Below are 228692 nucleotides of genomic sequence, written 5' to 3' on the forward strand. Positions count from 1 at the left end.
TTCACGGGACCAAAATCATTCGAAGGCTACATGTAAATGGGTCAGTTGGTTCTGAAGATATAGCTGGTTGTTTAAAGGGGGGCGGGGTGGTTTTCTCTCCCCCTCACACCAGAAAATGCAGGGACTAGGCTGGTGTAAAAGGGGCCAGTCTGAGAATGTCCCTGCATGATCCTGGGACCATATTCCCTGCATTTTCTTGTATCAAAGGGGTATTATTTCAAATAGTCGGGCATGCAACCGGGCAGCCCCCTGCTCTCTGCCCAGCTGTTAATGGCTGTCATTTCTGCCCGGCGGCGACTGTCCCCCAGTTACCGCGAGCAGGTATTCCCCCTTGGCAATGAGCATGTAATCCCACATGGCAACGAGCATGGAACCCCTGGCAATGAGCATGGAACCCCTGGCAATGAACATGGAACCCCTGGAAATGAACATGGAACCCCTGGCAATGAACATGTAGGTAAGCAACACTTATGTAGCATAATTTTTAATAGGCATTATGGTGTTTGTTTTTTTAAATTGAGTTTTTATTTATGAAAAAAGACACACAATTTTGAAACACACATTTACATACGTAACAAATACATACAAATATATAACAAAAAAGTTTCCCCATATATCATAAGCACACTACATCCAAGGAGATAGTGGATTGCTATCTAGTGGAGAGATACACAAGCTACTATTGAACTTATTTCTGGTGGGGTGAGATAGGACATTTGTTCTAAACTGCCTTGGTGGTTTCTTGTTTCTTGGGTATCTGGTTATACCGTCTCGGGCATTTGATCACTATATGATTGTTGGCCCATATTGATTTGTGCGTAGTGGCCTAATAGCCCAGTTGGAATATTCCAGCTTATTGACCTTGCCCAGATAATACCTTTTATTACTGTTATTTACCGCTCACATCTATGGGATATATAATAAATAAGGGAGGAAAGAGAAAAAAAAAAAACACAGCCCCCTTTAGTAGTAGCCTTAGTAATGCCCCCTTAGTAGCTGTTACCTGAATATGTTTCCCCCTCAGTAGTTCCCCATTAGTAGATGTACAACAGTTCCTGCACATGTAGTTCCCCCTTAGTAAATGTATCTTTTGTTGCTTCCCGATATATATTTGCCCCCCTTAAGCAGCCCCCATAAATTTATAGCTTCTATTAGTTCCCCCCTTAGAATGTCCTCCACAGTGGTATTATGTTATTATTGTCCCCCATAGCTTTTTTTCCCTGTGCGCACAGACAGCACGGACACATCCGTGCTGTCTGACTTCTACATGCCGAATGAAGATGGCGCCGGAGCCGGACCTTTTATAGAGATCCGAATCCGATGCAGGATGATGATGTCTTGGCCTCATTTTGGACTCGGGAAGATGGCGGGAACCGGCGAACTCCTCGGATCCAGCCTCGAATAAGGTAAGTTCGGGTGGGTTCGGATCTCTAGGATCCGAACCCGCTCATCCCTACTTAGCATGGGTGTAAATCTTTAGGTAGACAAAAAGGTCAACCACTATTGTCGACATTTTGGTTATGTCGACCTTTTTTATGTGGCAACCTTCTGCCTGTCGACCAATAGTGGTTCGACCAATTGACTGTCAACATAGACACTGTCGACCTAATGACCGGACAAACTTTGCACAATAGAGGCAGCCATTTATGAAACTACTGTGTACGAACTGTACAATACATATTCATTTCATGGCCCGTGTTATATAATGGAAGCAGCCATTTTGTGAGGCAAATCGACCATCATGTAACTACTGTATACTAACTGTCAAATACCCATTGAATTCATGGCCTGTGTTATATAATGGAGGCAGACAATATGTGAGGTAAACCGACCTTCATGGAAATATTGTGTACATAGGCGTGCGCAGACCATTTTATTAGGGGGTGCACCATTGGAGGGGTGTGTCCATCACTACCTACTGGGTGTGACCATTACCACCTACTGGGTGTGTCCATCACCTCCTATTGGGCATCAATGCAAATTAAATAGAAGGTAACTTATTTATTTATTTGCACTTCAGAATTAATCATTTCCCCCACACATACACCAGGAACAATGTGTGATGAAGGCGCGCTTCAAAAATGTACACTGTAATGCCCATTACACATAGCATTACACATAATGCCACCCAACGTAATGCCCATTACACATAATGACACACACCATAATGCCCATCACACATAATGCAACACACCGTAGTGCCAATTCCACATAATGCCACACACCGTAAAGCCCATTATACATCATAACACCCATTGTAATACCCATTACACATCATGCCACCCAACATAATGCCTACTACTAATTATACAACACACTGTAATGCCTATTACATATTATGCCACACACAGTAAGTGAAGCTTACCTACATCTTGCCAGGGGTTTCATTCTTATTACTGTTAGGGATTACATGCTTGTTGCTAGAGGGAGTTACATGCTTATTGCTAGGAGACATTACATGCTCATATCTAGGGAGTTACATGCTCATTGCCAAGGGGGGTGGTCACATGCTAGTTGCCTGGGGGGAGTTATATGCTTGTTGTCAGGGGGAGGGGGGGTTGCATGCTCATTGCCAAGGGGGTTTCATGTTCATTGCTTCTTGTGGCATCAATGCGTGGTGTCCATTTCCCTACACACAGCCCTGCTCTGGGATCGGGGTATATTTAGGGGGCTGCAGCCAGGGCCCCAGTGCAACTTCCCAGGACCCCCCTAGAAGCATCGAAACCTTCTATTTATCTACCCCAGAAGGGCACCGGGGGCAGCTGTCCATAAGTAGGAGTGCCGGACTGACCAATATATATATATATATATATGAAATCATCATCTCGCGAGAGTGTCTGCAGAGCTCCGCAGCAGCGGGGGACGGACTACTGCTGCCGCTGTCATTGCAGACACTGACCCTCTCTCCTGACCTCTACTCCCCTCTTCATACTCACCGCCCGGCCGCCCACGCTCCCGATATATATACACAGCTGACCCCTCTGGCACTGTGCAAATAAAATAAAAAACGGTGTTTGTCTTGACCCAGACCCCCCTGACAGGCTGCGGCTGCTGGGCATTAGGGGGTGCCTGTGCATCCCCGGCACCCCCTGTGCGCACGCCTATGATTGTGTACTAACTGTCTAATAGACATTGTACTTCATGGCCCGCGTTACATAATGGAGGCAGACATTTTGGAGGTTGTAGTCTGAAACCCACTTTAGTTATCAGAATCCATCTTTTTAGCGTGTCCCACAGAATGGAATACGTTTATACCCAGTTTGTTTTATCACTGTCTACTATTGTAAAGCACAACGGAATCTGTTGCGCTATATAAGAAATTGGAAATAAATAACTAAATAAATAGATTTAAAAAAAAATGGTGGCACCCGCTATTGGTATTGTATTGGGTTATGAATAACTGAATCTGAATTAGTGCGATAGTGGAAGCCTGGGCATCAACCTGAGCCACTCCAACCGCATTGAAAGAAGGACATCCACCAGGGCACTTATATGAGCGGGAATGAGGGGTGGCAGACGAAGTACTGGTGGGTATAGGTGCAACTAGAGGGGGTAGGTCTGAGCAGGGGGCACAGGGTGAGGTAACCTGGATCCCAGGGCGTGAAAAAGAACCCCCGTTTTGATGGACAGAAGCGGGGGAACCAATGGGGAGAAGGCGGAAAGGCGGGGCAAGAGGTCAGAGGTGTGGGAGAAGAGGCACCTGACCATGACTGGGAGCACAGTGACAGTGTGGCGCCCGACTTGGAGGGGAGAAGAGTGCGGCCAGAAGAAAAGAGCAGCGTGAGTACGGGATGCAGCCTGAGGACCGGCCGGAAGACAGCTGACGCCGAGGCAGCAGTTAGAAGACGCCGCAGCAGCAAGGAGAAGACGCTGTGAAGTGGGAGAGCAGCCAGAGAGAGCCTCAGTGAAGAGCCCAGCAGAGTGGGAGCGTGTAGCTGAGTGCGGCAACGCTGCAATAGCAGCGCCCACACTAGCAGCCCTCCTGCAAGAAGAGGACCGGCGCCAGTCGACCCGGATGCCAGGGGACCCAATCGTGACGGGCAGGAGCCTGCACCTTGCTCCTGACGCCAGGTACCCCCGTGCTGGCCACCTCCTGGCCTGCCCCCCTGTGCTCACTCCCTGCCACCAACGGGCAAGACCTCATTGGGGACCCCCTGGCCTGACTTTATGTGTTCACTCCCTGCCACCAACGGGCAAGACCTCATTGAGGACCCCCTGGCCTGACTTTATGTGTTCACTCCCTGCCACCAACGGAGAAGACCCTCATTGGGTACCCCCTACCCTGCTGCCCAGAGCACCCCTACTCTCCCCACTCTACTAATATTGCCTCCCTCCGGAATGCCCCGGCCCTCTATTAGAAAGCACAAGGGATATATGGACAGTGTGAGGCTAAACCTCAACCCCCGTGAAGCAGTGGAACTACCCCTCCAAGTCAGGGATCTTAGTTAGGAAGTTCTGAAGTTGCAGGGACACCGTGGTTGCCTGCTGCTACATTGGTCTCACTAAAGGAACGCTGCCATCTTGTGGCCAAAGTTCAGATTGCAAGGAGTGCTTGTGTAACTTACCAAAAGGATCCGGTATTTGCTTCTTTCCCCAGGGACCAGTGGCGTGCGGTGGGGTGAGGCAGGTGAGGCACAACCAGGGCTGTAAGTATGGCGGTACGGGGTGGTACGGCGTACCGGTAAAACATATTGTGCCGGTACCCCGTACCGCCATAACAAATGCCCTGCAAAGTGCTTAATGCGCATGCGCGCATATCTAAGTGGCGGGGGGCGTGGCCTCCACCGCCCCACCACAGCTGATTCCTCGCCAGGTGAAGGGAGCCGAGGGGAGGGTAGCACATCGTGCATCTCTCTTTCCCCTCCCTGTGTCACTTTAACTGTGCTCTCAGCCAATCATAGCTCGCGGGCCGGCAGCCAATCAGGAGCCAGCCCGCGAGGTATGATTGGCTGGCAGCCCAGACACAGTGAAGGGTCGGACGTGTCTGTGCCCTAGAAGAAGAGGAGAGTGAGACGCCGGCAGCAGGGGGTGAGCGGCAGCGCGGGGGAACGATCGGCGGGCAGGTGAGCAGTGCACTGAGGGAGAGGGGGGGGGGGGAATATGACCACATCGTAATGTGCAGGGCAGACACACGCCGTTCGAGTCCCGCAGTCCTGCTGCACACCCTCCCAGACAGCCGCCCCCCACCCCCCACTATGAGTTCGGGCACACTGAAAAATGGAGGCGGCTGAGGCTGGCAGCTAGCAGGGAAAAGCACAGAAAGTCCTGCGCACTGTGAGAATTTCAGAAGGAGGATTGCCAGAGAGCAGCTTTGATCTGCTGGGGAAATTGACAGCCCGGGTGCCTAAGAGTTCAGAGGATGGAGCTGCAGGAGGATTGGTTGTTCCCTAGGTTAGTGAATGTGTTTCTAACCTTGGCAGCTCCACGGGCTGTCACTGGTATTAAACAGCTACTGTGTCCTGTGTGCTGTGTTTGTCGGGAGGCTGATATTGACCCATAGGTGTGTGTAGGCTGGCACTCCTCCATGTTTGTGTGTGAAGGCTGGCACAGATTGTGTGTGTGGGGTGGCATTTACCCCTTTGTGCTCAAGCAGTGAGAGAGCTCATGCTGAAGAGAGTGAGTGTCACTGGGGGCATATCATCTGGCACTGGGGGCATATAGTTTTGTCATGTAGCCACTCCCCCTTGTGTCATATGATCACACCCCTGACCACGCCCATTTTGCAACACAGTACTACTATGACATTTTTTCTACTTGCACCACTGGGCACAGCATTTTCTGTCATACTAACGTATATGCTGGAGTTTTGAGTTTATAAAGTAAGTCAAAAATACAAAGAATTTATATAAAAAATCATATTTTTATTATTCTAATAATTTTTATAGTCAAAACTCTGGAGTAAAAAGTCTATGGCAGGTGAGGCAGTGCCTCACCTGGCTACCTTTTCTGCACATCTCTTATTAAAACTCAGCGAATCTCCAGCAGTATATACTTCTGTACTTGTGTATAATGCTGGCATGTACCCCACGGCTCATAAATTGGGTGCAAATCTGGCTCTTGTACTTGCCAGGTACTCCTCAGCCATTTACCCCACCACACGTCCCTGCCAGGGACAGTATTCCGGACTTCTCCCTAGGGAGGTATTGATAAGATATATTGACTGTCATATTGTATGTTTTGTAATAGTATTTCTTGTAAGTATTAGATCTGTGCCGGATTGTTAGCATAGGTGAATATCGGTAGTAGAGGATTGCTGCTTATTTTGATAATAACACCGTTAGGTGGTGTACGGTCAGTATTTTATAGACCAACCGTGTAATATACAAAGAGTGGTGGTAACCTGCGCTCAGGACTATTAGTGGCTGGTGTATAGTAATTCTGATGTGCACGTTGCTATAAATAGTGGTATTGGTACAAATATAATGCTGAACTGCACGGAAGTAACAGTGGTGACAGAAATGCAGTGTGGTGATGTGCACAAGGGAAATATGAATAACCAGAAAACATGAGATGTACAAACCATGAGATGCACAATATATGCTACACGGGTCGTAATGAAGGAAATAGGCTGTATAGGCAAGCAGTAGATGGATTTATTGTGATAATGCACAACAATACTGCCAAAGGTATGCAAGTGGGGATGGGGTATGGTGGGCTGCTCGGCAGCGGGATGGGGGTGAGTTCACAGTCCAGACGTGAGGGGAGAGAGAAATGTCACACTCACAATGGGGGTGGGTGAGTGCACAGGGGTGGTGGTGCAGAAGGGGCTGGCATCCTGTCCCCTCCGCAGTGCACCTCTCACCTGTGTTCACCGCTGCAAAGTTCCTTTGGGTCCCGGTTCTTCTGTCCGCTTGTGAAGTCCTTCTTGCCGGAGCTCGTTCAGCGCTGCGGCTGTGTGGCGAACCCGGCTTCACAGTGCCTGAGCGGGATCACTTTCGGGTTGCGGCGCGGGGTTTCACCATCACCCAGTGTCACTGTCCTGCCGGCAAGAAGGACTTCACAAGCGGACAGAAGAACCGGGACCCAGAGGAACTTTGCAGTGGTGAACACAGGTGAGAGGTGCACTGCGGAGGGGACGGGACGCCAGCCCCTCTGCATCACCACCCCTGTGCACTCACCCACCCCCATTGTGACTGTGACATTTCTCTCTCCCCTCACGTCTGGACTGTGAACTCACCCCCATCCCGCTGCAGAGCAGCCCACCATAACCACCCCGCTGCTCAGCAGCCCACCATACCCCATCCCCACTTGCATACCTTTGGCAGTATTGTTGTGCATTATCACAGTAAATCCATCTACTGCTTGCCTATACAGCCTATTTCCTTCATTACCACCCGTGTAGCATATATTGTGCATCTCATGGTTTGTACATCTCATGTTTTCTGGTTATTCATATTTCCCTCGTGCACATCACCACACTGCATTTCTGTCACCACTGTTATTCCGTGCAGTTCAGCATTATATTTGTACCAATACCACTATTTATAGCAACGTGCACATCAGAATTACTATACACCAGCCACTAATAGTCCTGAGCGCAGGTTACCACCACTCTTTGTATATTGTATTATTTAGCTGAGATCTAGGTCTTATCAGCAGTAACCTTGCAGCCGTAACATTGAGTAGACAACATTACAGTGAGCGCAGCCCTCCTTCCTCTCTACTGTATCTCTCCAACCGTTTATGTAGTTTACAGTCGTGTAATATTAGGACAATTGTTTGTTCACCTGTTTTCTTCGCTAAATAAAACTTAAGCGTTTGTACCTGCTGAACGCTTTGCTTGAGTTCCTGGGGTGACGTGTTCCCTGCAGTCGACGCGGTGAAGAACCAGTGAGGAGCCAAGAGTATCCAGCAACTCAAGGTAAAACATACACCCATAGGTGTGCGCACATTGAGTGTTAGGGGTGCACAGGCACCCCCTAATGCTGTGCCCACCATTATGAACAACTCCATCCCGCTAGCAATACCAGCAATACCTTTTACCAAAGACTTTTGGTTTTTAGAACTGTATTCCATTAAAAGAAGCACCTATCAATCAATTATGTGTTTTGCATTGTTAATTGTACTAGACCATTGTCATATCACTACAAACTTTCGTCATCCATATATGTGTATAACTTTATTGCATGTACTGTTACACAGAATAATAAAAAGATATTAGATATAAAAAGACTGAAATAGGCAGGAGATTATGGTGTGGCTGAGAGACGTTTTATATTGTAGCGGGTGCCAATAGATGAAGGTAGACACGCCTGATTGGTGGTGTTAGACACACCCCTTTGACGGTGCACCCTCTAATAAAATGGTCTGTGCACGCCTATGCATACACCCCCCCACCGTTGGCGTGTCACATATGCATGCACATTCTGTTACATCATTCACATCTTTTGCACACTGTGGGGGCTAATTACGATTGCGTTGCAATTTTGCAATTAATCATGAAACTACAACTCCCATATGCGGCAGGTGGGGGCGGGGGTCAAGGTCACGCCACATACCGGGTCCCTACCCCTAAACATTGACAAAATTGTGACTTGCATTAAGTCGACACTGACAAGAGGTTGACACAGGATAAGGTCGGCATGGCAATGGTTAACTCATTTTTTGTGTAGAATTTTTCATACTTTTACATCCATGTGGATGATGGAGAGTGGTAAAGTGTGTCTACATCAGTAGCGGACCGAGGCACTTATCTCGAACCATAATGAGTGCAGCGCGTCAAGTGACAATGCGCCCTGCACTGACTGGGGGTCCACATGCACATTGACACCAAAATTGTGAAAAACTTTTCATGTGTTGATGTTGACCTTATTCATGTCGACCTATTGTCAATTTTCTTCTAGTGCATGTCGACAGTTTATCACTTTTGACCTTGTTCATGTCCACCTTTTGGTGTCAACCTATTCACTGTCGATGTAGACACTGGCTATCTTATGATCCACATCCGAATCAGCCACATAAATGAAAGTCCCTGGGGCTAATAGGGTGTGCTGGGACTTATGGTCCCACAACAGCTCACTAGTTCCAGATAGATCATTATCGATATCTGCAAATGATATAATGCAATTTTTGCAAGTTGAGCAAAATTTTAATACAGAGTGTAATGCTGATGTCATTGTCTGTGAGCTCTGATGTCATCACTTCTGTAATCATTTGTAAAAGCTGTCAGGGGTAAGCATTATAAATGCCTTGTTCCGTACACATACTCACAACATAATTATCTTTATAAGTAAACTACAATGAGATAGGAGGTGACCGCATCAGGAACCGAAAACTTTGTCCTGGGAACACGTCCATTTGTTTTTCACGGGCACATAATAAGTTTGACCGAAAGCAGTAAAAGATGTCCCTGTGTTCTGACAAATGACTATCACCACCCTACGCCTTTATCTGTCCTTTCACTGTACAATGTTACCATTGCACTCACCGCCCCTTATTGCAGTTTGTTTTCTATTTATTAAAAAAAGCGAAATTGGAATTTATTTCCAGGCATTTGGGGGACGCTACGAGATACCAAATGTAAGCTGACAAGTTCTGATTTCCGTGAGATGGGGCTCAGTTATTGTTTTTTTTCGGGAAAATTGGAGAATTACGTTTTTTTTTTGTAATTTAGACTTAATTCCGAAAGGCTTAGGAAATCCAGCGAGTCATCTCTCAAGACCAAATGTTTCTGTCTGACAGAGAAATGTTTATGGCAGGAGGGGAAATGTTGGGTATTGGGATACAAAAAGGTTGATCAGAGGAGAAATGTATTTGATTAGAGGCTGAACTACACATAAACATCAAATCTATTGGCAGTGGCGTAGCTACATTTTGGATGCCCCCCCCCCCCCCGCCGTGGGGTGCCCCCCCCCCGCCGCCCCGCCAAGCACCCCTACCCCCCGCCCCGCCGCCCATGCAAAGCTACCCTCAATCCCCCACAGCCTTACCTATCGCGCTGGTCCTGGCAGCTCCGTTCTTCTGCTGAGGACCACCACAAAATGGCCACCCCCATACAGCAGACAGTTTCAGAGAACTGTGTGCTATATGGGGGCGGCCATTTTGTGGTGGTCCTCAGCAGAAGAACGGAGCCGCCGGGACCAGCGAGATAGGTAAGTCTGCGGGGGATTGGGGGGGGGGGTTAACTATAGCACTGCAGCCCCCGGTGCCCCCACATGCACAGCGCCCCCCCCCCCCCCCGCGGTGGCTGCGGTGCTATAGTTACGCCGCTGTCTATTGGGTTTAAAAGGCTTCATCTGACCTCAATGCCGTAGCTTAACCGCATATCTGCCGAGAAGGCCCTCACTAAGCACTGTGTATTTTGGGGCCGATTCTTTATCACACGCTGCCTCGATGGTCATATTTTTGTGCATGCGCATATGTAAACCCCATTCGCATCGTAGAGGAAGGGAGGGGTGTGGACAGGGGCGGTGCTAGGCCAGTTTTATGGACGTTCCCATAGAAACGCACTGACGGGCCCATGCCTGCTAGGGATTCATGTGACGTCAGCTGCCTGCCCTGGTCCCGGTTGGTGACCATGGAACGATTTCTCCTGCAGCGGTGCCATTCGTAGTGATGTGTCTCTGTTACACATCCTCTGGCATGGTTGTGAGGAGAAACGGCAGTGGGGGTGGGTATTCGGTGTGGTAGGGGGGGTATTCCGCGTGGCTGCCTCTCTGGCGCTTGGTAATGCTGCAATCTTTGCAGCTGACCGAGCCAACCAGAATCAGATCCTTTGCCCTGTACACTGGGCTTGGTTCTGATCTGTAAGGTGTTAGGGGAAGGGCCAACACGTATATATAAGGATGAGATAGACGCCGTCTGTATTAATCTGCGAGATCCATGCGCGCAGTATGGGATCAGCAGCATAACCATTGGGCACTACTAATGAAGATAGTAGCCCGCGTAAACCAATATTTACTGAGACTGGACCCCGGATCCGGTCAGCGCGGTCCAGGGAGTGTTCCTCTGGCAAAGGCAGACCATTGGTCCGGAATGCCTACAAAACGTCAATGAAATGTGTAACACGGACCTGGTCGTCACCCCAGGTGACTTAGCCCCAGGTGACTTAATTAGTAGCAGTCAGTTTGATTTAACCATATGTGTTGAGTCACAGAGTATCTGTGTATACTTATACGCAAATATAAAGCATATAAAAAGCATGCTAATGCAATAACATCCCAGTGAGCATGCCCTATAGATGCTTATGGGCTTCTATCCGTGATTACCCCTGAGAGGGATACAATCAGATCCCTTCCAGTACAAACTTCTAATGACTGGCAAAATGCATAACACATCAAATGCAATTATTTATTTTCTTATATAGCGCATACATATTCCGCAGCGCTGTACAGATAATATTTGAACATTCACATCAGTCCCTGCCCCAGTGGAGCTTACAATCTAAATTCCCTACCACATATACATGCACACACAGACATTCTAGGGTTAATTTGTTGGGAGCCAATTAGCCCACCAGTATATTTTTGGATTGTGGGAGGAAACCGGAGCACCCGGAGGAAACCCACGCAAGCACGGGCAGAATATACAAACTCCACACAGTTAGGGCCATGGTGGGAATGGAACCCATGACCTCAGTGCTGTGAGGCAGTAATGCTAACCATTACACCGTCCGTACTGCCCCGGTTGTGCATCCCGCCCATGCTCTTACTTCCCCTTTAAGTGTGTCACACACGTACATATATAGGGAATAAAGACTACGGCCCGCTGAGCACAATGATCCAGCTCTGTGCTTTCCAGGTCATTTTTTTTATTTTCCAGTTATTAACCCTCCGTCCCGCCAGTGATGTAAATCAGTTGGATGCCGACAAAAACAAACACAAAAAACATTTCCTATGACAGGATCCCTTGCAAACATTGTTTTGTGTACAAATCCTCACTCCACAATCAACTAAAGAAAATTGTAGCTCTCTGCGTACACACTTCAGAGAGATAAATCACTTTATTTAGATTATGGTCGTTAAACCCATGGTGGAAAAATGTGAACTATACCATAGGCCTGTGTTGTTTTTTTATACTGATGTCCATGGACACATGAGGATGGTACTTCTGCCCAGAAATACTGCTCTACTCTCTGTGCATATCTGCGTGTTCTTGGATGGTGTTGTACAGTGTTATCCTTTTCCTTTAGTGAGACACTGCCCCTAGTGGCCAGATAAAGAATTGCTTTCTGAGTACATTGAACAAATTAGCAACCAACTAGATTCTATTACATACCCTCCAATATTTGAAAGGAAGAATTCGGTACACAATTGGAAAGGGGGCGTGAAGCACTGGGGAAGGGGGCGTGGTCAAGCCTCCTTTCCTATACTTTCAATGGTAAAAATGAAGGGTGTGTACTGTAAGCAGAGGCGTAGCTAGGGTGGAGCCGGTGGAGCACTAGCTCCAGGTGCCGGATTATCACCTGGCGCCGGAGTCGTGCACCCTGCCACCGGCTCCCCCGCTTCCTACTGTGCCCGGCGTCAGAGTGCATAGTGGCGTCACTAGACACCCCCTCCGGCATTTACCGCCGCTGTATGCGTCCCAGCAATTACCTTCACCCGCCCCCCATACACCCCTTGGCGGACCAACCCGAGGACAATCCCTCACTCGGCCGGCTGACAGGCAGGCTTACTGATGCTGTAAACCGGAAGCTGTTTTCAGCTAGCCGGGAGCAGCACTACAGCAGCCAGACAGAAAACAAAATACTCCCAAGCCAGCGGGTAGTGGTGGCTGAGGGGTTGAGCGGATCGGCGCTGCGGCGCCGTGGCCAAACAACAAGCAGGGGCTGAGGCTGCCGAGATGAAAGGATTGGCGCCGCAGCCAAGCAAGGAGGGCTGAGAAGAGAGGATCGGCGGCCACAGTAACCTGAGGGGTGAGCAGAACGACAGCCACAGACTGGCAAATTGCGCATATTGCGCTGTACGAGGGCAGAATTATAAATGTGTATGTGTGTTTGAGGAATGCATATACAGTAAGTATGTGTGTAGGGGGGGGGTGCATATACAGTATGTGTGGGGTGTGTGCATATACAGTATGTGTGTGTGGATATATGGTGTGTGTTTGGGGGGGTGCATATACAGTATCTATAAATTATAAATAAATATCTATAAATGAAGGAATAGGAAACGGTTACGGTGTGTGGTATAAATTTAGGCCCTGCCCCTTTTTTGCTGCGCAAGAGCCCCAACTACTACAAACCAGGAGGGGGCGCGTAACATGCCCTTGCTCCGGGTAGCGTGGCACCTGGCTACACCACTGACTGTAAGTTATCAGGTATATCTATTTGCTGGAGAGGTATCTCACCGAATGTTGATAAGATGCAGAGCAGGATCCAGGCAACTCCCTAAAGTTGCGCTGCCATCTTCTGCTGCTGCCTCCACAACATCCAGAAAGGACTCTGCTGCAGCTAGGAGCTTAGAGGGAGTCTCCCTCACTGTGGCTCATACACTCCGGTGGTCTGGAGACTGCATGGAGAGATGTGTGAGAGGGGCAGCCGCAGCCAGCTCTCTCCCCTCCTCTGGCATCTCTTCTCCTCCCGGCGGTGACAGTAATCTCCTCTGCATTTGCCCGGGCGCTGACTGTCCTGCGCTTGTAACGGCCAGATGGGTCAGTGTGATCATGATGTGCTGCTTACCTGTAGCTGCAGCTAAAAAACGGTACAATCGGTATAGGGGGTTTTAGCCGGTACAGGCCGTAAAAAAATGGTACTGTACTGGCTAAATCGGTACTGTTGGAGGGTATGCTATTATCTTCTAGAAGATGCTAAATAAATAAGTAGAATCTGATTGGTTGCTATGGGCAACATCGCATCTTCAATAGAACGCCCATCTTGGTAAATTTATCCCTAATGCTACATACTAACACTACATGGGAATGCCTCATTGCCTCCTAACTACACACATGTTGCTTACTCTATGTGATGGATTTATTATGTCTGGAGAATTGATAATGTGATGATAATGAAGCAGCCAATCAGCTTCATTTTTACAAACTCAGCCTGCAACTTGGTAGGAGCTGATTGGCTGCTGCGTTATCACCTGCAACTTTATCACTTCACCAGGCTTAATAAATCTGTTTTTATATTCCCTACCACATGTATACATATACACTAGGGCAGAGGTTCCCAAACGCGGTCCTCAGGGCAACCGCAAGGTTTTAGATGTATCCATGCTTAGCCACAGGTGACTTAATTATAACCTCCGTCAGTTTGAATTAACCATCAGTGCTGAGTCACAGATATACTTAAAGCCTGGTCAGTTGAGGTGCCTTGTGGACCGCATTTGGGAACCTCTGCAATAGGGTAAATATATGGGTCATTAGGTCAACAGTCATTGGGTTGACCAGTGAAGGTCGACATCACTTTGGGTGACATGAAATAGGTTGACAGGGTTGGGAGGTCGACAGAAGCATTAAGTCGACAATGGCGAGGTCAACTGTTAAAAGGTCAACGTGAGTTTTTCTAATTTTTGACCAGAATGTCGAAATAGTCGACATGGACACTCGCTGCGTTCGCCATGCTTTCGGCGCAGTGCCTCGCTGCACTTGACACACTGGGGCAGATGTATGATGTGTCGATATGGGGGAGAAGGGGTATCAGCGCATGTTATGTGCACTGATACTGCTTCTCCCCCATGTATGAAGCGGCCGGGATGTGGTAATGGACAGGGGCGCTATGCGCCCCTGTCCATATCGGCGCTGCTATCAAAATGATAGCAGGCCGAATGTATGAACGGTCAGCATCGCTGACCGTTCCGCACGAAGCCGGGTTTGGCTTCGCCAGCATCAGGCTGGCGAAGCCCTATCTAAACAGCAGGGACAGCGCTGTCCCTGCTGTTAGGTCTGGGCTGCGCTGGGGATCTCGCGCGAACAGCCAGATCCCGCGCATGCCCAGTGCGGCCGGCCGTGGGACAGGAGATAGCGCATCAGTATTAACTGATGCGCTATCTCCAGAAAGGGACATCGCCGAAGGGGGGAGTTAACGCTCCCCCGCTTCGGCAGACAAGATGTTAATACATCCACTAAACTGATAGGGTTCAGTTATACTTATCAACCTTCAATGTCAGCCAGAGGATTCATCTTCTAAGTGACGGCCGGAGATCAGTTGAAATGACACACACACACCAATGGAGTATGCTAGTCAGACAGTGATCTGACGTTTAATCTTAAGGCCCCCATACATTAGGCCGACTTGTCCTAAGGACAAGTCGGACCCAATTTACCTGCGAGCCGCCCGGCAGCTCCCCGGGAGGCTCACATACAATTTGGCACTTGATGTGCCATTTTTTACATGGGATAAATCGCATGCGATTTATCCCATGTTAAAAAAAACCCGGGGAGCTGCAGGGCGGTGAGGAGTAGTGGGGGCGGGCAGCGGCAGTAGTGGGGGCGGGCAGCGGCGGCGGGGGCAGGCAGCAGCGGCTGCGGTGGTGGGGGCGGCCAGCGGTGGTGGTGGGGGCGGCCAGCGGTGGTGGTGGGGGCGGCCAGCGGTGGTGGGGGCGGGCGGCCAGCGGTGGTGGGGGCGGGCGGCCAGCAGTGGTGGGGGCGGGCGGCGGGTGCGGTAAGCGCTGCTGACCTGGCCGGGCAGTGTACTTACACATAGCAGCAGCGGGGACGGGCAGCGTAGTGGCAGCTATTCGATTTTTAAAATACTTGTCAAATGACCGGCCGCTCTCTGATTGGCCGGAGAGCTCTCAGCCAATCAGAGAGCGGCCGGTCATTTAAAAAGTATTTTAAAAATATAATAGCCGCCACTGCGCTGCCCGTCCCCGCTGCTGCTATGTGTAAGTAAGTACACTGCACCCGCCGCCCGCCCCCACCACCGCTGGCCGCCGCCGCTGCCCGCATGCACCACCGCCCGGCCAGGTCAGTCAGCAGCACTCGCCAGTGCTCAGGGACCCGCTGCCCGCCCGGTGTCTGCATGCATATGCCTGTCAGGTGGCAGGCATATGCATACAGGGAGGTCGGACGTGATCGTATGTACAGACCGTCCGACCTCCCAGATCCGGTCCGATGCGCACGGGACCGCGCATCGGATCGGATCAGATATCACACACATACGATTTTGGGCCGATTTCACCCGATTATCGGCACAAAGTGCCAAAATCGGATGAAATCGGACCAAAATCGCATAGTGTATGGGGGCCTTTAGGAAGCTCATAGTTATACCAAAAATGTGGAATGCAATCCACGTCATTGCTCATTAAATATTTATTTTTGAAGTTTTAAGCTAAAGCAATAAATTCACACTTTTTAATAAGATGTCAAAACAAAAGTTTGTTTATAATATAAATAATTGTATCAATGTCGATAAGAAGCAGTAACTTTGCCTCCTCCTTCTGATTCTCAAAACATTCGAAAACGCTATCTTCATGTCGCAACCTTTTCACTGTTGACCTCATGACCAGACCAATCTCCACTAGAAATTGTACCTAAAGAACATGTCTATTTTTTTAAGGACTTTCCCAGAAGAACTTGGGGCTTTATCTTATCATGACCTTTAAGAGAAAAAAAATCAGCATTTTTATCACCTGGATAAAACCCTGTTCACTGGGGGTGGGGCAGATGTAATTTGTGCAGAGATAGTTAGATTTGGGGTAGTATATTGTTTCTGCGCAGGGTAAATATTCATTACTTTAGGTCAGTGGTTCCCAAACTTTTTGAATCACGGCACCCTAAAGTATCAGAATATTTTTCACGGCACCCATAGGCCAAAAGTTACTAATTTCAGGAAAAATATTAAATTAGTCTGAGAAACAGGATTCACTTCTGTTTACCCCACATATTCTTAATTGGAAGCCACAAACACTGATTTTGCCTATTTCATTGGCCATAAATAACTTGAATTGTTCTGGACCACCAACCTGAGGCACCCCTGCAAGTGCTCCAAGGCATCCCAGGGAGCCTAGGTGCACAGTTTGGGAACCACTGCTTTAGGTACTTGTGTATTATCACGGCGCCGCTGCGCGCTACGTATTCAGACCTATGTAGTCAGCGTCAGCCAGCGTAGTTGTAGTAAGGCAGTGTAGTCAGCATAGAGTAAAGTAACAAGTAAAGCTACCGGCGTCTACAGGGTCGGGTGCGCTGGCAGGCGCCGGAACTGCATCGGAGGACGCCCAACCCTGGCGGACGCCGGCAGAGAGGCGCTCCATGTTAGTTGAACGCGCAAGCATCTCATCCCAGACACTCTGCGGCTGTGGACGTAAACCCTGCCCGTCTGCGCTTCAGTGCGTCTTTCACTTGTGTGCTGCCCTGGGGTGACTGGCCTATGCCAGCCTTTTCGGGGTTCCGCGCCCCAGATTCAAACTTAGTATTAGGGACCCACCAGAAATTAGGCCACCGTGAAGCTGGTTGGTGGGCAAATATTTCTTGGCCAATTAATATACCAAGAGCCTCTATTATTGATTAATAATATGGAGTGTGCATCTGAACCATGTATTTTTCTTTGCAGAACTACAAGTCCCAGCATGATAGCACCTCATGTATCTTGGGTGTGCATTCTAAGATCCCCCCCCCCCCCATAAACTTCCTATAACCGGTCCAGGGTCTGATTAAATATCCCAGGTCATCTTGTTTGAAGTTTGGCATTTTAAGGCCCCCATACATTAGTCCATCTTGTCTTAAGGACAAATCGGACCTGATTGTCCCTGCAGCTCCCTGGGAGGGGTCTCACGTGATTAGGCACTTCATCACATCCAATTTATCACATGCAACTCCCGGGAGCTGCAGGCGGAAGAAGCAGGGGGGTGGCGGACGCCAGCGAGGGGACCAGGGTGTGGGGGACAGCAGCGGGCGAGGGATGCCGGCTACCAGAGAGCCAGGTGGAGGGAGCAGGGGGAGCAGCGCAGAGAACCAGGGAGCCGGGCAGGGGAAGCCGCTATAGTCAGCGTGCCAGCGCCAGTGACGGGAGCACTTGAAAATAAAAAAAACATACAAATAAATAGGCAGCCACTAATGTCTCAGCCAATCAGTGGCTTGCAATTTATTTGGGTGGGGTTTTTTTTTAAGTGCTCCCACCACTGGCGCTGCCCCGGGAGCGGCTACCCCTGCCCAGCTCCCTGGACCTCCACCTCCTTGCTGTTGGTAACATACTTGTCCTTTGTTCCCTGTAATAGAGGGACACACATTTAAAGACATTCTGGAAATATACCTTTGGGAGGACTGCTCTGATTAACAAAGGCAGGTTATTATTCATTATACCATATACAGTTTACTCACAGTACACGGAATGCACACAGTCTTGACACGTGACTTGGAGACTGCGCTGTAAACCCTGGAAATGGCGCATCTCCCTCCTAAGACTTCATCTCATATTTCCCTGTTCCACGACAACTACCTTGTTAACTTCATATGAGCATGTGACACAGTTCGCGATACACTTTATCTTTAGGTGGTAGAGTATATGAGGTTTAGAAAAATATTACCATACAGAGAACAACCATTTATATGCATGAGGGATTAATTCTCCCAGTGGGCACACCTAGTCAACCTAGTGAAATAACCTGTTTAGATTATTCCATAGTACATACTAATATTGTCCAACCTACAGTCAGTCCGCTGTTATGTTATGTCCGCTGCATACAGTAGTATGGGGTATACAGCTCAGATGTAAATACAGGCAGTGTGTTGTAAAGGATAACACCCCATTATCTCTGGCATTCTGCACTTCTCTGCTTAAGCATAGGAACAGGCTGGCAAAAAGAACGCCAAAAGATGCTGGCATGGCTGTGTGCCATCAGCTTGACCAGCACAGAATAAGGCCATAATTAACCTGTTGTGTTACCCTCTGTTGGTGTAGCGGAACATGATAAACATATTGATGATGGGTATGCAGTAGCTAGCCATGTATTAAGGTAAATGGTGCTTGATGCTGATGTTGTCATGCAGTTATATAACCTGATACATTTTTTCTTTGTATTGCCTTAGGTGAAGCCATTTAAGAAATTTTATTTGGTCTTCGAAAATACAAGATTACTCCGAGACATTAAGAAAGCATGCAGAACATTAATAAGATGGAATACAGTATTTCAACATTGCATACAAAGCCAAATCAAACGTGAATTACCAAAATATATGTTTTCTAATGAGTGTTAAGCTTTTATTTACTTTCTTAGAATTGTTTTGAAAAATATTGATAAATGTTTTTGGATCTATAGATGGTGTGTATGATTTTTTTAAAATTAAATTAGCCAGATCGAAAGACACACACACACACACACACACACACACACACACACACACACACGAGTCCATTTATCACAAAAATGTTGCAGTGCAGTATACAATTACATCAGGTGCCACTGAGTCTTATTATCACAAATTTAAGGCTGAATCTAAAGGCTATAGATGATGTGTGTGATTTTTTTACACTATGCCGGGACATTAGGACAAGTCGGCCTAATGTCGGCCCCGACTTCCACTGAGCTCCCCCCGGCAGCTCCTGATATGATTTGGCACTTGATGTGCCATTTTTTGCATATGATAAATCGGATTGATTCAAATCCGGGGGAGCTGCAGGAGAGCAGGGTCTAGGGGGAGCTTGCAGGCGGGGGGGGGGGGGGAGGTCAGGGTCCGTCTGGGGGAGCGGGGACCAGAGAGACTGGCGGACGCTGATTGCCCGAGAGCTCAGCCAATCAGCGACCGCCCTGCCCACCCAGTCTTTTGAATAGGATGTTTCCTATTCTCCCGCTCGCCGATACCTGGACTCTGCTTTGTGCCGTGCGCTCCCCGCCTGTCGCTACCTCTCCAGTCCACCCGCTAGCCCACTACCCCTCCTGCAGCTGGACCGGACCCCGCTCCCCGCCACCTCTCCTGCCACTAGCTGACTACCCCCTCTGCATCACCCACGGACCGGACCCTGCTCTCCGGTCTCTGGTCCCCACTCCCCCAGACCAGCTCAATGCCGGCTGCACATAAGATTTATCTTATGTGCAGACCGTCCGACATCCAGATCTGATCCGATGCACACGGGACCACGCATCGGATGAGATTGGATGTCATACCCTACACGATTTGGGCAATTTCACCCGATTTCTTGGCCCGATCCTCCAGTATCGGGTGAAATCGGGCCCAAATCGTGTAGTGTATGGGGGCCTTAAGAGATGAAATACACATGAATGAGTGGCAGTGAGGATGCTGACAGTCAGAAAACCAACACCGGCATCCTGTAAGACGGAATCCTGAAAGGGGTCTTGTAAGTATACTTTACAGCCCCTTCCTATCCCTAACCTTCCCCCAACCACACAGACTAACCCTGGTACTCTGCTCACTAAACCGAATCCTCCCACCCCAAAGCCTAGCCTTAAACACATTTCTAAGTGCATAACCCTAACTCCCACCTACCCAGAATTGACCTATGTCATCCCTAGTGCCTAAACCTTAACCCCCCCCAGCCATTCCTAACGCACATACTTGCATTCAACATTCCAGCGTAGGCATTTCCAATGATCTTGGTATTCTGGGGCAGGACTCCTGGTGGTAGTCGGTATGCAGGGGTGAGTATTGTGAATGCCAGCATACCCACCGCCCCAGTGCCAACTAAAAAGTTACAGCCAGGACCATGCTCAACCTACAGTACATACAAGCTTGGCCAATGCTGATGGACACCTGTCCACAGAGGGACACCTTTACACATAATGATGCTACTTTTCCAGAGCTGGGATGCCATACTCAATCCCAAAGCAGCTATTTTTCTTTCTCCCGCAAGATCAAAATGGTGGCCAGATCTGGCGGTATGTCATAAAGTTGTTTACTGCCACACTTCAAGCACTTCTGTGAAAAAAAAAACCCGGTAATTGTGTATTATCACAGCGCCTGGCTATGCTACCTTTTCAGCGCAGGCTAAGCTACGTTAGCGTAGCCCAACAGCTGCCTAGCGTAGTGAGCGTAGTGACTCCGCGGCAGCCCTGTGTAGTCAGCGCAGTGTCCCCATCAGGCAGCTAGTCAGCGTACTGTCCCCAGGAGAGCTGCGGCTCTGTCCTCAGCATCCCTGGCCAGCATAGTGGGTGCCTCTCACACAGCGCCGGTAACCGCCAGATCCCCTGCGCTGGCAGACACCAGCGGAGAGGGGATCATGCGGGCGCCGGCGGAGAGGCGCTCCATCTGTCTGAGACGTCTCAGTAATTATTGCGGCAGGGTACGGCAGGGTTAGGGGTTCGGTAGCACGTGCGTCTCCTGCGCAAAGGGGGGGGGGTGTTTGGCAGCAAGTGCGTCTCATGCACAATAAAGGAGTCATTTGCCAGTGCTCCATGTTACATACCTCCATTTAAAACCCCCACTATCCACGTCAGCCTGAAGCGTGGCGAGCATAGCAAGCCCCGCAAAGGGGACGCGTTCATGCGTTACGTGTCCTCCCGACCTTTTCATACCCCCACTATCCACGTCAGCGGGGAGTTGATTTTAGAAAAGTGTGGCAAGCGCAGCGAGCCACCGAGTCCGAATCGCGGCAAGCGTGCAAGGTGACGCATATTACTTTACATGTATTCCGCGTCCCCTCGCGGGGCTCACTGCGCTCGCCAAGCTTTGCGCTTGCCACACTTTATAAAATCAACTCCAACATGGATAGTGGGGGTATGAAAAGGAGGATGCTTGGCGCTGCACTCACCGCACTTTGGGCTGGCGTGGATAGTGGGGGTGTTTCAGGAACACATTCACACCTGTCATGTCAGGCAGGTTAAAATGGTCAATGGTTCCCACACAATATAATATGCGATCACTGACTACGCTAACTGCATAACACTGACTGACTACGCTAACTACGTAAGCTCGACGGGCGGGAACACTAAACTACGCTGGCCGCGGGAACACTACGCCTATTTAGACCGGGACGCTACGTAACGGGCGCCGCAATAACACACAAGTACCAAAAAAAAAACACTGTAATTTGACATATTAATAAGAGTAGGGGTGTAGGCAGGCGTATACCAAAAGAGGTTAGTGTGTGCGCTTATTGGATCATAGTAAAATCGGGGTCTTAATATCGCATCATGGAGCTGTTTTAATGCTATTTTGGCTTCAGGATGGCGAATTAAAAGGCCATCATTCCGCGTCACGTGACATGTTTACGAGAGTAGGGGTGTAGGCGGGCATATTTGGAAAAGGATGAGCGCGTGCGCTATGGGGATCTCCGTAACATCGGGGTCTTAATATCGCATAATGGAGCTGCTTTAATGCTATTTTGGCTACAGGATGGCGAATTAAAAGGCCGTCATTCCATAGGAGGCAGCCGTCATTCCGCGTCATTCTGCATGTAAAATATGTGTAATGGTCTTAGCAAGAAGTATACCAAAAATATAGTTGATATGTGCAATAATTAGTACATCCCCTCACAGGGCGGCTTTTTCAATTCCATGTTATATAGATAGATAGCTGGTGACACACACACACACACACACACACATGGGAAAATACTGCTAATTAGAGATGGGCAGTACGATTCATTGGAATGAGTTGAGCCGCACGGCTCAGCTCAGTAAAGTGTGTTGAGACAGTGACTCGGCTCTCGAGTCACGACTCATATAGAATTACAGGCACAGGGAGACAGTGCAGGGCTCACAGCACACTCAGGGAGTTGCAGAGGCTCAGTCACTCAGTGTGCAGGGAAGACAGGAAGTAAGACAGTGGCTTGGCTCACAACTCTTAGTGGCCCTTATTCTGATCGGTGCGGATATTCCCGAATTCTTACGGTGCGGTCCGCACGCCACGGTGTGCTGCCGCGTGCGGCCATCGTCCGTAGAAACGCCCACGTGTCCTCCGCACTCGGACGGACTCACTCTTTAAGAACAGGGCGTGTTTACGGACGAAATACAAACCATACGTGTGCGGGTGAAACACTCCGATTCTGCACGGTATTACAGAGTATGCACGGGAATCCCGCATCCAAACGGATGGCAAGCGGTGCTTCCGCACGGAAGCGGTGTATTTACGCCAAACTACAAACTATTATGTCTATTCTGCAATACATCACATGACCCACTTATTCAATTACCTATCCTCATACAAAAATGCCTGTTTGGAATTGGAATCAATTAGATGCCAATATATCCTTACAAGCATGCCTAACACATGCATTGCACACATTAACCCTTACAGCAATTGAAGTGCAATGGTTTCAATTAAAGCACTGACAAGCGTCCTATTAGTGAGTAATGAGTAAAGGAGTCGATTGTATTGGGTTCAGGTGTTAATGCTTGTAGTCATTAGGCGTTCCGTTCGGCTACCGCAAGACCGAGTGGTTTCCGCAAAGCAATACTTGACTTATGGACACCGCACATTTCTATCGGTTTTGGTCGCGTGCATTCGGAGTGCTATCCGAATGTACGCCCCCCAACATAAGTGTACTCCCCCGTGTCCGCCCATGTTTCCTCCCAGTTTTTCCCACTTTGAAACTACGCCCATGTCTCATTCCGCATGACGCCCATAATACGCCCATATTTCAAGACTGATTGCGGGGCACAGTTTTGTACGGGATTTGCACGAACAGGTACGGAGTCAATGCGTGGCACATGCGCGTGGCGTTCTCCACGCATGCGCAGACGCCGTAAAGACGCTATCCGAAAGTATGCGGAAAAGTACGCATCAATCAGAATAAGGGCCAGTGAGTTGCAGAGGCTCAGTGTGCTGGCAGACAGGAAATAAGACAGTGGCTTGGCTCACAACTCTTAGTGAGTTGCAGTCGGCTCAGTGTGCTGGCAGACAGGAAATAAGACAGTGGCTTGGCTCACAACTCTTAGTGAGTTGCAGTCGGCTCAGTGTGCTGGCAGACAGGAAATAAGACAGTGGCTTGGATCACAACTCATTTGGAATTGCAGCAGGCACAGAGAGACAGTGCAAGGCTCACAACACATTAGGGAGCTGCAGAGGCTCAGTCCCTTGCTGCTGGTTAGTATCCAGCTTTAATAGTGATTGTGCAGTTCATCTGGCAGAGGCAGGCAGCTGCTTATGCAATGAATGTTAATAATATACCAACATAGATTCAGTGTTATGTAATTACTATGTAATTTACAATTTTTATTTAAATATTCTGGTGGTCTTGGATTTACAAATATATATCTATAGATATATATCTATATATCTATAGATATATAATATATATATATATATAGATAGATAGATAGATATATATATAGATATATAGATATATATATATATAGATATAGATATATATATATATATATATATATATATAGATATATATATATATTTATATCTATATATATATATAGATATATATATATATATATATATCTATATATATATATATATATATATATATATATATATATATATATATATCATCCCCTATTAGCCTGCAGGGGGTGTTCCACAGTCACACTGGCTGAGCTGAGCTCAGTGCACTGCTGAGGCTGCTGAATGATTCTGATCCATCAGCGAGTCATCATGATCACTACTGAATAACTGAGCCTGCACACAGTGAGAACTGTCTCAACTCTCACTGCTCAGGGATTCGTCCAGGGCACAGCAGCCCTGCATGACTCACTGGGGCAGATGTATGAAGCGTCGTTATGTGCTTTATGCACATAACGCACGATAATTACCTGTGTTACCGCATCTTTCTAATGTATGAAGGCAGTGTTAACGTGCGAAGTGTCAGTGCGTTCCTCATAACGAATATCTGGGTAATGAGTGGGTTTTTTCCCCTTACCCGAATGTATGATCAGTTCCTGGGTGGTTTTCGCACGTTATCTATTCCTGCTTTCTTCGCCTGCTCAGAGCTGCCGATAACTGAGTATTTTCTGCTCTGTTGTATTTTTTAATAAAGTTTTTTTTTTTTGTATCCTGAGAGGATTGGCTGGGGCGGCTGACAGGGGCTGGGGCGGCTGACAGGACCTGCGTCTGAGAGGAGAGGATCGGCGGCTGGTGACTGGTGAGCAGATTGGCGGCCACAAAAGGGGATTTGGTGAAATCCGGACCACCGGACTGCCTGAACTCCGAACCGGACCAGCTGTGTCCGTCTCCCTGCTTTGCGCGCTCCGGTCTGTCCGGGGGGAGTGATTACTGACACACTCCTTCCCCGTAGCTGCCGGACCGGACTGAGACGTACTCTCTGCCCCGGAGCTTACTAGCGCTGTCTTCTGCCGCTGCTGCTCCCGCAGTGACGGCGAGTGCAGCCAGCGGCAAACTTACATGAAGCAGGCGGGACTGGGGACATGAATTGCAGTTCATCTGTCATTCATTTGAGTAAAAGGAGCGAAGGAGGCGCTGTCCCCGGCCGCTCTGCATCCCTGCTGCTGCCACCTCTTTGCCTGTCAAGCTGTGTTTTACAGCTTGACAGGCAAAGAGGCGGCGGCAGCAGCAGCAGGGCACCAGGAGCACACACAGATTTAGGGGGGGGCACCCGGGCACTCCCCCCCCCCCCCCCTGTCACTTCTACCTTTTTTTTTAACTGACGCGCGTAGGAGCTTCTAGGGCTCAGGCTGCACCGTCGGCTGCACTGAGCCGCGCGCACACAGCGAGTGGTGCGATCCACTATTAAATTGTAGTTTTACCCACCCCCCTGTGTTGCGCCCCACAGACTAGACTGGCAGGTGGAGATAGAGTAACCTCCCCGCCTTCTGACCCGGCTCTTGTAGTGTACGAGGTGCTGAGTGATGTCACTCCTGCACGCTCCCTGTGTTAGGGGGACAGGTGGATCTTTCTGCAGACACGCACCAGAGGAATGCTAAAAAGGAGGGACTGCTGACAGCTGCCTGTCCAAGAAAAGAGACAGCAGGTTTTTAATCTGGCATTTGTCATGTATTTTTCCCCCCTTCCTCTACCCGCCCATGTCCTCTAACCATGGCTTATGGCCACAGCCTGTCACCCCACACACATTGTCCCCACTCATCCTGTCACCCCAAACTCGCTATCCCCACCTTCCCACTCCCAGGCTGTCACCTCACACCCATAGTCCCTGTGCATCCTGTCACCCCACACTGGCCACACTCACCTTCCTGCTCACACCCTGTCACCCCACACCCATTGTCCCCACTCATCCTGTCACCCCCGACATTCCTGCTCACAGCCCGTCACCCTGAGCCATTGTCCCAGCTTATCCTGTCATCCCAAACTTGCTACCCCCACCTTCCTGCTCAGATTCCACCCCCCCACATCCATTGTCCGCACTCATCCTGTCACCCCACAGACACTATCACCACATTCCTGCTCAAAGCTCATCAACCCACACCCCTTGTCCTCACTCATCCTGTCACCCCAAACCTGCTTCCCCTGCATTCCCGCTCACAGCCGATCACCCAACACCCTTTGTCCCCACTTATCCTGTCACCCCACACACACTACCCCACCTCCCTGTGGCTCCCCTGCACCCTGTCACACTAGAGCAGGCAGCACGGCAGCTGTGACACACAGTAGTGTGCTGTGGAGGGGGCCTGATTAGCACATGGAGGCAAGACACTCTCCTGTCCCTCCTTTCTCTCCCCATCGCTGTCCCTCTCTTTTGGTCTCGCTCTCTCTCTGTCCCTCCTCTCTCTCCCTGGCGCTGTCCCTACTTTTCTCTCTTTCTCCTTGTCGCTGTCCCTCTTCTCCTCTCGCTCTCCATCGCTGTCATTTTCTCTCCCCATCACTGTCCCTCTTTCAATCTCTCCCCATCGCTGTCACCCTCTCTCCCCATCATTGTCCGTCATTCTCTCTCCCCACTGCTGTCACCTCACCCCATCGCTGTCCCTTCTCTCTTCCCACCGCTCTCACCCTCCCCATTGCTGGACCTCCCTCTCTCCCCATCCCTATCCCTCCTTCTTCTTTCTCTACCTGATGCTGTCTCTCCTTCTTTAGCTCCCTTCTTTAGCTCCCCAACATTGTCCCTGGGTAGGGCCCTTTAAGTATTTTGCTACGGAGCCCATGTTCTAGTTACGCCCCTGGTGGTAGCTTGAGCTGTGCTTTAGCAGCCGTAAGCACCATAGAAGTGTCAGCTCAGCACAGCATGTGATGTCCACATTCTCATGCCTTACACACTACACTTAAGGACATGCCCATTTTAAGTGACCATGCCCCTTTATAGGTGACCACGCCCCCTTTTAAAGTAGCCACGCCGGCTTGCCCTTGCCTTTACTTTTGCATACCCCCACTTCTAAATTTCCACTTCGAGCACTGTATATATATATATATTTTTTTTTTTTTTTTAAATATTTTTCTTTTTTATTTACTGTTACTATGGTGATGGTTTGCTATGTCACTACTGGCGCGTCTCTTCTGGATGACGTCAGGTAGGTGTGAAGGGAGACTGTGATACTATTGGTTCTCACCTCTCCCGCCTCCACGTGGTTTTGCTATTTAAACTGGACTGTTTGTTACTTCTCTAACCTGATGACAAATTAAAGAGATTTGAAACGTTGACAACCGAACCGGCTGCTGTTTGAATTCATTATTAGAGGTACGAGTGCCGCGCCATCGACTACTACTATATATATATATATATATATATATATATATATATATGTATATAGTAGCAGAGATAAACTGCACACACAAACAGGTTCAGCCACTGAGTGCCCGGCTCAGATAAAGTGTTGTATAGAGAGACAAAACTGATAGCCAGCAACATCAGGTTTTTTAACCCCTTCCCGACATTTGACGTACATTTACGTCATGGTCGGGAAGTACTTCCCGACACATGGCGTAAATGTACGTCATGGCTTTAAACTGTCACCGCATCTATAGACGCGGTGACAGTTTAAACATGTCTGCTGTCCCTGACAGCAGACATGTCCCTGCATGCCCAGGGGGGGCTGCGATGCCGCCCCCCCGTCGGCGATCGCTGTGATTGGCTGTTCAGTGTGAACAGCCAATTACAGCGTTTTCTGTGTTACCGGCGAATAACGTTTGCCGGTGACACAGGGATCGGAGGTGATTGGTGCTGTAAAGTACAGCACCAATCACCACGGGGTGTAAGGGTGACACTGGTGTCACCCCACCTCACCCCGCCCGCCCCCAAAGGCCGTGATTGGTTCGTCGGACCGACAAACCAATCACAGCCATGGAGAGGGATTTAAACTAACGGTGACTGCACTGCAGACGCCATTCGGGTCTGGAATTGCGTGCAGTGCGGTCACCGTGGCTATCTGCCGTAGTATACTGACCTGATCCTTGCAAATACTTACCTGATCACTGCTTGTAGCGTGCTGGATGCTTCCTGGATCCTGTTACTACTTTTGACTTCCTGTGTTGTGCTGCTGCAGTGTGATAGCGTTATAGATAGAGAGAGATAGAGAGAGATAGTGACAGAGAGTGCTATATTTTGTGCTGCTGCAGTGTGATAGAGTTATAGATAGAGAGATAGAGAGAGATAGAGAGATGTACAGAATGTGTATATATGTAAAAAATATATAGCACAATCTGTCACAATCTGTCACTATCTCTCTATCTCTCGCTTCCCTCCAAGCTACTTGAGACACTCACCTTACACATGTTCTTAACCCACATCATTTATTGGACCCGATAAACAAAAAAGAAAAAAGTCTAGCGCTCTATATCAGATAGAATTAAACTTTGCCCTCAATTTTTTTTTAAATGTATTATTGGACCCACCTCAGTCAGGCTTTTGTTCCCAACACCCCCTAAGGGGGGATTCAATTGTGGGCCAAGGAACCGCATCGCACCATTATCTCACAACCCACTCTCCTCCTGAATTGGCACAGTTCTATACACAGTACTATGAGGCTGCAAGAAAAATTGTCTGAGGTGCCAAAAGTGCAACTTTTGCAACAGTAACTAGTGTTCTTGAGAACTTCGTCCCCAGTTATTTGCACTAATACCGCTTCTCCCCCATGTATGAAGTGGCCGGGATGCAGTAAAGGACAGGGGCTCTATGCGCCCCTGTTCATATCGGCGCTGCTATAAAAATGATAGCAGGCCGAAGGTATGAACGGTCAGCATCGCTGACCGTTCCGCACGAAGCCTGCTTTGGCTTCGCCAGCTTCAGGCTGGCGAAGCCCTATCTAAACAGCAGGGACAGCGCTGTCCCTGCTGTTAGGTCTAGGCTGCGCTGGGGATCTCGCATGAACAGCGAGATCCCGCGCATGCCCAGTGCGGCCGGCCAGGGGACAGGAGATAGCGCATCAGTATTAACTAATGCGCTATCTCCAGAAAGGGACATCGCCAGAGGGGGGAGTTAAGGCTCCCCCGCTTCGGCAGACAAGATGTTAATACATCTTGTCGATGTCCCTTCCTGCTTCGCCTCGCTATTGAGGCGAAGCAGGAAGTATCATAGCGGCGCAATAAGCGCTGCTATGATACATCTGCCCCTGTATATCTATATCTATCTATATATCTATATCTATATCTATAGATATATATAAATAAAACAGGTTACCAGGCACGCCATTTTTTTTTTGCATTATTTTTTTATTACAGAAGTAGATCACCCCTTACAATGCTCTATTCCAACCCATAAATATACATTTTCAGGCCATAACAGAAGTAAAGCTCTCATATTTAACTGTGTCAAATAAAGTGATACAAATTATTAAGAAAACTTTGAACTTCTGAAGTTACAAATCTGTCTTTTTTCTGCAAAAGTTAAAAAACAACTGTAATAGTTTATTTGCAACATTGTGACAGAGCAAAGAGCATTCCATGCCACAATTGTATAGACAAATAAAGAGTCTCTGCTGAATTCTAGACAAATAAATATTGATTTTGAAATTACACAATAACTCTTTATCCTACTCAAGTTTTCTTTTCAGTAGAGAGGTGTATGTTAGGTTTAAATAAGGAAACTGTCCTAAACAAAATGTCATCATAAAAGACACACATAGGCTAATATAATAAAATATCGTACTTATTATTGGTACTTATGTATTAGCCGTGCGCCTGGCTACGCTACGCTGACAACTTAGCGTAGCCATTGCCGGGTGTTTTGCAAATATATGGAGAGTAAGGGGCCCATTTATCAAATAATCTTTGTGGCTAAATCACCGAAAACACCTATTTTCGGCGATTAGCCGCAAATATTAAGTATCACCTAAATGCATCCAAGGGGGACCACAGCAGGAATCTCCGATCCCCCCTGGATCGCCGCCAGCCGCATCCCCCATAGGTTACTATGGGGGATGTGAAGCAGGCCGATGTAACAACATCGGGCAGCCCAGCTTCGCTTCCCTGGGCTATCGCCATTCTGATAAGGTGATACCCCATTGCAGCCTATAGCTGCGGGATCGTACTGCCGAGTGGGGCATTGTGGTCACAGGGGTCAGCACATAACCCACCATGCATCTACCCCCCGGCTTCCGTGTCAGGGCTTCACAAGGACGGGTTCCTTTCGGAGCCCTGTCCCTGCGCCCTGGTAATAGCACATCTAGGCGGGAGAACAAAATACCGCAATGTGATGTATGGCGAGGTCATCACACCAGCATCACAGTATATTGTTAAATGCGCCCTTATGTGCGGGTCAGCACTTACTTAAATCTGTGGACATGCAGAGGTGGGAAACATTTACCAAAGTGTTTGTGGATGGGCGGTGGTGGTATACAGGGGGCGGTGAGGCATCAAACGGGCATAGAGGGGATTGAGCCAGCGGTGACACAATGCGGCTGCTGGGAGAGCATCACATGTTTTACTTGCTCCCCTAGCAGCACTACGCTAATAAAGTAGATTGCTCCCGCTGGGGTGGACTGTCATGGTGGCCAGGAGAGTAGGGTGCCGAGTGCACCGGGTTAAGTATGATGCAATACATACACACAAACACACACTCAACACCCAATAACAGAATCATATACCCACTATCCACGTCATACCCCCATTATCCACGTAGGCATAGAATTAATTTTTACAAAGTGTGGCGAGAGCATAGTTCTCTCACAGGCTCATCCTCTGGGGGGCATGTGTGGCATTTTTAGCCTGGCCTTGACATAGAAGAGCCCTGTAAACACAACTAAAAACATTTACATTGATCAACCAACTACTGAACATCGAATGTTTGGACTGAGCGGGCGCAGCATCTTGTGTGAAAAGCCCAGATCCCAAACGCAGCCCAAAGCCATCATCAGTGACATTGGCGATGTCAAATGAAGGATGAAACGGATTGGTTCTACAATGTTGTTTGTTTTTTCTTTACTCCACCTACAACAGTTAGGATCACCAATATGGTTTTATAAGCAAGGCATCCCTGTCATTTACAATAAGTTAGCTCAATCATACAATAGGGAAATTTTCAATCATTGGGGCAGATGTATGATCCGTCGTTATGGGGGAGAAGGGGTATTAGCACACGTTATGTGCACTGATACCGCTTCTCCCCCATGTATGAAGTGGCCGGGATGCGGTAAAGGACAGGGGCTCTATACGCCCCTGTCCATATCGGCGCTGCTATCAAAATGATAGCAGTCCGAATGTATGAAGCCGGGTTTGTCTTTGTCAGCATCAGGCTGGCGAAGCCCTATCTAAAGAGTAGGCACAGCGCTGTCCCTGCTGTTAGGTCTGGCCTGCGCAGTGGATCTCGCGTGAACAGCGAGATCCCGCGCGTGCCCAGTGCAGCCGGCTGGGGGACAGGAGTTAGCGCATCAGTATTAGCTGATGCGCTATCTCCAGAAAGGGACATCGCCGGAGGTGGGAGTTAAGGCTCCCCCGCTTCGGCAGACATTGTCGATGTCCCATCCTGCTTCGCCTCCCTATTGAGGCGAAGCAGATAGTATCATAGCGGCGCAATAAGTGCCCCACAACCAAAGATATCAGCATTCCAGCATCCGGTCCCTGCACCAGCTCCAAACGTCAGGTGTACATTTTTATGTTTTTGTTAATGGATTGCTGTGGCTCCTTTTCTTTGATCACCAAATCCCCACCACCTCCTGAAAGGTGGGACTCTGGGTTTTTATACTATTGTAGGCTAAGAAATCTATTTCCAGATAATGGAAATATCTGTTGTCAAACAAGCTGCCCTTCCACCTTGAAAATGATGAGCATGAAGCCCACTATATTATCCAAACCTCCCCTACAATACACCCCCAACCTTCCTTGAAGTCTTTTTGAAGGGACCCTTCATTCAGCTTGGAGTCCCCCTCCACATGTAAGTGCTCTCCCTTCCACCACCTGTGCAGTAAATGAGTAATTTGCACAAGTAACTGCTCAAGGTCCTACATGTTGAATGGAAGATAGAGCACCCCCTTGCCACCGGTTGGACATCAAAGCTGCTGCTGATAGCACAACACCCCTGGGAGGGGACAATGGGTAAGGGCCCCAGTGCATTGCTTTGCCCTGTCATTGATGTGGCTAAATCACTCATAGCTGTTCTGCCTCTGTCCTAACCAGGCCGCACTACACCTGCAACAGTCACACCAAATATTTTCGCCACTTTTAAGAACTCCTACAGGTGCAGTAGAAGCTGTTCCCCCCCTTCTCCCCCCATTTTAATTATGGTCTGCCTGTACCTGGTGTGCCCCCTCGAAAATAGTGCATCGCATTGCGCACAATTGTTAATGTCCACTCCGCTGGAGGTGACACCAGAAGGGCAGGTTGTGAGTGGGAGCGTGCTATGCTCCATTCCCCATAGAAGGAGCTGTTCGCTTGCGCCACCTCTCCATCCTGCTCGACAGGCATCATGTATAAAGGGTACTATGGTGCACGGCATGTGTAATGGGTACTATGGTGTGCAACATCATGTGTAGTTTGTACTATGGTTCCATCAAGCATAAAACCCCCTACCAATGAGCTCGAACATAAGCAGCACTTTTGTGACAAATTTGTAATGCCCATAATGGTTTGTATTATAGTATGTTATGGGCATCATTATGTGTAGCACACTGTATAATCGTTTTTTTGGGGTCTGGACTTATGTGTAATTTGCATTATGGTGTGTGGCTTTATGTGTAATAGGTATTATGGAGTTTGCAACAATGGGGCAGATGTATCATAGCAGCGCGATAAGCGCCGCTATGATACTTCCTGCTTCGCCTCAATAGCGAGGCGAAGCAGGAAGGGACATCGACAAGATGTATTAACATCTTGTCTGCCGAAGCGGGGCAGCGTTAACTCCCCCCTCCGGCGATGTCCCTTTCTGGAGATAGCGCATTAGTTAATACTGATGCGCTATCTCCTGTCCCCTGGCCGGCCGCACTGGGCATGCGCGGGATCTCGCTGTTCATGCGAGATCCCCAGCGCAGCCTAGACCTAACAGCAGGGACAGCGCTGTCCCTGCTGTTTAGATAGGGCTTCGCCAGCCTGAAGCTGGCGAAGCCAAAGCAGGCTTCGTGCGGAACGGTCAGCGATGCTGACCGTTCATACATTCGGCCTGCTATCATTTTGATAGCAGCGCCGATATGGACAGGGGAGCATAGCGCCCCTGTCCATTTTCGTATCCCGGCCGCATCATACATGTGGTAGAAGCGATATCAGCGCACATAACGTGCGCTAATACCCCTTCTCCCCCATAACGACGGATCACACATCCGCCCCACTGTGTCAAGATCATTACTGTGAATGGTCTAAAGCAGGCATGTTCAAACTACGGCCCTCCAGCTGTGGTGAAACTACACGTCCCATCATGCCTTGCCACAGTTTTGCTAGGAAGGAATGCTAAAACTATGGCAAGGCATGCTGGGATGTGTAGTTTCACAACAGCTGGAGGGCCACAGTTTGGACATGCCTGGTCTAAAGTTTTAAAGCACACCACTTATTGTGATGTCACGCTTCCTACCCATGGGGCCACGGCCACTTTTTGCCACACTTCGCTGAACAAAGATCCCCTTGCTACTATATCTGTATCTGGGACCATCCATTGCCTTATTTCTAGATTCAATATAGTTTGTAAAATGGATGCTGAATTTACATTTTCTATATTGTGTTTTCATTTTTGAAAAACGCTATTTTAAATTTGTTTACATTTTTTTTCCTTCTAGATATCCAAATTGAATAATTTTCAGACTTAATTGCTTAGTCAGCACAAAGATTAAAAAATGATATTATTATTGGATTACATCCGCCGTTCCAAAAATAGGGCGATAGCAACCAGATCCACATCAAGGTCATCTATATCAAAGAGTAGAAAGAGAAAAGTGGTTCGATTCAGAAAACATAGAGTCTACCAGGCACGAATAAGTAATATAAATTTTCCTGAAGAAAAAATCATTAAAAAGTATAGATTGAGTACAGATGCTATTCAAATGATCTATCGTCTTATCAAAGACAAAATAGAACCAGCAACTAAGCGGTCACAAAGTGTGCCTGGTATGGCTAAACTTTTGGCCACTTTGCATTTTTTGGCAACGGGTTCTTTTCAGACAACCACCTCCGAAATTGTCGGTGTAAATCAGGCTACTTTTTCGAGGTTTCTACCAAAAGTTCTAGACGCCATACTGGAACATTTGCAACAGTTCATCAACTGGCCAAGCCAACCCAGAGACTGGCAGCTTTTGAAGCAAGGCTTTTATAACATTGCAGGATTACCTAATGTCTTAGGTGCCATAGATTGCACACATGTTGCATATTGTCCGAAAAACGAAATGGAGGAGGTTTCTCGTAACCGCAAATTCTACCACTCCATGAATATGATGGTAGTGTGCAATAGCAAATCAAGGATAATGTACATTTATGCAGCATACCCTGGGTCAACCCATGACTCATTTGTATTAAGTAATTCATCACTTTATAATGATTTTGAAAGTCAGAAATTTCCTCAAGGATGGCTAGTTGGTACGTACTACCTATTTAGACTATCTATTTAGACTATCTATAGTAATATATGTAATTATTTTTGGGTATTTTAAATTATAGAGTCACTTTGTCAGGGGCATGCTGGCAACTTATCGCCAAGGATGCAGACATTAGGAAGTTAGCCGTGTATTTCCAAAGAATGTTATTCCATCATATACATTTCCTATCATACATTTCGAAAATTATGGCTGTATTGTGGAATAATTGTGAAATTTTTTTGGAGCAATACATTTTGTGCCATTATAATACTTCAAACTTCACCTCTTCTGAGTGGCAAAGCATGGAAGTGACATCATCAAGTTGTATTAACATCTTGTCTGTCATATCTGGTTAGCATAAACTCCTCCGTCCAGCAATGTGCCCTCCTGGAGATCTTGCATGAGTTTACACTCCTCTCCACCACCAGGGCTGGCTCAAATATCCATGCGTGGGATCCAAATGCTCACACTGGGTCAGATGTATCATAGCGGTGCATATTGTGCCGCAATGATACTTCCAACTTCAGCTCAACAATGAGGAGAAACAGAAAGGGACATCAGCAAAATGTATTACCATCTTGACTACTGAAGCAGGGGAGCACTAACTCCCAACTCTGGTAATGTCTCAATGTGGAGAAAGTGTATCAGTGTATGCAGTAATGTGCATCGCTTTACACTAAAGTGCTATCTCTCCTGTCCCCTGGCCGGCTGCATTAGGTATGCGTGGGATCTTGCTACTCACGGGATATCCCCATCAAAAAACCCAAAATATCAGCAGGGACAAGACTGTGTTGTTACGGTTTCGTCAGCCTGATGCTGGAGAAGCCAAAACCTGCAGCGGGTGAAATGGTCAGCGATGCTGACTGTTTCACACATTCAGCCATGCTTTCATTCAGATAGCTGGACCGATATGGACAGGGGCGCATAGCACCTCTGACCTTTTCCATGCGCTCGCTCATTCATACATGGTGGAGAAGCGGTATCAATGCACATAACGTGTGCTGAAACCCCTTCTCCACCTTTTAAAGATCCTTCAAACATCTATCCCATTCTTACAATAAACTGGTAAAGTTTATTACTTCTGTGGAAATCCACGCAGTCATTTCACTGTCAACATTAAATTACACAAAAGCAAAACAAAACATCACCAATACATGTGTAAAAAGGTAGTGTTTAAGCGCTATATTTATATTTAAATCATATCAACCCAAAATCAAAACAATGATTAAGTAAGATCTGCACTTGAGGTAGTACTATTACAGCTGTATTACCGGTGAAGCTGTCGAAAACATGGAATATGATTGGTCATTGATGAGGTGTATTCTTATATTTTAAACTCAAAAAGTTACTTACCAAATGCAGAATTGACAGGTGAATAAATTGCTCTTTAGTCTGTCCATGTAATTATTTATTACATGGGTCAGAAATGATATAAATTCAGTTAACATGTTTAGTTACGCAGTTCTCGCACATCACACACATTCCAAATGATTCTTCAAGTTTTAAGAATTGAAGATACACGAACATAAAATAGTGTATAGATGTTTTATATTAACCACTGGGTGCTTGTGTACTAACACGGCGCCCATCACATGGAATGCGATGGTATGTGATGCAACGCAAATTCGTGCTAGTGTGTGAAGGCATACAAAATCAAAATTGTATGCCATTGTATATGGCATGCGATGGCATGCGTTTATAAATTGTATAAGCACCCTAAAGGGTGCTTATGTTTAAATGCAGCCCCATGCCCGCCCCCCCCCCCCCAAGTATAAGCGTGAACCTGAAGCGTGGCGAACGCAACCAGCCCGCATGGGGTAGCCTAATGTGTCCTACGACCTTTACATACCCCCACTATCCACATCGGCTTAGAGTTGTGAATAAAAAGTGTGGCGTGTGCAGCGAGCCACCGAGCCCAAAGTGTTGCGAGCCTCGCGAGGGTACGCGGATACCTTCACAGTTATATGCGTCCTCTCGCTGGCTTCACAGGTGTCCGTAGGGAAGCGGACACCTGTTAAGCCAGCGAAGGGACGTGTTTAGCTGTGAAGGTATCCGCGTGAGCTTGCCACGCTTCCTCCTCGGAGCACACGCCACACTTTCTATTCTCAACTCCACACCGACGTGGATAGTGGGGGTATGAAAAGGTCTTAGGACGCGTAACGCAGCACTCTCCACGCATCCGGTTCACGTTTTTACTGGGGGGGTCGCATAGGTGTCATCGTGTGACCCATTATTGGGGCGCCATGATAGCACACAAGTACTAACCAATGTAATACATAAGCCCATTAAATTTCTAAGAAAAATATTTAAGGTAACAAAGGTAAATGCTATTAAACAAATTTAAACATTGAAATATTAAAAATAATACACAATATTATCACTCTTTGTAGGTGATGCAGGATTCCCAGCAAAATCGTGGTTAGTGACTCCAATATCAAAAGCACTTACGGAACCTGAAAAAAAATACAATAAAAGCCATGTTGCAACAAGAGGTTGCATTGAACGTACATTTGGACTACTTAAAAGTCGCTTTCGCTGCCTGGACAAATCTGGTGGTACTTTAATGTACAGCCCTGTGAAAGTTTGTAAAATGTTTGCTGTGTGTTGTATGTTACACAACATTTGTCAGGATAACCACATTCACATTGCAACGTCTACATTAAATAATCCGGAGCCGGATGTCATTCCTTCAGGGTCAGACAATGTAACTAGTAGTGGGTCACAAATCCGCCAAAAATTAATACGCGATTATTTCAGTTAGAGAATTTTAGGTAGAATAATTTATTTGGAAAAAAAAACACTTTATTGATTTACCTACGTAATTTATGATTTAGTTGAAATTTAATTTTTTTGACAATAAAAATATTCTTGATTATAGTATGGTCAGAATGATTTTTAATACTTTGGAAAAATCCATTTTCGAGGCTTTGGACAAATCTGGTGGCACAATGATCTACATCACTACAAAATTGTTTTAGTGGTTTGTAGTGTGTTGTATATTACATAATTTTGTTGACATACATAACCCAATTGTAATTTAATTAATAAGCATGTACCCGATTTGTTAACTAGTGTATAGCACAGTTCTGTAAATAGTTACTCCCTTATTCAAGCTACATCATTTTACTTATACTACTAATTACTGTATTTTAGAACAAGCCAGATGAAAATTATGGACAGGTTATTGCACACAACTTAGATGAGTCAATATTTTTATTTTAGAAATACGCCATTCAAATAGTTTTGAACAAGTTTAACAAATATTACAATTGATCCAACATAAGTTAGCACAGAGCATTGAATGTTTAATAAACATTGCTGTTAAAATAGTCATTTTAAAACAAAATAAAACCGATAACATTTTACAATACAGGTTGATTATCCCGTATCAAAAAAGGTTCGGGACAAGAAGAATTTTGGATAACGGATTAATCCATATTTTGAAATATTGTAATATTTCAATGATGAATTTTGAAATATCTTGCATTTATGCTGTAAAAACACATAAAATAGACACATATATATTTTATTACCACATAAAATACACATATATATATATTGTATTTGATCAAAAAACAATGTTGCAAAACATGAAACACAATTTGAGCCCTAACTCAGATATTGAATTTGAATGCAAAGCAATCATTTTCTTGTCCATAAACAGTATAGTGCCAATTACATATCATGCCCTTCAGTACTGCTTTTACAGTTGACCCCATTGAGTTTTTAGCCAAAATTAAAAAATTGTCTCTTTCAAGAATGTATTGTTTTAGGAATATTTTGGATAATGGCTAATCTGATACGGGATACTCAACCTGTAGTACAATGAAAACGTAGTGCAAAAAAATTGCGCTCTACACAGAAATATGTACACTATTTTTTGCTATTAATACTCTAAGCTGTATTGAAATACTTATTTCTAAAATCAATACCGAAGGAACAGTACTGGAATTTTTGTGTGTGCTCAAAAAGGGTGTATGAAAAGTGGTTTTTATGAAAACCATTATTTTATATATTAGTTTTTTGTAGAATTTATTTCAATGTGTAAGTAAGTAAGTAATGAAAGCAAAATATTCTATTTTTTTTTTAAATTTTTTTTAAGTTTGGATTCCACACTCTTTTTTGTAATCGATTTTGATTGTAAACATTTTTGCCTAAAAAATATTCTACGTTTCTTCAGTTTTGATAACAGTAATTTTTTTCTTGTTTTTTTTTTGGTTATATTTGTACTTTCATTTAGATTTTGAACAGAGATTTTAATGGATTCTGCAATTGAATTAAGGGCACAAGTAATTTGTCCTCCAAATTGGTCATGTTTCTCAGTCATTTTACAAACGTTAGTATTTAACTCATTGAGAACTGAGTGTAGGTTAACAAATTCAGTATGCAGAAATTTTTGATATTCTAAAAATTTCTTGTCAAAATACACATCACTTTGCGATAATGCTGGATTAACCTCAGTGTTACTATCATCTGGATCATTCTGTATCGATTCTATATTTGTATTTGGATTTTCAAATTGAGAAACATTAACCTCTTTTGTCAGATTAGTCTCTTGAGAATAATAAGACGATGAAATGCTATTATCCAAATCATGGCTGTCTGCATTTTCCAGTTCATCAACATTGGTGTAGTAATTTCGTAGATTAATATACTCTTTGTTTGTCGTACTGATGCTGATGTCATCTTGAAATTCACTGGGCAAATCTTCTGAAAATATAAGTGAACTTGAGTTATTTGCATAATTTAAAAAGAATAAAATTACCTAAATTATTACAACCACCTAGAGCAGTGTTTCCCAAAATGTGAGCCAGAGATTTTATAGATCTTTCGCTGCTCTATCTCTAGTCTCACCCTCACTCTCCCTGCTCCCCCACTCTATACTTGCTCTCTTTCTGCTCTCTCTCTCTCTCTCTCTCTACACCTTTCCCCTCTCTCTGCTCTTGTTTTCTCCCAGATATCTTCCTCCACTTTCACTCACTTTCCTTCTCAGCTCGTTTTTTCTCCGCTTACTCTGGCCTTGCATTTCTGTCTCTCTCCCTCCATTCCTCATTTCTGTCTCTGCCTTAATTTCTTCATCTTTGGGGCAGATGTATTGTAGCTGCTCTAATCGAACCGCTTTAATACTTCCTGCTGTGCCTCATTAGCGAGGCGAAGCAGGAGGGGAGACCGACAAGATGTATTAACGTCTTGTCCGGTGAAGCAGGGTAGCCTTAACTCCCACCTCCGGCAATCTCCCCTCCTGGAGATAGCGCATCAGTTAACATTGATGCGATGTCTCCTGTCCCCCGGCCGGCTGCACTGGGCATGCGCGGGATCTTGCGGTTCATGCGAGATCCCCAGCGCAGGCCAGACCAAACTGCAGAGACAGCGCTGTCCCTGCTGTTTAGATAGGGTTTTGGCAGCCTGAAGCTGGTGAAGCCAATAGCTGCAGCGGGCGGAACGGTCAGCGATGCTGATCGTTCATACATTCGGCTTGCTATCATTTAGATACTAGCGCCAATATGGAAAGGGGCACACAGCGCCCCAGTCCATTACAGCACGCTGGCGTGGTCATACATGGGGGAGAAGCGGTATCAGTGCACAACGTGCGCTGATACCCCTTCACACCCATAACGTCTGATAATACATCTGCCCCAATGTTCTGCATCTCTCATTTTCAGACTCTCCATTTAATTATCACTGTTCTAAATCTATTTTTCTGCTCTTCAACTCTCTCTTCCACTATGTTTCAATTAACAGTCATACATCAAGAATTTTTTAAAGTAACAATATATTTTTTTTTATTTTTTAATAACCTGCTAGGGAAAAAAAAACAGGATCCATTTTTGAAAAATATGTTATGTGGGTATAATTTTCAAAATTAAAGTCAAACAAAGGTTATGTTACTCTTAAAATTTGTTGAAAACCTCAAATCTAGCCGCTAATCAATATCATTTTCCCGTCAAGGCCAAGCAAGTACAGCACCAACAGCCGTACAAACAATTGATAAAACAGTTCAGCCACCCAGCATGCCACACCAACAATGCCTTACTTTTCAATGATGTAACATGCACCTCACCATAACCACAACCATGTTACTACAGACTACCCACCACAAACACAAACCCCATCCTATCCAACAAAAACGATAATCATCTCCCTTAACAGCGACAACAACCAACACCAACACTCTTATACACAACATAACCCGTACTGCAGTCAAAATGTCCATCACCCATAGAAATACACCCAATCATTTTCAATCTTCATCACCCACCTAGCTAACCAATTATCACTTACTCATACATGACAACTCACGCCACTTGGATGCATCAGTCAGCATGCAATTCCACGGACTGGGAAACCACCAGATACATGCATTCCACTACTGTTACCCCTACACCCCCATGCCCCCCCCCCCCACAAGCACCATCCGACTGCTACTTACACATCTGCCAACTGTTTTCCACAACCATTACACACCACAAAACCCTACGCCACTACACCAGCAAAAGCACACACAAGGACATCAGTACACTATCACCTACAGATGCATGTGATGGCGACCTGGGTGGTTGATTTACCTGTTAATCAACCACCAAGCACACCATAACATCAATCCCGATAACCTCAAAATCATGCAGTAAACACAAACACACACACCTCTCCATACCCCACACGTACTACAATAAACAAAAAGACCCTTCCTAACACTCCGTAACCCATTCATCGTCTCATCCTACATCACAACCCCCCCAACATTATAAAACTATTTCAAAATGCCATACTCAAATATATTTAAGAAATATATTTATAACTAATTTAATGGGTCAAATCCCCTTTCGACGGTGTGGAGTTCACCCGTAGGGTGTAATGTTACACCTAGTATATAATTTTACTTCATTCTTAAACAAATTAGAACAGATTAGTTTATTTATATATTCAGTTTGATTCTATGCTCTTTTTCTCAATTTGAAAATTTAAGTTAAAATATTAAAATATTTTTGAGGATCATACATTTGTGCAACAATTAAAACGTAATATATGAGTACCGTGAAAAATTAGTAATCTTGTTTGATCCGAATCCGGTAATTCCACAAATTGATGATATTCAAAGTCGTTTTCTATAAAGGAAGATTAAATAATTAGCAGAACAAAAAACTATTTATTTACACAAAACTTAAAGTCTAAAATATTATAAGGTTTTACAAAAATTTAAACAAAATGAAGCAAAATAAAATAACTTACACGTTCTTAATTTGCTTAAACAAGTTAACAGGTTGTTTTTAAATAATAAATGGATCGATTTTTGAAATCCGCGGAAATTGTCCAGCAGAAACACTTTCAGCCTCACCTTTTAATCGATGTAATGCAGAAAGGGGCATCGAGAAGATCTATTAACATCTTCTCTGTCAAAGTGTTGGAGCACTAACTTCACCCTCCAGCAATGTCCCCTCCTGGCGAAAGCATCTCAGTTTTCACACACGCGATATCAGCAGGCCCTTGGCGGACTAAACTGGCCATGCGTGGGATCTCGCTACTCACATGAGATCCCGCGCATGCCCAGTGCAGCCGGCCGGGGGACAGGAGACATCGCATCAATGTTAACTGATGCGCTATCTCCAGGAGGGGAGATTGCCGGAGGTGGGAGATAAGGCTCCCCCGCTTCACCGGACAAGACGTTTATACATCTTGTCGTTCTCCCCTCCTGCTTCGCCTCGCTATTGAGGCGAAGCAGGAAGTATTATAGCGGCGTAATAAGAACCGCTATAATATATCTGAACCAAGGTGCGCTGATACCCAATCTCACCTATAATACTCCTTCACACAATTTCTCTATTATCCAAAATCCGCCTCACCATTATTACATTGTTTGTCTTCCTCGATGAGAAATGAAATATCTGTTGTTTTGCCATGTGTACGCTCTTCAAGAAGATTTTTCATTTGGGATATTTTCAGAGTTGAAACTGTAATATTAAAAATGAAAAGGTATTAATATTATAACCCAAATTTCAAATTAAAAAAACCACGGCCAGGGTATATAGTGATCGTTATTGCATCCGATATATTTGAAAATCCATGCTCCATGCCTGGGGTGTTGCTGTCTGCTGTGGTGTTTCTGACACAGGTCTGGTTTGCATATCATTTCCGATATACAGACCACACTGTGCTAGAAACACCACAGCAGACAGCGACACCCCATGCGGGAAAGATGAACAGCATGGCTTCTCAAAGATATTTGGAGCAACAATCCACACTATATACACTACACAGTATATCCTTGATTAGAAATCATCCTCACCATTATCACAATGTTTGTCCGTCTCGTTGAGAATAGAAATATCTTTTGATTTGCTACAGGTAGGCTCTTCAAGTTGACTTCTCTTTCGGGATTTTTTTGTAGCATGACCTGTTAAGAATAAAAATTTATAAAATATTAATATGCTTATACCAATTAAACCACGTCCAGGGTATATAGTGATCGTTATTGCATCCGCTATATTTGAAAATCCTTGCATTTCCTCCTCCATGTCTGGGGTGTTGCTGTCTGCTTTGTTGTTTTTGACACAGGTCTGGTTTGCATATCAATTCTGAAATACAGACCACACTGTGCTAGAAACACCACAGCAGACAGCGACACCCAATGCAGGAAAGATGAACTGCATGGCTTCTCAAAGATATTTGGAGCGACAATCCACACTATATACACTACACAGTATATCCTTGATTAGAAATCATCCTCACCATTATCACAATGTTTGTCCGTCTCGTTGAGAATAGAAATATCTTTTGATATGCTACAGGTAGGCTCTTCAAGTTGACTTCTCTTTCGGGATTTTTTTGTAGCGTGACCTGTTAAGAATAGAAATTAAAAAAATATTAATATGCTTATACCAAATAAACCACGTCCAGGGTATATAGTGATCGTTATTGCATCCGCTATATTTGAAAATCCTTGCATTTCCTCCTCCATGTCTGGGGTGTTGCTGTCTGCTGTGTTGTTTCTGATACAGGTCTGGTTTGCATATTAATTCTGAAATACAGACTACACTGTGCTAGAAACACCACAGCAGACAGCGACACCCAATGCAGGAAAGATGAACTGCATGGCTTCTCAAAGATATTTGGAGCGACAATCCACACTATATACACTATATACACTATACAGTATATCCTTGATTAGAAATCATCCTCACCATTATCACAATGTTTGTCCTTCTCATTGAGAAATGAAATATCTTTTGTCTTGCTACGTGTAGGCTCTTCAAGTTGACTTCGCATTATGGATTTTTTTGTAGTGTGAACTGTTGGATTCAAAATTATAAAAAAATTAATATGCTTACATTAAATAAACCACGTTCAGGGTTTATATTGATCCTTCTATTATCCACTATTTTTGATAAACCTTGCAGTTCCACCTCCATGCCTGGGGTGTCGCTGTCTGCTGTGCTGTTTCTTGCACAGGTCTGGTTTGCATATCAGTACCGATATGCAAACCAGACCTGTGCCAGAAGCACTATAGCAGACTGCGACACCACAGGCATGGAAGATCATGAATTTTTTTAAAATATTGTGTACTAGATTGAACCCTAAAACAAAAAATACTAAATGAATGCAATCAAATGTATTGCAACTATTTAGATAAGACCAATTAACGAACAAACTAGAAATGTAAAAAACCTGCATTGAAAAAAATTACATATTTGCAAATATAAACACATATTTAACATGAGAGAGAGAGAGACAGACAGACACGCAGATGTATCATAGCAGCGCTTATAGCTCCGCTATGATACTTCCTGCTTCGCCTCAATAGTGAGGCGAAGCAGGAAGGGACATCGACAAGATGTATTAACATCTTGTCTGCCGAAGCAGGGGAGCGTTAACTCCCCCCTCCGGCGATGTCCCTTTCTGGAGATAGCGCATTAGATAATACTGATGCGCTATCTCCTGTCCCCTGGCCGGCCGCACTGGCCATGCGCGGAATCTCGCTGTTCACGCAAGATCCCCAGCGCAGCCTAGATCTAACAGCAGGGACAGCGCTGTCCCTGATGTTTAGATAGGGATTCGCCAGCCTGAAGCTGGCGAAGCCAAAGCAGGCTTCGTGCGGAACGGTCAGCGATGCTGACCGTTCATACATTCGGCCTGCTATCATTTTGATAGCAGCGCCGATATGGACAGGGGCGGATAGCGCCCCTTTCCATTACCGCATCCCGGCCGCATCATACGTTGGGGAGAAGCGGTATCAGTGCACATAACGTGCGCTGATACCCTTCTCCCCCATTACGACACATCATACATCTGCCCCAGAGAGAGACAGAGACAGAGAGAGAGAAGGAAGGAAGGAAGCATAGAGATAGAGAGCGAGCGTGGAAAAAGAGAAATAGATGTAGATGCATCATTCTAAAATCAATGGATGCACACACGCTATGAATTTTTTGAACATTCATAATATTGCGAAAATTACATGATATAATACCTTCACTAAAAATAAAGTTGCCAGAGTCCAGACCTCCATCAATTCCAAATATTCCAGAAGGACAGAAAATTTGCTGTAAGTTTTTCTCCCATTGCAAATAGTCAATATATACTGGGGGGCCACCACCAGTTCCTGTTGCCATTTTTTTCTCCATGCTCATTTTCTTTTTAACATTTGACTTACAATCTTGAAATCGTTTCTTACACACATCTGCAGATCTTACAGTTACACCTTCTGCGCTTACATTCCTAGCTATATTTTTCCAAATGCTTTCTTTACTTTCAAATGGAACAACAAGTCCACTTTGTTTCCCAAAGAGTTTGCTGTAGTTTTGTAAAATTCCATCTATTAGAATGGAATTTTCTCTTTCTGTAAATTTGTGACCTCTGACTCTTTCCAAAGGTTTTTCTTTTTTTTTCTTTTTTGAATTGGGATTTAAGTTTTCGGAATTTTCTGAATCTACGTAATTTTCATTTTCTCCAGCATATTCAGTGTTTCTAGAAATAGACTCCAAATGAACACTGGAATAAATAAAAGAAGAATATAAAGAAGGTGATTTTTTAAATCTACAGTTTTATTTATTAAATAACGCAACCATAAAAAAAATTACCTTTCTTGGTCATTTTGAATTAGGACAGTAGTAGATAAATTCCCCAATACAGGGTGGTTTTGGTGAATCTGTGTAAGTTGTGATGTTGTTTGAGATCTCTTCATCCTTAAGTCTGATTAGAATGGCTCTGAAGGAATATAAAAATATGTTAAAAATCTCATAATAAGATCCAAATAATGACTAAATCTAAATCTAAAAAAAAAATTTAACCGGAACTGGAGACATGAAGGTGCTGGCGTACATTTATAAATAATGGATAGCATAAACTAAGGGACATGGGATGAGGTGCAAGATCAGGAAGGTTGGTGCCACCATGCTTGGAGGAGCAGGCGTGGTCAGTTGGTGTCATGGATAATCAATGGGGGTGGGGAAGACTGTAGATGGTGGCATACATTTTACAAATACAAAATAAAAGGTGCAAAGGCAGTGGTCTAACAGCGGGGAAGAAGGATGCGGCAAGCAGGATGGAGCAAATGAGGACGTATTGTTGTTACTGAGTCACTGGCAAGGGGGAGAGAAGAGAGTGGAGGAGTTTGAATACTTTGGCATATATTCAATGCCGTGGGTGAGCGGTGACTGCGAGCAGGACATTATACTCACAGTCACCGCTCACCCTTTTAGTTTCCAAATAACCCCCCTTGCTCCGTTTTTTTGAGCGAGGGGGAATTTGCGTATGTTGCTGTAAAATCTGCAAGTAACGAGGTTAATTACAGCGAATTTGAGGCATTAGTCTCGGCTCTCGCTGTTTAGGGCAATACTCGCAGTTTTGGGACTGCAAGGATCCCCCCGGAACGTTGCATAGTCCGAGCGGCTAGCGCAGGGGTTAAACTGCGAAGATCACAGGTTTTCTGTGATCCACGCAATTTAACCCCATAGCCGGCCACTCTCAATGGCATTGAATATCTGAATTAATTTTTTTTTAGAAAGACATGGGATGAGGGGCTAGAGAAACATAGATTTTGACGGCAGAAACAAACCACTTGGCCCATCTAGACTGCAACTGTTTTAATCATGGTACCGCAAAACATATTTAAACATTATCTTTAAGTTATGCTACAAATATGCCTATCCCAAGCATTTTGAAATTGTTCTACTGTTTTTGCATCTATCACCTCTGATGGGAGGCTATTCAACTTATCATCAACTACTATTTCTGTGAAGTAATTCTGCCTTAAATTTATGCTGAATAACAGCATACAATAACGGACTAACATAACATACAACTATCGATCATCACACATGAATTTACCTCATGACATTTTAGCGAGTATGAGAAAGCATTACAGTCGCCAACAAAATATTGACAGCGTTATCTTTTACCAAAAACAATAAAGAGAGTATTAAGGTGCATACGCATGTACAGATGTTTCTGTCTGATGCTTTCTATGGTGGGAACAAATACCAGGAAATGTATCGGAGCATATGAAAATCATAACATTCGTCTTAAAAAGACAGTGATCTGTAAAAAAAAAAAAAAAAATTCATTCTTTTAGAACACATTTATCATAGCATTTTTTTCCAAGGTTTACCTGCATTTGAAAAAAAAATTATGTATGCCCATATCCTCCCATACATTTCAAGGTTATTGTTCCAACTAAATAGATCAGACAGAGACATCTGTACACGTGTTTACGCACCTTTACTATGACCACCAAACAAGAATAACAGCATTATAGCACGTGCCACACAATACCAAAAGCATTTGTGTGACCACGAGACATTACAAAACTTTTGTGACCACCTTGTAATTTGAAAGCATTTAAATTAATGACAGACTGCCATAAAAACATTGTAAAATGCCAATAGATTATTATAGATCAAGCATATGTAAAGCATTTTAGTGGCAAACAGAAAATACACATAACATTAAAGTGTAAACAATATAATAGAGACATTTCAGTGGCTGCAGACATTTAAAAAAACATTTTATTGGTTGCCACACAATACTGGGCATTTTTTGAACAACCGGGTTAATTTAATACACATTTTTCCGGTTAGTGCATACCAGCTTCCCACCCTTTAACTCTACACTGTGTGTAACTAACCACTTCTTTATGTGCCTCTCAGCATGACCCAAACACTGTGTGTCTAAAGGTGCCCATACACTGATGCGATGCCTCGCAGCAGTATACGGACACCCGACAGCATGAGGCAGGGAAGCATGCAATCTGTTGTGATGGATCGCATGCGTCACTGCTTGCCGGCCACCTCGCCACCAAGAGGAATGGTTGGTCGGACGGCCTGCCGGTCCGAGCACCTTGTCAGGTCCGATGCGCACGGACCCGACCCCTCAGTGTATGGGTGTCTTTACAGCCTGCCCCCTCCCCATCATTGTGCACCTCAAAGACTGTCCCTCCCTCCCCATCAAAGCCTGCCACCCTTCCCATTTGTGCCTCACAGGCTGCCCCTCCCTCCCCATCACCATGTGCCTCAATGGCTGCCCAGTTTCAGCCTGGCCCCCTACCCATGACGGTGTCCCTCATAGCCTGCTCATCAAAGTGTGCCTCACAGCCCAACACACCCTCCACATCACTTCATGCCTCACAAACAAACTGCACCCCATCACATTGTGCCTCACAGCCTGAACCCTACACACATAAGTGCATGCCTCATGATAGTTCCTCAACTCCCAATCACTGTGTGCCTCAGTCTACCCTTAGCAGAGGGATGAGTGCATGACACACGGACAATATAAAAACTTCAAACCCTAATTTATAATTAAATCAAACTAAGTGGGGAAAATCAATTGTACAAACAATATATTAAAAAATAAAACTTTAAAGACAAATGTCATTTAACAACCATGTAACAAGACAAAGGAGCAAAGGCAAAAGAGAGGGGAGAGATAGAGAGAGATAAAAAGAGAGATAAAGAGAGAGATAAGAAGAGAGATAAAGAGAGAGAGCTAAAGAGCAAGAGAGCAAAAGAGCGAGCGAGAGAGAGAGCGCAACAGAGCGAGAGAGAGAGCGCAACAGAGCGAGGGCAACAGAGAGAGAGAGCGCAACAGAGAGAGAGAGCGCAACAGAGCGAGAGAGCGAGAGAGAGAGCAAGAGAGCGAGAGAGAGAGCAACAGATCGAGAGAGCGAGAGAGAGGTAAAGAGTGAAATAAGAAGGATAAAGGAGCAGATAAAAAGAGAGATAGAGGAAAAGAGAGACCATTCAGGCTGCAGGGAAGGGCTAAAGTGGAGAGAGATGGATTAAAGGAACAGGGGGAAGATAATATGAAGTGAGAGAGGGAGGCCAGAGTACACAGATCACAAACACACCACAATGGCGGGTCTCCACCCAGTGCAGCCATTCAGCTCCACTGCTGCCTCGCAGATGAATGCCGTACCAGCACTGGCTTCCGGACGGCAGAAGCTTCCATCACCTGCTCGGCCCCAAACAGTGCAGCGGCAGAACTCCTCCCCATGCTGCCCTCAGACAGCACTGGCTCCCAGGGGCTGATTGCGATTGAAAAGCAGCCCGGTAAAAGTATGAAAGCAGCCCTGACGGGGTGGAATCTTTTGAGGGCCTGTTTCTCACTTGAACACAATTTTGGCTGTCCTTGAATCTTTGCTGCAGTTGCGTCTGGACTTCTTTGTTCCTAGACACATCCCTCTATACCGCCACTACATTACTGATCCCAAAAAACCTGCCAGTATATTATAGTCCTATCTATACATGCTCCCACTTTACTGACCCCTCTATACCCTACGCTACATTACTGACCTCTCTATACCCAACACTACATTACTATCCCCATTATACCCTACACTATATTAATGACCCGTCTCGAAGTTGAACTGCTCTGTAAAACATCACTACTACCTCTGTGTACAGGATGTGGTCATGGTGCCAAAGCCGTAACGTCTACAGCCACCATTCCAGGTTAGGGTATGGCTATGGAAGGGGGTGAATTAAGTTCAGGCACTAGTAGGATTTAGAGTAAGGCTGTAGGTAATGGCGATTAAGGATAATGCGGCAGAGGAGGGGGGGGGGGGAGGCAAGTTTAGGCAGTAGGGTGCAGGGATTAGGTTTAGACATTAGTATGGAGGGACATAGTCAGACTAGAGGGGGGCGGTTAGGGTCTGGCTTTTTGGGGGGAGGCGGCATAGGCTGCTGTAAGGGATGGTTAGGGCTGGTGGGTAGGTAGGGTGGGTTAGGACATATACAGAGCCCCTGTAAAGATTATCTGCATAGAAATGCTGGGGTCAGTCTTTGGACTGCAGCATCCCCACCACTGGAATATTTTATGTATCCCCTGTGCACTACATAAATACACTATTTTACAAGGTAAAGTACAGACAAAATGGGAAAACCCCCATCCTCAACTGAAAACTCAGACAAATGTATTATACTCATACTATCGACAACCTTTTACCAGCCTGACAGATCCTACACATGCACACACACTCCATAGTACATGGATTTACCATGGGGACTGTATGTATTTACCATGGGGACATGTGTCTGTATAATTTTTTGCAGGCGCAGGCCAGTATGTATAGGTTATCACTGTCACTTTCCACCAACGTTTATTAGAATATGCGGTATCATACACATTGCTGTTGCAGGCTATCAATGTATATGTGATCGCTACCACTGCCCACCAATATTTATATTTCCACTGCCCATCCAATATTTATATGCCCACTGCCACCAATTATTATATTTTTATATGACCACTGCAACCAATGAAAATTTAATTAAATGATCACTGCCCACCAATGTATTTATTTAAATGGCAAATATATATATGTGTATGTATTGCGTGTGCAGGCCAGCAATGTATACATTAATGCTGTGTACACACGGGGGAGATATATTGCTAGCAATATATTGCTGAGTAATATATTGCTCAGTGTACTTGCAATATATCTCCGCAATATATTTCTCAGCAATATATTGCTCAGTTTCCAGTTTTTCAGAGGGACCTACAATTTTCCCTGAAAATTGCTAGCAATTTTGACTAGATTTTTTTTTACCCTCTATTTAAAATCATTTATGAGTGACTTGGGTTGTGGGAAGTCCTTCTGGAAGGGAATAAAAGTGTATATGGTGTATATACAGATGTAGCAGGGGTCATCTTTGTAGGGGCAGGATAATCTAGCGGCAGCAGCCGCTAGTGCCCCGCTCCTGCCAGGGGTGTGGGGGGCACAAGACGGCCGTGCGGCCCCTGCCACCCCGACACCAATGCCCCCTTCATTTATATTGAGCCCACATACTATTGGTGTGGGGCAGCATGGTAATGATCATGCCGCCCACCGATGGTGCAAATCACCATCGATGGGCAGCATGAACATAATCATGCTGCCCAACGCCAATGCCCCCTTCATTTTTTCAATGCCACATACTATTGGTGTGGGGCAGCATGGCAATGCTCATGCCGCCCACCGATGGTGCAAATCACCATCGATGGGCAGCATGAACATAATCATGCTGCCCGACGCCAATGCCCCCTTCATTTTTTCAAAGCCACATACTATTGGTGTGGGGCAGCATGGTAATGCTCATGCCGCCCACCGATGGTGCAAATCACCATCGATGGGCAGCATGAACATAATCATGCTGCCCGACGCCAATGCCCCCTTCATTTTTTCAAAGCCACATACTATTGGTGTGGGGCAGCATGGTAATGCTCATGCCGCCCACCGATGGTGCAAATCACCATCGATGGGCAGCATGAACATAATCATGCTGCCCGACGCCAATGCCCCCTTCATTTTTTCAAAGCCACATACTATTGGTGTGGGGCAGCATGGTAATGCTCATGCTGCCCACCGATGGTGCAAATCACCATCGATGGGCAGCATGAACATAATCATGCTGCCCAACACCAATGCCCTCTACAACAGCCTATGCACTTACTGGATAGTGCGGCTGTACAGGACTAGCGTGCTGATGGGGGAGATGCTGCTGTGAGCGCGGGCAGAGAAACGGCGGTACTGTTGAAGCAGGAGATGGCTCCGTGACACGGCGGGTGGGCGGTGACACGGCAGGCGCTGGACTAGTATGTGTCGCTTGTCGCTGGTGCACAGTGCTTTGTGCACCGGCGACCAGCAATTTTGGGGGAGAATCGGAGGAGCAAGCTCCTGCGACCAGCGACCATGAAGGGCTGGCCGTGGGAGCGCGCTCCCAGCCATTTATCGCTGGCTGCACATGAAATAACTGGCAATATGGTCACTGAGCGACCATTTTGCCAGCGATTTCGTGACTAATTGCAGCAGTGTGTACACACCTTAACACTGACACTGTCCACCAACGTTGATTAAAATTGGTGGTAATGTATACATTGCTGGACTGTGCCAGCAATGTATAAATACAGTGGACATATACATATATATACATTGGTGGGCTGTGGGCTTATACATAAATAAAAATTGGTCCCAGTGGGCATCAGCATATAAACAAACATTGGTGGCAGTGGGCATTGGCATATAAATAAACTAAAATTGGTGGCAGTGGGGATTGGCATATAAATAAACAAACATTGGTGGCAGTGGGCATTGGCATATAAATAAACATTGGTGGCAGTGTAGTCACTTTTGTGCTGCTGGCGTGGGGACAGTTGGACGTGCAGGCACTTGATTCTCCCCCCCTCCTCCCTGCTCTGTGCACTGCAGAGAAAAGACGAGCAGGGGGGGAGGGAGCGGGGAAAGGTCAGCAGCCAGACTCTGCTGCTGCACAACGGAATGGAGCAGGGAGAGGAGAAAAGTTAACCCCTCAATTAGACAGCGGCTCCCTTCTCCCTGCAGTGGATATGGCCGGTCACCAACAAGTTACTGTTGCTGCATTAAAATACTTTGCTTGCCCAGCTACACGGCTCTGTTTACCTCAGAGACTACACAGGACACAGGAGGATGAAGGAGCGCAGCACAGCCAATCATAACCGCAGAACAGAACACATGACACAAACCATGAGGCATTGCGCATGTGCAGTAGATACAAGCCAGACGAAAAATCACCCGGATAGCGAAGGTCAGGCATCGCAACTGACATAAAATAATGGGGAGGATGCTGCGTGACTTATTAATGGTCCTGCGCCAGGATCACCGACTTGTTGAGCCCTCTGCCCGATGGAGGTGGCACTCAGTCAGCCCTTGGATTCCTATACCCAGCATAGGAACTAGTGGTGCTGTACCCGGGCTCCCTGCTGCACCACTGTCCCCGCAGCCAGAGCCCCGACCAGGACCCGGCTCCCGAGACTCCCTGCAGCCCAGCGATGTCCGACGTTTCCGACTCAGATTCTCCGCTGTCCCCGGCCGGCCCAGAGGGGCGACGATCCCACAGAGGCTCCGGCATCTCCCCGCTGTGCAACAGTGACCCTGAGGGACACCTGGACGAGCGCTTCCCAGCCTGTATCCCGGAGGCGGTGTCCCAGTTGCTGAAAAGCTTCGACTTTAGCCTGCTGCCCATGCCCGTCGGGGGATCTGGCTCCCTGGCAGCCACGCCGCGTGTCAAGCGTCCGATGAACGCATTTATCGTATGGGCACAATCGAGCCGGAGGAAACTGGCAGAACAGTACCCCCACTTACATAACGTGGAGATCTCTAAGACCCTGGGCAAACTCTGGCGGTGAGTATAATACCCCTGCTCCACAAATAGCCTATGTCTGTTGCATTTGCCCCACATTTGACGAGGCTGAAGTTGGCTCATGGGGCAGATGTATGAAGGGTCGTTATGTGCTTTATGTACATAGCGCACCCTAATTACCTGTGTTACCTACGAGGCTGAAGTTGGCTTCTTATTCGAGCTCCAGCTTCTTATTAATGAATCATGGACCACAAATTTGATTGCAGAAATCAACACAGGGGGGTCACGTACATATGACCCACTAGCAATTTCTTTTGACCAACAAGGTTTTGGGCAGAAATTGGGCACTAAAGTGGGCATGGGTCCCAGAATTCATCATTTTGAATAAGTAGCTGGTGTTCTGCAAGGGTTAAACAGCGTTGGTCAACAAATATTACACTGGAAACCCACACAGGGGGGTCACCTACATATGACCCACTTGCAAATTCTTTTGACCAACATGGATTTGGGCAGAAGTAGGGCAATACAATGGGCATTGGTGCAAGAAGTCATCATTTTGAATAAGAAGCTGGTGTCCTGCAAGGGTTAAACAGCGTTGGTCAACAAATATTACACTGGAAACCCACACAGGGGGGTCACTTACATATGACCCACTTGCCATTTCTTTTGATCAACAAGGATTTGGGCAGTAATAGGGCAGTAAAGTGGGCATGGGTCCCAGATTTAATCATTTTGAATAAGTAGCTGGTGTCCTGCAAGGGTTAAACAGCGTTGGTCAAAAAATATTACACTGAAAACCCGCACAGGGGGGTCACTTACATATGACCCACTTGCCATTTATTTTGACCAACAAGGATTTTGGGCAGAAATAGGGCACTAAAATGGGCATGGGTCCCAGATGTCATCATTTTGAATCAGTAGCTGGGGTCCTGCAAGGGTTAAACAGCGTTGGTCAAACAGTATGACACTTGAAACCCACACAGGGGGTCACTGACATATCACATACCAAAAATTTTCTATGACCTACAGGCATTGTGGCATCAAAATAGGCAGTAAAGTTGGCATGGGCAACAGATTTGTTTGAATGGACAAAGTAGCTGTAGTTTGCAAGGGTTAAACGGGTCTGGTAATATGTATACCATACATTAGTGTATAATCAGTTTAAATTTGATATACTTTAATATAAATCAGTGGTGCAAGTAATGGGGTGCGGCGTGGTACAGCGTACCTGTAAGAAATATATTGCAGGTCGACGTACCACTTCCCCCCGACCCGTAGCCGATGCGTTTGCATGCCGGCTCACCTGACAGAACGGAAGCAATATGACAGCCGGGCAGAGAGTGGTGGGCTGCCCGGCTGTCTTCTGAGCAGGTCCACGGCTATTTGAAATATTGCCAGCCAATAGGAGATTGCGGCCCGGCAGCCAATCAGGAGCAGCTCCTATTGGCTGGTGACCCAGCGCTATATTTCAAATAACCATGGACCTGATCAGAAGACATCCTGGCTCGTAACATGCCCGGCTCATGAATCACGAGCCAAATCGGACTTGCCGGCATGTCATTTTAAATAGCTGCACCGTGGAGTTGCAGACGGATGGACCTGCTCTAAGAGAGACAGCCGGGTTTCCACTGCTCTTCCAAGGGGAGACCTGTGGAAGCAAATTATACTCACGGGGCTCACGGGACTGATCCATGCAGGCTTCTGCCAAATACGGCAGGAAAATGAAGTGTATTTTCCTGGCGTATTTGGTCGGAAATTAGCGGCCATTTACCGCTAATTAGCGGCCATATTTTACGTAAATAGTAAATTAGGAATCACCATTCATTTGAATGGTGATTCCTATTCTTATTTTCCGATGGCGTATACATTCGTATTTGTAAATACAAATACGAATGTGCCATAAATACGAATACAAATTTACGTATTTTCAGGATAGCAAATCCTATACAAATTTTTTAGGTGTATTAGCCTTAGTAAATTTCCCCCATTATGTCCCTCACAGTATTGCACACTTTACATTATGCCCCACACCAGTGCTTAAAGTGGTCCTGGTGATGTGGTGGAACACACTTCCCCACCGCCTCTCCCCCCCCCCCAATATGTCACAGCCGGGGTGGGTGGTAGGGTGTTTGTCACCCCCTGCAATCTCTAAATTTATGCCCTATCTCACATACCTGTGAAAAGAATAATGCGGGCCACATAATGCCACCCTTATTGCAAATTATGCCCCACAGTGCAAAACAACCCAATACCCCAAAAAACAGGATAGTGTTCACCAAAGACGCGCCGCAAAAATTTAGGGCATGGCTTTACATGGTAGTGCCTCTTGCATATTATGCCACATAAGTGCCACTTAACTACATGCTCATTGCTAGGGTTTTCTGGCACAATGCCAGGAGTTAGATGCTTATTGCTAGAGTTTTCTTGCACGATGCCAGGGGTTACATGCTCAGTGCTAGGGGTTTCTTGCTCATTGCCAGGGTTTACATGCTCAGTGCCAGGGGTTTCTTGCTTGTTGCCAGGGTTTTCTTCCTCGATGCCGGGGTTTCATGCATTGTACCATGCACGGTGCCAGGGGTAACATGTACAGTGCCAGTTGTAACATGCACAGTGCCAGGGGTAAAATACATTGCGCCACTCTGTGGTTAAGGCGACAGCCGGGCAGAGAAGTGGAAACCCGGATGCCTCTCTTAGAGCAGGTCCATCTGTCTGCGACTCCACGGCGCAGCTATTTAAAATGACGTGCCGGCAGCTCCGATTGGCTCATGAATCACGAGCCGGACATGTCACGAGCTGGGATGTCTTCTGATCAGGTCCATGGTTATTTGAAATATAGCGCCGGGTCACCAGCCAATAGGAGCTGCTCCTGATTGGGTCAGGGGGAAGTGGTATGGCGATCTGCAATATATTTCTTACAGGTACGCCGTACCACGCGGTACCCCATTACTTGCACCACTGATTTATATTAAAGTATATAAAGTTTGAACTGATCATACATTAATGTATGGTATACATTATTTGACCAGATCGGTTTAACCCTTGCAAACTACAGCTACTTTGTCCATTCAAACAAATCTGTTGCCCATGCCAACTTTACTGCCTATTTTGATGCCAAAATGCCTGTAGGTCAAAAAACATTTTTGGTGTGTGATATGTTAGTGACCCCCTGTATGGGTTTCAAGTGACATACTGTTTGACCAATGCTGTTAAACCCTTGGTAGACACCAGCTACTTATTCAAAATGATGAAATCTGGGACCAATGCCCACTTTAGTGCCCGATTTCTGCCCAAATCCTTGCTGGTCAAAAGAAATGGCAAGTGGGTCATATGTACGTGATCCCTCTGTGTGGATTTCAAGTGTAATATTTTTTGACCAACGTTGTTTAACCCTTGCAGGACACCAGCTACTTATTCAAAATTATGAAATCTGGGACCCATGCCCACTTTAGTGCCCTATTTCTGCCCAAATCCTTGTTGGTAAAAAGAATTTGCAAGTGGGTCATATGTAAGTGACCCCCCTGTGTGGATTCCAAGTGTAAAATTTTTTGACCAACGCTGTTTAACCCTTGCAGGACACCAGCTACTTATTCAAAATGATGAAATCTGGGACCTATGCCCACTTTAGTGCCCATTTTCTGCCCAAATCCTTGTTGGTCAAAAGAAATTGCAAGTGGGTCATATGTAAGTGACCCCCCTGTGTGGATTTCAAGTGTAACATTTTTTGACCAATGCCGTTTAACCCTTGCAGGACACCAGCTACTTATTCAAAATGATATCTGGGACACATGCCCATTTTTGGGCCCATTTTCTGCCCAAATCCTTGTTGGTCAAAAGAAATGGCAAGCGGGTCATATGTAAGTGACCCCCCTGTGTGGGTTTCCAGTGTAATATTTGTTGACCAACGCTGTTTAACCCTTGCAGGACACCAGCTACTTATTCAAAATGATGAAATCTGGGACCCATGCCCAATTTAGTGCCCTATTACTGCCCAAATCCTTGTTGATCAAAAGAAATTGCAAGTGGGTCATATGTAGGTGACCCCCCCTGTGTGGGTTTCAAGTGTAATATGTTTTGACCAACACTGTTTAACCCTTGCAGGACACCAGCTACTTATTCAAAACAATGACATCTGGGACCTATGCCCAGTTTCGTGCCCAATTTCTATCCAAATCCTTGTTGGTCAAAAGAAATTGCAAGTGGATCATATGTACCTGACCCCCCTGTGCAGGTTTCAAGTGTCATACTGTTTGACCAACGCTGTTTAACCCTTGCAGGACACCAGCTACTTATTCAAAATTATGACATCTGGGACCCATGCCCACTTTAGTGCCCTATTACTGCCCAAATCCTTGTTGGTCAAAAGAAATGGCAAGTGGGTCATATGTAAGTGACCCCCCTGTGTGGATTCCAAGTGTAATATTTTTTGACCAATGCTGTTTAACCCTTGCAGGACACCAGCTACTTATTCAAAATAATGACATCTGGGACCTATGCCCAGTTTCGTGCCCAATTTCTACCCAAATCCTTGTTGGTCAAAAGAAATTGCAAGTGGGTCAGTCGAGTATCTGCCCCCTCTGTGCAGGTTTCAAGTGTCATACTGTTTGACCAACGCTGTTTAACCCTTGCAGAACACCAGCTACTTATTCAAAATCATAAAATCTTTGACCCATGCCCATTTTTGTGCCCATTTTCTGCCCAAATCCTTGTTGTTCAAAAGAAATGGCTAGTGGGTCATATGTAAGTGACCCCCCTGTGTGGATTCCAAGTGTAATATTTGTTGACCAACGCTGTTTAACCCTTGCAGGACACCAGCTACTTATTCAAAATCATAAAATCTTTGACCCATGCCCATTTTTGTGCCCATTTTCTGCCCAAATCCTTGTTAGTCAAAAGAAATTGCTAGTGGGTCATATGTACGTGACCCCCCTGTGTTGGTTTATGCAGTGAAATCTGTGGTCCAAGATTCATTAACCCTTGTAAAAGTGATTGTCCTGAATAAGAAGCTGGAGCTTGAATAAGAAGCTGGCCGAATAAGAAGCCAACTTCAGCCTCGTCCACATTTGTTTATTTTTTTTTTTTTATTGTGTACCCCTTGGGGGTGGGGGGATATACTAAAAGGGTGATCACTAGAGACCGGATTATATGCATTTGCATATTTGCATATGCAACAGGGCCGGCGCTACCCGCTCAGCAGAGCCTGCAAAGCGGTGAGGCGCCGCTGTCCCTGCTTTGCGACTCTGTTGCTGTACATAACTGTTGCTACCACTGCACCTGTCAAACGGAATCGGTACATCTGTCAGAATGAACTTAGGTCTACAGTCATTAGGTCGACCCCAATAGGTCAACTGGCTGGAAGGTCGACCTGATTTAATGTTGACATGGGCCAAGGTCGACATGACTTAAGGTCGAATTTGCATAAAGGTTGACATGAGGAAGGTCGACTGGTCATACGGTCGATATGGATTTTTCACTGTTTTTTTATCCGAATGTCGACACAGTCAACATGGACACAGTTGGCAATGAGAATCGGACCCTCGCATCGCTCGCTTCGCTCGCAATGCATCAGGCACGGTGGCTCGCTTCGCTCGCCACAGCTTTAATAACCTCCTCCACGCCCTATGTGGATGGTAGAGCATGAAATACCGCCTGTCGGCACATGTCGGCTCTAAAAACAGTGAAAAATCTCATGTCGCCCTTATGACCAGTCGACCTTCCTCATGTTGACCTTTATGCAAATTTGACCTTAAGTCATGTCGACCTTGGCCCATGTCGACCTTAAGTCAGGTCGACCTTCCTGCCAGTCGACCTAGTGGGGTTGACCCAGGGCTGGCAACAGAAATCTTGGGGCCATGTACAATTATATTTCTGGGGCCCCCACCTAATCCCAAATCCACACAACCATCTTCTGTACAAGCCTCATTTAACCTTTCGCTGCTCCAGATCCTGCTTTCAGATGCGGACTTCTCTTGTTCTCAGTCCTGTTGGCCTGGCTCCTGGCTGCTGCCTACTGCTGGCCTGTTACTTTCACAAAAGAACGCTGAGTACTACAAGCAGGCAAGGAACAGACGACTCGCGCATGTGCTATAAATTACAGGAGCCAGAGGCTACAGTGCCAGCGGCAGGTTTGGCTGGGCACCTGCAGCCAGAGGCCATTTGCACACACAGAGTAGATGACTCTGAGCACCGAACAGCAGGGAGCACACACAGTAGACAGCAGTGGCACACAGTGAGTCAGTCAGACTCAGCCACACACAGATGGTGCACAGTAGACGGCCTGGCCGCGAGGGTCACTGAAAGGCCAGCGGCTGTGATGGGGCATGGAAGCTCTGGAGCCCTTGAGATTGCTGGGGCCCCTCACACTTGTCCCCCTTGACCCCCCCTGTCGCCTGCCCTGGGTTGACCTAATGACTGTAGACCTAAGTTCATTCTAATAGATGACCGCTTCCCTGTCAAACGAGGCGCTGGCAGCTGTGGACAATACGGTGTGTTCTAAAAAAAAAAGGCAGTGGCACCGCTGCAGTTATATTGCAGAACGGCCAGGCAGGCTTCAGTCAGTCAGCTGAGAGCTCAGCGAACACAGCGCGCCCCTTTCCCCTTACCACGGCACGTGGGATTACGGCAAGTTCTCCCCACCCAGCAGAGCCTCATGTTGCTGCTGCAGTCGGCCACGCTGTGCGTTTCAGCGGCTGGCATAAAGCCCCCAGAGTCCCACAGCTGTAGTCATCGGCAAATGAGGAAATGATCTCCTGTCTCCCGACTACACAAGGCAGCATTGTGGCTGCTGTGAACGCCGGTGCCAGAAACAAGGTGCAAGTAGCGGAGAGTGCTCTGAGTCTGAATGCTGCAACGGAATTCAGGTCAGCAAGAAGGCCGCCCCCCTTGTTCTGTCACTGTCACTCCCCCATGTTCTGTCACTTTATTACACCTGCCCCCCCCATGGTTTGTCACTGTCAGCCCCCCTGTGTTCTGTCACTGTCAGCCCCTCCTGTGTTCTGTCACTGTCAGCCCCCCTGTGTTCTGTCACTGTCAGCCCCCCTGTGTTCTGTTAGAGGTGTTCCCCATCCTGAACCTTCTGTGAGGGGATTCTAACAACTGCCTGTCCTTAGTCTCTGGGATTTGATCAATAACCTGTGTTCCTTTACTGCTAGCAGGAGAATAATCAAATCGACACACACACACACACTGGAGTGTCAAAGAGATGTTCTGAAGTTTATTAGTCTAGCTTACATTTATTCGTTTTCTTATCTATTACAGAATGGGTTTCACACATATAGGGGGACATTTACCAAAATGGATTCGTAGAAAAAAGGTGTATTCGTAGGGAGAAATACACCTTTTTTTTACAAATTTGTATTTTCGGGATTTACAATCCCAAAAATACAACAATTCGTAGTCTTAAAGATGGGACATTCGTATTTGTATTTACAAATACGAATGTCCTACACCATCGATAGGATACGACAGAAATCACCATTCAAAAGAATGGTGGTTCCTGATGTACTAAGCAGCCGTACTGATAATACGGCTGCTAAGTGGTGTGAAACACCCACGCAAATACGACAGAAAAATAGAACACCATTTTCCTGTTCTATTTGCGTTTTAGCCTGCACGGATCAGTCAGATCCGTGCAGGCTTCAGTGTAAAAAAATAGAAAAATTAAATAAATAAATTAAAAAAACGACGTGGGGTCCCCCCCACAGCCGAAACCAGCACCAGGCTGAAGGAGCCGGGGCCGGTAATTAAAAATCAGGGAACCCGACAAATAGGGGTTCCCCGATTTTTAACAACCAGCCCCAGGCTCCAGGTCCGGGGCTGGTTCCCAAAATACGGGGGACAAAATGACTAGGGGTCCCCCGTATTTCAAGAACCAGTCCCAGGCACAACCAGCCAGCAGGGTAATGTCACAGCCGGGGGACACTTATGATATAAGGTCCCGCGGCCAAAACATTAACCCTACCGACCAGTCAGCCTGGCCAGGGCCCTGGGGGAGTGGGGACCCCCCCAATTAAGGGGTCCCCCCCCTCTAGGACTTACCTGACCAGGCTGAAGCCTGGTACTGTCCCCGATGCCCCTGGGCGGTGGGCATCGGGCTGATTATGGTATAAAAAAAAAGATGAAACTATTGTTTTTTAATGTGGCACTACAAGTGCCAGCAAGCCTCCCCAGCAAGCTGGGACTTGGAGAACCACAAGTCCCAGCCTGCTGGGCATTAAAGGGCCCGCTGGCACTTGTAGTTCCACAGTTAAAAAAATAGTACACAAAACACACTGACACACTTTTAAAATAAAACTTTAATACATACAAAGCCCACACATACTAATACTTACCTATCTTCTTTCCGTAGGTAGCCCTGGTCCTGATGTCCTGTGTTGTCTTCTGGATCCATGTCGACGTCCTTCTTCAAGTCGACGTCGCTGTCGGCGATGGCGTCCGGGTCCGACGAAATCCATGTGGAAGCTGTGGAAGGAAACCATACTCACCTGTCCCAGCGCGACGTAGTCCAGGTAAGTGTCTTGGCAAAAAAACAAACCGAACACCCCGAAACCAGCCGGACAGAGAGCCGCACGGTACTCTGTGTACATCGTGCGGCTCCGCCTCCCGAATGCCGCTATTGGCCGCCTTGCGGCCTAGCGGCCAATCAGGAGCCGCTAGGCCGCAAGGCGGCCAATAGCGGCATTCGGGAGGCGGAGCCGCACGATGTAAACAAACACCGTGCGGCTCTCTGTCCGGCTGGTTTCGGGGTGTTCGGTTTGTTTTTTTGCCAAGACACTTACCTGGACTAACTCGCGCTGGGACAGGTGAGTATGGTTTCCTTCCACAGCTTCCTCCATGGATTTCGTCGGATCCGGACGCCATCGCCGACAGCGACGTCGACTTGAAGAAGGACGTCGACATGGATCCAGAAGACGACACAGGACATCAGGACCAGGGCTACCTACGGAAAGAAGATAGGTAAGTATTAGTATGTGTGGGCTTTGTATGTATTAAAATTTTATTTTAAAAGTGTGTCAGTGTGTTTTGTCTACTATTTTTTTAACTGTGGAACTACAAGTGCCAGCGTGCCCTTTAATGCCCAGCAGGCTGGGCTTGTGGTTCTCCAAGTCCCAGCTTGCTGGCACTTGTAGTGCCACAGTAAAAAACAATAGTTTCATCTTTTTTTTTTACACCATAATCAGCCCAATGCCCACCGCCCAGGGGCATCGGGGACAGTACCAGGCTTCAGCCTGGTCAGGTAAGTCCTGGAGGGGGGGGACCCCTTCATTGGGGGGGTCCCCACTCCCCCAGGGCCCCTGGCTAGGCTGACCGGTCGGTAGGGTTAATGTTTTGGCCGCGGGACCTTATATAATAAGTGTCCCCCGGCTGTGACATTACCCTGCTGGCTGGTTGTGCCTGGGACTGGTTCTTGAAATACGGGGGACCCCTAGTCATTTTGTCCCCTGTATTTTGGGAACCAGCCCCGGACCTGGAGCCTGGGGCTGGTTGTTAAAAATTGGGGAACCCCTATTTGTCGGGTTCCCTGATTTTTAATTACCGGCCCCGGCTCCTTCAGCCTGGTGTTGGTTACAGCTGTGGGGGGGACCCCACGCCGATTTTTTTTTAAAAATGTATTTATTTTTCTATTTTTTTTTTACACATTGCAGCCTGCACGGATCTGACTGATCCGTGCAGACTGCTAGAAACATTCGTATTAGCGGCCGTATATATGTGCCGCTAATATGAATCATTACACCATCGGAGGGTTACAAAGCAGTCGTATCTGACTGCTTTGTAATTTCCCCTCCGGAACACGACTTTGCATACGACTCAAACAGTCGTATGCAGCCGTAGGGGAAATACCAATACGAAAAACTAGGTTTTTCATATTGGTAAATTTCCCCCATAATTGCATTTCATAACTATACACAAATCACTACTAATTGGCACACCCCAGCTTGTTCACATCACTATTGAGATTTGGTTCCCCCACATCTCCTGGGCATACAGCCAGAAACACAGATAAACGTTGTGCCCCTTATAAAAGATTTACGAGTCTCCTTCAAGGTAACAAACTTTTACCCTAAACTAATTAATTATAATGAGAAAACACCTTCCATTACATATATGATGCATACAAAATGGCGTATATGGAGCTACATAAAATAACCAGCAATCTGCCTCTCTCAGTTCTGTCACTGTCAGCCCCCCCTGTGTTCTGTCACTGTCAGCCCCCCCTGTGTTCTGTCATTGTCAGCCCCCCCCCCCTGTGTTCTGTCACTGTCAGCACCCCCCCTTGTGTTCTGTCACTGTCAGCCCCCCCCCTGTGTTCTGTCACTGTCAGCCCCCCTGTGTTCTGTCACTGTCAGCCCCCCCTGTGTTCTGTCACTGTCAGCCCCCCCTGTGTTCTGTCACTGTCATCCCCCCCTGTGTTCTGTCACTGTCAGCCCCCCCTGTGTTCTGTCACTGTCAGCCCCCCCTGTGTTCTGTCACTGTCAGCACCCCTGTGTTCTGTCACTGTCAGCCCCCCCTGTGTTCTGTCACTGTCAGCCCCCCCTGTGTTCTGTCACTGTCAGCCCCCCCTGTGTTCTGTCACTGTCAGCCCCCCCTGTGTTCTGTCACTGTCAGCCCCCCCTGTGTTCTGTCACTGTCAGCACCCCTGTGTTCTGTCACTGTCAGCACCCCTGTGTTCTGTCACTGTCAGCCCCCCCTGTGTTCTGTCACTGTCAGCCCCCCCTGTGTTCTGTCACTGTCAGTCCCCCCTGTGTTCTGTCACTGTCAGCCCCCCCTGTGTTCTGTCACTGTCAGCCCCCCCTGTGTTCTGTCATTGTCAGCCCCCCCCCCTGTGTTCTGTCACTGTCAGCCCCCCCTGTGTTCTGTCACTGTCAGCACCCCTGTGTTCTGTCACTGTCAGCCCCCCCCCGTGTTCTGTCACTGTCAGCCCCCCCCCCCCCCGTGTTCTGTCACTGTCAGTCCCCCTGTGTTCTGTCACTGTCAGCCCTCCTCCATGTTCTGTCACTCTGTCACCCACCCTGTGTCCTAGCACTCTCACCCGCCATCCATGTTCTGTCCTCTGTCACTGTCTCTTTGTTGTCTCCTTGACGTTGACACCCATGTGTTGTGTCACTGTAAGACATCCCGTGTGTTTTTTTATCATTGTGTGACACACACCTCTGTTCTGTCACAGCCATAGTGTCACCCCTCTGTGTTCTGATACTGTGCCACACTCTGCCTATTAGACACTGGCACAGCGTGTAAGCAAACCCCTGGCAAACAGCACTGTGCTAACCCAGTGACTCTATTGGTTCCGAAAGCTCCGTACACAGTGTGTATTTATTTAACTATTTTTTTTACTGTGGAACTACAAGACCCAGCGGGCCCTTTAATGCCCCGCAGGCTGGGACTTGTGGTTCTCCAAGTCCCCGCTTGCAGGGGAGGCTTGCTGGGACTCATAGTTCCACAGTTTAAAACAATAGTTTATTCATCTTTTTTTTTACAACAAGATCAGCCCGGTGACCACAGCCCAGGGTCACCGGGGACAGCACTAGGCTTCAGCCTGGTCAGGTAAGTCCTGGAGGGGGGGGGGACCCCTTTATTGGGGGGGTCCCTACTCCCCCAGGGCCCCTGGCCAGGCTGACTGGTCAGAGGGTTAATGCTTTGGCCGGAGGGACTTGTATAAAAAGTCTCCCCCCGGCTGTGGCATTACCCTGCCGGCTGGTTTGGCTGAATATTACACTGAAAACCCGCACAGGGGGGTCACTTACATATGACCCACTTGCCATTTATTTTGACCAACAAGGATTTTGGGCAGAAATAGGGCACTAAAATGGGCATGGGTCCCAGATGTCATCATTTTGAATCAGTAGCTGGGGTCCTGCAAGGGTTAAACAGCGTTGGTCAAACAGTATGACACTTGAAACCCACACAGGGGGTCACTGACATATCACATACCAAAAATTTTCTATGACCTACAGGCATTGTGGCATCAAAATAGGCAGTAAAGTTGGCATGGGCAACAGATTTGTTTGAATGGACAAAGTAGCTGTAGTTTGCAAGGGTTAAACGGGTCTGGTAATATGTATACCATACATTAGTGTATAATCAGTTTAAATTTGATATACTTTAATATAAATCAGTGGTGCAAGTAATGGGGTGCGGCGTGGTACAGCGTACCTGTAAGAAATATATTGCAGGTCGACGTACCACTTCCCCCCGACCCGTAGCCGATGCGTTTGCATGCCGGCTCACCTGACAGAACGGAAGCAATATGACAGCCGGGCAGAGAGTGGTGGGCTGCCCGGCTGTCTTCTGAGCAGGTCCACGGCTATTTGAAATATTGCCAGCCAATAGGAGATTGCGGCCCGGCAGCCAATCAGGAGCAGCTCCTATTGGCTGGTGACCCAGCGCTATATTTCAAATAACCATGGACCTGATCAGAAGACATCCTGGCTCGTAACATGCCCGGCTCATGAATCACGAGCCAAATCGGACTTGCCGGCATGTCATTTTAAATAGCTGCACCGTGGAGTTGCAGACGGATGGACCTGCTCTAAGAGAGACAGCCGGGTTTCCACTGCTCTTCCAAGGGGAGACCTGTGGAAGCAAATTATACTCACGGGGCTCACGGGACTGATCCATGCAGGCTTCTGCCAAATACGGCAGGAAAATGAAGTGTATTTTCCTGGCGTATTTGGTCGGAAATTAGCGGCCATTTACCGCTAATTAGCGGCCATATTTTACGTAAATAGTAAATTAGGAATCACCATTCATTTGAATGGTGATTCCTATTCTTATTTTCCGATGGCGTATACATTCGTATTTGTAAATACAAATACGAATGTGCCATAAATACGAATACAAATTTACGTATTTTCAGGATAGCAAATCCTATACAAATTTTTTAGGTGTATTAGCCTTAGTAAATTTCCCCCATTATGTCCCTCACAGTATTGCACACTTTACATTATGCCCCACACCAGTGCTTAAAGTGGTCCTGGTGATGTGGTGGAACACACTTCCCCACCGCCTCTCCCCCCCCCCCAATATGTCACAGCCGGGGTGGGTGGTAGGGTGTTTGTCACCCCCTGCAATCTCTAAATTTATGCCCTATCTCACATACCTGTGAAAAGAATAATGCGGGCCACATAATGCCACCCTTATTGCAAATTATGCCCCACAGTGCAAAACAACCCAATACCCCAAAAAACAGGATAGTGTTCACCAAAGACGCGCCGCAAAAATTTAGGGCATGGCTTTACATGGTAGTGCCTCTTGCATATTATGCCACATAAGTGCCACTTAACTACATGCTCATTGCTAGGGTTTTCTGGCACAATGCCAGGAGTTAGATGCTTATTGCTAGAGTTTTCTTGCACGATGCCAGGGGTTACATGCTCAGTGCTAGGGGTTTCTTGCTCATTGCCAGGGTTTACATGCTCAGTGCCAGGGGTTTCTTGCTTGTTGCCAGGGTTTTCTTCCTCGATGCCGGGGTTTCATGCATTGTACCATGCACGGTGCCAGGGGTAACATGTACAGTGCCAGTTGTAACATGCACAGTGCCAGGGGTAAAATACATTGCGCCACTCTGTGGTTAAGGCGACAGCCGGGCAGAGAAGTGGAAACCCGGATGCCTCTCTTAGAGCAGGTCCATCTGTCTGCGACTCCACGGCGCAGCTATTTAAAATGACGTGCCGGCAGCTCCGATTGGCTCATGAATCACGAGCCGGACATGTCACGAGCTGGGATGTCTTCTGATCAGGTCCATGGTTATTTGAAATATAGCGCCGGGTCACCAGCCAATAGGAGCTGCTCCTGATTGGGTCAGGGGGAAGTGGTATGGCGATCTGCAATATATTTCTTACAGGTACGCCGTACCACGCGGTACCCCATTACTTGCACCACTGATTTATATTAAAGTATATAAAGTTTGAACTGATCATACATTAATGTATGGTATACATTATTTGACCAGATCGGTTTAACCCTTGCAAACTACAGCTACTTTGTCCATTCAAACAAATCTGTTGCCCATGCCAACTTTACTGCCTATTTTGATGCCAAAATGCCTGTAGGTCAAAAAACATTTTTGGTGTGTGATATGTTAGTGACCCCCTGTATGGGTTTCAAGTGACATACTGTTTGACCAATGCTGTTAAACCCTTGGTAGACACCAGCTACTTATTCAAAATGATGAAATCTGGGACCAATGCCCACTTTAGTGCCCGATTTCTGCCCAAATCCTTGCTGGTCAAAAGAAATGGCAAGTGGGTCATATGTACGTGATCCCTCTGTGTGGATTTCAAGTGTAATATTTTTTGACCAACGTTGTTTAACCCTTGCAGGACACCAGCTACTTATTCAAAATTATGAAATCTGGGACCCATGCCCACTTTAGTGCCCTATTTCTGCCCAAATCCTTGTTGGTAAAAAGAATTTGCAAGTGGGTCATATGTAAGTGACCCCCCTGTGTGGATTCCAAGTGTAAAATTTTTTGACCAACGCTGTTTAACCCTTGCAGGACACCAGCTACTTATTCAAAATGATGAAATCTGGGACCTATGCCCACTTTAGTGCCCATTTTCTGCCCAAATCCTTGTTGGTCAAAAGAAATTGCAAGTGGGTCATATGTAAGTGACCCCCCTGTGTGGATTTCAAGTGTAACATTTTTTGACCAATGCCGTTTAACCCTTGCAGGACACCAGCTACTTATTCAAAATGATATCTGGGACACATGCCCATTTTTGGGCCCATTTTCTGCCCAAATCCTTGTTGGTCAAAAGAAATGGCAAGCGGGTCATATGTAAGTGACCCCCCTGTGTGGGTTTCCAGTGTAATATTTGTTGACCAACGCTGTTTAACCCTTGCAGGACACCAGCTACTTATTCAAAATGATGAAATCTGGGACCCATGCCCAATTTAGTGCCCTATTACTGCCCAAATCCTTGTTGATCAAAAGAAATTGCAAGTGGGTCATATGTAGGTGACCCCCCCTGTGTGGGTTTCAAGTGTAATATGTTTTGACCAACACTGTTTAACCCTTGCAGGACACCAGCTACTTATTCAAAACAATGACATCTGGGACCTATGCCCAGTTTCGTGCCCAATTTCTATCCAAATCCTTGTTGGTCAAAAGAAATTGCAAGTGGATCATATGTACCTGACCCCCCTGTGCAGGTTTCAAGTGTCATACTGTTTGACCAACGCTGTTTAACCCTTGCAGGACACCAGCTACTTATTCAAAATTATGACATCTGGGACCCATGCCCACTTTAGTGCCCTATTACTGCCCAAATCCTTGTTGGTCAAAAGAAATGGCAAGTGGGTCATATGTAAGTGACCCCCCTGTGTGGATTCCAAGTGTAATATTTTTTGACCAATGCTGTTTAACCCTTGCAGGACACCAGCTACTTATTCAAAATAATGACATCTGGGACCTATGCCCAGTTTCGTGCCCAATTTCTACCCAAATCCTTGTTGGTCAAAAGAAATTGCAAGTGGGTCAGTCGAGTATCTGCCCCCTCTGTGCAGGTTTCAAGTGTCATACTGTTTGACCAACGCTGTTTAACCCTTGCAGAACACAGCTACTTATTCAAAATCATAAAATCTTTGACCCATGCCCATTTTTGTGCCCATTTTCTGCCCAAATCCTTGTTGTTCAAAAGAAATGGCTAGTGGGTCATATGTAAGTGACCCCCCTGTGTGGATTCCAAGTGTAATATTTGTTGACCAACGCTGTTTAACCCTTGCAGGACACCAGCTACTTATTCAAAATCATAAAATCTTTGACCCATGCCCATTTTTGTGCCCATTTTCTGCCCAAATCCTTGTTAGTCAAAAGAAATTGCTAGTGGGTCATATGTACGTGACCCCCCTGTGTTGGTTTATGCAGTGAAATCTGTGGTCCAAGATTCATTAACCCTTGTAAAAGTGATTGTCCTGAATAAGAAGCTGGAGCTTGAATAAGAAGCTGGCCGAATAAGAAGCCAACTTCAGCCTCGTCCACATTTGTTTATTTTTTTTTTTTTATTGTGTACCCCTTGGGGGTGGGGGGATATACTAAAAGGGTGATCACTAGAGACCGGATTATATGCATTTGCATATTTGCATATGCAACAGGGCCGGCGCTACCCGCTCAGCAGAGCCTGCAAAGCGGTGAGGCGCCGCTGTCCCTGCTTTGCGACTCTGTTGCTGTACATAACTGTTGCTACCACTGCACCTGTCAAACGGAATCGGTACATCTGTCAGAATGAACTTAGGTCTACAGTCATTAGGTCGACCCCAATAGGTCAACTGGCTGGAAGGTCGACCTGATTTAATGTTGACATGGGCCAAGGTCGACATGACTTAAGGTCGAATTTGCATAAAGGTTGACATGAGGAAGGTCGACTGGTCATACGGTCGACATGGATTTTTCACTGTTTTTTTATCCGAATGTCGACACAGTCAACATGGACACAGTTGGCAATGAGAATCGGACCCTCGCATCGCTCGCTTCGCTCGCAATGCATCAGGCACGGTGGCTCGCTTCGCTCGCCACAGCTTTAATAACCTCCTCCACGCCCTATGTGGATGGTAGAGCATGAAATACCGCCTGTCGGCACATGTCGGCTCTAAAAACAGTGAAAAATCTCATGTCGCCCTTATGACCAGTCGACCTTCCTCATGTTGACCTTTATGCAAATTTGACCTTAAGTCATGTCGACCTTGGCCCATGTCGACCTTAAGTCAGGTCGACCTTCCTGCCAGTCGACCTAGTGGGGTTGACCCAGGGCTGGCAACAGAAATCTTGGGGCCATGTACAATTATATTTCTGGGGCCCCCACCTAATCCCAAATCCACACAACCATCTTCTGTACAAGCCTCATTTAACCTTTCGCTGCTCCAGATCCTGCTTTCAGATGCGGACTTCTCTTGTTCTCAGTCCTGTTGGCCTGGCTCCTGGCTGCTGCCTACTGCTGGCCTGTTACTTTCACAAAAGAACGCTGAGTACTACAAGCAGGCAAGGAACAGATGACTCGCGCATGTGCTATAAATTACAGGAGCCAGAGGCTACAGTGCCAGCGGCAGGTTTGGCTGGGCACCTGCAGCCAGAGGCCATTTGCACACACAGAGTAGATGACTCTGAGCACCGAACAGCAGGGAGCACACACAGTAGACAGCAGTGGCACACAGTGAGTCAGTCAGACTCAGCCACACACAGATGGTGCACAGTAGACGGCCTGGCCGCGAGGGTCACTGAAAGGCCAGCGGCTGTGATGGGGCATGGAAGCTCTGGAGCCCTTGAGATTGCTGGGGCCCCTCACACTTGTCCCCCTTGACCCCCCCTGTCGCCTGCCCTGGGTTGACCTAATGACTGTAGACCTAAGTTCATTCTAATAGATGACCGCTTCCCTGTCAAACGAGGCGCTGGCAGCTGTGGACAATACGGTGTGTTCTAAAAAAAAAAGGCAGTGGCACCGCTGCAGTTATATTGCAGAACGGCCAGGCAGGCTTCAGTCAGTCAGCTGAGAGCTCAGCGAACACAGCGCGCCCCTTTCCCCTTACCACGGCACGTGGGATTACGGCAAGTTCTCCCCACCCAGCAGAGCCTCATGTTGCTGCTGCAGTCGGCCACGCTGTGCGTTTCAGCGGCTGGCATAAAGCCCCCAGAGTCCCACAGCTGTAGTCATCGGCAAATGAGGAAATGATCTCCTGTCTCCCGACTACACAAGGCAGCATTGTGGCTGCTGTGAACGCCGGTGCCAGAAACAAGGTGCAAGTAGCGGAGAGTGCTCTGAGTCTGAATGCTGCAACGGAATTCAGGTCAGCAAGAAGGCCGCCCCCCTTGTTCTGTCACTGTCACTCCCCCATGTTCTGTCACTTTATTACACCTGCCCCCCCCATGGTTTGTCACTGTCAGCCCCCCTGTGTTCTGTCACTGTCAGCCCCTCCTGTGTTCTGTCACTGTCAGCCCCCCTGTGTTCTGTCACTGTCAGCCCCCCTGTGTTCTGTTAGAGGTGTTCCCCATCCTGAACCTTCTGTGAGGGGATTCTAACAACTGCCTGTCCTTAGTCTCTGGGATTTGATCAATAACCTGTGTTCCTTTACTGCTAGCAGGAGAATAATCAAATCGACACACACACACACACTGGAGTGTCAAAGAGATGTTCTGAAGTTTATTAGTCTAGCTTACATTTATTCGTTTTCTTATCTATTACAGAATGGGTTTCACACATATAGGGGGACATTTACCAAAATGGATTCGTAGAAAAAAGGTGTATTCGTAGGGAGAAATACACCTTTTTCTCTACCGTCCAATGGGATACTGGGTTGTATACTATGGGGTAGAGATCCTCCGCAGGAGAGACAGGCACATTAAAGCTTTTAGTGTGGGTGCACTGGCTCCTCCTCTCTACCCTCCCTCCACTAGTCAGTTTAGAAAAATGTGCCTCAGGAGAGGCAGTGCTTCTGGATGCTCCAGAGTTTTCTTCAAAGTTTTATTTAGTTTATTATTTTGGGGCGCTGCTTTGACCAGGCAGCTGTCCTACTTCGAGGGTGTCAGGGGAAGGGTCAGGCCACGACCTCTTAAGGTCAGAGACGACCCTGCTGCAGGACAATCTGTCCTGAGTTGGGGCCTGTCACCGCACAGCATTGCGCTGTAGCGAGCAGGCCCCCCAGCTGCCGCACACCCCCTGACTGGTCCGAAGACGTCTGTGGTGAGTACAGGTTGGGGGTCCCACAAGGGGACACCCCAACTGCTCCGTGCGGCAAGATGGCGGCGGGAGTAGCGGCGGCCCTCTCGCAGGGACCGCGCGAAACCCCCTCATCAGACTGGCATAGGGTAATGCCGCTGGACCACCAGGGATGCCCAGCAGGTTTTTATAACATTTTATGTGGAAAACGATGCATTTTATGTGAAAAACGATGCATATGCCAGTATAAATATACTGGAAGCGCCAGCTCCGTGCAAAGGGGGCGGGGCTTCACTCAGAGCGGGACCAGGCTCTGCTGGGCGCGCTCTGTCTCTGCTGCCTGCTCCTTCACGCTTCCAGAGGTCGCCATTACAGCACCTCAGCGGCGTGGTTGGATGTGATCCTTGCAGCAGCGGCAGAGACAGCAAGTTTAACAGCGCAGCAGCGTTGCTTAGCTCTGTTATTACACTGTGTTGATATATATCACTGTGTGTTTTGTGCTACCAGCTCACTACAATCCGTGAGTTAAGGTTTTGAGTGTACTGGTCCCCTCAATATTGCTCTGAGTCTCCCCACTGGCTAGTTAACCACTTGTCCACATACATAGTCTTTAAACAAGGCTGCATTACACTTATACTGTGATAGATTACAGTACATCAGTTTGAGTGTTGATGTGTGTGCGTGAGTACGCTGCTGGGGGTGTCCTGTTGCATGGTGTGCAGCACAAAGTTTATACCAGCTTCACAGTCACAGGTCACCTGTGAGCCGTGTATGCTTCCACAACCCAGTGGAGTGACCTCTCAGGTCAGTGGGGTGCCCCCACAACTTGTGGATGGGTCTCAGGCTGATAGTCAAGAGCCTGCCTGGGCCAGCAGCATAAAAACGCTGATGGACTGTGCTGCTTCCCAGCTCTCTGCCAATACAGCAGACGCAGAGGGTACAAGGGGAGTTAGCCATGTTGTCTGCCAGGGTTGATACCCTCACCCCTCCCCCTGCTCAGCCTCCTAAGCGGCCTGCTACTGCAATGGCCCCTGATTCTGACGATGATGATGATGACATCCTTGATGAGGGAGAGGAGCAAAATGAACAGGAGATTGTTCAGGAGCAGTCTTTGGCTCATGGCTCTGAGCCTCTGATTAAGGCCATTAGGGAGGTGTTAGAGCTTCCTATGGAGGAATCCTCTGAGGGAGACTCCTTCTTCATGACCCAGAGAAAACAGCCGGTGTACTTCCCAGAACAGGCTGAGTTAGAAAGTGCTTTTAAGAGTGCTTGGCAGAACCCTGAAAAGAGATTCCAGCTTTCAAAGCGCTTCACCAATGCATATCCTTTTGATCCTGCTGGTAGGAAGAAATGGGAGGAACCGCCAGTGGTGGATTCCTCTGTTTCCCGCCTTTCCAAGAAGGTGCTGTTACCAGTCCCTGGGGTGTCCACACTCAAGGATGGTGCAGAGAGGAGACTTGAGGCAACGCTAAAGTATGTTTTCGGCCAGCGGGGCTTCACAACGCCCGGTACTGGCAAGTTGCTGGATGGCTAAGGCCATTTATACTTGGTCCACGCAGATCCAAGAGGGTTTGTTGGGGGACATGTCCGTGGCTCAGATTGGGGAAAACCTGCGCCACATTCAGGATACCGCACGGATATTGTGCGAAGCGCAAAAGGAATTGGGCGCTATAAATGCACTGAATTCTGCTATGGCTGTGTCGACTAGGCGGGCTCGGTAGTTGCGCCAGTGGGTGGCTGATGTGGGTTCCAAGAAGAGTGTGGAAAGCATACCCTTCACCGGGGAAAGGCTCTTTGGTAGTGAGCTGGATGATTGGATTTCTAAGGCTACAGCAGGGAAATCCACCTTCCTCCCATCAGCCCCCACGGCAGCAAAACGCCCTTTTCACTGGACCCTCCCAGCAGTCCTTTCGCGGGTCCAAGTTCCGCCCCAAGGCCAGAGGCACCTCTAACGCTAGCAGAGGCACAAGAGGGAAGTTCAGAAAGCACAACCCCTCAGGCCATCAGGACCGTTCCACCGCCCCTGCTGCCTCCAGGCCAGCAGCATGACTGGGTACACCCACCACGAGACTATCTCGAGGTGGGGGCCCGTCTGTCGCACTTCAGCAAGGAGTGGGACGTCTCCTGCCTAGACTCCTGGGCCAGGAATCTAATTTCAGCAGGCTACAGGCTGGAGTTTGCCGGGCCTCCTCCTCGAAGATACTTCAAGTCGGCCCTTCCAGCCTCATTGGAGGATCAGGCGCTCCTTCAGGGGGCCATTCAAAAGCTCCTCTTGTCCAAGGTAATAATACCCGTACCAAGACAGGAACAAGGTCAGGGTTATTACTCAAATCTGTTCCTTGTCCCCAAACCAGATGGTTCAGTAAGGCCCATTTTGAATTTAAAGTCTCTGAACCCCTCTCTGCAGGTGTTCAAATTCAAAATGTAGTCCCTCAGGTCGGTGATTGCCTCCCTGGAAAGAGGGGAGTTTCTGGCTGCTGTGGACGTCAAGGACGCCTATCTACACGTCCCAATTTGGCCTCCCCATCAAGTCTTCCTAAGATTTTCTGTGGGAAACAGCCATTACCAGTTCCAGGCGCTACCTTTCGGGCTGTCAACTGCCCCGCGCGTCTTTACCAAGCTCATGGCAGAGATGATGTTCCTTCTCAGGCTCTGGAGGGTAAATGTCATACCCTACCTGGACGACCTGTTGATCAAGGCAGGTTCGGAGGAGGCCCTGAGAAGTGCGTTAGCTCTGACGATGCAGGTGCTGAGGGAACACGGCTGGATTTTAAATATACCAAAATCCTCGTTGATCCCGAGCCGGAAGATGGTATTCCTGGGAATGACTCTGGACACGGAGGAGCAGAAGGTGTTCCTGCCGCCTGAGAAGGCTTCAGCCTTGCAGGACTTGGTAAGAGAGGTTCTATCAAGTCCTTGGGTTTCAGTGCACCTGTGCCTGAGGCTCTTGGGCAAGATGGTTGCTTCCTTCGAAGCCATCCAGTATGCCAGGTTCCACTCCAGGATTTTTCAGCTGGACATCCTCACGAAGTGGTCGGGATCCCCTCAGCAGATGCACAGAAGGACTGGGTCCTGATCACCACGGACGCCAGCCTCAGGGGTTGGGGAGCCGTGATACAGGGAGTTCGCCTGCAAGGCCGTTGGTCTCCGATGGAAGCCAGGTTGCACATAAACAACCTGGAACTGAGGGCTGTTCAATATGCCCTCCTACAGGCGGAGCCTATGCTGCAGGGCAGGGCGGTACAGGTCCAGTCGGACAATGCAACTACGGTTGCTTACATCAACCGCCAAGGAGGGACAAGGAGCATGCCCTGTATGAGAGAAACCAACAGGATATTCTCCTGGGCAGAACGCCATGTAAAGGCCCTGTCGGCAATATTTATTCCAGGAGTCGACAACTGGGAGGCGGACTTCCTCAGTCGTCACGATCTCCACCCCGGAGAGTGGGGACTCCACCCTCAGGTGTTCCAGGACCTCGTAGATCTTTGGGGGCTCCCTCAGATCGACCTGATGGCCTCTCGGTTGAACCACAAGCTGGACTGGTACGGTGCCCGGACCAGGGACCCAGGAGCAGCAGCAGTGCATGCCCTGACTTGGACTTGGGACTTCCAGTTGGTGTACCTGTTCCCACCGCTACCCTTGCTGGCAAGGGTGCTAAAAAGGGTTCAGCACCAGAAAGTAGAAGCCATTCTAGTGGCTCCAGACTGGCCTCGAAGGGCCTGGTACGGGGACATTCAGGCCATGCTGGTAGAGGACCCGTGGCGTCTTCCTCAAAGAGAAGATCTTCTCCTTCAGGGACCGTTTGTCTTCCAGGACTTACCGCGGCTGCGTTTGACGGCCTGGAGGTTGAGCGGCAGATATTAGGCCTTAAGGGCCTGCATCCCTCTGTTATCACAACCATGACGCGTGCCAGGAAACCAGTCACGGCTTCTCACTACCATGGAATCTGTAAGAAGTATATAACCTGGTGTGAAAGAATTGCCTTGCCGCCAGCGGTATTTCGTCTTAACAATTTGTTAAGATTTTTTTCAAGCAGGTTTGGATTTGGGCCTTCGATTGGGATCTTGAAAGTACAGATCTCGGCTATGTCAGTATTCTTTCAGAAGAAACTGGCGCTGTTGCCGGAGGTCCACACCTTCCTGCAGGGGGTGCTGAGGATTCAGCCTCCCTTTGTGCCACCTACCGCGCCTTGGTACTTGGATGTGGTCCTCACCTTTCTCAAGTCTGCCTGGTTTGTTCCCTTGGAACAGGTGGAATTAAAACACCTTACTTGGAAGACTGTTGTCCTTTTGGCCCTTGCCTCAGCCAGGCGTGTGTCTGAGCTTGGGGCATTGTCCTGTCAGAGTCCTTACCTAGTGTTCCACGAGGATAGGGCTGAACTCAGGACCAGGCCGCAGTTCCTGATGAAGGTTGTGTCCGCCTTCCACTTGAACCAACCCATTGTGGTTCCTTCTAGCGCGGTACATCCTGATATTCCACTTTCCTTGGATGTGGTGCATACTCTTAAGGCGTATGTAAAACGCACGGCTAGACTTCGCAAGTCGGATAGCCTGTTTGTTTGTAGGATGCGCAAAAGAAGGGTTCTCCTGCGTCTACCAGGACCATAGCCCGTTGGATTCGTTGCATACAACAGTCCTATGCATCGGCTGGTTTGGCCCTTCCCCAAGCATTAAATGCCCATTCCACCAGATCTCTTGGGACCTCTTGGGCGGCTGCCCGAGGTGTCTCGGCCATGCAACTGTGCAGGGCCGCAACTTGGTCGGGGAGTGACACTTTTGTCAAGTTTTACAGATTTGACACCCTGGCCAGGGAGGATTCCCAGTTCGGACAAGCGGTTTTACAGCAGACTCCGCACGTTCCCGCCCGTTCTGGTAGCTTTGGGACCTCCCCATAGTATACAACCCAGTATCCCATTGGACGGTAGAGAAAATAGGATTTTGGGTACCTACCGGTAAATCCTTTTCTCGTAGTCCATATGGGATACTGGGAGCCCGCCTCTGTGCGGCTTTCTGCTGTAATGGTTCTGTTCCTTACACTGTTCAGGCTTGTTGCCTTGTTATTATATATATATATATATATCTATATGGACCTTCTCCAAGGTTTATTGGTGATCCCAGAAGTGTTGTTATGGTTCACCTACTTTTGTTATTTTATTTTATTATTTTGGTTTGGGTGTGCTGTGAGAATCTCACCACAATTATTGTTCACATACCTCCTCACATAGCTCTCCTTCGGCACAGTTTTTCATTAACTGACTAGTGGAGGGAGGGTAGAGAGGAGGAGCCAGTGCACCCACACTAAAAGCTTTAATGTGCCTGTCTCTCCTGCGGAGGATCTCTACCCCATAGTATACAACCCAGTATCCCATATGGACTACGAGAAAAGGATTTACCGGTAGGTACCCAAAATCCTATTTTTTTACAAATTTGTATTTTCGGGATTTACAATCCCAAAAATACAACAATTCGTAGTCTTAAAGATGGGACATTCGTATTTGTATTTACAAATACGAATGTCCTACACCATCGATAGGATACGACAGAAATCACCATTCAAAAGAATGGTGGTTCCTGATGTACTAAGCAGCCGTACTGATAATACGGCTGCTAAGTGGTGTGAAACACCCACGCAAATACGACAGAAAAATAGAACACCATTTTCCTGTTCTATTTGCGTTTTAGCCTGCACGGATCAGTCAGATCCGTGCAGGCTTCAGTGTAAAAAAATAGAAAAATTAAATAAATAAATTAAAAAAACGACGTGGGGTCCCCCCCACAGCCGAAACCAGCACCAGGCTGAAGGAGCCGGGGCCGGTAATTAAAAATCAGGGAACCCGACAAATAGGGGTTCCCCGATTTTTAACAACCAGCCCCAGGCTCCAGGTCCGGGGCTGGTTCCCAAAATACGGGGGACAAAATGACTAGGGGTCCCCCGTATTTCAAGAACCAGTCCCAGGCACAACCAGCCAGCAGGGTAATGTCACAGCCGGGGGACACTTATGATATAAGGTCCCGCGGCCAAAACATTAACCCTACCGACCAGTCAGCCTGGCCAGGGCCCTGGGGGAGTGGGGACCCCCCCAATTAAGGGGTCCCCCCCCTCCAGGACTTACCTGACCAGGCTGAAGCCTGGTACTGTCCCCGATGCCCCTGGGCGGTGGGCATCGGGCTGATTATGGTATAAAAAAAAAGATGAAACTATTGTTTTTTAATGTGGCACTACAAGTGCCAGCAAGCCTCCCCAGCAAGCTGGGACTTGGAGAACCACAAGTCCCAGCCTGCTGGGCATTAAAGGGCCCGCTGGCACTTGTAGTTCCACAGTTAAAAAAATAGTACACAAAACACACTGACACACTTTTAAAATAAAACTTTAATACATACAAAGCCCACACATACTAATACTTACCTATCTTCTTTCCGTAGGTAGCCCTGGTCCTGATGTCCTGTGTTGTCTTCTGGATCCATGTCGACGTCCTTCTTCAAGTCGACGTCGCTGTCGGCGATGGCGTCCGGGTCCGACGAAATCCATGTGGAAGCTGTGGAAGGAAACCATACTCACCTGTCCCAGCGCGACGTAGTCCAGGTAAGTGTCTTGGCAAAAAAACAAACCGAACACCCCGAAACCAGCCGGACAGAGAGCCGCACGGTACTCTGTGTACATCGTGCGGCTCCGCCTCCCGAATGCCGCTATTGGCCGCCTTGCGGCCTAGCGGCCAATCAGGAGCCGCTAGGCCGCAAGGCGGCCAATAGCGGCATTCGGGAGGCGGAGCCGCACGATGTAAACAAACACCGTGCGGCTCTCTGTCCGGCTGGTTTCGGGGTGTTCGGTTTGTTTTTTTGCCAAGACACTTACCTGGACTAACTCGCGCTGGGACAGGTGAGTATGGTTTCCTTCCACAGCTTCCTCCATGGATTTCGTCGGATCCGGACGCCATCGCCGACAGCGACGTCGACTTGAAGAAGGACGTCGACATGGATCCAGAAGACGACACAGGACATCAGGACCAGGGCTACCTACGGAAAGAAGATAGGTAAGTATTAGTATGTGTGGGCTTTGTATGTATTAAAATTTTATTTTAAAAGTGTGTCAGTGTGTTTTGTCTACTATTTTTTTAACTGTGGAACTACAAGTGCCAGCGTGCCCTTTAATGCCCAGCAGGCTGGGCTTGTGGTTCTCCAAGTCCCAGCTTGCTGGCACTTGTAGTGCCACAGTAAAAAACAATAGTTTCATCTTTTTTTTTTACACCATAATCAGCCCAATGCCCACCGCCCAGGGGCATCGGGGACAGTACCAGGCTTCAGCCTGGTCAGGTAAGTCCTGGAGGGGGGGGACCCCTTCATTGGGGGGGTCCCCACTCCCCCAGGGCCCCTGGCTAGGCTGACCGGTCGGTAGGGTTAATGTTTTGGCCGCGGGACCTTATATAATAAGTGTCCCCCGGCTGTGACATTACCCTGCTGGCTGGTTGTGCCTGGGACTGGTTCTTGAAATACGGGGGACCCCTAGTCATTTTGTCCCCTGTATTTTGGGAACCAGCCCCGGACCTGGAGCCTGGGGCTGGTTGTTAAAAATCGGGGAACCCCTATTTGTCGGGTTCCCTGATTTTTAATTACCGGCCCCGGCTCCTTCAGCCTGGTGTTGGTTACAGCTGTGGGGGGGACCCCACGCCGATTTTTTTTTTAAAATGTATTTATTTTTCTATTTTTTTTTTACACATTGCAGCCTGCACGGATCTGACTGATCCGTGCAGACTGCTAGAAACATTCGTATTAGCGGCCGTATATATGTGCCGCTAATATGAATCATTACACCATCGGAGGGTTACAAAGCAGTCGTATCTGACTGCTTTGTAATTTCCCCTCCGGAACACGACTTTGCATACGACTCAAACAGTCGTATGCAGCCGTAGGGGAAATACCAATACGAAAAACTAGGTTTTTCATATTGGTAAATTTCCCCCATAATTGCATTTCATAACTATACACAAATCACTACTAATTGGCACACCCCAGCTTGTTCACATCACTATTGAGATTTGGTTCCCCCACATCTCCTGGGCATACAGCCAGAAACACAGATAAACGTTGTGCCCCTTATAAAAGATTTACGAGTCTCCTTCAAGGTAACAAACTTTTACCCTAAACTAATTAATTATAATGAGAAAACACCTTCCATTACATATATGATGCATACAAAATGGCGTATATGGAGCTACATAAAATAACCAGCAATCTGCCTCTCTCAGTTCTGTCACTGTCAGCCCCCCCTGTGTTCTGTCACTGTCAGCCCCCCCTGTGTTCTGTCATTGTCAGCCCCCCCCCCTGTGTTCTGTCACTGTCAGCACCCCCCCTTGTGTTCTGTCACTGTCAGCCCCCCCCCTGTGTTCTGTCACTGTCAGCCCCCCTGTGTTCTGTCACTGTCAGCCCCCCCTGTGTTCTGTCACTGTCAGCCCCCCCTGTGTTCTGTCACTGTCATCCCCCCCTGTGTTCTGTCACTGTCAGCCCCCCCTGTGTTCTGTCACTGTCAGCCCCCCCTGTGTTCTGTCACTGTCAGCACCCCTGTGTTCTGTCACTGTCAGCACCCCTGTGTTCTGTCACTGTCAGCCCCCCCTGTGTTCTGTCACTGTCAGCCCCCCCTGTGTTCTGTCACTGTCAGCCCCCCCTGTGTTCTGTCACTGTCAGCCCCCCCTGTGTTCTGTCACTGTCAGCCCCCCCTGTGTTCTGTCACTGTCAGCACCCCTGTGTTCTGTCACTGTCAGCACCCCTGTGTTCTGTCACTGTCAGCCCCCCCTGTGTTCTGTCACTGTCAGCCCCCCCTGTGTTCTGTCACTGTCAGCCCCCCCTGTGTTCTGTCACTGTCAGCCCCCCCTGTGTTCTGTCACTGTCAGCCCCCCCTGTGTTCTGTCATTGTCAGCCCCCCCCCCCTGTGTTCTGTCACTGTCAGCCCCCCCTGTGTTCTGTCACTGTCAGCACCCCTGTGTTCTGTCACTGTCAGCCCCCCCCCGTGTTCTGTCACTGTCAGCCCCCCCCCCCCCGTGTTCTGTCACTGTCAGTCCCCCTGTGTTCTGTCACTGTCAGCCCTCCTCCATGTTCTGTCACTCTGTCAACCACCCTGTGTCCTAGCACTCTCACCCGCCATCCATGTTCTGTCCTCTGTCACTGTCTCTTTGTTGTCTCCTTGACGTTGACACCCATGTGTTGTGTCACTGTAAGACATCCCGTGTGTTTTTTTATCATTGTGTGACACACACCTCTGTTCTGTCACAGCCATAGTGTCACCCCTCTGTGTTCTGATACTGTGCCACACTCTGCCTATTAGACACTGGCACAGCGTGTAAGCAAACCCCTGGCAAACAGCACTGTGCTAACCCAGTGACTCTATTGGTTCCGAAAGCTCCGTACACAGTGTGTATTTATTTAACTATTTTTTTTACTGTGGAACTACAAGACCCAGCGGGCCCTTTAATGCCCCGCAGGCTGGGACTTGTGGTTCTCCAAGTCCCCGCTTGCAGGGGAGGCTTGCTGGGACTCATAGTTCCACAGTTTAAAACAATAGTTTATTCATCTTTTTTTTTACAACAAGATCAGCCCGGTGACCACAGCCCAGGGTCACCGGGGACAGCACTAGGCTTCAGCCTGGTCAGGTAAGTCCTGGAGGGGGGGGGGACCCCTTTATTGGGGGGGTCCCTACTCCCCCAGGGCCCCTGGCCAGGCTGACTGGTCAGAGGGTTAATGCTTTGGCCGGAGGGACTTGTATAAAAAGTCTCCCCCCGGCTGTGGCATTACCCTGCCGGCTGGTTTGGCCTGGGGCTGGTTCTTAAAATACGGGGGACCCCTAGTCATTTTGTCCCCCATATTTTGGGAACCAGCCCCGGACCTGGAGCCTGGGGCTGGTTGTTAAAAATCAGGGAACCCCTATTTGTCGGGTTCCCTGATTTTTAATTACCGGTCCCGGCTCCTTCAGCCTGGTGCTGGTTACAGCTGTGGGGGGGGGGGGGGGGGACCACACGCCGTTTTTTTTATTTATTTATTTAATTTTTCTATTTTTTTACACTAAAGCCTGCACGGATCTGACTGATCCGTGCAGTCTAAACTAAAGCCAAATACTACAGGAACATCAAGGTGTATTTTCCTGTCGTATTTGCGTGCCTGATTTACACCAATTAGCAGCCGTATTATCAATACGGCTGCTCAGTAAATCAGGAACCACCATTCTTTTGAATGGTGATTCCTGTCGTATCCTATCGATGGTGTAGACATTCGTATTTGTAAATACAAATACTAATGTCCCATCATTAGGAATACAAATTGTTGTATTTTCGGGATAGTAAATCCCGTAAATACAAATGTGTAAAAAATAGGTGTATTTCTGCCTACAAATACACTTATTTTTTACGAATCCATATTGGTAAATTTCCCCCATAGTGTATTGGAGGTGAACTGCAGGCAATCATCCTGATCATCCCTTATTGTGATCATCCTTTTAGTACATCCCGCAAAGGAATACATTTGTATTGAGTATATATGCTCTTATAGTGGGTACACACGGTGCGATTTTGCTTGCAAATCAATCCCGTATTCTATTTGACTATATAGTACAGGTCGGTGCTATATTGTCTTGCCTGCTAAGACTCTTTCTATTTGAATTACACTACACAGGAGTGCGCATTGGGATTGAACCTGCATCAAATGTAGAAAAACCATTCAATGCCCATTCCATTTTCTATTCGATTTTGCTTCTATAAGCAAAATCTAATAGAAAAATAGTGCATATCTCACCGTGTGTACCCTCATTATAAAACATGTTTAGATGCCTTTCAATACATGAAAGCAGAATTATAAGGTTCTAGAATCCATGGGGCTAGAAGTCCCAATGATACTGCTGTCCCTAAGGGGGAGTTCATTGGGGGGTGAAGGGAGTGACCCACTTTAAATGCCATCAGTGCCACCCTTCACCCAGCATTAGGAGTTGGAGTTGCACTAAGTGGGCTGGGTGAATCCATTCACCCATACTTGAATTCCCCCTAAATGTGTGTGTATATGTATTTGAAAAAAAGAGATAGTCCAGGCAGTGGCGGATTCAGGGGGGGGGGGGCACCCGGGCACGTGCTTTCCAACGAGCCCAGCCCCATGTCTCTAGCCCCCCAGGAACCAGAGATATCGCCTGGCAAAGCTGTAACATTTTTTCCCCCATAGGATAATATGGGACCCATCAATTCTGACCCCCACCCGGTTCCGACGGCTGCCAGTTCCCCCCCTGGCATCACAGGAGCTTGTGGTTGAAGTCATTCTATTCCAAATCGCTGGGCCTTCAATATGATACCAGGATGGTCCATATCGGTCAATCGGTTCCAGAGGTATAGCGTGTAAATCAATTTTTTTATTTTTCAAATGTAATTTCATGGCTGTTCATGTTCTTTGAAGGCAGATTACTCTGGAACCAAACGTTCCAGTTTCACTGGACCAAAATCATTAGCCCACTCAAAAGTTCTTCAATATGATACTTGTCTCATGTAAATGGATCAGTTAGTTCCGAAGATATAGCCAGTTAAATGAGATATATGGTTAAAGGGGGGGAGGGGTGGTTTTCTCACCCCCTCACACCAGAAAATGCAGGGACTAGGCTGGTGTAAAAGGGGCCAACCTGTGAATGCATTTTCTGGTGTGAAATGGGTATTATTTCAAATAGCTGGGACCTGCAGTGCTCGGAATACAGCCAGGCTCTGCCACTGTCAGTGGCTATCACTTCTGCCTGGCGGCGGCTGTCCCCCATTTACCGCGAGCATGTATTCCCCCTTGGCAATGAGCATGTAATCCCACATGGCAACGAGCATGGAACCTCTGGCAATGAGCATGGAACCCTTGTCGATGAGCATGTAGATAAGCAGCACTTACTGTATGTAGCATAATTTTTAATATGCCAAACACCATAATGCCTAATACATAATGGACATCATGCCGTGCAATGGACATTATGGTGTAAATGTTTAATGTTTGGTGGACAATGTCCCTGTTTATGAATCGTATTGTGAATTTTGTCTTAATCTGTGTGGCATTATGTGAATTTTGTCTCAATCCGTGTGGCATTATGTGAATTTTGGCTCAATCCGTGTGGCATTATGTGAATTTTGACTCAATCCATGTGGCATTAAGTGAATTTTGGCTCAATCCATATGGCATTTTATGAATTTGGCTCAATCCGTGTGGCATTATGTGAATTTTGACACAATCCATGTGGCATTATGTGAATTTTGACACAATCCATGTGGCATTATGTGAATTTTGGCTCAATCCGTGTGGCATTATGTGAATTTTGACACAATCCATGTGGCATTGTTTGAATTTTGGCTCATTCCATTTGGCATCATGTGTAAAGGGCCCTACATACGCAGAGATGTGTGCCAGAGATACATAACAGGAGATTCAGCACAAGAGATTTCACTCGTGTGGCTCATTTCAGACAATGGGGCAGATGTATCATAGCAGCGCTTATCGCGCCGCTATGATACTTCCTGCTTCGCCTCAATAGCGAGGCGAAGCAGGAAGGGACATCGACAAGATGTATTAACATCTTGTCTGCCGAAGCGGGGGAGCGTTAACTCCCCCCTTCGGCGATGTCCCTTTCTGAAGATAGCGCATCAGTTAATACCGATGCGCTATCTCCTGTACCCCTGCTGGCAGCACTGGGAATGCCCGGGATCTCGCTGTTCACGCGAGATCCCCAGCGCAGCCCAGACCTAACAGCAGGGACAGCGCTGTCCCTGCTGTTTAGATAGGGCTTCGCCAGCCTGATGCTGGCGAAGCCAAACCCGGCTTCGTGCGGAACGGTCAGCGATGCTGACCGTTCATACATTCGGCCTGCTATCATTTTGATAGCAGCGCCGATATGGACAGGGGCGCATAGCGCCCCTGTCCATTACCGCATCCCGGCCGCTTCATACATGGGGGAGAAGCGGTATCAGTGCACATAACGTGCGCTAATACCCCTTCTCCCCCATAACGACCGTTCATACATCTGCCCCAATGAGCCACATACAGAGAGATTTGTGTCAGAGATTCAAATTGGGAGATTCAGCATGGGAGATTTCAAATCTGTCATGACTGTCACAGCCGCACATGCCATCAAACTGCACTGTGTATATATATATATATATATATATATATATATATATATATATAGTGGTGATGGGGGGATGGCGGCACTCGGCGATAAAGAAATAAATTCACCCGCACACAGGCAGTATGAGCCAACGTTTCAAAGCCTCCTCGGCTTTTTTATCAAGGCATAAATGGAGAACGCTGTGGACCACACCAGTGGATCCCCACTCTGGAGGGCACCGGATCATTGTGCTAACAGCTGGCTACTCTGGATGTGCCTGCCCAGACTGCTATAAAAAAAAAAATATATACAGGTTGAGTATCCCGTATCCAAAATGCTCGGGACCAGGAGAATTTTGGATAACGGATTATTCCGTATTTCGGAATACTTTAATATTTCAATGATGTATTTTGAAGTATCTTGCATTTATGCTGTATAAAAACATAATATACACACAAATATATTTTATTACCACATAAAATACACACAAACATATTTTAATTGTTCAAAAAACAAGGTTTCAAAACGTGAAACAAAATGTGTGTACTATCTCAGCACTGAATTTGAATGCCAAGCAATCATTGTCTTGCACATATATAGTGCCAGTTACATATCATGTCCCCAGTGATGCTGTTACATATGTCCCCAGTGAGTTTTTAGTAAAAAAAAAAAAAATTTTCACTTTCTGGAATGTCCGTATTTCGGAATAATTCGGATAACGGATATTCGGATACGGGATACTCGACCTGTATATATGCAGAAAGAGAGAGAATGGCGCAACCAAGTCAGTGATCATAGAAAATTTTTACTAAACGAATAAATAACTGACATACATGGTAAAAAGCAGCAAACAGCTTGCCCAACGATTAAGATCCTTCAGAAGCCACCGGGAATCGGTGGAAGCAGGGACTCAGTTTCCCACTGACGGTGCCTCTTTCACTCGGACCAGGAGAGACCAGTTCAGGTCTGTGCACGATGCCGTGAAGGTAGCCACGCCTCTACGCGTTTCGTCACGTGTGGGACTTCGTCAGAAGGTGTGGTTATCCTGGATCCTAGTGTGTCTTATATCCACCTCTCAATCAGCTGGGTGTGAATGAATCCAGGCAGAATACACTGAAATACCTTGTAGAAACTGAAGAATGGAAAAACAAACACCCAGCTGATTGAGAGGTGGATATAAGACACACTAGGATCCAGGGTAACCACACGTTCTGACGAAGTCCCACACGTGACGAAACGCGTAGAGGCGTGGCTACCTTCACGGCATCGTGCACAGACCTGAACTGGTCTCTCCTGGTCCGAGTGAAAGAGGCACCTTCAGTGGGAAACTGAGTCCCGGCTTCCACCAATTCCCGGTGGCTTCTGAAGGATCTTAATCGTTGGGCAAGCTGTTTGCTGCTTTTTACCATGTATGTCAGTTATTTATTAGTTTAGTAAAAATGTTCTATGATCACTGACTTGGTTGCGCCATTCTCTCTCTTTCTGCATATGTAATTGGGACACCTGTGAGCCGTGGTCTGGCTCATTGGGAGAAAAGGCTGCAGACATACCTTTAAAAAGGAGAAGCACATTTCCACTCTCCCTGTGACTGTGCGCAGTTGGAGCTCCAAATACTCCATATATATATATATATATATATATATATATATATATATATATAAAGTCCAAAACCTGCCGGCACTCTGGTATAATGTACACCTTGCCCCTGGTGCCACAAATGTAGTGTATACTGATCCAAATCCCAAAGGACAAAGCAGGCACTCAGGAGACGTAGTTCAAATGCAAATAAAACGTGTATTGAGATGGGGACGTTTCGGGGTATAAGCCCCTTCTTCAGCCCACTCCTACAGTACAGAACACATACACAAAACAAACTTTTATACTCACAGACCTCCGATACCGTCCACGCCGCTGGATTCACGGAGTCGCCGCCCGGAAGACGTCACGCAGCACTTCCGTCCCAGTGCGCCTGGCTGACGTTGCTAGGCAACGCACAGCTTGCGTGCCAGGAACCAGGAAGTATACTGCCGCTCAGAATGCGTGCCTGGCCATTCAATGACATCATCGCGACGGGTGCTCGGAGCTGTGAAAACAACACACAATACATGAATAAACAATGTACATAATTACAATATATACAAACAGAAAAACAAGAGATAACGCTGCCAGTGTAATGATCCGATACCTGGTGAGAGCTTGCAGAGAGAGCTCACGGCCACATGTATCATGTGACCCCGGAGCGCATCCCGCAATTACTCCCAAACAGGATAAAAATCAACCCTGACAGAGAATAAATCTCCCTACAAAAATGAAACATGTGATACATCACAATATAATGGTACTAAAAATATATTAAAGCATTTTAAAGCATTGTGGAACAATTCTACATCAGGGAATTCCAGTTAATTTTCTCATTTAATCCCTTGGGGGAAATGGTGTTAAGGCGGAAAATCCACTCTGATTCTTTAATCAATAATTTTTTTGCTCTATTGCCACCTCTCAGTGACTCTGGAACCCCATCGATGATGAAATATTTCAAATCACCAATCGAATGCCCCATGGTTCTGAAATGGCGCGCCACCGGCTGGTCAATCTCCCTCTCCTTGAGAGAGAGGTTGATTGCCGACCGGTGGAGCGCCATCCTATCACGAAAACAGCGAATAGTTTGACCAATGTAATAGAGGCCACAAGGGCAAAAAATAATATAGACAACATGGGAAGTTTTACATGTAAAGACAGATCTGATAAGAAATCTTTTCTCTGTATGCGGATGTTTGAAGTCTTTACAACTCACCATGTGTTTACAGGTCTCACAGGACCAACAGCTATAGCAGCCGGGGGGTTTTACATATGTATTGGGTGGCCTGGGGACACCAATACCCGTGACATCAGTTTTAACCAACCTGTCCCTAAGATTGGGGCCTCTACGAAAGGCTGCCAAAGGTCTAATGTTTCTCAGAGCAGGGAGGTCAGGGTCAGTTTTTACAATAGGCCACAAGGCGTTGGTTGCATGCCTAATAATGGGACTCGCTACAGAAAAAGAACTGGACCATGGAAGTACCGCTTTTTCGTCTCTTTGCTTGGGCTTTAACAATTGTGATCTGGGCATATTAAGAACTTGCTGTTTTTGCTTCAGCAACACCGTACGGTCATAGCCTCTAGCTAAAAATTTAGTGATAAGGGCATCTAATCTTTCTTCAACAATGGCAGGGTTACTAATGATTCTTTTAACTCTAATCATTTGTGAAAATGGTAACCCAATCTTGAGGGCAGGGGGGTGATGACTGGATGCCAACAAAAAACTGTTTCTTTCCACATCTTTAAGATATACATCTGTGAAAATCTTATTGTCACAGATCGTCACATTAACGTCTAAAAAATGGGCTGTGGTGGCACTCCACAGCGCTGTATATTTAATTGAAGGATCACCTGCATTAATCTCCAGCAATAACTCTGCTAGTAGATCCTCACCACCCGTCCATAAGACGAAAATGTCGTCTATGTAACGGGTGAATAGACGTAAATGACACCTGATTTCTGGTCTATCAAAAAAAGTGATTTGTTCTTGACGAAACATAAAAATATTGGCAAAAGAAGGGGCAACAGCAGACCCCATAGCACAACCCCTGAGTTGTAGATAGTATGCCCCATCAAATAAAAAATAATTGCGCTTAAGAGTAAGTACAATTAACTCCATGAACAAGTCATGGTCCAGCAAAGATGTATCTAGATGTTCAGAGATAAATGCCTTTACAGCCTCAATACCCCCATCATGAGGGATGGAGGTATATAGGCTGCAGACGTCCAAGCAAACCATGAGGGTTCCCTCAGGAACCGGTCCTACACCATCTAAAAGTTTAAGAAAACTTGTGGTGTCTTTAAGAAAGGTGTCTTTAAGCGGTAACAATGGTTGCAGTAAAAAGTCAAGTAGCTTGGCCACAGGCTGGTATAAAGAGTCACGGGCAGCTATAATGGGTCGTCCTGGAGGGTGAAGAGCATCCTTGTGAACCTTTGGCAATGAGTATAATACAGGAACTAGCGGCCACTCATTGTACAGGGATTTAAATATATATATATATATATATACACACAGTATATATATATATATATACATATATATATATATACACACAGTATATATATATATACACACATACACAGTATATATATATATATACACATATATATATATATATATATATATATACATACACAGTTTCATAGTTGGTGGTAGTGTCCCCCATAAAAAGTTTTAATCGTTGGTGGTATAGTGTGGCATCCCCCTCTCCCCTCAACCGTTGGTGGCACAGTGTAAAAAAAAAAAAAGAATATACTTACCAACTCCGGTGTCTTCCAGCGTCGCGTCCTCTCACTGCAGCTTCCATCTGACTGCAGAGGGCGGGCGCGGCACCAGGAAGCGTCTCTTCAGCTGGGCTCCGGCGGCGAGGCTTCCAGGCGGCGGCAGCGGGGCTTCCAGGCGGCGGCAGCGGGGCTTCCAGGCGGCGGCAGCGGGTCTTCCAGGCCGGCGGCAGCGGGGCTTCAAGGTCGGCGGCAGTGGGTCTTCATCTGGGCAGCGTGCTCCGGCATGACAGTCGCTCAGATGGCCCTGCTCATCCCCACGCCACACATGCGGGAGATGAGCAGGAGCATCTCAGCGACTGTTATGAATTGACAGACCGGGCCATTCTGAATCTTGTGCAGATTCAGAACGGCGGGGGCGCGCATGTAAATCGCTGTGTGGGCTATATACACAGCGATTTACATGCATTTTCAGGCATTTTCTGAGCGATTTAGTAAAATCGCTCAGAAAGTGCCTGAAAATTGTGCTGTGTGTGGGGCCCTTAAGGGGCAAGTATAATGGGGTCTAGTATTTTGTTGCATAATGTGTAGAAGTTGTATATGGTGTTGTACACTACACTCAAGGACATGCCCCCTGTTTAGTGGCCACACCCCCTTTTCCAGAGCGCGCCGCAAAACTACATCCTTCACTTTTGTCGCCATGGTGGGCCTGCGTACTTTAAATGCCAGGGCCTATTTTTAATCCCATTGCCACCCTCTCTCTGCCGCTCTCTTAGCATGTACACTGGCACCACTAACACTGGCCCTCCCCCACCTAAACCCTCTTTTATCATGGTGCCCCCCCTGTCATTTTATCCTGGATCTGCACCTGAGTCCAGGTGTTCTCAAGCGCTCTTAATCCCTCTGCTGCAGATACTCTCAGAAGTGCTTCAATCTTTAAAGCACCCTATAATAAATAAAAATGTCTCTAGGGAGTATGAGAGTATCTCTGCAGCGCTGGACAATATGTTTTAGACTTACTAGAAGAAAAAAGTTCGCTCTCCAAATCCACAGTAAAAAATACAGTCAATTTATTGAATAAAAGTCAAATGAAAAGGGACAAGGAAGTCTCTCATAAAAATATACACACAAAAAATATAAAAATACAAAGTTCCTTGTATGGAGGAGTTTTTAAAGGTAGCTCACCAGATTCTTGGAGACATAAACCCAGATGTATTCCAGACTACACTCTGACCTTTGTGGAAGGGCGGACTCTAGATGGAATGGGTACTTCAGGGTGTAAGGAGCCGTACTGCCACTACGGTTATCCTTTCTACCCTTACAACTTCCCCTGGTGTCGACAAATATCCACTGTGGTCTCCGGGTCGGCACTTTTTAGGTCGGGAAGCCGCACTGCCACTGCGGTGATTCACTTTCCCTTTAAGGCTCCCCCATAGATGTATCGTGTAGTAACTCTGGATGGGTACTTTCAGGGTGATAAGACCTTTCTGCCACTTCGGTCAAATCCCCTTACTATTTCCCCGAATAGGTCACCTGTATCTGGCCGACACAGGAGCAGAGAGCCTCACTGCCACTGTGGCTTTTTCTCCTATCAGTGTCTCTCCGTGCAGGTTCCCATATTGAGGGTGCCCGGCTTGATGTTAAATAGCTGCGGTTCACCCCTCCATCTAAGACTGCCTGCGCTCGCAGTTTTTAGAAAGGCACACAGCTCCAAGGTGTCAGAGGAAAACTGTGTGATTACCACCGGACGGCTTCAGTCTATCAGTATCTGGGATCTCTCCTCCCCACGAGCGGTATCCTCCAGCTGCTCACCAACGCGTTTCTACCAATTAGTAGAATGTGTGTTTTCACAGCAGTATTTACTTATACTGTAGCATTTAAAATAATAAAATACTTCTAATATTTCCTCCCAACATGACCCATGCCTGGAGGGACAAACTACTCTACTCCTGGACTTTCCTCTTAATTTATGATTGCCATTACCTGTTTTGAACAGGTTAGATCTAAGACAGGGGCTTCACCACAGATGATGGTAATCATAAATTAAGAGGAAAGCCCAGTAATAGAGCATTCTGTCTCTACAGGAGAGTGTCATGTTGGGAGGTATGCTTTAACATCAACATTAACAGGTAATATTTCTTTAGCATTAATGTAAAATATAAATAAAATAATAAATTGTAAAATTGAAAATAAAACCAAAGGTATTTGCTAGCTTTTTAGAGAAATGTTACCTCCAGAGTCCACGATCATAACGTAGCAGTATAAACAGTGTATGGGGCAGATGTATTAAGCCTGGAGAAGGGGATAAAGCATACCTTCCAACATGCCCCTCTCCAGGAGAAACAGAATGCTCTATTCCTGGACTTTCCTCTTAATTAATGATTGCCATCATCTGTTGTGGAACACCTTTCTTTTTTTTTTTTTTTTGAATTTAATATTTTTATTGAAACACTTTAAGTTTGATATACAATCAGCTGACGGGGAGAAAAATAAATAAATAAATAAATTATAAAGTAAGGGAAGTACATAAAGGAAAAGGTGGCATTAGAGTCAGCAGATACAATTCAAAACGACATTCTAATTCGGGAATATCATGTCCGATGTACAGTTCAGTTTCAAGTAAATACATTGGAAAAAACATTTGTCATGTCAGGATCCTTTCTTCTTATGCGGCATATAGGCCAGTGCGGCCCAGGGCTGTCTCCAGAAGTGTGTTGTGGCAAGATTCACTTTGTTAGGCATCTGCAAGCACCAGGTGGTCCCCTGAAATGGTTCTTAGTAGATACCACTGTGTGTCTTTGAGTGAGTTATGGATTTTAGTTCTAATTTCCAAGGAGAGTATTGCTATATAGCTCTCCCAAGTGTCAAATAGTTTTTTTTATATATCTATCTTTGTTCAATAAACATTCAATCCACTCCATGTTGAAGACATGAAATAATTTTGTCCTGAACAGCTGCAGGGAAGGGGGAGTGGCTTCGATCCATGTCTGCAGGATGGACTTGCACGCAACCGCGCTAATAATCCCCAGGAGTCTTTTGCATCCCCTAGTCGCTCTTTGGTCCTCTGGCAGTATGCCAAATATAGCCCAGTGATCTGTGAAAAGTACGTAGTTCACTAAGTGGTCTTGTGAGAACTTCCTGACCTGTAGCCAGAATAGTTTTATTGTATGGCAGTTCCAGAAGTAGTGATACAGATTTGCCTCGCCGGCCTGACATCTCGGGCAAGTTGCCGAGGGAGTCATCCTGGCCAGAAATTGCCTGTGGGGTGAAAAGTAAGCTTTATGAAAAATATTGAGGAACATCTCCTGGTATTGGATTGCGGGTAGCAGCCTTCTGGATCTCAGCAGTGCCTTGGACAACTGTGTGCAAGTTAGGTCTGGCATTGCTTGCGTCCAGGCTTTCATGCCTGTGTTAATGGTGTTGTGGTCTATAATCTGCCGTAGGAAGTTATAATGTATGGATATGGCCTTACGGTCGGCCACCCCAGATAAGAGCATCTATCCAGAGTGCTTGCCCAGTCCGTCTCTGAGAAGTTGCGTATTACCTCTGAGGCATAATGTTTAGCCTGCATAAATGCAAGAGGGTGTCTGCGAAAAGTTGGGAAGGCCTCTGATGCCTTGTCATAGGACATCAGCTTTTTCAGGTCCCGGTCTATCAGTGCTCTGACGGAGGACAATCCCTCTGCACGAAGGCTCCCAAATGGTTGACCGGCCGCCCCATGTTGAAATTCTGAGTTATGCAAGAAAGGTAAGAATAGAGATTTATGGGCGTTTAGGTGTAGCCTGTGTCTGAGGATGTGCCATAATCTGCGGGTTGACCACAGCAAAGGGTTCATTCGAGTTTGTTCATCCACCTCCCCATCATGGATATGTAGGAAGCTCACTAGACCACCTCCCTCCAGGAACTCCCCTTCTATTTGTGTGCTTGCGTAGATTTCGCTCCCGTGCAACCAGTCCCTTAAAAAGCGGAGTATGGAGGAATGGTTATAATGTAAGATGTTAGGGAAATTTATTCCCCCATTAAATGCTGGCTGCTGTAGTTTGTAGAGCCCGATGCGGGGGCGCTTAGAACCCCAGATAAATTTCCTAAAATATGAGTCTAACAAGCGGAGATCGCTTTGTGTCAGCAGTAGTGGTAGGGCCTGGAGTAGGTACAACCATCGGGGAAAGGTCACCATCTTGATAAGATTGGCCCTACCAATATATGAGAGTTTTAGGTGTTTCCACCCTTCTAGTTCTCTTGCTGTTGTCTGGATTGCTTCTGAGATATTTATTCTGTACAAGTTTGCGCCCCGTTTCGGTAAGTGTATCCCTAGGTAGTCTAGTGCTCCCTTTTCCCATTTAATCGGGAATCCCGCCCCCCAGGAGGGAATATGCACCCGGGGGTGTAGATACAGTCCTGTGGACTTGGAGGCATTGATTGTATATCCAGAGATTTCTCCGTAATCCTCCAGCCTGTTTAGTATTTTTCCTAGTGATTGTTCTGGGTTATCAATATATAATAGGACATCATCCGCAAATGCTGAGAGTTTTAATTCGGAGTTAGCTATCTTGACCCCTTTGAATTCTGTCCATTCTTGTAAGATACGGAACAGTGGGTCAATGCATAAATTAAATAACAGGGGGGGAGAGTGGGGAGAGTGGGCAGCCCTGGCGCGTACCTATGAACATCTGGATACTCATTCCCTTACAACCATTGATCAATAGGGAGGTGGATGGTTGGGTATAGAAATATTTAATTAAGTCCACAAAAGTCTGGTCGAATTCCCTTTTTTCTAGTACCATGTAGAGGTGGGGCCAAGCCACAGAGTCGAAGGCTTTATTTGTGTCTAGGCTCAATAACATGCTATTGGGCGAGCGTTTGTGGGATTCTGCCATGACTGCTGCTATGGCCATCCGGATGGCCTTCACCGAGTGGCGGCCTCGGATAAAGCCCGTCTGGTGTGTGGTAAACAAGTCATTAGCTATCCGTTGTAGCCTGTTTGCTATTATTTTGGTTAGGATTTTAAAATCTACGTTTAGTAGTGAAATTGGGCGGTAAGAATCCGCCAATGTCGGATCTTTGCCCGGTTTTGGGATAAGTGTGGTGTATGCCTCTGAGAATGATGGGAAGGGAGGTTTAAATTTGAGAATGTTATTGTATAGTTCCAATAGTGAGGGGGTTAATTCTGTCTCTAGTAATTTGTAGTAGCTTCCAGATAAGCCATCTGGGCCCGGGGATTTGTGGGACTGGAGACTAGTTATTACTGTATGTAACTCCTCTGGAGTGATATCTACCATAAGGGCGTCTTTCTGGGCCTGGGACAGGCGGGGCAAGTTAGCCTCTGCTAATAAAGATGACTGTTTTTCCGCATTAACTGGGAAGTCTTTGTATAGCTTCCGATAGTAGTCTTCAAAATGGGTGATTATGTCTTTAGTAGTGAAGAGGTTCCTATTAGAGGTCGGGTCACGTATGGATGTGATAAAAGATCTTTTTTTATAGGGTTTTGACATAAGAGAGAGTAGCCTTCCCGATCTATTGCCCCACTTGTAATACATTTGTTTTGTGTAGTCTAATTTCTGGCGTGCCTGAGCCATCAGGAAAGATTCCAGTACTTTCCTATTGTTTAGGTAGGTTTCTAGATTGGTGGGGGAGTTGCGAATCTGGTAATTCCGAAATGAGAGGGCTACCTCCCTGTGTAATTCTCTGTATTGTTTTGCCATTTCTTTTTTGCGTTTTGAAACATATTGCATCACCTGCCCTCTTAGTACCGCCTTTGACGCTCTCCAGAACAGAACTATATCCTCCCAATGCTCTATATTATCATCATGGTAATTGTGCCAAGATTGTAGGAGGAACTTATTAAAGTCCTCTGAGTGGGTCAAGTTATCTGGAAAGCGCCAGAGCCGGTCTGATCCCCCCCCCCAAATCCCAGCCGCAAACATAGTGATATCGGGGCATGGTCTGAAACGACAATATCATGTACCTCCGTGTGTTGTACTTCTGACATAAGGTTATCAGCAATCAGGAAGAAGTCTATTCTAGATAAGGTTTGGTGCGCTCTAGATAAGTGTGTGAATGCTTTTTCAGTGCCATGCATCAAGCGCCAGGGGTCGCATAGTTGGAGGTTTGTTTTTAAAGCTTGAACATGGTACCATGATGCCGGCTGGCGGCCCGGTAGTGGGGGGGATTTATCAAGTGTTGGGCTATCTACAAAGTTAAAGTCCCCGCCCATTAGTAGCTTGTGGACTGTGCGGCCTGTCAAAATCTGGGAGATTCTAGTTAGAAACTGCTCTGGGGAGGTGTTAGGGGCATATATATTCACGATGGTGAAATATACTCCTTCAATTTCCACATCCAATAGTAAGTAGCGTCCCTCCTGGTCCTCCAGTGAGTCATGTATTTGATATCTAAGATTTCTATGGAAAAGAATTGCGACCCCCCTACATTTGTTTCTATAAGAGGCTGTAACACAGTCCCCAATCCATCCAGCCCTAAGCGCAGAATCGCTATCCTTTTTCGGTGTGTCTCCTGTAACACGGTAATGTCTGGTCTAAACTTTTGAATGTGGGAGATTACCTTTTTGCGTTTGATCGGGGTATTTAGGCCATTGACATTCCATGACAACACCTTCAGGAGTGGTGGGGTCCACGGCAGCACCTGGTTATCTATTCCCGCAGACATGGATCAAAGTTTTAAGGGGGTAGTGGCCCTGCTTTGTCAGAAAAAAGATAGGTGTTAGATTCCAATGTGAAACAGGTGAGGTTCTGGAGTTTGAAGACAGCCCTGTGCCGCAAGACAAACCCACGTCAACATCAACTAACGTTCTATAACATGAGAAAATCAATAATGTCAAATAAATCCATATTGTCAAACAGTGTTTCTTTTTTAACTTAACTTTTTCTCCAGAGAGTGGTGAGCTCTCTGTGGGTAGATCGGGGGCCTCATGGTTTTTCACATGAGGTGCCCTGGTAACATCAACATTAACATTCAAATACATTGTGTAGTTACAACCTATGGGGGCGACCGGCCTCCTAAAACAACATTAACGAATAGATGAGCTAATATGAACCATATACCCTTTGTCCATTCACTCGGGATGTCTATCTGGTGAGTGGGGGGGGTCTCGCTCCAGGAATGCCCTAGCCATATTAGGGTCTGTAAAATATCTAGGGCGTCCGTTCTCCATAATCCTAACTTTGGCTGGATACATTAAGGCAAATCTCTGATTTCTTTCCATTAGCATCCTACACACAGGAGAGAATTCCTTCCGTTTTTGTGTCACAGTGGCCGAAAAGTCCTGAAAAATCAGGACCCTCCGGCCATCCACCGACAGTGACTGGGCTGTTCTATAGGCCAGGAGCATTTTTTCTTTAGCCCTAAAGTCCAAGAATTTTGCAATGGTAGGTCTTGGTCTATCAGCCTGATCCTGTCTCTCCGGGCCTATTCTGTGCATTCTTTCTATCTGGAGCATTTTGGAAGGATCATAAATGTCCAACGCTTTGACACTAGGTGGCTCTCTTAGGTCGATATTAAAATAATTTTGGTTTTGAAAGCAGTTTGAACCAGCACTTTGCAATAAACAAACTAAACACTAGGTGGTGCTCTCGACCTAAAGAAACAAAAGAAGTACACTCCTGTCTTAATATCTATCAATTGGACACCTGCAAAACTGATTCTAGAGCTATACAATGGTTAATGTCTTATGACAGTTCTGCGTCATCAATGGAGCTGTCTCCTTCGGGGGATTTTGCAGAAAGGAAAGACAAATACAGCTACGAATTCGTGCCGTCCAGGCCAAAGCCTGATGGTCCCGCTCTGTGGGTGGCTGTGTTCCCTGGATTGGGCCAAGATCTTATGTGCAGTGGGTTTATAGTCTGCCAGGGGGGTCCTCCCAAGTTGGAAGGTGGGGGCTCAGAAAGTCTCGGAGTGGTTGCAAATGTCCTGGGACCCACAAATCAGGTTCTGCTGCACCCCGGGGCCACGTCTCCTGGTAGTCAGTTTAAGGCTGCTCTGTCTGGGCCACGTCCAGCAGGGTCAGGGGGGGGGAGATCCTCCGGTCCCCCGCCAGCAGCCGCCAGCCGCCTCTCCGATATTTACTGCGCAGTGGGGAGGTCTCGGGTGGGTGTGCCGTCCGCGACGCGGTGGATCACGGCTCCGGGAGCGAGCCGCCGATAGGCCTTAGGCGCCGTCAGTGATGCTGTCCTCGCCTGGTCCCAGCTTCCTCTCCTGGTCAGGTCTCCTCGCGGCGTGTCCTCCAGGACCGCTCCCCTCGCTGGCGTGCTGCCCCAGGACCTCAGGCTCAGCTGGCGTCTCCCAGTCGGCAGGTACTCTGTTTTTAATGTTGCGCCTCTGGTATGGCTCCGTGTCTCGTGCCCGATGTTTGGGCGGTCATGCGGGCCGTCAGAGCTGAGGGCCGGACTCCGGTGCTTTTTGGGTTTTGTCTCCCAAAAGTTATATCCCCGTGCTCCCCACAATGTGGAGCGATTGATGGCGAAAATTTGTGCTGGTTTGGGGCACTATTTGGGCAGATGCCCAAGGATTTTCTCTGAGGGTGAAGGAGCCTCTGTAAAATGCGGCCGCTCTAGGCACCTCGCCCACCGGAAGTCGGAACACCTTTCTTATCCATTATTAACCTGTTTAAAACAGGTGATGGCAATCATAAAATAAGAGGGAAGTCCAGAAACAGAGCATTCTATCCCTCCTGGAATGGGTCATGTTGGGAGGTATGGATAAAGAAGTGATAAGTGTAAGGTGAATAATTATGGATTTGACAGGAGCTGACTGTCTGGTGCCTTATTACCCTGCACTTATCACTGCTTTATAACTTCTTTATCCCTTCTTCAGACTTAGTACATCTGCTCCTATGTACAGTAGCAAGTGTCCCTGTTAGAATGAAGTGGTCAAGCACACCAAAAAAGAATACACAGATGGGATTTACTGTCCATTCCTCCAACTAGGGTACATACCTAAAAGATATCTGTCAAATCTGTCTGTTGAGAACAAAAATCTTGTAATGTATGAGAGCAAATAACAATCAACCATTTTCTCCCAAACATTGGAAAACAGACAAAAACAATTGTTTGGAGAAATTTGTTATATCAATACATCGGATGTAATGAATGATGAATGACCATTGTCTGTTTTCCAGTGTTTGGGAGGAAAAGGTTGATTGTTATATGCCCTCATACATTACCAGATTTTATTCCCATTAGACAGATTGGACAGATATCTTTTAGGTGTGTAACCTACTGTATTTAGTGTTCTGCACCAAGCCATTTGCTAAGACACACCAGGTTAATTACATTTTCAGATGATAAACACTTCTGTGCAATAGAGGCCAGCCTGCTTTTTGAGCCTGCGTGCTTGGACCACCACTCTAACGGACAGGACTCTGTACTGATGGTGGGCTCCGCTCTGTATCGATGCACACTGTTCTTAACTGAATCTTCCTCTTGTTCAGAATCAGACTCTGATGAAGCAGCCAATAGGGCTAACTTTTTATTTGGTGGCTCTGATGTTGTTGCTTCCGCCGGTTTCAATGCAGCAAACCTCTGTTCCTTGAGTAAGTTGGTGACTGAGGCCCACACCTCACCCCTCTCAGGTCTGGGTATACACTTGAGGTCTTTGAATCTTGGATCCAATGCGCTAGCAATCTTCAGATATGCAAGGTTGGCATTTCCCTTGCGTGTCTCCAGGTCTGTTATGAATGTAGACTTAAATTTGACCATGTAGGCAGGGTCATCATCTGAGCTCTCCATGACCCGAGAGAGATGGCAAAAAGCAGGCAGAACCACAGAGCATGAAACATACTTTTCTCCTCCCAGAAGTTCAGTCACATACCTGCAACAGCAAAACAAAAATTCAAACCCAATTTGTTGGGAATGGGAGACCGGCACTGACAATTCTCGTGGATACTGACAGCGGCATCCCAGAAGCCAGACCCCAGTAAGTATACTAAACCCCCTACCCTTAACCCTCCCTGCAGGCTCTTGACTGCCGGGATACCGAGAGCCAGCTTTGTAACTACATCCCATTCATGCTATATTTTTTACAGACAGGACAGTGAGAAAATTAAATATATGATGTATGTAAAATATACCTGCAGGGCTCCAGCAGCATTTCCAACCTCTGCAGTTTTTCCATTTCAGCTTTAGTTGGCATGGCAATCTTGGTGTTGTGCGTGGTGACGACATCCCTCAGTGGCTGTTCATTTCTGCAGATACTTTTTACCATGTCCAGAGTCGATTTCCATCTGGTTGGAATGTCTTGTATAAGCGATTCTTTCTTTTGTCTATGTTCAATTTGTTGTTTTTCTAATTCTGCAGCATTTGTTGGACTGTGTTTAAATTGGCCCACAACCTTCCTGCATTTGGCCAGGACATTGTCAAATGCACTGTTCTGTAAAGATACTGTGATAGACCGCTGGAGACTGTGTGCAGTGCAGGGGACGTGTTCAAAAGGCAGATGTCTTGCAGCGGCAATCAAATTTCTTGCGCTATCTGTGCTAAGTGTGCAGACTTTATCTGAAATGTCCCACTACTGTGCAACATGAATAAAATGTTCTGCGCATGTTTCAGCAAAATGTCTCTCTTCTGTTTTCATTACAGTCAGAGCATGTGAATGCAGCTCCCACTTTTCATCTATATAATGCACTGTAACTCCAAGGTAGTTATGGTTACCCAGCGATGTCCAGTAGTCTCCAGTTAGAGCAACATGTGGTGCATGTTGTAACGCTGTCGCTTTTGTAGTCCTCTCCTTTTCATACAAGTCATGTATTCTTCTTGTGATGGTGCGTCTTGAGGGAGGCTCATATGTGCTGTCATTTGTTGCGATCCTAAGAATGTTCCTGAGACCAACATCTTCCACAATACTAATTGGCCTGCATCTTGTAGCTATCCACTTTGCTAGGTTATTTGTTAGCTTTTCTTGCTTTTTTTTATCTATACTTCTCCCATATGTTGTATCCAACGTAGTCTGCCGAAGCCTCACTGCACTGTTTGTTTCGTTGGGTGATTTTCTGGAATCAACGCTGTGTATTGCATTTAAATGATACTTTAAACTCGAAGTACTCCGATGATAAGACAATTCAACGTTGCAGTGTTTACAAATAACTTTGGTTTTATCAACTCTGCCTTCTGAAAGAGATTTAAAATGAAAATGTCCATGTAATATTTCTGTTCCTTTCTCCATGTAGTAATTTCTGTGAGGGTTGAAAAGAAAACAGAAAAAAAGGGACATAAGACCACTGTTACTGTATCATATGGAACAAAAAAGTAGTCTTTACACCCCAGTTTTGCTGTGTCACTGATTAATGATTAATGTCTTGCGAGCAGGGCCCTCCAACGTCTGACTGTCTATAAATAGCAAGTGTGTGCCATCACTGTCTTCATTGTAAAGCACAATGGAATATGCTGTGCTATATAAGAAACTTTTAATAAATAAAGGGCACTACATAAGCTGCCGCAGGCTACAACTTTCATGACCCTTTCCATACCTTACCCTCAGATGATAAAAAGGGACATAAGACCACTGTTACTGTATCATATAGAACAAAAAAGTAGACTTTACACCCTAGTTTTGTGATGCCACTGATTAATGATTAATGTATTGTGAGTAGGGCCCACCTAACGTTTGACTGTCTGTAAATAAATACCCAGTTTGTTCTATCACTGTCTTCATTGTAAAGCACAATGGAATATGCTGTGCTATATAAGAAACTTTTAATAAATAAAGGGCCCCTAGTAAGCTGCCACAGGCTACAACTTTCATGACCCTTTCCATACCTTAACCTCAGACGATCTCTGGTAGTTTTGCACGATGCTCCCGTTGCTGCTGGTCAGTAATTGGGGAATTGCGCGTCTTGACGAACAGCCTTTGATGATGTCACTCTGTCCCTTCTTCTGTACTGCCACTCTCTCTTTTTACCCAAGTTTGCTGGAATGTTAAGGTAGGGATTGGACACTGACATGCAAACTTTTTAGACCTGCTTAGAAATGTGTACCCACCCCCATCCCCAGTGACATACAGTACCCACCCTATTACCCCACCCATAGTGGCTTGTACCCCTCTGTTATGGGGCTGCAGTAGCATCCTTCCCTAATGTACCCCTCTGTTATGGGGCTGCAGTAGCATCCTCCCCTCATGTACCCCTCTAGTGTTCACTCTAGAAATTTTTTAGGGCAGGTTGCTGACCACGGGAAGGGCACATTTTTCAATCACGAGGGCACATTTTTCATTCGTGAGGGCACATTTTAATTTAAAAGGTCAAAATGGTGATATCTCAGCTACAAACCATCAGCACGTTTATGCTACAGTATATAATCTACCTTGTGACACCTGAGTGTCACACCATCAGCACATTTATGCTATATAATCCACCTTGTGACACCGGAGCGTCACACTATCGGCAGATTTATGCTATATAACCATCTTGTGACACCGGAGTGTCACACCATCAGCACATTTATGCTATATAAACCAATTATAACAATTGGGCGCTGTGAATACAAATAACCAATGGCATCGCTGCCTTGCGGTAAGACCGTAAGGGCTTGACTAATTTTTTAAAAATCTAGGAGCCAGGATGAAAATGTAGGAGCCAGAAAAGAAAATTGTGACAGTGTGCACCAAAAAGTAACACCATAATGCCTATTACACATGCCACATACCCATTACACATACGCACATGCCACAATGCCCATTACACATTATGCCACACACCGAAAAACCTTTTGCATACTATACCATACACAATAATGCTCATTACATATACCACACACACCGTAACGCCCATTACCCGGTAAACCAAACACCGTAAGGCCCATTACATATAATACCACATGCCATAATGCCCATGGCCAGGGGCGTAACTAAAAGAAAGGGTGTCTGGGAGAGAGAGGCAGCATCAGGGAGGAAGAGAAAGAGAGTGTCAGAGAGCAAGAGAGTCAGGGAGAGATAGGGGTAGAAAAAGGAGAGTGAGCAGGAGAGACATTGCCAGGACAGTCAGGTAGGATGGACAGTTAGGTAGGATGGATGGATAGAGGTACAGTACAGATTGGGGAAAATGGTTGGAATGAGCACCATATGCTGCATCTATGAATATATGGATGGACTGGGGGCAAAGATGGACAAATGGGCAGACAGTATGGGGAATCACACAGGTGAGGCAGACTGTTACTAGAGGGGGTGCAGGCCACACAGGTGGGGCAGGATGGCACTTGCAGGCCACACAGGTGGGGCTGGTTGGCACTTGCAGGGGGGTGCAGGCCACACAGGTGGGGCTGGTTGGCACTTGCAGGGGGGTGCAGGCCACACAGGTGGGACAGGCTGGCACTTGCAGGGGGGTGCAGGCCACACAGGTGGGACAGGCTGGCACTTGCAGGGGGTGCAGGCCACACAGGTGGGACAGACTGGCACTTGCAGGGGGGTGCAGGCCACACAGGTGGGACAGGATGGCACTTGCAGGGGGGTGCAGGCCACACGGCTGGGGCAGGCTGGCACTTGCAGGGGGTGCAGGCTGGCACTTGCAGGGGGTGCAGGCTACACAGTTGGGGCAGACTGGCACTTGCAAGGTTGGGGATGCAGGCGGGGGACATATGTATGCTGGTGGTTAGAGCAAAACATGATACACTGAAAGGAGAGGCAGTGTGCACAACCCCCCACCACCACCCTTTTCCCTATCCCCTTGGGGTTACATACTTTGCCAGGGATTAACGTGTTTCCAGTCGACAGTGCGCTCCCGCTGGTCCCTTAAGAGGGGGGGCACCCTGCCCGCGCTGCTGACTTCCTGCAGACGGGACAGGTGCCGCTCCGTTTGCTGCCGCTGGTGGTCCCTTAGGAGGGGGGAGGGTTGGACACCTTGTCCACGCTGCTGACTTCCAGCAGATGGGGGATGGCGGTGGGCGGGCACCGCTCCATGCGCTGCCGCTAGTGGTAGCTTAGGAGGGAGGAGAGGGTTGTCTGACACCCTGTCCGCGCTGCTGACTTCCAGGGGACGGGCACCCGGTATTTGGCTGAGGGGGGGAGTGTCCACTCCACACGCTGCCATGCAAGAGGCTTACACTGCTGCCACGCTAGAAGTCTCCTCCCGCTGACTGTCAGCGGGAGGAGATTTCTAGCGCGGCAGCAGCTATTAACTTGCGGAGGGCGGGCAAATACGTGCAGGGCGGAAATCGGCGGCTTTAAAGGGGGCAGGGCGCAGCGCCCCATAAAATAAGCCTATCGGGAACACTACCCCTCTATTATGGGGCTGCAGTAGCATCCTCCCCTCATGTACTCCTCTGTTATGGGGCTGCAGTAGCATCCTCCCCTCATGTACCCCTCTGGTATGGCATCCTCCCCTCGTGTACCCCTCTATTATGGGGCTGCAGTAGCATCCTCCCCTCATGTACCCCTCTGCAAGTACCCCTCTGGTATGGCATCCTCCCCTCATGTACCCCTCTATTATGGGGCTGCAGTAGCATCCTCCCCTCATGTTCCCCTCTGGTATGGCATCCTCCCCTCATGTACCCCTCTATTATGGGGCTGCAGTAGCATCCTCCCCTCATGTACCCCTCTGCAAGTACCCCTCTGGTATGGCATCCTCCCCTCAAGTATTCCTTTGGTATGGGCCTTCAGTGACATCCTCCCCTCATGTACAGACTACACAGTGTCCTTTCTCACATTCATAATGACCCCCTTTATAATAGTCATGTGCTAGTTGTAATTACAGCCTTCTCTTGAGGCAAACTCACGGTGGTATGATGATGATGATGTGATGTAGCCCTTTTGGATATTCAGCGTCTTCCTTATGCACCCAGGGATCTCCTTCCTCCTCCTATTTGGCAGCCCCTCTGCTGATACATGCACGGGGACCTCTGCAGCGGTATCCTGGCGTCTTCCAAGTGCGGCAGCACATGCACGGGGACGTCAGCAGCGGTATCCTGGCGTCTTCCAAGTGCGGCAACACATGCACGGGGACGTCAGCAGCGGTATCCTGGTGTCTTCCAAGTGCTGCAGCACATTCACGGGGACCACGGCAGCCGCGTCCTGGCGTCCTCCACGTGCCGATGCGCATGCACACGGACCTCGGCTGCTGTGTCCTGGCGCGAAAACGCGCTGTTCTTCCGGGTCTGAGATCTCGCCGGTCAAGATATTATCGACGTTATCACATTTCCACGTTAACGCGATAATAACGCATTAATCTGCCCACCACTAATATATATATATATATATCTAATAAGGATGACCACAACACCCAAATTTGCCCCCCCACCCATCCGTTGCCACCATTACAAAGAAAACATAAATGTTTCCAGTACCCCTGCACTTACCCCTGAGGGCCCCTGGGAGTACTAGTACCCCAGATGTATTTATTTTCTTATTTATTTATTAACAATTTCTTATATAGCGCATACATATTCCGCAGCGCTTTACAGAGAATATTTTAACATTCACATCAGTCCCTTGAGAACCAATGATTCCTGTGATGCACCTTTTGTGTCCAATGATTTATCTGTTGACTTACATAGCTCCGTTACTGTGTATGCTGTGCCCAATCGGTAGGTAGGTGGTAGAACCAGTTATATTAGCTGGGTGCACCCCAGTTGTGTGCTCATCCATGGTCCAAACAATCCCTGCCCTCTGCTGTCACCTGAAACATTACTGCAGACTTTAGTGCTGCTTGTGTGCACATAGCTGGAGTACACCATAAAGGACAATTATTGAATACTTGCAGATAACACCCCTGCAGTGGGCTCAATGTGAAACGTGTAATAAATGATCATGTGACTAGGGAGACTTGTCTTCTCAGTGATTATCAGCCTGCTTGAGTGAGTCGTGAGTAACATGACTAATGTCCCCAGGTCAGGTTTTCACAGTAATTACCAGATGCCCTCGCACAGTATGTCATCTCCTCGCACTTACTGTGCCTTCCCCAGTCTCATATTGAACAAACTTCACCTACTGACATGTGTGAGAATGAATTATACTCCGTCAGTCACATATGCAACCATTTAAGCTCGGGATGACAAGGCCGCGGTACTGCTGCCAGATTCTCGTAATCAGTGCAGAACTTTATGCTTTTCGCCTAATAGGAGACCATGAAGTTGCCATGTAACGTAAAGATGGTATTCTCCATGTCATCCTCAAATTCCACCTGAAGTAGGGAGTGCATGCTGGAATTTGTAGTTCCACAGCATCTGGAGAGGTACATATGGACTCATCCTGGCGTAAAGGAAGATTATATGGAGTGTAGTAATGTCAGTACTTTACTGTATAGAACAGATACCCAAATACCGCATGGGTACTTTCGAGTCGGAATCAGAAATGTATTTGGTTTCCCCTATTGGTTATTTCATCTTGAGAGTTTTGTAATTCATACTAAACTTTAGTATGCAACAATGACTTATGTGGGCCATGAGGAAAATGCATCAGGACCCATGTCGGATACAGGGATTTTCTGCAATGTATCTGCACATGGATGGATGTGGCTGTGTAGCGAGGGAGAGAGAGATTAAAAATGCATTGGTCCAGTTGATATTTTCTGTACCCTTTGTAAATACAGGTACACGTAGACTTCGATCCAGTCTTTTAGATGGATGCGCACTTGCGCAGTACATTGCGAGCTTTCATCGAACAAAACCGTTTTACCACTGAGAGGAGGGAGGATCACTAAGGCGTGTTTTATATAATATGGAATTTACAGTACACATTAGATTTACAGAAGCTCATTATAATAACCAGTGCTTATGAATGTTGTTATTACGGTGTCTTGAATTGCGCCACAGATGCACAAATGATAATTTCGTTAATAAGTCCTAACCAACACTGAAGCCCCACACACACTAGACGATCTATATTATTAACGATATGAATGGTACTATAGGCACTAATTGGCTTAGTACTGTTTCTACGGATAGATACAATAAGTACAGTCGTAGCCAGGCGCCTGGGTCCCCTAGCCCTCTGTGATATCTGGTTGGTGACATTTATTGTGAATTTGCAGTTCTCACGCAGTGTGTGTGTTTCAGGGCATCTGCCGCTATCGGTTCCTTCCCGCAGCTATACCTCCTTCTCCGCCGGCAAGGTAGAGGTTAATATTTCACAAAAAGCAACATATTTTTTTTTTTTTTGGGAAGCCTTTTAAGATCCAAAATCAATATTTAGTCAAGTTACAAAGAAGAAGTGCTTAGTTGAAATGATAGGGAAACACTTTTTTTTTAAATTCTGTACTTGATTTAGGAGGATTAAATTATTCGCTGGTGAGTAGGAGTTAACCCTTGTGCTCCTGGATTACATTAACCCTTTAAATGCCAACATCTCTGTGAAAGAAGGTCCAAATATCAGCTAAAAATGCCAGTGTCGCTCACGTTTGTTATATAAATTAAAATAAAATAAATGTGTAAAAATAAAAATAAATAATTAAATATTATATTTCCTGTATAAGGTAAAACTTACAGGTCAGTACGACAAATAGAGAGGTTTTCTTGACAATTTTCACAACCTATTTTGACAAATTCACTTGGCACTCAAAGGGTTAAGGCCACAGTGATGCAGGATCTCAGCTGGTGTGTTAGAATAAAACAGGACGGTTATTCCTTTCCAATGATCTAATACTTTGACGTGTATAATTCCCGCTCGCGTTTCTGTATAGCACAGAATGAAAGTTATTCAATAAGCATTTCAAACAAGTAAGAATAATTACGTCTACGGCATTTTATGAGGACTATTAGATTCCCTCACACAGACCCATTGTTCATTTGTCAGAGGCATTCTTTGATAATTGTCAATCGATATGTCTTTCAATGCTGTTACTTGGAAATAGTCCATTCCTATTGCATATACAGGTCGAGTATCCCGTATCCGAGTATCCGTTATCCGAATTATTCCGAAATACGGACATTCCAGAAAGTGAAAAAAAATTTTTTTTTTGCTAAAAACTCACTGGGGACATTTGTAACAGCATCACTGGGGACATGATATGTAACTGGCACTATATATGTGCAAGACAATGATTGCTTGGCATTCAAATTCAGTGCTGAGATAGTACACACATTTTGTTTCACGTTTTGAAACCTTGTTTTTTGAACAATTAAAATATATTTGTGTGTATTTTATGTGGTAATAAAATATATTTGTGTGTATATTATGTGTTTATACAGCATACATGCAAGATACTTCAAAATACATCATTGAAATATTAAAATATTCCAAAATACGGAATAATCCGTTATCCAAAATTCTCCTGGTCCCGAGCATTTTGGATACGGGATACTCAACCTGTATATATATATATATATATATATATATATATATATAGACTGTTTGGTGCCGGGCACACCACCAAATGGAGTTGCTTCTCGGGTGCCTTCGTCAGGGTAATGTATAGACGGGAGAAGGACGCAGCACTCCAGACGGAATCTTCAAACAGCAAATAATTTTATTGTGCTCAGCAACGTTTCAATACAAGTGTGTATTATCTTCAGGCTCAATACAACAGTGAACAGTAACATCTATATATATCAAACCAAAGTGACGTTTTGCGTAGGAGGCGGTATTCGCATCCCGCCCCCCCTCGCATCAGTGTGCAGGCTCGGTACATCACACAGCTGAATCCACTAATTAGGATCAGCTGATGACTTCCCTGCCATATCACTGTCTCCAACACATAACAAATACATAATAAAAAATCACAACAAGTGGCAAATCAATAAGGTAATAAGAATGTATCACAATACATATATCAAAAATAATAGACAATATAAAGATATGATGCACCATGAATGGATTGCACCATAATAAAAAAGTGAAATCAATACATAATATATAAAACACATAAAACACTCAAAGCAGCATGGATAGACGGGAAGCCCATAAAATAACAAAGATATATAAAAAAATTGGAACGATATTTCAAGTATGTCTCAACTGTAACAAGCTTATAACAATATATTAGAGCCCGAGTATTCATTAAGGCCCGCAGGAGATACTGTATTGAGTCTAGCGATCCAACGTGCCTCACATTTCAATAGGAGAAGACCCCGATTCCCCCCCCTAATTGAAGGGGGAATGTGGTCAATCATCCTATATTTCAATGTGGACAAACCATGTTTGGCCGTCAAAAAATGTCTAGAGACAGGTTGGTCGCTAGATCCTTTGCTGATGGCATTGCGTATCGATGATCGATGCGCTGCCATCCGTTCTTTAAAAGGACGTTCCGTCTTTCCTATATATGTAAGTCCGCATGGACAAATAATTTGATATACAGTGAACGGTGTGTTACAAGTGAGAAGATGACGAATAGGGATGGCCTTTCCCGTATGGGGATGATTAAATGATGCCCCTGGTATAAGAAAGCTACAAGTTGTACAAGTACAGCGGATACATCCCACCTTGCTGCTGACATTCCTGGCACCAGCAGGTGAAGCATCCGCTTTAACCAATATATCCCGTAGATTTTTGGATCTTTTAAAACTGGGTAATAGGGAGGTTTTAGACAGGCCTATCCCTGAGTCTGCCTGTATGATAGGCCAATGATTTCTCACAATTTTAACTGTCTCAGGGCTCTGATGATTATATGTGGTTACCCATGGCAATTTATCCTCCATGGATTTCAATTGCGGTTTTGACTGCAGTAACGGCATGCGGTCCATTGCCATTACTTTGTTTTTGGTGGCCATAAGTTGTGTTACCGGGTACCCTCTAAGTCTAAAGCGCTCTATCATTGTATCCATTTGTTTCGAGGCTATGATTGGATCTGATACAATACGTCTAATTCTTAGGAGCTGAGAGTAAGGGAGGCCTCTAACCGTAGCTCTTGGGTGACAGCTATCAAAAGCCAACAGATTATTCCTGTCGGTAGGTTTTGAGAATAAACAAGTGGATACTATACCATCTAACAATTGGATCGATACATCGAGAAAATGTACCTCACTATTGCTATGCGTATAAGTAAATTTGATGGGGCAATCACCTTTATTGTGCGCATCAATGTATGAGGACAAGTCCTCCGGGGGACCTTGCCAGAAAATCAAAAGATCATCGATGTAACGATGATAGCTGATGATTCTGCCAGAGATGTCCGGATTATCAAAAAACATCGATTGTTCAAACTCAAACATAAAGACGTTGGCGTATGAGGGGGCTACCGCCGCCCCCATAGCCACGCCCACTAGTTGTAGAAAAAATTTATTACCATAAACAAAAAAGTTCTTGGTAAGAACCATCGACATCAATTGCAGAATCAGGTTAACATCGGGCCCCACATACATATTGTTCTCACTCAAAAATCTTCTAAGGGCTGCCAACCCCAGAGGGTGTGGAATAGACGTGTACAGGGCACTAACATCGATGGTAAACATCGAAATGTCAGGGCCCAATACAGGAATCGCTAACAATTTATTAAGTAAATTGGTAGTGTCCAACAGATATCGCGGGTGTGCCCGGATATATGGCTGTAGCACACTATCAATAAAGATGGACACTGGTTGCATTAAAGAGCCCCTGGCAGCCACAATGGGTCTGCCAGGGGGGTCTACCAAAGATTTATGTATTTTGGGAATGCAGTAAAACTGCGGTACCACAGGGAAAGAAGGTAACAGGGCATCCTTGAGGGTATCAGAAATGAACCCCTCACATACAGCAGCCTCCAATACAAGTTTTAGTTCATTAGTAAACGTTTGAGTGGGATCCATTCCTAAACATCGATAGGTGGTCCGGTCATCCAGATGGACCATAACCTGTGCATTATATCTGTCCAAATCCATCATCACCAGTGCTCCGCCCTTATCAGCCGGACGGAACACTAGTGATTTGTCATTGGACAGAGATTTTAGAGCACATCGTTCATTTAAACTTAAATTAGCTCTGAATAGCTCGACATTGGCAACGTTAGATTTAACTTCAAAGTTGGTAATTGCAGTAAAGGTTTTAATGGACTCATTGTTAGACAGAACATCAAAAGACGATCTAGGCAAAATTTTACGTAATTGAAGAGGAATGTCATTTTTAGGAGTAACAGTCTTACTTACAGCAGCCTCTGGTTTGCGCGATCTATTAAAATGTTCTTTTAGGCGCAATTGCCTCGATAGTCTCTGCTGCTCAATTGACCAAGTCAGGTCATCATGGTAAGATGAAGGTATAAACGATAGTCCTTTGGACAGAACTTTGGACTCGACGGTAGAAAGTTCATGCGACGACAGATTGACAACTAGGGCTTCCTGGGTTTTGGGGGTTTTTTGGTGTTGCCTCCTTGCGCCCCCTCGGCGGGTGAATCGTCTCGTCCTCCAGTGCGGGCCCGGGTCACTACGGCTAAAGGGATAATAGCCTTACGGTTTCTCTGACGCCGGTTTTCACTGCCACCATTATCGCTGCTTGACGAATTGAATTCAGTGGAACTAGGTGCTTGCTCATTTCTATTACGGCCCCGGCGAAAGAAAGGCTTTCTCCCCTGCCGATCACCTTGTGGACTTGTCCAAAAGTAAACAGTATGTAGCTCATAGTCCTTTTCTACTTTGATCTTTTTCTCTTTTTTGAACTTAATCAGTTCACGCTTGTACACCTGTAACTGTGTACTAAGTTTGCCATACCATAAGGTCGATGCATCATTTAGGAAGTTTGCTTTATGAATAGCCTCCACGGCTTCACTTTTGGCTTTACATGTCTCTACCTCTTTAGAGGAATGTTCAATGATCAGCAGCATCCAATCCATGGAGCACTTGTTAGCGATAGCGATCCACTTCTTACAAAACTCAGTGTCATATTTGCCGATAGTAGGGGCATTACGCACCCTCAGTCCCCTCGGGATCATTCTGTTACGGTGGTACTCACTGAGAGATAATGCATGATAGTGGTAATCGATTTCACGCTTTTTGATCTTTACCAGCTCTCGGAAAGCATCTTCTAACGGGGTGGCTTCTGCCAATTCATCCAACTCATTGGGTAACAGTATAGCCCTGGCGTCGATATCCGTGAAGCTGAAGGTGTCTCCAATTGGAAACATAAATCTGGAGAGGCCGGCTGTAGCTGGGTCAATCTCCGCGGTAGGTTCCATGTTGCAGTGGGTGTTGCTCAGCAACGTTTCAATACAAGTGTGTATTATCTTCAGGCTCAATACAACAGTGAACAGTAACATCTATATATATCAAACCAAAGTGACGTTTTGCGTAGGAGGCGGTATTCGCATCCCGCCCCCCCTCGCATCAGTGTGCAGGCTCGGTACATCACACAGCTATGTATTGATTTCACTTTTTTATTATGGTGCAATCCATTCATGGTGCATCATATCTTTATATTGTCTATTATTTTTGATATATGTATTGTGATACATTCTTATTACCTTATTGATTTGCCACTTGTTGTGATTTTTTATTATGTATTTGTTATGTGTTGGAGACAGTGATATGGCAGGGAAGTCATCAGCTGATCCTAATTAGTGGATTCAGCTGTGTGATGTACCGAGCCTGCACACTGATGCGAGGGGGGGCGGGATGCGAATACCGCCTCCTACGCAAAACGTCACTTTGGTTTGATATATATAGATGTTACTGTTCACTGTTGTATTGAGCCTGAAGATAATACACACTTGTATTGAAACGTTGCTGAGCACAATAAAATTATTTGCTGTTTGAAGATTCCGTCTGGAGTGCTGCGTCCTTCTCCCGTCTATATATATATATATATATATATATATATATATATATATATATATATATATATATATATATATATATATATAAATACACTTACCCCCCCAGGGTGAAGGAGTTCAGACCAGCACTCAGTAACGAAATGAAGAAAAACGAAGATTTATATCAGGTACATCAGAAACAAACAGCAGCTGTAAATAGAAAAAAATAATATCCAAGTTTTCTCCTAATTGCTTGCATATTTTCCTAACGCGCCTATTACCTGCTGTACAGTTCTTTTCAAGTTAATTATACACTTATAACTCCAGGTCATATGCCTGAGGGTAGCCTTTAATTCAATTCAGTCTTAATAATTTCTACCGGAACTAAATTTTTTGCAATTATAAAAGTCACAGTGCGTTTTGCATCATTTCCTGCAAATTCTACGCTACTTATATTACGCAGGCGAGCGTTGAACTCCCGCAGTTTAATGGATGCACATATTCAGAATAACAGTATTTGCTTTGGATTTAAATAAAGTTGTCACTGCGGAAATTAACCGTTTCCTCCCAGTTGGAAATAGCAGAGTATCAGCCAATCACCACTCATTTTTCGAATCCCTATTTACAAAACAAAAATGGTTTTGGACCAGAAGTTATATGTAATGTTTACGCGTAACCCTTTAAGCATTTATTAATGTGCTAAGTCTGACTTATATCCATATTGGGAGTACAAAATTGGGCTAAAAGCAAAAACAAAATAATCTTTATAAGACAAAATCCCTCCAAAACATCCTGTGAGCATAAAACAAAAATGTTTCCCCCTCATCCTCGGAGATTGTTCCCTGCCGCGACACAATAGACCCGCACCAGTTGCATTTTTAAGTTAAAGTGAAGCTATTTTACACGTTTATAGTGTAATAGGAATAACTCAAATTATCATTTGCGGAGAAGTGGGAAGCGTATGTTGTTGTCCATGTTTTCGGAGTGCAAATGTACAGTCGCTGATCAAAGGAGTAATTTGGATGTATATGTATGCGTTTAGGTGCATTTTCTCCCAATTGATGGGTGCATGTGCTAACTCCTGTTATCGTGACCATCTGCCCAATCAGACTAAAAAAACAAGGAAGTGGATCTTTTTTTTTTGTGTGGTGGTGGTGGTGGGGGATGGAGGGGGATTACCACTAGAAATTAATAGCATCTACACATTACGTTGCATTTTACAGTCCATATTCTCTACAACATGGGAATTCACAATGGGGTTGATGTAATCAGAAGCCAATCAAACTGACTGTATTTCTTTGGTGTGTGTGGGGGAAACGAAAGAACCTACAAAGAACACACGCTAACATTATTATTATTTTATTTATAAGGCGCCACAAGTGTTTTTCAGCACCATACAAAGGAACAGTACAGGGAGGCAAAAATTATGGGGAACATTCAAATTCCACGCAGCTCGGGCACAAGTTGGAATATTGGAACAATGGAAATGAAAGTAGATTCTGCAAATTCCTACAAGAGCATTGCCCATGTCTGTTGTACTAGATAGATTGTAATGTGGACTTCCTGTGTGGAATTATAATACGTACATCTAATTATAATGACCAGAGATGGCGCCTGGGCAGACCGGGTATCTGTGTCCCGTTCCCAGCATACTATCTGTTAGAATAGTTTGATACCTCTAAATCACATTATATATATATATATATATATATATATATATATATATATATATATATATATATATATATATGTGTGTTTAAAAAATGTTATGTATTATTGCAGCACTCTTTGTAGGTCGAGGGAACAGTTTCCATCCTGTGAATTTACTTATTATATCGGATTAATGACACATTAAATAGGGGTCTATTCCTAGCAGGCAAGGAAGTGTCTGAATATCGGGCATCTCAGCAATAAGGGAGGCGTATCAAGTCTTGGTTAGGGATACACTGGAGCAGTTGGTCAAAGCAACCAGTCAGATGCTGTCTTTCATTTTTTCTAGGATACCACAGACAAATGTTAGGCACTATCTGATTGGTCGCTATGGGCAATATCACTGCTTGAAATTTTTAGAAACTTTAATAAATGTACCCTTTTAGACTCTGCTTAAAGATAAATCAATCAGTTATCTTTCAGTTCATTCATGGAACTTCTCTCTCTCTCCTACCCTCAGTTTGCTGAGTGAAAATGAGAAGCGCCCTTTCGTTGAGGAGGCCGAGAGGCTCCGAGTGCAGCACAAGAAGGATCACCCTGACTACAAGTACAAGCCACGCAAAAGGAAGAGCGTGAAAGCCGGGCACAGCAACTCAGACTTGGGGGCTGAGCTGGGGCATCACCCCGGTTCTCAGATGTACAAGTCCGAATCTGCACTGGGAGCGATGGCAGATGGCCATCTTCATGGAGAGCACGCAGGTAGGGTTCCCGGCTCTTTGTCTGTGACTGTAAAAGGTGCCTATAATTATTTTTATCTTTTTGCAATTTTTTTTAATTTAAATTATTATTCCAAATTCTTATTTACTACGTATTTACCACCACTAGTATTCCCAGAAACATGATGGAGCAGGGAGTGTGGGATACAGAGGAATACACACATGGAGATCACAATAAATAATGTAATATTGCTCGAGGATAACCAGATAACCAATCAGATTATGTCATATCTAAGTTCTGATTGGCTGTTAGGGGCAACTCCTCTGCTTGTTATCCTCACTTCCGTTATGATCTGACTCCCCAAACATGCAAATGATGCGTACGCCATATAATGATCCATCAATCTATGCACCTTCTCCAGATATCAGGCCACTGACTGGCATTTTATTGCTCCTCCTACATTCCCTGTGCTGGTGACCATCAGTCTGTTCTGATTGAACGTGTTTGTCGGTTTTACTCATAACACACAAATAAGCCAGAAACGTTTATTTAATTGTGTGCCCCCTACAAAGTAATCATACAGCCCATTTCCAGTCAAATGCGGTGACCAACGGCAGCAACTGCTACTGTCCTAAAATATTATTGCACAGCAGCAAACCCAGGAGGCAACGCTTTCCGGGAACGTCTGGGGCAGATTTATTAAGCCTGGTGGAGTGATAAAGTGCCTTGTACTTTATCACTGGCCAATCAGATCATAACTGCCATTTTTCAAACCCAGGGACAGATTTATTAAACTTGGTGAAGTGATAAAGTGGCTTGTACTTTATCACAGGATAATCAGATCATAACTGTCATTTTTTAACCCAGGCTGTAATGTGGCAGTTAGGGGCTGATTGGCCGGTGATAATGTACAAGCCACTTTATCACTTCACCAGCATCTCTGGGATGCTTCTAATTGCTGTTTTTTAATAGACTGAATTAAATGTATATAACAAATAATATGAAGAAGTAATTTGAATAAAGTATATATATATATATATATATATATATATATATATATATATATATATATATAAACAAAAAATATACCCAGCGCAAAAAGTCCTTAGTGTTAAGTGTCAATAATTACACATCAAATCCCAGTGTGTGCAGTCTTTTTCTTTAGGATCGTGCCATAGATCCAGACATGGGGAATCTTGCAAAAAGAGTAGAAAAGACGCACCAATGAGCACAAAGTAACAGAATTTTACTGATCAAATAAAGCTCACGTACACAGGGGTTAAAAGTATAATGCTTGCCAGCCAGATCATAACACCATCACAGCCCGGATACTCCTGTGGGGGATCACCGCTGCTCAGCTTCAGCCGCAGAGACCTCAGACCAAGACACCGCACCACTCGCACAGGACCAGAGGGGAACGCCGGCTGGAACACAGGTGGAAGAAGGACGTCTCCAACGTCGGACCATAGAAGTCACACCCAACTAGTTTCGTCACACAGAAGGACTTCGTCAGGGGGTGTGGTTACCTCAGGTGAGTATCAGGTATTTATACCCACATTTCCTTTGCAGGTGTTTGCAATCAATGATCAGCATAGCACTAAATTGGCAGCATCCAGTCAAATACATACATTCACCAAATTCTTCAAAATACAAATATATCATATAAAAAATACATCATAAAAAATAAAAGTATATATATGTATTTTTTATGATGTATTTTTTATGATATATTTGTATTTTGAAGCATTTGGTGAATGTATGTATTAGACTGGAATGCTGCCAATTTAGTGCTATGCTGATCATTGATTGCAAACACCTGCAAAGGAAATGTGGGTATAAATACCTGATACTCACCTGAGGTAACCACACCCCCTGACGAAGTCCTTCTGTGTGACGAAACTAGTTGGGTGTGACTTCTATGGTCTGACGTTGGAGACGTCCTTCTTCCACCTGTGTTCCAGCCAGCATTCCCCTCTGGTCCTGTGCGAGTGGTGCGGTGTCTTGGTCTGAGGTCTCTGCGGCTGAAGCTGAGCAGCGGTGATCCCCCACAGGTGTATCCGGGCTGTGATGGTGTTATGATCTGGCTGGCAAGCATTATACTTTTAACCCCTGTGTACGTGAGCTTTATTTGATCAGTAACATTCTGTTACTTTGTGCTCATTGGTGCGTCTTTTCTACTCTTTTTGCAATATATATATATACTAGGTGATTCATCGCGCCCTCCGGGCGCTCTTCACACCGTTGTGAGGGGCTTCGCCCCATCAGAAGTAGAACGGAATCTGCTGCGCTATATGAGACACTGTAACGGAATCTGCTGCGCTATATAAGACACTGTAACGGAATCTGCTGCGCTATATCTGCTGCGCTATATACGACGCTGTAACGGAATCTGCTGCGCTATATAGGACGCTGTAACAGAATCTGCTGCGCTATATAAGACGCTGTAACGGAATCTGCTGGGCTATATAAGACGCTGTAACGGAATCTGCTGCGCTATATAAGACACTGTAACAGAATCTGCTGCGCTATATAAGACGCTGTAACGGAATCTGCTGCGCTATATAAGACACTGTAACGGAATCTGCTGCGCTATATAAGACACATATAAGACAGATTCACCCCCCCCATAAATCCCCCAAACCCCATGATTATTCCCACTTTAGTAAAAAACTAAAATCCACCTTGAGAAGAGCAGGTTGGCAGCAGAAACCTGAGAGATCCCACCCCCCCCCCCCATCCCACCCCACCCCACCAAAACCCCAGACCCCATGATAATTCCCGAAAAAGTCTACCTTAAGGAGCACAGCACAGATATTCTCTGTAGAGGCAGGGAGGAGTCTTCTTCCTTATTACTGCTGCTCAGCGCTGGCCGGGAGCCAGCCCGAGCAGGAGCAGCAGCAGCAGCTTGATTAGGGACTGGACTGGAGGCGAGCAGTGAGTCACGTGACGTCACCCCATCACGTCGCGGCGGCAGGCCGGGTCCAGGTGAGCAGGGCAGCCGCCGGGCAGGGCAGCCGCCGGCGCACGCTGCCCTGCGTGTGTGAAATGAAGTATTGCAGGGCAGCAGGACTTCACCTCATGTGCAGAGGGGGGGCGGCGCCCTGCGCCCCAACTGCGCCCGGAGCGGGTGCTCCGGTGCCTCTGCCCTCCCTACGCCTCTGGCTGCAGGTGTGAGGCAGAAGGGGGGCGGGTGAAATGTCCGGTGGGGCGGTGGGACGCCGCGCGTATATGAGGGGGGGGTCTGGGCGCGCGTTGTGTAGATGCCTGGGGATGAGTGTGTTAGGGGAGGGGTTGTGGGTGGTGAGCAGGCGTGGATGGAGTTAGTGGGCAGGCATGGGGAGTGGTGTGCAAGGAGGGGTGTGTGCTTGTGGAGAACAGTAGGACAGAGGTGCCTTGCTTTTGCAGTGTGGCTGACGGTGGATGGGCCTGTCAATCACCCGTGAAACCCCGCCCACCGTTTGCCACACTGCTTGACTGACAGATCTGGCTAAATATATAAGAGATATATATATATATATATATATATATATATATATATATATATATATATATATATATAAACACAGTACTTTCCCTCACTGAGACCAATGTTGGCTTCTGTATTGGAAATGAAATAGGCGGCACTCCACAGGCTTGTCAAAGAATTCAAAATCTATTTAGATAATGAGAAAAGCTGGGACAATGTTTCAATGTATCTGAGAACCACTGATAGCACATAGCAAGTTAGTCTTATTTAATATGTGTAGAAGTATAGTTATTCACACGTATTACTAACTTTTCTGTATAAAGTTACAATAAATGTATTTAAAATGTTTCTTTGTCCTTTATTTCTGCTGTTAGGTCAAAACCATGGACCTTCAACTCCTCCAACTACACCCAAGACTGACCTACACCATGGTGGGAAACAAGAACTGAAGCATGAAGGACGGAGGATGATGGACAGTGGTAGGCAGAACATCGACTTCAGCAATGTGGACATTAATGAACTGAGCAGCGAAGTCATCAACGACATTGAGGCTTTTGATGTTCATGAATTTGACCAGTACTTGCCACTTAGTGGGCATATAGCCATTGCAGATGACCATGGCCAGAATTACACAGCACCACCTTATGCAACGCCTTATACGCACCCGGCAGGGAATACACAAGCTCCTGTTTGGACTCATAAGAGTCCTCCAACTTCATCCTCATCTTCTGAGTCTGCCCAGCAGAGGCCTCATATTCAGAGAGAGCAGCTGAGTTCCAGTCATTATAGAGACCAATCCCTTGGATCACCTCCACATTCTGATTTCAACTCCTACAGCACCCAGGCTTGTGCCACAACTGTGCCTAGTTCTACAGTACCCACCTCTTTTCCTAGTTCTCAGTGTGACTACACAGACCTACCCAGCTCCAATTACCACAATCCCTATTCCAGTTATCCATCCAGTCTCTACCAATATCCTTATTTCAATTCCTCCTGCCAACCCTATGCCACACCTATCCTCAATAGCTTGTCCATTCCACCTTCCCATAGTCCCACCTCCAACTGGGACCAGCCGGTCTACACAACCCTGACAAGGCCTTAAATGCATTTTCATTTTTGGAACTGAGGACTTTCCTTCTACAGTTATGGCTGGCTGTTGTTAAGTCTTCCAAGACACATGCACTAGAGACTGAATGTACTGGTGGAAGGTGCAAGTGCCAGCTTCATTTACAAGTGCCTGCTGATAAGCTGAGAATATTTCTCTTACGTTAAAAAGATCATTTCCATTTAAACTTTTCCAGAAAGCTAATTGTGAAACAAAAATTTGCTGAAAAAAAGTTATTTTTATTTTTGAACTGTGACGTGACTTAAAGTGAAGGATGGACCTCCAGCTACCAAATAAGGACAGAGATTCCCTGGGAGCAATTAGGAGGTGTATTAGGTTTTGTAGTTTACTGCAATCTGAAATACAGACCAAACCTTATGAACGTACTCTGACCAATTCTAACAAAATCCGTTTTATTGTAAAGGCTAATCGATGGGGTAGAGTACCAGTTTTGGATTGACCCATCAAAGACTCCATGTGCTACTTCATCTCTACGACTGATACAGCAGCATTATTAAATTCTGAATATTTTATGCACCAGCAGAATTACACATTTTGGAAAACCGTTCCTCATGAAACTTACTGTAGCAATTGATTTTGCAGTATTTGTCTGTTCATCGTGATTGAAGAAAAACCCAGTTTAACCATTATCACTTAATCGTGTCTCAGGCTTGGACTACAAAATGTCTATTTCAGTAGATTTTGAAGCAATGTTTGGCTGTAATTAACTTTTTTTTAATGTTCGTATAGTTCTGAGATGTGTTAAATATATAAATATATGGTATTTGTTTCCTAGCACGGCCACACCGATTTACATCGGGGTGGTCGTGTCGGAAAAATCGGGTCGTTCGCATCGCATGCGATTAGGTCGCATGCAATGCGATTGACGCGACCGACCGATTTTCGAGCCGATTTTTTGATTGAATGAAATGTAAATCGGGTCCCTGGGACCCGATTTTACATTGGATTCAATGTAAAATATTCCCAACCCCCCCAAATTTAACGGCGTACACCCCACCCCACGATAGACGCCAACCCGAAGCGTGGCGAGCGCAGCGAGCCCGCGAGGGGCGGCGGTGCGCGTCCTCCGACCTTTTCATTCCCCTACTATCCACGTCGGCGTGGAGTTGAGAATAGAATAGTGTGACGAGCGCAGCGAGCCCCGCGAGGGGACGCGTATACCTGTGAAGTTATACGCGTCCCCTCGCGGGGCTCGCTGCGCTCGCCACGCTTCGGGCACGGTGGCTCGCTGCGCTCGCCACACTATTCTATTCTCAACTCCACGCCGACGTGGATAGTAGGGGAATTAAAAGGTCGGAGGACGCGCACCGCCGCCCCTCGCGGGCTCGCTGCGCTCGCCACGCTTCGGGTTGGCGTCTATCGTGGGGTGACGACGGGGACATCTATAATGTGAAATGGGTCATATTGGCCCATTTCACATTTTTCACATTTTCTCACGATTTCAATGTTAAAAAATATTTTAACATTGAAGCCTATGGAAAAATCGGGGGCATCGCGTCGGGACCAATGTTAATGGTCCCGACCGACGCGATGCCCCCGATATTTTACCTTTCCCGACACGATTTCAATGTTAAAATATTTTTTAACATTGAAGCCTATGGAAATATCGGGGGCATCGCGTCGGTCGCGTCGGGACCAATGTTAATGGTCCCGACCGACGCGATGCCCCCGATATTGTGTCCTAGCCGGCAAAATGGACCTGATTTCAAAGGAAATCGGGTCCATCGTATGGATCGTGTACCTTAACTTAAAGGTACACAATCCATAAGATTGTGGCCGTGCTAGGAAACAAGTACCAAATATATATATATATAAATATATTTATGTGCCATATATTATACTGTAAGTGACTAAGGACTGTACTCATTGGTAAAGTACAGTAGGAGCAAGTTTCATCTTTGCTCCTTTGGGCAGGGCTAGCCATGGCTAGCCATGGCTAATCTATTGTTCTCAACTGCAATACAATACATATTGCAGCTGAGAACAATAGAATAGCCATGGCTAGCCATGGCCAAAGGAGCAAAGATGAAACTCCTACTGTACAATAATGGAGAGACAAACAATTCAACTAAGAAGAGAAAATGAAGGGAATAGGTTGGAACAGGCTAATAAAAAAAAGGCAGGCCGAATACACAAAATGCAAAGGGTGACTGAAAGCTATTTAATTACATCAGACCAGCAAACATATAAAATATTAACCGGTTGGTTATACATTTTTATAAATGTATATATTGAATCAGTAATTATTTGTTAATACAAATAAAATTGTTATAATGATTCATAACAATGCTGTTTAATGTAATTTTCCAGGGACCAGACTCTTCCTACCAAGATAAGACACTAAAAACCTCTTCCATATTTTATATTTTAACTTAGGTGTTGAGTCAAAAAATACATAGATTTTTTCGTTGTCATCTGTTCCATTGTTCCCTATCATTGTATGCTGAGCATATAATTTCTATTTTATGATAACTCGTGCCTTTTTTTGCAAACATTTTGTAAATTAAAAAAAAAAATTAGAAATTATTTTTTGTTTCTAAGTTTCTTACTATTTTCGAAAAAAATGTGCTATGGATCAGATTTTACTGTTCATTCATTTAAACAAAATATCTTGTTTTTCTGCAAATTCTATTTTTCTGTTCAAGGTGTGAAAGATTCAATTTCTATGTATTGTATGTTGCTGATTTTCTTTTTCATTAAGCAAAGCTAACTTTTGTATATGCTATCTTCAAGAAAATTTAAATGGCTTTTTATCAAAATTATTGAGGCTTGGTCATATGATTTTTTAAGTTGGAATCATTTAAAAAATGTTGCCACAAATATAAGTGGAATAATTGTCATTAGTGGTAGACAATCTGTTAATTTCATATTAGGCTTTGTGAAATGTCTTTTTGTTTTCCAATTTCAACATTTTTGGTCTAAAAATAAGTAAAATAATTTACATTAGTGGTGTAAATTGGTTCATTTTATATTACTTTTTTGCGAGATTTTTTTTATTTCACCTACCGCACACATTTTTGTTTCTTGTTTAAAAACTTTTGCCCAAAACTAAGGCAAATAATTGACATCACGGTAAACAAACAAAAAAATATGGTTTATTTTTTAATGTTCTATTTTGTGAGATATTACTGTTCTTATTTTTTTTGTTCTTAATGTGTTTACCTGTCAGATACACCTTCTATTTTCATAAAAGATATAATACATTTTCCTGGAAAAGTTGGTGCATTCATTTAAAACCCCAAAGTGTAATCACAATATTTAATTCAACCACATGGGCTCAGGGTTATGTTTTCCAGGCTGATATTAATTTAAGAAAACAGCCGTGAAACCAAAACAAGAGTCTGGGATCAGCCCAGTCTGAATCAAGTCTACATACATGTGGAAAGTATTTGTCAGGTTCCATTATTTACTGTAGATGTGGCACAGAGTACAGTGTAAACAGGGGCGTAGCGCCAATATTTGCGCCCCCTGCTGGATAATTTCGGCGCCCCCTCTCCCTAAATTTAGTGTTGCCCCCCGTTCTTACCATGGCTCCCCCGCCGCGTCTGTATTCCGCCGGGAGTCGGGACCGCATATCTACTAATCTGTGTCCCGGCGCCTGGCTCCTGGAGTCAAATGTCCATTACAAAATATGGATTTTTGGTTTGTAACCTGCGCTCTGAATCTTCTTGTGTCAGGTTAGCAGCCGCACTAAACGGATGACTGTTTCCGTTTTAAGTCGTACAGAATTCTATTGGGGTTTGTGCTGCGCTCTACCTCTAATGTATTTGCCTCTGCAAATGATTAATGCGAATATGTGTCTTTAAGAACTTCAAATTTATTTATACATCAGTCATAAATTGGTCATATATCATGCCAGTCATAATACTGAATAAATAGATAACTGATTAATTGATTGATTCAAAGAAATATATTAAAAAGTGAAAAAAATGAAAAAATGAATGAATAAATGAAAAAAATGAGAAAAAATGGAAATATGGAAAGAAACGTTGAACAAAAGAAATAAAAGTTTTTTTGGGGTTTGCTGTGCGCAAAATTTCGTCTGTTCAGAGTGAACAAAATAAAGTCTTTCAGTCCAAATGAAACAATAGCGGCGTCCCGCTGTTTGATTAATTTGCAATGTCCTTAATTGTGGATCAGCCTTCAGGTACCTCTTTGCCTTCAGGTATTCCGGGTCTGGTACTCGTGGGGGTCAGTGTACACCCGGGGTCCCGGACTCCTGGGACTGCGCGCGCCTTCTGCCTGTTCCGGGGAGCTGCGTGTATCACGCTGTTCTCCGTTTCAGACAGGATTGGCCGGACGCTGCCCCTTGTCTGCGGCGGTTACTTGGTACACCTTTCCGGGTTTGCAAATTACCCGTCCAGGTGACTGTTCTCCGCTCTACGGGTCCCCTGGCTCACAACCTCCCTTTCCCTTCTCCGTACTCACCTCTTTCTTTGGCGATCTCCTTGCCGCCGTCGTCCAGTGTGTGCACACGCTGGCTTCCGCTTCTCTGTACCGTACTCTCCGTCTGTTCCGCAAGTAGATGGGGTTGAGCTGTGTGTCACACAGCTCAACCCCATCTACTTGCGGAACAGACAGCGTGTGCACACACTGGACGACGGCGGCAAGGAGATCGCCAAAGAAAGAGGTGAGTACGGAGAAGGGAAAGGGAGGTTGTGAGCCAGGGGACCCGTAGAGCGGAGAACAGTCACCTGGACGGGTAATTTGCAAAACACAGACTATCTAGAACAGAGTAAAGAAATGACAGCAGAATTCAAAGACAAAAAATACAAAGAGACAGAACTAGAATTGGCACTAAAACAAGTGGAAAGCATCAACAGAACAGAACTACTCACATACAAAGAAAAAAACAATGACATGTATAGAGAAATACCTTTTATCACACAATATTCAAAAGAATCCACCACACTCCAAAAAATACTGCGGAAACACTGGCCCCTATTATTACAGGACGAACTATTATCAGACCTTTTACCCTCCAAACCAAAAATAATATATCGTAAAGCTCCAAATATTAGACAGAAATTGGTAAACAACCACATACCACCTAAACAACAGATCCAACCCAGCGTGATTAAGAAACAGCCAAATAAAGGATTCTACTACTGTGGATCCTGCACAGGATGCAAAAACCAAGCCAGCAGATCCACAAAACCAGCCACGATATTCAAATCTACAGTAACAGAAGAGACATATAAAATTAAGAACAGAATAACATGTAACAGCAAGGGAGTGATCTACTTGCTGGAATGCGGGTGTCACAAACAGTATGTAGGTCGCACAACTAGACCATTAAAAGTAAGGATAAATGAACATATAAGGAACATAAAGAAGAAGAATGAGGACCATAACTTATCCAAACATTTTAATGATAACCACAATGGGGACCCCAACTCATTAAAATTTATAGGGATAGAGGAAGTACAGAACAACTGGAGGGGGGGTGACCATGTGCTGAACATAAACAAATTAGAGCTAGGATGGATGTATAAATTGAAGACATTGAAACCCAGGGGTTTAAATCTGGATAACGAGGTGAAGGCAATAGTGGGAAAAAAATGACAAACAATGACAAACATTGAAGGATTATACAACAAAATAATAGGGCACCCACCACAAATAAAATGTATTAAATAACAGAGTAACAGTGTGGCCACTAAACAATCACCATAAAAACAATGTATATGCAGATAATAGCATACCCACGAAAAACGCATATCAATCATTAATAGCACATCTGCAGGTAATTTATATAAAAAACGCATAACCATCAGACTTATCTACTGTTAACACATATGAAATGAGGACTATGAACAGTAGGACAAATCATAGCAGTAGAAAAAACACGTAAAATGAACAAGCGCACGCATATGTATTTAACGCATTTAAATCCAGCAGCATACCTGCTGCAAATACGCACGGATTTGAAACAATACAACGGAATAAGATATGTATTTCTGTTAAAATTGCGTGACATGTCTGACATAAAAAACAATATGGTAAATATATATTTACAGCCAAAAAAGTTTTCTTATGACTAAAAACGAATAAACATGTTTACAAAATAAAACATGATGACAGCAGAACTGATTGTAGCAAGCTTGATTGCATAATTGGACAATTGCAACAATAGAAACAACCACGGCTGCTCGAACTGATAATCAGCCGCGGTGATAGACAGACAGAGTAACCAATCAAAGAAGGTTCAATGGAACCAATGAGAAACACACGATATCAGGACGGAGGGCTATTTAAAAATGGCCAAGACAGACTAACAGACAGCTCCCTAGAAGAAGGCTTACGCCGAAACGCGTTGGAGAGACACACAGCTCAACCCCATCTACTTGCGGAACAGACGGAGAGTACGGTACAGAGAAGCGGAAGCCAGCGTGTGCACACACTGGACGACGGCGGCAAGGAGATCGCCAAAGAAAGAGGTGAGTACGGAGAAGGGAAAGGGAGGTTGTGAGCCAGGGGACCCGTAGAGCGGAGAACAGTCACCTGGACGGGTAATTTGCAAACCCGGAAAGGTGTACCAAGTAACCGCCGCAGACAAGGGGCAGCGTCCGGCCAATCCTGTCTGAAACGGAGAACAGCGTGATACACGCAGCTCCCCGGAACAGGCAGAAGGCGCGCGCAGTCCCAGGAGTCCGGGACCCCGGGTGTACACTGACCCCCACGAGTACCAGACCCGGAATACCTGAAGGCAAAGAGGTACCTGAAGGCTGATCCACAATTAAGGACATTGCAAATTAATCAAACAGCGGGACGCCGCTATTGTTTCATTTGGACTGAAAGACTTTATTTTGTTCACTCTGAACAGACGAAATTTTGCGCACAGCAAACCCCAAAAAAACTTTTATTTCTTTTGTTCAACGTTTCTTTCCATATTTCCATTTTTTCTCATTTTTTTCATTTATTCATTCATTTTTTCATTTTTTTCACTTTTTAATATATTTCTTTGAATCAATCAATTAATCAGTTATCTATTTATTCAGTATTATGACTGGCATGATATATGACCAATTTATGACTGATGTATAAATAAATTTGAAGTTCTTAAAGACACATATTCGCATTAATCATTTGCAGAGGCAAATACATTAGAGGTAGAGCGCAGCACAAACCCCAATAGAATTCTAGGCAATTGCCTAGGACAGCAGCCTATGCGTAGGGGTGGCTTCCGGGCCGCAAGCTCTGATTGGCTCACTAGTCGGTGCCATATTTGAAATGTGCGAGAACCAGATGTTGGCGCTGCCGCTGCGCTGCATGGAGCTCTGCCCCCTGCTCCTGTCACAGTCTGTCCTGTGTAACACAGGGCTGCACTGAACTAGCGCCCAGATTATCAGTGCTGTGCAGCCTACCTGATTTATTGTAGGAAGCTTCAGCTAGATAGTGGTGGGGGCGGTGCTGTGATGTCACTCTGCCTGTCCCGCCCACCCCCTGTCCATACCCAGCCTCTCATCTCTCCTCCTGCTCATACCGGCGGCCTGAGGCTGCCCATACCCAGCCTCCCATGTCCTCCTGCCCATACCCACTTTCCTCCTGCCCATACCCAGCCTGCCACCTCCTCCTGCCCATACCCAGCCTGCCACCTCCTCCTGCCCATACCCAGCCTGCCACCTCCTCCTGCCCATACCCAGCCCCCCATCTCCTCCTGCCCATACCCAGCCTGCAATATCCTCCTGCCCATACCCAGCCTCCATCTCCTCCTAACCCATGCCCAGCCTGCCATCTCTTCCTGCTCATACCCTGCCTGCAATCTCCCCCGGCCCATACCCAGCCTCCCTTCCCCTCCTGCTCATACACAGCATCCCATGTAATCCTGCTCATACCCTGCCCTTTCCAACCCCCCTACCTATCTCATCCTGCTCATACCCAGCTGCCAAGGAGGAGAAGCAGTGGCACCCAGCCATGGAGATGGAGCAGCAGCGGAACCTGGCTGGCTAGAGGGGGAGCAGTAGCAGCACCCGGCTGTATAAAGGGCGTCAGCGCCCATCCGGGGAGATGGAGGAGCAGCTGTGGCACCCAGACGGAGAGAGGGAGCAGTGGCACCCAGCCGGGAGCCGGAGGCCCGTTAATGCTGGGAAAAGGGGACCTCCTCTCCCCCCTCAACTCACTCCATCGCCTCACCCTCTCTCACCCCCTGTCACTACACCCCCTTTTGCCCCTCTATTACACTATCACCTCTCGCCGCCCCCTCACCTCCTCTCACCCCCTTTCACTCTGTCATCTCCTCTATTCCGCCATCACATCTCCCCCTCTTACCCGCCATCACCTCTCTCCAGTCACCTTGCCTCTGTCACCACACCAAGACTCGCCCTCATCACCACACCACCATCATCATTTCATCAAGTCGCCTCATCTCACCCTCATCACCTCACACCCTTGTCACCTCTCCCTTAGTCTCTTTCCTTTTTTTTGCTCTCTCTCAGCAGGGGCGTAGGGAGGGCGGAGCACAAGCTCTGGGCGCCGAGAGATCAAAGGGCGCCGGAGCCGTGCACCGCAAACTGTGCCGCTGGCTCCCTCCCCAGCCCAGCTGCGGCGCTTATAGACAGTGCTAGTACAATGTGGAACCGAAGTCAATGACGGGATTCAGCTGTCAGAGATGCGATTACGATTAGAGATGCATGTGTGCGCTGTAGATCCTCTGCAAATTTTGCTTGTCTGCTTGTCTGTCACAGTGAATGGCAGAGGGGAGCTGCGGGCACCCGACAGCAGCCATTGTGGTGCGGACGTACATTGAGCCCCCCAGCTGCTCGGCCGGCATCCACTGAGATCCCCAGCTGCCCAGCCCTCTGCAGAGTGTTTATGGCCTCCTGCTGAGCATGCTTGGCCATCTTTTATGCGCCCCAGCCATTCGGTATCTACTGGGCGCCCCTGCTGCTCAGCTCCCCGCTCCCGGTAATCAGTGCAGTGTGCACAGCCCCAGACGGTGCATCCGATAAAATGACCCGCGGTTTGGGGGTGCGGCTGAAGCGGATGACTCAATAATTTGTAAGCAGTCTGCCTTCTATAATATAATGGGGCATTGCATTAAAGTTGCCCAAGATATTAGTTGTTTATACATAAGTAAAATGCTATAACTGTACACGAGATGTATAATAGCACATTGCAAATAAAGTTGTAAAAGGAATTACATTGGAAAAGTAGGCTGCATTATGTGTTTTAGTATGTTCTGTGTGTTATTATGGCAGGAGGTAGTAATGGCAAGCATTCTGATGTGTTGTTCTGGCCTTGGTTTGTAAAGGCATGTGGAAGATGCTTGTGCGTTTTGCTGGCTTGGTATGTTGGAGGAATACTAGAAGCAATGTCTGATGGGCAGACTCATGGCCCAGCTGGCACCCACATCTGGGGGGGGGGGGGAGGCTGGCACATGCTGCTGCTTCTGGAGTCTGAGGTGCCAACTATGGGGCTGTATCCACTTTCAGCTCCAGCTCCATCATCTTATCCTCCGGGTGCTGTGTTTTGCTCATTTCCTGGGTAACGTGCTCATTGCCATGGGTTATGTGCTCATTGCCAGGGGTTACGGCATTACGGTTTGTTATATAGTATGTAATGGGATTTACGGTTTGTTATATAGTAAGTAATGGGCATCATGTGTGACCTTATGTGTAATGGGCATTACGGTGTGTTATATACTAGTATGTAATGGGCATTACGGTTTGTTATATAGTATGTAATGGGCATTGTGTTTGGCCTTATGTGTAATGGGCATTACGGTGTGTTATATAGTATGTAATGGGCATTACGGTGTGTTATATAGTATGTAATGGGCATTGTGTTCGGCCTTATGTGTAATGGGCATTACAGTGTGTTATATAGTATGTAATGGGCATTGTGTTCGGCCTTATGGCCTTTCTAGATGCAAACTATTCCCTTCACAATCGGTACACGCCGCCCGCTTCTGTAGTAGTTCTTATAATAACAAATCCAAAGCTCCTAGTAGGAAAATGGCCTTTACAAAACTACAGTTCCCATCATGAACAACAACAAGACCGTCATCTACCTGAGCGGCTCACTGCACATTGAACGCCGGGAAATGTAGGTACACGCTGTACAGAATGATTCTAGTAGCGCTACATTGGCTGGGGAACTACAGCTTCCAGGATTCTGCGTGGTGCGTGCTGAACTTTCTGACAAGACGAGAGGTAATGTTACAAGGTAACAATGTACAGAGCAGTGTAAATCATCATACCGTCACTGTGTATTGTGCGTGCCGCGGAGTGGGGGAGGTGGTGTGTGGGGGTGGGAGGGTGGCACCGTGCCGATGTCGCTGTGGGCAGCTGCCTGGGCCCCTCCAGAGACCGGGGCCAGGGACAGCTGTACCCACAGCACCCCACTGTCGGCGGCCCTGATTCTAAGGCCCAGATTCAATTGTTATATCGCACCCAATCTCCCATCTAAAGCGACGGGAGATCACAGGCAATATGCTATTAATGTTTTTCTTTGCACTGATCATGCACATTAAGGTCGGGTTTATCTGCTATTCATGGCTAAACATGACTGAACTAATAAATACACAGCAAAAAGTCTTGTGACTTTTTTCACAGATCTCAGCTCACCTTCCCCTCGGTCTCCCCAGCCCAAACAGAGAGCTACATTTCAATAGCTCTGTTGGGTGCCCTCTAGTGGTTGCCGGCAACGCAAATAATTAAATCTGGCCCTAAAGGTGTAAAGCAGGCATGGCCAAACTATGGCACTCCAGCTAATGTGAAACTACGAGTCCCATCATGCCTTGCCACAGTTTTGCTATTAGGGAATGCTAAAACTATGGCAAAGCATGCTGGGTTGTGTACTTTCACAACAATTGGAGGGCCACAGTTTGGACATGCCTGGTGTAAAGGACCCACCAGTGGCCCTAAAAGTATAAAGGAAGATCCTGTTCTATATTTTTAACTTTCTTTATATAAATTGCCATTTATGCTACCTGTTAAAATAAAACTGTGTTATACTATATATCGTGTAAACTTTTCCATATAAGCGAACACATTACCATTGATGAAATTCTGAAGCAGTAGAACTTGTATAAAGTAATAGATTAGAGAAGCAAATTTTTTGAAAAATCACAAATCGTGACTTTTGCAGAGTCCAAGGTGTGCCATATTGTGCCATACATGGTGCAGTAAAACCAAGATGTATGTGGACACATCTGCAAGTTTATATACACTGAACAACAAGCCTACAACCCTATTTCCCATATACCAGTCGAAGTAACGGAGAATAGGAGACGCCTACCCTAACAACATTTTCAGCAAACCGGGTACAGTGGGAAGACCAGGCACTTCAGTTAACCACTTCGAGTACATGTTATTTTGCAAAACATCCCGTTTAGAAGCAATGGGAGTGGAATACAAATTTCTCAATCATATCCAAGAATATTATGAAGTTGCAATAGTCATAACAGGATCATTAACAGTTCTAGGCGGCATAGTAGCCGGCAAAGTGGTGACATTGTAGATACATAAAAAAAGTGGCAATTAAACAAGTCATATTAAGTAACTAGGTCTGAGAAGGAGAATATATTGCCTCTAGGGACAAATATGTTACGAATAGAGGAGATACCTTTGTCTCTCCATTCAAGATATATAGAATTTTCAAGGCCAGGGGTGATAATAATTGCTTATTGGCATTTTCCCTCATACAGTACCAGATTTTCGGCACAACCAACCAACTAGTTGGATGGTTGGAGGAAAGTTGGTCTAATCTGTGTGGCCAGCATAATTTTAACTTCCCTTGATCTAATTGTAATACCAGTATAAGATGGTATAGTGCGTTAGGCAATAGCCAAGGGTTCAAGAGCCAAGGAAAATAGGAGGGGGGAAGAGGGGGCAGCCTTGTCTAGTGACTCTATGAAGCATATTCGGGGCAGTGAGATAGTTATTGGAGAGTATTTGGGATGAGGAGTTTGCATAAAGTAATTTTATTAGGTGTATGAAGCCATCCGGGAAGCCAAACCTCATCATGGTCTCAAATCGATGTTCCCATGTGACCAGGTCAAATGCCTTTTTGGCGTCAAGGGAGAGATGGAAATGTGGGTCAGAACTCCCAGATGAATCCAGCCACTGCATTACTGTTAGAATTTTTCAGACACTGACCACAGAGTGGCGGCCCCATATAAAGCCAGTCTGATCTTTATGGATCAGAGCAGGTACCAGGAACTTACGCCTATCCGCTAGGATCTTACTATAGAGCTTATACTCTGTGTTTAGGAGTGATATTGGCCTATATGAAAGATCTCAGAGTTAAAATAAAGAGGAGGTGTCTAACAGCATGTAAATAAATAAACATAAAGGTTTTGCTATTTTAGGGGCTAGAATTTTATAGTATTCAATAGTCAGGCCATCAGGCAAGGAGATTTGCCAGTTTAAAGTTGTTTGATGTCGTTCAAGATTTCTTCCACCGTAATGGGTGCTAGTAAGGTCTGGAAGAACTCAGGAGAGAGGATGGGGGCGCAACAGAATCCCAGAATGAGGTTTTCTGTGGTGTATCGATATGGGGTTGCGAATACAAGGAACAATAGAAGAAATGGAGCACTTCAGAGATCTGGCCACCAGTGTGTACCATAGTACCATCCGTGCTTATTAGAGATTGGAATATTGTAGGCGGGTGTTGGCCCTTTAAGAGGTTAAAGATCGATGACTGAATTTGTGTAATTTACAATGAGACAGGAAAGTCAGCCTAGACTCCATTTGGGAGATTAGAGTTTCTTCTGTTCATATTATACTGATTTGTAGCCAGGGTGGGGGATCTCTTAAATGCTTGGAAGACCTCAGTTGATTTAGATTGGGAGTCCAGGTAAAGAGCCTGGATGTCCTTTTGATGCTGTGATGTATAGGAAATAATGGAGCCTCTGAGTACGAGTTTGGATGCTTGCCAAAATAGTAGAGGGGTCTCCTCCTCCGAAGTAGTGTTATTATGCTTAAAGTCCATCCATTGGGCCTCAACCATATTCCTGAACTTCAATGAATCAGATATGTGGGATGGAAAGCACTATTGTCTATGGGGACCCCTATCGACAAAAGTGGTGAGTGTCACCCAGCTGACCGCATGGTGTGAGAGAGATATCGCTTCAATATTAGAGTCCTGCACCCTATTAAATAGGGATGCAGACATAAGAACATAATTCATTTGTGACAAGGAACCATGTGCTGCTGATAGGCAGGTAAAATCATATTCAAACGGGTGAAAAACCCTCCCGACGTCAAGATGAAGCTTCAGTAAATAGGAAATTCCATATCTAGGAGATGTGTGTCTAGAATGTAAACCCGTATTCCTATCAAGTGTGTTGGAGACAGTGGAATTAGAGTCTCCCGCAAGTATTATCTGTTCATCAGAATGAGGGTGTAGTTTAGTGACTGTATTCAAAAAAATGGATGCTGATTTTTATTGGGGGCATAAATATTACAGAGGAGTAAACGAGTGGCGTTAGGCCCCTTTCACACGCTCCGGCTCCTGCTGGGCAGCGAAACCCAGCGTGGACAAAAGCCGTGCACAGTAGTTAATAATGGACACGATTGTGTCCATTCACACGGGGCGGCCACGGCCCGGCCGCACGTTTGCAGCCGGCTGTCACCACTGGAAGGGACGGCTGCCGGGCTGTGGCCATCCCGACCATTGTTAACTTCTCAGTGCGGCACGGCTTCTTGGCCGTGTGGGGTTTTGCTGGCCAGAAGGAGCCGGAGCGTGTGAAAGGGGCCTTAATAGTAACGTCAACAATCTAGAATTTGCCATCAGGGTCTTGTTGAGTGGAATGGTCTTCTGCAATTAAATGCTTTCTAAGTAACCTAACTACCCCACGTGACTTAGAACTGAAAGGGGCTGATGCTAAAATCTTCTAACCCAAGAGTATTAAGTTTCAGAATTTCAGATGGAACGAGGTGGGATTCCTGTCGGAAGGCCACTTCTACATGTAATATGGTCAAGTAAAGTAATAATTTCTTTACGTTAGAAGCCTCACGAAGAAGATCAATTGTCGTGAACAGTGATGTGGCAGGAGAATTCCAGACCAGAGGCGTCTCAGCAACACTATGAAGCGAAGTGGACAGACATAAGACAGGACAAAACATAAAGGGGAAAGAACACTAGGGAGAGAAGGGGAAACGGTGGCGTAGGCGATCCAGAACACAGCAGACACCTATAAAAATGTAATGTTAACAGAAAACTTCCAGTGAATAGACAGGAAAACCAATTGTGTAGTTTACCAAACATAATATTAGGTAAGAACTCCAGGCTTGCCCCAGCCCTAAAATAGACAATGGTGAGGTTTGGACAAGTGATGCCAATGCTATGTTGGACCAATACACTATGGGGATGATTCTGGTTGACTCTGTAAGCTGTGAGGATCCCCGCCCCAGCAACTAGGGATAGCCATCAACCATCAATGATTAGAAAACATTGATGGTTTATGACTGATGTCGAATAGTTTTGACATCGATGGGGGAGAACCAGATGGTTTCCCACCATTGATGTCAGGCTTAACTGAAGTTTCGATTTTCTTTTTTTCATCTAGGGACTGGGACACTGAGCATAGCTCCGCCCCCGACACCCATGAAGCCCCGCCCCTGTATTTTGATTGACTCAGAGGCCAATCTTTCAAAGCAAATGGATGACCATCGATATGTAAAAACATCCATTGCATACTTATACACCATCGATGGTAAGTTGCACTTTTGCCATCGATGGCAAAGGCAAAGATGGCCATCCCTACCCGCAACTATGCAAGGGTATGTGTACCGAAGAAACATCCCCTCAGATGTGCCAGCTGCTGGAGAAATCATTTGATGGTCGCTGACCATCGAATGATTTCTCCTGGGCTTGCAAATAAAAGTCAGTGGAGACTATTTGCATGTGCCAGGACAAAGGTACGGTGGGCAGCTGACGTCCCTTCCGCATTCCCATGAAACGCTGGGCGTTCCCATGGGCGACACCCAACAACGACCCCACACGCCCCCACCGCATGAACGGCTTGGCGACTATGCAAGTCACCGCAGCAATTTGCACAGGGATCCTGCACATGCGCATAAGTTAATATGCGCATGCGCATAATAAAAACATTGTTCCCTGTTGCAAAATCACCGGGGACCGAATTAATTAGAGATTTAACCATCAGTGTCTCCCTAAATATATAAAAACACAAAAATCGCATCATTTTGTATGGGAAAATAAAAATTTTATTTTAATACTAACGATTTATGGCCACCCATGTAACCAGCAGGTGATTATCATGCTGTCATGGTAGTGGGCTTATTTTTTTGTGGAGGCCTGGAGTTTGGTAATCTGGCCCTGGCTATAACTCTGGTAGCAGCCTGATTAACTTCCAGGCAGCAACTCAAGCCAGCAAGAAGAGGAGAGAGCCCTCAGCCCTGTTCTCTAGGACCCGGAACTGTTCCTCTAGGCGGAGCCTGCAGACACAATCCTGGAAATGAAAGTAACACAATAATACAGCCGGTAACAGGAAACAGCTTATGATGAATATACAGTATGTTAAACTAAAATAAAGCCCCTTCTTGCAGAGCAGCAGCGCCCACCTATGCACGTGTCTGGAGGGCTGCAGGACACGGACGGGTAAGCTGTGAGAGGTGTGAGGTCTGGGTGCAGGTGGCATTCCCCTACTGTCAATGCAGCTGCTACATCTAATCTACCTCTCTCCTCTAATGCACACATCACATATACATTGCTACACCCCAGCTGTCTGGTTTTGCAGGCTGTATTTAATCAGCTATATGTTTTTGTGCAAAATAAAACAAACACATTTGCTTTATATATTATTTCTTTATGTCTATAGAACCCCTAACCGGCGTGCATGCTTTGTGTCTTCTGTGACATTCGGGGTTAATTTGTTGTTGCTAGGTAGATGTCAGTTCTTGTTAGGCGGATGTCAGCTCTACTTTCCTGTTTTTTGAAGTCCCTAAAAATATTTCTCAAATGTCTTCTTGAACCCTGTCACAAATGTACGTTGGTGGTCATTTTTCCGTAGACCAAAATTGATTACGATTTACTGTAAGGCAAAGAACACAGCAAAATGGCGCTTGGGGAGCGGACAGTTGTGTAACATACAGTTGCTCCTCTTGTGGATGAACCAAGAGCTGCAGCCAGCGCCGGAGTTTCCGCTTCGAAGCAGCGGCGCAGCCGCTACAGAGTGCTGGTTGGATCATGTTAAAGTGCTGCTTGCGGATGCGGAGCTTGGGGTTTGGATTTGGGAGACAGCGGCTACGCTGCTTGTAGAACTAGGGTGTGCGAACTGTTTCATTCTCCCCATCCATGACAGGGATCAGGTAATAATGGAGGAACTGGAGTCTCCATGAGCTAGAACTTGCAGCAAGTGAAGTGAAAGTTATAGCACAATCTTAAAAAAAAAAAAAAAAATTGGATTCATAAACTTTATTTAATTTGTTAGTTTTGGTCTATTTCCTACACTAGAGTGAGTTGCCAGCCCCAGAAGTTGCATCCTGTGCGTGGTGCACATCATACTCTTATGCTTTGACCTATAGAGCTACACCTCTAGATCTGCAGTAATACCTCTGCGATGTCTTCAAAAAAGGGGGCCAGGAAAAAGCAGAACTGTCCCTCAAAGCATGATGGAAACTCTGCAGAACAAGTTGCATTTAGCTTGCTGACTGAGTTGTTGTCCAGAGGGGTGGAACAGGGGACCTATCGCTGGTGTCTACAGAAGAATGCGGATCCCGCAAGATCTGTCTTTATCAGTTGTGTGCCATCAGAAGTGCCTGAGGGGGTCATATGTTCTGTTGTGGCCAGAACGTTGAATCGTGGCCAAGTGCGAATTGTTGATGCAGTGAAACCATCTGACAGTATTTATCAGTCACTTCTTATTGAGGCAGAAGGGAAAATTGATACTATGTACCCAACCTTTATACAGTGTGATGATGTTGCATTGGGATATTGGGTTATGGTGGTTCCAGTTGAAGATGACGAAGAGATGCCACCTGCCAAGGACTTGTCAGCAGTGCCGCCACCACCACCTGCAAAGGGCCCGTCAGCAGTGCCACTACCACCTGCAAAGGGCTCGTCAGCAGTGCCACCACCACCTGCAAAGGGCTCGTCAGCAGTGCCACTACCACCTGCAAAGGGCTCGTCAGCAGTGCCACCACCACCTGCAAAGGGCTCGTCAGCAGTGCCACCACCACCTGCAAAGGGCTCGTCAGCAGTGCCACCACCACCTGCAAAGGGCTCGTCAGCAGTGCCACCACCACCTGCAAAGAGCTCGTCAGCAGTGCCACCACCATCTGCAAAGGGTTCGTCAGCAGTGCCACCACCACCCATGAAGGCATCATCAGCATTGCCATTACCACCACTGCCTGCAAAGATAGGGTCGGCTGCATCGCCACCACCTGCAAAGGCAGCATCATCACTACCAGCGAAGGTAGCTCTGGCAGCATCACCACCACCACCACCTGAGAAAGCACCTGCACTACTTCCAGCAATGGCACCACCATCACCTGTGAAGGCAGCACTACCACCACCTCCTGTGAAGGCCGCACCACCTGAAATACCACCCTCTGCAGACCTGCCCCCAAACCAAAAAGCAAATAACTTTCAAGTAGTGGTAAATGGATCAGACTTTAGAGAGCTAAGTCCCACCCAGAATATTGAGAACAGAATTGTGCCTGAAACTTCAATGTTGAATGTGTCTGAGAAGATGATGAAATCAAAATATGATGCTTTTTGGGAAGGTGAGAAGTCAGATGACGGAGAAAAAGATGGATGGCTTAATTTACTTGCAAGGATCCAAAATTTTATTTTTATCTTGGCAAAAGTGCCCTTTCAGAATCTGCTTTGGTAATGTTACACAAGTATCTTTTCTGACAGTGGAATTAGGGCAGAGCTTCATTTAGCAAGGAACCACTAAGGGGACCATTCGGTTGTTTGTGGTAGTCTAACTACTTTTGTAAGATATTCAATTGTGTTGGGAGACCAGTCCCTAGGCTGTACATAGGCCCTTATTCTGGTTCACTTGCAAAGGCAAATTCCTTCTTAAATGGACAAAACCATGTGCACTGCAGGTGGGGCAGATGTAACGTGTGCAGAGAGTTAGATTTGGGAGAGTTATTTTGTTTCTGTGCATAGAAAATACTGTCTGCTTTATTTTTACACTGCAATATAGATCTCACTTTAAAGTAAAACCCCAGTTCTAGTTCTCTCTGCACATGTTACATCAGCTCCCCCTGCAGTGCACATGGTTTTGTCCATTTGCGAAGGATTTACCTTTGCGAGTGAACCAGAATAAGGGCCATAGTGTGTTTCTTTTCACATCCTCTTAAGATGCGAACAATATTCCAAATATAGTAGGGCATTGGGTCTGGTAGCGAGTGCATTGGGTCTGTCGTGTGCACTTCGCTCAAGATAAGCCAATAAATGTGGTTAATCCCATGCATTATAGAACAACAGTGCGGCCATGGCGACCAGCAATTGAATAGTTTAGATGTAGTAACAGTGCGCACCTATGTCGTGTCTTACTAAGCAGCTCTGTAATATATTGCTTATATACCCTTTAGGAGATATTGCTTGTGAAATGTGAAGTGCCTGTAACATATTCATTCAGATTATGCTATTTATGTTTCAGACTAATCAGGAGTTTTTTATCCTACTCTTAGATTAAAGTGGAAGCCATTTATAATATGCTTTTTTAACCGCAATGTTGATTACTTCTGTCTACTACCTTTTATGCTTGATTAACTCCTGCTACGTCTCCTTTTGTATATTTTGTAAGCAAGCTATTTGTCGCAGGGGAAGACAATCTGTGGCCATCCAGCTGCTGTGAAACTACACATCCCAGCGTGCCTGGCCACAGTTTTAGCATGTCCAAAACTGTAGCATGCTGGGATGTGTAATTCCACAGCAGCTAGACTGTTGCCTACCCTACGTTATTGTTTCAGCTATTGATTGCTGTCAGCGTGATTGAAGCCCCATACACACTAGATGAGAAAGTAAAAGATATTGCTCATTGTTAATGACCCCCTCCCTCATTTGAAAAGATTAGCTGCTGCTTGGCCCCTGAACGATATTGGTAAATGGTGTCATTCAGTGACGTCCCAGGGACCCACTGAACATGCAAGTCATTGGCTATATAGCCAAATTGACATGCATGTTTAGTGTTCCTTCTAGGAACCGGGGCGGGCAGGGCGCTGCTGCACGGGGGCAGCATAAGGGGGGCGGACTGGGCCAAAAATGTCACAAAAAGGGGCTTTCCCGGACCGCACAGTCACAAAAAGGGGCGGGCCTGGCCTGGCCTGGCTGCCGCATCACGAAAAGGGACAGGCCCGGTCGCTGCCATACAGGCAGAAATCTTGAGCTAGTGTTTATTCTAGCACCCACTATCTTTGAAAATCTGTGCGGTTCCTTTTCTATTGTTCATTTTAGCACCCGCTATCTTTGAAAACTCATGCTGTTCCTCTTCCCTGCCTGGGGTAGTGCTTCTAGCACAGTGTGGTCTGTACATCAGCACTGATATGCAAACCAGACCTGTGCAAGAAACACCACAGCAGACAGCGATACCCCAGACAGGGAACAGGAAATGCATGGGTTTTCAAAGATAGCGGGTGCTAGAATGAACACTCCTTTTCCCTGCCTGGGGTGTCGCTGTCTGCTGTAGTGCTTCTAGCACAGTGTGGTCTGTATATCAGCACTGATATGCAAACTAGACCTGTGCTAGAAACACCACTGCAGACAGCGACACCCCAGGCAGGGAAGAGGAACTGCATGGGTTTTCAAAGAAAGGGTGCTATAATGAACAATAAGTTTCAGGCACACAATGAGGACTCTGCGTGCGACTCTTCTTCAGCCGTAATCTGTTCTCCATTCTAAAGCAATACAGTCTAGAAACAACACACTGAAACACTGTTAAAACATTTGGTTGTCAGGGATCTCCTCAAGGAGTGAATACTGATATCCTCCAAAGTTTTGTATTTAAGTGGTTTTTAATTCTATTGCACTTAGGGGGTATTTAATCTGTGCCAGTATTTCCCAACAGGGTAAATATTGTCACTCACCTATTCAATGATACCGTTACCGACAGCATTAAAGGGTGCCGGATGCAACTTTTTTTTAAAGTCGGATCTGTTTTGTCAAAAGACTTCAGATTGTCAAAGTCACGGCCATTTACCGACAATCTGTGGCTGTTGCCAACAATTTACGATCTTTCTGACACTCGGGACATTGAATTCTGACTGTCAAGTTAGTGTCTGATCAGTCGAAAAACAGCCAGGATTCCGAATGTCAAGAGAATCCAACAGTTGGAATCCTGAATTAAATAACATTTAAACTGAATTTTCTATTACCAATAAACACTGTACTATGAGGCCCATAATGTCTGCTTAATATTTATCTGCTAAGTAAGAAATACATTTATAGTTGGGGACCTTGAAATTCCACAGCAAGAGCTGTGTTCTTTGTGTTCATTCTAGAACCCTGCACCTAAACAGTGATTGGGCGCAGAGTGCTAGAAAGATCGGCGTTGGGCCAGTATAGTTACATTGAGTAGATTACTTCTTTGGATGTCTCGCTTAACTCTTGTCTCTCCAGTAGGTAATAATAGGCTCACTTATTGCTTCCTGACTTTTCACTCTCTCTTAGGTTTTTCTATGGAGAGACAAAAACGAAGAGAAGATATTGAAAAGGGACTGCAGTTTATTCAGTGAGTATTTCCCATACTTTCCTGTTTGATGGTTTTGGTTTTTTTTTCTGTGGCTTTACGATGATAATTTTCCTTTCCACCAGGTCTACTATACCGTTTCATGGAAGTGACGATGATTACAAGGTAACATAATTCACTAATTAAAGATACACCTGGTCTAATCATAAGTTGAACTTAGGTCTCCAATAAATGTATCTATCATCTGCATATTTTTTTACTGTCTGTTGGCCATGTTATGGAATGTCTTTTTGCCATTTCAGATATCCTTTTGGTGCGTAAAAGTCATTGTAAAAAAAAAAAATATATATATATTCCTGACAAGCTTATCACTGAGAGCAGAAGCCCTGACAAATTTACTTCTGGATTTAACACAGCAACATGCCGTAAGGTGCCCATACACAGCTACGATGCAATCTAGTACTAAAAGCACGGGCTGCACAGACTTTATGTGCTGTGCGATGGGACGTGCATGGGAGCGCGCATCTCATTGCACTGCCCTGTCGCACCGTGTATGGGCACCTTTACACCTCAAGCATGCTGCTTACCTCATTCAATCTGTATCCAAGTCCCACACATCTAAAGGGCCCCTAAACTCCCAGGCAGCTTCCTGCAAGACAGGATCGCATACGATACACCGTATTTGGACCTTTTGCATACAATATCATATGCCATCCCAGTACAAGATACTCACCACCAGCACTTGCATCTGGTTTCCAGGCTGGAATCGCCTGATTCGCTGGATTGCTTGCATTTGGTTGGTTGTGTTCTCATTGGACTACTGGTAACAGCGTTTACACATTGCTTGCTCAATCCATGCCCCAAATCATTATCCAATAAATCATTTAAGGCTAAACCCCACCAGCAGCTCCAAACACCAAACCCCTTCTTGTATCCCCAGTTGAAGTGTACTTGGGTTATGCATATGAATGCATCAACTAAATGTGCAGCCTCTTCTGGCCTCCTATTTGTGTTCTTTGGTTGTGCTTGGTCTGATTTTGTGCTGAATTAATAGTGGACTGGTATTATGTCTCTTGTAGTTAATCTAGTAAAGGGGTTCTCAAACTCGGTCCTCAGGACCCGGCACATTGCAGGTCACCCGGCAGGTGCACAGGTGCACTCATTACTCCTTGACACATTTTAAAAGATCCACAGATGGAGTTAAAATTATTCTGTGAGGAGACCTACAAAACACGCACTGTGTGGGTCCTGAGGACCAAGTTTGAGAACCTGCGATCTAGTTCACAGAGCATCTGCTCCTTAGAATGGTGCAAGTATATTGGGGCGCTATCTTACGTTTCTGGGCTGGCTATGTTTCTAGAGCTTTGCTACCTGGTCCGCCTTTGGAACAAAGCCCTATAGTAGAACACTGTATTTTTAAGGATGCATTAGCTGAGATATTTGATGAGTCCCGGAGACTAAACTGCGATACTCCATTCCCCTCTTCCTGGCTTTACCTTAGCAGGATAGAGTCACAATACCATGCTATAGTCACTCTCTGCCTCAGGGAGTCAGACTACCTCAGGGATTTATGCTTCAGTATCTATCTTTATCTACAAACATTATTTATTTACCTTTACACCCAAGAATATCAGCTGTCACGAGCAGGGCCCTCTTCCCTCATGTGCTTTTCCTTCTCTTATCTCCTATATATTTGGCTACATCTGTCACTCAAAGTGGGTGTCTGTGTCTATAACGCTCTGTTCCTGGACTTTCCTCTTAATGTGTGATTGCCTTCATCTGTGCTGAACACCTTTCTGAGAAATTAACCTGTTTAAAACAGGTGATGGCAATCATACATTAAGGGGAAGTCTAGAAACAGAGCATTGTGTCCCTCCTGGAGAGGGTCATGTTGGGAGGTATGTGACAGAGAACCAGCCCAGTGAGCCCACAGACAGTGCCAGACACCCACTGCCTTCCCATGTTGCCCAGCACTGCTACTCCACAGCCACCAGGTGAGCGCCCCCCTCCCGCGAAACCTCCCCCCCCCCGCGCCCCCCCCCCTCTCCCGCGATTCGCGGCAAAAACACCCGCTCCCCCCCTACCGCGATTCGCAGCAAAAACACCCCCGCGACCCCCCCTCCCGCGATTCGCTGCAAAAAGAACCCCCCCCCGACCCCTCCCGCGAATCGCGGCAAACCCTCCCCCGTGACACCCCCCCCGATTCGCGGAAAAAACACCCCCCCCCCCGCGACCTCCCTCCCGCGATTCGCGGCAAAAAGAACCCCCCCGCGACCCCCCCTTGCACGATTGGTGGCACCCCCCCTGGAGACCCCCCTCCCGCGATTCGCGGCACCCCCCCCCCCCCCCCCCCGCAATTCGCAGCAGCCCCAGGATTAAATGGCACATGCAAAACACTGGACATGGCTATGGTCGACAATGAAAAAGGTTGACATGAGTTTTTGAAGATTTATTTTTAATTTTTTCTTATTCATTGTCATGTGTCGACATGGACACCAATGAAGTGGCACACTTATGTCAACATTTACATGTGTTGACCTTTCTGTGTTGATTTTTTCTTGTGGCGATTCGCGTCACACCCCCCCGCAACCCCCCCCTCCCGCGATTCGCGGCACCCCCGTGACCCCCCACCTCCCGCAATTCGCGGCAACCCCCCACCGGAACCCCTGTGAACCCCGCCCTCCCGCGATTCGCGGCACCCACCCCCGCGACCCCCCCTCCCGCAATTCGCGGCACCCCCCCCGTGATTCGTGGCAGCTCCAAAATTAAATTGCACATGGAAAACACTGACATGGCTATGGTCGACAATGAAAAAGGTTGACATGAGTTTTTGAAGTTTTTTGTCATTTTCTGAATATTTTCATATTTCACACCAATGAAGTGCCACACTTATGTCAACATTTACATGTGTTGATCTTTCTGTGTTGATTTTTTTCTTGTGGCGATTCGCGTCACACCCCCCGCAACCCCCCCTCCGGCGATTCCCGGCACCCCCCGCGACCCCCCCCCTCCCGCAATTCGCGGCAACCCCCCACCGGAACCCCCATGAACCCCGCTCTCCCGCGATTCGCGGCACCCACCCCCCGCAACCCCCCCCCCCCCCTCCCGCAAATCGCGGCAGCCCCAGGATTAAATGGCACATGCAAAACACTGGCACGGCTATGGTCGACAATGAAAAAGGTTGACATGAGTTTTTGAAGATTTATTTCATTTTTTTAATGTTTTCATATTCATTGTCATGTGTCAACATGGACACCAATGAAGTGGCACACTTATGTCAACATTTACATGTGTTGACCTTTCTGTGTTGATTTTTTCTTGTGGCGATTCGCGGCACCCCCCGTGACCCCCCATCTCCCGCAATTCGCGGCAACCCCCCACCGGAACCCCTGTGAACCCCGCCCTCCCGCGATTCGCGGAACCCAACCCCGCGACCCCCCCTCCCGCAATTCGCGGCACCCCCCGTGATTCGCGGCAACTCCAGAATTAAATTGCACATGGAAAACACTGACATGGCTATGGTCGACAATGAAAAAGGTTGACATGAGTTTTTTAAATTTTTTTTTTTTCATTTTTTGAATATTTTCATATTCATTCTCATGTGTCGACATGGACACCAATGAAGTGCCACACTTATGTCAACATTTACATGTGTTGACCTTTCTGTGTTGATTTTTTCTTGTGGCGATTTGCGTCACACCCCCCCCACCCCCCCCACATCCCCACTCCCGCGATTCACGGCACACACACACCTCCCCCGCGATTCTCGGCACCCCACCCCGTGACCCCCCCCCTCCCGTGATTCACGGCACACCCCCGCGACCCCCCCTCCCATGATTCGCCGCAACCCCCGCCCCGTAACCCCCCCTCCCGCGATTCGCGGCACCCACCCCCGCGACCCCCCCTCCCGCAATTCGCAGCACCCCCCCCGCGATTCGCGGCAGCTCCAGAATTAAATTGCACATGGAAAACACTGACATGGCTATGGTCGACAATGAAAAAGGTTGACATGAGTTTTTGAAGTTTTTTTTTTCATTTTCTGAATGTTTTCATATTCATTCTCATGTGTCGACATGGACACCAATGAAGTGCCACACTTATGTCAACATTTACATGTGTTGACCTTTCTGTGTTGATTTTTTCTTGTGGCGATTCGCGTCACACCCCCCCCACCCCCCCCGCAACCCCCACTCCCGCGATTCACGGCACACACACACCCCCCCCGCGATTCTCGGCACCCCACCCCGTGACCCCCGCTCCCGTGATTCACGGCACACCCCCCCCCCCCGACCCCCCCTACCATGATTCGCCGCAACCCCCGCCCCCGTAACCCCCCTCCCGCGATTTGCGGCAACCCACCCCGCGACCCCCCTCCCGCGATTCTCTGCATTCCCTCCCCTCCCGCGATTCGCAGCATCCACCCCCCCACAACCCCCCCTCCTGCAATTCGCGGCACCCCCCGCGACCCCCCCTCCTGCAATTCGCGGCACCCTCCGCGACCCCCCCTCCCGCGATTCGCGGACACCTAAGTTGCAATACAGGCATCTTTCATACAATTCTAACCATATTTCTCATATACAAACGTTCACAAATTAAGGGGGCGCAGCCCCTTACGACGGTGTGAAGAGCGCCCGTAGGGCGCGATGAATCACCTAGTTGAAACCATCTTTGGCAACACATCCTGCAGTTTTCTGCCACCCTGATATTTATTTCAGTGCCATCTGCTGATGCAGCTATGTAACCTGTACTTGTCCTAACTAGGCAATGCGGATCCCTTCTATAAATACAGGATGATAATAATACTTGTAAAACATGTAACAATACAAAGTGTGAACAATATTACCACCGAAAACCAGCACTTTGCAGGTACAGAGTAGTTTTCTTTTTAACTTTAGCAATTATTTCCTTGTCTGTAAATGCTAGGCTGTCAGTTTGAATAATCTGGCAGACAGAAGACGGGTGATATTAAGACAGCCCACTGCCTTACTCCCACCAGTGTATAAACCCATTCCTTTTTAGAATGCAGCAATAAATTCCTCAGGATCATCTACTCCTACAGCATGGTTCCTTGTGGTTGTGTATTAGCCATAGTCTCTAAGCTTTCCTGCTGCAATCGCCCACCTAGTCCGCCCCAGTATCGCTCTGTTATCCACTCCAGAATTTCCATGATCCAAGGAGCATAAAAGTAATGCCAGTCACATTGTAGTTGGCGTCAGCAGGCCTTTGGTGATCTTGTTGACCATGGGGAGGGTACTTGTGTAATAGCCCGGCTACGCTACGTTTTCAGCGTAGGCTAAGCTACGCTGTCAGCGTAGCCCAATGGCTGCCTAGCGTAGTTAGCGTAGTGACTCCGCGGCAGTCCGGATCTGTCCATGGCAAGCCTAGTGAGCACCTCACACAGCGCTGGTAACCACCAGATACCTTGTGCTGGCGGACGCCGGTGGAGAGGCTCTCCATCTGTCTGAGACTCTCCTGTGTCTCAGTAATTATTGCGCCACATGCACTCCTTCATACTCAAGCGCATTGGGTGGCCATTAAGACAGGTTTGTGTCAGTGGCAGCAAATGGTGCGGTTGGAAAAATGGCACCGACTCCTCATCTGTCTGCGGCAGGTTAAACATCGTGAGAGGTTCTGCAGCCATTCCTAATTAACAAGGAGCTTATACGAGCGTCAGAAATAATACAGTCGCAGTCACTTCACCTTCACTTCTGACTGATTACGGTAACTGCGTAACGCTGACTGACTACGCTGGCCGCGGGAACACTACACTACTTCTGACAGGGATGCTAAGCGGCCGCGGGAACACTACGCTACTTCTGACAGGGACGCTAGCGGCCGCGGGAACACTACGCTACTTCTGACAGGGACGCTAGCGGCCGCGGGAACACTACGCTACTTCTGACTGACTACGCTGGCCGCGCGAACACTACGCTGATTCTGACAGGGACGCAACGCTAACTACGTAATGGGTGCCGTGCTATTACACAAGTCCTCTCTTTTGTGCATTATTTAATAAATGAATGACTTCTTCATAGTGGCCTTATTAATACCACTTTTTCACCAAAAAGCCAGGTCAGATCCAGGTTTCTGGACACTATTTCAACCTGGTTCAGACCTTGTTTACACTGCACCTTGGACCCAGGTTATTCCCATATCAGCCCCATTACACATGGGTTTCTGCCCTGCATGTCACTCCCATACACCCCCTTGAGGCAAACCTCTGCATACGCAGCTAGACGTGCAGGTTTTAAGCATAACGCGGATCAAATACCCTGTGTTAAACTGTTTACACTGCATCCTTACCAGGGTCTGACCATGGAAGCTGGCAGGGTTGGTTTTCCAGGTCACTCAAGCTGGGTTAATGAAGTACCATTTTCACCAAGCTGTAAACCTGGGTAGACCCTGCAATAACCCAGGTTATTGCCGCGGACATCACATCGCACAGCACAACAACAATGTGCAGCATGTACTTTTTGAACTAGATCTAATCGCATCTACTTCAAAACACACGGTGCGCATCGTGTATGGGTGGCATAACTGTCGTCATTCTGACCATGTCGACATTTTGAATGTTAATGTTATATACCACATCCAGGCACCAAGGCGCAATTTAGTAAAGGAGTGTAGAATTCCATGCCAGCCTTTTCTGGTAAGTGAAGGTCCCTTAGAGGGGATATCCTTGTACAGTGTTGGGTACCCTGCTTTTATCACAGATTGCTATGCACCATGGGTAATTTATTTTTTTATTAAATAGGTAAGTTAGTGCTGACACTTCTATAGAGTTCATTCTAGCACACTGCACCTTTCCAAACCTGTGCAGTTCCTCATTCCTGCCTGGGGTGTCACTGTCTGCTTTGGTGCTTCTAGTACAGTCTTGTCTGTATTGAGATACAGGCCACAATGTGCTAGACACCACAGCAGACAGCGACACCCCAGGCAGGAATGAGGAACTGCACAGGTTTTGAAAGGTGCAAGGGTGCTAGATGGAACATTATTGAAGTGTCAGCACTAACTTATGTTTATTATCGTGATCGGTTTTGTCTAGGATTTAATCTTTAGCTCCACACTTGGAGGAGATCTAGAGGACGGACGTTATTGTATTCCTGTTATCTCTGTCTCTTGTCGTAGTACTGAAGTAGTAGGAGGAGCACCTATAACAGAGTTTTTCTATTTTTTTTTTTTGTTTTAAAATTCTTTTTGACTTTCCATTCTTCTACTCAGCATTTCCTGCAGGAGCTAGTGGAAAACTTGTTCACAGAGGGCAATGAGCTGTACCTTGAAGGCAAAGTGAAACTGGCACTAGGGCAATACACGGAAGGACTTACAGTGGCTGAGTATGCAGCATCAGAGGAACTGGTCCTTTCCCAAGAACTGGTATGCCGGCTGTTTGTGAACCGATCCTGCTGCTATTATTCCATGGTGAGTGTCTGCGCAAGCTGGGAAGTAATGTGCTCGAAAATATTGTGATATTCTGCTGGCCCAGTCTGCGCTTCTGTTACACGGAAGTGGTACCCATACAGCTCATTGAAACCGCTTAATCCTCCCCCCCCCTTTCCCTTTAAATGTATTAAATAAAAGCTATTGTTTCATGTATACCAACATACAACCAATCAAGCACAAGGCACGTGAGCAGCGCTTAATGAATTAAACCAATTTGACAAAAATTTAATATTATTTTACTTGGAATAAAAACAAATATTTAAACAATATACAAAAAGATGCACAATATTAATACATAATACGAGACTAAAACACGCCACAGGAGAATGGATAAGTGTGGATGGCGCAGGGGAACAAAGGGGGTGTAGTGGGTCACAGGTAAGTTTACTTTACCGATTGTCGAGTGACCTTTTGGTCCAGGGAAGTCCACTTTTTTCGAAACAAGCGATGTTTATCCTCACTATTTGTCACGGTATTTAATGGCTGTTGGAGGGATAGAACCATAGGCTTCCGCTTTTTGCTGGTATTTCTGTCCTAGTGGTCTATGTTGGACTATAGCCACCAGGATGGTCCAGAGTGCGGTGTCCGCCAAGGATGAATTATCGCTGGAAGGAAGGCTTCTGCTCACAGGGTCCTCTCACAGTAATAAATAGATGGTATAAGTCACTGGGGGGCTCAGGAGCAGTGTCCGCCACAATATTTGCAGTTTTGTGGTAAAGGGGTATCTGGTATCCAAGAGTCCACACTGGGCAAGGTGGTCCACAATAGTTAGGTCCTGGGCGTGATAACTTTGATTTCACCTAACGCGTTTCACTGCCAACTGCAGCTTTATCAAAGATTTTTTTCGCCTGTGAAATTTCCCTTATGTATACCAACATGTCTTTGCTATGTCAATGAATAAAGCAAAGAGACTGTGAAAAGAGATGCATGATTGCTTGGTCTACTTCTAAATTGGCCTGGACAGATTTTTTTTGCTACCCATTAGATAATCGAATAAATGGCTTACAGTGATAATTTAATGTGCTTTCTTCAATTAGCATCACACAAGTATTATTATTGTAATCGTCCATTTAGCCCAGTGGTCTCCAACCTTTTTTGGGGGCGGGAGCTACTCGCGACATAATAAACCGCCCAAAGAGCTACTAAAAAAAAAAAAAATAATATCTGCATAATAATCAAATAAATGCCCTTTACACATTATGCCACACACTGTAATGCCCCTGACACATTATGCCACACACCGCAATGCCCCAGACACAAAATGCCACACACTGCAATGTCCAATATGCTGCATACATACCTCCCAACACTGGAGGTAGAGAAGGGACAAAATTAGGGGGTTCACCTACTACCATGGTACTCCTGTGAGGCTACATCCCCCATTTTTTCTGCTGTGGGGGCATGGCCAGCGCTCTAAGAGCTGTAGCAACATGGGGTGCGGCCAATGAAAATGGGGGTGTGATACACATATGCCCCCAATAGTGCAGTGCCAGATACACATATGCCCCCAATAGTGCCAGATACACATATGTTCCCATGGGGCCAGGTGTGCCCCCACAGTATCAGGTATGCCCCCACAGTGTCAGATACAAACACACACACACACACACTGTGCCCTCTAACATTTAAAATAATAGCCAGCAGATTTGACCAGATTTAAAAAAATGGGACCCAACTGATTTTTAATTAACAGACCTGGCAGGGTACATGCCCGGTGGGGATACCACACACACACACACACACACACACTGCCCTCTGGTGGGTAGGAGGCACACAGGGATGAGGAGGATGCCCCGTGGTGGGTAGGTGGTACACAGGGATGGGAGGATGCATATTGTGTGGATGAAGGGATCAGTTGGGATGCGCCACTGTATGTAACACGGAACAATGGTGGTGGGCTTGCTCACCCTGGGTGTACTGTACTTGATGCTACCACTCTCCCAGCAAGACACATATCCCCGGGACACTGTTCAGCCCGGACCCCCGCCTCCAGTTACACTACTCCTCAGCCCTCGGCAGTGAAATATCACTCACCAATCAGCAGCATCCCTCCAGTTCCTGATCTGATTGCAGTAGAGGTCCAACTGGTGGCGGCTCCTACGCGGACACTACGTAGTCAGCAGCAGCGCATCCCGTCTCCTCCCTCTCTGGCGGCAAGTCTCCCTCTCATTGGGACCCCGGATCCCGGTCTCTTTCATTGGCAGCAGTGGGGGTCCTGCATATAGCCACTCCGGGAGTCTGACGATGTGGGGAGACACATGCCGGTCCGGGCGGAGCGCATCCCAGGGGACGCAGGTATACTTGCCGCCAAGCGACAACCGCAATCATGTCAAAGGTCAGGCGAGCTACTACAAATCACCAGACGAGCTACCTGTCGCTCGCGAGCGACGGGTTGGCGATCCCTGATTTAGCCTATTTAAATGGAAAAAAAATTCTCAGTTGTTTGGTATCATCATGTGCACCAAACTGAAGAAGTAGAAGTGGACACAGGAGCATCCCATTCCTGGCTGGTGCTTCAGCAACTAACGGAGAGCTGTAGATACATGAGTTAAACCTTACTGGCTGGCTCTCCATCATTTAGGATCTGCATATAATATCCTATCCACTGATACGCAGACCAGACCTGCACTAGAAGCACCAAAGCAGACAGCGACACCCCAGGCAGGGAAGAGGAACTGCACGAAAGAGGCAGGGTACTAAAATGGACATTAGTATAGCTGTCTGTTTTGTGAGGTTCATAGTTAACACAAGACTTGTCACAACCACACAGGAACAACGTTAATCACTTTTCTCTTTGATTTAACACGCTCAATTATTTTAAGCTAATATTTCACGGTCACGTTTGAGACTTTTGATGCGTATTAATAAAGCTGAAATAATATTACATTTCTGTGGCACTGATCAGTGAGTTTGCCATGTTTAATCTCAACTCAGTGATACAAGTTTGAGACATAGAGATCTTATTTGTAATATATCATTTTGTATAATATACACATATTATGCACTTTGGCCCTCCAGCTATTGTTGAACTGCACATCCCAGCATGCCCTGCTACATTTTTGCTATTTGGCCATGCTAAAACTGTTGCAGGGCATGCTGGGATGTGTAGTTTAACAACAGCTGGAATGCAAAGGTTCTCCATCACTGTTCTATACCATAAGGAAAAGAGGCTTCTGGGTAAAACTGTTTCCTTTTACAATGACTTACTTGTAATTTAAAAGTAAGTTATTGTTGTGCAGGATGTACAGTTCATTTGAATAAATGATTATCTGGTACCTTCATTGCTCTGTGCCCTCCTATTCCAGGGTCTATTTGAGAAGTCGCTAGAAGACAGCGAGAAAGCTTTGAGCCTAGATGAGGAGGACAAGAGAGCTTTGTATCGTAAAGCCAAAGCTCTGGACAAGCTTGGAAAGCATCAAGAAGCCTACGGCTGCATCAGCCACAGGATATTGGTGCTAGTACAGGTAGGCGGAACAAAACAAGCGGCTTGTTTATGTCTGTGATTGGGAAATTAACACCGTGCTCATCTTTGTTCCTCAGGATGAGCATGTAACAGAACTTGCACAGGAGCTTGTGCAGAAGCTGGGGCTAAAGCAGCGCAGAGCTTACAAGAGGCCACAGGTACACCATGCAGTCATGTGATATTCTGTGGCAACATCAATCATTTTTTAAATTAATAACCATTGATGCTCATAAATGCAGGATTTAATAGCAATATTTGGTGAAAGTATTTTGCCTTATCTTATTATTAACTAACTTTTTTTTTTTTTTTTGTATTTCGGCAGCAAGAACTTGAAACATTTGGTTTGATGAGTAATGGGATTTCTTCTGTTGGTTGTAAGGTAATTTTCACATGGTTCCCCCCCCCCCCCGCATTTCTGATATTGCCTGTTACCAACTGTTAAGGTGCCTATACACGGTACAATATTTCCGTGCGTTTGGAACTAGATCGCATCATATGCGATCAAATCGCATGTGATTTGCATGCAATGCGATCCGAAGCTAATCTAAAAGCATGGGCTGCACAGGCTCTATGCTGTGTGATGGGATGCCAGCGGGAGCGCGCATCGCACGGCACCCTCGCACCGTGTATGGGCACCTTTTAGAGAGTGACACAAAGGGGCTGTAAATATAAAGTGCACTTGTCCCCTACAAACAGCTGATTTTTATAAAGTTGAACTTATGTTTCCAACAACATTCTAAGCATGGCAGTCTAATGCTAGTTGGTTGGATGGAATAAAAATCTGGTACTGGATGGGAGCAAATGTAATTTGTAATTCAGTCCTTTGCTCTGAAAATCGACAAAACCTGTCTCTGAGACAAAGTAATGTAGTTGTATCTGATGGTTTTTAATAATTTCACTGAATGTTTTTGTCCATTTCCTGAGTTTGTGAGCAAATTGCTCTTTGTCATTTGCTCCCATCCAGTACCAGATTTTTATTCCATCCAACCAACTAGTTGGATGAAAGTTGGTCTGATGTGTGGCCAGCATAATCCTCCCCGACTGGCTCAGCTGCATGCCAACATATGCCTCCACCTACATAGCCCCGGCCCCCGGTACCACATACTTGTGATTGTTGTGTAACTGCTCCAGAACATTTGATGTTTGGTTCTAGCTGAATCGTCATGGCCTCTTAAAAGGTGTACAAGCTAGACAGTATTTTAATTCTTAAAATCATTGTCATTAATGTCACTGGATACACAAATCGCGTGCGTGTATATGCAGCATTAGTGACTCGGCTCCGCAGTGTAACCTCAGGGCTCTGTGTCCAATGCAGGACAGCAGTGTGACTGATTAGAATGATACCGCTTATCGGTAGGTCTCAGGCATCTTGCAGGATGTGTAGGCATTGGGTGCTTTTAGCCTCACAAATATTTCTGTGTATTTTATTTGTGTTTTTGTGAAACAAAAATTGTTCCTACTTCCAAGCTTATTAATAGATCATTGTAGAACTCCTGCTTATTGAATGTTCTATGCACCTAATAATGCAGTGTCACGTTAACAACAGTGTCTACAAACAGCTTAGTCATTGGATGCGTGTTTACTTTTTTGCCTACATAGAAAGACATTTAAAATTAACCATGAAATCTCTAAAAGGTTTAAGCATTTTCCATGTAATATTTCTCTGAGGTGTATTTCAATTTTGTCCGCTCATTTGTCATATGTTTCAGGCTTCCAACACTATTGGATCTGTTGATGACATTTACACAGGTGAGCTAGTTGTCATGTGACAGACCTTGATATTTTATCTACAGAAATCGTTGTTCTCCTCTGTGACCATCGCAGAACAGAACAGCGATCCATTTTGTTTGTTTTACAGGGTAAAAGCTAAAAACCTGGCTTGTATTTTCATATTTACTTTTAACGTTGCTTAATGTACTTTGCACAGTTCGGATCTATGCTTGAACTGATCATTGTATTGACATACTTTATAATGTCAATATAGAAAATTGCGGCTTACAAAACATATACTGTAGTGTTCATGCAAATACTTAAGCACAATGGGGCAGATGTATTAAGCTTTAACAAGAGATAAATCCAAGGGTGATAAGGAGAGATAAACGTCCAGCCAATCACCTGCTAACTGCCATGTTACAGACTGTGTTTGAAAAAAAGTCCGTAAGGAGCTGATTGGCTGGACATTTATCTCTCTTTATCACCCTTGCATTTATCTCTTGTTAAGGCTTAATACATCAGCCCCAATATTACTTAACCTCTACACCAGTGGTTCTCAACCTCAGTCCTCAAGTACCCCCAACAGTTCACATTTTCCAGGTCTCCACACAGAATTGCAAGTGAAATAATTAGCTTCACCTGTGGAGCTTTTAAAATGTGTCAGTGAGTAATTATTACACCTGTGCACCTGCTGAGTAACCTGGAAAACATGAACTGTTGGGGTCACTTGAGGACCGAGGTTGAGAACCACTGCTCTACACTGTTGAAGGTTTTCTCAGCCCTGTGCTGAGCATGGTTTGCCATGCATTAGGCCCAACATCTGTACTTATATATGATAGTGGTTTTTTGTCCCACTTGTCCTTAGGGTTGAAAGGGTTAAAGAACAAGTACACACTACTTTAATTTTCAAACTTTTTTAAATTGTTTTTCATATCTAGTCATTGTATTTCTTGCAGATTTTTCTTTGGATTCAAAACCATTCCCCTCCCCACTGGGAGTAATCTGTCAGAATGATAGCCTCAAACCTGCTGAGTGTCCTCTCCCGATGGCTTCTAAAACAGACCCTACCAACTTATTTACCGATGACGTTATTGGGGATGAGCTGGACTCTTTCCTGGAATTGGAGATGGTAAGAGATGGGCACCTGCTGCTGCGTTTTTAACACCACTGTAGTATGTCTGAAGCCCCGTGTTGAGCGAGGTTCTTAAGCACAGATCACTCAACAAGCATTGCTTGCACACATGTGATGCATCGGCGATGTGTGAACAGTGAACTGTGCGGACCTGTACACACTTAGCGATCCGTGCTTACTTTCTAAGTGATCTGGACAGCCCAAAATCGCTACGTGTGTATGGGCCTTAATTCCTGTGTGAATTGTTTGGAAGTGGTAACATTATTACAACGGATGATTCTCTGGTAAATGAAAATAGTACTGATATTTGCATGTATTCAATATTGTATTGACATTTTTAATACCCAAATTTAAATTGGGGAGTTTTTTTATAAAAAAAAACTTTATTGAATAACTTTATCTTGTAATTGTGCAGTTCGGTTTTATTTAGATGTACTTGGTTTTCAAATGTGGATCTTATTGGCTATTGATTGTCGCATGTTTTGGATAGCCAATAAGATCCAGATTTGAGAACCGAGTAAATCTGAGTAAAACCGAACCTGCACATCTCTATTAAAAATATGGTGAATACAGTGTATCTTGTATTTGCTGCACAAGTTTGTCATGCCCAAGGTGCGCTATGCAGTCTGATGCCATTTTTATTTTGTTTGCAAAAGGTAAACTTTATGTTAAGGTCAACTAATGATGCCTACTGTTATTTTTTGAAAAACATTCTTTATTTTTCCTTTTATTGTGTGTCCTGGGGTTTCATGTGACGTTGCACGAATCCCCAGCCTGTACAGTGGGAGAGAGATTTGGCAGCGGAGTCTTATTTGGCTGTCAGTGACGAATTCTTTTTGAAACTCCAAGGCCATTTAGTTCATGGCCTTGGAGATTCACTATGTCGAAGTTTTCCTTATTGGTGTGTTGGCAGAATTTCGTTGAGTGGGAGTTGCAGGGAAAATACTGTATGTCTTGAGGTGCCCATACATGAGGCGATATACATGCAATTTGGTCACTTTTTATGCGATTACAGCGATCAATCACATAAAAAAGCATCCAAATTGCATGGTTTTGACAGCAGATCCAATGCAATGCGTGGTCCTGTGTGCATCGCACCGGAGCCTGCTAGTCACACTGGCTGCAGGAGAGATCTGTCGGATTGCAGCAGGGATTGGCTGGGATCGCATGCAATATATTGTATGCAAAGGACCGCGTATGGTATATTGCGGTGGCTCAAGGAGGATCTCATGCGACTTCTCCCATAGTGTAGGCCAATTTTTGGATCTCCTTTGCTTGTAAAGCTGATCATACACCAGACCAACTTCTATCCAAATATAACTGGTATGAAAGTCTGGTAGTGTGTCTGTTTGATATGAACTTGTCTGTAGTTACACTTTTTGTTTGATTTTAATTTGCTCCCATACATTCGACCATCAAATGATTTTTTTCTCCACTGTGAGGTCACATGCAGGTCTGAATCGGGCCTTTAGGACACTGTGTGGTGAGGGTGTGTGATGTATAAACCAGCGTTCAGTGTTGCACTTAACTATTTAACGCTGTTTTTAAAAAAAAAATGTATTAAATGTGCACAAACCTAATGCTCATTGCTGCTGTCCCTTTGAAGCCTCTCTAGTGTTTGCAGATCACATATGATGTATGACTGCTTGTGAGGCATATATCACCTGTTCAAGTGTCTGCCAGCCCAGCTCTGCCAGTGTCTCTGCCAGCCCGGACTATCCAACAATGCTAACTCTGCTGCTGGCTCCGAGATGCCCTCTCGCATGAGTAGATATCGTTCATGCCCAGAAGGAGGGGAGACCTGTCTGCTCCAGGGGACATCGCCGGAGGGGGGAGACAGCACATCAGCATGAGCTCATGCGCTGTCTGCTACAGGGGATCTCGCCGGAGGGAGAAGTCTAACATCTTAATACATCTTGTCGATGTCCCTTCCTGCCATAAGCGCCACTATAATACATCTGCCCCTGGATTCTTGTTGCTGAAAAGGAACCAAACCAGATGATATGGTTTGTGCACAAGAGTAAAGGCGCATTAGCACATAGCTATAATAATTTATGTAGGAGTCTTATCAGGAGCCCAAGGTGCTTCTAGATAAAGCAGATTTGTTGGTTCTATCATAGAGAACTACTGTAGCTAATGAATTAAGCTAATTAATTTAAAGAGGGTGGGTGTGAGCATTAGGACCAATGCCCATGTGTGTTTTAGCAAAAATAAATAAATGTATCCGCAGTCTAAAGGATCGCCAAGAACGCCTGTATCCAGGGACGGATTTGTGCCTAGGCATGTGAGTCACCGGCCTCAGGGCGGCAGGCAGGCTGACATTCTGTTAAAATAGCAGCATGGCACAGCGGGTGGGCAGCAGCAAGTGACGAGCGCCGCCGCTGCAGACATGAATTATCATGTGTAGGCGGCAGCGCCGCTCGACACCCGCCACTGCCCACCCGCTGTGCCATGCACATTACATCACCACTTAGTGGCTGGGTCCGATGGTCCCCCTGCGCATCCGGAAATGTCTCAGATTCATTCCTGCCGGCGCCCGCCCATTGGCTACTCTACACACACACAGTCTATTGGCTGCTGTGTATCCAGCAGCTGAGCTGAGTGGTGTGCAGATCCTCCCTGCGCTCAGTCAGTCACAGTGTGAGAGAGACTGATGGAGAGTGAGACACACTGTGCTGTAAAACACTGTACTAATAAGTGCCTCCCTCCCTCCGGGGTCCTCCGTACAGTGAGCAGTCCAGAGTGCTTAAAAAAATATTGAGGTGGGCTACAGTTACATTTTTATGAAATATATAAATAACATTGTATATACATATATGATTACATTAAAATAGGAGGGGGGGGGGCAAAAATGTTGTGCCTAGGGGCGGCCTGACCCCTAAATTCGCCCCTGCCTGTATCTTTTTTGCCCCCAATAATCTTTTGCTGCTGATTGGATACCCCTTATGCATGTGTCTGCAGAAACCAGACTGGTGACTACCTCTATGTGAATCTCCTTTCTGCCAGAATGGGCTCTGCTAAGCAGGGTACGGAGATACCTACTTACATTTTAAAACCGATATTCAGGTTTTCTTTTGCTTCCTTCATCTGAGAATTTATTTTGCATTCATTCAGAATTTCTTGGTTTTCAATTCTAGAGGCTAACCATATATTTTCATGTCCCTTGCATATTGCAAAAGGATCTTTTCAGTGTAGGATGTAAGCACTTGATGCATTAATAGACTACACCATAATGTTTTTTTTTTTTTTTTGTTATAGGCATCCAAACAGGTGCCACATCTGATACCAGTATTTCCCACATCCAATCAGATGCTTTCTACACTGGGTACTTCAGTCCTTCCAGCACCCTCCACATTACCGCTGGCTCCCTTTAGCTTGCTTGATTCTTTAAAGCAGCCGTTAGTACCCCTGCAGCCTTTTAGTCTTCATTTGGATACACTGGACACTTTTGAGCCAACCCGGGAGACACTGGACAGTTTGGACACCTTTGGAAATGGTAATAAGTGGGTAATGATTCAGAAACTTGGCTTGGGCTACATTACTGACAAGTGAAAACACTAGTGAAGGCTCTCTCGCTCCCCCTCTCTCGCTCCCTCTTCCTTCCAACATTGACTGACATATAAGAAGGAATTGGGTAAAAGGTAAAATAGGCCTTTACGGTACTGAGGAATCTACAAAAACAAATTCAATTATTGTTTTAATAATAAAAGTATTCGCTGTAAAATCAGTATGAAGTCTACAGCCTTTGGACAGGGGAACTTGATTTTTGTAGACCCTTATAACCATTTTCTATATACACTTTGTAGCAGAGTGTATTTAGCACTTTCCTGTGCTGAAGCTGGTCTGTTATTGATTAAGTTTGTTATATAGCGCAGCAAATTCCATTGCACTTTACAGTTAGTAACAGTGATCAAACAAAACTGGGTAATAACAGTCATAGGGGTCAGAAGGCCCTGCTCGCAAGCTAGCTCACTTCCCCAACCTTTTATAGGCTTTGATGTATTTGCATAATGGGAAGTGGCATTACCGCATTGCAAACTCTGCTGACCGCATACTTGCGCATATTCTATATATTGTTTATGATTTTGCTTTGACAGATAAATATGCAAAACAGTGACAGCTTTTTATTTCATTTGTGCAGACACAAAGCATCTTGATCCTTTATTGTTGAAAGGAAACCAGAAGCAAAAGGTGGGTCGTCATTAAAGAGCTCATAATTATATGTCCGTGAAGCACGTCACACGAAGAACTCATTTAGGTTGATGTATTGGTTGTATTAACAGCACTTTTGGATCCAACATTTTTCTTGTTTGATATTTTTTTTTTAATTCTGCATTAAAACTTTGTCACCCGCTATTAGAGAAGTGTTTATTTTTTGTAAGGTTATCACACATTATTAGTGCAAGTCAGTCTTAATAGTGTTGATTTAACGACCGTATATTGGAGCAGATAATAACTAAGCCGTCATTTAGATAGGCCATAACTAGTATAGCATGTACTGTACTTCCTAAGAGATGCCATCACTGACGTGAAATTAGTGTTGGGATATGAGGAAGAGCATAAAGAGTTTCAAAATACAAGGTTATCAAGTGATGTCTCTATGGGCATTTCCTAACAAAGCCGATGATTTGATGATATTGTAATAGTGTGAAGAGGGAATTTCACCGGGGTAGTAATTTACATCAGGAGCTTCATGAACCATAATGGTCAAATATTACTACCGTAACTCACTGAATGCTTCAGATGTGGAATAATGATTTGTATCTGGCTTTTGGAAGTGTTATAGATCATTTAATTAGTGATACACAAAGCTTTTGCTTAAAGTTACAATGGATTCATGTTGGTCTTTTGTTTGCTTTGAAAAGGGAAGCTGTTTGTTCTGCCGCCATGTTCTATTGGTTGGCATAGGACAATCGGCCGCCACTGGCTTAGTGCCTTCACATAAATTTTCACCAGCACCAAAGGACCCAATTTTGGGGCTGATTCAGAGAAGGACGTGATGATGATGACAGATGCAGCGGAGCAATGGTCTTGTGGTGCCAGTCACAGGGAGAATTTATTGAAAAAGTAACTGACACAGAGCTTTTGTGGGCGGTAAGCAGGGGGGTGGGGGGTGTTTGCGGGAGCCGGTGGCTTCTCAAACACATGCGCTGTGGGGCCATGTCACAGCTCGCAACTGTGAACCTATAGGCAGTAAAAACGATCTCAGCATCTTCCAAGGGGCATGCTGGGCAAACATAGGGTTGCGAAGAAGGTCGTTGATCAACCGTTCTGTTTTCGATGGTTGCGTCTTCTTGCACAAGTGGCAGATCTGAGACGGCACCAGACAAATCCCTGTATGGGAGACATTTGCATATTTTCACACAATCGTTGCATAGGAATCGTAACTGTACCGGCATTTGCAACTGTCTCTGAATCAGGCCCTTTGTACCCCATATACCAAGCACCCAGCAATGTAATGAAAAGTTGTCGTTACTACAAACTGCTAATCTGTTTTCACTTTCTCCTTGTAGGCTGGAGGGAACATGATGATGAACCATTTGTTTACACAGAAGAATATACCTATGCAGACCCATATTTCATTCTTACCCCAGGCCTTGCCAACAAACCCACTGGCACAGACCTATGACTTCAAGCAAGGCTGCCAACAGTGTTATGAAAAGACCGGTAAAGCGCACTGCATATCTTACAATGCCATGTTTAACCCTTTGTGTGAAATATGCGTTCGGCAAGGGCAGCGTTTACCTGAATAAATGCTGCTTAGCATGCAGGACTGAATCAGGCCCATGAATCAGTATGGTAGAAAATCCAGCTGAATATGGCTAGCTTGGAGTGTGCTATAGCTAGGACAGATGCCGGACGCGGTCCCGACAGTCGGGATCCCGACTGTCACAACTCCGACAGACGGGTGCCCGACGGCCACTGGCTATTCTCCCTCATGGGGGCCCAAGACCCCCATAGAGGGAGAATAGAATAGGTGGTGAGCGTAGCCACCGTGCCTGCAAGGGGCTTTGTTGCGCTCACCATGCGGTCTGAGTCTGGGCAGTCGGGATCCCGACATCGGGCTAATGACTGTCGGGATCCCGACTGTCGGTACCCTATACCACACCCGCTAGGACAGGAAAGTATTGTGACTAGGTGATTCAGAACCTGGCCTGAGCGCCTAGATCAGATTTATTTTCTCTGTGTGGACAACTTTCGAAGTGATCGCTTTATTCGGCCCGACTACCTAACATTATAGTGTGTGTATGAATATCTCCTATCTTGTAGCTGCAGGGTAATTTAAATGTATATTGTTTTTGTCTCCCTTTCTCTTTCTTTAGGTCCAAAGGCTCTGGACTACACCCACAGGGAAAAATTAGAGCACAGGTGTAAAAAAGACCTTTTATTAGCGCGAATGAAGAGTTCTGAAAACAAAGCATGGCTCAAGATTCGCCAGCGGCCCATGAAAGTCAATTTTAACGGGCCATACATGCTGTGCAAAGGTCAGAAATTGTCTTGCTTGTCATTGAACAGAAGAGGGCAGCAGTGCACGGCACAGTCAAATGTATTATGTTGTAATTGGGAACGAAAATACATCCGTAGCGTGTCACAAGGAGAAACAAACACCATAATCCCCATTAACGCATATTCTTGTGTGGTGATAAGAGGGAAACTGCACAGTGCAACATTCAGGCATGTCATTTGGCACGGATCACTAATATTTATGTGTATTTTTTACCTTTAAATTCCAACTTCAAGTGTATGTGCGGGCAAGGCATTCAGGTTCAAAGCCTGCGCAACACCAAAACCTCTTGCTATTTCAGGACCATGGATTAGTTATAGAAGAAAGTTATATCTTAGGTTCGGGCACACACTAAAATGATCTAGGGGCTGTATGTTCCAATTTGGCCAGATTGTCCAGTGTGTACACCTACTGTATGCTTTCTCGGGTCATACTGTATGCTATATCTTCTGGTTGGCTGTGCTAAACTGTCAATCACAAGAAATTGTGTACAAAGAAATTTTACTGAATGGTAGACTGTGCCATCGTACCGCTGCATTGTGCAGAGTGTACGGGCAACGCAGTATATCGGCCGGGAACACTTTGCACCTGGGATTTTGTATATTGTTGAGTCCTGACTGAGACCCCTTTAAGAAATGCTGGATTGTTCGACCCGGTAAACAGGGCTTTGGCACTATCAGACCGCAGATCAACCTGGGTTAACATGCAAATAACCCGGGTTGGTTTAATGGTCTGAAAGGGGTAAGAGTGACAATGTATAATAAGAGTGAACAGTCTAGAAGCTGACATTAGAGAAAGGGCCATCAGGCATTGGGACCACAGTAACCCTGTGCTCCATTCCAACCCTGCAGGAAGGTAAGCACAAATTCTAACTAATATGATCTGCTGGTGATTGCCATCTGGTTACAAGGTGGTAGAGTAACTTTTTTTTCCCCTAGCTTTAAGTCTTGGGGTTGCTGCATGCAGTTTTCTGGGTGCTCTGCAAATCGGTCGCATAGCAGTCCATACTGGTCTTTAAACGGTATCATACTAAGAACAAAGCAACTGTTGTAACAAATGATCTTTATTTTTCATTGAGGGTAGACCCATCCGAATTTGCATTGTCTATCACATGATTGCTTTAATCAAATTTTAGTCAGTATTGTTTATATGAATTTATGCATGTTTTAGAGGTTTTGACTTTTTTGCGATAACGTTTGAGAATAACATATGCTTCTACTTTGCTGCAGACATCCAGACCCGGCAGGACTGTAAATATGGGGATAATTGCACATTTGCGTACTATCAGGAGGAAATCGATGTTTGGAACGAGGAGAGGAAAGGGGCTTTACACAGAGATCAGCTCTTCCAGCTCCCTGGATTGGTGAAGCCAGGGAGTGTGCCCCGGCTTCTACATGAGCAGAAAGGCATCTTTACCTTCATATGCCAGGTAAATCTGTGGAGAATTCAGCAACATTGTGACTGTCATGTTTCCATGCTTCTAAATCCTGACACATGCCAAATTGTAGTTGCAGTTGTGACTTGGATTACAACTAAGTACAAATAAGACAAACAACACTGCACCGTAGGCAGCGACGACAGCGGAAATACAATGTGTCGCCAAACGCATCAAATCGACATATAAAAACAAAAAGTATTTCCACCTGAGGTCACGCCAACTATGTAACCATGTACATCATATACATACGTGAGTAGGTACCAATATCAGAGTCAGGAAGGGAAGATCCTTTTACAGTGTGGTAAGGAATTCTCGCACAAACAAGATAAAAATAAACTGACAACCCTATTGTGTAGTAGGTCTAATGTCCAGTTTGAGTCCCCTGTAAATAAGCGTTATAAATGCAGAATCCCCTATGGTTATGAAATTGTGATCTACTATGGATTCACCATTGGTGCAGAGGTTTTAAGGGTGGAAACTTACATGAAGCTTACTTTTAACAGATGCTGGAGAAACCTATAAAGGTATCTTTAGGTATTTAACACCCTGGTATGATTGTAACAGGCTATACAAGGAGCTTCCAACATTGCCACGGTGCGCCCACTGTATCAAAGATACCTTGATGATGTGGGAACAACCCACTTACGCATGTAAGCATTGATGTGAGCATCCTGAGCACCTTTTTAACATCTAGGGGAATATTCAATTTTGGGTCACAACTGTCGGGCTGGCCCGACAGCCGTGACCCTGTCCCGTTCTCGGTCTGCTCTACCGAAATTTTGCGGGTGGGATTCAATGTCCCGCCTGCTGCGGGTCGAGAAGGGGGTGTAGCCGTGAAAAGCAGCCGGGAATCGGCAAGCTGCGGCTGGGAGCTTGTCAATTCCCGGCCGTTCTCGGCAGAATGAGCCCGACTGCTTGCGAAGTCGGGCTCGTTCTGCCTAGATCCCCTGTTCAATGCTGTCGAGGAAGACAGCATTGAATAGGGCCCCTAGTGTTAAATACCTAAAGATACCTTTATAATTTATCCAGCATTAACACCTCTGCGCCAATGGTGACTCCATAGAACATAGACCTTACAATGCCACAACTAAAGGGAATTCCGCATTTATGGCGTTTAATGTCCAGTTGGAGTCCAGTATAAATAGACCTAGTGCTCTATACACACTGTTAAAGGATCTTCCCTTCCCAACTCTGAAATTGGTTTACTTATGTCGTATGTATTTGATGTATATGGTTACATAGTTGGCGTGACCTCAGGTGGCTATACTCTGTGGATTACAAGGTATTTTATTGTATTACAAATTGAAAAAGTTTGACATAACCGTTAACATAAAGTACTTAAGCGCCATTCACCGATCAGAGTGATTGTCAATACATGTTAATAATCTCTGACTCACTGATTCCAATAATTTATAGGGTTAGAATCTGCAAATCAAGATAGTGAAACTTGCTGGAGTTTGCAGCTCACCCGAGTAAAGCATTGGTAGAAAGGGGAAATTGTCCAATCGAGTTCTGCTGTATGGGCCTCATTAGTATACAATAAGCTCCGCCTCCAAACTACACAAAATAATCTTGTGTATACACCGTAAGGTTACAGGTTGCTCTGAAGAGCAAGCGAGGTGAAATATTTGCAGTTCTTTACCAGTAATCCTAATATAAGGATCCCAAATATCCCTATTCTCAATATAGCTAATAGCAACAGAGCTATGCTTATTGGACGTTGGTTTACTGATGGGACTGATGGATCTGTTCTTGGTTCTGAAGCCAGTAATATCAACATAGTTGCTGTATGTTTTAGAATGGTGTTCAGATTGCATATTATGATCACAGATTGCGTATTATGACCTATCAGCTGAACAATTTCAGCATTACAGTTGCCTGATTTTAGAGGCAGTTTAAATGTATTTATTTACAGTTTCTTATATAGCGCAGCAGATTCCGTTGCACTTTACATTGTAGACAGTTCTAAAACAAACTGGGTAAAAACAGACAGCAAGCTTACAATCTATAGGGACAAAGGAGGGCAACACAAGTTGTAAGTCCAGAAAAAAAAGCTATATAATACATAAGTGCCTCAGAGGGTTATGTGTGTGGAACTTAAATATGATAGGCTTGCCTAAAGAGGTGAGTTTTCAGGGAACGCTTGAAAGTTTGGAGGCTAGTGGAGAGTCTTATTGTGCATGGAAAGGCATTCCATAGGATGGGAGCAGCCTGATGAAAGTCCTGTAATAGTGAATGGGTGCTAGTGATCCGTGCAGAAGAGAGACGCAGATCTTGTGCAGAGCTTCTATGTCACTGGAATTCTGCTGAAACCAACAAATTGGAGCCTATTTTAATTTTGGTCATTCTGATGATGTTATAATGGCAGTTAATTCTGACTACTATCGGTTAGTGATGCTGGAGGGAACTAACGTTTCTTATTAATTTTCTTATTTAATCTCGCTTCCCACAGGCTTGTTTTGACAGCAAACCTCAGATCATTAGCAAGAGAAATCCAGAGAATCCAGATGTTTGCACTAATCCCAGCAATCAGCACAGCTTTCCTGACCACAAGTAAGTGCTACGTCACAGGCCACCAGGCATAGGGCGGTATTCAATGAGGCTGATTCGCCAGGTTTTTATGGCGATTTTGTGCTGTAAGGCGAATTTCTGACTAAAACGGTTAATCACCCTATTCAATGACCAGATGGCAAATACATTTCAAGGTTTTTTTCGCCATGATTCACCGAGCAGCAATCGCTATCTTTTTATGGTGAAGTGGAAGGTGAACTTTTAAAATAAAGTGTTTTGTTTTTTAAAATTGGTGTCAAAAAATCTGGAATTTTATTCTGAGGAGGGGCATGCTATTTTTATTCATGTGCTGTAAGCACATGAATATATATTTAATAAAAAGAAAAAAATATATATATTTTTTTTTACATAGACCAGCCAGCAGGGGGCCGGAGCCGAGCCGCTCATTAGATATTCATATATTCACTTCACCCGATCATTACATATGCATGATCGGGTGTAGTGAATATACCCGGTCCCCTGCTGGCACCCCCGGGGGGCAGCCTGTGCTGCCTGGCTCCCGGGGAGCCCACCTCCACCCACAAACGTTCTGGGGCAGGCAGGGAGACTTCCATCTCCCTGCCTGCCACCGTCCTCAGGCTCCCTGCGGCGTCCCCTGACTCGTTGAATACTGGAGCCGGCGAGGCTCCGGAACGCAGCGAGCAGTGGCGAATGTGCAGCGAATCCTAAACAGGATTCGCTGCACGTCGCCAGTATTCACATTGAATACTGCCCATAGAATGCATGCAGGCCTCTACATCACTGAACACCCTTTCCCATTTTAGTAGTTTTCCACCAGTCCCTGTCTGAATGGGGTTACCGAAGGAAACCAGTGTACAGCTAGTTTTCTTTTTTCTTTATTGAAGTAAAGTATTAACCCTTTAAGTGCCAACATTGCTGGGAGTGATCCTCAAAATCTCCGCTAAGAATGCCAGCGCCGCTCACAGCGACTGTTCTTTCAGTATAAATAAATACAAATACAGCCAAGTCCATTCATTGATGTTTACTTAAATATTGCACCCAAAAAAAGAACAGATGCGATGAGCAGCGCTGGCATTTTTAACCCCTTCCCGACATATGACGTACATTTACGTCATATGCCGGTTGCGGGGGAATCAAGCCAGCTCACGGAGTGAGCTGGCTTGAAAGAGAGCAGGTAATGGCTGTATATTACAGCCAGGTACCTGCTCTCACGGCCACGAGCGGCGAGTTCGCCGATCGTGGCCGTTTAACCCTTTAAGCACCGCGGGCAAAGCGCCCGCAGTGCTTTAATAGCTGATCGGAGGGGGGGCGCCCCCCTCCGGCGCCGATCGGGGCCCCCCGCGGCGAGATCGGAGGGTGCCGATCGGTTGCCATGGCAGCCAGGGGTCTAATGTAGACTCCTGTGCTGGCCATGTCAGCATACCTATTACATCCTGCCTGAGGCAGGATGTAATAGGAAGTGCTGAAAATCACTATGTTCAGCCATAGAGCTCTCTATGGCTGAACCTAGTACAGGCGATCGCGCCCCCTAGTGGTCAAGTACACTAGGGGGCCTTGTAGTAAAAGTAAAAAAAAAAAAAAAAAAATAAGTTTAAAAATAAGTTTAAAAATAAAAAAATATTAAAAGTTCAAATCACCCCCCTTTCCCCATTTCACAAATAAAAATAAATAAAAAATTAAACATATTTGGTATCGCCGCGTTCCTAAAAGTCCGATCTATTAAAATATAACATTAGTTATCCCACACGGTTAAAGGCGTAAACGGAAAAACATTCCCAACGCCAAAACTACGTTTTTTGGTCGCATCGCCTACCCAAAAAAATGTAACTAAAAGAGATCAGAAAGTCGCACATATCCCATAATGGTATTAATTAAAAAGTACACTTCAGCCCGCAAAAAATGAGCCCTCACCTAGGTCCGTAGGTGGAAAAATAAAAAAGTTATAAGCCGCAGAACATGGCGACGCGACGCAAATTAGAAAAAACGTAAAATTTTCTATTTTTTTTTTTTAGTGATAAAACGTAACGAAAACTATATAAGTTTGGTATCACCGGAATCGTAACGACCCATAGAATAAAGATAACCCATCATTTTAAACGAACTATGAACTCCAAAAAAACCGTTACCAGCGCAAAATTGTGGAATTGCGTTTTTTTTCCTTTTTACCCCACATTGAATTATTTCCTGATTCCCCAGAATATACTGTATAGTAAATGGTACCATTAAAAAGTACAACTTGTCCCGCAAAAAAAAAGCCCTCGTGTCTATATAGCCGGAAAATTAAAAAAGTTACGCTTATTTGAACGCGAGGAGGAAAAAAAAAAAATTAAGAAAAAACGCCCCGTCGGGAAGGGGTTAATGGATATTTTGTGGATCACCGCACCTGAACGCTGGCACTCAAAGGATTAATAATTATTTTTTTTGAAAGTTGATTGACAATTTTCACACCTATTTTGACAAATTCCTTAGGCACCAAAGGTTTAAGACATAATGTTACATAGAAAAGTCCATGCAAAGGTAACCATTGCCTTAGTGATTACAAACAAGTGTGTGTTCTCCAGGGCGGCCTTACCTTCTCGCTAGACTCTGCATATATGCAGGCTAGCAAGCAGGATGGAATCCGGCCCATGGAGCAGTTTTGGTCAAAGTTCTTAGTTTAATCCAGTTGACAAATGAGTGTAGAACCACGGGACTCCTAGCACATCACATTTGATTTGATTATGTTTCTAAAAGGTGGGTTGGACCTCTATAGGATTTGCAGAAACAGCATAATACAATGTCACTCAATGGTCTAATGTTATTGGCTATTATTACTATATACTGCTTAAGACAGGGTTGGAAGTCTTAAGTGTAATCATAACAGGTCAGTAATGGGAACCTAGGGATGTAGTCACGGTCATCATTGCCGTTATTCGGCCACTCATGCTTGCCATGGTGCGCCAGAATTGTACCCATTGCGTGGAATCGCCACACGGAGACATCACCGCTCAATGCATTTCTATGTGCCACGGGAGCGAATTAGATGCCTGTCTGGTTATGATTCAGACTGAGATGTTTTCTCAGACCATGAGAAAAATGTGTCTGTTACATTGAGTGTTGAGAACTTTGGGACTTATATAGTACACATCGCATCGCATTGCATGCAGTGTGCATGCGATGCGATGTGATAACCAGCTAGTACAAAAAGTATGTGCAACACATACTTTTTGTACCGTACGATGAGATGCGCGGACCGTCTATGGGCAGCTTATCCTGGAGGACTCCCTATGACAGGTGGATGTATATGCCCTGATCAAGGCAGTTTCATATGTTCTTCTGATGGAGGATTCCGAGCAGGTCCCTGTGTTCTGCGCATAGGTATTATAGCTTCAAAAGAGGATAGCTGCTGTATTCCCTTCTTCTGTGCAATATGAGTATGTCCTAGTGGAGGCAAGGGCACGCCCTTTCAGGTTTCTAAGCGAATTGCTGTCTTTTATCCACTACCCCCAGCAGATTGGGCCAAATGGTAGTCCCCTCTTCCGTTTGATGCTCACTATGCCTGCCTAATTAAGAATACCACTTTCCGTATCCCTTACAAAGTGTTGTCCACATCCAGCCTCCGTTTTTATCTTTGGTGGTTCCATAGAACCGGTATTTCAGTTCCTAGGGCTCTTCAGTTATCTCCTTTTAAACCCTTGGACACTGTGTATATTTGCTGATTTACACAGAAGACTTTTTCCCTTCTCCCAAACAGTCAGCCCAGTAGCTGCCAGATTTGAGTTCATTGTCTTGGACTCAAAAAGATAAGTTAAACGTTTGGCACCCAGACTCCTACTCCCCAGCCTATACCCAGTGCTTAGCCAGTGTCCCCTATGGAATAGAAGATAAGGATTTAACCTGTTGTGTGGCTTTCCCTGCCAAGTAAAGAAAGTATAGTCCCAGTTTTAATTTGTGAATATCTAGTGTTAAGTTATTCTTATGATGTTTATTTTCTTCATCCATTGTATCTTCTCCTGAACAGGTGTCTTGTCCACGTGTTAAACTCCAGCACCGTCAAGTATTCCAAAATTCGTCCCCTTCATATCCGCTTCCAGATGGATGTATGTCGCCATGAGCTTCGCTATGGCTGCCTTCAAGAGGACACCTGCAACTTTGCACACAGCCATGTGGAGCTCTGTGTCTGGATGCTGCAGAGACAATCTGGTACTTACCCACTCTATGATGTGCTGTTTGTGGCCAGGGTAGCGCTTAGGATTCTTACACCAATCCAATCCCTACTTTTACACTTCTCAATAATAGTTTATTATTTTTCTTTTTTCTACCGGCCTTTGTGGATGCTGGGAAAATGGGTATACCTGGTCAGGAGGACCGGGCACCAAGGAGTACTATGTCTTTGGGATAGTGCAGCCCATATCTCCTCCCCCTTATACCCCCTTCCTGTCCTCAGAGACCAGTTTTTTTCCTTGGTGCTCTGAGGAACAGGGCGCCATTACTAAGGAGAGGGCTGCGGTACGTGTCCTCTGACTTTTTCATACCCCCACTATCCACGTCGGCGTGGAGTTGATTTTATATAGTGTGGCGAGCCACCGAGCCCGAAGCGTGGTGAGGGGACGCAGAATACATGTAAAGTAAAAGCTGCTCTCGCCACACTATGTAAAATCAACTCCACGCCGACGTGGATAGTGGGGGTATGAAAAGGTCTGAGGATGCGTACCGCCGCCCCTCGTGGACTCGCGCTCACCACGCTTCGGGTTGGCGTTGATAGTGGGGGTGGCGTGGGGGTGCATTTAACATTGTAAGCACCCTTTAGGGTGCTTATACAATAAAAAAAAAACGTATAGGGGCTTATACAATTTAAAATCGTATGCGGGCATATGGCATGCGATGCAATGTCATACAACTTAATATCGTGGGCGCCGGGCTAGGAAACAAGTACCGTTTTTCTTGTGTCACTAATATTAATATTAATCATAATGTTAGACTAGTATTAGTCTCTAATTAGTTTATTAGTGCCTGTGTACAGTACTTTCTTTTCCTTTCACTGTTCACACTATTGTGTGAGGAGAGTTTGGTACTTGTGTACTAGCACGGCGCCCATCGCATCGCAGACCATATCGCATGCGATGCGATGCAACGTAATATCGGCAGATGTTCTACAATGGCATACAATTTTAAAATTGTATGCCACAATGCTATAGGATGCAATTATAAATTGTATAAGCACCCTAATGGGTGCTTACAATGATTAAATGCACCCCCACGCCACCCCCCAAGTATAGACTTGAACCCGAAGCGTGGCGAGCTGCGGCGGTACGCATCCTACGACCTTTTCATACCCCCACTATCTACGTCGGCATGGAGATGATTGTGTGGCGAGCGCAGCGAGGCGAGGGGACGCGGATACCTTCACAGGTATCCGCGTCCCCTCGCGGGCTTCACAGTTATCTGCGGGGCTCGCTGCGCTCACCACGCTTCGGGCTTGCCACACTTTATAAAATCAACTCCACGCTGACGTGGATAGTGGGGGTATGAATAGGTCGTAGGACGCCTAACGCCAGCCCTCGTGGGCTCGCTGCGCTCGCCACGCTTCGGGTTCACGTTTATACTTGGGGGGGTGGCGTGGGGGTGCATTTAAGCATTGTAAGCACCCATTAGGGTGCTTAAAAGCGGGTGCTTATACAATTTAATATCGTATATGGTTTAAAATCGCATCGCATGCCATCGGGTGTATGGCATGCGATAAAAAAATCGGGCGACTAATTATCGTGGACGCCGTGCTAGTACACAAGTACCGAGAGTTTACATTGTGAGTGATAGCCACCCATTTATAATGTCAGCTAAGGGGAAGGGTAACGCTCCAGCGCTGTGCACATATACATGCACTTCATGTAGAGAAAATTTTGCATGTGCTAAGCAGAACCATACTGGCGTATGTGAACGCTGCACTCTGCCTGGGCCCGGTCCGCAGGCCACTGTGGAGGTTCCCTGTGAGTCTGACTGGGCTACTGCCTTTTCCTCTGCAATGAGGGAACTAGCGTTCCAGCTGGCAGCCTCACGTACTGTGGTTGCTCCCCCTATTTCCCAGGTTCCACCTCAGCCAGAGGAGCCGGTGTGGGTACAAGGCCTGTCACAATCTGTACAGGGCATAGTACAAGTATCCTCTCCTTTGCAGCAGGCTTTAGGTGCCTCTAGTGCTCGTGTTCCTGCATGGCGTAGAATGTCGCAGCCATTGCTTGCACAGGATACAGACACTGATGATGATGATGACACAGATGACCCTGTAGAGGAGGAGGATCCCAAGCGTGATCAGGATCATATGACCCAGGCTAAGGTAGATAGTCTGATTAAAACTATCCAACTAACATTAAACATTAAGGAATCTGAGTCCCAGCCTTCTTCTGAGGGCCCTATTTTCAAAAGGAAAAAGAAGGACCCGGCAGTGTTCCCACAGTCCACTCGGCTGGACAAGATATTCCAGGAGGCCTGGAAACACCCCAATAAAAAATTCCTGCTTTCAAAGCGGATTTCAGCCTTCTATCCTCTTCCAGATGATTATAGTAAATTTGAGATCCCTGCTCAGGTAGTTGCCAACATCACCAGACTAGTGAAGTCTACCACACTACCTATACCGGACGTCACTTCACTAAAGGACCCGGTAGATAAGAAATTGGATCAATTTCTTAAATCCATATATACCAATGCAGGTGCGGCCATTCGCACATCTTTTGCAGCTGCCTGGATTACCATGGCCATTGGTCACCAGGCGGATGAATTACACCCACTTGCAGGTCTGAACTTCTGTCCCTGGTGGACAATATCAGAGAATCAAACACCTTTCTCAGTGAGAGTGTTTTGGATGGGGGCGTATTAGCCTCAAAGGTTTCTGCCCTTTCAGTAGCGGTGAAAAGAGCTCTCTGGCTCAGATTGTAGAAGGCAGACAATGACTGCAAGAAAGCATTAGAGGCCCTGCCTTTTACGGGGACAGTACTTTTTGGTCCTGAATTGGACAAAATAGTTACTTCTCTAGCAGCTTCAAAATCTGCCTTTCTCCCTTCGGGAGTGTCAAAGCCGAGGGAGCAGTCCTTTCGGTTTTTCAGACCACAAAGTAAGGCAAGAGCTCAAACCTCCACAAGGTTTCAGCCTGCCCCCCCTCAGACACAAAACTCCAAGCAATGTCAAGGCTGGGCCGGTCGGCCACAGGCCCCTAAGCAGGCAGACAAGCCTGCTGCCTGACGCCAGAGGTCATCTTCCCCTCTGTCGAGGGACGGAGGCTGCCGCCTTCAATTCGCAGGAATTTGGCCGAGCTCAACATTGGACTCTTGGGTATTGAATGTGCTATCACAAGACTACTTCCTCACCTTCTGGTCCAGGCCTCCGACCCAGATTTTTACAACAGGTCTTCCTGCGGACCCGTTGAAGGCTGCAGCCATCTAAACGGTAATTTCCTCTCTGTTCGAATCGCACGTCATCATTCTGGTGCCTCCAGGGCAAAGCGGAACAGGGTTCTACTCGAACCTTTTCTTAGTCGAGAAGGCAGGGGGTTCCTTCCGCTCAATCTGAAGAAATTGAACCAAATTCAGGATGGAATCCCTCACGTCCATTTTACATTCCATCGAACCAGGGGACCTGATGGCATCCCTGGACATCCAGGATGCCTATCTACACATACCCATAAGGTTGGAACACCAACGTTTTCTCTGATTTGGTGTTGGAGCGCCACTTCCAGTTTCAGGCCCTACCATTTGGCCTGTCAACTGCGCCTCGAGTTTTCACAAAAATAATGGCGGTAATGGCAGCTCGCCTGCGTCTACAGAGGATACGAATCCTTCCTTATTTAGACAACCGCCTATGTTGGCCCACTCGACGGAAATCCTCCAGTCACACTTGCAGTTGACAACAGACCTCCTCAGGTCTCATGGTTGGATAATCAACTGGCAGAAGTTCAGCCTAATGCCCTCGACTTCCATGATCCACCTGGGAGCCCTCATAGACACAGTCTCTCAGAGTATTCTTGCCTCAGGACAAGCGATTTGAATTACAGGTGTACACCTTCACTTGAAGAATAAATTTCTGGTGCTGACAAGGGAGGTTTGGGTTTCCCTGCTGTGGTGGCTACTGTCAGCGAATCTCTCGAAGGGCCGTTCATTTGCCAGCCACGAATGTGTCATTGTGACAACTGACGCCAGCCTGCAAGAGTGGGGAGCAGGGGTCCAGCATCACTCCTTCCAGTGACTCTGGCAGCCTCAGGAGGCGACTCTTCCATAAACGTCCTCGAGCTAAGAGCATCCACCGAACATTCCTACAGTCGTGGGCCTTTCTTCACGGAGAGGCCGTATTCATCCGGTCGGACAATGCGACAGCAGTCGCATATCCCCTTCACGACATTGCCTTTTAAGGTAATTTTTTATTTTTTTTTCCTCCTTGCGTTCAAATAAGCGTAACTTTTTTAATTTTCCGGCTATATAGACACATGAGGGCTTTTTTTTTGCGGGACAAGTTGTACTTTTTAATGGTACCATTTACTATACCGTATAATATTCTGGGGAATCAGGAAATAATTCAATGTGGGGTAAAAAGAAAAAAAAAACGCAATTCCACAATTTTGCGCTGGTTACGGTTTTTTTGGAGTTCATAGTTCGTTTAAAATGATGGGTTATCTTTATTCTATGGGTCGTTACGATTCCGGTGATACCAAACTTATATAGTTTTCGTTACGTTTTACGACTAAAAAAAAAAATAGAATATGTTACGGTTTTTCGAATTTGCGTCGCGTCGCCATGTTCTGCGGCTTATAACTTTTTTATTTTTCCACCTACGGACCTGGGTGAGGGCTCATTTTTTGCGGGCTGAAGTGTACTTTTTAATTAATACCATTATGGGATATGGGCGACTTTCTGATCTCTTTTAGCTATTTTTTTTTGGGTAGGCGATGCGACCAAAAAACGTAGTTTTGGCGTTGGGGATTATTTTCCGTTTACGCCTTTAACCGTGCGGGATAACTAATGTTATATTTTAATAGATCTGACTTTTAGGAACGCGGCGATACCAAATATGTTTATTTTTTTTTTTTATTTTTTTTTTTTTTTTTATTTGGGAAATGGGGAAAGGGGGGTGATTTGAACTTTTAATATTTTTTTATTTTTTTTTATTTTTAAACTTTTTTTTTTTTTTTTTTACTTTTACTACAAGGCCCCCTAGTGTACTTGACCACTAGGGGGCGCGATCGCCTGTACTAGGTTCAGCCATAGAGCTCTATGGCTGAACGTAGTGATTTTATGCACTTCCTATTACATCCTGCCTGAGGCAGGATGTAATAGGTATGCATACACGACCTGGCTACCATGGCAACCGATCGGCACCCTCCGATCTCGCTGCGGGGGGCGCCGGAGGGGGGCGCCCCCCCTCCGATCAGCTATTTAAGCACTGCGGGCGCTTTGCCCGCGGTGCTTAAAGGGTTAAACGGCCACGATCGGCGAACTCGCCGCTCGTGGCCGTGAGAGCAGGGACCTGGCTGTAATATACAGCCATTACCTGCTCTCTTTCAAGCCAGCTCACTCCGTGAGCTGGCTTGATTCCCCCGCAACCGACATATGACGTATATATACGTCATATGTCGTGAAGGGGTTAAATACACCACCAGGGTCGCAGGAAAAGCAAGGCAGCGATGAATGAGGTATCTCACATACTGCGGTGGGCGGAAAAGCATCTCCTAGCCCTGTTGGCAGTATACATTCCCGGGGTAATGAATTGAGAGGCGGACTTCCTCCATCCCGAAGTGTTCGCTTTCCTGGTCGATCTTTGGGGTCCTCCGCAGGTGGACCTCATGGCCTCCCTACACAACATGAAACTTCCCAAATACGGTTCAAAGACAAGAGATCCTCAAGCCTGTCTAGTGGATGCTCTGTGTGCTCCATGGCCCTTTCAGAAGGTTTATGCATTTTCTCTGGTAACCCTTCTACCATGCCTCATTCGACGTCTCAAGCGAGAACCAGTGTTAACAATCGTGGTTGCTTCCATCTGGCCGAGGCGGTCATAGTACCCAGACCTTCTAAGTCTATCCAAGGCTTTGACGGGGTGGCTGTTGAGCAGTCTGTCCTGAGTGGTTTTTCTAGTACGGTTATCAAAACCATGTTGGCAGCCAGGAAACCGTCGTCAGCAAGGGTTTACCATCGAATTTGGCACAAATACTTCTTGTGGTGTGAGCCTAGGAAGTTCAATCCTAGCATTTATCACCTATCTAGGATCCTGGCTTTCCTGCAATCGGGCCTTGACCTAGGCCTCAGTCATGCCTCCCTAAAAGTCTCAGCTCTCTCTGTCTTATTTCAGAGAAAGATTGCAGCATCTGCAACTATACATACCTTCTTAAAGGGGGTTTTACATCTTCAACCCCCGGTTAGGCCTCCTATTAATCCATAGGATTTATCCTTGGTTTTACTATACCTTGCTAAGCCTCCGTTTGAACCGTTACTCAGTAGCCCTATTATGGCTCACACTTAAGAACCTTTTCTTATTGGCCATTGCGTCGACTCGTAGGGTATCAGACTTAAGTGCTTTCTCTTGTAGATCACCCTTTCTGATCTTCCATGAAGATAGAGCAGTACTTCGTACAAGACTGGACTACCTACCTAAGGTAGTTTCCAGGTTCCACATAAACCAGGAAATTGTTGTTTCAGTTTATTCTCCTTCTTCATCAGGCAAGGATAACCATTTAGGGGTGGATGAGTCTTTGGACGTTGTTAGGGCTTTGCGCTTTTCCGTCTCTAGGACGGCAACTGTCAGAAAAACTGATTCCGTTTATCCTTTACGATATTCAAAAGCTTGGCTGGCCGGCTTCGAAATTAACCTTAGCCCATTGGTTAAGGGCTGCAATACGTCAGGAGTATTTGTTAGCAGGTGAGCAGGTCCCTCTTTTGGTGCGGGCACATTCCACCAGGTCGGTTGGGACCTCCTGGGCCGCTTGGGCGGGTGTCTCGGCTAAGTGCATCTGCAGGACGGCCACATGGTCTTCTGCTCACACATTCATAAAATTTTATCATTTTGACACCTTCGCCTCGGCTGATGCTGCCTTTGACAGAGGTGTACTTAATGCAGCTCGGGAGCGTTCACACCCTTAGGGGACACAGCTTTAGGACGTCCCGTTTTCCCAGCATCCACCAAGGCCGGTAGAAAAATGGGGATTTTTGGTCCTTACCTGTAAAATCCTTTTTTCGTAGGCCAAGGTGGATGCTGGGCGCCCACCCTTGCGCTCAGCAGTTATGTTGGCAGTTGTTCCCTGCCTAAGTTTGGTATACTGTTCAATAAGTTGTGAGTTCTGTTGAATGGCTCTTCTTCTCCTATCCCTATTCCTCGGTTTGTTAAGTTAAAACTGGTCTCTGAGGACAGGGAGGGGGTTATAAGGGGGAGGAGCTACGGGCTGCATTATCCCAAAGACCTAGTACTCCTTGGTGCCCGATCCTCCTGACCAGGTATACCCATTTTCCCAGCATCCACCTTGGCCTACGAAAAATAGATTTTCTTTTTCGTCCACTAGTGGGCACAGGAGTTCACGCTGGGTATGAGAGGTGAGGTAGCAGAGCGTGCACCAAAGGGTTACAAAAATGTACCCAGCATGCTCCCTGCCTCCCTTCTCCCTCATAACCCGCCCCCTGACCCTGGGTCACCAGTTTTTTCTTTGGTGCCAAGGAGAGAGCAGCACCATTATCGCGGCTGTTAGAACAGCCATGGGTTAGAGCTGCTGTGGCGGGTGCTCTTTTAGTGAGTCACCGGCAGCGCAGCTCCATCACTCGGCGACGGCAGCGCTGGGGACTTCCATCGCAGGACCCTCTCTCTGAGGCTCCCGCATGCTGCACTCCGTCCCCGGGCAGGTAAGCGGCGGTTCCCTGTTTGCAGGGAGCCGCGTCTAGCAGCGATTCCCCCCCCCCCCGTTTGTATGGGAGTCAGCGGGGGGCAGGCAATGGGGGGTCTGGACTGCTCCACCTTTCCACTAGATCACCAGGGACAATTAGTCAGGCTATGTACCGGGGGTTGATGCCTGAGGGGGAGGTTAGACAGCCTGGGACCTACAGCCATACCACATTGGAAATGTTGTATATTGGGCCTGGTTAGTACTTGAGTGGTAGACCACATAGGAACATCAGGTGCTGTAGGTTAGTCCCTCCCCCACCCCTGGGGACGTGCTGAGGCTTGCACTCTGATTGCCCCAGGTGTCCCAGCTCCTCATTAAGGTCCTAATCAGCAGCCATTCTGGCACTTGCTGGGTTTAGAGACGGAGGCTGCTTGGATTCTCCCCCACACCTTGCTCCTGGAGCCTGGTTTTTGTGTTATTTCTCCTCTCCTGCTGCTGGCTGGATTGTTGAGCTCTGCTGATGTCTTCTTTCCAATATCATTGGAAGCTTAAAGACAGCCTGGGACATACAGCTAATGCTGTATATTGGGCCTGGTTAGTACTTGAGTGGGTGACCACATAGGAACACCAGGTGCTGTAGGTTAGTCCCTCCCCCACCCCTGGGGTCGGGCTGAGGCTTGCACTCTGATTGCCCCTGGTGTCCCAGCTCATTAAGGTCCTACTCAGCAGCCATTCTGGCACTTGCTGGGTTTAGAGACGGAGGCTGCTGGGATTCTCCCCACACCCTGCTCCTGGAGCCTGGTGTTTGTGGTATTTCTCCTCTCCTGCTGCTGGCTGGATTGTTGGGCTCTGCTGCTATCTTCCTTCCAATATCATTGGAGGCGGGGGAGAGATGGAAGTTTGAAACACTGTCACCATTCATAGTATTGGCTTTGGCATATACTGTGTCTCCTTTTCAGCTTGCTGAATTGTTGAGTTTATCTGCCCGTACCAAATTGCTTTGCTAAAGCTTTGTGTGTAAGGCTGCAAGTGTGTTGGGGCCTTTCATATATAGGAACGCATGTTGCTTGGGTGTCAGTGTTGTAACTGCTGGTGTTTTTGTTTTTTTTCATGGACAGTATGCCTAAGGCAAAACCTGGCAAGGAGACTCCATCTCCGATGCAGCGTACCTGTAGGGTATGTGTGGACATACTCTCTCAGCAGGAGGAGGATATCTGTTCCAGGTGTTTGGCCCTTGAAGCAGATCCTCTGCCGTTGCCGCCTTCACAGCAGGAACCGGCCTGGGCTTCGACCTTGACTCAGGTATTGACATATGGACGCTTGTCAACTCCTGTACCTCCTGCGCCCCTGTCCCCTGTGCCCATGCCCCCTGTGGCAGCGGCCAGCACCAGTGTTGGGGCAGCTCCTGCTTATGAAGAGCCCCCTTGGTTGTAATCCTTTGCACAGTCTGTGCAGAGGTTGACGGCTACTCTGGCAGGCAGGGATTCCAGGAGGCAGTGTAGGCAGTGGAGTCCCGATGCGGGTTCTCCGGGTTCCGATTCGGATTCCAGCTCAGAGGGGAGTTCTTGCTCTTCAGTGGCGGAATCCGCAGTGGCCGATGACACTTTGTCCTCAGCGGAGGTAGAGTCTCTGATGCAGAAGGTTAAGGCAGTCCTCCAGATGGAGGATGAAGCTCCTGCCTCTAAAAGTAAAGCCCCGCTTTTTAAGCGTCTTAAGAAGGTATCGGCCCAGCTCCTGCCTTCGGCCCTCATGGAGGATTTATTGGAGACTGCGTGGTCTCAACCGTCTAGACGGTTCCAGCTTTCCAAGCGCCTTACTACTTTTTGACCTGTTCCTCCCGCAGAGAGGGCTAAGTGGGAAAATCCTCCCCTGGTGGATGATCATGTTGCGCGATTAGTTCGCACTTCAGTATACTGCCCATTCCGGATTCTTCATCTTTGAAGGACCCCTCTGAGAATTTCCTCAGGACTGCTTTTTCACAGGCAGGGGCCATTAGGCGTACCACGCTTGCCGCGACATGGGTGGCCAAGGCAGTGTCTGAGTGGGCGGGCACGGTGGAGAGAGGTTTGTCTGACGGCACTAGTCCTTCCTCTAGATTTTCCTTAACCACTAAGGCAGCCAGGCCCTGCACCAAGCAGCCCTGGGCTACCAGACGTCCAGTGGCTAAGCATAGAGACAAGCCGGCAGCCTGATGGGGCGAGTCCCCACCCGGGGGATCCCGGGGTGGGAGGCCGCTTTCTGTCCTTTGCGCCGGAGTGGTGGGGCACCTCGATGGATGCTTGGGTCAGGGAGGTGGTCTCCAGGGGCTTTGCCCTGACATTCCAGGTCCCCCCTCCTCAATGTTATTTTTGCACGGGTCTTCCAAAGGACCCAGCGAAACGACAAGCGCTACAGCTTTCCATCTGCTCTCTTTTGGACTCGAACGTCATTGTTCCAGTTCCTCAGGAGCAGAGGGGTCGGGTTCTTCTCCACCCTATTCTTGATCGACAAACCGGATGGTTCTCACTGTCCTATCCTGAATCAGAAGTCGCTCAATATTTTTCTGCGAGTGCCGAAGTTTCGCATGGAGTCCCCGCATTCGATCATTATCTCACTGGAACCAGGGGACTTCATGGCCTCGCTAGATATACAGGATGCGTACCTTCACCCATCCGACAGGACCTTCAGCACTTTGAGGTTCGCCCTTCGGGACGAGCACTTCCAGTTCAGAGCGCTACCTTTTGGTCTATCTACGGCTCCCAGGGTGTTCACCAAGGTGATGGCGGTCATGGCTGCACACCTGCACCGGCTGGTGGTTCGGATGATTCCATACCTGGACGGCCCACTGATTTTGGCAAAGTCCCCAGACCAACTACGGAGTCATTTGCAGTTCGTGATTACACTTTTGTTATCTCACGGTTGGAGGATAAGCTGAAAGAAATCGTTTCTTACTCCTTCCCAAAGGACGCTTCACTTGGGAACTCGGCTGGACACTCGGTTGTAGAGAGTATATCTTCCAGAGGATAAGATCCACTCCCTTCAGAGGAAGATTCATTCCCTTATAGGTCACAGAAGGGTCTCCGTACATAAGTGTTGGGTGGTGTCTTTCGATATGGTAGAGTATACACAGTTCCACTCGCGCCCACTTCAGCTTCACACTCTCAGCCACTGGACAGGAGATCATACTCGTCTAAGAAGTCAATTGATTTCACTGCCCCCGGAGGTTCGCCTGTCTCTCACATGGTGGTTAAAGACAGACAACTTGTCTCAGGGCCGCCCGTTTTGGATTCCAACCTGGGTCTTAAGCTGGCCATACATCAGAAAGATCGATCTTAAGATTGATTGCGCTCATGATTGTGTACAATTTCCCTTGAAATCCCCGGCAGTCCTTGGTGGTTTTTGGACACACAATCTACACACAATCCATCATACAATCAGTCATACAATCCATCTGCTGCATGATTGTGTACACAAGATGTGCACACAATCTGCATACAATCCATCATACAATCAGTCATACAATCCATCTGATGATTGATTGATTGTATGATTGTGTACATAAGATGTGCACACAATCTGCATACAATCCATCTTACAATCAATTGAGATTGTATGATTGGGTACAATATCTTTCTGATGTATGGCCACCTTTACTTACCACGGATGCTAGCCTACGGGGCTGGGGAGCGGTTTGCAATTCTCAATCTTTTCAGGGTCGCTGGACGGCTCAGGAGAGTTGCCTTCTGATCAATCTCCTGGAGTTGAGAGCAATCCTTCTGCCTCTTCAGAGGTTGGGGTCCCTCATCCGAGGGTGCTCAGTAAAGATCCAGTCCGACAGCGCCACGGCCGTGGCCTATATCAACATGCAGGGCGGGACACGCAGCAAAGGAGCGATGAAGGAAGTCTCCAAGATATTCAGGTGGGCGGAGAAGCATATTTCTGCAATCTCTGCAGTCTTCATCCCAGGGGTTCTCAATTGGGAGGCAGACTTTTTAAGTCGGCAAGACAGTGTACGCATTCCCCCTGTTTCAACTCCTACTTCGCCTTTTGCGGAAGTTCAGGAAGGAGGGGGGAATGATGATTCTAGTGGCCCCAGATTGGCCCCGTCGAGGTTGGTACGCGGATTTAAGGAACCTGTTGGTAGCCTCTCCTCTGAGTCTACCTCTGCGTTCAGACCTCATTTCACAGGGGCCATTCCGACACCTGGACTTGAGTCGCCTGGCTTTGATGGGCTGGCTGTTGAGGGGTCCCTCTTTAGAGAAAAGGGGTTTTTCGCCAGAGGTTATCCATACCATGAGGAATGCTAGGAAACCTTCTTCAGCTAGGAGTTACTTTAGAGTCTGGAAGACTTATTTTTTATGGTGTTCATCTAGGGGTTTCCGACCTAGATTCTTTCGACTTTCTCGCCTATGGGCGTTTCTTCGGGCGGAACTCGATCTGGGTTTGCGCCTGTCGTCTTTGAAGGTACAGGTGTCAGCCTTGTCCATCCTGTTTCAAAGGAAGTTGACTTCCATTCCAGATGTAAGAACATTTTTTCAGGGAGTTCTTCATGTCCAGCCTCCAGTGATCCCACCGGTAGCTCTGTGGGATCTCTCTTTGGTTCTCCGGGCACTTCAATCGTCTCCTTTCGAGAATCTAAAGGAGGCGGATCTGAAATGGCTATCCTGGAAGGTGGCCTTCTTGTTGGCTATTTTCTCAGCACGAAGGGTGTCTGACTTTAGTGCATTATCATGGAAACCGTCTTTTCTGGTATTCCACCCGGACAGGGCGGTTCTTCGTACCAAACTAGATTTTCTTCCAAAGGTGGTGTCTAAGTTTCACCTTAACCAGGAAATGGTGGTGCCTTCTTTTCCAGGTTCTTCTGAAGCTGAAGCTTCTCTTGATGTAGTCCGTGCGTTGCAGATTTATCTTCGCAGGACTAAGTCAACTCGTAAGTCGGATTCCCTGTTTGTGCTTTATGAGGCCAATAAGAGGGGCTGGCCCGCTTCCAAACAGTCCTTGGCAAGATGGCTCAGATCAGTGGTTCGCCAAGCGTATCTTTCCGCACAGATTACTCCCCCGGAGGGGATTACTGCACATTCTACCAGGTCTGTGGGTACATCCTGGGCCGCTAGTCGAGGCACCTCGGCTGAACAGCTCTGTAAGGTGGCTACTTTGTCCTCTTCCCAGACCTTTATCAAGTTTTATGCATTTGATACCGTTGCATCGGCTAATGCACAGTTTGGTAGACATGTGCTTTCCGCAGTCCAGGAGCGTCCCCCACCCGTGAGGGGACAGCTTTAGGACGTCCCAGCGTGAACTCCTGTGCCCCCTAGTGGACGAAAAAGAAAATAGGATTTATGGTCTTACCTTGATAAATCCCTTTCTTTGAGTCCATAGGGGGCACAGGACGCCCTCCCAGACGCACCTGGTAGCGGGGCTTCCTATGTAGGAAAGTTCCATGGCTTTAGGGCCTGTATGCAATGTGGGTGTGCATATGCTCTTCCTTCTCCTCTGGCTCTGCTCCTACCTTGGGCTTGCTAACGAAACTGGTGACCCAGGGTCAAGGGGCGGGTTATGAGGGAGAAGGGAGGCAGGGAGCATGCTGGGTACATTTTTGTAACCCTTTGGTGCACGCTCTGCTACCTCACCTCTCATACCCAGCGTGAACTCCTGTGCCCCCTATGGACTCAAAGAAAGGGATTTATCAAGGTAAGACCATAAATCCTATTTTACAGGTAAGGACCAAAAACCACCCTTTTATTGCATGGATTTAGTGTGAAAACGATGGAGACACTGAACAGGGTGTAATACCAGTGTGGATGGAGATTCATTAACATTTGAATCTTATGTAGTAACTCGGGAAAGATGAGATGAGGCAGGGATCTTGGTATATAAGACATTAAGAATGACCATCAGACACAGGATGGTCTAGGACCAGAATTCCAGTACAAGCTAAAGTTTTTTGACCAGGTCTTTGATGGTCCACTACGCTGATGTGTGTTGTATTATGATGGAATGGTGACCACTTCCAGGATGACCTCCCACATTCACTGACAATGCTGTCCGGGGATCTGGTTTTTCTTTGTGACTGGGAAACCTCTATCTAAGCAACATATATCTGGATTTTCTTAAAGTCTGTACTTACAACCCCTTACAGTCCAAATTTTAAGGATATCCATGCTTAAGCACAGATGGTTAAAACTAGCATATTTATAGTCTATGATGTCTGAGTTTGGAACAACCTGTCTTAGAATAAGCAGGGGTTATGTAATGTTTGAAGAGTTAGTCGGAACAAGTCTCTGTCCAAATCTGTATATTTGTAGCTAACATAAGGGTAATATGGTTACAGTATAGTGGGTCAACAGTCACTAGGTGGACCACTATTGGTTGACAGTGACCAGGTAGTCACCTGAAAATGGTCGACATCGACAGAAGGTTGAAGCAAGATTAAGGTTGACATGACCATGGTCGACACGCACAGGGTTGACATTAGTTTTTCACTGTTTTTGTTGTCTGTCAGTGGTTCCCAACCATTTTTCTCTCCCGTACCCCTTGATTAGGCTTTTCATTGAGGAGTACCCCTCCTCTCAATTTAAGATATAGACAGTACTTACGAGTGGAGTGGAAGTGAGCGGTATGCGTATCCTTATGCATGTCCTTATATTAAGGAGTAGCGGACAGGAATCTTGCCCTTCCATGTCTGGCCGCTGGTTGTGTATTGTCTCCAGGTTTCCCACTAACACCTGTAGGATTAATGCCGCTGCTTCTTCCACCCGTGTCAGTGCAGGGCAGATGATCCCTGATGTCTGAGGGCAGCATGGGAAGCTCCCAGTGAATTGCTGGTCAGGCAAAAGCACAATGAGACTCTGATGACGCTGAAGACAGAACCATAAGTGACACAACATGGTTCTTCTCCATAGCAATGGGTCTTCTTCTTCTGCCATCAAAAGACTTTTTCATCTTCCACCATTTCCAATATTATTTTATTTTTTTGAATATTAAATTTTTATTGGGTCAACAGTGGAAAACACATACATAAGAGGAACAGAGGCAAAACAGTGATTCTAATGTAGAGTTGTCGAAAAGTAGTTCCACAAACCATACTATCTGTCTTGCACACTGGTTGATAATATTCGGATTAAACTGTGCCCCATGAATTACAATTGGAGACAAGATTACAATATCAAGGAAAAAAAAGAAAGCTAGTGGAGAAGAAGGGAAGACAGAAGAAAGGAAGACAGACACACGAGGGGATGGGAGGGGTATACGAGCTCTAAGTCAGGGACATTGCATGATACATTATAAACATGTTATCTGTTTGACAGAAGAGGGGGAGAATGAAATGTGGTAACGTCCCAGGGATCGTTGGAGGAAACTGATAAGCCCTGAGATTCTCTAAATTCCATCCATTTAAGCCATTTCAGGTGTATTGAGGAGGCTGAGGAGGAGTAACGAGCATTTATCGTCTCATAGAGAAAATGTGTGTGCACCTTGTTAATAACACCTCGTACCGAAGGAATTTCTGCCGACTTCCAGAGGAGCCCAATAGCAGCTTTCGCTGCGATCAGTATATGTCTTAGGATATAAAAGTCACCCCCTGCTACTGCATTAGTGTAGTGGAGCAAGGCTGTCGTGGGATCTAGTTGGGCCGTGGACTTCAACACATTGTCGATTAGGGAAGATATCTCCTCCCAAAAGGGCCTAATGAGGGAGCATTGCCAAAATATGTGGAATATAGATCCAGTCTCCCCACATCCCCTCCAGCACAGATGAGAGACTTCAGGCCAGATAGCGTGAAGACGTAAGGGGGTGAAATAGGCCCTATGACACAATTTGAAAAACATCTCTGAGTGCATTAGACACTTAGACATTTTAAACCCTGAGTAAAGGATGTTATCCCAGGTTTCCTTGTCTAGGGTGATGCTAAGGTCAGTCTCCCACTTGAGCTGGGTGGGGAGTTTCCCTTGTTTCGTTGATGCTATCAGATAATCATACCACCTGGAAATCCCCCCTTTGTGAGAGCTGTTCTGCAACCTGGAGGTAATGAGCGTGGGGGCTGGCAGGATGGGCTCTGCGCCTCCTCTAAGAGCAGTTAACCAATGTCGAATTTGTAAATATTTGAAGAAATCGTTCTTGGAAAGCCCAAACCTCTCCCGGAGCTCTGAGAATTGTATCAGTGATCCTCCCCGGACCATATGTCCCAGGTCTACAATGCCAGCGTCAATCCATGCGTCCAAGCTAAGGTTGGGGATCGATTTGGCAATAGCTGAAAGAGAGAGGTTGGTGCTCGGAAGAACGATCCCCCCGCACACCACCCAGTAGTCTGGCCCATACCTCCAGTGTCACCTTCGTAGCCGTACAGAGCTCCATCTTACCGGAGATGTCCTTAATAGGGAGCCAGTTTTGTTCAATTAATAACCAGGGCTTCGGATTCTGAATGTCAAACCAGTCCCTAGCTTGACTCAAAAGACAGGCCTGACGGTATTTTTCTAAATCGGGGTATCTCGCTCCTCCCAGAGCCTTTGGTAAAGCCATGATTTTCCTTGATACTCTCAGTTTTGACCCCTTCCAGATGTATTTGGTGAATAGTGCATTGAGTTTACAGAATAGAGACTTGGGAAGGTTTCTGGGGATCGCACGAAATAGGTATAAGAGCTTAGGGAGGAGGATCATTTTTGACGCTGCCAGCCTGCCCAGCCAAGAGATTTCATGTAGGGACCATTCCTTAATGAGTTTTTAAAAGGAGTTTAGGAGCGGATTAAAGTTGCATTCTATTAAGTGTGAATCTCTTGCTACTTGGACTCCCAAATATTTGATGGCTCTCTCCTGCCAGGCGTATCGATAGGAATCCTTGAGGCGTGCTACATTAGCTAAAGGGATATCTAACGGAAGGGCTTCTGTTTTATTCATGTTCAATTTATAGTAAGAGACCGCCGAGTAGGCATCTAAGACTTCATGCACCGCTGGCAGTGACTTCTCCGGTTGCAATAGGCATAAGAGAACATCATCTGCGAATAAACAGATCTTATGGGAAGTGCTCCCAATCTGTGGGCCTAAGATACGGTCATCTGCTCTAATTTTGACTGCTAGGGGCTCCATTGCCAGAACAAAGATCAACGGGGAAAGGGGGCACCCCTGTCTGGTACCATTGGTTATTGGAAAACTGGAAGAGGCAGCCATTTACGAACACCCTCGCAGACGGATGGGAGTAGAGGGCAAATATTGAGTCTAAAAATCTGCCCCCCAGGCCAAAGCGCATCAGCACTTCTCTTAGCCCCAATTAAGCCGATCAAACGCCTTCTCGGCGTCCAATGAAAGCAGCAATAAAGGGGATTTGGCCCGGTCGCACACCTCCAGCACATCGAACACTCGACGGGTATTGTCCGGGGCCTGTCTCCCCGGCACAAAGCCCACCTGGTCCCCCCCCCCACCAGAAACGGGAGGAGGGGGGCCAGTCTATTGGCTAACAATTTGGCGTATAGTTTCAGATCTGTATTAAGTAGCGCGATAGGTCTGTAGTTCTGGACCGAGGTGGGCGGTTTACCGGGCTTTGGGATGGTCACAATCCGGGCCTCTAACATTTCCTTGGGGAATACACCCGACCGAGAAGCTTCATTGAAAACGCTGGTCAATAACGGGCTCAATTCCTCTTTAAAGCATTTATAAAAGTTAGTGGGATAGCCATCTGGACCGGGAGCTTTATCCCTGGGCAACCCATCAATGGCGGTCTCCACCTATACTTTGGACCAGGGCGCGTTGAGAGCCTGGCCCACCTCGGACTCCAGCACAGGCAGACCAATACTGTTGAGGAAGGAAGCAATCCCTTCGTTCGATGGCTGGGGGGTGTGCGGGTCAGAACTCAGATTATACAGTTTAGCATAATAGTCTGCGAAGGTGTCCGCAACCTGGAAGAAGTCAACCACCCTCGCCCCCCTGGAGTTGATCAAGAGGTCAACCCTGTTTTTAGCTCTTCTCCCTCTCAATTTCCTTGCCAATAGTCTCCCCGCCTTATTACCAAACAGGTAGAAGCATTGATTCAGCTTTTCAACATTTTTCTGGACCTCTCTAAAGGAGAGGGCGTTAACCTTATCCCTCTGCCTGTGTGAGTTGTGTACCTAAGGCCCTGTCCAGGGGGTTGTTTTTATGTGCTGCTTCTAATCTAAGAAGGTCCTCGTCTGCAGCGCACTCTCCTCAACTCTCTTCACTCTGGCTGCCGCTTGTATTGCAGAGCCACGTACAACTGCCTTTAACGCACACCAGTGCGTAAAAATACTTGTATCCTCTGGACTTTTATCAGCTACATATCTGGAGATTGAATCTAGAATCGCGTTCCTGGAGTCTAAATGGGACAGAGCTGAGCGGCCCAGGTGCCACGGGTCCGGGGAGGCCCTGAATGAACCCAGATCCCACACCAACCGTAAAGGGGAATGATCAGACCAGGTGGTGGGCAAGATCTCGGCCCCAACTATGGAAGCCAAAGACCACTTATCAGTCAAGGCTAGATCGATTCTAGAGTACGATTGGTGGGGATGTGAGAAGAAGGTGTAATCTCTGGTGCTCAGGTTTTTAGCTCGCCAAGCGTTGTGTAGCTCAAACTCATTAATAAGCTGTTTAAATCTTCTAGAAGGCCCTTGATCAGGATTACCTCTATGGCTGGGGATGCGGGATCTATTCATTGCTACATCTGGAACTAAATTAAAGTTTCCCAGGATCCACAGCGCCCCTTTGGAGTATTCCTGAACTTTAGAAAACAACTTTCTACTGAATTTCAATTGTCCCGTGTTGGGAGCATAACAAGAGACTAAGGTCACATCTATCCCGTCCAGGAGACCCACCAAGATCAAAAACCTGCCCTTAGGGTCAGCGTACTGCTTCGAAACGGAAAAAGAGCACATAGCTGATATCAGAATGGCCACTCCAGCTTTTTTGTGGGGGCCATCCGCAGTATAGCAGTGTGGGTATTTGTTATCAAAGAATCTAGGAGGGGCTTTCTTAACAAAGTGGGTCTCCTGTACGGCCACAACGAGCGCCTTTAATTTGTGGAAGTAAGATAGCTCCAACTTCCTCTTGCTGGGGGAGTTTAGACCTTTAGCATTCAATGAGATAACATTAATCATTATGGGTAAGTTTGAGGAGAGGTTACCTGCCCATCTTCAGTGACAACACGTAAAGCATGTATAAACATCTTAAAATCAGTAATATCACATAAATCCTGAACATATGGAGACAAGACAAGGGGGAAACCCAAGAGGAAAAAAGACACGGGAGGGGAGAGGGAAGAGATAGGGGAGAGATAGAAAGAAGAGACCAGAGAAGAGAAGAGAGAAAAAAAAAAAAACAATTGGCAACTCCACAAGGAGTTGTAGTGAGAGACCACAACATGGTCTTCCCATCAGAGAAATTAGGGGGGTAGTGGTCCAAACCCCCATGAGGACAATTATGATTAAGTGTTTCCCTGTACATAATCAAAGAACAGCAAACATTCGTACAATATTTAGCTAGGAGATGGTGAGTTGCATAAGGATAACTAGCTTAGGAGTCAATATAAGGCTATGCGGCTAAACGTAAAGGTAAAGCCAGAACGTATCACTACAATCTAACCATATAAACAATTTTTTTTAATTATTTTTTTCTAACCATATAAACAAATCCAATATTATTTTCAAGTACCCCCAACTGGTCTGCAGAGTACCCCCAGGGGTACTAGTACCCCAGGTTGGGAACCACTGGACTATGTGGACATGTACACTACGGTGTCCCCTCGCATGGCGAGCACAGCTTTGGGGACACTGTTATAGTCTCACTCTACGCCCACTTGGAAAGTAAAGTATAAACCAAGTTGGTCTACACCAACAAAACGTGAAAAACTCGTGTCGACCTTAAGCTTGTGCCGCTTTTCTGTCAATGCGGACTTAGGCCCTTATTCTGATCGGTGCGGCCGGATCCGAATATGCGGCCAGGACCGTGCGTGCGAAACCCCGCCTTCCGTACGGATCGCTCACTCCGTCCGAATGCGGTAAGAAGCTGGCCGAACGGACCGCACGTGTATTTTTCATGGAATACGCCTCCTCCATCTCAGGGAACCTTCCCCATCATTCGATGGTCGCAGTTCATCGACTGCAGGACCGAATGGTCCACCAGCTCCCGCAACCTCAGACCACACGGACATTTTTCCGGGCAAAAGCAGGGATCTGGGCGGGCAGCTGACATCCGGCGATGTCATATGTCCGCCCCCTACACGTGCGTCACGGCCGCATTACCATGCGTACGCCCAGCGTTTGCATGGGAACGCCCATGAAACGCAGGGCGTATGCATATGGTAATGAGCCCAAATAGCCTTTCACGCCCCTCTCCACCCCCTGTTCGGAGTGTTCACATTTCATGCGGGATTTGGCCGTACGCCTCGCTCGCACATGCGCAGAGACGCCTCTGCACATGCGCAGACACAAAACATCGGCGGCCCGAACGCACGCGGATATTACCGCACCAACCAGAATAAGGGCCTTAGTGACTGTCGACCTAGAGATTATCGACCGAGCGACTGCATACTGGGAAATATGATGACCGACAGGGCGTATAAAATGATAGTGGGCATTTATGCGAGTTGTTCTGCATGTAAGTGTGCTCTTTTTCTAATGCAGTTTACAAAAAAATTAATTAATAATTAAGCTTCTTATTGGTTGCTGTGGGTTACAGCACCTCCTTTTTAGCTGCAAAATGCGCTTGTCATTCTTATCAGAAGAATTTATGTCCTGATTCTGAAGGAAAATAGAGGGATTAGCTGTGCGCCTGGGTAATACCATACTGCGCTGCAGTTGGGGCAGATATAGATTTGAGAAGGGTGTGACCCTGCTCTGTGATACTAAAGCTGTCCAATATTTGTGGGCTACATGGCAAAAGCAGCCAGTATTTACCGGCAAGTTTGTACCCATCCTAAAATAATACAACATTCTACTTTTCTTGATTTAAATTGTTACTTTATTCTTTCTAGGAGTCTCCCAGGAGGAAATTGTGCTGGAATCTGAGCGTATGTGGAAAGTGGCTGAACCCAAAGCCAAGGTATGATTTCTGACATTCCTATATCAGAGGCTGACATATGGTTATCTATAGGACCATTGTTTGCTAATAAATCAATAACCATACAAATTTTATCTGTAATGATTGCAGGAACTATACAGTAATCTTAAACATAATACAGAGGTATTATAGCTTATTTATTCACATTTTCAGTATGTCCTTTTTTCCATTTTTCCTGTCTGTAATTCCGATTCTTGGGGCATACTGGTCGGATACTAAACTAGAGTGGTTTACAGCTACTAAAACCATAGATCCGTCCTGTTATATATGGCTGTTGCTTGTCCCTTGGGCAGATAAACCCTTGAGAATACACCTGCTTTTAGATACTGACACCTTGTCACTTATGGCACTGCCAGGGTGCCAGATTTTTGTTCACATCGGTGAGTACGTGGTGATATCTTGCTGCAAGGGGGCAAATTTCAGTACCATTGCCGCTGTTTCTTCTACTCTCCTTTTTCACAGTTAATTGTATTGACCCCTTTGTATTTAGTTATTTCAATTACAATAAAGGGTTTGACCTTCATTTTTATACTTGGTATTATTTATTTATTTATTAACAGTTTCTTATATAGCGCAGCATATTCCGTTGCGCTTTACAATAGCAGACAGTGATACAACAAAACAGGGTATTTACAGACAGTCAAAATGTAGGAGGGCCCTGCTCGCAAGCTTACAATCTATAGGGAAATAGGCATTGATACATAAGGATAGATACTGTATTCTTTATTGCATCGATTCCACCAGAACGCAAGGTTCTATGACTGGTTCTGGAATTTGATAAGCTTGCCTGAAGAGATGAGTTTTAAGGGAACGCTTATAGGTTTGGAGACTGGAGGAGAGTCTTATTGTGCTTGGGAGGGCATTCCACAGAGTGGGTGCAACCCGAAGAAAGTCCTGCAGTCGGGAATGGGAGCGAGTAATGAGTGTGGATGAGAGACGCAGATCTTGGGAGGAGCGTAGAGGTCGTGTTGGATGATATTTTGAGATAAGAGAAGATATGTATGTTGGTGTAGTTTGGTTTATGGCTTTGTGTGTAAGTAAAAGAATTTTGTATTGAATACGGTAGAATACAGGTAACCAATGAAGTGACTGACAGAGTAGCTTTGCAGACGATGTAACGTCTGGCTAGGAAAATTAGCCTTGCAGCTGCATTCATAATGGACTGTAGTGGTGAGAGTCTGTATTGGGGAAGGCCAATAAGGAGACTATTGCAATAATCAATGCGTGAGATGATGAGAGCATGGATTAGAGTTTTTGCAGTGTCTTGTGTAAGGTAAGGGCGAATTTTAAATATGTTTTTTAGGTGCATGTGGCATGATTTTGAGACAGATTGAATGTGGGGTACAAAGGAAAGTTCTGAGTCAAGGATAACACCTAGGCAGCGAGCTTGAGAGGTAGGAGTGATTGTCATCTTCTCAACAGCGATAGAGATATCAGGTTGGTAACTACTATTTATTGGCGGAAATATAATTAATTCTGTTTTTGAGATATTAAGTTTGAGGTGGCGAGATGACATCCAGGATGAAACAGCAGAAAGGCATTCAGAGACACGGCTCAATACAGATGGGGACAGGTCCGGGGAGGATAGGTAGAGCTGAGTATCATCCGCATACAGATGATACTGAAATCCAAAGGAGCTGATTAGTATTTAGGGGGTGATTCTCATTCATGCGGAAGGGGCCAAATTTGGCCCCATTCTGATGTTTGGGGCTCTGCGCATGGTCTGTTATGCGCATGTGCAGGTCATCTTTGTGAAAGGTTTCGGCGACTTGCATAGTCGCTGAACTATTTGCAAGGATCGGTGGCGGGGACTGGGGTCGCCCATGGGAATGCCTAGCATTTTATGGGTGTCCCCGTGATTACACTGGGCGTTTCCATGGGTACGTGGGCGGGCTAATGCCTGCCGGGGGCGGGCATATGATGTCACAGGGACATCAGCCACCCGCCCCATATTCGTCCCGGTGGCCGCAAATAAGTCAGTTTCCTCTGACTTTTAATTGCGACGGTAGGAAAAATTACTTTATGGTTAGCGACCGTCAAATTATTTCTTCTTCTATGGAGATGTTACATAGTATTTAAAGCTAAATAAAGACTCGCGTCCATCCAGTTCAACCTTGGTGTATTAGCTTCATTCCTTGTTATACGTAGTGTGTACTGATATATTTAAGGACAGATTACGATTATTTCTTGTACCCCTGAATATTTTTTATCCAATAGATGTTGTCAAGCCTTATTTTAAACTTATTTATTGTGTCTGCCGACACCACATTTCCAGGAAGAGAGTTCCATAGTTTGGCTGCCCTGACTGTAAAAAGATGTCTGTTACACATCCCCTCACATGTTAAAAAGGGGAATCGTCATTACTGCTGTAAAAATGAACATTCTTCCCAAATTACTTTATCTATTCCAAACCCTCCTGATCCCAGTTCCTCCATCCACGCTCGCTGCTCTCCAAGCCACTCTCTGTAAATTTATATGGAACAATAAGAAACCAAGAATTCATCGAGACGTCTTATCCAGGCGATCACAAAATGGAGGTCTAGGCCTTCCAATACTTCAACGCTATCTAGACGCCACTCGATTAAGTCAGCTTATAGCCTGGCATTCTCCCCCTAATAAGAGATGGGTTGATTTGGAGAGCGACTTAGTGGGGATCCCCTCAGTCTCATATCTCCCTTGGCTTCCACGCAAAAGTCACCCAAAATTCTCCTTTACTTCCCCCACAATAGATTTGACCTCAAGATCTTGGGAGAAACTCAGTAAAAAATGTAATCTCATCTCATCCCCGTCACCGCTGACTCCCCTCTGGAATACCCCGTCTTTTCCCCCTCAACCCCTCGATGGCCTCTCCCTGGCTAAGGGCGGGCATCACTAGACTTCATCACATACAGGGAGATTTTGCCCCTAAAACGTTTGATGACCTGCAACAAAAATATAGAATCTCAAACACTCTACACTACCAATATCTACAACTTCGTCACTTCTCTTCTTCATATCAATCCACACAACCATGCCAGACTCCTTCTCAGCTGGAATGATTCTGTGTATATATAGGCCCATCGATAGGGGATCTATTTCACAAATTTATAACTCTATTTTAGTTAAGGATACCCCTGCGCTAGTTAATCATGAGCGCGAGTGGGATACAGATTTGGGCCGGGCACCTTGAGGAAGAGGAGTGGGAATCTATCCGACTAGCTATCTCAAAATGCTCAATAAGTGTATCAATCAAGGACATCTCATATAAAGTATACTCCTGATGGTACTTGGGACCGACTCGCCTCCACCGCATTTATCCCAATTCATCAGATATATGCTGGAGAAACTGCGGGCAGAGGGGATCGTTTTAGCACATCTGGTGGTCATGCCCAATAATAGCTCACTTCTGGAATATGGTTCTCACCCTCCTCTCTCAGCTTGTCGTCCCTCCCAACCCCATCAAACCCATTAATTTACTCTTATGTGCTCCTATCGACCACTTACCTAAGGAACCGAATAAGTTAATTATGCACTTCGCTAATACAAGCCTACAAAATAACACTATTCGTAAATTCACTCTGTCTGGACCCCTTGGTATACGTACCACAACACTCCCCTTCCTGGTCAATTCTAACTCTTCTCTCCACCCACTAATGATCTATTTCTTCAACTCCACCTCACTATCCACTTCTCCTGCCTTTCTTTCTAAAAAAAAAAAATTCCCCACGTCGTTGGGACCCCTCCCCTTCCTTCTCCCATGCGTCCCCTCGAGCAGCTGAATTTACATTAAGATTTCATGTGATAGTAACGATCTCTTAATATAAGCCAATGTCGAGCTAATTGGCATAACACTCTGGATATTGTTCTATCTAAGGAAATGTTAGCTAAGATCACCCTATCTTACCAAAGCTCTTAAGCTAGCCATACATCAGAAAGATCGATCTTAAGATCGATTGCGCTCATGATTGTGTACAATTTCCCTTGAAATCCCCGGCAGTCCTTGGTGGTTTTTGGACACACAATCTACACACAATCCATCTTACAATCAGTCATACAATCCATCTGCTGTATGATTGTGTATACAAGATGTGCACACAATCTGCATACAATCCATCATACAATCAGTCATACAATCCATCTGATGATTGATTGTATGATTTGTGTACACAAGATGTGCACACAATCTGCATACAATCCATCTTACAATCAATTGAGATTGTATGATTGGGTACAATATCTTTCTGATGTATGGCCACCTTTACTTCCATTATGAATCCTTATTATTGTTATGCTCTATTGTAACCGATCTAACCTGTTCATTGAAATGATTCTTTATCTTACTTGCTATATATATGTCGTCACTGTTACTTGTTAATTTTGTTGCATATGTTATGTAACTGTATTGAGACAATAAAATTTACGATATATAAAAGGGGAATCGTTGGCAGCGAAGGGGCGGGAGCTCGGAGGAGCGGAGTCTTTGTTGCTCGGTAAGCTTCGATCCCCAGCCAACCAGAATCCGCCCCTTAGTGAAGTTACAGTTCTTTCTCTTTGGCAGTTTTACATAAGCAGCGGAATGACAGAATCAAACCGTAATTTATAGGTATTGCTATCACATTACACGCGCGCAGTAGGGGCTAGAGTCACGTACAAGCTTTGTGTATTACATTATGTGTGCAAAATCTTGCTGTTGGGTAAATTTAGGAATGTTTACAGATGCCTCAGCGATGTGCCAGCGCCCTTTTCGTACTGCATGAACTAGTAGTTTATGTTTAGTCACCAATTATCTCTGCTCCGCTGTACTAACCACACCTTAGGTCACACGGTGCACCTCATTTATCTCAAATAGGGAAAGTGCTTATTACACAATGTACATAGAGCAACACCTGTGAGGTGTGAAGTTACATGTTTGATGGTGTGATGTCAGGACGTCTGCCCTTGGGGTTGCCAGTCAAGTTTGCTACAAACCCGCAGTGCTACAGCTGACATTCCACCAGCGAACAGAACTTACAGCATTCTTGGATGGGGGAGTTCAGGTTGCAAAAATACTGGAACCTGAACATAAGGTGTTGTACATGTTCATCGTACATTTAGTCATTGGAATTGTTTAATATATAGTGCCATTTTACATGTTGCAGTATAGAGAATATTGGTTATTCTCATCAGCTACTGCCTCACTTCACACACACATACATACATACATACATACATACATACATACATACATACATACACCAACCATATAAATTACCTACAATCTACTTCATTGTTTTGTGCCCACCACAGCGAGTTAGAGCTTCAGTCAGTGGGTGTCTCCGTAGACAGCCTATCGAATTAGAGCTGCAGCCAGTGGGTGTCTCAGTAGACGGCCTATCGGATTAGAGCTGCAGCCACTGGTTGTCTCAGTAGACGGCCTATCGGATTAGAGCTGCAGCCACTGGTTGTCTCAGTAGACAGCCTATCGGATTAGAGGTGCAGCCAGTGGGTGTCTCTGTAGACAGCCTATCGGATTAGAGCTGCACCCAGTGGGTGTCTCAGTAGACGATCGCCTACAGCAATAACATTATTTTGCAGTAATGGCTACCGCTCAGCATCGACCGCTGAATCGGGCCAGGGTTACTACAGATGTTTATCTGTAACATCAGGACGTTGCCGAAAGCACTACTTTAATGGCAAAGGCACAGAAGTTTATAGACTATAGGTGGAATGGTTATGGGCATGTGATGCATTACAAGTGTGAGAGTAAGAGAGCCGACCTCCTCAGTTGGCAAATATGCATCCAGCAGAGTGTTCCTTTCATCTGTAGACCTTTCTCAGGAACTCCGACCTTTTAGCAACACAACTCTTGAGACCCTAATCTTTTTAATTGGAAAGGGTATTCTGAGTTCACTGAAAGCCAGTATAATTCAGGATTGTATACACCTACACCCAGTAGTTCTTCCTTAACCAGCAGTCATCAGACCATTTGAGCCCTTTTAGTTTTCTTTTTTGTACAAATTGTCACTTAGGGCTATGGAAAGCCATCTACCCCATTGATCATCTGCTGGTAATACCATCAGATCGGCAGCAGCCAGCGATGATGCAGGATGATGCTGCTCATCGCCGGGCTGTACACAATGGGCGGCTTTTGAGCTGAAAGCAGCTCAGACGGCAAAACCTGCTGCTCAAAAACGCCCAGTGGACCTTATATTAGTCCATATGCTCCCCTGTGCGTTCGCACAGGGGAGCGATGGTTTGTGACTGCACATACACATGTATGAATGGGCAACCCTCTGACATTAGGAACCAATAAAATATGAAAAACTTGTGTCGACCATGTTCCTCTTTGAGGATTTATTCTGTCGATCTAGCGCCAACCAAGTATAGACTTCTAACTGGACGCCGTTGACCACTAGTAGTCGACCATGGTATTGTCGATATAATCTGACATAATTTGGTTATGTTTTGCTATTTGTGTCCATTTATTTTACACCCTTTGTCCTCTCTGCAGCAACATCAACCTAAGTCACTAGATTTGAAGTTGAAGTTCGTCTGTGGGCAGTGTTTGCGGAACGGAAGAGAGATTGAGTCAGATCGGGATGGGAAGTACTGTACGGCCAAAGCCAGGCACAGGTGTTCAATTGTTCACACCCATTTTTACCACCGGGTCAAGTAATATGTTGTGTAGGATTTTGATTTAAATGTATTGTTTAACCCTTTGAGTGCCAACATCTTTGTGAGAGATATGCAGAATATCCGCCAAAAATGCCAGCGTCGCTCACATATAAATTTAAATTAAAAATGTTGTGTAAAATAAAAAATATGGTACTCTTTACCTAGAAGGGCGCCCGCGATTAGAATCGCGGGCGTCGGGAGTAAAAAATCGCGGGCATCGCGGGTACATAAAAACGGGTGCCCGCGATGACCGCGATTTTCCCATAGGGAACAATGTTAAAAAGGATGATTGACCGCGATTTTACATTCAATGCTTCAATGGCCGCGATTTGGCCATAGGAATCAATGTTAAATGGGCTACAGAGCCCAAATAGGCACAATTAACACTTAAATGTCCCCCCAAATTGTTAACGCCACCCCACGATCCACGCCAACCCGAAGCGTGGCGAGCGCAGCGAGCCCGCGAGGGGCGGCGGTACGCGTCCTCCGACCTTTTCATGCCCTACTATCCACGTCGGCGTGGAGTTGAGAATAGAATAGTGTGGCGAGCCACCGAGCCCGAAGCGTGGCGAGCGCACGCGGATACCTTCACAGGTAAACGCGTCCCTTCGCGGGCTTCACAGGTGTCCGCGTCGCCACGGACACCTGTGAAGCCCGCGAGGGGACGCGTATAACTGTGAAGGTATCCGCGTCCCCTCGCGGGGCTCGCCACGCTTCGGGCTCGCTGCGCTCGCCACACTATTCTATTCTCAACTCCACGCCGACGTGGATAGTAGGGCATGAAAAGGTCGGAGGACGCGTACCGCCGCCCCTCGCGGGCTCGCTGCGCTCATAATTTCCCTGTTCACATTTTATTTTTAGTGAGCACAATTAGTGATCGTGTTTTCTTTACTCTTTGTATACGTGTATGTAAGGAGACATATATATGAACACAGTCTATTTTATATCTTCTAGAGCACAGGATCCCAAACTCGGTCCTCCGGACCCCACACAGTGCATGTTTTGCAGGTTGTCAAGTGAAGTAATTAGCTCCACCTGTGGATCTTTCAAAATGTGTCAGTGAGTAATGAGTGCACCTGTTGGGGGACCTGGAAAACATGAGGACTGAGTTTGAGAACCACTGTTCTAGATCAGGGGTGGCCAAACCAGTCCCCAAGATCCACCAACGGTCCACTGTTTCCAAATCACCTAGCTGGTGCTCAGCTTTAGTCATTACTAACTGTCACATTTGCGAACATGCTCCATTCATTCCTATTATAGATCCTCTGGTATCCTGAAAAACATGAACTGTGGGTAGATCTTAAAGACCGGTTTGGCCAAACCTGTTCTAGAGTGCTCGGTGACCTATCAATCTTTTTATTTGAGAAGTCGAGTTAAGTTTAACCCATAGGTGGAGGAGCGGGGTTTTATGAAATACTAATTTCCCCTTGCCTTTAGAATTCTCCTGCTTTCCTGCTCCTCTTCAGTTTTCTTCCGATTACATTTTATAGGTGATTGACACAGAGCTCTGTGCATTACTCCACTTACGGAAGGTAGCATATTATCATACACAGAAAAACGTGGAGAGTGCTTTATAGCTGGTGTCTCCCAAGAACAATAATGATGGGGAGTTTCCATCTGCTTCAATGTTGGTTTGAGTCTTGCATTTACTGTAGATATCCATTATTTTTGCAGGGTATTGCAGAGGATATGGTAATATAAAAGGCTTTTCCTCTGTACAGGCCTTCACAGCAGTTTCAACATCCTTCATTTCCCTATAGCATGCTCAGAGTAAACCACCAGTGATTGTGTGTTATACTTCGCCTCTTTTTGCTCTGGTCTCCTGGGTTACTTCTAAACTGAGGAGAGTCATGAAAGCATGAGGGCTATAATGGAGAGTAGCAGTTTTTTATTTATTTGCTTCCATTATCCTACTACCTAGGGGTAGAACATAACACGTCACTTGTCTCTCCCAGAACATTGTAGAAAATAATTGATATATATATATTACTGTACTACATAAAAACTATTTATTTAGACCTAACCTAGACAACTGTTCAACTCTTACTAATTAGTTTCTTTATTTTATTTGTTGTGTGGCAGCTGGACAAAAGATAAGAGAGTATTACTTATGATGTCAAAGGCGAAAAAAAAATGGGTTCCCATCCGGCCCCTTCCGTCCATTCGCTCTTTTCCCCAGCAGTATGAGGTAAGAATGCATGTTGCTGAATGCAAAATTAGGACCACCATGTTGGTTTTTAAGTTTCTGCTGTTTTTGTCCCGCAAAACACACACCTGTTCCCAAGTCAGATGTGCGCGCACACACACACACACACACACACCCTATTTAAAACTATTTTGCGTATATTGCATTGGATAACACTGTTACACCTATACAATTGTCAAGCCGGTCACCCAGTGATTGTATAGGTGTGTATGCAGGACTAGTAGCCGATAAATGGCTTAGAATGCGTGTTATATGCGCTGATAACGCTTCTCCCCCGTGTATTACTGTGCTGCTAATGCGCTCTGCTCTCTGGCGGGATCTCCGGAGAGGGTAGTTATGACCCCCCCTCTTCAGCAAATGAGATGTTAATATATCTCATCATTGTAACTTCCTGGTTTGCCAGGCAGGAAGGGTTATAACGCCACAATACTGTATGTGCGCTATAATACGTCCCCGCCTCCCCTATGTGTGTTTTTAAATGCATCCGCTTACATTGATATGCCCAAGCTCCCTTTGCCCCCCACCTCCAATTACTTCCCAAGACCGTCCAATATAATTCTCACAGTGCCTTCATGTCACTCTGATATGTGCTCAGACCTTTGACCTTTGTATGTGACCACATCACTAGGCCACCTCTCAATCGGGCCCTTTGTGAAGGAGGTGTAGCAAAAGGAAGATGTTTTAGTGAATTTATTGCCACTTAATACTATTAACCCTTAATATCCAGGTTGATGATATATTGTATCTCTTTGCACAGTCACAAACGGTACATATATATTCCACAAACATGTAAAAAAAATTGTATTGGCGGATCTTCAGATGTTAATAAAGGTTAAATTCCTTAAGAATCTCATGATGATCTGGTGTGTTTACATAGAAACAATATATAGCTCAGTGGTTGCACTATGGCCCCAATTGACATTGGCTCGGTAAGCAGCAAAGATTGCCGCTTACCAAGCACTGAAACACAGCCCCACCAAAAACGTTTTCCTCCGCAAATCGACAAAGATGGGCCGGACGCGGACCTGTGATATCAGCCATCTGCCCCCGGCAGGCATCAGCCCTTCCGCTCTCCCATGGGAACGTCCAGCATTTTTATAGGGAAGACCATAAAACGCCGGGCGATCCCTGTTCACACCACTGTCAGATAATGATACTGACTCTGCAGGTGCTGCTCCGATCCCCGCTGCCGGAACATGTTCTGGAATGGGTTAGTGTGCTGCCTGGCATTGCACGTTATCATGGCGCACACACTCGCAGCTTACCGCACACTCCTAACATGTCTGAAAACATCTGAGTGGTGAGCAGAAGCCGGGGACCCCACTAGGGGGGTACCCCAGTTAATTTGTGCAGCACACGGGGAGTGGGTCATACGTTCCCTCTCCGGGGATCCCATGACCCCCCTGCACATACTGGCAGCCATTTAGTAAACAATGACCGTCGGGCATGGTTTTACATGAGAATATATATATATATATATATATATATATGTGTGTGTGTAAAACAGAAAAGAAGGAGCGCACAAATGAGCAGGTATATCGAGTTTTACTTAAAAAAGTGTATCAAGCTCACATACAAGATAAAAAAGAAATGTCGGCATATCCACCAAGTACCAGCATACGTCCACGTCTGGAGCCTGATATCCAGCAGGGAGAGATGGTATGGAGGCGTGTGGGACACACACCTCCTGACGAAGTCCCCATTGACGAAACGCGTTGGGGCGTGCTTACCTGATGTGCTGATCTGAATTTGCTGCGCCGTCCTCCTTCTTTGGTCGTGCTGCTGACGCCGCCACACCGCCGGGTTGATCCATACCATCTCTCCCTGCTGGATATCAGGCTCCAGACGTGGACGTATGCTGGTACTTGGTGGATATGCCGACATTTCTTTTTTATCTTGTATGTGAGCTTTATACACTTTTTTTAAGTAAAACTCGATATACCTGCTCATTTGTGCGCTCCTTCTTTTCTGTTTTACATGTCCTTTATTGCCTGAGGCTCGAGCAAGCCTCTACTGGAGTGAGCTGCACCTATCATTTATCATTGGATGGACCTGTATACATCTAAGTGTTGCGCAGATTAGTATTTTGTCTGTATATGTATGTATGTATATAGTTTGCGATCAGAAGCTGCACACACCAGACTTTTCAGCATAAAATAAATCAGCCAACCACGTAGGTTATCAGCGACGTTTCGGGAGTTTATTTCCCGTCCTCAGGCTTATACAAGTGAACGTTCACTTGTATAAGCCTGAGGACGGGAAATAAACTCCCGAAACGTCGCTGATAACCTACGTGGTTGGCTGATTTATTTTATGCTGAAAAGTCCGGTGTGTGCAGCCTCTGATCGCAAACTGCATAATCTTTCTATTGAAGCGGGCACCCCGGCAAGTGACACGGAGAGTGTGTGCACGCCAGATCGTCTACTATGTATGTATATATATATATATATATATATATATATATTTGGTTTGGCCGAGCACAGCTGCCCAGTTGCTGTTACTGGTCGGGTGCCTTGTCAGCAGGTATGTAGACTTTAGTGGGTGTGGACGTAGCACTCCAGACACTTGGATAATCCAAAGAAGAAAATACTTTATTGAAGACAAGCAACGTGTCAAGCGTGCAGCTTGTTCTGACTCCTCCAAGGCACTCCGTTCTACAGATTCACTGGTACAGCAGTGTTAAACTGGGGGAGAGTCCCTGAAAACTGCTACTTTTAAGGGTTTGTTTCACTGGTATATCAGTGTAAATTCCACTGATAGCGCCATTACATTCCCACTGGGTCTGTTTGGCAAGTGTGCTGGTTTCCTTCAACCTGGGTCCCTTGCATGGCTGGGGCTGGGGCAGACTTTTATCCCCCCTGTGTTTTTACTGTGTGTATGTCTGTGTACAAATGTGACTGTTTCTTTCATTATGGGTAGAAAGTGCACTGTACAGATGGAGCCGCTCTCTGCTACCCTGCCTATGGTGATTGTACGGCCAATCCACCACTGCGCACCTAGTTGCAAGGCAGCACAGTACGTATCACAGCTTGGTGATGGCGTTACGGGATGGATGCAATACCAGTGATCATCCACCAGATGTCGCTTTTTAAAATCTTCACTGCGCATTAGTAAGTTGTGTACTACAAAGCTTTGGCAAAAGAGTCCGGATTGTGTAGATCGGCGCAGTTATCCACTAGCCTTGGCCACCTGGGTATAGCAACCATGATTGCTCATGATTCTAAGTAAAGACGGAGCCATAATACGATTGCCAAGAATGAGAGAGTCCAGGATTTTGTGTTCACAATATTCAGCATCGGCTACATGAACTGCAGGCCGCAGTTATTATTTGCCTAGGGACCGGAACATTACACGGCCCATTTGCTTGTATTGTACAGTACAGTGTGGAGCCACAGCGATGTCCGCGGGAATGAGGCGCACGATTGTCTCATACGTACTGTTATATACAGTTCCTTCGTATATCAATCTGACGCTAGATTGGTGGAGCATTAGCCACCCAGCGATGGCGATATATATTGCATGCATATTGTATGGTGTGCATCCACGCACCGGAGTGCAGAAGAAAAGTGGATCGCCAAAACCTCCGCCATGGCGAGCTGGCGGAAATAATGAGTTGCTCCATCTGTATGTAACACCAGGTTTTCCTCTTGCAGGCTGCTGGATGACTCACGCCATTCATTCATGGGCGGGTCAAATTCAGGAAGGCCTGGTGGGTGGAAAGACCCTGGTTGATATGACAACCCTAACAAAATACATTGGGGATACCATGCTTTTGTGATACCTTTAAGGAAGTCGGCATCATTAACACCAGGACATCCACTATGGTGGTCTTAGCACGCAGATCCTTATGGCTGCGTATGTGAATGGCTGATGCTGAATCCAAAAATAGCGTAGAGGCACTTCCCTTTTAAGGGGGAGTGGTTGTTTGGAGGGGAATTCAACACTTTGATTTCTAAAGCCATGGCTGGAAAATCCACCTTTCTTCCCTCAGCAACTCTGCCTGTCAGGTGTTCCTTTCCCAACCCCCATTTGCAGTCCTTTTGTGGGACTAAAAAAAACTAAAAACGAAGCTACAAACAAAGTTCAGCACTTGCCCGCCTCGCATATTTTTCAAGTCAGGTCTGCCGGTTTCCCAGGTTACTCGGGATACGCTACTAGTGGCTTTACAAAAGTCGGCTTGGACCATGGTCCGTGTCCCGGTCCCTTCTCACCAAAGAGGTCTGGGTTATTACTCAAACCTATTCATCGTACCAAAGCCGGACGGCTCCATGCACCAAATTCTGAACCTCAAATCACTGAACCCCTATCTACGAGCGTTCAAGTTCAGAATGGAGTCATTAAGGGCAGTAAACTCCGGCCTGGAAAGGGGGGAGTTTCTGGCCTCTCTGGACAACAGGGATGCGTACCTGCACATCCCGATCTGGCCACCCCATCAGGCATACCTGCGGATTGCCCTGCTGAAGGAGGATGACCAGTTCCCTGCCCTGCCTTTCGGGCTGTCTACAGTACAGAGGGTGTTCACAAAGGTAATGGTGGAGATGCTGCTGCGGCTGCAGGGGATCAACACCATCCTGTACCTAGACGATCTCCTCATAAAGGCGGAGTCCAGGGAACAGTTGTCATCCAGCATTTCTCTGACCACTCAGCTGTTGTCCCAGCACGGGTGGCTTCTAAATGATCAGAAGTCTACCCTCTCTATACACTCCTATGGGTACTCTCATCCCTGGTAATCACTCTTCTGGGCCCCTGCAATTGTGCAACACTATCAGGGACTCATAGGAGAGATAGAAAAGGACAGCAGATACCCTCGATTTATTTTCATCCCAGTACCAGAGATCTTGCTGAGGCGCGCTCACTTCACCACCAACACCCACCTAAGGGTCTATATAACTATGGGAAGGTGCTGGGGAAGCAGTGACTGTCCTAATCACTGGTGGGAAAGCTTTTTGTCACCACCGTCTATCTCTCTCCATTTGCACTCTTGTTACAAATAACGATGTACATATGTATTATTATCTCATTCTAAAGTGAATTCATCTGTATCATTAACATAATATGTATTTGGGATTGTGTAACCTGTAATATGTGTGCACCTCGTAGATGGCACACAATGGTATAATGATATATAACACTGTTATGAACTTTGAGGTTGGCTGCATCTGACTCTAGGGTATTGATGGATCCATTTCCACATTGTAGGATGATAAACTAAGTTATTGGCATATACCCATCCCATTTCCAATGGACCATTGATTACATTTCCATATTTCACAGTCTATGTGGCACATAGCCATTTACCTTTATTTATGGGTTTTTTCTGTATAGGTGGATTTTCTGACAATCCACCAACTTATCTTGATATAGATACTATACTAAACTGATTACTCATTGTACATTACAGATTAAAAGAGGTGGAATAAGGTGTAGGTACTGTACCGATCTATTCACTGTATACTATTGAATAGAAGAGGTGGATTGTGTCAAATCAGAATTTGTCTCTGCAACCGGTCTGACAGACCATCCACACACCATACAGACTGTACAATTTATTGAAATACTGTGTCTGTACACATTTACTGTGCATCTTTGAATTCTCAAATCCTGCACACACTTATAAACCACTCACCTATTAAGGAATAGATACTGTACCAATCTACTCACTCACTGCATAATATTGAATAGAAGAGGTGGATTGCATCGAGTTAGTTTCTATAATTGGTCTGACAGACCATCTATCTATCATACAGACCGTACAACTTATTGATTTATTGTGTCTACACACATTTCCTGTGTATCGTTGAATTTTTCAAATCCTGCACATATATAAATTCTTTATTGTGTTGTGTATTTGTGTGTAAACGTGTGTCTACGTGTGTCTTTTGTGGTGAATTTTCCTGTATCTAGATTTTAAACTAATCAATTAAAAGTAACATTTTAAACAGGAGTTCCCCCACAAAGAGAGAGAGTGCTTTTTCTTTGTCCAAACTTAAATGATCAGAAGTCTCACCTGCTGCCTTCCCAGAAACTTCTCTTTCTGGGGATGATTCTGGACACGGTGGCCCAGAGGATCTTCCTTCCACCGGACAAAGCAATGGCCATTCAGGAATTGGTCAGGGAGGTATTGACTCTGAACCAGGTCTCGGTCCATCTCTGTATTCGCCTGTTCGGAGAGTTGGCGGCGTCCTACGAAGCCATCCAATATGGGCGTTTTCACACTATGAGTTTTCAATTGGATCTCCTGCGCAAATGGTCAGGCTCCCATCTGCACATGCATCAGCTGATACGGCTATCCCCTCAGGCCAGAGTTTCTCTGGCATGGTGGCTTCAGTCATCTCACCTGTTCAGGATCCAAAATTGGGTCCTCTTAATGACAGATGCGAGCCCAAGAGGCTGGGCAGCTGTAACCCAAGGGGTACAGTTTCAGGGCAGGTGGTCAAGCCACTAATCTCTCCTTCCAATCAACATCCTGGAACTTTGGGTGATTTAAAAGGCTGTGATTCAGGCCTCCCATCTGCTCCTAAATCAGGCGATTCAGGTGCAGTCTGACAACGCTACAGCTATAGCGTATGGCAATTATCAAGGAGGGATAAAAAGCATGCCTGCATGCGGGAGGTCTCCATGCTCCTCCTCCACACAGATAAGCGTGCAAGGGCCATATCGAAAATTTTGAATTCCAGATGTGGAAAACCGGTATGCAGACTTTTAGTCGTCATGACCTACACCCGGGGGATTGGAGTCTCCACCCAAAGGTATTCCAGCTGATCACTGACCGGTTGGGTAGATCTGATGGCGTCCCGGCTCAACAAGAAGCTGCAGCTTTACTGTGCCAGGAACAGGGACCCTCAGGTGGCGGTGGTGGATGCACTGTCGATGCCTTGGTCATACCAGCTGGTATACTTTTCCCTCCAGTTCTGTTGCTGTCCCGAGTACTCCGCAAGATAGGAGGGCATGGTATGCCGATCTTCTGGCCATGTTGGTGGACGAACCTTGGCCTCTTCCGCTGAGAAAGGGATCTTATTCATCAAGGGCCATTCGTTTATCCGGACTTATGATGGCTTGGTTTGTCGGCTTAGAGGTTGAGCGGCTAATCAGGCTAGAAAACCGGTGACATCCAGACACTATCATCGGATCTGGAAGAGCTGTTTCATGGTGTGAAGGGAGACCTTGTTCTCCTACGGTTTTCCAACTGGGTTGGTTCCTCCAATTTCTGCAGGCTTGAGTCGATATGGGGCTCAGTTTGGGCTCCATCAAGGTGCAGATATCAGCCTTGTCCATCTTCTTTCAGAAGAAGTTGGCTCGGATTCAGGAGGTTCAGACGATTTTACATGGTGTTCTGCACATCCAGCCTTTCGTACACCCACGACGTGCGATCTGGCTGTGGTATTGACCTTTTTTATGGTCCTCTTGGTTTGAGCCGTTGGACTCCATTGAGGATAAGTTCCTTTACGTGCAAAGTAGTCATGCTTGCGGCTGTGGCCTCGGCTAGACGGGTTTCCGAATTGAGGGCTTTGTCATGTAAGTTCCCCTATTTGAAGTTTTTTGAGGACAGAACGGAGCTCAGGACTCGACCGCAGTTTTTGCCGAAGGTAGTTTCTACGTTTCACCTTAACCGGCCGATTGTGGTTCCAGCTCGGTCTGGTTCCTCAGAACATTCCTAAATCTTTGGATGTTGTCCGTGGTTTAAAGATTTATCTTGAAAGGATGGCTGGAACTAGAAAGTCTGACTCCCTTTTTGTGTTGTAAGATGCTCACAAAAGGGGTTGTCCTGCTTCAAAGCTGCTCGCTGGATACAATTGACTATTCAGCGAGCTTATTCTTCGGCGGCTTTACTTTTTCCGAATTCTGTTAAGGCCCACTCGACTAAATCTGTGTCTCCTCCACATGTTTTTAGTTATGAATGGTGTGTTGGTTCATTTATCTCACCACTTGCATCTTAAGTTTCTCTCAAGTATGTCTTCCTCCTTCGGGCACAGTTTTACCTAGATTGAGCTGTGGGAGGGGGCATAGAGGGGAGGAGCTGACACACCCTGTTTAAAGTTTTATGTGCACAGGCTCCTTTGGACCCCATCTATACCCCATAGTACTAAGTGAAAATATTGCACCAGGCTAATGTGTACCGGCAATCTGGCGTGGTGCGGGCAGAAGTGAATTTGCCCCAAACATCAGCCCAGTTGCCAGTCTTCCTAATGTCTTCCCACCCTTAGTGTATAGGAGAACCTATTAAATCCCACTATTTCCACACACGTGAAAATCTACTCAAAAACATTACTGTGTAATTATATTGAGCATGTTTGACTTGGGCTTACCGTACTTATCAGCCTATAGAAAGTGATGTAGATAACCTGCAGTTACACTGACTTATGTAACTATTGTTATCTTGATGAGTTAAATATCCCCTGGATTTATTTAGTCTGATTCCAATTTCCGCACGTTTAGTGTGTCCTTGGTCAATACAAGTATGTGGCAGGTCTGTAACAAGTGTGATATATTATTATATAATAAGCTGCTTACTCCTTATTTGTCACTCCCAGATCTGCGTCCATGTGCAAAATGGTAAGAAGTGTCAGTATATTGGAAACTGCACCTTTGCTCACAACACAGAGGAGAAAGACATCTGGACCTTTATGAAGGAGAACAAGGGTAAGTGCAGTTATTAATAACTAGAGAAGGCCACATAGAAACCTTTCCATTCCCAGTTAGCATGTGGGGTTGGGATCATTTGGTCTACATCATGTTGGTCGACATGGGCCTAGGTCGACAGTCAAAAGGTCGACGTGGGGTTTTTCAGGGTTTTTTTACCCGAATGTCGACATGGACACAGTTTTAACATCCCCTCGCTTGCAATGCTACAGGCACGGTGCCTTGCTGCGCTCGGCACACTATTTTATCTCCCACCACACCCTAGTGGATGGTAGGGCATGAAATACGGCCTGTCGGCACATGTCCATCTAGACCCATGTCGACCTAATGGTGTCGACCCAATGCTTGTTGTCCAACATAATGTAGACCAAATGACCGTATCCCAGCATGTGAGCTCTTCTAACGCTTTGCCAGGGTTGTGGTGTACACCTCTGATAGAACTTCTTTATTAACAGGTTGTTATATAGCGCTTTGGTTTATTATTCCGATTCTATAATTGCACACATTTTATTGTTCATTCTTTCCCATTTCAGTCTTGGATCTGCAGTTGATCTTTGATTTGTGTAATAAGAACAATAGCCCAGCAGAGAAAGCCGGGAAGGCGGCGGCAGCAGCAACAGGCGGAGCTCAGAAGGAAATCGAGAAGCAGATTGTGATGCCAACAGATTATGCAGATTATCTAATGGTAATTGGCTTGTGTGAGCATTGTCGGCCTGTTCTGTAACGTGAGAATGGCGAGGAGAGAAGGACAGAGGAATATGTAGCGGTTTGCCACTTTCAGACAAAAGAAGAGAGCCTGGCGAGTCGGCTTGATGTTTAAAGTGGCAAATATTTCAAAGGGAAAAATCAGGTTGGTTTTGCCTTTTAAATAATTGCCACTTTGAAACATTGGGCAGAATCTATGAAATTGTGCTTATAACTGCATCTTGGAGAATGTTACATTTCCCCTACAGAAGGGGGGGGGGGGGGGTGGCCTAGCTCTACATTTAGAGAGTACAGCTCATTGTAAATATAGGTGGCGAGTTTTGGCCTCCAGTATCTATTTGCACATCATTCTGTTCTGTTTTCCCTAGATTTCTCTCTTTAATCCTCTAGTATAGATTTACAGTGATAATTGCCATGTGACCACGTTCGTCACCAGGCTTACCACACAGCGAGCTGTGGAGGTTCTGAATAGTCACAGCACATCCCCCAGCCTCCTTCCTCTGCTAGTCCATGACCAATGTGGAGATCAGGTGACTGACCAGTTAACAGTCTTGTCAAGAACCAGTTGCAGGCTGAACTGCAAAAGCCTTGCAGCTGGCAGTGTTATTGCAGGGACAACCTTTACAAATTGTGTTTGTGGGATTGCATATACACAGTAGTACTGTACTGAAAACTGGTTTGTGAATAATGTACAGTATGTTGCATACAATATAATATTACATTTCATTATGTTCCCAGGATCAGAAAGAATAGGATTATGACTGTATGTCTTACACGGAACATGTTCCTGAAACCTATTTATTTCACTTTGTAACTTTCATAGATGAGTGGGAGGCAATTTGCAGGCTTCTAACGGTGCATACACACTGGCTAATATATCGTCCGTTTGATTGAACGGCCGATATATATCAATCCACCATCGGCCAGTGTGTATGAGCGATATATCTGGGAAAGGCGTTGTACAGCGGTGCCCCCACAGTCCACTTACTAGTATCTATACAGGTGCGGCACTCGGCTTCAATGGAAAAAAGCCATTCAGATTTTAATCAGCGTTGATTCAATGCTATTTATGCTACTTAATGAAGTCTGATGAAAATGCTTCATTAAAAAGCATTCAAACATTGCTGTTTAAATCTGAATCTGAATGGCTTTTCTCCATTGAAGACGAGTGCCACACCTGTATGGATGCTGCTATAGAGATATAGAGATCTAGATGTAGATAGAGATATATAGATAGCTAGAGAGAGAGAGCGATCTCAGCGCATTGTGCTGTGTGTATGGGCGGTCTGACGACACAGCTGCGCCGTGAGCTGCTGGTGAGTGACAGCTCAGTGGACATGCACCCGCGGCCCGCCCGCTTGGGATGTCGGTTTCGAGGGATCAGGCAGTGTGAATGGAGAACGCGCTGCCCGATCCATCTGTAGATGTATCTATTAGTGATTGCCCAGCTTAAGTGACTTTTGTTGCTACTAGAAGAAGTTTTCAGACCCTCATTTCGCTGTCTCCTTTCTGTCAAAAACAAGGATGGATTACACTGTTATCTCTGTGGTAAGAACAGCAACAGTGAGAGGCAGTGGCAGAAACACATCCAGTCGGAGAAGCATAAAGAGCGTGTGTTCACCTTGGAAAGTGAGGAAAGTCCCTGGAATTATCGCTTTCCAGCAGGGGAGTTCAAGCTCTGCGAGAGGTGAGTGCACATACAATACTTCCTTCAGCCTGTGCTTGAAATGGCAGCAGCAGGTGCTTCGGATTCTGATCCTGTGGTTGGGAGAAAACCATCTTAGTGATTGCTGAGTTGTACCATAGTGGCGCTTACCATGCCGCTATGGCTCTTCTTACTCCCCCCCCCCCCCCAACTGGGTCTCCTGTAAGGGTTTTACAGATTTTGCTATTTGTATTAATAGAAAACTAAGTTGAGAAGGTCCTCTAATCTGTATGACCCCATTTGTCACTGCTACAACTCCGCAGATTTAATTATCATGTCTAGTGGCTTCTCCTACGATGATTTGTAGCTGTACTCTTCTTCTGATGCTGTAATCTCTCTCCACACCAGGTTTGAGGAGACACAGAGTTGCCCTAATGAGAACAACTGCCCCTTTGCCCATGGAGCTGAAGAATTGGCGGAATGGCACGAGCGAAGGAAAGTTTTGCAGTTTAAGGTTTCCAAGGCTCGGAAAGACATGTTACTGGAGCCCAACGACTCTGACTTTGGCAAATACTCCTTCTTAATGGAAGATTTGACAGAAGGATCTGAAGAGAAAGGGACAGCAGACACACTGTGAAAAAAACTCTTGTCCTCGTAACCAACATTTACAATTGTGGCTCTGTTATAGAGCTGGGTCTTACATTCAAACAGTATGGGATTGATTGATGAGAACTTCCTCACAGAAGGTCATTTCCTGTATCAATAGGGAGTACTGGTTTGTCTACGGACAGCTAGTCAGTGAGTGTTGTGTACTTGACCTTGTGTGTGATATTCTGTCCTTTTCCCAGGTGTGGTGTATCCTGATATTAGTTCACATTGCTTATTATATTGTTACATATGGAGCTATCCTTCAAATCTATACAGCCCAGCAGCATCTTCAGTATGAAGACCAGAATAGGATCTTCAGCGAGGGGTTGTTAACTTTATATCTTAAAAATGAACTTTACTTTATCAAAATATAATTTTTTTTTTCTGTTCAGATGATTCATTTTGATGGAGAACTCTTACATTCACGGTTGCAACAACAGTAAAAAATGACACTTCCCATGCCCTAGAAGGCTCCACGTCTCTACTGCTTCTGTTTGCTTGAATGGTGGAACTTTTAAAGTTCTAAGTGTCAAATCCTCTTCCCCATGAATTAACAAAAAATTAGTCTATAGCCATCATTACTGATGAGTGTTGACCAACCTTAATTAGTGCGGTGCCCAGACTTGGGCGGGTGCTGAGGTTTGGAGGATTAAATGATGTTGCCGGTTTATCAAACCACAAACGTTACCCAGAATCCAATGTCAAAATTTGGTTGGATGTTCTATTTATTGCTTATTTTTACATATACAGTAAGTGTTATTTACAGGCAGATATGTTTGTTGTAAAGGGCGTGACCTCTTATTGCTTTATTCCAGCCCCACCTCCGTCATTCAAAAGTTGGAAGGTTTAAGGGGTGTTCAAACGGTGCGATTTTGCTTACAATTCGATCCCGATGCGATTGGGATCAAATAGAGATCGGCAAGCAAAACGCATTGAATTTGGACTATATAGTACAGATCTGTACTATATAGTCTTGCCTGCACAGTGTATTTTTCGATTTCGATGCAGCGGGGCCGTACATCGGATCAAATCGGCATAGAATGCGTCTGAAAACCGTTTGATGTTTATTCAATTTCGATTCAATTTTGCTTATATAAGGAAAATAATAGAAAAATAGACCAAATTGAATCATGTGTGCAGGGCATTGGAGTGTGTGTCGTTGGCTTTTCCCCCATTGTATGTTTGCTGTGATCAGTAATATATGAGCAGCTTGGAATTCCAGCACAGTGTTGAATAAAAAAAAAATAATATTATTATTTTTTATTGAAACACCATTCTTCTTATGTATTATGGCATTCAAATATAGACATCCTTTTAACATAACGTATAGTAAGAATGCAAACAGATCATTATTTGGGAAAGGACTGAACCTGATTTAGGTGTTTTTTTCTTTTCTTAAGGTTTCTTGATAATTATGGCTGCCAACATCTGTAAGGGCGGAGTTTAGGGTTCCAGCAGCGCAGTCAATGTTTACATTATCTGACAATGAATTTAATTATATAAAAAAATACTGATATAATGAATGCTTTACTTTATAGTGTACTAATGTTACTTCAACATTTTGTGCTGTAATTACTACATGTGGACATTTCAGCAGGATTATTTGTCAAAGAACGGTATTAACTTGGCTGGAAATTATTATTACTTTATGTGGAATAAGTATTTTCGGATTATAAGATTTCAGTAATCAAAACGTGAGAATTTTTCTTTGATCTTAAAAAAAAAAAAAAAGAACAGATGAAAAGTAGACACTAAAACAATTGTAAAAGTCAAAAAATGTGTCCTTGTTTGATAATTGAGTATTCATTTTTGTTCAGGTCTGTATATTTCATAGGCAGTACTGAAGATATCCATGACCTTTCCTCACCTGCTGTTATACCCCTGCAGTCAGAGCGCAGATACAGGCATTTGACACTGTGGTAATCTGTGATGTGTTTTGAGCTGAGTGTAACTCTTTTTAATGGAATGTATAAAAAAAATTACCTCATTGATACACAGTAACTGTATTTAATGTGGACTATGTATGAAATTGTTCTAGAGCAGTGATGACTAACCTTGACACTCCAGCTGTTGTTGAGCTACACATCCCAGCATGCCCTGCTACAGTTTTACTATTTGGCCATGCTAAAACTGATGCAGGGCATGCTTGGATGTGTAGCTCAACAACAGCTGGAGTGTCCAGGTTAGCCTTCACTGCTTTAGAACAATTTCATACATAGTCCACATTAAATACAGTTACTGTGTATGATGCATAAAGGACCAGTCAAGTTATAATCCAAGTTGTTAATCATTTTTCTGATAACATGCACACATATACAATGAAGTTTAGAAAGCTTATCAGAACCAAAGGTACGTGAGAGAGAATGAGGACATTTTCCTTTTAAACACCAGACTTCCTGTCACTAAAAGAAACATTTTCCACAGGGCACATCTAAGCTGTATTGTATCTAAAGAAAAATGAAACCATTCTAGACATCCTTCTCAATCGGGGGTGGCTAAACCGGGTCTCGAGATCTACCCGTTGTTTCCAGACCAACTGTAGATCTGTAGAATGCGTTGGTTTACAAATTAATTTTTCACAGTAATGACTACACCACGCACCAGCTAAATGGTCTGGAAAACATGAAATGTGTGTAGATCTTGAGGACCGGTTTGGCCAGCCCTGTTCTAGAGGACCTGAGATACTTCATTGAAAGCACAGTAAAAAAAATCCCAAAAGATAAATCAGTGTTTAGCAAAAGTGGAGAGCTGGCATGCAAACCACTATCTTTGCAGGACATTGCAGGGATCTTCAGTGAGATTAGGGAGAAGAGCTTGCACTGAGCTCTATAGAAGGTGTTCGTATAAGTGGTTTGTGTCATGATATTCAAAAATTTTCATTTCTGAATGTTGTAAGATGCCTTTTTTGTATTTTATCAGCTTGTACATGACAGAAACAAGCCGTTCCACCTATTGCCAATATTTGAGTATTGGAAACAAGAGTCTACACTGATTTCATCTTATGCAATGTGTTAAAGTGAATTTACTATGCAAAATAATCTTTGGCTCATTAAAAAATATAAATATCTTCTACTTGTAGCAAGCCATTTTGTTATCGAGGATGATCGTCATGTTCAGTGCAGTTTACTGTGCATTGTTTACAAAGTGTATAACCTAGGGGTGTGGGTTGTTAGGTCTACACCAACTAGGTTTACAAGCATTGGGTCTAAGTCGACAGGACATTAGGTCGACACAAGTATTAGGTCAACATGGGCAAGGTCGACAGTCAAAAGGTCGACATGGGGGTTTTCACTGTTTTTTTTACCCGAATGTTGACATGGACATAGTTTGAAGTGAACCGCATCCCCTCGCTATGCTCGCTACGCTCGGCACACTATTTTATTCTCCCTTCACGCTCTAGTGGATGGTAGGGCATGAAATAACACCTGTTGGCACATGTCGGCTCAAAAAAACTGAAAAAAACACAGACACATGTCGACCTTGCTGTCTGTCGACCCAATGCTTTTCGACCTAGTTGGTGTAGACCTAATGACCGTATCCCTAACCTAGAACTAGCCAGAAGTCCCTGCAGATTAGATGTATCTCTAGCTTTAATACAGCTTTTGCATCCCAAAGCCAGGTCGGACCCGGGATCTTGATTCTGGGACCAGCACTTTTACACTAAACCCGAGTTACCCCTTATTCACTGGGCATCCCAGGCTTAACCATTGTTGTAACCCGGGTCGAATTTCCGGGTTGGCAGACCTAAGTTTATTAGGTTGGTGCTTTCAAACCGCACCTCAACCCAGGATGACCAGGCCGCAACTTGACAATAACCCGGGTTGTAAGTGCGATGTGAAACGGGAATGAAACTACAGCTGCCCAGTGTTTTTGGGCTACCTGAAAAGCAGCAAGTACATACCCTGCATACAAACACACATTTTTGCGCCCCTTGCATTGGAACATTATTTGTCCAGATACACCGTTACCTGTTTATGTTTACTACCAAACCAGAATCTGTTTTAAGTCTGTATCATTAAAACAAATATTATGGTTCCCTATTTTTTCTCTGCTCATTGGAAGTAATATACATGTAGGCGAAGCCACATTCCTGTAAGTGCACAGCAAACATTCAATCACTGTACAATCTGCATCTGGAATTGATTTCCCGTCCAAGTAAGGATGTGCGCAGGCATTTCCGTAGGTCCAATGTTTCTCGTTTCCCTAGGAATTTGTACACTATCCCGTTTTATAATAATACACTAGCAATATAATATTGTACTCCACTGATAAATGATGAACTGGGCAGCAAGTAAGGCAATTTTGATACACCTATAGATCAGTGTTTTTCAACCACTGTGTTGTGGCACACTAGTGTGCCATGAGCTGTTGTCAAGTGTGCCCCCAGATCTAGAGATGCCCAAACCAGTTTATAGCCACCACCAGTTCAACTGTGATTTACTGGTCTCTTCTTTTCATGTAAAGGGCCAATGTATTTTATTTTCGTTACCTGTGGGGACCAATGTTATTGTGTTTTTATATGGGGGCCAATAGTTTTGTTTTGTTTTTTCCTGTGGGGGCCTGTGCGTTTTTCCCTGTGGGATCTCATGATGTGCCTTGGCAATTTTAAAATCTTATATAGTGTACCACAAGGTAAAAAGGTTGAAAATCACTGCTATAGATTCTTAAGAACACTTATAGAGCACTCAAATATCCAGTTTGTTATAAAAACAATGGTTATCTGACTTCCCTTCTCTAATGGGGCCTACACACGGAGCAATTTAGGGGCATTTTCTAAGAAATCTCACTAGATCGCTAAGAAAATGCCCCTACATTGCTCCGTGTGTAGGGGCCGTGGCGATAGCGATGCCTGGCGGTTAAAATCCATATTGCTAGATATTAATCATTCAGGCAGGTGGGTACTTGTTTCCTAGCACGGCCACAATCGTTGGGATCGTGTACCTTTAAGTTATGGTACACGATCCCCGCGATGGACCCGATTTCCTTTGAAATCAGGTCCATTTTGCCGGCAAAGGAAAAATCGGGGGCATTGCGTCGGTCGGGACCCATTAACATTGGTCCCGAAGTTATACGCGTCCCCGCGCGGGGCTTGCTACGCTTGCCACGCTTCGGGCTCGGTGGCTCGCTGCGCTCGCCACACTATAGATTCTCAACTCCACGCCGACGTGGATAGTAGGGGAATGAAAAGGTCGGAGGACGCGCACCGCCGCCCCTCACGGGCTCGCTGCGCTCGCCACGCTTCGGGTTGGCGTCTATCGTGGGGTTTACGTTGTAAAATTTGGGGGTCTAGGGAATATTTTACATTGAATCCAATGTAAAATCGGGTCCCAGGGACCCTATTCACATTTGATTCAATTAAAAAATCGGCTCGGTCGCGTCGATCGCATCGCATGCGATGCGATCGACGCGATTTTTCCGACACGACCACCCCGATGGAAATCGGTGTGGCCGTACGAGGAAACAAGTACTGGCAGGTGTTCTTACTGGAGAAGGCTGGTGCGATACAGCGCGCACCAAGACATTAATGCTATAGTTGGGCTCACAATACTCATTATAAATTAAGTTGGTCATATTCTGTTTGCATTCATTTATATGCATACTTATTGATGGGATGTGGTCAAAATCCCGAATGGGTCATAATACCGACCAGGACAAAATCCCGACATTTAAAATCCCGACAAGGTCAAAATACCGACATATAGAATGTACAGGTGAAACTGTCAACATGACTTTGGGTCGAGAGGTCGACATGGGTATTTTCACAGTTTTTTGACCCGACATGTGCTGACAGGCGCTATTTCATGCCCTACCATCCACTAGGACGTGGTGGGAGAATAAAATAGTGTGCTGAGCACAGCGAGCGGCTGCGGTTTACCTCCATCTGTGTCCATGTCGACATTCGGGTAAATAAAAAAGTGAAAAAACCCATGTCGACCTATCGACCCAAAGCCATGTTGACAGTTTCACCTGCGCATTCTATATGTCGATATTTTGACCATGTCGGGATTTTGTCCTTGTCGGTATTATGACCCATTCGGGATTTTGACTGTAGGGATTTCATACCGAATCCTTATTGATGGGTAACAATCAGTATTAAATACTTACACACAATTTACATCTGTGCTAAACATATCTAAATTTGTAAAAGCATGTTTGAGCACCAACTAGACTAGGCATAAAATATATGTGTACAATAGATCTAGCTGTATTATACTGCTTAATCTCTGAGGATAATTCTTAACCTATTAGCTGTAACTGTATACAGGGAGATAACTACATTTAGTCACTCAACTGCGGCTACATTGTATTGCAGTGTTCCTACAATAAAGCACTAAGCAACACTGTTTCAAATACTCAGTACATCAACCTGTATTAACAGGATTGATGCTAGTAAAATTAAAATAAAGTAATAGTGTTGAAAGGAACACTACCCAAAGTGTGCAATAAATAATAAAATATAAAAAAAAATGATTTGTTGTATCAACAACTGACACGCGAGGCGAACAGAATATACTAAAACACACAGTGCAATATAATCAGGGCCGGCGCTACCCACTCAGCAGCTCCTGCAAAGCAGGGAGGCACCATGCTGAAAAGGCGCTGTCTCCCTCCTTGCTCTGCTAAAGCTTCCTCAGCCCTCACGGTCACTGCCTCCTGCATGCTGCCCGCAGTGCCTATCTGACAGCGGGCAGGCGGCAGTATAAAGAGCTGCTCTCTGCACCGCGCATACACTGTCCTCCTCCTGCGACCTCCCCCCTCTTTCTCACGGACACTTGCGCTGAGGAATGTAGCGCTGTCTGTGAATGCCTGTATGACATGTCCCTTCCGTATCCCCCCTACCCATTGCTCCCTGCGCCTGTCAGCTGTCAAACAAATGACGAACAGGCAGCAGCGCCGCCTCCCCTTCCTTCCCTCTTCTCAGTGTGCTGTGCCAGTGCCACTGCCAGTCCTCAACACTCCGCCCCCTCTATCTCCTCTCCTCTTCTTCCATCTGCTCCTTCTCTCCCCTCCTTTCCCCCTCAGTCACGAGTAATGGCGTCCTCAGCATCCTGCCTACGCAGATAGAAGAGGAGGGACTGCACAAGAGTTAAACAGCATAAGAACAGTAAGTATTTTATTATGCATGTTTCTAACAAATGTTTAAATAATTGTAGATTTTTTTAATATTAATTTAGACACTTTTTAAATAATGGGCTGGGTTATGTGCCTAAAGGTGGCCATACACGCTGCAATAGCGATGTGCGCTCCATCGGGCATCGCATCGCACAGTACAAAAAGCATGTGCTGCACATACTTTTTGCACTGCTTTCGGAACACATCGCACACACATCGCATGCATGCCGTGCGATGCGATCTAGCCGGTTCTCGCAGCATGTATGGGCACCTTTAGTGCCTGCAACATTTTGCGTACACAGTACTGAGATTGTGTACATGTACATGCACACAAGATCCTCCATAGGATCGCATGTTGCATACGCTCCCACAATCGGGCTGCAGCTTGTTGCAATAGCAATGTGAAAGGGCGCAAATTTTATGGTTTGCAGGAGGGCGCCAGGCACCCTAGCACCGGCCCTGGATATAATTTTTAATCATTTTATTCCTACAAATTTTCACTCATGTATGTTTGTCTATACTTCGCTGCCTTTCAGAATTTTTAGATAATAAGAAATAAAAATTACATTTTAGCAATTAATTTGTCGGTGGAAACTCTCAACAGGAATATTCTATAAAAAATCAGTTGAATGAGTGCCCCGAATTGGGAATCTTTTCTTTCTTTCTCCAATTTGTACTAGTAACGTTCCCAGGGAGCACCTCCAGAACTCAATAATTGATTGAGATCACATAAATAAAATCTGGAAACAACTGATCACAAAAATAATAGTAGTAGTCTGTGCGGACAACCCCAACTCTCCTAGGGCCAGATGTATCAAGCTTCAAAAGTGATAAAATGGAGAGTCATAAACAGCCAGCCAATCAGCTCCTACCTGCCATGCTACAGGCTGGGTTTGAAAAATGATAGGTAGGAGCTGATTGGCTGGTTGTTTATCACTCTACATTTAATTACTTTTGAAGCTTGATACATCTGGCCCCTAGAGAGAGAGAGTCTTAGATGCCATACCCTAGAAGTGGATTGGTTACACTGTCTCTGGACTTGTACTTTATTGTGTTGCTTTTGGCTGCAGCTGCGGAACTTCACCACGGAACATTTGGTAAATTACCTGCCATTTGGAGAGTGGGAGATTTTTGGAATTCTCCCCACAGGTCAGTGGATCACAAAAGGTTGTAGGAAAGTCCTTTTGGTTATTAGTACAGCAGCTTGCAAAGCCATCTTATAACATTGGATTATTTTTCAGCCGCCTTATCTCGCCCTTTTCAAAGGAAACCACAACCAGGGGCTGGCTGTCAAATTTTAGCCTGGGGGGCAAGTCCAGAGCACTGGCCCATAAGTAATAGCGCATTGTTAAATGTAGGTTTTTAATTTAAAAAATATGTATTAATAAAAAAAAAGATTAGGCCTGGAGTTGATTATATCAACTCCAGGCACCACAGGCTACTCTCCTGCATAAATAAAGAACAGGACACCACAGGCTGCTCCCCCGCGTAAACATCAGGACACCACAGGCTACTCCCCCACGTAAACAACAGGACACCACAGGCTGCTCCCCCGCAGAAACAACAGGACACCACAGGCTGCTCCCCCGCAGAAACAACAGGACACCACAGGCTGCTCCCCACGTAAACAACAGGACACCACAGGCTGCTCCCCCACGTAAACAACAGGACACCACAGGCTGCTCCCCCGCGTAAACAACAGGACACCACAGGCTGCTCCCCCGCGTAAACAACAGGACACCACAGGCTGCTCCCTCGCGTAAACAACAGGACACCACAGGCTGCTCCCTCGCGTAAACAGCTGTGAAGACTCTTTGTACTGACGCTGGTCTGCACTGGACAGCCTCCCTAAATCCTCAGGGAGTTGCTGCCATTGGCTGGACCAGCCCAGAGGGGCGGAATGCTGTACACTGGCAAAAAGGGCTATTTGCCCTGAACTAAGATGGCGGCGCCGGCCTCCCACCGGCGCCGGAATAGATCCTGCTGTGGAAGCCCCCGGCCTTTTCCGAGTCTCCCAGCGCCTGCCCTGCCGCTGACCGCACGCTGCCCATCACCCGCCGCCACACAGCAGAGCCGCCGGCGGGCACGGAGGAGTGAGTACTGCACCCGCCGTGTCCCGTCGCGGCTGCTGCTGACAAGTAGCCAGTAACTGGTTGAATAATACTGTTATTGGTTTTACCAGCTCCCCTTTAAGCTCTTTTACTATCCTTGGATGTATCCCATCTGGCCCCATTGATTTATCCACTTTCAGTTTTGACAGTTCTGTGAGGACTTAGGGCCTTATTCTGGTTGGAGCGGCCGGGCCGTACACGTACGTCCCGGGTTTTTTTATGATCTGCGCATGCGTACATTCGCTAATGCGCAGGCGCGACCACTCACCAACGCTTACGGACGGGTCTCTACGTGCGAAAAAACCTGTACGGGTATTGGGGGCGGCATAGGGGCGTGTTGAGGGGAGCGGCCGAAATAATGAGGGAAAATGGGCGTAAATATGGGCGTACACGGGGGTGTGCACCAAAAATGAGCGGTGCTACTACCGCACGATCGACTAAGGCACCGTTCATTTCGGACACAAAACAGGCGGCCGCCAACCACCAACTCAAACCACCCCTACAGATACCGCATGCCAGCGTGCGCCTGAGTTTGCTAATTAACGCTGATTCCTACTCAAACACATACACCTGAATGTAATAAGCAATGCTGCAGTCTATTAAGTCCAAACCATGATTTCACTACCTGCAAGCCACACACAGCACTCAAACACATTGGAAGCTTATCTTTCTATACTTCTCGACATTTAAAGGTTTGTTTAATTTAAGGTAAGAATCTTTTTAAGACCTGCTTATATATGCTAAGGTAGCTATTTGCTAAACAGTTAGACACATTCACTACGTGCTTTCATAGACTTTACACAGTAGCACACTCAATCTACACAAGTCGACATGTGTCAACGTGTTCACTCTAATACAAACATAGGTTTTGTATTTATGATACAATAACATAAACCACATCTAACACCTACAAAGGATGTTTCAGCAATGTTTTAAGACCATGACCACTATTTTGCACATTAATTAATTCAATCAATTAATTAATTTCCATAATTATAGTTGAAAGGCAAGATTTGCAGGTCCATATATATGAAGGGTATGTCAGCGTACACGGACGTACGCTCACTCTCACGAGCGGTGACATAAGCTGACTTTTCTATTGTAAACAATAGGGACCCGTCCGTGCAAGCTGGCGTACGCTCAGATCTCCGCAAGAAGGCGGTGGGAAGACGGACGAGAGACGTCCGTAAACGGCGGCGTACGCTCAGTTGTACGCCTGTTGTCGGAGTGCAAGGGCTGGGCCGTCCGCGTACGTTGCCGTACGCTCATTTGTACGCCACTCCCCTTCTACGGTATTTCTGCCCGTACGTAAGCGGCTGATTTGTGGGTGGACCTAACCCTAACGGCCGCGTACGGCTAGCGTACGTTAATGGCGAACGTACGCACGTTTGGCCGCTCCAACCAGAATAAGGCCCTTACTCCTCTGTAAATGTACTTGTTTCTCCCTCAGTTTTCTGACTATACTTGCAACTTAACTGTGGCCCCTTCCCATCTGTTTATTATTAGTGAGTGCAGAGCCCCTGCAATTTCATTTTTAAACAATGTGGTCACAAGCTATATGGCACCCCAAAACTAGGAAAGGTGAATGCTGATGATTAGTGTATGAATATATATATATATATATATATATATACAAACGAAGGTGCGGCACTCACGATCAGTCAAACAATAAACGATATGCTGCCACAGAGGTTCGATCAACGTTTCAAAACTTTATTGTTTTGTCATCAGGATAAAGATAACATGTAACACTGACCTTAATATAGCAGAGAATACACACCATGTGGAAAATGCTGTTTCCTGTGGGCGGGGCTGGGTACCCGCCCCTCAGTCCAGCCTGAATGACATCACTCACTAGGGACGCACTCAGATGACATCACCATCACCATAACAACATGAATACAAAACAAACACACAGGGAATGATCCAGCACTGTAAAGAACAAGAGATATATAATCAATAAGCAGCAAAAAATGAACAAAAAATGCACAGAACATGATGACCAAACATGTTTAACGAAATATTCCAAGAGGTAGCATTTCATTTAACCCCCGAGGGGACATCGTGTCTAACTGGTGAATCCACCAGGACTCTTTGTGTAACAGTGCTCTCGCACGGTCGCCTCCTCTTTTGGAAGCTGGAACACAATCTATGGCTCTATATTTGAGACTGGACAGGGGATGTTTTTTAACAGCGAAATGCCTCGCAACCGGCTGATCGCTTTTCCCACTTGTCAGGGCACTGCGTATAGAGTGCCTGTGCATCGCCATGCGTTCTTTCAGTTTGCGTTCTGTTTTCCCCACATAATGCATACTGCAGGGGCAGGTGATAAGATACACAATGTGTGTAGAATTGCAGGTAAAGTGGTGTTTGATGACATATGTTTTACCCGAATATGGGTGATTAAAGGTGTCACCTGTCTGTAAAAACTGGCAGGTGACACATGGGCATCTGAAATTACCTGTGCGGACGTTGTCAAGCCAGTTACTACTGGTGGCATCAGGTTTAAAATGTATGTCAGTTTTGACCAGGAGTTGTTTGAGATTTTTGCCCTTGGTGTAACAGGGCATAACTCTCAATTTGTCAAAAGGAAGGCTTTTATCGCTGGCCAAAATAGGCCAGTTCTTTTTTACAGTGGACACAATCAGAGGTGCTGCGGTGTTGAAGCGGGTGACCATGGGAAGAATCCCCTCCATATTTTTATTATCTACGGCTCTTTTTTCTAGGAGTGACTTCCTGTCAAGATCAAGAACCTTGTCTTGACACTTTTTCAACCTCTGTCTGTTATAACCCCTTTGTTCGAGTTTTTCACAAAACTCACTGATTTGTGTCTTGCAGGTTTCATGGTTGCTGTTAATGCGCTTATAACGCAACATCTGCGAATAAGGCAGACTTTCTACAAGTTTTCTCGGATGGCAACTTTGGGGTTGCAACATGGTGTTGCGGTCCGTACTTTTGACAAAAACTTTGGTCTCCAATGTCTCGGTGTTATACGTGATATCTACATCCAGGAAATGTACCCTTGTGCAGTTTATATCAAACGTAAATTTTATAGGGCAGGAAGTATTATTGTGGCCATTAATGAGATCTGAGAGGGAAAGAGATGTACCCTTCCACAAAATAAACAGGTCATCAATAAAACGTTTAAACAAAAGACAATTGGATGAAAAAACGACATTTGAAAAAAATACATCTGTTTCAATGGAAAACATAAAAATGTTTGCGAAAGAAGGGGCTACTGAGGACCCCATAGAAACACCACATAGCTGCAAATAAAACACATCATTGTACAGAAAAAAATTGTTTTTCAATAAAAATTCCATGGCACCCACAATAAATTCAATTTTGGTCCCATCAAAGTCACTCTGTGCGACCAGGAACCTATGTAGGGCCGTGAGTCCCATCTCATGTGGTATGGCCGTATACAATCCCGTCACATCAATCGTTGCTAGGCAACCAATATCCTTGGATTTATAAAACGGTTCCAGGGACAGCAAAAAGTCCGTGGTATCCAGAATAAATGAAGGTTGCTTTTTGATGAGGGGTTGCAACCAATCATCAATTAGAGTTGCCAGCGGTTGTAGAAGAGACCCTTGCGCGGCCACAATGGGGCGCCCAGGTGGAGGGTCCAACCCCTTATGTACTTTGGGCAAAGTATAAAATATAGGCACCGTAGGGTGCACCGGTAACAGGATGTCTTTAATGTTATTAGTTAAAATGCCCTGTGTGACCCCCAGTTCTAGAAGAGAAGCCAGTTGACTCCTACATACCTGGGTCGGATTGCTGGTCAGTCTTCGATAGGTGGCGGTGTCTGACAGCTGGCGTTGGACTTCTTTGTCGTAATCTGCGATGTCTTGCAGCACGATTGCGCCGCCTTTGTCCGCCGGGCGGATTATTAAGGCATCGTTGGATCGAAGTCTCTGCAATGCTTCTCTTTCTTGTGCTGATAAGTTGGGGTGAATAGGGGGTAGATGCGGGATGGAATCCTCAGTTTGCTGTTGGATGATTTGGGCAAATGTCCTGATGGAGGGATTAGTGGTATACGGCTCAAATGTCGATGGTGGTCGGAATTTCTTAATGGAATCAGGAATGATGTTAGGTGGGTCAGGGATATACCCGGGATTATTTTGAAAATGTTCTTTCAGTTTAATTTTCCGGAGGAGATCATGTTGTTCAATTCTCCATTGTAGGTCGTTGTAAGGGACAGTCGGGACATATGAAAGGCCATGATTTAGTAATTTGTACTCACTAGGAGAAAGATCGTATGATGAAAGATTAAATATCAGGTTCTTGTCGTTGGACGACCCATCCTTCTGCCGCCTCTCGTGTTGTTTTCCCCTCCGGGTGTAGCGCCTCTTCCGCGTCCACCTCTTATCGGGGGTTGCCGGGGTCGTGGCCCTAAAGGGCCGGCATTGGCATTGCGTCTGTCATTGTCGCTATTAGAACTCTGTAGCTCCAGTTAGACACGATGTCTCCTCGGGGGTTAAATGAAATGCTACCTCTTGGAATATTTCGTTAAACATGTTTGGTCATCATGTTCTGTGCATTTTTTGTTCATTTTTTGCTGCTTATTGATTATATATCTCTTGTTCTTTACAGTGCTGGATCATTCCCTGTGTGTTTGTTTTGTATTCATGTTGTTATGGTGATGGTGATGTCATCTGAGTGCGTCCCTAGTGAGTGATGTCATTCAGGCTGGACTGAGGGGCGGGTACCCAGCCCCGCCCACGGGAAACAGCATTTTCCACATGGTGTGTATTCTCTGCTATATTAAGGTCAGTGTTACATGTTATCTTTTATCCTGATGACAAAACAATAAAGTTTTGAAACGTTGATCGAACCTCTGTGGCAGCATATCGTTTATTGTTTGACTGATCGTGAGTGCCGCACCTTCGTTTGTATATCACAGCAAGTCCCTGCAGTGAAGGCACCGATCGCTGTTACTGGGAGTGCCGGACCGTCTTCCCTATATATATATATATATATATATATATGATGCGATCAGTCGACACTTACAATCTGGTGTCAGCGCGGCGGTGCACAGGACAAGCCAAAACTCATACGTATCCACACGATCTCCGGCACTCGCCTCAATCTCTGAATAAAACTCACATACTCAATGTGTGCATTTAGTGCAAAGTTTCGGACCGATTTATTTCAGTCCGTCGTCAGGCAGCATAGTATATATAAGTAGTAGTTGTCCGGCACTCCTAAAACCAGATATACTTGGATGGGTGCCCCCAAGAGACCAGCCTGGCAAAGGTCGGTTCCATATAGCACACTTCAACAGAGTGGCACTCACGTCACTGGCAGAAAGGACGACACGTAGTCATATGTCTTCAATCAACGTTTCGGTAATTTATTTATACCGTCTTCAGGATATTTATATCCTGAAGACGGTATAAATAAATTGGAAGAGCTAATCCAACAGAAACACGAGATAATGCAAATACCCAGGGAATCATTGCTGCAGAAATCTACACGGGAGGCAACCGGCCACAGAATTCCTTTTGTCACAAAATATACGCCTATATGCGATACATTGTCGCAACAAACAAAAAAACTTTGGCCGATTGTCACCAGTGACAAGGAATTACCATGTCTGAAAGACAAACGCTTGATGCCAGCTTATCGCCGGGGCCGAAGCATTAGAGATATCCTGGTAAAAACGAATTTGACCCCAATCAAAAAAGAAACATTCATACCAATCCGAAACCGCGGTTGTGTGAGATGCCCGACATGTACTACTTGTAGTTACATGGAACCCGGCACATATGTGAAGAACCCTCACTCTGGTGAGAAATATAAGATCAAACAGACGTTGACCTGTACCACCACGTTCATAATTTACACCATCACATGTCCGTGTGCATTAGTATATGTGGGCCAAACTTCTCGCGATCTACGAACAAGAATGGCGCAACATCGATCATCCATTCGGGCATCGCTGGAGGGAAAGGACCTAAAAGGAATCGAGCAACCTGTTGCAAAACATTTTAGACTTGCAGGACATTCTCTAGCAAGTCTGCGTTGTAAAGTAATAGATCATGTTCCGCAGCCTGTCCGTGGTGGAGACCGTCAAAAGAAACTGTCACAGTGTGAATCCAAGTGGATACACACTTTAAATACCTTAGTCCCAAATGGACTAAATGATAAATTCACTTGGAACATTTTTCTTTGAACCATTTTTCTCTGAACCATTTTGCTGTAGAATATTACCAAGATGTCGCACATGCATTGATATATTATTACGTTGCGGTATTGACCACTTTATCTTAGTTTGACAAAATATGTATATACAGATACATCAGCATCTCCATTAGCGACATAGTATGCATCCTGAACCCCCTCCAGATATATGGAGCTCCCTATTAGCCAGCGGGGACCCATATATAAATTTACAAAAAGGCAATTCCAAGTAGTCGACATGGTACACATGACGACACTTGGATTCCTGTAATGCCGTTAGCCTGACGCTGCACAGCGGGTCTGTGAAGCGCAGCGCGGCAGCAATACACTAGATATTATCTCTGATCCCGCTAGCGTTTTAACCCATTCATATTTATATTTCCAGCACTAGTACAAGTTTTAGTTTTCCATACCGTTACTGACACCGTTATATGATATTGTTATGTTGCACGTTATTTATTATCACTTGTTGTACTTGCAGAGTGTGATGCCCGGCGGGTGGTGACGTACTCGAGGTTACTCCCAGGGGGCGTCCCTGAGAGACCGGCCTCCCGGAAGTCCTGACAAGCCGGCATCACTGTCTCACGCTGCACACTCGTATATATTGCCTCAAGGGAAGGTAAGACACTGTTTATGCTTTTGCACATTGCACCTTTATTGCAATTATGAAATGACCTGATGAAAAGACTGTAAATGTCTTGAAACGTTGTCATCATATGCATCTTACTTGAAAATTTAAAAGCACTTTACCAAATCCAATCGAGTGCCGCCTCCTTCCTGTACATGAATTTGTATAAGAAAACCCTGCTATATATATATATATATATATATATATATATATATATATATATATATATATATATATATATATATATATATATATATATATAAATTCATACACTAATCATCAGCATTCACCTTTCCTAGTTTTGGGGTGCCATATAGCTTGTGACCACATTGTTTAAAAATGAAATTGCAGGGGCTCTGCACTCACTAATAATAAACAGTGGAGATTCAGTTCATGTATTGATCAATGCATTTACGCCTGCAGCCCCCTTCACAGAAAAGTGGGGTCCCATTGCTCTCCATTGTTTATTAATATTAGTTTATTTAGTGAGTGCAGAGCCCCTGCAATTTCTCTCTCTCGATCGATCGATCGATATAATTAGTGTGTAGTTAAACTTGTTTAGGTTGCTTTCCAGAAAGACCTGTACAGTACAGGCAGTGGTCTATTTATTTTAATTGTAGTAATTAACAATACAATGCCACAATCCTCTATATTAAAAGGCTCCTCACCTCCATGGGGGAAATGGAAGTGTTTTGTGTGCCAGAGGTGACTAGATGGCAACTGACTGAGCAATTCAAGGGTTGCTCCATGTGGGTGCGCACAGTTGCTGGTGATGACATTACTGATAACTAGTGTGGATAAACCAATCAAATGTGCAGAGCAGCGCCTATAGTACCCAAGAACAAACAAAACAATTGTACCTGCAAGTGGAGATCAACAATGGGCGCAGTAGATAGATATCATCCTCAGCCATTGTTCTTCTGGCAGAACGGCCAATAACTAGTGGCAGAGAGGCAACATACCAGTTTGGGGCTGTCTTCATGTAGTCTATAGCACTATATTTTTGCAGCTGATTTCAGTGTTGATATGGTCACGCCCACCAGTTTTGTGAGCACATACGTAGACCCCCCACCATTGGGGACAGGGCTGAATTCGGACCTGTGAGAACAGGCCTGAAACTGCCCCTCTAGACCTAGACCCTCTGCACAAGCGGGGGTGTTGGGAGGGTTTGAAAAAAATATCTACAACATCTAGAGGTGGAGATCGATACAAAAAACTGGATGTTTAAGTTGAATACTCTACATCCAGAGGGCCGTAACGAATCGATAGAACTAAATAATTTATTGTCCTAGAACACATTGTAGAAATTATTTTTGCCGAATTAGCACAATTATCATTTTGGCCCACACTCTTTTACTACTATCAGGATGAACGGACTGTGCAACTGAATGTGCAGTAAAAAAACAAAACACTCTACTACGTCTAACATAAACATATCATGCGACTGACAAGCAGGCCAAGAATCAGGCTGTTTTCCTACTGTATTTCAATCTTCAAGACAGCCTGTCATGTTGGGACATGTAGGATTAGTCTGGATAAGGTAAGTTATGTGTAACCTATAATTGTCATCATTACTTCCAGCCAAACCCTTATACCTACAAGCAACAGCAGCATCTTTGGGCAGCCCCACAGGATCAGCTTGGCAGGAAACAACATGCTTAACAAAAAAGAATGGGCATGAAATTAAGTAAAGTAACCACCCAAAGTCATAAATGGGATAGAGTTAAAAAATATGGAGTTAAAAAATGATGGATTCCCTCTGGAATAGCAATTGCAATGATAAATAATGTGAATCAGGGTTACCTACTTTTAAAGTCTTCTCTCCGGGAGAAGCAGCACCTGTGTGTGCCCCTTTATCGCTCCATGTGTATGCCCCTTTATCTTTCATTGTGCACTTAATTAATTGTTGTATGTCATACCCTCCAACATGGCCATAGTTTCCTACCCTCCTGCATTCTGCAGGAGACTCCCTGAAATAACAGCAATCTCCCTCTCTCCCTCATTAGTCTAGCAATCTCCTTCATTTCACCTAGCCTACATTACGTTGTTACATTTTTTGGGGGGAAAAGGAATGAGAAACAGATACAGTTACATTGAATCATCAGCACCATTTCCCAGCACTTTACCAAGTATAGTATCTCTTACTAACTGCTTTGGGGCTCATCTATATTTGGGTATGTCATTTTAAAAGATTCCTCTCAGATGTAGCAGTACACACCCATGCTTCTAGGTGCCACGTTCACAATCTCTTTTCCCAATCTCTCCATATATGGAACTAGACATGCCCCTTGGGTGGAGCATGACACGCCCCCTCAATGGGGCACTTTGCAAAATTCTATTAGCAACTATAATCTCCCGGAAACTGTTTTTCAAAAGTAGGCAAGTATGAACATGGCCCATTCCATTAGGTACAAAATGCTCTGTTCCTGGACTTCCTTACCAGTGGCAGTTGCAGAGGTGGGGCTGCAGCACAGTCCAATATTCAAAAAGGGGAGCCACACCTAATGCCACTCCAAACATCACTGTCCTGGACTCACTGGCAGTTGATGTGACCCCCCCCCCCCCTCTTTAAATTTTGGACTGTGCTGGAGTCCAACCTTTGTAAATGCCATCGGCAGTGAAGTCCAGGAACAGAGCATTTTGTACCTAATGGAATGGGTCATGTTGGAGGGTATGGTATGTTTATTTTGTATAACGAATTAGGGTTGCCTGCCGGAGAGGAGACTCTCAGCAGGCGTTCGTGGGCGGGGCCTATGCATGCCATCATTAAGTCCCTCCCCAATGATGGAAACTGACCCGATTTGCCGATTTCCTCGGAGGAGGCGGGGCAAAAATGATGCGATTATGCCACTTTAGACCCACCCCCTCCGCAGAAATTGACAGATCTGGTTATTTAAATGGTGAGTTGAGGGGCAGGAAGCCGCAATCAGGGGGGAGCGGGGGTCCGCATTTCATTTATCTTCTCTCAGCCAATCAGTGTGTTATCTTTAAATAATTACTTTTCAGCAGCGCAATCCACTTCTAATTCCCCCCCCCCCCCGGGAGCGGGGGTCCCCCAGAAACGGGGAGGGTTGTCCACCTTTCCGGGGGACCGGGAGGGTGACCCGATTTTCGGGACCCTCCCGGCCATTCCGGGAGAGTAGGCAACCCTGTAATAAATTGTATCATTTTTTATTTTTATATTGTTGTAACATTTATTCATCAGAAAAACCCTAGCGTTGTATACAGCTATTTCCTTGACTAACTAAGCAGAGCAGGAAAAAAGGCAATTTGGAGGCCCCTGTACAAACTGGCTCTATTTTACCTGAGTTGTCCCCCTCCAGTGTGTACTCTGAAAGAGTTTTTAGTGCAGCGGGGAACCTGGTCAGGGAACTGCGTTAGAGGTTGATTCCACAAAATGTGGAGATGATGATGATTATTAATTCTTCAACGTCACACTGCAAAACTGATATGCTGCTCTTGCAGGGCTGGAATGTATGACCAACATAGGCAATAAAGAACAGGAAGATATGGGAACTTCTACTTCTAATAACTGTAGGACCAGAAAAATGTCACCTCCAAAAAGGACTGCACTTCTCTTGGGAGATTCCATTATTAGAGGAGTAAATCTGGAAAATGCTACTAAAGTAGAGAAACAAGTAAGGTGAATAAAAAGAAACAAAAATCGGGAGCAAATGTAGCTATATTAAT

The 228692-nt window shown here is 45.9% G+C and overlaps 3 protein-coding genes across 9 annotated transcripts; 2 read left to right on the top strand and 1 right to left on the bottom strand.

Annotated features, from left to right (window-relative positions):
* Positions 1-37820: 37820 nt before the first annotated feature.
* On the bottom strand, positions 37821-53095 carry LOC146025996 (uncharacterized). 2 transcript variants are annotated; one of them, XM_083156275.1, is made up of 10 exons: positions 52501-53094; positions 47039-47144; positions 45686-45812; positions 45076-45596; positions 43793-43900; positions 43341-43448; positions 42898-43005; positions 42455-42562; positions 41648-41719; positions 37821-39323 (listed from the first exon to the last, which is right to left on the bottom strand). In XM_083156275.1, the coding sequence occupies exons 3-10, from the start codon at positions 45787-45789 to the stop codon at positions 38689-38691; spliced, it is 1764 nt and encodes a 587-aa protein (XP_083012401.1). In that variant the 5' UTR covers positions 45790-45812; positions 47039-47144; positions 52501-53094; the 3' UTR covers positions 37821-38688. The 2 variants fall into 2 exon arrangements, with proteins under 2 accessions (XP_083012401.1, XP_083012402.1); XM_083156276.1 differs by lacking the exon at positions 47039-47144 and having other exon boundaries at positions 52501-53095.
* Positions 52289-119791, top strand: LOC146025998 (transcription factor Sox-8-like). The gene is made up of 3 exons (XM_083156277.1): positions 52289-53242; positions 113997-114235; positions 118034-119791. The coding sequence occupies exons 1-3, from the start codon at positions 52890-52892 to the stop codon at positions 118759-118761; spliced, it is 1320 nt and encodes a 439-aa protein (XP_083012403.1). The 5' UTR covers positions 52289-52889; the 3' UTR covers positions 118762-119791.
* A 14336-nt stretch (positions 119792-134127) lies between these two features.
* ZC3H7B (zinc finger CCCH-type containing 7B) lies at positions 134128-210695 on the top strand. Of its 6 annotated transcripts, XM_083156280.1 has the most exons (24): positions 134861-136481; positions 139381-139441; positions 139525-139564; positions 146621-146818; positions 150145-150303; positions 150380-150460; positions 150625-150681; positions 152012-152051; positions 152972-153144; positions 156406-156578; positions 156609-156643; positions 157289-157338; positions 158661-158814; positions 159471-159632; positions 160882-161081; positions 163543-163643; positions 167623-167804; positions 188399-188466; positions 194954-195075; positions 197200-197305; positions 205855-205963; positions 206497-206648; positions 208192-208355; positions 208722-210695. In XM_083156280.1, the coding sequence occupies exons 1-24, from the start codon at positions 135317-135319 to the stop codon at positions 208948-208950; spliced, it is 3981 nt and encodes a 1326-aa protein (XP_083012406.1). In that variant the 5' UTR covers positions 134861-135316; the 3' UTR covers positions 208951-210695. The 6 variants fall into 6 exon arrangements, with proteins under 6 accessions (XP_083012408.1, XP_083012407.1, XP_083012410.1 ...); XM_083156282.1 differs by lacking the exon at positions 134861-136481 and adding an exon at positions 134128-134369 and having other exon boundaries at positions 156406-156643; XM_083156281.1 differs by lacking the exon at positions 134861-136481 and adding an exon at positions 134128-134355 and having other exon boundaries at positions 156406-156643.
* The last annotated feature ends 17997 nt before the right edge of the window (positions 210696-228692 follow it).

This window comes from Crinia signifera, chromosome 8, assembly GCF_055691185.1.
Source record: "Crinia signifera chromosome 8, ASM5569118v1, whole genome shotgun sequence".
Classification (NCBI taxonomy): domain Eukaryota; kingdom Metazoa; phylum Chordata; class Amphibia; order Anura; family Myobatrachidae; genus Crinia; species Crinia signifera.

Bases quoted from the DNA above. Each gene is read 5' to 3' on its own strand.
- LOC146025996 (XM_083156276.1), bottom strand. From the start codon at position 45,789: ATGAAGAGATCTCAAACAACATCACAACTTACACAGATTCACCAAAAC. The intron at 43,449-43,792 runs GTGAGGATGATT...TATTCTTAACAG, and splicing joins GGACAAACATTGTGATAATG to GTCACGCTACAAAAAAATCC. The intron at 43,006-43,340 runs GTGAGGATGATT...TATTCTTAACAG, and splicing joins GGACAAACATTGTGATAATG to GTCATGCTACAAAAAAATCC.
- ZC3H7B (XM_083156278.1), top strand. From the start codon at position 135,317: ATGTCTTCAAAAAAGGGGGCCAGGAAAAAGCAGAACTGTCCCTCAAAG. The intron at 153,145-156,405 runs GTAAGAGATGGG...TTTTTGTTATAG, and splicing joins CTTTCCTGGAATTGGAGATG to GCATCCAAACAGGTGCCACA. The intron at 161,082-163,542 runs GTAAATCTGTGG...CGCTTCCCACAG, and splicing joins TCTTTACCTTCATATGCCAG to GCTTGTTTTGACAGCAAACC.
- LOC146025998 (XM_083156277.1), top strand. From the start codon at position 52,890: ATGTCCGACGTTTCCGACTCAGATTCTCCGCTGTCCCCGGCCGGCCCA. The intron at 53,243-113,996 runs GTGAGTATAATA...TCCTACCCTCAG, and splicing joins ACCCTGGGCAAACTCTGGCG to TTTGCTGAGTGAAAATGAGA. The intron at 114,236-118,033 runs GTAGGGTTCCCG...TTCTGCTGTTAG, and splicing joins TCTTCATGGAGAGCACGCAG to GTCAAAACCATGGACCTTCA.